Raw genomic sequence first — 266,569 nt, 5'->3', positions numbered from 1 at the left:
GTCAATATTGTAAGATATCATAAATTATGTTACTAAAATTGTATTTTTCTCCATATTTAATGTATTTGGGACTTATTTGAATTTTTGGATAAGACCCAATCCACCCTTATCACTTATTTACATTAAAGGAATAAAATAATGTATAGATCAATATTTTAAATATTCAACAAAAAAGAATCAATAGTTTTTATATGTTTGTTGAATAGTAATGAAAATTACAAATTAAAAGAAACTAATAAACACTTCAACTACTTTATACGTAAAAGAATATTAAATAAAAATTTGATGTTAATTATAATATAATTTATTGGGTGTCTTTATATCGATAAATATTTAATCCATATTTACTGTAGTAAAAAAATCACTATCTAAATTGAGAAAATATATTAGAGTTATAATACACAATTAATAATCATTTAAAAATATAATAGATATCAGTACATATTTAATAATAGTGTATATATTGATATGTATTTATTATATATTTTAAAAAAAATAAATATGTGTTGAATGTTTATTTGCTATATTTGTTAGGTTCATTCTAATATCCTAGGGTAAGATGGTAATTATATAAAGAGACAATAGAAATGAGTATTGAAAATAATAATTGTTGTACTAAATTAATATTAATAGCGAAACTTGAATATCAATTAAATTATTTAAAATTACTTGAGTGCTGAAATGACACTAATGACAACACTCGACTAATAATATAAATTTTATTCTTAGAACAAATAATGAATAAAAAAAATTCATTGTGTCCGTAAGTGATATCAACAATGAAACTCGAATTAAAACAGCGTAGTGCGAGGATGAGGGAACGGAGAGGAGGAAGGGGGAAGCAACAACCGAGAGGAGCCTGGGGTCGTCGGCGGGTTGGGGGAGGGAGTTGGTGACGGCAGGGTGACAGTGGAGGCGGCGGCGGTAGCGGCAGTCCGGCAATTGGAAATCGAGGAAGGAATGGAATATTTTTAAATATATATGTATTAACATATAAAATTAAATATATATAAATAAAATAATATTTTTATTGATTAAAAATTATATTTAGATGCACATAGGGCGTGTGTAGTGCACCGCTGAGTTTAGGGGATATTTTGTTCTATTTCTAATAACACAGGATAGGAAATTACTGTTTTATTTTTCACATGAAGATAAATTACTCATTTTTTTAACATACAGGAATAAATTACATTTTATTTATATATATATACACTGAAGAATTTACTTGTTTATTTTTGTAGATTGAAAAAAAAGAAATTGATAACCACATCCACATGTATTAATGTATTGGCAATTCAGTTGCACAGAATTGATGCTGTCTGTGAGTTGTTGGTGTTGTTGTGTTTCATTTATGTTTTTCACATGGCCTTCATTTTAGCTATTTTCCCATCACTCTCTCCTCAGGAAAAAACAACTCAATTGACATCTTATCACAAAAAAATAAAAAAAATTAAATTATTCTCTATATTATAATGATTGCGATTTAAAACTAAAAATTATGATAAATTCATACTATCAACCAAAATAGAATAAAGTCGATACAAAAAATTAAATTTTAACCATTGATAATGTTCAATTGCCATGGTTTTAAACTTTTAACTATAGCCAAAACATCTGGTATAATTTTTAACTGTGGCTAATATTTCGACATTATTTATAAAAATAACGATTAATAGTCATAATTGATTAGTATTTTTCACATTTTTTATTTTTAATCATAATAATTAGTTATTACCAAAATTAATATAACTTCTTACTGAATCATTACAGTACATTATATAAATGAGTTTCGCAGTTGTTGGTGAAAAGTTGTAGCAATGTTGCGACAAAAGTGGTCCGTAGTAAATTTTGACATAAATTTGCAACAAAATTTTGGTTTCTACCGGGTTTTGCGACGAGGGACGTTGAATGTCGCTTATCATCGTGAATTTATTGAAAAATTTGTGACTGGCTTCTTTATTGCAAACTGTCTAGTGCGATAATATATAAGTTAAATACAATTTATCTTCATGTGAATTTGAAAAGTTTAAGAAATTTTCTATAAAAAAAAGAAAATACAAAAAATTCCATGATATTTAAGGATTATGCACAAGACTACCATGGAACCTCAAGTTTAAGGATTAATTACTGTGTCACTGTAATAAAAAAAGTGAATTGAATAAAATCGGTAAGGCCTAACGAGGATTGCATATGACATTTCTTGCGGGCTATTAAATGAACTTGATATCTCCTCACCAAACACTATTAAAGTGCGCAGACGTCATATACTATTGTCTATACAAATGACGATTATCATATAAATATATCATTTAGTGCAAGTCATGGCGACAACGCCCCAATGTAACTGATTTTATGACTTGGAACCGTATTAGGCCATATTGTAGAGATCGATTCCATGATCGAGACTCGTGTCCGTAGCATTTATAGTATAAGGGTTTCAAAACCATAATTTCTTGTACTAATTGTGATGCAAAACAAAAGTATTTTGATGGCAAGACAATTATACTGAATGATGATTTAGACAAATATTGCCTGTGGTTGTCCGAAGTGACGGGGAAGATATCATTGCATTCATTTATAAAAATATTTGTCACATTGCTAAGTTTTTGAACAGACACTAACAGGAGAGATTGGGTAGATATGGTGGAAGCTGAGATAGTCATAAATTTTGGGCAGTGAGGGTTGGACAGAGATGATTATTGGCTTTGGTTTTTTGGAGGTATTAATTTTGGTGGGTTCGACCGGGTTTGGGCTTTTATGATTGGGACCCAATTGGGTTCGGGATGGGGTATGAATTTTGTACCGGACTCGCCCTGGACCCCTTCCGTCCCGCTCCTGATTTTATATATTTTTTATTATTTGTAAGTCATATGTAATGCATTAAAAACAAAAAAATTATAGTATTATATTTAAATCCTTAAACAACTTTGCATATATCCAACTTTATATAAGAAATACAAAAAATAAAAAAAATAGTTAATGGGAAAACTAATAATTTAGATTAATGTATGCTAAGTTATTTAAATTTAAACTGATATTATTTATTTAGTTGAACATATTCTTGCATTATATAATTCATTGAAGATCGTAAAATGATATTATTTGATGAAAAAAATTAATAATTTAGATGAAGGATTAGACCAACACAAATATGACGACTATAAATTATTAACATAGATGATTAATGTTTGATCTTGCTCGAAATAAGCGACTACAACTAGTAGATCAAATTCGGCCATGTACCCTCCCAAGATCGAGTGATTGGGTCCTGAGGATTAAAACACGAACTTGAGGCTCATCGGGTGCGTCCCCGACAACGACCTTCCGACGCTCAAGTTAGGGTTGATCGAGGTAAAAATATGCGAACTAAAGATTGTAGGTCGAAAATATTAAGTAACATCTACCTCAATAAATGATACGTCAGGGTATTTATAGCTCCAAGTGTATATTGTGGTTTGGTCCATGTGTCACCATCAGGTTAGCGACGTTTTCGATCGGACGGCTCTTATGAAGTCGGGTCTTCGGCTATTGAGGCGGGTTTTTTCGACCCGCTTTTAATAGGACGCGGATCCTGAATTAGTGAATGACGGAAATACCCTTCATTAAGGGTATTTTTGGTAAATTGGGATCTCCCCATCAATGTTGTATTTATATTGACCAACACAAATACAATGACTATAAATTATTAATTTCTCTACTCATGCATGTGATACTGATTATTTCTTTGTTGCAGTTTTATCCGCAACTTTTGTCACAAATATTCTTTGTGATGATCATTTTTACACAATAATTATCACTATTAGAACTATGAAATTTATTATGGTCACTACAAGAAAATAGCTCAACTACGAAAAATTTGATGCTAAAATTAGCGTCGAGCTAATTAGCAAGTAAAATTTTCATTACTAATCTACACTATTTGATATATATTCTAGACAATTCGTCACTAAATTCATTGGCAAGTAAATTTTCGTTGCTAAATATTAGCAAGTAAATTCTTACATTAAATAATGTGATTTAGTAACAAGAATTTTACTTATTAATTACCTCGATGTTATTTTTTTTCCATTTGCTATCAAGTTATTTTTCTTGTAGTGGGTAATAAACTAAAACTTTTTATCGCTAAATATAAACTAAAACTTTTTTTTTCTGTAATCTTCTGTTTTTTCTTTTCTTTTTGTAGTGGTGTTCAGTTTTGGGTTGGGGATTTCTGGGTTCCGGTGACTTTGTATTTTTTTCTTTTTTTCAGGGTGGGGTGGGGTAGGGTAGGGTACGTAAAAGAGGAAAGAAAAGAAAAATAATTACTGAAAAATTAAAATTAATTTAATATTTTTTTCTTATTTTATTTTCACTCTTACTTGAATCTTATAATTATTTGAGTTAGACATATATTTATATTTATAGGACTCGAACTTATATTTCTTCTAGTGTCGTGATCTCTTTTTTTTGTTACAAAAAATATAAATTTTATTAAATAAATGGTAGTATATCGGTACAATACAACATGAAAGGCTAGGCAGTCACCTCGACAGATTAAAGGATCCACCATAAATAAAAAAATAAATAAAAAATAATAAAAGGAGGTAAATCAACACTAATATCCGTTGTGGTCGTGATCTCTCTTTCACATAAACAAGGCGGCACCATTAGGCACTTGATTGTCCCACCAATATCACCAACATTCGCATCAAAAAGCTCAACCACTTTAACTAAAAACATAAAATAAGCAGTCCGTACGTACTATTCTCTTACAATCTTTCAATAATGTAATATAAGGCAATTCTCGTTTATACGCCTCACTCGTACCGCAACAAACCACTAATATATAGCTAGGTGTTGCTGTAATTAACAAGAAAATCATATTTTTGGTCCCGTATGTTGGTGTTTTTTTTTTTTAATTTAGTTCAATTTATTGCTATTTTCTTTTTACATTGTATCACATAAATTGAAAATTTTCTCAATTTTAGTTTTTAGGTTAATTCATCTAATAATTAACAGAAAATGTACGAAGATGCACGTGAGACTGCTAACGGCTCCATTAGTTATTGGACATGAGGATTAAAATTGAGAAAATTTTCAATTTACGAGATGCAAATGTGAGAAAACTGTAACAAATAAAACTAAATTGGAAAAACCCTGATATATACGATAAAAAACGCAACTTTTTCCCATGTAATTATACCACAAGTATAAGTAACTTAAACTCATACTTAGGAGAGAATATATATATATATATATATATATATGTATACGTACTTGGGTATAATTAATTATCCTAGAAAAATAATACAACAGCACACGAAAACTTGACCAACCACCTCAGTTATTGCAGTGAGTAAGTACCACAATAGCAATTTAATGTAGGCATTGGCAATGTGCATGCTTTTGTTCTGATGCTCATTGAACAATCCGACCTGCCACACAACTGTCCAATTCAATACAAAAGAGCTACCATCCTACCTTGCTTTGCTGTGCTTTTATTGCCTACATTAAATTCCTAGCCAGCCTACACCCCTTTGCTGCAACTATAACATATGCATGCATGCCTGTCTCCTCAATCCTCATCTTTCTATATATACATATACATGTGTGTGTGAGTGTGTAAATTGCCTTCATCAATATCTTTATTGCAGTGCCCCTCCAATGGCTACCCTTGGCAGCATTCTTCTGGTCCTCCTTTCGGCTACATTGCTCGTGGCCACGCACGTTGAGGCTCGAGCGTTTTTTGTGTTTGGAGATTCGCTGGTGGACAGTGGCAACAACAACTACTTGGCTACCACTGCTCGTGCTGACGCCCCACCCTATGGCATTGACTACCCGACTCGTAGGGCGACAGGGCGCTTCTCCAATGGCCTTAACATCCCAGATCTGATCAGTTGAGTTTTGAATATACATCACACTTTTTTTAATTCTTGGGGACCTAATTTATGGATGCTTACTCTTTACATAGACCAAAATGTTTTTTTTTTAGTATGATAAAATGAAGGCAGAATTTTTTTTATACCACAATTATGACGTGTCGCTTTTAGTGCTATAAAACTCATTCGCACTTTTAGTTCCAGAAAATCACGTGTGTTGTGATTTTGCGACTAAAAAGGCGTTGTTTGGGATTAAAAAGTCCCAAAATCACACTTTTGGAACTAAAAATACATAATTTTGAGTTTTATGCGACTAAAAGTATCATACACACATTGCATTCACATCCTACGACTTAATTTCTTTTCTAATTTTGATTTCCTTATTTTTTAACTTATCATATTGCATTTCAGAATTATAAAAAATTTGAAATTTAAGTTCCAAGTATAAATTTGTTAAATTCTAATGGAAAAAACACGAGCTCCAAATCTTGAGGAGAATTTAATTAGGTTATTTTTATCAGAAATTTAACAAAATTAAGGCTCAGGGCTAAAATTAAAAATTTGATTTATGAGACGCAATGTGGTAAGTTAAAAAATAATAGGACCAAAATTACAGAAAAGCTGAGCTCGTGGGACGGAAAATATACTTTTCCCAGTCAGTACTACTACTACATCTGCTGGCTATTGTAACATGACTTATATTCTGCAATTATACTGTACATATGACTTCACCTTTTATGGTCCAAGTGTGGGGGTGTGATGGTTAGCTTGGTTTGCAGGTGAGAGCATTGGTGGGAGCGAATCACCTCTGCCGTACTTGAGCCCGGCGCTCAACGGTCCAAGACTGCTGGTCGGCGCCAACTTTGCTTCCGCTGGGGTCGGAATTCTCAACGACACCGGAGTTCAGTTTGTAAGTCCAGTCCCCAGCTAGCGGCAATAAAAAAATAATATTACCGACAAGATATCGATTTATAAATATAGATAATTTTAAACTTGTGATGGAACGTATATCATTAAATGGCGATAAATTTTAATTCTGTCACAGTATAATTTTAAAAAACTTACGAGCGAAAAGAATTGCATGTAATTACAGGACAAGACTAAACTTGCATACACGACATTCATTACTATTAAAATAAAATAAAGAAAAGCTAATATAGTGACAAAAAATCAAAAAATTCCGAATGATTTTTCCTAATCTTACGAATTGATTTTAATTTTATGTTAATATAAGATCTGCATAAATGAGAAGAAAATTGAACTCATTTTTGGAGTTAGATGAGTAATAAAATGGTAGGTAATATACATAAATGTTTTGCAGGTGAACATAATCAGAATAGGGCAACAACTGCAGTATTTCGAGCAGTATCAGCAAAGAGTGAGTGGTCTAATAGGAGCCGAGGAGGCACAAAGGCTGGTGAATCAAGCACTGGTTCTCATCACTCTCGGCGGCAATGACTTTGTCAACAACTACTATTTGGTGCCCTTCTCTGCCAGATCTCGCCAGTTTGCTCTTCCTGACTACGTCCCCTTTCTCATCTCCGAGTACCGCAATATTTTGCTGGTAATCTTCTTCCTCATAAATTCTTATATAACTGTCCTACCTGTTTCCAGTCATGAGCTTATAAGATCTTGAAAAAATAATTATAATATTTGAATTTGTTTTCTGAGTGTTTTGTGGAGATAGAAAGAGAAAAACAAAAATAAATAAGTGTGTGTTAGAGATAGTATGTATGTTTGGATTTATTTTTGGAAATAATTTAAAATAAGTATTGTATGTTTAATGTTGTGTTTTGGGAGACAAAAATTACTATTCATTGTCAAATCATATTTTTTTTATATATATTTATGTGTATGTATGTATTTATGCTAAAACAGCTAAAAACACCTAAATAAGGTGTTTTTGAATGCTGTCAAATATTGTGTATGTTTTTGACTCGTCTTGAAGATAACTTGAAATGAAAACAAACATAGTGAATATTTTACGACATGTTTTCAAAAGGAAAAATTGTATTTTACGTCCCATAACATCGTATGATCTCCAAAACTATATAATAAAACATATACATGAAACTATAAGATGCTTTAAAGTAAATCATTAATTAGTTCAAATCTCACCGACGTAAAATGTACTATGAGTTTTTCTTTAGTTTAATAATAGTGGTTGGTTAATCATCGTATTATTACTTATTTTGATAACTGGTACATATGTTAATTGTTATAATTATTAATAATTATAAGTAATTAGAGTTGAGGGGAAAATGAAGCAATGTAAGAGTTGATGAGAGGTAATAACTGTGGAGGGAAAACCTCACATGCCTTCAGATGCAGCAGGGTTTTGTTGTTTGTTCTTACAAGCAGCATTCATTGTAGGAAATAAGCATAAATGTAAGAACTGCGGGTCATCCATGTGAGTGAGTTCTCACATCACCATCAGTTGGTCCTTTAAAGGATTTGGTCCACTGCTCACCCTTAGTTTTTTAAGAGGGTGTTTGGCCAAATTTATTTAGAAAAATTTATAAGTTTATATATTTTATAGAATATTATTTGAATTTATAAAATATTGATTTTTTTAAAATAATAAGTTATTTAAATATTTGTATATAATAAAATTATGTAGCTAATAGAACATTTATAACGATATTTTTTAATAATTATGATCAAGATTTAAGGAGTTTGTAAGAATTATTTTCAGTTGATATATATGTTTAATGTTGATAATTTGTCATTAATATTATTTTCGTTGTAGTGTTGATTATGATTCGTACCTTTTTCTTTTATACGTGCGTATCGTTAATTTTGGATTAATTTATTATGTTGTCCGTACCAACAACAACAACAATAATGATAATAATACTGATCATATGTGGGCACGGACAGAGACTTTATCAACTGGGAGCTCGGAGAGTACTGGTGACAGGAACAGGGCCGCTAGGGTGCGTACCAGCAGAATTAGCCATGCGGGGCAGAAACGGCCAATGCTCGACTGAACTCCAGCAAGCTGCTGCCCTTTTTAACCCACAACTCACACAGATGCTGCTCGCCCTCAACGAGCAGTTGGGTGACAACGTCTTCATTGCAGCTAATACACAACTAACGCATTATGATTTCATCAGCAACCCTCAAGCATTCGGTGCATATATCTTAACTCTCTACGTCCCTTTTCAATATTATTGTCTCACGTGCAACTCAAATCATACAAGCGTAGGTGAAACGTCAAGACAGTTTAAATTTTTAAATGAAATAGATTCGCAGAAACATAAAATACATATTTCATCTTAAACTGCAAAATAAAGTAGGCGATGAACAAAAATATATATTTTATAGTAGTTAATTATGTTTTCCTCGAAACGTCATTTATAAATTTATACTTGTTATTTCTTTTCGAGAGCATGTTCTAAAATAAATTAAATAAACATGAAGCCTAAATTTTTATATACCAATAAGTTAGGAAACTTTCTAATTTTAGTTTTGTAAGTATGAGAGGGTAGCAATTTAAATCCTATATGAATAAATTTTCTATTAGGTCCTGAATGTGCAAAATTTAAAATTATAGAATAAATCGTCAAAATGGATCCACACAGGATTAAAATTGCCACCACTAGAAAAATTACTATTGCCTACAATATTAATAGCAAAAACTGAAAATAGTTGTAAATAACTATAATCAACTACAATTAAATAAATTCGATGTAAAAAACTAGTTTTTTCATCATGAAACAATTACTTGCCAAGTTATAAGTACTATGGTAAAAATATTTGTTATGACTTTTAGCCATGATAAATGTTTTAGCCACCTTCTCAAAAACTACAGCCAATAATTGTTGCATGACCATTATCAATAACTATTGATACGACTATTTATTATTAACCATCACAATAAGTCATGGTTAAACGTTATATTTTTTTATAGTGCACCCCCACTAAAATCGAAAATTTCCCCCTTGAATTACATTTAAATTGACTGAAAATATGAGGGATTGGGCAGGATTTGTGACGTCGAAGGTAGCATGCTGCGGACAAGGACCTTTCAATGGCCTGGGACTGTGCACACAGCTCTCCAACTTGTGCCCCAACAGAGACGTTTACGCCTTCTGGGATCCATTCCATCCATCTGAAAGGGCCAACAGACTCATTGTTCAGCAAATCATGACTGGCTCCATAGAGTACATGAACCCCATGAATCTCAGCACCATTCTGGCCTTGGATTCTCGGACATAACAAACATCCTTAATTTCATCTACCTCATGCAATGATTTTGGTTGATCTCAAGATTAAGCTAAGCTAGCCATTGGATAATTAAGGTTCATATGCTTGTGTGTGTGTGTTCTTTAAGAGTTTAAGTTTGTAGAGTTTTGTTGAATGGTTAATGTACTAATGAATTATGAAATGATGATACATTGTTTACCAGAGTTATTGTTTCCGAGGAACACGTTGAAGAGTTTGTGATGTATTCATTATTGTTGAAATAATATGGTCAATTAAATTTTAGCTAGTCGCGAGCGATATTTAATTTTAGATGGACGCTATAAATTTTTTATAATTTTTTTTAAAAGCATAATGAATTTGTTTACCGTATTTAGATCTTCGTATGTAGCCCTTGTCGTTAAAGTTTGGTGAAATATGGATGATGTCTATGCCATGTCAAGGAATATAAGAGAGATTTAAAAATGATGTGTAATAATTCCCTCGCCCCTAAAATACTAGGTCAAGTTAGAGATGGAAGCGTGCCCAATACAGACTCGAAGAACGAGTACTTAGCCTTGAGTACTCGGGCGAGCACACTGTCCGGCCTCGTGATTTATTGTCATCCTTGCTTGGCCAACAAAGACACTTCCAGCCTACCCAATGAGTGCACACCTCTCCTTTGCTATTCCACCAAAAATCAGCTATCATCTTCTCAATGTCATGTAGAAAATAATCAGGCAGCTGAAAACAGGACATGAGATAGGTGGAGACTGCTTGTAATACCGCTTTGATTAAAACCCCTCTCCCTGCTTGTGAGAGAACTCAGTATTCCATCCTCCGATTCCGCACCCATTCTTTCACCTATTGAAACAACTCCGCTCGTGACCTTCCTGCAATGATCGGGAGCCCCAAGTATTTATCATGCTTCGATATGAACTGCACTCCTAAAATGTCCACCAACCTCTGCCTTTCCTGCTCGCCCATATTACAACTCACCATCATGCTAGACTTCTCCAAGTTAATTACTAGCCCCGATGCCCACCCGTAATCCTCCAGTACTCGCTTAATTGCGTCCATCGCCTCTTCCTTTGCATGGAGAAAGTATCGTGTCATTTGCAAACAAAAGATGAGATATTTGGAGAGAATGCCGACTAATAGCAATTCCTTGAATGTCTCCCCTCCTTTTCGCTGCCTGCAACATGGAACTGAATACTTGTGCAACAAACAAAGAAAGATATGGGGACAAGGGATTCCCCTTACATATACCCCATTGCGGCAAAAAAATACCCAAATTGAGAACCATCTAACATGAGTGAATAAGACACTGACGTATCTAGGCTCATAATAATACTCACAAATTGCTCGTGTATACCTAGTCTAATTAGTGTAGATCTCAGAAAGTTTCATTCAACTCAATCATACAGTTTACTCATATTCAGTTTAAGAGCAAAAAGTATCCCTCCCTACTGCATGTATTATTTTTGATAAAATGATTAATTTCGAAAGCAACAAGAACATTATCAATAATAACCAGGATAAAAGCCCGTTAGGCCCGGGACAATGCTTTATACATTGAATTTCACCTTCAGCAATGATGTCTTGGGTATTAAATGTGTGACAACTCATGACTAGTCCTCACAGCGAAAGTCAGAAACCCTAAATGCCACTATGAAGTCATAAGACCAGTGCTCTCAGAATCATATTGAATTAAGGCCGTTCTATTACTATTGCAAGTTCGCGACACCTTAGTTTAGAGGTAGTTAAAATTGAATGTTTTTATATTCATGATTCAGGTTTGAATTCCTGTCAAAAAAATTTATTAAGGTGAACATACATTCGAATTTATATGTCGATTTTACATGATTAAGCATCGACTCTTCACGACAATATATTGTTTAGCTAGAGAGATGCTGGCCAACATACATAACGCAGGCATAATTCTATCTAGTGGGTCTGTGTGGAGTGTCATCCACGTTTTCCCACTTTATCTAAAATAATAAATAAATAAACAAAGTAATGCAACACACAATTTATTGATCATTCAATTATGAGGGACTGAATGCATCATGAATATTATATATATATATATATTCTATAATTTTTTTAGTATCATATATTAAAATTTTAAAGGATTTTTGACATTTGAAAATCTAAAATATCATCGACACCACAAGAAAAGATAATACTAATGACAAAATATCTAGCTATTTTTTTTTTGGTTTTTAAGTATGGGTAAAAGGTTTTGTAGCTGGTTCTGAAGCCCACAATTCCATAATGTCGCATATTAAATAAGGTGTGTGTGTGTATATATATATGTATAGTCTACGACTGAATGATTATGAGGTCCCAAGATCAATGAACAAACAACAACAAAGAATTACAATGTAGACTCACAGATTACTTTTTAACAACTGAGAACGACAAAATCAGTTCAAATTATCTTGTGTGCAATCAAGAAGGAGAACAGGCACACAATGAACACCACCACAGTCAACATTTCTGCCAAATGTACAAAACTTTTCTCCCTTGGGCAAAAGAAAGAACAAGGGACAAAATGCAGTTGACACTCACAAAAGTATCTGATTTTCATCACAACAATCAACTGGTAAGCATCTAAAAAACATAGGGGATGAGAGCCTTAACGTTCTTAGGGAAATCCTCGAACTTGGAAAGGTACCAGTTTCTGGTGGCGTAGCTCCTAGCAAGTAAAACTGCAGCTGATCCAATGGCGCACAGGTAGGAAAACAGTGTCTGGGAGATAAATGAGATTCCTATAAAAGAAAGGATTTCAAAGAGATAATGCGGGCATACCACCAGACTGAAAAGACCTCCTCTTGGAATCGTGTAGCCCTTATTGCTCGTGTCCCTCAGCTTAGACAGCAGGTAATGGTGGTAAAAGTTGCCGACAGTTCCCACTACAAACACTAAAAGACCAACATACTTGAGATCAACCCAAGGCTCTGGGAATCCTTGAACGCGGTGCTGAATATAAATCATGCTAGCAGCAGATGTTAGGTAGGTAGATGAGATAAAAAGTGCAGTGTTGAGAACCATATGGCCACTGAATTTGTGAAGGAATAAAACCTGAAAAACAGAAGAGTACTCAAAGAATTAGATTGTTTTCAATTTGCATTTCAAGAATTAGGAGCTAACCTAAGAATGGACTATTCATCCCAACTATACCAATCACCACATCGCTCTGCCTATCTTAACCCAAATTGGTACTATTCATCCCATAAGAATGGACTATTACAACTTTGGTCCCGCGCTTTATGCAATTTTTTGCCTTAGGTCCGTAGAAAATAAATGAATTCAAAATGAACCTTTGTTAATTAGTTGGTCATAATATCATTTCAGTTTTCTCTCAAAGAAAAAAGAATAACCAGCAAAGACGAAAAAAATTGAAGACCAACAACCAACCCAAAATTGACTTTAATTATCTCAAGAAGATGATAACATTTGTTGCTCCCTTTGAGTCAAAAGTTATTGCCGCATTTACTTACACTTTTGGTCCTTATACTTAAGAATTTTAGCATCTTAAGAATTCTTTAAACATATATTTTGAAAAACTTTTAAGCTCAACCAAACACGATCGGTGATGAATTAGAGAGGGAGAGAGATGCATGTATAATAAATACCTCAAGCTCCCTCTTGAGGAAATGAAGGGTGATAGCTGATTTCAGCATCAGAAACCTAATCCCACCATCATCCGAGAACACCCAAAACGAAGAAACGCCGGCGAGAAGCGATGGGGTGTACGCCAACAGCATTCCAACTTTACTCGGAAGAGTTTGTGTAGGTTTGTTGGAAGCCGAGTTCCAGAATTTGGAGTAGCGGAGATGCTTCCCGATTGCTTCTGAGATCGCCAGATAGCATGCACCCAACAGTGTCAACCCGTATAAGGCTTTGGTGTAGATCGACGAGGGTTCTTGGTATATCCAACTTTCCAGCATTTTCGCCATCAGCTCTCAGCTGGTGAAGAGAGAGAAAGTAGTGTGGTCAAATCTGGAGATATATATCAAGAACTTGATATTTCGCATGTCATATATAATAAGAGAGACTTATGAGTTTGCAGTTGGAAATATTCTTGCTCGAATTAGATTTTATTCGAACTAAACCAATTATAGAGTAAGTATATCATATTTATTATATAATTAATTATTTTTCGTGATCTATATACTAATAATATGATAAAAATATTATTCTTAATGGAGGAGGATGGGCATACGAACTTTACGGGTAGATTATTGTCTCGTAAGTCTGTTTTAGAAAATTATAATTTTAGTTCTGTAATTTAAAAAAATGGTATTTTTAATCATATTTTTAAAAACAATTTGTAATTAGTCTTACAATTTTAGTTATTTTTCGTCCAATTTAACTGAAAATTGCAATTCTATTTTAAATAAATTCATGCAGGACTAAAAATGTCAATTTTCTCAAATTAGTGGACTAAAAATGTCAATACTTCTAAGTTACAATACTAAAATTATAATTTAATTGGTTCATGTGCAAGTTACATGCAATTTTTCGATCAAATTAATTAAAAAAATGAAAATGATCAAAATTTTAAAATTCTAAAATTAAATTACGAAAAATAATTTATGAAAAATAAAAAATAACAACCTCATAAATTACATGACTAAAATTATATTTTTCCGGATGATTTCATATACATATATGTACATGATATACCATTTGGTTGCGTAGTAATGATGTGGCATTGAAATTAGATTAATCGAATGGGGTAACGTGCATCAGGATATTGTTTGGCGTGAATCTCTAAGAATACGAGTCAACATTAATTAATTAAGGGATCATTCACAACTTCTGTGCATTCTTTAAAAAATGAATTAATTCAAGTAGTTGACTAATTCATACATTGACTAACTTATAGAGTTAAATTAAGGGATAATTATATTTTTCTCCTTCAAAATTTGATATGATTATACATAAATTATTTATTTCGACTAGCAAATAAGTTCATCCATTAGTTAAAATTCATTGAATTTGCTGATGTTAATGAAAAATAAAAAAAAATTATTTTTAACCCCAATTGATTTATTACTGACTTATTGCAAGTCAAATAAATTTTTTATGACCAAATTACCCTCATACATCTTCACGCATTAATGCATGTGGGGAGGTATACCTTCACCTTTATAAAAGTAGTTGAGTTTGAAAAAAATTGCCTGACCTACAATAAGTTAATTGAGGGTAAATAGTAATTTTTATTTATTTATTTATTTTTTGTTAATATAAGCAAATTCGGTTAATTTGATCAAACGGATGGACTTATTTGTCACACGAAAACAAATCTCAAGGGTGCTAAATATTATTTTTTAAATTACAGAGAGTTTACGTGTAATTGCACCAAACCTCAAGAGGAGTGTAGTTATCCCTTAAATTAATTAATCGTACAATTAAATAATTAGATTGTTTAATTGAGTTTTGACTAACAATGCCAATCTCATGGATAATGTATGTTAATTAATGAGTCATGTTATGCACGAAAATTTATATAAGTTTTATATTATTATCATAAATTCGAATACATAATAATATGCCATATTTTAATACTATCTATATTGATACAAAACTCAGTATTGATTCTTCATTAAATTTATTTACAGAATATTTTGAAAATAATAATAGAATATTATAATGTTTTTACACATTAAGAAAAATTATTTTATGAGTTTCACATACAATATATATGTTTTCTTATTCAATTAATATATTTTTAGTAACATAAAAATATTATGATTAAAATAAATTATGTTAAAGAAATTATCATATTGCCTTGTCATATAAATTATGATTCTTTAATAAACGAATATTTCTGTACTCATGTATATATATATATATATATATGTATAATGATGGTTACAATGTCTCAAGATCAAGATCGGTGAACTACAAACATCAACAAAGAATTACACTGTAGACTCACAAATTATTTCCAACAATTGAGAACAACAAAGTCAGCTTCAAACTATCTTCAGTCCAACTGTATTTGTAGAATGAAGAATGAGATCAGAGGCACAAAATCAACAACACCACACTCAAAAAACTCCGGCCGGAGAAGAAGTTCTAGGCGGGATTACACAGTTGACGACGTTTCAGAAGCAGAAGCTGCACACAGTAAATTTCTTTTCTAAAACAATCAGGGATCGCAGTGCCAGTTTATTTAATTTTTACTTTTATAGAGGGGCAAAATGCAATCGACACTCAACAAACTATCTGATTTTTCATCACAACAATCACCTCGGGTGTAAGCATCTAAAAAACATATGGGATCAGAGCTTTAACGTTCTTAGGGAAATCCTCAAACTTGGAATGGTACCAGTTTCTGGTGGCACTGCTCCTAGCAAGTAGATATGCAGCTGATCCAGCGGTGCACAGATACGAAAACAATGTCTGGGAGATCAATGAGAATCCTATAAAAGTAAGGATTTCAAAGAGATAATGCGGGCACACCACCAGACTGAAAAGACCTCCTCTTGGAATCGTGTAGCCCTTATCGTTCTTGTCCCTCAGCTTAGAAAGCAGGTAATGGTGGTAAAAGTTGCCGACAATTCCCACCAGAAACACTAAAATGCCAAGATACTTGAGATCAACAGAAGGCTCTGGAAATCCTTGAACGCGGTGCTGAATATAAATCATGCTAGCAGCAGATGTTAAGTAGGTCGATGAGATGATAAGTGCAGTGTTGAGAACCATATAGCCGCTGAATTTGTGAAGGAATAAAACCTGCAAAAGATAACAGACAGAGTATTAAATTGTTTTCAACTTGCATTTCAATCAACTTCCTCAGGATATTGAAGAAAGTATAAATATTAAGTTATTTTTTCAAACATCCAACTTCATTTTTTTTCCTGCCCAACTTTCACTACAACTAAACTTGCAACTTTATAACTTATTCTCACCGCAAAAGTATAAGCTATGCAAACACCCTCTAATAGTTGTAACCTAACTCTCCAGTAGGGTGCCCCATGGAGGCTTTATTAAGCTGAACTAGACCTCCTTCCAGAACCTGAGCCGTTCAGCCAGATAAGAACCTCGACATGTTCCCTTCAAGGTCATCACAACACACGCATTGATCACAAAAGCTGCCATATAAGGAAGATTCAAGCAACTGATTCCACAAGCATCTACTTCACATTTGTCCGCACTTTACCAGAACGATTCGATTTAAAAAATCTAGGATGCCTATAATAGCTGATATCTCACCAATGTGAATGTTACTATTTTGGCGGGGCATTTTCATCTTCCTAATGACAATTCATAAAGAGAACTACAGAATGGTATACAAATTCTGTGAACTTAAGGTAGTCATGATATCATTTGTCTACACGCATCAATGAACTGCAACAATGGAGAAATATCTTTACTTCACGGGGTAATTATACTTTACCCTGTTGTCGAACATCAATACAACAAACACAATCCCGCCAACGTTAATTGGAAAAGAAAAAAACAAAATAGGAACTACTTATACTAAAATCGCTAAAACCTATTATTTTCCAGCAAAGACGTATATTACACTATTTTTAAAAGTAATTCTTTTTCTTATAATCTATCATTAGATAATTTACCAAGGGTTAAATCACTTTATGTAGTCGTATGATAAAATAATTTGGAATTGATAGGACAAAAATGTCCTTCTCACTTGCCAACTACACTTTTTGTTTTACTCCCTAAAATATGTTTTATTAAAAAATTCCCCCAAAAATGTATAGATTTTTTATAAAATATGTAATACAAAAAATATTTACAAGCTTCATATATACAAGTATGTATTGCAAAGTAAATTATTTATGTTAAAAATACAAGCAAATATCTGTAAATACATAAATGCATATAATTTTATAATAAAAGGTAATATTATGTAACATAAACTCTTAGCCAATTACATGTACACATAATTTAAATATATTCATTACTCAAAAAATTATAAAATTTTATAGATTTGCATATATTGCAGTGTATATATACATATTCGATGTAATATTTTTAAATTGTACTGATAATTTATTTTTAGAAAAGTTTAATATATATAACAACACAAGTAAACATTATACAACTTCTTGAACATTTATGTAAAAAAAATAGAAGGATTGCAAATTTATAGAGTTTATACAGATTCTATACTCATTATAAAAAGGGTTAAATACATTTTGCACCCCTAAAGTATACCACACTAGTCTACTACCCCATAAACTAAAGAAACCTTCAAGTCCCCCCCCATCTTGTGATAATCCTTTGAAATAAAGGAAAATGGATAAAAATACCCTTAACTATTAATAATATGATATATTCACTTTAATGCCCTCTATAGTTAAATATATCAATCAATTCGACTTTAATTTTTATTCATTTATGATGTTAATAAATTAATATTGGATTAGCAAATATCGATAAGATCAATGTTAGTACTTTCAAATTAAAATAAATTTATAAATTTGTGTTTGTGCATTGCACGAGATATAATTTTAGTAACAAAAATATTACAAGTGGTCGAGTCTATTATTTTGGCACCCAAATGTTAAGTGAGGTAATTTGGGAGTTAATGAGGTATTTTTGTTTTTTCTTTTTCTTTCCATATAGTAATTCTATTTCACCCCTTGATCTAACCATAGGTCGAACACGTTAGGCCTGTCAATTAGTGTGCAATATCCAGATTCAAACCCAAACTAATTTTCATAGTTATGAGTCTTATGACCATATCCGTACCTAATATTTTTACATGAGTTGAACACATATCTATTGTAATATTTTTTTTAGATTTGGGCAAAACCTATACCCTAAAATTCTTGTGGGTAAAATTTAATATGCAAAAATGCATCTTTATTTGTTAATTTAAAATTAGAGAATTTATAAACTTTTGTTAATTATCAATACGACTATTTATACACTCAAATTTTAAAAAAATATTTTATACTCAATTAATTTATACAAATCTAGGATTAATTTATAAACATTGTAGTTGAATAAACTTTTTAAATTGATTGATATATTTAATAATAGAGGGTATTAATGTGAATATATCATATATCATATTATTAATAGTCAAGGGTATTTTTGTCAATTCTTATTTAATTTAAAGGATTATCCAAGGATTGGGGGTAAGTTCTTTTAATTTAGGGGGGTAATTGATGAGGGTAACATACTTTAGGGGTGAAAAATGTATTTAACCCTTATAAAAATCATAAATTTTGGATAGTATTTATTTTAAATAATTTTTTATAATAATTATAAACTGATATATTTTAGGGTGTGTAAATAATAAAAGCATTTTCATTGTAAAAAAATGAAAAATTACGATCTCCTCCCTTGAAATTTGGTGTAATTACACGTAAATTCTCTGTAGTTTAAAAAATCACATCTAGCAGGTTTGCTTCCATCTAACAAATAGGTCCCTGCGTTAGTCAAAATTCAATAAATTTCTTGATATTAACAAAAATCTAAATGAAAATCGAGATTTATCCTCGATTGACTTAATACCGACTTACTGCAGGTCAAACAAATCTTTTATAACTAAATTACCCTTATAACATTGAAAATATACCTCCTCACATGCATTAACGTGCGAAGATGTATAGGGGTAATTTTGTCATAAAAAGATTTATTTGACCTGTAATAATAAGTAATAAGTTAATCGGGGTTAACTATAAATTTTTATCCATTTATTTGTTAATATCATCAAATTCGGTGAATTTTGACTAATGGAGGAACTTATTTGTTAGACAGAATCAAACCTTAGGTACACTAGATGTAATTTTTCGAAATGCAGAGGGCCTGTGTGTAATACCCAATCTTAGGGGAGAGTAGTGTAATTATCCCTAAAAAAAATTAATTCATATCAAGAGGGAGCATTTATTATATTTTATAATTTAAGGGGGTTCAGGGTGCAAAATAAATCTAATTTTCTTTATCAATATTTCAATAAATTGAGCGTAACAAAGAAGCACGAAATTTGATCATAATTGATGTGATATAGAACCATGAAATAAGTCGAAATGAATTCATAGCCACAAATAAAATGCCCCTCAAACTCATTAACTCAAACTTGTTGACAGAAAATCAACCTCACAGACATCATTGGTTAAAAAAATCAAACTCAAAAGATAACATTTCACAAACAAAGCCAAATGGGGTTTCTCAGCAATTAATTAAAGAGAGGGAGAGATACATGTATAATACCTCAAGATCCCTCTTCAGAAAATGAATGGTGATAGCTGATTTCAGCATCAGAAACCTAATCCCACCATCATCATTCGGGAACACCCAAAACGAAGAAACGCCAGCAAGAAGGGATGGGGTGTACGCCAACAGCATTCCAACTTTACTCGGAAGCAAAATTTGTGTGTTGGAACCCGAGTTCCAGAATTTGGAGTACCCGAGATGCTTCCCAATAGCTTCTGAGATCCCCAAATAGCCGACAGCCAAAATGGTCAACCCGTAAAAGGCTTTGGTGTAGATTGATGAGGGTTCTTGGAATACGCAACTTTTGAGCATTTTCGGGAGCATCTCTCAGTCTCAGGCGCCGAAGAGAAAGAAAGCAGTGTGGTCGAAAACTTCAAAGTTGAAACTCTGGAGAAATTGTGAATTTGTTATTTCTAATGAGTTTGTCGTTGTGGGACAGGGAAAGAGAAAGACTACAAGCGTTAGCTCCTCAAAGTGGGTCCGTTATGAACATTCATCCGATAATATCAAACTCTAATTTTGGTAAATTAAGAATTCGATAGGTTAAAATACCATTTTCAATTCTCGATTTTGGTAGCTATTAAATTTTACATAAATTATAAACACCTTCTTTCAAATTTGGCATTATTATATATAAATATATTTTTATAATTTGAAAAATTATAAATATAATTTTAATATTTGTGTAATATCAAGTTTATTTTGTTAGTTTTCGTTAAATTTTCATCTAATTTTCATGGTAATTTGACCAAAATATTCTTTTAAATTAAAAATTATAATTTTAGATACTATTTAATATTTTAAAATATTTTTATGAACTAATATTCACTATAAATTATTTATTTTACTCACTCTCAATTTTTTTTAAAAAATTAGCAAGGTAAAGCAGTAATGTCCACTTCCCCATCTAGAGCTACACAGTTTATTTTTATATGGGAAGTGTATTTATAATTTTTTAAATACTTAAAAAATTACGCCAAGCTTCAGAGGAGGTAGTTCTAATTTATCCATAAATTCTTTACTATTTTAGGTTCCATACTTAACAAATCGTACTTTTCATTAAAAAATATAAACTATAGTTAGAATTAAATAATAAAATAGTAAGTATGGTTTTACTTAGATCATGTGGTGTAGTTTTATTGTATATATTGGTTTGGTAGTTGGCTTATTCTGTCAAAAGTATGTGAATATATTAAAATAAACACTTGATAGAATTTATCCTGTTTCGATTATACATATAAGCAAACAACTAATTACTTATATAAAACTTTTTTTAATTCATTTAATAAAGGATAATCATATCATTCATTTAATATGATTCTTAAAGTAAACGAGACTTTAAGGATTGATTAATTGGACTAAATTAATTAATTAATCTTTTAATTAAATCTTAATGTTATTTTAGAGGTCCATATGGCTCACGCGACGAAGACTAAAAATAATTAAAGACTTGGTGGAAAATTTTTAGTTAAGATAATGGTTTAATTAGCTTTGACTTGAGGTTCCACAATTATGATCTTATCCATACAATGGTTAGTATTTTAGTTTAGGATAAATTACAATGGAATATTTATTGAAATTTGTTATAATTATAAATATTTCACTACAAAAGGACAGTCTTATAGCAATGAATTTTTGCCACGGATATGTCCGTTGCAAATTTATAATGATTTTTGCCACGATTTTACAACGGAGTTGCAGAATTTTTTTTCGTGGCAAATACAGTTGCAAACTAATAATAAACTTTAGCAACAGATTGGACGTTGTAACTTTTCGTTGCAAATTCTGGTCAACTCAGATGGCCCACAATTGGCATATGTCGTTGCAAATTTTGTGACAAAATATTGCCACGGCTGACGTCCGTTGCAAAAGTGCAATGAAATTTGCAAAGGATTGCAGTCGTTGTAATATTGCAATAATTTTGTGTATTTGCAACAGAATCAAATCATTGTAATGTAATTATAATTATAAATTGTAATAAATATGGAGAAGTAAGGTGAGAGAGAATGTGGAGTAGTAGGTAGTTAACAATATATATATATATATATATAATTGTGCAATTATTAAAAAATATTAAAATGACTAATCTGGCAAAAAAAATTTAAAGGAAAGCAATAAAATAAAGTGTAAATATGAGTATCTAGAAATTGGTACGAAAAAAGGTTTTCTTTTATAATTGTATTGATACATATTAATTTCATAATATAAATGTATAAATTAAAAACAATTAAAATATACCAAAAAAAAGAAAGGATTTCAATTGTTATTTAGTCAATTGCGATCCACAATCCCAAACTGATCAGCTCAAAAAATACGATAATGGTAATATTTAAAATATATTTAATAACAGGAGAAAGATAAAGAATGTGTGTGTGATGTAATTCAAGAGTGTGAATACAAATGAAAAGAAAGCAGAGATTCAATTTGCAACAGAAGAATATAGTCATTGTAAAATAGCCTTCGTGAATTTTGCGACTGTGTTTGCGACAAAGTTTGCAATGGAAATGTAGTTATTGTAAGAGTAGCCATTATTTTAGAAACGGGTTAGTTCATTTGCGATGGACTCTTAAACGCAGTCGCAAAAGATGGAGCAATTTGCAATGGATATTTTCACGACCTTGCTACGGACACAATACTTGCACAACCAGGTGCCACAATTTTCAAACATCCATCGCAAATATCGTCACGTTCGCAACGACATTGGCCATCGGAAAAAACAGTGACAAAAAGAGGATGACTAAAAAGTTGCGACAATTTTACCGACCTTAGAGATCGTTATTAATCTGCAACAATTTTGTGTTGGGATGTCCGTCAAACAATCGGTCCATTCTCGACCAATCCAAAGATGACATCATCCATCCCAGTGGTGACGATGTACTGCGTACAATTCTTATGTTTAATAATTATATTATAAAAAATTAAAATTATTGCCATTTAAGATGTATATTTAGTGACAACCTAAAATTGTTACTAATATCATTCTCTTTTTCTGTTTTTGTGGTGAATTTAGAGTAAATCTATACCCATCAAGATCAAAGATGGGAATCAATTAAATTTTCATATTCTAAATCTTGATTAAGGAATTTGATAGTGGAAGGATCATATTTGCATAACACCTCATAATAGATATGTTCCACATGCACTAATTAAATCACCTACTTTATAGTGTCATCAATCATTACTAGCTAGCTACATTTTTCTACTATGAGAAACAGCAACTCCAAATTAATCAACTTCATTTAAGAGTAATTAATCAATTTCAGCAATTTAATAATTAATTAAATTGTATATAGTACAAAAACCCAAAACTACTATAGCCTGTATATACATCTAATTAATTAAAGAATCATTCACAAACCCTAGAAAAAAAATCAAGAATGATTAAGGAGATGGATTTAGTCAATTAATTCATAAATTAATTAATTTTTATAGAGTTAGGTTAATTAATTCTACACTTAATCTATAGAGTTAGATTAATCCCTCAATGGTTGTAAAATAATTAATAAGTGGAAGTAATTAATTAATTGGAAATCCAGTCCAAAATAAGCCACAATTAAGGGCTAATAACTCACGGCGTATGACTAAATTTAGCAGGAGAGTCCCAATAGGTGGAAGGATCCACCACTATAAATACACAACAAAGAGGGCTTATTTTTCAAGAAACTATAGCTGCCTAAAACTGGTTCCCTGTAATAATCAAATTTTAGTCTAATGGTTAATGTTAAAATCTTATAAATAAATTTGAAATTATGGGTTCGAATTCTATCAGATATATAGGTGTTTTGCCGCACTATGTAGTTGTGAATTTATTATAATTTACTTTATTATTTTTAGTCGTATTGATGCCTCGATTGGATATTGATGGATTTGAACCGATATGTTTCTCAATTTATTGAAATGTTGATGTAATAATGACGATAATAATAATAAAAAGATAAAAATACTTGCAAAATAATATGTAATAGTTTTCACTTAACAATATATTTTGAGGTCAATACAAAGGTAACACCATACATTAAGAATTTATAGTAAGTATAAAATAAAGATGAAACACAAATTCAATAACTAGTAACATTATTACTGAAAGAACAATGCCCACACAATAAATTTACAAGGCGTGGAAACTAACTCGTCGGTCACTTATTCTAACATCATCGAGTTCTAATTAAAAAAGATAAGGTATTAACGCCTTGACATCCTCCGGAAAATCTTCAAATTTAGACTCGTACCATTTTCTAGTCGCGTAACTCCTTCCCATCAATAAGAAGGTTGTTCCGAGAGTGAAGGAAAACGCGTAAACCGTTTGAGAAATGCAAGAAATCCCGAAAAAACCTAGGATTTCGAACAGGTAGTGTGGGCATATGACTAGAGAGAAGAGGCCACCTTGGGGGATTTTGTACTGTTTTTCTCCCTCACTTCTGAGCTTGGACAGAAGGTAATGGTGATAGAGATTACCACCAATTCCCAGTACAAACATCGGAACGCCGACCAACTTGAGATCAACAGCTGGTTCCGGCACTGCTTGCACCAAGTGTTGATTGTAGATCATGGTTGCCGAGGAGAGGAAGTAACTGAGAGAGATGGTGATCATGGCCTCCACATCCATCGACCCGCTGTACTTGTGAACAAACAACACCTACACAAGATAATAATGGAAGCAATTATCTACAATCTCATTTCAATGCGGATATCTCAATTTTAGAGTGATATTTTTTGCCTTACATGAATTGATTTAGTCATTTTTCGTCCAATTTGATTGGAAAATTATACGTGACTTGAACATGATCCGATTAAACTATAAATTTAGTCCTATAACTCATTTAGTTAGCTAAAAACAAAAAATCAAAATTCAACTAATTTGTGAACCTATTCACAAGGCAACCTAGATTTAGGTATGCTAGTCCTTGGTATTCTCCGAAAGAGTGGTGTTAATGCAAGGGGTAGTTATAACTCGGATCCAATTCAGTTGGGGCGGATTTATATGGTAAGTGTAATATATTTATGTGTGTTTGGAATATAATTTAAGGAAAATGATCAATCACATGATAATTTGTGATACTTTTATTATGTGATTGATTTGATTCAACCAAACCTGATTTGAATAAATATTTTTGTTAATACAACACAAAATACTAATAGATAAAAATATTTTTTCTTAAAAAAAAAAAGAAAAATACAACACGATCTCTTAATTTTATTTTTAATATTTTGTTTAAAGTAGTCCAATCTCTTGAGGCAAGAGACGGTGAGCTTCTCTTATAAAAATTTAAGGAACTCGCTGTTATATACTCTTTTGGATAAATATCATTTTTTCATTCAAAAATTTTTATTTTTACACTTTGTCATTTGAGTTTATGAACTATTTTAATTATGTAAAATTTGTATTTTGCCAGACTATTTTTCAATGGATCTTTTCAATATTGAAAAAACCATCACGTGCACTGGACATATGATATTTTATCATATCTTAAATTTTATCGATATTTTTTCAATAGAAAAATCGATGGAAAAACGATTACATAGGACAAATTGCGAAATTCACAAAGTTGAAATGATAAATTAATATAAAAAAATAATAAAGTATAAAAACGGACATAATTTAAATGACAAGATATAATTTACTCAATATTTTTTAATCAGAATTTATTATTTACTTGCTATTTTTAGAGCGGATAAAGAGCAATTAAGTAGCAGCGTAGGGTGGATGAGTTTGTACCTCAAAAACCCTCTTGAAGAAATGGGTGGTGACGGCAGAGCGGAGCAAATTAAACCTGAAATCCGCAAGTGGGAAGATGAAGAAAGACGAAACTCCGGCAAGAAACGCCGGAGTGTAGGCCACAATCATGCCCACTTTGCTTGGCACCTTCGCCTTCTCCTTCTTCTCATCGCCATCGCCTGCAGCGCTCCTCAGCTTAGAATACTGTATGTGCTTTCCCTTCGTCTCCTTCCATCCTGCATTGCTCAACGACACGAAACTTATCACTGACATCGCCGTTATCACCACGCTCCCCGGCGGCGGGTATAAGAACTTCAGCAGCACAGACAGAACCATGATGATGATGGCGGCGGCGGCAGGCGGGTGGTTGTCGTCTCTTCGTGCAGGGACGTGGGTTTTGGTTCTTGAATTGTCTGAAATGATATGAGATTTGTTGTGGACGAAGAAAATGTGTGATGGGGAATGGAACACGAAGGTTGATGGCTAACGCAAACACGCACGCCGTCCCCAAAAGTTCGGAGAGTGTGGTTGTAGTGAGAAAGTACACGGGAATTACATTAATGCCCTTGATGTTAGACATTTGTAGAATTATAAATACACTTTTGAAGGTGTCAATTGATTAACTCATGGGGTATACTTGTAAAATTTTATCCTTAGATAGAAAATGTACTTTTAATTATAATTACAACTTAAAAAAATGCATATGTAATTTTATAAAGGTATATAATTTTACACTCTTTTTCTGAAATTTAGTATAACTACATGTAAACATTTTATAATTTGAAAAATTATATCTAGTACTCACAAGATTTATTTTTGTATATTAAATAAGTTCCTGTGATGCTCAAAATTCAACATATTTGCTGATATTAACAAAAAAAATTGAGAAAAAAATATATATATTTACCTCAAATTAATTTATTACGATTTATTACAGGTCAAATGAATATCAATAATCAAATTACCCTTATATGTCTTCACACGTCAATGCATATGAGGAGGCATAGTTTCACTGTTACAAAGGTAGTTTAGTAAGTCAGTAATAGGTCAATCGAGGGTAATATTCAATTTTTTTGTTAATATCAGTAAAATTTGTAAATTTTTACTAACAATGGGATTTATTTGTTAGATATAAGCAAATCTTAACATTGCTAGATGTAATTTTTTAAACCACAAATGTTTTATATGTAATTACACCAAATTTTAAGAAAAAAAATGTAATTATCCCTCTTACAAAACTTTGTGTAATTATTGAGACGATTTATTTTTTGTTGATAAAACCATAAAAAAAAAATCGTCAACTTGTCGGTATTGGAGTTTTTTTTTGTATAGTGATATACATACTATCCAAAATAGATATATGAACTAGAAAATATACGTCAACTACAAGTTATTCATAAATAATAAAAAAAAAATTAGAAAACCCGTAAGATAGTTGTTGGGTTCAGCTCCAAAATAAAAAAATAAATACAATTTTTTTTTTTTTTTGAAATTAGAAAAGACTCGAACCAAAATTACAAAAAAGGGCAACTTCTGCATGGGATTAGAGCAAAGGAGGGAAGCATGCATACCTTCTTCTTCGGTGAATGACGACGAAATGTTTCTCCTTGGACCTTTAGGAAACTTCTAGAATATGATTTTTCTTCTTCTTGTTCTTCAGTGAACAACGACACCGATGAAATGCATCATTGGGCCTTCGGCAAAATGAGGATTTTTGTTGAGAGAATTTGAAAGGACTTTTCTTTTAGAATAGGGTTTTTGGCAGGTGAAAGTAGCGGGATAGATGAAATGAATGGCTATAACTAGAGTTGGCAGATGAGTCGAGCCGGCTTCGATTTCCACTATACTATTTAGGGACTTTACAATTATTTTTAATTTTAGAAAAATATTTATAATTTTTCAAATAAAAAAATATTTATAATTACGACACATTATAAACAGTTGACATGTAGAAGCAGTATAAAGGTACTTTTCCCTATATGTACTTATTTTCTTTATTGGTAAGAGTAGCCAGCATTTTTTGTTCCATAATTTAGAATTTTGCTATTTTTGGCTCATAATTTTTAAATTATGTAATTTTGGTCTCATGACACCTTTCTATTAGAAATTTAATAGAAAAAGTCACATGTTTAGCACGTAGCCATTAAATGCTTAGTTTGAAAATTTAACAGCCTACAGGCCACTTTTAATTCAAACAATTAAAGGGTATTCGTAATTATGCCAAACCTTATGAGAGGTATATATATATATATATATATAAATACTACAAACAAAAAGGAGTAGGACAAAAAAAAAAAAAGAAATTCATTTATTCCATCTTTATTATCAATGATATATTTATGCATATACACATATACCCTTTTGACTTATATGGAACTTAGAAGCAAAATAAATCAAAATTCTAACGTTGGAACTTAGAATATTATAATTCGACAAGATTGAGTTTAATTTGGTGCACCAACTAAAAGGATTTCTATTCTCAACCATCACCTAAAACTATGTCAATAGATCAATCAAATGATAAACTTATTCAAACATACATTTTGTATTGTAACAAAGATGAACAATCACATATTCTGGTCTCTAAAACACAAAACTAATGAATTGCAATCAAGATTTATACAATAACTTTACTGCACTGCACTGCCTAATTTCTATTCCTCTTTGTTATACCTTTCTCATCATTCTTTGTATAGTCATGAAGAAAATAGCCAGATATACAGACAACAATGGAGCAGAAAACTTGTCAATCAGCACCACCTTCAAATCCAACACCTATTACATTTCTATGTCGTCGAGATCTGGCAGCGGAAAACGAAGAATTGCAGCAATACCCGTCAGCTGCGCCAATTCTGCTCCACCACACAAAAACTTACTTCAGTCATTGCAAATAACATCCCAGAAACAGAATACCCATTCGTCGATAAGGCAAAACGAAACAATAATAATGCCTACAAGAAAAGGCAGCAAAGCGTTCCCTTTGTCCGATTTCATGTTTGGCGAGTTTTTGAAACCGGCCAAAAATGACTCTGAAATTAAAAAAACCGACCTAAAACATTTACATCCTACCCCATTCCCTATATTATTTTTCTATAAAATACAAAACACCTACGGTCAAGGCATGATTTAATTTTTGTCTCCTCAAAAAACATTATCAAATATATTTTTCTTCTATTTTTAAGTATTTTTCAACTTATTAAGGCATGAGGGTCAGATTTACAGTAAATTTGATCCCCTTTAGAAACAATACGGAACATATTATAATCTATTTTCAATAATTCCCAAGCTTTTTCCAAAAATAAGATCAAATACTAAATACTCGTCACATTCCCTGAGGCCTGAGTCACATCTCCAACTTTCTGACATTCAAATTTATTTTCTCAACCCTTTAAAAAACTATCTAAAAACAACTACAAACAAAGTGACTATCTTGGGAAGAGAGGGGAAGAACAAGAAGAAAACAATCGGAGAGCATATTGTTAAGAGTGAATTTCAGGACGAGTTCCACAGAGTTTTAATGAATGAAATATTTTACCAGCACTTTCAGAAATAAATGCATGAGTGACACATCCTAATGAACGTTTCTCTAATAACTTTTTTCAAAGACGGACGTTGCTAAGTGATAAAGGCTGCATAAAGAAAACACAAGTACTCACGTTCTCCTGAAACATGCATGGAGGAAAATATGTGTGCGGTGCCGCCTGAAGCCTTGACTGAGTCGACCAAATTAACATACTTTTGCCTTGTTGCTACATCAGAACTCCTGACAAACAAAACCTCCATAAGAAGACATCCTTACCGAATAAATCAATAACACGCAACGTAATTTCAACATTTTTAACAAATGTAACGGGAAATAGGCAGATAAAAGCAATCACTTTCTTCGAACTTGCTCGGTTATTTTGGGCTTTGAAAAATTCGGATTTTATATTGGGAATGTAATGAGCATTTGATATTACTTTTGGAGGGGTTTCAGACGTCAGATATGTGAAGCAAATGTGAATTTACAAAATGAATATGGATTCTTTCAGGGCTGGACTTATTTCTAGTGACAGAATGACGAATCCTTACACCAAATCTATATTACTGTGGTTCAATTGACCCACCCCAAAAAATATCCGAATCTTAACTGTTCACTTGTTAAAATCAGCTGGTTTTTCTTTATTCATTCAACGAGTATGGTCGATGTCCTCGCCATACATTCTTAATTTTGAATTAAATGTAATAGGACCTCCTATTAAAATATTAATAGGCAAAAACTCCCTGAACAAGAAAGAAAAGAAAAGGGCTATGAGCTTCTTAAGCTCACTCTTAAAAGTTCACAGAATCATAGTGTGCTTTTTATCTTTTCTTTTTATGTTTAGGGGGTTTGTTGCCAAACAGCATTTTCACAGGGATGTGAAATGCAATTAACTTATTCTTACACCATCTTGTACATTTTTTGGGAGAAAATGTAGTTCCGGTTATCCCGAAAAAAGCTTCCTTCTTATGAATGTTCATCCTCTAAAGAATGGAAACTCAAAGTGCTCGCTGGCCCCTGTGGATTCTAAGGAAGCAGTTTTATCTGATGCCCAAAGCTATGCAAACTACAATGGCTTGTCCACAACAGCCTCCTTTTATTATGTCAATGGACCAATTCTTCGAAGTTGCTTGTTACTTTTGTATAGAAGGTGGAACGAAATAAAAGGACTTGGTATGAAAATGTATAACAGTGAGCTTGTGCCGGTAACTTGTCAAATAGCGGTAGTGATGGAGAAATGCAAAATGGGGAGGAGAAGTTGTGTTTTGTTATGACATCTCTAAAGCTGGAATATTCATGACTGGAAGGCTCATAAATGCGAAAAGACTGGGAGTCTACTGTTTAAATCTAAACGACGAGTGAAGCTTGATTAATTTCAGTGCCATCTCCATATGCAGTTACGCATGCAAGTCGCAAGTTTGAAAAAGAAAACATTGAACTGCCAATAGCCCGAGATGATATGCAATAACATGATTTAGCATATCAAATGCACAAGTAAAACTACAAGAATAGATTCCACAGGGAACAAAGAAAAACAGCACAAAAGCATTACGCTCAGTAAAGTGAGAAACAAATTGTAAAACATTTTGTGCTGTGGAGCCTGTGACGGTGATGTCCATAAGAACTTATATGACCACAAACCTGAAGAGCTCATCAGTAATGAGAAGTGTCTGGATAGCCATTTGCTCATGGGCAACTTCAACATGTTTTGGTCCATAGCATGCGCGAGCAGGTTCCTAAATAAAACCACCATACATTAACTTAATGTAGATTTCTGACATCTACGTCTGCATGCATATATACAAGTCAAGAAAAATAGATTGTTGCTTTTTGGTAAAACTTTCATTGACTATTGGAAAAGGGTGAGGAGATCAGAATCACATATATTTACATCGTCAGACGAGACAGCCTTTGGAGATGGATTGGACATATCAAATCAGAAACTAAGGGAAGTTGGAAATTTCCTCCAAAGTCTATATATATCATGCTTTAGAAGGAAATTGAACACATAGATGAAGGGTAGAAGCTGACATTGGAAAGCATCGCAAAGAAATCCTTGAGAGCTCGGACCTGCATTGAAAAACTGAATTGTAAATTTTGGAGAATATAATATGAACAGACAAAGACCAAACTCGATGTCTTCGAACAAAAAAAGAGATCAAATATGCATCCCAGAAAACTAAGCTGAAGAAAATAATATGAACAGTGAAAGACCAAACCCGATGTCTTTGAACAAAAAAAGGGATTGAATATGCATCCCAAAACACTAAGTGAACTAGGTGTAGCCTATACCTCTTCTGCCGCTTTTGTATTTTTAATTATATTCATGACGTTTGGAGCATCCAAAACCTCTCTTAGACTATGCCTGTGCCAATTTGTAAACATAAAAGTATAAGAGAGCTATAATGTTAAACAACTAGCAGAAAACATCATATAGTAAAATATCAGATGAAGTAGCAAATCCTTTCTGCCTTCACATTAGAAACAACCCAAATTTGGTCTTAGTAAGTTAACAATGCATCAGTAAGACAAACAGTGTATGGAGAGAGAGAGTGATAGAGAGATGGATATACTTGTAACCAGAGGTAGTATGCACAAGAATTATGCGCGACTTATTCTCAATAATAGCTCTCAGCTGCCTCCTTTCTGCCTCCAACAATAAGTGCCGATGAAATTGATCCTGAAAATGTTTGAGAATAGATCTTAAGTATACTACGAGACTTAATATTATTAGCACTAAGCTAAATAAATAACAAATGAATCTGCAGAAAACTACGGAAAAACAGAAACTTAAAATGTAAGATAATATCCATGATACCAGATGACAGACCTTAGTAAACCCTGGACTTGCAATCACAGCACAGCGAACAACGTTGAAATCAACATGTTTAAGGAAAGCCTACAACAACTTGAACAAAGTTTTTATCACGATGACAAGCTCTGAAAATTCAATGTAAACAAGACAAATGTGAAGAAAGGCATTAAGCTTAGTTCACCTGTAAGACATTGTCAAAAAACTTATTCAAGGCCTGCCAAACACATGCACATTCAGTAAGGACATCAATTACATTGACAAGGAAAAAGTTCGCAATTTGACCAATATAGCATTAAAAGTAACATTCAATGGCCTCGGCCAGTAATAGTAAGCATACTTTATCATAACCAGCAATTGACGGTCCATGCTTGCGAGGTATCGAAGTCTCCACCCGTGAACGAGTAGTTGTCACACTGTTGACACATTAACATCATCTGAATATACGATTTGACAATTGACATGATAAAGACCTGGTATGCTTTAAGTCTTGATAACAGTCTGTTTGCAACCAAGCCTTCTATCATCACTACGATAATAACTAATTTACACTGAAACACCTAAATCTGATCAGGATACAGAAAAAAGAGGTCAATTTCCTTTAAGTTCTAACAAAAATTATCGAATCGGTAACATCAATCACCATATGTGCATGCTGGCAGATGAAGAAATAAGTTAACACTGCATCAGTCATGACAATAAAGACCCAAGCAAAGCAAGTGTATTCAAAATAACTCTAGTGATAAAACTGGCAGAAGCAATGACTTTCGAATGGTAGAGCAGATCTATCTACCAGACATTTGCATGCATTTACTCAAATTCAATATTGGAATTTTACTAAAAATCCACAACCATCAGCAAACACAAATTACAAAAAGTTGATTATAATTTGTTACATGTTCACATCAACAAGACAACTAATTTAATAGAAAAGGTTCATAGTGCAGGAACACAATTTTGAGTTATTTCATTAAAATCAAAATTCCCCAATCTGTTTTAACAGCATTTATTGGTGAAGTCCACGTAGGTGCTCAAATAAAGGATATCATCAAATCAAAATCAAGTTAAAGAGGCAGATAAATAGGATAGGATTCTGAAAGAAACCAAAAGCACCTTGTTGAAAAGAATTAGAGAAGTAAAAGTGAAACTATTACTTTCTATTCCATTTCAAAAGTAGTACATTTTACACGAGGTGTTGTACCATTACTGTTTCCTGGATAGACATCATAAAACAATGGATGGAAGTACCTTTTACCGACGAGCAAAATATGGGCCAGGCCCTCTTGCATCAGAACAACAGCCAGGTCTGCACTTGCTTTAATATCTATTAGAATAATAATTCAGAATCAGCAGACTGGAACTCCTTATAAAATTCAAAAACTCATGTATATAAATGATTTGTGGATAATAATATTAGGAAATGCATACCCCACAAGTTCCACATGAGCCTGGTAGGTCTAGGAAGTATTCAGTTGCTACAACAAATATCTTGTTTTTATTTCCTTAAGTTATCCTTTTTCCTTTCTTCCAAACTAATAGCAGTGTTAAAATCTTATAAATATAACAGAGCAAATTCTTATAGATCTTATGAAAACAACATAGCATGCTATGCACATTCAGGCCTCTCCAATAGTTTATTGCTCCTTGATGCACATTCCTTGTTGCCTAGTACTCGTACAAGGTGTTAAACATCCTGGAAAAACAATGCTTTTATTCTTTTTCTCTGAGATCAACATATAGCTTGTTCCTTATTATCGAGAGATTCATATGAATTCGTAAAAGTTTATAGAAGAATAATTCTGAGTGGTCAGTCTCCTGATGCACAAAGAATGTGCAAATTTCATTAGTTGACACTCTTTGGACTAAGACTACTCATGGCGAGCCACAACAAACTTGTGGCTAGGTATTGGAAAAAAGTACCATCAGTTAACTATAAATTTTAACACTCAACCCTCTATCTTTTGTTGAAAACTAATGGCTTGGGATAATTCAACATAGACTATAGTTTCCTACTACTCTGTTGAGGTCAATATTTTTTCCATATCGACTGCACATAAAATTAAAGTCCAGTCATTTGAGTACAAACCCAAAAGGGGAAAGAAAATATTACTTTTAACATGTACTAGTATACTTCTGATGAATATTCTAACTATAATGCTCTAAAAGAGAAAAAAAGGAAAGTTGATGTATAGTATGAAACTATTGAGAATGTATACCAGAGGCTTGATGGAGCGTATCCAATGACAATGAGTCCCACAACACCTAGTGAACATGAGTCAAACTTAAATAAGCACAGTAATGTTATGCTGCCTAATTTGCCAAGAAACATGAATGAACATAAAGTTATACATGTAGTCTCACAAAAAGCACAACACAAATTATATTGCAACCACAAGTAGATAAGCATTCAGCCACCGGAGCACCCACCCAACATATTTCGTCAGTGTGTTTAGTTTGGTATTTGTACAGGCATACATGAGTACGGCTTCACTGTAGTTCTTCTAATATTCTCACAGACTACAGTTGGTTTGTGAAACAGATAGCTGGACTTAGGTAATACATGGAAATGTTTATTCTCTGTTTCAAGATTACTTTTCTTCAATGTAATTCTATAGGGTTATGATTTGATAGTCAGTGTGACATCGAGCATCTCAAAAATTCAATCCATCCCACATGAAAACCTATCTGTATGATGACCATCACCTCCTACAAAGATTGTAAAAGAACAAATAAGATGGAAATGCAGCAAATGGTGCATCCATGATCTAAATCCAAATTAACATAGTCATTTTGTAATATCTGCTACAGAGCCTATTAAGGACAAAAAATGTTGCAGTTTTAGTACATCCTATATTTAAGGTCTAAAAGGCCACATTAGGTTAGTGTTTTTTATGAATCTTCGTCCTCTGTAGCTCATTCTATCGGACAGACAGACTAATGTGCTGCAAAAATTTTCCACGGGCATTCTTTCTCCAGAAAAATATAAAACAAAGTTAGATAACGATACATAACAACATTCACTATAATCAACCTAAATGGGCTAATGTTTAGATAGAGATCAACAACAAGACACTGAATAAAGTTGAGATGTATCAAACTAAGTAAATTGCAGAAAATAATTAGTCAAAGAGGGGAATAGGTCAAAGATAAAGGGTAAGTGTCCACCTTCCGTAACACAAAAGGTCGGTGGAGATCAAGTTCTAGGGTGTGAAATGCCCCTATCTGCACATGAAAACTAAAAAAAATTATTTGGAATACAACAACAAAATAATTAAGAATAGATGGTCTCATGCCACACACCTTCACATGTTCATTCTCCAAAATATTCTTCCCCCTTATGCGTAATACAGATCCTTCTTTGTCATATTCGACAGTCTGAGATTTTAAACAAATTACGTCATTAAGTCATGATGTACACGATAAGATAACTGCAATCTTCTAGGTTCTGTGTGGAAAGATGCATTAAGTCAGAACTGGTCTGGTCGTCTGGACCCATAAAAGCTGTTGCATGAATGCTCTTTTATGAATTAATTTCACTTATATTTGGAACACAATTTAAATACGAAATGCAGGTAGCTTAACTTTCCAATCTCAAATATGACGTCCAGGTCTTAACTTATTAACATATAGAATAAATTAAGGAACATACTCTCGGAATTGGTTGAACTGTGTCCATGTAACATGGTTTGCTTTCAGGATAGAATCACAGCTTTCCTGAACTATGTTCATCTTTTCCAAGCAGGCCTCATTATTTACTAAGATTGGTTTTACCACTTGTAAATATTAACCTAGTCAAGCAAGATGTACATCTCATGCAAAATAAACTAGCAACACGAATCTGACAAGACTCGCAACATTCAAAAATACAGAAATGTATCAGTATATACTATTCAATGATGTAGCAGGTAATAGATAGCACAATTTGGCATACTCTTAATTGAAGCATTGAGCCAAAACTTGAGATGAAAAGCCTAATAAGTACAGAAGGCTCAGCAGTATTTTATGATGATTATGCTCAAGCGATGAGTTGCTATTTGATGAAAATACATCACATGGCCCTTTATATTTTGCTTTGTGGTTCAATAGATACACAAAACTCCTTGTAAGGATGTAAAAGTAGGGAAAGCAGAGGAAAATAAGGTGTCAAAAGTGAATGATGATTAGTTGCTTAAAATAGCAGAGAAAAAGAATATCATTTATTGCAAATGACATGGAAGGAATGAGCTTGGAAAATGAGGTTTCATGCACTCAACTGCTGCAAAAGATTGATGGGATTCTTAAACCAAAAAAACTAGAGAGAGAGAGAGCATCAGCAAATGCAGAACAACCATTAAGATCCTCCGAGCAAGTTAAGATCCAGTTTCTATTACTTTTATTTATTCAATTACGGACAGTTGCTGCTGCAGAAAGATAACAGTTTGCATTTAGACTAAAAGCCTGTACCGTATAAACGCTAGTCTTTGCCACCACTAAACTCAACCACCAGATTTACCTCAACTTTGATTTCTAATTTCAGTTTCACCCTTTCTGCATCTCTTCCTCCCGAAGCAGCTTCTCTCAAAACCTTCCTGCAGATAAGTTACACAGGCAATCATCTTAAGAGTATTTCACTATTTGATAAACAATGCCACATCAAACAAGATTCTTGTAGCCAAAACCATATCCTAAGACCAAGTCCACAATTAAAATATTTGCAACACAAAGTTACATAAACATTGTTATAGCTCTAGGCAGTTATTAATTGTCATAGACAAAACAAAGTCCCATCAAAAGAGAACCGGCATAAACAGGACAACAACTGAACACGCCTACGCCTATGCCTACGTATTGGGATATACAATGGAGAGTTCCAAAATAGTAAGGAACGCAAACTGCATACATCAAAAGAAAAGAATGACCAATAGGCAATATCCAAATTCAAGGTCACTAACAAGTTACAAGAGTGACATCAAAATTCAATCTTGAACAAAAATACACTGAAAGACGAAGCCAATACAATAAACAAAGACAAGGAAGCTACCTGACAGTGACAGCCATGACCGTGTCACCCGCAGCAATTAAATTATAAGCAACCCATAGATCATCTGCTTCTTCAGGGACCATCTGCCGCAAAAACCCAGGAATTAAAACAACAGCAACAACAAAAGGAGAAAGAGAGAAAGAAAACCCACAAACAGATTTGAAATCAAATGAACATTATAAATCCCCTCTCTGTCTTCAGGGGGAAAAAGTGAAGCAAGAAGAGGAAGAACTACAATTTTTATGGGATTTTTCATGATTTCTTGAAACCATTGAAGAAACAAGATTTCAAGGAAACCTTCACACTTCCAGGGCCATCAGGCTCGATATCTCGACGAACTATCTTCATGGTATCTTTCTCTTTCCTTTCTTGTGTTTGGTTTTCTCTTTATGAAGTGTGGTGCGTTCTCAATCAGAGATGCATATGTTCGGTCGTTGGTATTACTACTATGGCCACGTTTGTATAGACAACAATATCAAGTTGCCCAAACCCGTGGAGCATTCGGTTCAGGATTCTCAAGTAGAATCGATCCTGCTGCTGTTCTTTGTTTTGGGCAATTATGAAACCTAAATGGACGCCTCCAACACATATTTTTCCAAACACAATGACGAATGAGGCCCAAATCCAAGACAAATAGTCAGGCCCCCATCATTTAGACCAAATAGCCTAAATTTTATTGTCCCATAAACAATTTACAAGTGGCAGGGGCATTAGGCCCGTCTGTCCAATCCAGCCACCCTGCTAATGTGCCAATACCCGCAAACGAGGCTCCAACCAGCAGCCCTGTACCGAACAACAAGGCCACCATATGATTCGTATTTTATACATCATAACCACATCACCATAAAAAGAACGTCAATAAAAATGTTATAACCATTTGAATGCGGCAGTTAGAAGCAACTAGTAACTACAATATTATCGATCGACTTGACAAGATTACTTCAAGCTGACATATCTTTTAAAGTAAACATCATCCCCTAGTAAATAGATATTCCAAACATTTCGGAAATATCTCAACTATCTCCAATCGATACCTAAATCTTTTCAAATCTGCTCCTACAAATAAAGGTCTAAGTAAGTCACTAAGGTAAGTTAAGCTAACTAAGCTCATTCTACTTTTCAAACATCAAGGTTGCTTGATTTTCTCTCTACTTCTAGTAGTTTCAGGTAGATCAAAGAGATAACAATCTCCAATCTCTTCAAGTTGAGACAAGAAGATGAACAACCCCTCTGAGCCCATATTCTCATATTCAATCGTTGTGCTCTAACCCAAAGATTACGAGATGGAGAAGTTTTTAAGTCACTCACTAAGATCAGGGATTTCTTTTACTCTCGTGTATTTTATTCTCCATTTGAGGTTCTATGGCATGATACTTGCTAAAAGTTTCAAATTAATACGGGCACTTCTAAAACAATCTCGAAAGATCTCCATATATAGTCATGTAGACTTTCTTACTCTCTCTATACCACAATAAAGAGATAAGAGACACTTTTGGGGTACTTATTAATGTCAAAGTGATGCAAGAAACATTGCGGTAATTATTCAAAATTATCAACTGATTCAATGGGCAATTGATTGAACCACGTTAGAACTTTTTCCCTAGAAGAAATTGTCCAAAGGATTTTACAATTCGTTGCATAATTGATGCCAAGTAGGTGGACTCAAGCCATGAATCGGCCTCATCCAATTGTACTCACTTGAAATTCTCTCATCCTTTTAAGGTTTCCCAATCGAGAAAGATGAGGCATATTTTTTGTCCTTGGAGACTCTTACATGCCCGGTGCATCCTCGAGAGGAGAAGGGTTGTCCTTTGGACGAGAAGCTCTTAGTATCAACCTCCTCTTCAAAGTAGGTCTCCTTAAAAAGGGTCCATTAGCCTTCTCAAGGGTAGAGGGTTGTCGCGGAGATACCACATGCTCCACGATAAAAACGAACAAAGTTCAACATCACTTCTGCAGGCGTTCATTGCCAACACAAGTTGTATGCCCTTGGTTGATTTATGGGTCCAAATACCAATGATTATTTCCAATCTTGTACAACGATATTCTTCATACTTTGACTATATTGATGTTTTATTCTCCATTTTATGCCCTCATATTTGAAATCAAAATCCTTCAATTTACTTACTTCCACTTCTTTACATTTATTTTGTTAATTTGAAAAGTCCCATTCGTTTAATGTATAATTTGATTTTATAAATTTACATAAATAAATAAAAATGGCCCGCCTTATTTTAATTGAAAATAAAGAATAAAGCAAGTTATTCAAGACGAAAATTAAAAATTACATAAAGAAGATTGATTTTGTCCAGTCACTGTACTTCAGATTTGACACCAAAAAAAACAAAAAAGAATCTGAATGTGTGAAATTATACTTTGGTTGATTTCACTATTTTTTATCCAAACAATTAAAAAAAACTCAGTTGTGAAGGGTGAAATTTTTTGGAAAAGAAAGTGCAAATACAATTTTGACTTCTTTGTAAAATAATTTCACAATTTCAAAGATAGTGCAAGTGTAACAAGCACAACAAAAAGGAAGATGAAAATTCCAACCATAGTCAAGCCTATTCCTCCAACTGTATCCAACTCCCGTATCTAACAACTTTTTCTTTCAAACTCTCAAAAACGTTTTAACTGTATCCAACACTACACAGAATCATATTCTACAGTATGTATGCAACATTGGTGTTTGCTTCAAAGCTCAAGCCATAATGTAAATAGATACCTGCACAACGTCCCCATTCACGTAACATCAATATGATACTCAAATCTCAGACGACCCTATTCATGGAGCATTTTCATACCCACCACCCAAGTCTGGTGCAAAGTTTTCTCACAAGTGCTAGGAATTCCCTTCACAAGTTATGATGAGAGTCAGAGATTACTCAAATGACCAGGGTTACAGCGACAGCCAGTGTTTAGAGTATTGTGGAGCAAACATACATACACCCAGAGCCAGATGAGATATAGTCGATCCAATGTCAGTAGCGTGAAATAGATAGAGCAGTGAATATGAATATACATTCTTCCGGATCAGGCACAACAGCAAGAATATGCCCATAAAAGGTACCGTATTATGATGTTAAGGTAAAATGCTCTTTTAAAACCACAGATGCATCAACGACAAAAGAATGAAGAACACGATACCAGAAGAGGAATTCCGGAATGTGACACGAAAATTAGAAAGACTTATTTATCTGAGACAACGTTTTGGGACCTTTATATTTATGTTACACACAAGAATACACATGCAATTTCAATGATGCAGTTTCATACCCAACTGATCATTAAATGCAATCCGGAAACATCATTCGACTTTGGGATACTTTTTGGCCTCCAAAATTTTGATAGAATATTAATCAAAAGCAAAAGGCTACCTTGTCCTGCACCGGGAACAGCTGATCCGTCGACAAAGGCCAAAAATAGAACAAAATAGAACTTCAAGGATCAATAAAGCTCGAGCTGCCAAGGATTGTCATCAACTCTTTCTAAGACATCACAGATATACAAGTCGACATTTTCACTTCTTCCGGTTCTTATTTCTACTAATTTTCACAAACTTTCTACCTGACTTGTCACCGCCACCACTTCCCAATGAGAAGCTGCCGCCGGCATTGAATTCTAGACTACTTGATGCTTGAAATGGAGATGGGTTTTGAGGGGCAACTTGATTTTGTTGGCCAAACTGGAAGGGATTAGCTTGTGGTGGAACTGCTGATCCAAACATGAACCCAGGGGGGGAAGGGGAGACAGCTGGTTGACCGAATACAGGTATAGAAGGTGCACTGGACTGGACTGGATCCTCAGCCATGCTGTCTTCAGCATTCATTTGATCATTATTCCCTGGAGGGGCTGCAAATCCAGCAGAGGGATTACCAAATATTGGCTGGGTAACAGACGGCAATAGTGAAGATGAGACTGAAGATGCAGCAGAGGGGTTACCAAATATAGGCTGGGGAACAGACGGCAATAGTGAAGATGAGGCTGCCGCTGTTGTAAATGAAAAAATGGGACTGGCTGAGGGGCCTGAGGATGAATTGAAAACCACGGGTGCAGCACTTGTAGAAGCTGAGGATGATGCACCAAAAGAAAATCCTGTAGATGGGGATGAAGTAGGTAAGGAACCAAAAATAGAAGACTTGGGACTTTGCCAACCGGAACCAAAGACATTCAAAGGAGCACTGTTTGAGCCAGTAACTGAGCTGATTGCTGAGGAGGAAGCTGAAGAACTCCCACCGATATTAAATATGCCAGACGTAGCACTACTGAAGGTATTAGTTGCTGAAGGAGAAACCGAAGAACTGCCACCTAAACTGAATACAGCTGAACTGGCACCAGCGGTTGATCCAACTGCATTGCTTGAAGAAGAGGAAGAACTGAGACCAAAACTAAATGTGCCAGAAGTAGCAGCAGTACTGGAGCTAACTGCACTACCCTCTGCGACAGCAGAAGTACTAATTCCAAAGACGACTGAACTGGATGTTGGCCCACCACTAGGAACAACTGCACCAGTATCTGATGAGGAAGCTGGAAAATTAAAAGCAGTAGTGTTTGAATTGAAGACTTGAGAATTGGACAAAGAAGAACCAATAGAAGTGCTGCTAATCATATTGAACAATGGCAATGATGCGGGTATAACTGATTGAACAGATCTGCCTTGAGAAAGAGCTCCAGCAACAGACACCAAAGTTTTGCTGGCAATATTGAAGAGAGAACCTTGATGATTATTTGCAGTTGAATAACTGAATGAAGATCCAAGTCCAAAACTGCTATTTCCGGAGTTTGCAGCCTCAAATGCTGCAACACTGGTAAGTGAGCTGCTTGAACTGCCAGAGCTTTGATCTGCATCAGATCTGCTTTTTAAATCTCCTACTGGGGTGTTCATAGTCGATACTGCTGATACTGCAGTTGACGGATCTACAGAAGCACCAAACGTGAAAACTGGTCCGGCTGAAACTGAAGGCGTCGCATCTAATCCAAATATGGTACCACTAGAGATAGCAGAATTTGTGGTGCCACTGCCAGTTGAAGAGGTAACAAGAACAGGACCACCTGTGGGTATCCGATTTGTACCACTAGGGGAAACTGCAGGAACAGACCCAGCATGAGAGCCTGAAATTGGAGCAGAAGGAGATATTCCATCTTTTTCCCCAACCTTCAGAGAGGTCAGAATGCCACCTTTTTCTATCTCATGTATTTTCACCAGAGGGCCAGCAGGAGCACAAACATTGACCAAGCTGCACATGTAGGTAAGAAAATATAAGCCGGACAGAAAATTCGATGTGGTAAAAGTCACTATCTTCCTAAGTCGCTTGACAATCTTTTTCATAAGTACATTATATTTGCAATTTCAGTCTGTGAAGTGCAGCAGTTTGATTGCCACTTCAGCTACTTTCACTAGTACTTTCTAAATATGGATCCAAGTCATCAAAATTCTATGCTCTTTTTAAAGTAGGTTGGAGTCTTAGGTGAAGTTGGAGAACTCAAGTAAGTGTAGGTTTACTTCTCATTTGGGATATCCAATTCCAAGTCCAAACACAAAAAGGGCAACGATATGTTTGAATTCTCGAACGAAATCAGAAAAGTTCAACGGACTTGGTTTTCTTCTCATATGGACAAATCAAATTGGAGCCCAAATTGGAAAAGTCAACAGAAATAAACAACAAAAGAGAAGCAGCTGCATGGTAAAGACGGACATTTCAGAAAGACAACAAACTCACATAGTAAGAACAGAAGATGATGGCTCTGGAGAGAGAAAAAGAAGTTTTTACAGTTGACACCAACTGCCAGCGCCTAGCCACATAATTTGCTTGGAGTTACTTACTAACCTGCTGGAGCTTTCTGGTTTAGATTCTGGCATTCTGTTGCTCGACTCAGAGGGCAAAGAAGGAACCTTATCAGCAACTTTAGAGATGAAGCTGAAAACAGGAGGAGGATTATTTGCTTCCTTAGGCTTGTCGGATGAAGCAATTGATAGAGGCAGAACAGCAGATTGGCCAGCCACAGTTGCTTGTCCAGAAGTGGGGAAGGCAATGCCAAAACTTCCTTCTCCCACCGTGACAGCACCAGGACTACTGAGATCACCTGTTCTGCTAGATATAAGGCCAGGTGCCTTCACTTCTGGCTGACTTGTAGATCTTACGAGTACGGGTTCTTCAGCAGGTGAGAGTTTGCTGTCTGTGAAATGAGCTTCCACAGGTCCCCCCCCTTCAGAGGATGGCTTAGATGCAAGCCCATTAAAGTGTAGGTCATCATCCAGCTCCAAAGAATCCTAGAAACGGGCTGTAAGGATTAATAGAGTTGCAAATTCAATGCAGTGGACATAAAAGAGATGGGAACTGCAGTTCCTTAATTTTAGTTTGGACAACTGGGTCATGTTACATTTAAATAAGAAGATAACACAGCAGAAATAAGCCCAGTTAAAAATGTTAACACCTATGCATAAAACCTCACAATGAAACGCAGACAAGCTGCAGATGCTGCAAAGCAATACTCTGATTTCCACCATTTTAAGCACTTTAAATGACATTAAAAGCAGAGCAACTAATTGTCAGAATAGAACACATCAATTTTACAAAATAAAAGGGCGCGACACCATACCTCCTGTGCACTCATCCTAAAAGCTCTCTTCTTTTGAGAAGGTTGAGGTATACTGTCTTTTCCAACAGAATTAGAAGTGCTGCTTATAAGTCCAGAAACTTTCAAGGACACTACAGAATCATTGTTCGTCACAGGATACCTTGTGTCAGACGGGACAAAAATTTCTTGGGGGGCGTTTTCTTTTACTTCCCCTCGCTCTTGAGAAGTAGAATAACAAGGATCAGTTAAAGTGACATTAGACTCATTCTCTAACTTGTGATCATCTTGGACATCCAGCAGCAACTTTGAGGAACCTATATCCTCCATGCTCCTAAGAGCCTGTCCACGAAGCATAGCTGGTGTCAATTTAAAAGGTGATTTGTCCAGCACAGCAGCAACCAACTTGGACTCTGATGATTTTTCCTTTGGGGTCAATTTTTCAAGATGCTGTAATATTCTAGCAGCTACCTCACTGGATTTGGAAGGAACATGAACATAACTTCTACTTGGGACACTGTTATCCTCATTTACATAAACTACATTTGAGGCCTGCTTTGGTTTTTCATTGGTCAATGGAAACTTCTGCTTCAAAGATATTACCACAGCATCAGAAGCAGTTCCCGCCCCCTCAGCAGTTGGAGGAGTTCTAGGTGCTATTAGATTAGATTTCTGTCTGATTCTTCGTATGGGACCAACAGATCCCGTTTCATAATCCAAGACAGAGCTCCTGCGTTTTAAGGTCTGAAATACAAGATAGAAGTATAAGAACAATCAAAGATCTAGCAAGACTCCAAACTCAAAGCATCAAAACTATTACAGAAGCTACATATACCATCGGTTTAGACGCATATGTCTGACCATGCTCCATTAGAGAAAGAGAAGCTGAGGACGTCTGTCCAGCATAACCAATATTGTTGATTCCAATTCCCTGCAAATAACCAAAATAATAGAAATATGAATTCCATAAAGTTTCAGTATTTGTTTCAGTGATATACATAACAAAGCTAAAGAACCTTGAGGGTGGATGTTGGATGTACCCTGGAATAAGGGGACCGAGGCATGCTGTACATAGCTGATCTACCTCGAGATCTAGGGGTGAAGAAACCATTTTCTGGAGCACCAAGGCTAATAGAAGTCTTTGTTTTCAATGACGTGAGGGGTGATTTTAAGGAAAACCTCGTCTCGCTAATCAACCTTGCATCTTCCTTACCAACTTGACTGTGCATCCCTAGCATCATTGGTGATACTTTAGAAGATCTATTGTCCATGTAGGCTCTTGCAAGTTCAGCAGGAGAAGCAATATCATCCTCAAGGACCTGAAGATATCTGCTCTGTCAAACTGATTGCTACTTTGGAATACAAAGATACTACACTATAACAATAATACAAGACATAATAGTGACAGAACTGTGAATGTGCCTGTGAACAAATGTGTAACACAGTAATCTTACTTTTGAATTAGAAACAGGAGTTGGCATAACTCCATGAGATTTGACCCCCTCATTTCTGTTTTCCTCCGAAGGACTAATGGCAATTTGTTGGTGCCCTCCAAAATCTGAAGTTGTCTCTACATTACTTTTTCCCGCATCCCTAAGAGGGGCTTCTCCTGCCCGCGATTGCAATAATTCTGTCAAATGGTCAATCTCAGACCTGCACAAACAAAGGTTGACTACATCAATTTTATAACCAGTGTAAATATTCAAACAAAGAGATAAACTTAGCATCTACAGCATTCACTAAGAACTTGACTCCTAGAATTAACTTCACTGCCCAAAGGTGGGATGTCTAGAATCCATAGTATAATATTAAGTTATACTGTCATTAGCTCTGACTGCTGGAGTATAATTTAAAGAGTTACAATCGAAAGATACTGAAAGTTGGAGATTTGAAGTTATGTCAGACATCTTGCAGCGGATACACAAAAAACGTATACAAATGCAAAGTAAATATATAAGGGTAAGTATTAGCCAAATCATTAGTAACTTCGAGACATCTGCAGGAGCTGGGAACAAAAGCCAAAAAGAGAAACCACGACACAGACAGAAGAAGAAAAAAAGCATTCAGAAGTCAGACAAACTGCATGCAACAAGTCCAAAGCCAAATTCTGGGTATGCCAAAAACTATAAGCACAGACGCAATCTTCTAACAAGCATCTCAGCAGGTTAAACCACGAAAATACATTAACCATATGGGATGGAGACGCATGTTCATCGCTGAGAAGATGTTTTTTCAGAAACTTACCTGGTGAAGGTATTTTGTTTCAGCAATTGCTCAAGATCGGAGATCCCGTTGCTGGTAGAACTATTTATTTGCTGGCTGCATTCACCTCCTGCAGGCTCTTGTTCACCACTTTGATTCTTCAACGATTGAAAGGAAGCATGAAAGTTAATCAATCTTGAAAAAATAAGGACCAGAACAGATCCAACTAAATATAGAGACTGTAGAAATTTACTCCACTAAGCCGCATAATTTACACAGACACGTGCGTAGAATGAATTAAATTAACATCTGAAAGTATAATTTCCAAACACAATTGCATATTTGAAGCAGAATGGATAATCAGGATAGTAGAAGAAGCAAGAACAAGAGATAGTAAAATATGCTTTCTCTCCGGATTACAGTGTTTTCCATGGAAACTTATACAGACAATGAGAATTTTTATACAGGCTTCCATCTATGAAAAAAGTGTGTCATCAGAATCATACGGAACATGTTTGGTTGACAGGCCATTAGGGATCAGAGGGCTACCCATTTTAATTTATGGTTTCTTTCCATATTTTCTGTAATGAGCATATTCTCCTTTTTACTAAATCTGTTTCCATTTGATCTTGTTCACACAACCTTTCAAATGTTTCCTAAACTCTTCCACATAAAGAGTGACCATCTTCTGAATGCTAAACCAGAATATATAACTTTTCAAAGTTAAAGTTTAAATTATAAGGAAGTTAGCCTCTTCACTATCCACTCAATTTCTCACACGGGCGTATGGATATGATTGTATGCAACTGGATACAAGACATGTACTTCATCTTCCTGTTCAAGCGTCCCTAAGGGTACCCCAAAAATAGATACTTAACATGTATATCCCCTCTCAGCAATGTATTCAATCTCTATGCTACATGTTACAGATATAGATGAGTGGTTTACGCATTTAATTCCATAAGAACCTAACAGTTGCACAATTTAAATTCACAAAAAGAATGAATTCACAATAACTGCTTCAAAAGCAAAGAGACGAGGTGACACGTCCAATGGTTCTGGGGGCAGGGCATAGGCCCCATGAATTTTGAAATTTCATACATTAAAGTTTAAATTCTAAAAACTGTAATAGTAAATAGATATTTCAAAATTTTAAATTTTTATAGGAAAAATTAAGATGGAGCGGACATAAATAACATAAATATTTTCAATCATGATTACAACATAATAGCAAAACCATTAGAAGTATAATGGATATTCCTCATAAATAAAACATAACTTGACTTTATTTGGACAAGAAAAGGGAGTAAAACCACTAAATTTATTTGAATGTCTTTGGATAAATAAGTTCAATGAGTATGATAACAATACTGGCCTTGAGGTTGGACTGGACATATAGATTGCTATAAAGTCCTTGAGGAAGCATGAAACTTGTTTCATACTGAACGGAATTAATCAAGGGTTTGCAATCTATATTGACTAGCGTGAGAATGTCTTCTGGTCTTTGACACTTCCATTCAATAGCCATAAGTTAATTCCTTTAGGTCGGTAATTTAATTAAATATAGGCTTGTTATTAATACCAAATTAGTGTTACGCCATATCTTCTACCCCCAAACCCAAAATGGACCAAATCAACTTCGGACAAGCATATTTTGAATTTTAAATGACTGGCCATAAACCCAAATGGCACTTAGGGAGTACAACCTTACTATATCGTATATCCCTAGAGGCTAGCTGCAACCAATGGCCCATGGGCATTTTAAGAACACCTCTGGGCTCTGGGCACTGGTCACACCCCATAGAGCACATTTTAAAATATTGCGATAACTTAACTATGACTATGCAAAATCCGATAGACGCCCACCAAATCAATATTCGCATAAATGGGAAAACCAGAAAATGGACATTGAAGCATGCCCTATCCGTATTAAAGACAGAGTGGCATCAAACTTCCACACAGCTACCTAATAAGGGGGGAAAGAAGGAACACGAAGAAGTAACAACCGAAGAAGAATCGCTCATATATCTATATTTGTTATTACAACGAACATGTCAAACGATAGCCCCCAAGCAGGTATAGCCCCTAACAAAATCAACCCAAATCCCATAAGAATATACCACCAAAGACTATTAAAATCGAAAATGACAGATGAGGAAATCTGTAATGCATCCTGAATACATCACTCCAAGTGGCAAATCAGAAACAACAAGCAGGAAGCAACACGTGATAAATATAAACAAAATTCTCCTAGAGAAGTATGACAGCAGAGCTGACGTGTGCTCAAACTTCAAGGAATCATTAGAACCAAACAACAGCTGATAGAAAAACCCCATGTATGCAACACGTGTATGAATGTGTGTATCATAATTAAACAAGTCCATACACGTGCACATTCTACTTTAAATAGTTCCACCCTTCATTCCTGGAATGTAACTTCTGTCTGTTCCACCATTCGCAAAATCACTCCCAAGGCTTCAACCGAGGCGTTTTCCATATTAGTTGCTTTGAGTCAGCATTGGCACATAAACAAATTCTCCAAACCAAAATATAAGCATATGTCAAATTTTCCTTCTAACTTATTAGCTTCTACCAAGAAATAGCAACAAGGTATAGCTTTAATCAAACTCATATGCTATAGAATCCACTGGGCCCTCCTCTTTGTTCTTAATAACATAGCTCAAATCATATCGTAACAAGAATTTTATAACATAATGACTATGAGAAAGGTACCACATGCCAAGTATAACGAAGCTTGAGAATCCAAAAAATAAGAACATTTACTTAGACTTACGTTAGGAACTGCCTCTTGAAGTCCAGCAGTCAAGCCCTGGTTCAACTCTGTTTACATCAGATGGTATACATCATCAGCAAAATATCCCAGAGAATAGGTTAATTGCATCATAGCCCTTGTAGAATATCCTGGCTCAAAGTATCTACTGTTCATCAAGAAAAGTGCCACTGTAGCATGAAATGTATTATGGAAGCTACAGGAACCACTAAAGTTCACCATAATAGCCGAAGATTCGTGAAATATTACCTTACTAATTAAATGCCTACCAAATACAAGATAAATGGAAAAGTTAAAATGATCCCGACCTCTCCTCCGAAAAGACACAAGTACGGCGGATAAGCTTCAAATAAATTGACCTTTAAGATTGCATGTACAAATAACTATAAAGGCAATAAATGAACAAGTTGAATCAACAGAAGATCGAGCAATACACTTGCAATTGCACAACAAAATTTGCGATACCATGAAACTCAGTCTCGAAAACACAAACATATCTAATCCCAAAATAAATTTTGAGAAAATGAAATAGACCTAACTAACATAAGAAACAACAAAATATTAGTGAAAGAAATTATATTACTTGCGAATGCATCATAAGATCAACAACTATCCAAAACCCAAACAAGGTTTCCAACACCGATTACTTTGAACATAAAACGGCGCACAGAATGCAAACTTGAAGCTTTAATGAAAAATTACAACCGAAACCACAGCGGAATATGACCACAAACAGGAAATTTCCATTTAAAGACAGCAAATAACCTGATGCCCTGGGTGGAGGCGGTGGAGGGAGGCGTTTCCGGAAGACGGAGGAGAATAAGCGGTGTGCCCCATAGGAGATTAGCTTAGAGGCGGGGTCCACCACCAACTTCGTCAACCAGCCGCCGTTGTTGTCGCTTCCTCGGAGGGCGGTGTGGGGGCGATCGTACGGCGTCGTAGGTTTGCGGAAGGGCTTTCTACGGAACTTTCCTCCTGCTCCTGCTCCTCCTCCACCGTAGGAGGAGGTGTTTGCGTTGGTGGTTTTGGCGGTTACTCCGCCGTCTTCCGCCGTCGCCATTTGATTCCGACAGTTTGCTTAGAGTGGAGAGGGAAAAGAAGGCTAGGCAAATATTAGGGTTTTATTTAAGACACTGCCGCACTGAACGCAGAAAAGCTTTGGCTTCCTAATTATCAAATTACAAAAAATAAAAATTCCGCACTGAATAGTGAATACAGTTCAATTATTATTTCAACAATTAAAAAAGATTTTGTCTTATTGTGAGAAAATGTTATAAATTAAATAACAATAATAATAAATATTTAATTAAAAATACTCTTTTCAACTTATTTCAATAATAAATTGATAAACGATTGCAAATAAATACTTACGGGCCGTCTGTATATTTGACTTATTTAAAATTAATCTTAAAATCATAGAAATTATTATTATATTATATTTTTATAAGAGAGTAATATAATTAAGATAAATATTTCATTTAAAGGGTGCATTCATTAGCTTACAATTTTTTTAAATGTTTTATTTTTTTTTTTACAATTAACAGGCTATCGAAATGAATTTGATAATTTTTTAAAAATAAAATTATAAGATCATATTAATTTTAATTTTTCAAAAAGAAGTTGGGAATTGGTGCTACGACATGAGATTGGAGAGGTGAGTGAATTATTAGGAAAGTTGTATTTAAAACTGGATCATCCGTTGCCGAGTTAAGGAGTCTATGACTGTAAGAATAGTGGTTGAAATGGTAGTAATATGCAATCGAAACCACGTTATCTTAGACGACGTCGATATGAACGTGATTCCCAAACTTGACAAAAAACACGATTATGTTAAAGGCTATCAATTATGTTTGCTTTACTCATATTCATTTAGAATGTAATAAGGTGGTTGATTATTTATAACTAAGACGAGTTATAAGGATAATTCAAATCAGTAAAATGTAATTTCTTATAAATGTTTTGCATGCAAGCATTAAATATTAGGTCATGCATGGCTACAACACGTTGTTTTTACGTATATGATGATGATCATTAAATATGGGTTAATGGTCTTGAATGACATGTTGGCAATAAAAATGTCCCATTTCATAGCACTACCAGAGTATGTATGACATGATCTGTTTGGAACCGAATGACTTCATAAAAGATTTTATAATGGAGCTCTCCGCTATTTTTTCATTTTTTTTATTCCAAAATTGTTGGCAATGAATGGTTTTGAGCATGGGGTTTCCTATCACAGTCATTAAGTCAAGAAAATAAAATAAAATAAAATGATTTATACTTATTGAGTCAACAAAGTCTTGACTAATTATTTGCTTACGGAAAATAATTACCCCAAATCAAGTTTAGCAGAATCAGTTAATCATATTTAATTGATACACTTATCATTTTTTTTTAATTGTACATCAATCATACTATAAATATATTTTATTTATTATACAATTAATTTTGATCTAACCCCACCAGATTCGGATATAAATTTTCCTTTTGGTTACCTACAAATAGGGATTCATAATATGGTACTAAATACCAAAACTGTTTTATGCGTTCTTGGAATTGAGAAATTAAGATCTCGTCTAATGAAATTAAGTAGTGTGTAAGCATGTGTCCCAATCAACATCAAGTCCCAAGGGCCACCCCCAATGGTTAGTTCCGAGATGAACCTCACGTTCGAGTTTCATTCGCCGAGTCTGTACTAAAAAAACACAGTTGTCTTTTGGTCAATATCGGGATTATATACAAAATGAACTTGTTATATCTTATACACGTTACGGCTGAATATTCCCGTGTCTAATTGGCTAGATTATCACTTTGCCTCTTCCTGAAATTCCTTTTTTCGTTTATTTGGTTGGTTATAGAATCTGAAATTCCAAAGCGTGGAATAGAAAGGATGGCTGCTCTCCAATTAGAAAACAAATCTAATGAGTAGTACCATGTTGAAGATGCTCAAATGCTTGAAAGAAGCTGGAAAGTAGACCGAGTTTCCTCAGATCATGGATCCAAAGGCTGCTAGCAGGTTCACCTGAAAGTCATACTTTGTGTTAAGTTGCAAATTTAGATCAGTTTGATGTAAATGTTCGCATATCAAAGATTTCACTAGGCATCCAATAAAGATGCACATTTTTGCAAGCGCATCCGCATGCGTGTTTATGTGTGTGTAGACTGTAGAGGGGGGGAAGAGGCGCTACCTTCATATGGAAAATAATTGCCGTGGCTGATGTGATTTCATTTGCTGTTCAGCGTTAATCTGGCAAAAACATCCTGAGCTGCATGAATGTCTTCGGCAGTGAAGGTTCAAACAATGTGTATTGTCATGTATTATGAAAATTGAATCCATAAAAGCTACACGGTAGAAGGTTTGAAGGATATTTTCTCCTCAGAAAGGGGATTGTTGAGTAACAGCAGCTTATTGCTGTTCACAACAGCTCGAACCAATATTTCTTTCGCCTCGTCGTGTTTCTCCCTTAGCATGTTGCAAAGCTGCAAAAAGAAAAAGTACATCAATCATGCATCCTGCTCTTGCATTAGTGTCAGGAAGGTCCTAGAGTATAATTTATTTTAGTTAAGGTGAGTGAACCAGTTGCGGTAAAACGCTCTTTAAGTAATTGAGTAACTGGCATGCAGGATTAAAAGACAAAATGAAATACATCACAAATGTTTTCCAACTTCTACAAAACCAGCAAGCTAGAGAAAGAGAATCAATTCTTACATCATCAAGTTCCTTGCCATAAGCTTCAGCCTTGTTAATGTTGCTACCATTTTCAATCGAGAATGGCATCTCAAATCCTTTAATCTTCACGTCATGGGGAATATGAGAGGTAGAGATTTGGCAATTGCTAATTGAACTTTTGATGCCGGCACCTTCCATGTTATTGTGGTTGGATACCTATTAGTTGAAAAAACAATATTCCATAATGTTTATCTATAAGGATATCTACTTTTTAATCGACGCTCCCTAAATTGACACCTTGACTAATGAACACATACCTTTTTGTCAAGAACCTTTGCTGATGCTTCCACAAATTTTCTGCAGATTCCACAAATAATCATTCACTAGAATAAAATCCAGAAAGTGACATTTGTATAAGTTATGAAAGGAATGGATTAACATCAACCTGATTGAATTTGGTGATTGGGAAAGACGTTTAGATGGATGTAAGGCAATAATACCTGCAGTATCCTCCTGTTGCAGGAAAATGTCATGGGAAATATACAAGTCTATATTATGCATAATTTAGTTGGATATCTTTATTGATTTATTATGCCGTTGCTAAAGATCTCAAGCTCATTGGCAAAACTGAACATTATGGGAAAGAGAGATGACGTTACTCCCATTGTTTTTCGCTTCATAGATAGGATACCAGCTGATTGATTCCGCAAGTTCGGAAAATGGGCCAAAACCCTGTTGCGACTAATATTTCCTACTGATTTGGTATCTCTCTGGATTGGGAACTTTGTAGAATCAAGGTTTAAACTGAAAGTCCAATATTCAAAAGATGACCTTCATCAATGAATATAATCCTCCATCTAAACCATATCTAGAATCATGAAGATTTGAAGATTAACTTACCCTGAAAGTTTCAGTCCATGTTGATTAATGGTCTTCTTACTATTATCAATTGAAGAAAGCTTCTGTTCATCCGCAGTTTTCTTTATAGTTGGAATAGATACCAAAGAAGCAGCATTGCCACTACTTTGTGCTGCTTTTTTGTTGACCTCCATGCTTGAACTGGGAAAGGCAGCACAAGAGCAAAGTTACCAATTAAAGTCACATTCTTCATAAATTGTTAGATTTCAGCAAAACAATCTTATGTTGCTGGTACTGCATCTAGGTTTAAAATCATATAACAAAGTATGATGATGACTGAAACGACAATAAGTTCAGATGATGTGTATTGACAATAGAAAATCAGTTAAAAATGAATACTAAGAAGATATCAAATGAAATTTCTGGAATCTTAGTATCAACACGTTTCTAGTGCAAAGTAGGTGTATAGGTAACACTTTGTTAGTACCTCTTGAGAAACAAGATTATGCTACAATAAAGAATCATGTATACAGCTTGAGAATGTGTGACTTTGAATTTGATTTCTGAAAGTATGATGATGAATGAAACGACAATAAGTTCAGATGATGTATATTGACAATAGAAAATCAGTTCAGATGATGTGACTTGAATTTGATTTCTGGGAGTCATTATCTGTTATTCAGTGAAAGCTCAAAAGTCTATAGTAGATTGTCCCAAAGAGAATAACTGACCTCAGAGTATCTAGATTTTCTGGACTTGTTTCTCTTTGCCTCATAGCAGATTTTGTTTTTATCATATCCTTGCTTTCCGAAGTAGAAGAATCATTTAATTTTTTCCCAATCTGCAACCCAATAACGCCAGGCACATCACTGCACAATGTAAAACCAAAGGCATCGTTGTCGGATTACAAAAATTATACTTCTTATCATTCTCAACATCCACATTCCTATTCAGTTTATCACTGAAAGAAAATATAAACTTTAATTGAACATAAATTTGAATCTGGGTTGAGCCTTACCAACAAGTCTTTGGACCCTCGCAGCTCTCCTGACTTTGTACCTGGGAAAGTTCCCTCCTCAATGGTGGTTTAGAATGTTGCAGTGGAAGGGAAACTAGTTTTCCATCACTCTGATTATTATCCCAGTCCCTGTTAACAGACAAGACAAAATTATCCGAGACTGAACACTTCACGGAGTTACTTTGAATTATTAACATGGCAGATTACCTTCCTTGAACTAGACTAGGTAGACTGAGACCCATCTTCTTTTTACTACTTAATGAGGAAAACGTTGTCTGGGTCGACGCCTTCAGCACGGTATATTCAGTTTTCTCTGACTGAGAAAAGTATCTTGAGCAGGTAACAAGGGGTTCACTTCTCTTCTCTGCATCTTTCCCAGAGAGATCAGCTGGTTGACTGCACTATGTATAGTAAATAGTAATCAAACACTACAGGTTAACTTTCAGGAGTTCAAGATTACCATTGCCAAAAAACTGAAATTCATTTTCATAAAAGCACCCGTTGCTAGTAGAAATTTTCAGTTTACTTAATCGGACCTGACCAAGGGTAACTTGCAGATCTCTGAAGCAGGTTCCCGTTTCTCCCTTCCAGATGGTGTGTCACAGGATATCCCTGGTACAGCATTAGTGGTACAAGAATTTGCAAAAAGTGAATTAGCTTGACCTGGTTCTGTTCTTTCTCTATTGCCTCTCACATGATCTTCAACCAAAACCAGACTCTTTGCACCATCATCCTTCTCTGAGATTGCAAAAGTCTGGAGGAGTTCTGAGTTATCAGACATTCTATGTTTGTAATTACTAGTTGAACCAGCAATTGATCGCTCATCAGTATTTTTTTCTTTTTCTCCACTTGAGCCAGTTGCCTTTGTATCCATGAAATCAATCACGTCTGATGAATTACCTCCACCTGGCTCATTCTTGGAGAGATAGGCAGATGACAAATCCTGCATGACATCATTCCCAGTAGAAGCTTGAAGATCAACTGGCTCTGGGGAAATCAATTTTTCAGATGGACTGATTTTTGGTAGCTCCTTGGAAGCAATTGTTGTCTCTAGAAGGCTTTTTGTTTTATCAGATGTAGCTTCCTCAAAAGCAGATGCCTGTTCTGCAGTAACAGCATCATCCATTGCCAAATTTGGAAGGCAAATTTCCCTTGTCGATTCAAGATCTGTTGTTCCTCCAACTAGACTATCCATGTCAAAAGTAATCTTGGTCCCTGGTGAAGATGGCTTCACGGGCCTATCTTCTAAGTTGTTCACATTTTCAAGTAGATTCATGTGCATAGAACCTTCCTTATCTTGACACCCACTTCCATTCGGGGAACTGCCTCTGTTATTTTTGTCTTTCTGAGCTTTTGGCTCTTCTTTTGTTAAGCTTGACTCAAAACTGAAAGTTTCCAACCTAGACCCGGGCAAGAGGTGAGTCCCACTGTTAGTGCAGGTAAGCTTATTATAGGATGACCTCAACAAAATGGAGCATGAAACACATCCATACAATAAAAGAAATTTGAAGGAGTATCAGCTTTTGCACACTCACTCATCAAAATCAAATGCAAAAGCAAAACGATCATTCTTTCCTTTATACTTTCCGGCGGATGATTCTTCAGGCTTCTCCTTGGATTTTCCATCTTTTTTAAGTGGCGGGGAGATATCCAGATCTGTGATATCCATATTGAAAGATGGTATCTTTCCAAAATCACCGTCCAAATTAAAATCCATATCCCTGAAGTTTTGATAGCAATTTCGTTAGGCCTAAGAGTAGTGACTTTCTTCAGATGCAAAGCACATCGTATTTTTGCAACTATTAGTTATGACTAACTTCAACAGGAGGACAAAGTCAGAGATATTCGGGAAATACACAATTTAACAAGATGAAGGAGCAAAGCAATACTCCAGGAAATTTAGCCCTCAAAGCCTAGACACCAACTAAACACAGCAAAACCATAATAGCTTCCACGAAAATTATTAAAGCTCCAAAAACATCAAACTACCTCCCAAATCAATGAGCTCATGAAAGAAGCTAATGCATTTCGTAAACCTTACGCTTTGTCAAAGTCAAATGATTTTTTATTGCCCTTGGTAACTGGCGTAAGGTCAAAATCCATTTCATCCCCCTGTGCTATTGACATTGATTTCCACGAACTAAGGAAGTCCTTTCCAATGTCCAGATCTGCGTTAAGCATAACGAGGAACAGAACGGGTTTATCTCAGACGACGTTGAAATAATATTTACAGCAAACATATACTAGCAGCAATGAAATAAATGGTATAAGGATATATATAGGGTTCCCCGGGTTCCATGTCAGAAGTCACCACAAGGCATTTTGCAGTTAGGATTTTAGTTCATCCTTATTTAGCTTCAATTTCTAATTTTCCAAATAAATTCGCATGCCATCTGAGGCTGAAAGTGGCTTTTATGTGCTCTCTATCAGTTCCATCTCATCTAACGTTACTTACTAAGATTTGGAAAGGAAAGAGACCTCTACTTTTTTTCCTCTCTGAAACAAAACCAACAATAGATTTGATGTACCAACTGTCTGACTGAGCAATCAGCAGAAAAATACTTATACTTTCAATAAAATATAATAAACAAGTACAGATGATAATACCTAGCAAGGAATTTTTCTCCTTCAAACTGACAGAAGAATCTTTCTTCTGAGACTCTGCCATCTCAGTCTGCAGTTGCTGATGCTTTTTGTTTAGCAAGAAACAAGCATTCCGTTTGAAATTGAAATACAACAGGACAATGAAAAGTCTCAGAACTTGAAGAAGTCACAGAAATCCATCAGATTGGAGGTCATGTAGTTTATACAGCAAAAATGTTCAGGATTGATCTGCCAAAAAGTTATAAACAATATGATAAAGTGCATTCAGTTCTCGCACAAATGATTCACTATTTCTGACATGATACACTCCAGTTTGAAATCTCAATAAACCCTTGAATCTGAAGCAGTTATAAAAGCCCCAAAATGGACAACACCGATGTTGCTTCACACGTAATCAAAAGAGGAGCGATGGAGCAGAGATTAAAGACAAAATTGGATCTTCTCACTTTAAGGAAAGTCCCAGTAGTGACTAAAAAAGGGAGTGTAAGCACTCACCATGAACCTCACCTCTAGTTCATGTTACCTTCCCCAAACTCCATGTTCAAGGCTTCTACTGATCAGTCTGGATTTATTCCCTATACTTTGGTTTTGCAAACTTGATGGTCTAATCCTAGAGCTTAGGGAAGAAATGTAATAAGTAGTTTAAACAGTTAACAGAATTCCCGAGTCGTTTACTTGCTTGCTACCAAGCAGTAAAGAGGAATCAACTCTTGAAGCCTTAGCCAAATAGACAAATAGTTATCCCATAGTGAGCACTCATCAAAAGGTCCATAGTCTCATAGACACTGGCACTACAAACTGCTTCCAAGATGAGGAAGCAGCAGAGAAAATTCTCAATTCTCCTTCATTCAACTCATTATATTCCAGAAATCGTGTGGAAAATCATCTGTCCAATTACCAAGTAAAACAGAGGATTCTGTAATGGCAGGAAATAAAAAACTACTGCAAGATAAGAAAATCAACCACATCCAATCAGCTCCAGCCATCATTTTCCATAAAAGAAACTAAAACGTACGACATTTAAACAGATTCTAGACGGTTGGACAAAATGATAACCAGAATATTAACAAGAAGCAAAACCAAATAGCAGATCTGATATACCAACTTAAAGGTCAAATATCCGATGATCCTTGCACTTTTGCGTTAAAGAAAATGTAATTCTCACGCCGCAAGCAAAATCCTTCGATTCGTCAATCGTAACGTAACTTCTCATATGATTGAAAATATAATCATAGACTATTACCACCGAGTGAAATCGCACGATTGTTTCAACTGGTAGTCAAAATTGATAACTGCCAAGACGAAATCACTGCGTGCATAATCAGCTCTAACTATAAATAAGATAGATACAGAGAGAGAGAGACCTTGATTGGAGACTGTTGAAGCTGGAAAGCTCCCGGGAGAGAGAAACGCGCTAAAAGTATTTTGAAGTGCAGGGGTTTATATAAACACGACAAGGGCAAATCAGGAATTTAAAGAGGGGCTGAGCCCAGTACTTAAGCTGGATTGGGCTACGAGTAGGCCCATAAAGAATGAATTCAGTACATAGGTCCGGTCTAATCAATTATTGTTTCATTGGAAGAGGTGTTGTCCACAGTTTTTACTGGGAACTCTGGGCCACTTAGCTAGTCAGTGTCCTTTCCAGCAAAGTAGGGACAAAAGGGATTTGTATCAGTTGGCTAATCCATGCCTGCCTGTTTACTATACTTGGGAAAAGTCCGCGAATGATCTTTGTTCTTTGTAGCTGCAAAACGGTTTTCTTCCTTGTGCATTGGCATCAACTGGGCGAAGTCCTTGTCTGAAATGGCAGTTGGCAGGTCTTGGCATCATGCAGTTCCACCATCCTCTTGAACCATCTTTCTGGTGTTTCAGTTTGCTCTTTTTATTTTTTATGAGTATCTATTTGACTTGCTGAATTTTTCAAAAATTAAAAATTCTCACCTAAACTCTGGGACTCACTTCTTGTGGTGTTTTGATTCCTGAATTTCAAGAAATATGAAAAAATGCTTCCTTCAAACAAAAAGTGGAGTCCAAGAAATAGCACATATCTTTTTCGTTAAATAATTAAGTATGGAACTAATATTACACAAAAAGATTAAAAACATAGGAGTAATATTAATTATTTTCAAAAGCATAGCACGAGAGTTGCAATTAATTCGTGAAAAAGAAAAAACAAGAATTTAGGAAAATATAAATGTAAATATAAAATAGATATATAAAAAAAATTGCTCTCAGCCAAAAGCAAATGAAAATAAGGAGCGAACTTGACAGGAAAAAGGTTTAGAATATTCTAGAGGCTTCCTCGGCAGGCAATCTCCACACAACGAATCGCAGCCGTCCAATATTTTCTTCGTGAATTAAAACCACAGATCTCAGCAGACCTAATCCCTCTCTCTCCCTCGCGCTAGCTCCGCCTCTCCATCTTCCTACTCCATTCTCATCTGTAAGTTTTGCTGTATGCATACCTATATGCGTGTATGCATAGATCGATCTCGTGCTGCTTAATTATTCTAGATTTCTGATTGATTAGCTGTTTTTTGGGTAAATTTTGTCAGTAATTTGATTTGGTTGATTTTAAGGAAGGGGACGAGTACTAAAGATGTTTGGGAGAGCGCCGAAGAAAAGCGATAACACAAAGTACTATGAGATCTTGGGAGTATCGAAGAATGCGTCGCAGGACGATCTGAAGAAGGCTTATCGTAAATCCGCTATTAAAAATCATCCTGATAAAGGTGGAGATCCAGAAAAGGTAAAAATTTTTAGTCCGGTGCTGTTTTATTTTTGTTGCCTTTTGATTTGGTTTCTGTTTCGTGGTAAAATTCTAGATCGGCGCATTTAGTTGCAGTATTGGATTTGTAGTTTCCTGATTTGGATTTTTAGTATTTTTTTGGCTGAATAAATCTGCGTCATCTGAAATTCAAGCATGGGTATCGCCATTGCATTCTGCTTCTTTTCAGGCAGTATTTACTAGGCTAAGGGCTGAGACCAATAATATTTTGTGGATGTAGTTTTGTTTGAGTTGTTGGGTGGATGAGTGAAACGATTTACTGTTTGCAAAAAAATGGATAAAAATATATCGGCTCCTGGGTTTCACATGTAATGTCACTCATCTGCAAATGGTTGAATTACTAACTGAGTCTCACCATCATTGTGGGAACAAAGGGCTACCTCTTCAACATATTAATTCCTTTTGTTATGTTCTTATTCAATGCCCTGGTAGAATTACTACTAGATGTAATCTAAATTCAGAATTTCACATTTTCCATATGAAAATTAGATGTCTTCTCAGTAATTTGACTTTCCTTGTTTACTGTTCTCACTACTAACAAAGTAACTGTCTGGGTGTTTCAGTTTAAAGAGATTGCACAAGCATATGAAGTCTTGAGTGATCCAGAGAAGCGAGAGATCTATGATCAGTATGGTGAGGATGCTCTCAAGGAAGGAATGGGTAGTGGAGGTGGTGCAGGTCACAACCCCTTTGACATATTTGAATCCTTTTTTGGTGGTAATCCTTTCGGAGGTACGCATTTGACTGCAAATTGTCATGAAAAATGGCTTGACCCAGAAAAGATTTTTTCAGTCATTTTTATGTTTCCCAGGTGGTGGAAGTAGCAGAGGCCGGAGGCAAAGAAGGGGAGAGGATGTTATCCATCCTCTCAAGGTTTCCCTGGAGGACCTGTACAACGGGACATCTAAGAAGCTATCTCTCTCTCGCAATGTGCTCTGTCCCAAATGCAAGGGGTGAGTCTTTGATAATTGGATGCCTTGTTACTTTGATGCCTCATCTATTACCTAAAACAGGTTTTTGTGTTTTTGGCTGCAGGAAAGGGTCAAAATCTGGAGCTTCAATGAAATGTTCTGGCTGTCAAGGATCTGGGATGAAAGTCTCTATTAGACATCTTGGCCCTTCCATGATCCAGCAGATGCAGCATCCTTGCAACGAGTGCAAGGGCACTGGTGAAACTATTAGCGATAGAGACCGTTGCCCCCAGTGCAAGGGCGAGAAAGTTGTGCAGGAAAAGAAGGTGTTGGAAGTGATAGTGGAGAAAGGTATGCAACATGGACAGAAAATCACATTCCCAGGCGAGGCTGATGAAGCGGTAATTTGAAGGACTAGTCTATTTTGATTTTACTCACTGAAGTGGTTTCTTATATTTGTATGATTGACCGAATCTTGATTTTTTGCAGCCTGACACTGTCACAGGTGATATTGTCTTTGTACTACAACAAAAGGAGTATCCAAAGTTTAAGAGAAAGGGAGATGATCTATTTGTTGAGCATACCTTGACCCTAACTGAAGCACTATGTGGCTTCCAATTTATCCTGACTCATTTGGACAACCGTCAACTCCTTATTAAGTCTGAACCTGGGGAAGTTATCAAGCCCGGTAAGTCAAAAGACCTTGCTGTCATGGTGAATTTGAGAATATCATGAAAATAACCTCTTTTATGTCCTTATTGTTGCTGTGGTAATTTGTGTTTGAGAGTAACTTTTGTCTTCATTTCTTTTCTGATGTTCTATATTGTTAACTTTCTATTACATTTTTCTGGGACCTCTATTCTAAATTGCTGATATCTGTTTTGGTACTTCAGATCAATTCAAGGCCATCAATGATGAAGGAATGCCCATGTACCAGAGATCATTCATGAAAGGAAAATTGTACATACAATTCACTGTTGATTTCCCCGAGTCTTTGAGCCCTGATCAAAGCAAAGCTCTAGAAGGTGTACTGCCTCCAAGGCCTACGACTCGATTGACGGATATGGAATTAGATGAATGCGAGGAGACCACTTTGCATGACGTAAATATGGAAGAAGAGATGCGTAGAAAGCAGCAACATGCCCAAGAGGCATATGAAGAAGACGACGACATGCATGGTGGGCCTCAGAGGGTGCAGTGTGCCCAGCAGTGATTATGTTAACAATGATGGTAATGGGATGGGGTGTCTTGTATGTGAGCCGCCCGCCTCAAAGGGTTCAGTGTGCCCAACAGTGCCGCTGTTGACGGTGATGGTTATGGGATGGGTTGTCTTGTATGTGAGCCGCCCATGGGAGGCTCTCTCGTATCTCAGTTGGTTAAGTTAGGTCAGACTGTTGGCATTCTCTCCTATATCCTATTATATTTTCTGTTTGATTGCTAGTGCATTGACAATATTCGTTACATGCAAATGGAATTGCAACCATGACTTCATTATATCTTATTATTTAGAGAATGCTTCAGAGTATTAGAAGCTACATTACCATCATGTGTGGATTTACTGCAATTGTTAACCTTGTTTCTTGGCTTTAACACGTGAAATTATATTCTTGCCGGGGAGTTTCATCATGCGCAGGTATAACTAAGCTTAGACAAGTTCAACCAACACTAATTTACTTGTGTAGATAGTTTACATCTCTCAATCAAAGTGAATGCTACCTTATAATCTCTATCTTTTTCTTTTAAATTTTTATATCTGGTATTGCTAATATCAACTATCTTGTACAAAAAACCAATGCTTTTAGGGCGTGTTTAGATTGTGTTATTCATGCTAGATAGACTACTTGATAAAACCTAATATAATGTTTACATTGATTTCTTTTGTTGATCTAATTTTTTAACCCAAGAATGCACTTGTTAACACATAATTTTAAATCCAACATCTCAACTATAAAATGTTAAGAGTTTTTAACAATTAGAGTGTTCTTATTCTGAATAACATAATTCGGGCACAAGATTTTATTACCAGAGACTCTAGATCGAATCTTGGTGGGGTCGTGTGTTGTGTGTTGTGTGTGTGTGTGTGTGTTTTCAAAAAAAAAAAAAAGGAACAATTGGAGTATTTTCCCTAGCACAGTTACCGATCACTTATTCATTGCGCACAAGTAATAACATGCTCTTAATTTGACCTGCAATTAAAATATTTAATATTTAATTTTAGTATGTTGCATTCTTACAATTTTTAATTACCTATTTGACCCTCTGGTCATTAATTTATATTATCAAGTAATCACACCGGTGTACGTATAGATCCCATCAAACTGAAATAATACACCTATTTATTTCAACATTCTTTCTTTTTAGGAGCAAGGAATAATGATAAATGAAGTCAATACAATAAGAGATAGACACTAGGATTAAAATATCTCGGGTGGCTTTTGATACTGTTACAACATAAATTCTAATGATAAGAATTATGTACAAAACTTTTTAGTGAAATACAAATATAACGGTAATAATTATTTGTTATTATTAGATCGATTGTCGATGTATATGCCACCTTAATTGTTTTTATTGACATTATACAATTATATTTTTTGTTACTAATTTTTGTTGGAGACAATATTATGATTCTGAAAAAATTAAAAAGAAATATCACCAGATATATATAATCAATGGTAATTTTAATTTGTTGCTTGATATTTCTGTCATTGATCTTCTTATTTTTCCCTTTTTTTTGGTAGGTAAGAGTGAATTGAAAATTCTATCTTGAGAAGAATTTGTTAATAATAGCCAATTATGAGACAATGATGCATTAATCACTTATATATCTATCTGTATTGAATGATTACTATCTATCTATCCACCTATACCTACATACATATATATATATATATATATATATGATCAAGAGAGAATTTTCACAAATTCCTAACAAGCAATTTTATCTTTTTATGTTTTCTAATAAAATATAATCTATTATATCATTCAATGTATTTAAATTTAAAAATGAACAGATCCGTTAGTAATTAATTCAAATCAAACAAAACATATAAAGAAAAAGGAAAAAAAAAAAAGAAGAAGAAGCTATTATAAAACTATATAAACATCCATATTCACAATATTAGTTCGAGACCCTAGTGTAATTATATTAGGTATGGTCAGACATAAATTGATTAATACATAATAAGTGTGATGTACTTATTATGTGATTAGTTTGATTCAATCACATGAACCAAAATCCACAAATCAGATTGACACGAGCCATGAGATAAAGGCAGCTGACTGCCTTAGGTACAAACTGCCCAATTCTCTCAAACGCATGACTAGTGCCAAAACTATGCAGTGAGGGCTCTTCCCATGTTCTCCCTCACATATACACTCATCACCCAAACACCATTCCCCCTCTCCATCCCCAAATGAACACTACTTCCAACTCGACTCAAGAACGTCCAGACGCCGCCCTAGGCGGCCAAATGGGAGGTGGGTTCGGCTATGGCCTTGCCCTTACCCTTGCCGTCCTCATTGTATTCATGATAATGACCTATGCCTCCTACAAGTGCAAGCACATGCAAGGCAGTGCCACCATCAACCGCCCCTCCGTAGGCATAGACACTACCGATGGCTCGTCTGTTCGACAAATTGGTTTGGATGAGGGCACCCTCTCCTCCTACCCCCACTACACCTACTCCCAAGTGAAGCCTCATAAGGGCGAGATGACGGCGTCAGCTTGCTCCATCTGCCTGGTGGACTACAAGGACAATGATGTGCTCAGGCTGCTGCCGGAGTGCGGGCACCTGTTCCACCTCAATTGCGTTGATCCTTGGCTTATGCTCAATCCCACATGCCCCATTTGTCGAAACTCGCCTGCTCATACTCTCCTATCTATTGCCACCACATGATAGACGTTCATTACATCATTCAATATTATTTAATCAAATACTGTTTATATGTTTCACAAATGCTATTCTTTTTAATACTTCTATTTTTTGGTATATATAATTAAATTTGTATCTATCTGGCACTTGACAGCATTCATTAAATTATTAGATTGATTCAAGGTAGTAGAAAAATATTGAGTTTTGCAGTGTTCGTATAGAGCACTTTGTTTTGTTTATTTTTATTAAAAAGAGTATTTTATATATGATTAGGATTATTCTGAGGGAGAAATGCCCAACGCATTATTATTTAAATTATTAATGAGTTTAAAAAATATATGTTTGAGCTTGCTTTTATGATTAATCGAATTGAGCTCAAATGAATTTTAATCGAATCGGGTGCGAGTCGTGCTAAGATAATCTAGTATTTTACAAATATATTTATTATCTTTGTGCTGATCGAGTTGAGTCGGAACAAAGTTTGAAAGTTCAGCAAACAAAAAACTTTACTCAAACTTGATTTGTTAAGTTAAACGAGTCTAATTAAAATAATTTTTTATCAATTAATATTAATTGAGTTTCAAATAATTTAATTTATTTTTCAACCCTCAACTCGAAGGGACAAAAATTCTTAAATTCTAGTTTAATTTAATTATTTACATGTAACAATAATTGAAATTACATATAAATTAGATGGTGAGAGTAAATGGCGTGATTTCCGGGTCCAATCTTTGAAATTCTCAATCATTGACCTTAATTAATGCCCACCTACGTGTGTGTATATATAATTAGAAGTTGTTCATTGACAACATCACAAGCATAGTTCAATTAATGAAATTGAAGTTCATGACTATAAGGTTATGGATTTAAATTCCGTATGAAATGTTATTTTATTTTAATAGTAAGTATTGCTCAAATTTAATTATTTAATAATGATTAGTATATAATTGATATACTTATCGTTAGTTGTTGAATATAAATATTTAATATTAATAATTGTAATCGATTTACATAAAAAATAATAATTCAGGAATTTCTTATAATTCAACCTGGCAACTGTCAACTTGGTGTGCAACAAACGCGCGGGGAAGGGGGCGGGGGGAGCACTGGCTTAAAGAAAGATGGATGAGGGATCCAAGGATCAGGTAGAATGCTCATTGAATGTCCATCACAGCCTCGCATGCAGAGGGGGACGAGCCAAGAGGATAGAGCGCCACATATATGAGCACTGGCCCTTCCGTTCGGCCTCCAAAGCGAGAGGTCTGTGAAGTATCTTGCCCGCAATGCTTGATGCAGCCAACTATGTGGGTTTGTCACCAGCCGCCACACTTTCTTGAAAACTGAGGCCTCCCTCGCTTTTCTTACTGCACAACTTCTTCCAGGAAAGCCAATGAATTTTAATTTTCCTAGTACCATCCTGGTGCTAGAAAAAATTAGCAGACATGCTCTCGAGCTCGTTGAACAATGCATCTGGTAACTTGAAACAACTCATGGCATACGAAGAAATCGTCGAATCACTAACTTGATAAACACCGCAAGCGCTGCTTGAGATAGCCTCTTCTTTGTCCAACCCTGGAGCTTTCGCCAAATGCGGTCCTTTAGGCCATGGAACATCTCACCCTTGGACCTACTTGCAGCAGTGGGAATGCCCAGTACTTCCCGTGTTTAGCCACCACAGGAACCCTAAGGACACCTGCAAGCGCCTCTTGCATCGGTACTGGAACATTCTTGCAGAACACCACAACCGACTTCTGAGGGTTAATCATAAGACCGGACACCAATTCAAACTGCTGTAGCAGTGTATGGGTTAAGATGAGAGTATTGTTTGCAAAGATGCGAAGCTTAAACCGACTAACCGAAACTCCACTAATCAGCCCCTCCTATTCCTCATGTTGTATCCTGCTGCTAAGTACCTCTGCACAAAATGGGGAAAGGGAATGCCCTTCACGGAGATCCCTTTCCCTTTCCAGCGTCAAGAAACCAATTAAGCATAAAGGAATAGAAAACTGAGGTAATGGATACCTAACCTAATGAGCACTCTCTCAAGGAAATTGGAGTTGTAAGTTAAACACTAATAAAAGTTGAGAGTATTTGAAAATAAGATAAATTAAAACGAGCTCCTATGAAGTTATAAATAACATCTTGTAATTTAAAAAATTATCTATAGCCCCGTGATTATGACATTATGCAATACTTGGATGGAAATCTTGAATTGTTAATTTATTCTCTGATTATTTCTTTTAAATTTAAAAATTAAACAAAATAGGACGAGGTGAATGAAATTTTTTTAATAATTAGAAAAAAAATTATTTACTTAGTTCATAAAATTTTTTCAAAATTTTTTAATATTTTTTTAAAAAATAAGTTAAACGAAATTTGTAGTTGCATTTTGGTTAATTTATCACAAAAAATAGATAAAAATCTATAAAAAAAACTAACGAATTGAGCTAGTTATTGAAAGACCATTAAATCATGATGGTATTTGTAAATTTTTTTCATTCGTAATTATGATAAATTTAGGGAAGATACATATAATTTACTCTTTGAAAATAAAGGTAAAAAGGTAGGAAAATGTTGAGGTTTGTATTTGGGAAAATAATTTAATATTTATAATTTTATTAATAAGTTGTAAAAGTTGATAGGAAGTTGCTGCATATATATCTTTTAACTTAATCAATTTAAATTTAAACTATTTAAAAATAAAAAAAACAATAAATCAAAATATTTTACAAATAATAAAATGATAAACGCTAATTTAAAACAATTATAAATATGTGGTCATTCAAGTATTGGGTATGGAGTGAGTTTGCTGCCCTCCCTATATTGCGACTGCATTAAATGTGGCGAGGCCAGTAGTAGGGAATTTGAATGTAATTGTGATTCAAATTCAAGAAAATATACTACAAAGGTGGGGGAAGAAAGCTGAGCTGGGAGCAACTGTAAACGCTCTCACCTCATAAACCCCACTTTTCTCTCTTCTCTTCTCTCTATAATGCTGTTAAAATCTTGTTTTCAAGATAATTTTTCTATAGTTTGAGTGATTCAATACTGAATTTGTAGCACGAAAATTCCTAGATTGCAGTAATATCTTTCATATCTTGTGTGAGAATTCAGTAATCTTGTACGATTGGCCGACTCTGCAGTCTGCTGCACTTCAAAAATTCATTCTTGTTGGCTGATTTCTCTTTTCATGAAGCCAAATCCTTGAGCCCAGAGAACACAAGGTTTGCCAAAAGATTTCTTTTTCGTTTTTTCGGTTTTCTTTTCTTGTTCTGAGAGCTGTGGAAGAAAATTGGCGTTAAACTGTGAATGGAACAGTGCAGTGAGGTTCTTGGTTTTTCTGTTTCCTTGTTTATGTGTTTGTCTCTGGATTCTGTTGATTGATTTATTTATTTTTCATGCTAATTTTGATTGCATTCTCTTCTTTTTCTATGTATGCAATGTGGGTTCTTGTGGTTTTTTCTTTTTTTCGTTTTTTGGAAAATTCTCTGGGAGCAGGTAGAGATAGTGTAATTTCATTTGTTTCGTAGATTCTCCGTTTTGCAATACTTTTTATCTTCTCCTGAATCTAGTGAAAGATGGCAATGCAGATCGTTAAGCTCTGAATTTCTATTTCTTCCTTTTAGTCAATGTTATTTTGGCAATTGCTTTTTTCCTTAATGTAATAAAGAAGATAATATCATCTAGGATTTTGGGTTTTCCAAATGATTTGTTCTGCTCTTGGAATTACTGTTACATGAGCCCGGTATATATTTTGCCACTTTTTTCCCTCTTCAGGAATGTCGAGTTCTTCAGTGTGATTTGGGTTATAGTCCTAGATTGTGAATATTTGAGTTGGATAGGTTTAGATTTTATCATGTGATGGTTCGCTCTTTGCTGTCTCCTCAACTTGGATGAGTGATGATCAATGACGAAAATGTTCTGACAGTTTCTTGCATGCCCGCAAAAACTTGCTTCTTGGTAATTAAAGAAAGAAAATTTCAGGATGAAAGAGAATTTTGAAAAATGTAGTTTTAGTTTCTTAACAGAGTTATCTGTAGAATGTCAGTGTATCTAATATTAAAATTTTTGTTACTTTTGAATTTATAGTCATTTTGGATTGTCCGCTGTCGCTTTATTGCTCTGCAATTGTAATTCAAAATTAAGAAGTTAAGATATGAAACATGGAATTTTGATGTTTTCTGCAGCTAACAAACCTTTAGCATGTCAAGGCAAGCTCCGCTCCCTCCCCGCTGTCCTATACAAAAGAAAACCACAATCCATCCAGCAAATTACCCTCTTTCCCAGCTTCCGTGTAAAGACATTGACTTGCATGATGGAGACCATCGAGACCGCAAATCAATTCCCCAGAGCTCCATCTTAGAGGAGCAGCCAATATGGCTGGATGACTTATTGAGCGATTCAGACTCCAATTCCACTGGAATATTACACCGCAGAGCTGCTAGTGATTCTTTAACCTTTTTTGATGGTCTTGTGCCGTTACCAGGTCTAAATCAACTTAATGAAACAGAAACTCAGGATTCTTGTGATCCAGATGGATTGGAGGCTAGTTGTGCGTATGGTCCAAATTCTCCTCGACGAAAAGACAAGTGCCTCTTTCCTGAAAACAAGATTCTTTCAGCATTCCCAGAATATATTCTGCAAAATACCCTGCAACATTTAGAAGGAAATAATTCCGTTTCTGGAATTCCTCAGTCAGTTTCATTTGGCAATGCCTGTGTGTTGGGTGGTGAGATGTATACCGAGAACAAACTAGCAAAACGGTCAGCTTCTTAATTTGCATGTCTGTTTATCAAATGGAAATTTCGGTTATCTTCGATCATGACTGCTTCATAATCTTCTGAATATAGGATATCTGAATTATTTCCAGTGGATGTAGCATTGATTTTTTACTGTTTGATTCTGTTTAACATGCACTAAAGAAAGTAATGAATAAAACAATTCTTGAAAGCAGTCTCTTGTATCCTTTCTTACACTTCCCTAATCGTATGATATCGATTAAATGCAGTCACCCTGCGCAGAGATCAAGAGTTCGGAAGCTCCAATACATTGCCGAGCTTGAGAAAACTGTTCGTATTCTACAGGTACTTCATTGAATCAAAGCAAAGAGATTTATTATGCCTCATTGCTTAGTTCCAGGCATTTCTGTTTGTTGTCTACTACATATTTATGGCTGAGCACATAATCACATACTAACATGGTTTAAGTTCCTGTAGAAAAAGCTACCAGTACTTGTACCATACACGATATTCTTTATCACTTGACAAATACTTACTATATTTTTCATACTTATCAGCTGCTTGTGTAAGATTATTTAGTTTTTATGGGTAATTATAGCCATTTTGGTATATGAATTACTGCCGACTCATGAATGTTGCATGGTACAGAATGTGGGATCAGAGTTGGCTGTCAGGGTCTCATCCATGCTTCAGCAACATGCTGCTCTATCTGTGGAGAATAACACACTGAAGCAGCAGCTGCTAAGAGTGCAGCATGAGAAATATATTCTTGATGGTTAGTAGTACCGCATTCTGCTGATTCTCTAGAATCTTATTGAGTATAAATCCCTCCACCTTTGTCCCTTTATATCAGTATTGTCATGACAATTATTAGGGATAATTACCTACAAAAACTAACCTTAGCATTTGCCGTATCGTATTTGCACTTCCTGTCCATGAAGTTTTTATTACAGCTTTATAGTCACCAACATTCCCAAGTAGGAAAAGATGACAGCAACTTCAATTGCCTACTTCATCGCTCGCGACATAGTCTTTAGTTTGACCAACTTTTCAGACCAAATTTCGCTCCCACGGGCATATGTGCAAAGAATGTGCATCGGCTTAGATGTAATTACCAACATGATGCCCCACTCCCCACACCACAACCAACCTTGACCAAAAACCCTGAAACCCAACCCCATCCACCCACCCACCCACCCAACCCCTCGAAGTCCGTTCCTAACATATGCATGTGTGTGGGAAGGAGAAAAAAGGCATGATTTTTGCCATGGGTAAAAATGTCTCACAATTTTCTTGTTTTGGTCATTTTTTTTTTTTTTGAGCTAATTTGATATAGGGGCAACTCGGACTTTTCCTTTTCTCAAGCTACTTTTTGCAAGGAAAAAAGTTCTATATTTTCTTTTTCTTTTCATTTTATTGAGGGGAAGGGGGGGTATCGAGTATAATTACCCAATAATAGGGGTCGTTGTTGCAATTTGAACATAGTTAACAGTATCTAGGTGATTGTCCCTTATTATTACTATTTTTCATATTTATCTCCTGCCTTCAGAAAATGCATGTCAGGTGCTCACAGAGCTGACCCCTCCACCACACAGTTGATTCTCCGAAACCTGTAAATCCCCACATCCCCCACTATTTTGTGTTTATGTGTGTATATATATACATGCACTCATGTGGATGTGTATATGCATACATATAACTATATATATATATATATAAATACTCTTATAACTATATATGCATGCACTAATGGAATACATATATATATATATATATATACACATTCTTTATTACTTTAATTGTCAAAAATTTCAGGTAAAATGGAATTTTGAGTAACTAGAAAGTTTTGTATCCTGTGCAGGTGAGTACCAATCCCTTAAAAACGAGGTGCAGAGGTTGAAAACTGGTTTAACTTTGTCCTCTAACAACCAGGTCCGCCACGGGTCACGCTCTGCTGCTTACTTATCCCGTCCAGAAACCATCAGGGAGATGTTAGACATCGGAAAACTTAGTCTAAACTGATGTGTTGGCTGCATCAAAACACCCCTTTTCTGGTCCAATCTTCTAAGGTGAAGGGCTGCTCTGGAAATCACTCTCCACTTTGAACTTCACTCTTTTGACGACATTTATGGTCTTAGCTAGGGACTTGTATGGACTACCAGATCAGTATCAAAGTGTAGAATTCGAGACGCTTGTTGTAGATTACCGGTCTTACTAGCACTGTGACAATGTGCTTTCTCTTACAAAAGAAGATCTTTCACGTAGACCGACTGGCCCCTACTTTGTCTCTCTGTTACTTTGCCAGGATTGCAGCCATTGCTGCATTCTAATACCATAGTGTGGCAAGGATTCTAATACCATAGTGTGTCCCGACATAGATTTGTAGCTTTGATCGTTTAAGAGGTTTTGTGCTGATGTTTGTGCATTCTAATATTAGACATGTATAACTAACTTGGTAGGATGATGATAAAATCTTGGAGTTAATTACACTTGGACCCTATGTGAAAATATAAATAACACTTTCCCCCAATTCTTTTTTAAAATTATATTTATACTCCTTTCTAGAATTATCCATTCACTAGTAATCTTTTTTCTCTCTCTGTTAACGCATAAGGGAATTGAGCAACACAGGCGGGCCGTGTAGGTTGTTGCTATCTTTGTGCCCTTTTCTCTCCTTTTCTTATAGAAGTGATTTCCAGCTTTTTGATTATTCTGTAATTTTGAAGAAACTACTTTCGAGGTTTCTTTGTCCTCATCAACCTGACAAATTCTTGAAAGTACCTAAAAGTAGGAAATAATAGAACTTGAGGGGCAATAATGAAATTTGTAAAAAATTAAAAAAGGGTATAAATAAAAGCACTTATCTGTATCTAGCATTTTGACAAAACTGATCTCCTATAAATCACACAACATATCCCATCTACTTATGTTAATAAATAATAATTATGTATAAAAAAAATTATGGATGTTACAATTTTTCAGCTTATGATTTTTAAAAAAATATTTTAAGAGTGTTTGAGATGCAGCTTCCACTTATGGAATTGCTAAATAATTTTATTTTTAACGCAAAAACTGGAAGCAACTTGAGGGGGTGTCTAATTACTTTGGCTTATTGTACATAAATAATAAATTAAAAAAAAATTGAACTATTTTATTCTTATTATAATTATCTTAATTCAAATTTACCCTTTTTTTAATTTGTTTTCCAAATTGCACATCCAAAGTTGATGTTGGAGTTTTCAAATAATTTGAATAATTTAAGACTAATAAAATTTACACTTTCATATATTTAATATTTTAGAGTTTTTATATTTTATTTGCTATATTATATAATATTGATCCTATTTTCATAGAAAAATATAAATTACATTGCTATGATTAAATATTAATTAATAAAAAATATTTTTTGACGATCGTGCAAGTTTATTTATTATATAAGAACACTCCATGAGTAGGACAATAGAAGTTTTTGCGAACGCTTTAAAAAAGTGTTTTTCAGCTTCTTGCTCCAAAAAAGCATTTTTAAAATATTTGCGATACCATTTTCTGCTTCTAAAACAACTAAGAAAAATATTTTTAGGTCAAAAGCTAGAAGCACCTTGCGGGATTTTTTTAGTTACTTTGATCTTTTATAAATAAATCCAACTTTACCCTTATTATAATAATCTTAATTCAATTTTACTATTTTTAATTTATTTTTAAAATTATATATTTAAAGTTGATATCAAAATTTTCAAATAATTTAAATTTTAACACTAACTAAATTTAAACTTTCACATATTTAATATTTTAATTTTTTTATATTTTATGTGCTAAATCATTAATTATTATATTTTTAATATATTATTATTTATTTAATTAATAAATTAATTATTTTTTTATAATCATACAAGTTTAATTATTGCATATGATGAATCAATAATTATATTACTCAGTAAGATCATTATTAAATTAGATATATTTTTATAATATTTTTAAAATATAAATATGAAATACTAATCGGCATAAAATTTATGATTTTTTGTAAAAAAATAGTTAATAGTGACAAATAACAAATGAAATAATAAGGAAAAGATAGTATTTTTTAACACATAAGGATAAAATAATTCATTAATTAAGTTTATTTGAGAAGTAATTTTTCTCGAAACACTATTCAATTTCAATTTAGCTTTTATCCGCTTTTCACTTTTTTTACAAACACTACCCACTTTTAATTTTGCTACAATTTCCAATTTTTTCTACAAAAATCACTTCTTTAAAAGTAAAATTTTTTACAAACACTCCCAAAATCCACCCATTCACAGGCCTAATTCAACATTTTACAAATAGCAGAATGTGCTCTTCGTAGTCCCAGCAGAGAAGCTTAACAAATTAAACAGTGAAATCAACAAGGGACCTAACTTCTTTACACATCCACCACCAGCTCCACACACCACTAAGTAGGCCACCAAGAACTTCCAGTCTAACCTCGGAGTGAAGCTCGAGGGACAGCCGGTAACCCTAGTTCATCCTCACCCTGTAAAATATCAAAATCAATTACTACATAATAAGTAATGCAGCAGTGAAAATGAGGCATACTCTGGAATTGTGCTAATGAAATATACTCATAAAAATCCGGAAACTAACAAAATGCCAAATCTCTTATTCTATACCTAGATGGATGAATTTGAAATGGCTCCGTAGAAAAAGAATTTAAAATCCATCTATATTAAGTAGTTCAAAATGAAATGAGAGGATTTGATATTCTTTGTAATACAAGATTATTCAAACAAACACAAAAAACTTGTTACTAGGGATATGGAATGCTCAACTTCGAATTTCATCAAACCAAATGTAAACTTAGTCAATCGCAATATCTGTATTCAGCCCCACTTTAGTCTCACATATGCACTTTTGTAAACCTTAGTGAAGGATAAAATTTAGGACAAAGTAGATTGTTAGAGGAATCTACGCGAAAGTAGATAAAATCTTCCACTGATGAAGGATACGATTAAACAAACATGTGGACTGCAATGATCTGTCCTTTGCCACTAAATAAAAGTGTGAATACTACAAAAACTGCCACCACTCACTTCACAAGCAAAAACAAAAGCAAATAAGAAACCTAACCATGTGAGGGTGCATTATCAGTTCCCAATTTTCTTCCAGCAATATTAAGGTAAAATTATTTCAAAAATGTTAAAAAAAAATTTACGAAATTGGCGTAAAATTGAAAAGGTTAAAATCTTAAGCGGCACCGCATTTTGTAAACGCGGTGCCGCTAAATTTTTTTTTTAAATTTTTTTAACATAGTATCACCGCGTTTTGAAAATCGCGGTGACCATTTTATTGAGGAAAAAAATCATAAGAACCGCGATCTCGTGATTCTACCATTAAAGTTAAAAAAAATAGCAATCACTTTGCAGGCTGCTTTTGCAGCTCACCCTTATTTAAGAATGAGATGCAATTCACTCAACTCTCACATTGCAACCGAGAGTTGATTGAAAATGAGTACAGAAGAGGGAATTTTTTTTGAGCTTTCAACATTTATTTTTTGAGTGATTATGGCTAAATTTTGGTACCATTGATACAAATGTGTTGTACGGACAGTTAAATCATCGGTCTAAAGATGTGTTTGGATACAACTTTATACGTATGACGCGGTGATATATCTTTTTTCCACGTCCTTCAACTAGTCCCACGTGACATTCATGTTTTGCAAGTGCTCCAGAATATGGGGTTTTTGGGTATTTTATAGTGTGGTCATATAGAGACTAACACACACCTTATAACTGCATTAGTCGAGAGATGGCGTCTCGAGACGCAGACTTTTTATTTCTCGGTTCGCGAGACAACTGTAACACTACAGACATCGCTATCATTTGGGCCCTCCTAATATAAGGTAATCTTATTATCGAAGTAGATACAAGGTATAGTACTTAGCAGTGGCAAAATTATTGCCATCAATGGTAGGGATTTATGTCAGATGAAAATGCTTGTAGAAGGTCCAGAATAAAATTGACGGTGTTACATGAATATTTACTTCAAAACACGTGTGACGATGATCGTGAATCTCAAATTGTTAAAGATTTGAGCAGTTAAATCATCGTGAATCTTTAGCAATTTGAGATTCACCCATTTTCTTAAGTTTTTTATTTTTACATTATTTAAATAATTTTGCCCAATATTAAGGAGCTTCTCAAATATATGAAAATGCGATAACCTCAAACAGTATAAGATGAAAAACCATAATTCCTCTGGTTAAAGGAAGTTACCTGTACATTCGCTCTGCCAGCGGGTGCTGATGGCAAGTTGAGTTCTGCTTCCACGTCAGGTTCCTTATCAGGTTGAAGATAAGCAGGTACTCCATCACCTTCCGTCTCAAACCCCATGTCTGCTTCCAGCGCATCAAGCTCTGTATTGCAGAACCAGAAAGTACAACAAGAAAAGTTTATTGAACTACTAAAGTGGTGCAAGACCTCAAAAGACTAAACAGTGAAAGACAGTAAAAAGCTGGTGACATAATTTTTTATCCACTTATCAAGGAAGAAGTAAGAATAGTTTGTACGAGAAATCCATAATCCTCACTTACGACAATTACCTCCCATGAAAAGGAAGCAGTATCAAGTATCAATACTGATTCCTAATAACATCTAGTGCCTAATGATTTTGTTGAGTATTGGAGTTTGTATGGATCTTACCACCCAAGAGTTCATCCTCATCAATGTCATCAGGTACATTATAACTTCTACCAAGGGACTCTTGGATTTCATTGCTCACATCCATGAGGTCCAGCATCTCATCTTGTAAATTCTATTGACATAAGATCCACCTAGCATATAAGAGAAGTATCCAACAAAAGATATCTTAGAAGAGAAAGCTGCCAGGAGCAAGGTACAAACATCTATGTCTTGAATTTTCACAGTCTTCATCATTCCTTTAAGTTCATTGTTTGCAGACTTCAAGGCTGACATCTGAAAAAAATGTGGCAGAATTGATTATGGATGAACTCACCTATATATAAAAGGCACCTAAGTTTCTAAAACAGCCAATCAATCATCAATATCAAATGGTAAAATGGGCACAGAAAGGGGTAAGTCAAAGATCAGACTATTGTAACAACCATACAAAATCACAAAAACAAGGATTTTCCGTTTTTGTGACAAATAGGTGGTCCTCCTACCTCTAAGGAGGTAGGCAGCAGGTTCCAAGCACGTTACCGAATAAGCTCCGCGTCACAACTCTTGAACTTTGGCCCAAGGGGCGCTACCAAGGGAAACACTTTTACTGTGAATTTGGTAATCCCAGAATACAGATATATGATGAAAATATCTCCAATACAATTTTACTACTACAAGTAATCATTAAACTTAATTATCATTATATTCAAAGGGACCAGTACAAGTTATGACTTCATCACAAGAAAGTAATATGCTTCAGATTACAACTAGACAAGTTATAAGCCAATGCACCAGTCATCAAATTATTAACTTGTTACTTTTAGCAAGTTCATAATGATGCAACTAATTTTCATACAAAAACATGGATATATCAACACATAACAATTCACTTTCCATCTTTAAGATGTTCTACTTCATTTGAAAACCTCAAACCAGAACAGAAAACTTAACCTATAACTCTTTACCATTATTGCAGGGAAAACCACTTGATATGTTAACTAAATGAGGCATAAGAAGTTGTGTCAATTGGGAGCAGAAACAAACAGTTGCTCTCTAAAAACATACTGTTTGTTGGGCGTCTTTTATTCCCTCAGCAGCAAATGCCACTTGATCTAGGTTAAATGTCTGGTTGTACAGCATATCCCGTTGGCCTTCATACCTGTCAAATAAGTTGGAGATACGTCCATGTTATTTGCACATGCAAATGAATTGCAACATTTACTCATGGGCCTAGATAGAGCAGTAGATCATGAATTTATCAACACTAGCAACTATAGCTAATAAGATATGGCCAAGGGGGTAGCTTACATCCTTTTTTGCTTAAGAACTCTCATGGCTCTTGCTTTGACGGCTTCTTGTGCAGGACCTGGCCGGGTCTTTTTGATCTGCTCTTTATATCTCGCTAGTTCAGCATCAAGTTTCTTTATCTTCTCCTCGACATTGTCGCCTCGTTTAGTGATCTGAGAAAGACAAAATTTGAGGAAGTAGTTCATCAATCAAAATCAACAGCTGCCACGCCCTAGGCAGAATTATACCTTCCATAACATAAATGCATGACAACAATGACACCTAAATAACCCTTACACCCTAGTATCTTCCAAGTTCCAGCCATAACCACAAAATACATCTTAAAAGCCATGGAGAAGCTAAGAACCACAATTTCGGTCCTCCTCAGGAGGGGAAATTGCACTTTTAGTCCCACGCGATAAGATGAGTTGCACTTTTGGTCCCACAATTTACCGTCTTAACATATTTTGTCCCATAGGATAAATATTGTAGTATTTTGGTCCCATAGAATAAAAATTACCGGCCATTTGGTCCAATATTAAGATTATATCCTATAGGACCAAATGTGCTACAGTTTTTGTACTATAATTTTATCCTATGGGATAAAAAATGCTACAATATTTATAATATGAGACTAAATGTGCTAAGCCTCTAATCCGTAGGACCAAAAGTTAAAACACAACTAAAAGTGCAATTTTCCCCAATGTGATTACTTGCATACTCAATCATGAAAAATAATCACAGGACAGTTCTGTGAAGTAAAATTGTCAACATCGTCGTCAATTCAGATGGTCATGCAGTCAAATTAACAATTACATAAAACTAAAATCAAACCGATCAAACTACATACCCGACTGGAGGCATCTTCAATGGAGGGAGGTGGCTCCTTGTCTTTCTTCGCTCCGAACACTCTCTTCATCTTCGCTTCACACCAAAATGAACTCCCTTCTTCTTCCTCCGCAGTCTTTAGGCCCCCTATAAATCTAACTAGGGTTGCGAAAATTTGCTTACGAGATAATTGGAGAGATAGAGAGAGAGAGGGGAAAATTCTTAGAGAGAGAGAGAGAGAGAGAATTGCAATTGGAATTGAGTGAAATGAAATCAATATAGGTTAAATAATTGAGTTGAGATTTGGGTGGGATGTGCAGTTCACGTACCTCAGTCTGGGCCAATAAAGAAACTCCTTTTTTGTGATTGGAATATTAAAAAAAACAACAAATAAATAAATTTGGATAATTTTTTTTAAATTTAATATAATAATAACAGCCATTATAATTTAAAAAATTATCAATATTTCTTGATTTTAAAGGTTAATCAACAACTAGCCAACTCAGTTAGTCTCTATTAAAATTTCATTCATTTTTTATAGTAAATTGGTCAAAATATCTTTGTATGCAGATTATGAATTATATTTTTACTTATTTTTTAAATATTTAAAAATTATGTCCTAAAAGGACAAGAAGGGCATTTCACCTTGTCAATTTTTTTAACAAATTTTTTAATTTAAAAAGAAATAGCAAGGGCCAAGTAAATATTTTTAAGCCTTGGGATATCGATAATTTTTTAATGACAAAATTATATTTATAATTATATCAAATTTTGAGAAATATCGTTATAATAACAAGAAAATAATATTAATCAACTTCTGACTCTAAATAAATTATTTTAAGTCTTAAGATGTTTGGGAGTACTTCTACTTTTAAAATTGTCAAAAACATACATAAAGTTTGAATTTGTGTTTTGAGCATTTTGATTTGTATTTTTGAAATAGAGAAAGAAAAATAAAGATAAATAAGTATGCGTTAGAGATAGATGATATATTTGAATTTGTGTTTTAAGGTAATTAAAAATATTTTAAAATAAATGGGGTAGGTTTGATGTTGGAATTGGGTTGACAAAATCACTATTTATTGTCAAATTATATATATTTTATATATAAAAATATATATTTATATAAATATTATATGTTTAATGTTGTATTTTTGGGAAATAAAAATTAATGTTCACTGTCAAATCATGTCTATTTTATATTATATATGTAAATGTATATATATATTATATATATAAAAAATTAAAAAATAAAAAAACACACAGATAAGATGTAAAAAACACAAAAACAAACATTGAGTGCATTTTATTCTCAAAAAATGGCAAAATATGAAACCAAACATAGGGGTGCTTATGATTGTTTTGACTTTTTTATTTTATAAAAATAAATTCAAATTTATTTAGACAATTTTACTGTTATTATAATAATTTCCATCTAGATTTACCATTTTTTTAATTTATTCTTCAGATGCGCAAATGCAAAATGGACATTGAATTCAAATATTTTAAATTATTTAACACTATTAAAATTTACAGTTTTCAATTTTAATATTAAGAATTTTTATATTTTATTCTACGTTATTGGATATTTTTTGCCATACTATAAGTAAATATGAACTAAATTGCTACGCATTAGAACGAAATTATTTCTTTTGATAGTAACGCAAATTTACTTGTTTTGCTTCAATGAACAATCATATTAGTTGGTTGAAGTTTACACAATCAAAAGAGTAAATTACAACAAACTTTTCTGAATTTTCATATAATTATAAATATTTTATTATTGTTTGAAAATTATTAAACCCCTTACTATTTGATGATATTATGTAATTTTTATATAAAAATCTTGAATTATCAATTTGCTCTTGATGTAATATTTTTGAAAAGAATTAAAAAAAAAAAAAAGACGAGAGGGATAAAAGTTTTCTAAAGATTGTTCACTTTATTCATAAAAAAATTTCTAAAAGTTTTAAGAAAATAAGTAAAATTAAACTTATAACCCAAAAGGGCATTTTGATTACTTTACCACAAAAAATAAATTAAAACGTAACAAAAATTAACAAATTAGACTAATTACTAAACAATCGTTAAAATCAATCAAGTATTTAAAATTTTAGGGGAGGTACCTATAATATACTCTAATTAAAAATATAGAATTTTTCTATGTAAAAATACGTATAAACATACGGGAGGAACATGTATCTTTTAGCATAAATCAGCTTAAAGATGTAAACTACCAACATTTTATTTAATTTATTTTCAACAAAAAGCTAATAAACACTTAAATTAAACTATTGACACAAAGAGCAAAGAGATCACAAAATCAAATTTTAGCCGATTTTCCTAATCGTGTATGTGATATGCAGAGGTTTAACCACCCACAATTTCGTTCAAGAAAATGTGACAATAGTAAGTAGTAAAAGGGACAACGCTGTAGAAGAAAACAGCCTCATAAACATAGACAAATGGATCTCATATAAAATGTCTTCTGGGACGGGAGAGAGGGAGATGGGGACAGATAGATGAAGCACACAATGCAAAACAATGTATCGAAGTGGACTTCCAAACACAGTCAAGAACGTTGGAAGAAATGATGTACAGATGTATAGTTTCCCCCTTCTAGTTAGTGTTCCCGTTTCCCTTGTTCTTCGATGCCAAGTAATGCCAAAATCTTTTACATATTTGTTCCTCTGTATTGAACAGGTTGAAAGGATCGCCAATTCAACACGCCAAAGTATAGCAGTCATACCAGATATATGCTATCCAGAACAGCAAATCCTGCTGCAACCCCACCCTCGTTTGAGGAAGAGACCTTCGTCCGCATTAAGTAACCAGACTGACCATTAATGATCACATTTGCTTTGTTCCTGCAGAGTGCATTAAATTTATCGTAATGTTGGGCACATTAGCAACTTATTGATAAACCTTATCCGAACTCCAACTTCAATTTTTTCTACTTTGTACTTTTGTGTTCACATACTCCTAACTTTCACTATAACTTAGTTAAACATATAATAACTTTTTGTAAACTTCCTATCGTCTCAGTAAAACATGATCAAACTACATGAACAATTTCTTTTAGGAACAAGACCTTTCCACAAGATTGGAATAAAACAAAACTCCTCCACAAGCTGCAATAGCGAAAACAAACAATTGACATCCTCAATGTATCTCAGGGATGACAATGAAGATTACATTTTTGGCATCTTCAGTTCAATTCCTTAACAAATTCTTCGTTCTACGTCTTTTTCACTTATAAAAAAGCATAAGGATGCCAGTACGTCAGAAGTAAAATGCATTATTACAGAAGCCACATCAACATGATGGATTCAAAAATATGATCTGAAATCAAAATAGTAAAAGAAAATCTACTGTTTGACATAAAAATAACATTTTCCAATCCAAATAGCACAGAACTTTTGTGAGTTTGAAAATAACATTTAAAAAATCCAAACATTAAAGGAAGAAATCTCATAAACCTGTTAACCAGAATTTGAGGTCAGAGGACTGGTAAATTCATCAATCAATAAGCCCATTTCATGAGTAATGTAAAATCCCAAGAACATGGGAATATTCACCAGAAAGAAATATACGTCTTAGAGGCATTTTGTAAAGTTGTACACAGTATAATTTCTCTTTTGGGATAATCCCAATCTGTGCCTTATTTACATTTCATTTATTAGTTTGCATTATCATTCACAATCCTACATTTTTGCAGAAAATTGAGAAACGATTTAAGGAACCAATCTCGCAACCTTTTCCATGATATGTTTGCATCCTTCTTTGTGTGTGGGCATACACACAGACATACAAACATAAATATATGTGTGTGTGTGTGTGTGCATAGATGTGTCTACATACGTGCAAAATCACTGCCATAATGGTTTACCTTAAATATGCGGCATAAACGCCAAGTTCTGAAATAACGTGATCTTTATGAGAAACTCCTTCTCGTATCAGAATTGCAGGTGAAATGGTTGGAAAAATTCTCTGCATAAGAATGTAGGCTGCATCTTCCTCCATGCCTTCCTTCTCCAATCGTTGCAAGGCAAGCCTCACATCATCGCCATAAATATTGTTCCCTGAGTGGAAAATTCACACTGTCAATTACTAAAGGAGGAGCATTGGCAGCCATCTACTAGCAATTCAGACATCAGACCTCCTCCTTCTCTTTGTGGCTTCATGACATACAATCCGGGCCTCTGGATTGCATCCTTCACAATGCTCGAGTCGTCCAAACTCCACAACCCAGCAAAGCATTTCCGTACTTTAGCAATGTCATCTTTGCTTTCAAGAAACCTGTTCATGAAACCAAGAAAAATAAAAGAAATGATCAGCAAATCAATGATTACTTAACTAAAGAAAAAGAAATTAGCCTGTCAAAGATCAATATATTGTCCCATCATTAATTTGCAGTATATCATTCTCATCATTTTGTTATCATTCATATATTGTTGCAAACTATAGTTTCTAGTTTGATGTAAGAGTTACAAATATTTACCTTTCAAGTTGATTGGGTTTCGCCAGCTCTTGTTGAATCTTCTTGGTGCCAGCTAAATGATATGCAATTGAAGGGCATTTGATTGCACATGATTGCTCAATGAGTAGCCTAGCACTCCATTCCTTCAAGAAAATAAAGATGACTAGCTGATCCAAGTGGAAGCATGATGATGAAGATTAATTTTTCAAATAGACTTAAAAAAAAGGCACCATTCGTTTTCCTGCCAGTGAAAATGGCTAGATGTTCAACTACTTCGAGATAATTCAATACTAGTACAATAATTTTGGGGTTTACTTCTAAAACCCAAAACCAAAGCCACTTTGCTCATTTTTTCTAGACCTTCAGGCACCTACTTGCCTTAGGCATCTCCTCTAAATTACCATATCCGACCTGGTAATTTCCAAAAGACTGTTTCTCCCATACCTCACACTTCTCAAGTCAAACTCTTCATCTTTCTTCTCGGTCTTCTCCTTATGGTGAAAATAAATCTTGATCATCGCTTGACGGATGAAAGAACCAGAGTAAAGATGCACCAGCAGTTAATTGACTCTTGGAGTTGAGATAATCTTGAGACATACTCCAAGAATTAAGAGGAAGGCACTTAAAAACTTTCACCTAGTCAACTCTCTTCCCACCTAAAGAATTAATCACTCTCCCATCCTAGTGATGTTTGGAAGGAGAAAGGAAGTTCTTTTTGGATAAAGAGGAGTGGGGAAAAAATCCAAATATAGGGTGACACAAGCTCCTAAGTGGTGCACAACAGGGAGCTGGTTTTCCAATGAAACGCAATAGATGGAGTGGTTTTCTGTAGGCAGGTGGGGGAATGTGTGCTTTTCCACTTCAAGCTATACGTGAGTAATTAGCTCCTTTACAGAATCTATATTCTCAAGGTACAAGACAAATTATTAGCTGATAGCCAGGAGAGGGGGGGGGGGGAGAGAGCATAACACGAAGTTCATAAATGCTTCTTAAAGCTACAAAATGAGAAGCATAAGTTGTTTAAAATGTAGCCACTGATCCTGTAGGAAAAACACTTCATGAAATAAGAATTTAGTTACTGATTCTGAAGGATAATCAGTTGGTGCATAGCCAGCTCTAAAGTAAACCACAGCAACCGCTTCACCGTCCCTACATTGGTAAAGACTCTATAGATTAAAACACAAAGAGTAGAAGCTAGTAAGCGATTTAGGGAACCAGAGTTCATTACCGCTTCATTATATACTTACACAACAAGTGTCCCATCAGGCAGAAGCTCCCCTTGTGCATCAATCTCTGCCAGGGTCTTCCTAATACTTCTAACTTGATATGTATATTTTAGCTAAGGAAGTATCTTCAGCAAAAGAAATGCTCAATATAAATGGTTATAGCACATTGAGTACTAATTAGTAGTTATGAACAACAGCATCAAATGTCGTATGTTCCACATTTTAAATAACAGTTAACAGGATGGAGAGGGATATCTTTCTTTCAATACTGTAAAAAGCCAATGTTGATCATACATGTTACGTTCTTCAGTTTGAACCACGATCATAACCACACTCCTGCATAGCATGATCAAGTTGGTTACTACCTCACTGACCTATAAAAATAGCAAATCTCGAAAATAGAACAATTTAAGCAAACCAACCTGGGGTTATTATATTCAGCCCAGGCTTTATACAGTGCTTCAGCAAAATGACCAACAGCATTGTTTTCTGGAATCCTCTCTGGATCTAAACCAAGGTGTTGCTTGAACTGATGAAGCAAGCTCCTGAAAAATCAACACCGTAAAATTGAAGCATTCTAATCTCAAATATACAAAAACGAGGATGATGAGTTGAGTACAAATCAGGAAAATATACGACGATATACCTACCGAACACAAAGACCATAACAATACAAAAACTATATCAATATAAAAGATATAAAAAAACTATATCAATATAAAAGATATCAATCTTCTAGCAAACATCTTTAGGTGCGGGAGGCTGGAACGTTAAAATGGTAACATTAGTATATCTCTACATTTCTTGCATTTTGTTTCAACTTATTTGATATAATGTTAACTGTAAGAATATCACTTTATGGCAAACCAGAAGCATGATGTCTTTACATGGTGGAAGGAAACTCTTCTAAAACCGACACTTAATCAATAGCCAGATTATAGAGTTATATTCTTGCACTAAAGGTACAAAACATGAAGAACTATTTAGTGCTACAAGTTACAGTGAGATGTCATTTTAACTTTCTTCTGATAACAGACATGAGACATCCCATTCTTATCTCATTCTAGACATTCACTCATCCCTTTCCTCTTCCTACCCATAATTGATCTTGCATGTCAAACACAAACTATTTCTGCAAGAATGTTTCTAGAAAGATATTTAAGAAGTTAAATCCAATTTGTAATACATTACTAAAACATTTTTATATCACATTTAACCTTAAGAAAAACAATCTTGACAAATACACTAGGACTTCAGTGTAGAATCAATTCTGCCCTCTGTCACATATGCATATGGGTTCTAGTATGAGCATGACTCCTGACAGCCTTAAGTTTGACTAACTAGAAAGCATCAGATTTGAATGCAATAATCGTTAGTATGAACATTAGTAGTAATTGAAAATCAGCATATAAACTCAAGTGATGGTAAAAGCTAAAGAATGTGGAGAAAACAACAAAGGCAATATACAATCATATAATTAATAGAATTCAGAAAATCAACTCATAAATATACTGAATGCCTCGAGGACCCAAAAATTTACTCTAAGATAACCTGTGAAGCTCACTAACAAGGCAGCTCAGGCCAGGAAATGATGATGAAATTGTATTCAACTCTATTTGGAGAAGCAAATTAGTTTGTTCATCCAGCATATAGTCCGAGCGATGTAATCCTAAGCGTATTTCCTAGATCACAAATATGTAAAATATCATTATCATTTCCAACCCAAAACAAACAAAATATACTTCCCTTTAAAAGTTGGATGGGATCATGTTTCCAGTTAATTAGAGGCATTAATAAACTAGAAGCTTCAGAATTGTGATACAAGAACTAAGTTTTCGCATGAATGTTGAGTCAGCGCTAATACAATCTAACTGAAGATGAAAATTTAACAGGCCAGAAGAGAAACAAGTACCGTTTCAGATTTTTTTTGGAAAACATGTGGTCATAATGGAATATACAGAATAATGACTCCAATTACAAGAGAATCTCTTTTCCATCATGATGATGTAAAATTGATGAAATTTGTATCCTTAATAACTTAAACCATCTAAATTCATGCAATGAATTTTTTTATTGATTATTTCAAACTTTTGAAGTTGAATTCTTCAATCAATCAAATATATTTCCCAGAGTTGGTATTTTAACATGTAAGATTTCCAAAAACTGTTGTTATATATCAATGTAACTACTCTTAGGTTCTTTCCACATGTTATTTGACATAAAATTATTAAACATTTCAAACATGTGCCCAAGCACACTATCGCAGTCCATGACTAAGCCCCTGCATTGTTTTGTTTGGTTGCACTTTATTTCTTAACTTAAAGCTCATAGGTTTAAAGGATGCATCTTCATTATTTTGTAGCAAATGTTTTTAGCATGATCCACAATAATCTTTTGACTTGTAGAAAGTTCTAGAACACCCATATAAGTAAAGAACTCGGACCAGAATATTCTCGATATGTAAAAATCTTTTACAAAGTCCTTGAGCATTCTACATAAGTGTAGAATTAAAGAGATGCTTTGAAACACATAGATAAGTAGGGAATCTCCATGTGAATGCCTCTGTAAATATCTATACAATAGTCTATAATATATTTGAAGAATTTCTGAACCATTGTGGTTTTTTTCTCGAATGCCCTTGATGATATAAATAAAGGTAAGACCTCAGTTGCAACATAACTAAACTATGATCAAATTTCCTCGCGAAACTCTCTTGTCAAGTTTCCTAATTTCCTACGTGTCAGCTTTCTCTTCTTCGATCAACCCTTCCTACCTTTTCTACGGCGTCTTCACGGACGAACACTTGAATCATATAGTAAGCAAATCCATCGGAGAGATGAGAATGCTAAGTAATCTAGGGAAATTTATTGAGAGAACAAGTCTGTAAGTCAATGGCACATGGCATACCATGGCGCAAAGGACTCCTGGAGCCATGGTGCGCCTTTTGAAGGACGGCTCTAACGCACCAAAATAATTTATATATTTATCTAATTTGTATTTTTCAATGAGAATAATGTCAAAAAAGTTAAATATAAAGATTAAACAACAAAAGATTCATATAATTAAAAAAACTAATGTTAAAGCCTTAAAGAAACAAATTGCACCATATTATACGATAATAAAAAATATTCACATATTAAATAAAAATATTATATGCAGCTTGAAAATACATCTATTATTTTTTAGAAAATACTTTTCAGAAATTAAAAAAAAATACTATATTATTTTTCAGGTTTCAGAAATTAAAGCATTAAACTTTTGAGAAAGAAAAAGAGAAGAAAGAAAACAAAGTCAATGACAGAGAAAACAGTTATTTTGGATCTTTTTGTCTCTTTTAAATTCGTTTCACTCTTCCAAGGCGGCACCAGGCGAAGCCCCTCGCCAACCCTAAATGGCGAAGGGACCGCGTCTTTAGCGCCATGGCGTGCCCCATTGTGCGCCTTTGACTACTATGAATATGCTTGATTTGTTGAAAACTTATATTCGTTATGTACTATCCACATTATATACACTCATTATCATATTGTAGTTTGCATATTAAACGGGCTTCCCAGTTTATTGACCTAAGACCACAAGCTGAAAGCATACGTTAGACAAGAAGAAGAGAGTGAAACGAATTTAAAAGAGACAAAAAGATCCAAAATAACAAAGAACAATAGACATCATATCATATAAATGGACTAAGATAGGTCATGGAATTCAAGTCGATGATCATACTACTTCTACATTAGTTTTTTTTAATTTAATATCACAATAATATTTGCCACTATACTACAACAATATTGATCCACAAAATTTTAAAAATCAATAAATATATCTTGTAACTAGCATTACCATCCTACATCAATGCAAGACATCAAAACTATAAAATATTACAAATTACTCACCATTGACCAGATAAAACAACAATAAAAAAATAATCAAACAAACCTGAATAATTAATCGATTGGAAAATGTGAGTTTGGTTTAGCAAAGTTTGATTCAACACTGACCTAAGGTAGGAAGTGAATAATGAGTTACAACATTCTAGGAATCAAAATACCTTCTGCTTGTTAAATGCAACATTTTGACATAACAAAAGAAGATTAGTTTCTAATTAGTTGAATAGGATAGGTACCCCAAGTTACAGTTAGAAAATGGACAAAATAGAGATCTGATCGTAATAAGTTATGTAAAACCAAGAGAAGACATGCAAAAGAAATACCTCTTTCTTGTCAATATCTATCATTTTGGCATGAATATCTAGAAGTCTAGATGTAAAAACGTCTACTTTTTTGGTTCTGCAAAAGAAAATATGGATTAGAATGAATACATCGCAAAAAAGCTATTTAAATATAAAAATATAAACATACAGAGATCAGCACATTTAGCATTATCTGTCACTTAAAATGTAAGAGAGGACAAATTTTTAAGTCAATATTAGACATAAGAATAGAACGCCCGGGATCCCATCCATGTCGATAATATCTCAGTTATGCAAACTTTCTTATCATAGTTCAACTCATGGCACCAATTCCTACGATATAAGTTATTTGAGATTGGTGAAAGTTAGATGGTTGTTTGCATGAAACATATATGCTTCGTAATTTCAAGTTGTTTAACCTGGAGAGTGCTTCCTGCAAGAATTTCGCATCCAAACTCACACGGTCAACTAGCTCATTGAATATTGGAGCTACTTCGCAAGCTTGTTTCCAATGACTTTCAGGAAACAACATAGGCAACAAGGAGATAGGCGCATGAACCAGGCCCACACCGGGTAGCCTTCCTGACATCTGCATATTCAAAAAATTCAGAAACAAAAACCAATAAAAGTACGTGTAACATGTACTTCACAACAAAAGATTTCTACTAAAGTTATTACCTTCATATCAAATCAAACATAAAGTATCCCATCATTAAATTTCATAAATTAAAGAAACATGATCACACCTAGCCCCAGACTCACCAATTTTGCCATAAGTTTTGGTCCGAGTTTATTTTTCACTTTCAGTAATTCTTTGGAGGTGGGGTGCTCCGGACATTCACCTAAAACATATGAAATAAATAATCCAAAAGACAACAAAAACAACCCTTCTTAACTCAAAATAGTTTTGACTGAGACAACGTATAAAATCAAAAAAAGAGTAGCACACGTCTTTCCATCCCAATCAACAAAATATATAATCAAGACCAAGTAAAAAAGGAAAAGGAACAATCAAATTGTTGAATCTGCAATCAGTACCAACCTGAGAAGCCCTATCACCAACAACAAGCCCATGAAGAGAACTCCAAACCAAAGCATCGTACTCCATTTTTCGTACTAAATTCGGGTCTACACCGTGAGGATCAAATATAGATTCCTGGGTCTCTAGTTCCTCTTTTACTCCGGCACTGCATTTCAACGCCGCAACTGATGCAGGTGCATTCCCAGCCATGGAAACAGTACAGGGTTTTGTGTGATGCTGGAATTCTGGACGATCTCTACGTCTTCCTTGGCAACCCTTCAATATACAAATCTTCTCCTTCACTCCAAAAACACGGAACTGTGTAAGCATATTCCAAATTAGGGGTAGAGCAGTAGATTTTATAGTAAAGTAGTGCTAGTGATGGGACATGGAATGATGAAAAGCAGACGCTAAAGTGTTGACGACCACCGTAGACCAACGGTATCAGGCACGTCCCTTCCTCCGTGCTTCGTTGGTTGGTCCCCCAAACTTTCTCTCTCTAAAAGGGGTTTGTAATTTATTAATTTTTCTCTCTCTAGAAATATTGTAAAAAGTACTTGGAGCATTTGGGCCGGACTGTTTTGGGTGTTTTTGGACTTGGGACTCTATCTTAGTATACATTTTTATTTCCCTTTTAATCAGTGGAATAATCTCAATTTTGTTTAATTTAATCATAGGCCAATTTATCCCTATACTTGTATACTTGATTATGAGATAATTGATTATTAAAAAATTATTTTAAATAAACTGATCATAATAATTGGAGCATAATCTTATATTGCCAACACAGACTATAGTTAAATTCCAAAATTAATTTCATTTTAAACGTTAATGAAGGAATTATAAATTATTTAAACGGGCATAATGCTTAATTTGATGAAGTATAAATCGCTGTAAAAGAAAAGCTATATACTGTAAATAATGCCTATAAAAATTGATTGGCCCAAATAAATTTAAGCAGCACAAAAGGAAGAAAGAGATCCTAAGAGTCCAAAGTAATGCAAGCTCCAAGATACCCAGTTCGAGTAAGAGCCTAGAGTGCCCACCCCCCCCCACCCCCCGTCCCTCCCCTCCCCTCCCCTCCAAAAGTTTAGTCTTGATAGAACCCTAGAAAATCCGACAGAAAGTACCATCGAGAAATAAATTGGATACAAAAAGCCAATTTGAACCAAATTCGAGAAGGCCCAAATCCAAGAAAGTCTTACATACCCACGATGAAGATTAAGGTCTTAGAATACCCTAGCCAAAGTCAAAATTCAACCCACATGATGTCTACAACTGGCTTAGGTGGCGTCCACGTATAACTTATGAAGGTGCACATTATAGAATGAAATAAGGATCAATTGTCTCCTCGTAACACGTGGCGCCCGTAGTCGGAAGTAACATTTAAACCATAAAAGCCCAGTCTTCGACTGGAAAAAGACGTCTCCTCAACCACCTCATAGAAAATTCAGGAGAACATCTTTATCTCCTAAGATACCCTTATCCGCAATGGACTCTAACTGCCTCCGAAGATCATTAATTCTCCAACTGTTGAGAGATGACTCTCCATCAAATCCCGAGGGATTTAGCACTTATCCAACCACTTTGAGATCACGCTCCATTAAATTCATGAGAATCATTCTCTAATCGATTGATAGTTGCTTATAAATGGAGAGCTCCTCAATGAGATAAGATAACTTGACCTTCATACTAGAACTTGAGCTTGTTACTGCATATCTTTACCTTCACACTACAACTATAGCTGAAAGAGTACTTTAATTCCGTATCTAGAGTTTTACTTCAATTTTAAAATCTCCATTGTACCAAAAAAAAAAAAAAAAACAAGGAATAACACTCTCAATTTTGACACTTGAATTTGAAGTTAATATTTTTCAGTTTGTTGGACAAAAAAGTCCTTAAATTTTATTTCTCTTTGTCCAGAAATCAACGTAAATATGAGTTCATAACTCGTTGATGTCGAGAAGATCATAGTCATGAATATCTTTAACATATTATGAAAACTTCGTATAACTAAACATACCCACTTTCTTTGCTATTTCAAAAAAGGGAACGAGAATGATGAAAAATGAATCAAGCTGACGATCTAAAACATGTCCCCTTTTAAGACAAATATAAATTTATTACATGCTTTATGAGGGTTAAAATACAACACATCTCCTATAAAAACATTAAGAAAAATGGCAACGCCACCCCTTATACGGGAGATAATAAGCTTCTTTCAAAAAAATTTTAAAATCGCGTTATCATTTATCTTTCCAATTTAATCCCAGTTAGTATTTTCACAATGGGTAAAACGTAACCGGCTATATGCCATGTCATGCTACAGGTAAATTTATAGTCAATGAAAGGGAAATAAGTGATGAGAAGAGTTCTATTTATTGTTCTCAAGCCATTCAAGAATGCCCTTTTCTGATTCAGACAGCTCTTTCTTCTGCTTCAGATCCCCTTCCAACAAACCAAAGTAATCTCTGTAGTTGCGCTTGTAGTAACTCTCCAGTCTCTGACCACCAAAATGCTAAAATCAATTTCTATTTTATAGTTAAATATAACAAACTTTGTTTAATTAAAACTTATTCAAATTCCGGTTTACGTTTGGATGAATGAATTTAATTTAGCAAAAGAATTTGAAGTTAGAAGTTTTAAATAATTATAATATTTAATGTATTTTAAATCCGTCATAATGAAAAGATAACAGTTAAGATGTACTCTAAAATATTTGAAATTGCGCTTACCTCCTTGTCATTTTTGGCTTTGTTTTCTTCTGATTTTTTCAGATATTCTGTAAATATCACATTCCAACTAATATCAATCACTCAAAATCAACAAAAATTCTCATCCATGCTATTACAAAATAAGGGTAACTTACAACGCCACTCTTACAAATTAATTCTAATTACACAAATACCTCCGTATTTTATAAAATTTCGAATACATCTTTTGAGGGGTTGTTAGTTAGGATGTTTGTGCAAAGTTTTGCCGTTAAATAAAGGGTGTATTTATAATTTTATAAAAAAAAATATTGAGGCATTTGTGTAATTAAATCTGCCTCGGGGGTGTCAATGCAATTTACTTAAAAATAACTTGTGATGAGTAAAAGTATATGAAAGCATACTGTTGAGAAGATCAGCTCTGGAGTCAGCAACAAGTGCAGTTGTTGAGAGAAGAAGCAGCTCTCTCCTTCCTCCTTTCCTCTGTGCTTTTGGTTCAACTCCTGCTCTCCTGCTGCTGTCATGAGCTGCTTGTACCTTGAGAGAAACCAATGTACAAACCCTGGCAGGTGTTGTTGCCATGGATGGACTTTCACTCAGATTTGCTGCTGAAAATTTTCTACAGCCACTGGTTTATGATTTTTGTTCTAAGAAGGGGGTGGGTGGTCCACACTCTTTGCCTTTGTTGTTTCTTTTCTTGAAGAAAGACAAAAAAGATACATCCAATTACCCTACATATTTATAAGAGCGTTAGATTTTTATTTGCTTTTTTATAAAAATGGTGATTATATATAATATTAATATTAATAAACTGACAAGTACATCAATTCTATTAATAAACTCATGGTACAATAAATTAATATTAAAATAAATATACATTATAATAACCTTATATTAAGTGAGACAAACATCCATAAATTTGGTGGGACTCAAGCCCGTCGAAAGAAGGTATTCTTTTGATTCTTATAACTTGTCTAGAAAGCATTAGAGTTGTACAACGTTGCTGGACTATTGTATCATAAAGCCAACAAGTCAAAAGTAATACTGTTAGGCTAATGGAAAATGGGAATACTTTCAATAGTGGATTTGAATTTTCTTAAAAAGAACGAGATATTTGCGTCTCAATCTGAAAACCTGATTTATTTTTTGACTATAAATTATAGTATTTACAACAGATTTTAAATTATGGATTTTCAGAATTCTTAATAACAAATCCTCTGAAAAATTCTAAATTTAAAGGATTTTAAAAATTTCAACTATAATTTAAATTGTTTTCTATTGAATATTAACTAATTAAAATTCTTTTCAATATGAAGTTATCTGGAATCCTTTATTAAAATCCTTCTATCAAATCCGGAACCATAATTCAAAGAAAAAATTATACTCTCTTCCCCTGAAATTTGGTAATTACACTTAGACGCCCTGTGGGTTGGGAATTACATCTAACACCTCTGAAGTTTGCCTTCGTCCAACAAATAAGTCTTTTCATTAGTCAAAATTTACCGAATTTGCTGATATTAATAAAAAAAATTAGAAAAAGAATCTATATGTGCCTCCGATTGACTGATTATTTATTTATGGCAGATCAAATAAATATTTTTATGATCAAATTATTCTCACACGTTTTTATGTGTTAATGTATGAGATGAGATATATCTTCACCTGTTATACAGATAATTTAGTCGGAAAAAGAATTATTTGACCTTCAATAAGTTAATAATAAGTCTATTGAGAATAAATACCAATTTTTATTTAATTTTTTTTATTAATATCGATAAATTTGATAAATTTTGACTAACAACAAAATTTATTTATTAAACAAAAACTTACCTTATAAATGTTAGATATAATTTCCCACGTCCAAAATATGTTTGTGGTGGTGCCCTTGAATTTCTGAAGCATATATCTCCAGTGCTCTTTGGTCACCTTTAAATTTATTGGTTAATTGCATCAACCTCCCTCAATGTTTAAGTTTTTGAAACATACCTCCCTCAAAGTTTAAGTTTATGACACATTCCTCCCTCAATGACTAAGTTTTTTTTTACACATACCTCCCTCAAAGTTTAAGCTTCTGAGACATTCCTCCCTCAATCTTAAGTATTTGACACATTCCTCCCTCAAAGTTTATATGTTTTCCACACATACCCTCCCTTAAAGTTTGATAATTGACAAGAATCTCATCCTTTGTATTTTTTTTTAAAAATTAAATTCCACCAAAATTTCATTTAAAAGCTAAAGTGGCTATTTTTGTGAAATTTGAATTTAATATTTTAGTACGTGTTAAATTTTATCCTAAGAAAATAACCATAATATTCTCATTCACAACTCACGGTTTGTGACTTTGTAATATTAAATTTTAAAGTACCAATTATACCCTTAAATACTCATATTAATATAATGAGTTACATTTATTTCAAATTGTTCACATCTTTAAACCGCCTTTATACTATTATATTCATCCCCCACTTTCGCTCATATTCATCACTTGCTCCGATTTTAATCATACACTAAATTTTAAAATCTGGTTTATATATATCAGATTATATGCGTAGAAATAATAGGTGCCATGATGATTAGTGTGAATTTGGGAAGAAGCTATCACAAAGAAAATCTAATTGGCGTTTAAATTATTAATATATGTATATAGATATATTTTTCAGGACTCAACATTTGCCTTTATTACCTAAAACCCACCCGAGCGGATCCTATTTCCATGACCCGCTACTCGTTCCATTACTGGATTAATGAACCCAAATTCATCGAACCGTGAGTCTAAGGTTCACCGAACCGGTCGGTTCAAACCTTGCAAGACCTTTGTCTTCCCTAATTGAGTTCAACTGTGCAAACACTCTTCTCTTCTGTATCTCTTCTCCTCAGCCACCCCGAAATTACATAACCTATCGCCAAACAAATTCCATTTTCAGCCAGAGAAAGAGATCTTGAGGAGAAAAGAGGAAGAAGAGTCAAAGGAAATGTCATTGAGAGGTGTATGGCAACTGCAAAAGCTGATTGTGAGTTTCTGTAACTGGGGTGGCAGTAGCAGGGGCATCAGGTGAATGTATTTGCTATTTTTTTCAATTAAGTTTGATTTTCAGTGCTCAGTTTTAGGGTTTCGTTGTTGATTTTGAGTGGGCATATGGGTTTTTGTAGTTCATAAGAAATATGAAAGGAGAAGATTAATGATTCTGGTCGAATTAGTTACAAATTAGATTAACAAAGGGTGTTTTTTAAAAGGATGAACGGTTCGTTTGTCTGTTTTTAGGTTTCAAATGAATCCCTAATTTTGCACTGGCGTCTGACTGTTCACTGATATTTAAATAAAAGATAAAAATGATAAGGGCAAAGAATTGAAGGTGGTTTCAATTCCAGTTGTCCAATAAAAGGAGTTCTTTGTTGTTTGAGCCATTCTCTTGTAAAACTTTTGGTACGAATTTTGGTAAAATGGTGTGGGAAATAGCATAATATGTTTGTGGCTTCTGGATGAATAATTTTGTGTTAGGAACTATTTCTTGTGTTGGGAGACTCTATAAGAGTCTAATTTTTACACATTCTAAGAAGAAGTTGATGGTTCCAACAAGATTGTTTGTTAGGGTTGTGTGTCGTCAAGGTGATGTATATACTAGTTGGACATATTGAACTGCTTGTTTTCAATTGAAGTTTAAGAATGCTACTGCATTTCTGTTAAAGTATATAGTAATGTCAATGAGGACGACAATGAACGTACCAAGGGCATGTTCTATTGTAGTTTGATATTACATGATAGAGGCATCAAAGTTCTGTAGAATTCATGCACTGGGGCTCATGCTGTCATCATAAATGAAAGCTTTTCGTTTTGTTCAACTAATAAGTTTGTACCATCTATATATGAAATTCACCAGAATGTGATGTCTTACTTTTGCTATCTCATTGCTTGTGTATCAGGTGTACTTTTTCTTATCTTGCAACTAAGTTTCTTTTATACAGTCTCTTTGAACAATTATACTGAAAAGCATCAAATAAGCATAAAGATTCTCCTCATTCTATTAATAAAAGAAAACTGATTTCTGAATTTTTGAGGTTCTAAGGGACATTTGGGAGTTATAGAAAATTAGAACTGGACAAAGACTACCCACAATTTAATAGGCTTTCCTGAAATAAAAGTATAGATCTGCATAGTTTAGTTATGGACAGAATCTATCTTGGAAATGTTCACTCTTCTCATGGTACTATGCTGGTCGCTAGATTTGCATTTCCTGAGAAAGGGTTCGAATAAGAATGGGTTATAGTTATTTTCATTTGAGGAAAGGGATAAAATTGCTTCATATTAACTATGCTAAGTATAACAATAGCAGCTATTTCATCATAAAGAGGACTAATTATTTTGTGTATTTGGTTTAGGGCATTTATGGAATCTCATTTGCCTGCTTTTAGAGAGAAGAATCCCCAGCTTGAGGTGGTCACTGAACTAAATCGTGGTTATCATCCGTTTCTGAAAGGATTTTATAGTAAGATCTATACCTTTTGGCTCCCCCCTGAACCCCCTCTTGTTGTTCTGTGTATCAGTAGACGAAGTATGATTGAATATTCTCTCTGCTGATCTTTGACATGGCTGATACTTTAAGAAACCTTAAATCACTCCAATTTTGGATAGATGCATGCCGTATTTGTATTTTACTATGGAAGATATTGTCTGGTTCCAACCTAGGTTGAAACATGTCTTGACATTTTCAATCTTAACTGATATAAGTCCAAGCAATGATTTCAGATGTAGTGGAACTTGTTTTGTAGCTAGGATATAATACTCGATTATTCTGATTACAGTCTTATTGTTATTGTTGCCTCAGTCACACGACTCACACAGAAGAATTATGCTCTCTTCTAAGTATTCTTGAAGATACTTGCAATGCTCCAAAATTTATCATCAGAACCGTGCTGAAGATATAATAATGAGCATATCTATGCTTCATGTGATTCTGGGAATTTCATTCCCAGTTAGTCCCAAAGGCTTCCTTTTCCACAAACCCGTATTTGGATGCAAGATGACCTATAGTTGTTCATAGTGTAGGGTGAGTCATGGCGCAAGGTCCCCTGGAGCCATGGCAGACGGCGTGGCTCGCGCCTTTTTAAAGCGCAGTGCACATGTACAAAGATAAATTATATATTTCATACATCAATATATTTTCACATAAAAAAATGCACAAACAATTAATTGTAAACATTAGAAATTATTTTAATCATCATACCATAAAAGAAATATGCAAAACAATAATTCTTAGGCATATTTGTAAGTGGCATGCAAAGGGGCACGCCTGTAGTGCCATTCTCAAATAATTGCGCTGCCCTTCCATATGGCGATGCCATTGTGTGCCTCTCTGCACCAATTTTCCTGGCGCAAAGGCATGCCATCTTGAAGCCCAACCCTTTTGGTCTGGGCTAGAGAAAATTGGGTTAGACCCAATTATTTGCAAACATTGGGTGTTCCCTCGTCCAACCCAACCTTTAGTTTAGTTAATTTTTTTTTAAAAAAAGAAAAATCTTAGAAATTTACCCAAAAAAAAAAAAAAGGTTGAAGACGTAAAGATTTTACGCCTTTCTTAAAACAAAGAAAAGAACACGTTCTACTACTGGTCGCACAACGACATAGGTGGCAGCGCGTTCTTCGGCGATGGTCAGATTTATTTACTTTCTAACTATTTTTGAATTTATTTTATAACTATTTCTGAATTTACTTGTTTTTTCAGATTAAGTTATTATTATTATTATTTTTTTCTAGATTAATACTACCTAAGTAGCTAGTAATGATGTCTTCAAGTCGAACAGATCCTGGTTGGAATTATGGCTCTTTGCGAGATCTAAAAAATTCCAACAATATTCAATGCCATTTTTGTCATAGGGGTTTTAAAGGAAGAATTACTAGATTTACATAACATCTTGTTGAAGGCTTTCGAAATGCAACGATTTGTGGAAAATGTCCTAAGTATGTGAAGGAAGAAATAAGAAACTTCATGAAAAAGAAGCAAGAACTAAAAAATCAAATGAATGTCATTCCCCATTTGGATGCTCTTACTGAAGAAGCGTATTGGGAAGTTGAACAACAAAATATTGCGGCTTGTTCCGCTGAAGGTTCGTTTGTTGCATCTGCTATGTAATCAAAGAAGTCATCACAAATTGGTTCCATCAACATGTATTTAGAAAAGAAACTAATGAAGTTGCTTAAACATAGAAGGGGGAAGGAAGCAACAATACTTCATCAATTGTTGTTCAATTTCTTTTTAGGTTCATCAATTACTTTTGCGTCTTCCCCTCTCATTGTTGCACTAATTCATTAGCTTCTTTTTGTAAGTATAAATTTACCGGGCCAATTTGTGTGGACTTCTTTGATTGCATAGTGATGCAACAGATGAACCTTGAGCAGAACAAGTGATATCGTGTTTACAACCCACAATATTTTGTTGTTCAGCTTCCCAAGACGCTTCTTCTTCAGCAACAACGTCAAAATGGGGAGTATCATTCATTTGATCTTTAAGTTCTGGCTTCTTTTTCATGAAGTCTCTTATTTCTTCATTCACATGCTGAGGTTATTTTCTACAAATTGTTGCATTTCGAAAGCCTCCAACAAGACGTTGCTTAAATCTAGTAAATTCCTCCTTTAAAAACCCTATCAAAAAAATTGGCACTGAATTATTGGAATTTTTTAGATTTGGCGAAGACCCATAATTCCAACCAACATCCTTTCTACTTGAAGATATTATTTCTAGCCACTTAGGTAGTATTAATCTGGGGAAAAAAAAACAAGTTCTAACTTAATCTAAAAACAGAAGTAAATTCAGGGAATAGTTATAAAATAAATAAATCTGGCCATTGCTGAAGAACGCACACCGCCCTGTGTCGTTGTGCTGTCGCCAGTCGTATAACGTGTTTTTCTTTGTTTTAGGAAAGGCGTAAAACCTTTACGTCTTTGGCCTTTTTTTGTGTAAATTTTATGATTTTTTTTTAAAATATAACTGAATTAAATTTGGACTACGCGAGTGTTTGAAAAGAACTGGATTTCACTCAGTTTTTTTTCTTTTGGGCTGGGCTTCAAGATAGTATGCCCTTGCACCACGAAAATGGTTCAAATGGCGTCGGCATGCAGAAGGGCTGTGCAATTATTTGAGAATGGTGCTGATGCTTGCCGTTTACAACTATGAGATGACCCCAATGGTCTATATTGCCAGTAAAATATACTACTAGCAATCTTATTTGAAATAAAGAAAACATTCATTCGACACTAGTAACAACAAAATGTTACAACTTTGTCAGCTAATCCATACCCATTTTCATTTTCATACAGTTATCAAAACAAAAATAAAAACACAACTTCCACTGTGAAATTAAAAAACAGAAATGATGAGATAACATTTCTCATTTCCATAAGAAGAATGTTGAGATCATACTGTTAACTATGAGTTTTCCAAAGTTATTGTGCTGTGCAATGCTTCTAATACCATAGTCAGCTGAAACATTTTGCTGTTTTTAATATTCTTTTTGTCATCTGCCCCGACTGTTATCGCTTTGTTTCTCCGATTATCATGTCTTATACCTATCTTACATCTTACCTTCTGCTTTAAGTTCTTGGCTAACAATTTTTATCTTCGACATTAAGTAAATTGAAGCATAAGCGTTAAACCTTCCAGCCTTCTTTTCATGAATTTGGTTTCTATAGGGAATACATAACAGCAAACTTTTCGTGGATGTAGGCAACCCCAAGCTCCGCATTATCTGATTTTGACCACTGAAGTTTTGTTATTTCATTATGCAGAAAACAAAAACGAGCGGGTTGTCTGCGTCAAGAATATGAGTCCAGAGGACATACTCCAATCTGCTACTAGGCTAAGAAATTCACAAGGAAGAAAGGTGGTGAAGCTGAAGACAAGGCATGTAACCAAGCATCCTAGTGTTCAAGGGACGTGGGCAACAGACTTGAAGATGTGATGAACAAACCAATGCTTGGTTTTAGAATTCCCATTGTTCGCTTCCTTATCAGGACCTGGTGGGTGAAAATATAGACTCTTTGACATCCTTTGAGTAGCTCTATCAAGCTAGCAGCACTCGCTTTTGGTATTTAATATTACATGATCAGATAGAAACTGTAGGATCGATGGGTGATGTTCTTCTGCTATGTTTTCTCAGGCAACCAGAGCTTTATATGGACCTTTTTCATCTATTCTCCCCATCCTGTTCCTCGTCTTCTACCAAGGATTCAAGCTTTCAAAAGTTGAATATCATTGATAGGTGGAAGATTTTGGTTGTTTTTACTTTTTATCTGAAGGGATGACAAAATGTAGCTTTCATCAGGTTGTCAATGCTTTTCAAATGTTTACAAACTTGGTATTTGGACAAGCCTTCTGGAGGAAATTCAGAAAGATAAATATTGTTTTCCGCTGTTTATTAGATGTCAAAATAATTGATATAAATTGCATCAACTGATAACTTATACAAAAGATTTTATAAACTTATATGTTTCATAAGATATTTTAAAATTTGAAAAACGGATTAGATTTTATTTTAACAAGAAGTTGTGAAATGATTCGGCATAAACTTTATAAAATGAATATTTTCTGTAATTTGATGTTTAGCTTGTTAAAATAAACAATTTATAAACATAACATTTTACTTGATACGAAAAATCAAAGTAAAGAGATATACATAAGAAAATATTTAGTGATTGATTAGAGAGCTACCCTCTAAAATTGTACGAAAAAGTAAAAATATAACTTTTATTTTATTCACGCTAGTACTCATACATATAATTTCCCTATACTCCTTTTTTTCTTTTCCTGCTAATAATAATACTTGTACATAATGTTTTAAGAAGGATAACTATATAAATAATATTTTTGTTTTTATTTGATGAATAGTTTTATTAATAAACTCATAAATTTTTAGTATAATATTAACTTGTTTATATTTTAATGCAAAATAAAGAGAAATGACTAATAAATTTCAAAAGTTAGTAGTTCATTCCCCATCTATTTTCGTCATACCAAAGAAAGGGAATCATTTGAAATTCACTTCTCTTCCAATAATACCAAACTATTATTGTTTCTCCAACCCTATATTTTCACTTCTCCTTTTTTCTCATTGAACCAAACCAACCTGAAAGAATGGTAACTATATTATATCTGAAATAAGTTTTTCAAATTACAGCTTTTCAATAGAGACTCAGTACAACATTAGTTCCACGCAATTAGCACTTTTGGGTGTTGCAACAATAATCAGAGGAGCAGGTTGGAACATGATATTAGTTCCATCCAGCACTTTATTTAAATGAATTACCTCCCTATCAGCCAAATGCTTCTTTCCGGCTCAGAAAGGAGGTAAAGAAACCATCAGTATCGTGTGGTTTTGCCCCATTAATAGTCAGAGCATCACCTCTAGTTGTTTTGACATAAGAAACATAATCACTGTAGCCCATTGTAAATAGAGTGCTCTGGTATCGGGTGAGTTGAATACGCTTTCGCAGTTGCTCGGTAATGGTGCCATTATAACCAGCCTTTCTAATCAACAAGTCAATTGCTTCAATCTTTGTCCAGCCTGAGATGATAAACAGAACTAGATGTCAGGCTTCGAGCAAGACGATTTACACTAGCCTCTCCTATTAATCAGTTGAGTTATTTAGCTCACACCAGCGTAGCAGTTAGTACCACTCCTCCAAAGCAAGTATTCTATAAACTCATATGCCAAGAAATAAATCACAAGCAACAGGAGGTACCTTGGTGAGCAGCAACATAAGGCAAGTAGGTGGCATTTCGCCTAGTGTTATAGTCAGGATCAGTGAACTCAATAATAATTCCATGCTTGCCAACCTGCAAGATGATTCGACTTCATGAAATTCAATCATTATGTTTAGATCTTTCTTTCCAATCAACTTCCAGGTTCATAGGAAATGCTCACATGTTTGGTTGGTACAATTTGGCCAGACTTTGGATGGTTCAAATTGGGCCAGAAAAAGAATACCTATGCTTGTTCCTTTCACCCGTATCTCTCCGTTACCTATATAAAGATATGTATACCAATACGTGTGTGTGGGTGTGTGTCTATCTCCAACTAGACATTAATAAAAGACTTTTGTCATCCAAAAATTCAAAATCAAACATATCTTTCTTCAACTGATCTCATTTATATTCATCTTCAAATTTCAAAGCAAACATCCATCGCGTTCTCCAACACAAATAAAGATTACCTATTTTCCACACCCAACTCTGACAGTTCACCAAATCTTTTTTTTTTCTTTTTTGGGTAAAGAGGCACCGGACATAACCAATAACTCAAATAAGCCTAATAAATGTATATAGCTTACAAGCTCATAATAATTCTTTGAATTATTAAGCTGGTTATTTGATGACCCTACTCTAATTTTATTGGAATAGAATAGTGAAGTAAGTTGCTCCATGCATCAATGATGCAACTTCCAATGAACTTTCACATGTGGAAACTTATCATGCTAAAACATTAATGTTTAACTTAAGACTAGATGTTTCTCTTATTTGAGCTATCTGATACATCATGTCATAAGGTCTTGCAATATAATAACAGGCTACGTTACCTCAAGACATTGAAAAGAGAGTACATATAACACGGCAAGTTACATACATCTTCGTTCGATCCAAATAAACACCATAGATTATTGTGAGATACTCTTCAGAATCACAAAAGAGATATAATGTATCAAGCGTGATTCACATTTGAGGATGGTTAAAACTTTAACAGACCACTAACCTCCCAGTCTAGGTAGTCATGAGCAGTTTCATAATTAGTCAGGATGGAAACTGTACATTCCAAATAAGGCAATTCTTTAGCTTGTATAGGGGGGAAACGTCTGTCCCTGAGGGCACTGAGAAATATAAACAAGTTGCATGAGATAGTGGACCAGGATTAGCAGGACAGAGTTACTTCTCTCCATAAAGATTCAATTCAACAATTACAACATATTGTGGCTACAATATAGAACCTCAAGATTTTTTTGTAGATGTCCTATTTCTTTCAAGGTCACAGATTGAAGAATAAGTAAAAACAGGAACAAGGTGCCGTGGTGCACCACGTGGAATTGCATTAATTCACAACAATACAAACAATTAGCCTCTCTCCAATTATAAAAGTGTATATATAACAGAAGGATCATGTTAAATCAGTCAAGCATGCAAGCTAGACTTAAGAATAAACATACAAGCAAACAATAGAGCTGTCAATCAAAATTGTCAAGCATGATAGAATCATCTCATTCCCCGGAATTGCCCAAGATATAAGACGTTGTAATGCCTCAAAAGTATGAGTACAAAGAAAATCTCTTAAATAATTTCTGAATCTGAAACATCCATTGATTCGTTACCTTGTCAAAGCATAGTCCCTGAAACCATTTACTATACAGCGAGCTTCAAGAGTCCCTATGCATCCACGTAAACGGCGCTCCCCACCATTCACCACTTTATTCCAAGTCACAAATAAAGGGCTGAAACAAATGTCTTACATGGATTAGCATAAACTAAATGTCAAAAGAACTCTGATTGTCACTATGCACAACACATTTCAGAAGGAATTTGTAAGAAGGTATCTGCAATCATATTAACTTTTCGCCGAGTGTGCATCCATTTTCAAGTGTGATGTTTTTTCACCTTGAAACTAGGAGCAGCTTTACAAATATAGGTGACTTACCCTGCACTGGCATCCTTAGCATTCTATCAAAGTCCCACTCATCAGCAATGCCACAAAACAACTAAATTTAACAACTGAACATTGATGATGAAAAAATGCAGCATCCCTTTTCTAATAGCAAAGGATAAATTAAACACAAGAATTCTCTAAAAAAGAAAGTTTAAACATTTTCGAATAATTTTCTGAGAAATATTCATCTAAGTCAAACACAAATAATATACCATAAAGCAAGCCTGAATCCACATGCCAATGCGCAAATAGGAATCAAATAACTCCAAGACCATTGTCTAAATTTAAAAGGAAAAAAATAAAGCGAAAAGGAAACTGTTAAGCACTTAATCTTCCCCATCTGTACAGTAGAAAATAAAGTAAACCAAAAAACATCAAACCCGCAAATAAAACTCTGCATTTGCACATCCCATCACACATCACACACACGGAGATAAGAGACGGAGAATTTCCGTACTGATGACCCTCATCAAACGCCGGGGGAGGAGCTTCTTCGCTGTTGTAGTGCGCAACCAGTGTGTCAAAGCAGTATACAACCATTTCTTTGTTTGCGGACACCATCTTTCTATCCTTTTATTAGAGCAAAAACAATCAATTTGTCGTTGAACCGATTAATTTTGATGAACTAAAAGCGAATGCTGGAATTAACTTAGGGTTTTAAATACAGATGGAGGAGTGTGGGACTCTCTTGAGATAGAGTGGAAAGAGAAGAGCATAGGAATTTGATCGTTTGTTGAAGGTTATACCAAAATACAATTTAATAAGATGGGTTCGGTTTTATTTAATTATCAATACATATATTATTCAAATTAAATTAAAAATTGACTATTGTTATATTGATAACAATTATTACATATAAATACAAAATAAATCAAATAAAATTTAAATAAAATAGGAGTAAATTTAATTTTAAGTACATGTAATTGCATAAATTAATTTCTAAAGAAACTTGATTTAGGAGAATTTAACATGAGTTACGGTTACGAAGTTGAAAGGCATTTTTGATATTATAATAATTTGTAATTTGGTGTCGTTGTATCAAAACTACCACTTCAAGACTAATGTCCCTATTTCTTTTATAATAATATTAGATTATATGTGCACTTTAATTATTATTTAAAAAATTGTAGATATCTCTAATATAGGATATAATTATGTAATCATCGAATGAGAATGTAGAAATGTCAATTTTACTTTTACTAAGATTTTATTTTTTAAAAAATTCCCAATATTGAACGAGCATTATTATAAACAAAGAATGTAAAAATTTGATACTGGATCGATGTTATTTATAAATATATATATATAATTAATGATTTAAACGAGTACGTTTAATAATTCAGTACAAAATTTTGGCAAAAACTATCGTTTATAATTTAAAAAATTACACAACTTGAAAGTCTTTACAAATGCCATCGCAAAGTCTGTTGCAATTTAGCCACAAAAATTAAAAAAATTAAAATTTCATCGCAAAGTCATGACAAAATCCGTAGCAACAAACCTATTTTTTTTTATATAGTAAATTATTATAACTTGAAGTTCCATAAACATCGCACATCACATCACTGGATTGCTAGCTACAATTATTTGAACCCGTATCAATTAAAAGATGCATGAATTTGTTATTTGAGACTAGAAAATAGATATGCATGCACATAGCCAAGTAAATAACTAAGGCATTGTATGATTTTGAAGAAACTGAATGGCAGTGTCTATGTAGCGTCTGTGCAACTCCTCATCACCAAATACTAAGCTCATCTCCTGCGCTCTCTCCTGGAACTTCCTTCCCTCTTCTCCCACCATCACCAGCTTTACCGAATCAGCAACCCACTTCCTTGTGTACGTCCCGTCTTGCTCGTTTCGTGGAATTTCCACTCCTAATTGCTTCTCAACAATAACCCTGGAATTCAAACCTTGGTCCACTAGAAAGGGTAGTGTGATCAGTGGGTTACCATACATGAGTCCCTCCACGATCGAACTCCACCCGCAATGGCTCAAGAATCCACCCACAGACGCATGCTTTAATATCTCCACTTGAGGAGCCCAACTCCTCCAAACCATCCCACGACCGCTTACTCTCTCCTCAAATCCATTAGGCAGCTCCACTGGCTTCGACTCCGACGCCGAGACCTTCCGTAGCACCCAAAAGAAAGGCACTCCGGATAACTCAAGCCCGTGGGCTAACTCAACCACCTGATCTTGACTAGGAGTCACTTCACTACCTAGTGCTACGTAAACTACAGACCCTTTGTTTTGACGGTTCAACCAGTTTTTGATCCCGGTCCATACGGTATGATTTGCATCATTGTTTGTGCTGTGATCTTGCACTTTAGGTGGCATCAATCCTAGCGGAATAACTGGCCTATGATGAAGCTCTTCCAGCAAAGTCAACCACTCCGGTTCAAACTCATTGCAGTGCCTAATAAGAATTGCTTCACACCCAGCTATAACTTTTCCTATACGGTAATAATCAGAAAAACCCGACTCATTAGATTTACTCGCCCCGTCCGACCACTCAGCTTCAAAGCGCCGGAAAGCTACCTTGGTCTCGAACTTGACCCATTTTGGCGGGACCATGAAGTCTTCTGGCTTGGTCCGATAGTCTGAGCCGCTGATCAAGGTGTCGGTTGCTCCAAAAAAGCCTAAAAACCAGGCGTTGATGATGAAGAAGAAGGCCCTGGAAATCCCAAGCCGGACCGCAACAGGAGGCACCCAGTGTGCAGCAAAGTCGTAGATGATCCAATCCGGGCGTGAATCCTCCAAGAAACGGGTTAGGCCGGGTTCGAGGGCGTCGAAGGCTTTCTTGAGAAGGCCCATTTGTCCGGCATGGATGTCCATGGTGGCTTCTGCATTTTCTGGGAGCTCAGCGATTCTTGGGAGTGGGATTTTGACCAGAGCTATGGAAGAAGACAAATGCGGTGGGAGTTTGGGGAGGCGATCGATGTTTCTTGGGGTGGAAATGAATGAGATTCTGTGACCCTTTTGAGCTATGTGCTTGGAGAGTTCGAGATATGGGATTATGTGACCGAAGGCTAGCCATGGGAGTACTGCTATGTGGAGGTTTTGCTGGTTCTTGGCCGCCATGAGTGTGTGGAGAATGTGAGAAGGTTGATAATGGAGGCGTCGGCCTATCTCTTCCTCGTTTTAAATTAGTTAGGTGAGGTTTTAAACTAAGGTGTGATTGCTGTACTATGTTATAAATGGGGTTTAATTACAATTCTACCCTCTTTAAAAATATAATTTTTTTTTAAAAAAAGTTTTAAAATTACTGATCAAACAATTTTTTTCTGGCTAAACTATATCCTTATCCTGCATTAATTTTTAGATGTATAAGGGTAATTTGGTCATAATAAAATTTATTTAATCGATACTAAATTAATAAGAAATCAATTGGATAAATATGGAGTTTTTATCCCACTTGTTTGTTAGTATCAGTAAATTCGATAAATTTTAATTAATTGAAATACTTATTTGTTAGACGAAAGTAAGCACCATAGTTTCAAATCACAGGAGGTTTACGTATAATTACATAAAATCTCGTGAATGAAGAGTGTAAGAATCCCTATTAAATAGGTAGAATTAATCAATAACTACTATTATAATAGTCAAAATTATTAAATCAAATTAATATCTATATATTGATAGGACTCGAATTCATATTTTTTATCATCGAACCTCAACTTCGTTAATTAAATTAGACATGTCGGCAAAAAAATCTTCATATACAATAGTGGTCCAAATCCAATAAAAGGAATTACACTTTTATCATAGGAGAAAAGTTGGTTTGACAAACATGTGAAAAGAGTTGAAATTAAATGATACAACACAAGTTTCAAATTATGAGTTCAAATTTTATCAGATGTGTGGGTATTTGTCTATTCTTATTTGAGTGTCGTCTCACTTTATGTTATAGATTATTATAATTTATTATTATTATTAGTCATATTGATGTATTGATTGAATTCAACAACAGTCTTTTAATGTCTTCAATATTTTTAGTTTGTATTATATATTTTTTTCTTTCTTCTCAACTTCCTATTTATTTCTTTTCTCAATTTCCAGATTTCATTTTTTTTTCTCCCAATCTTTATTTTATAATAATTTTCCGTAACTTTATTCTATTTTTAATATATTTTTTAATTAAATTTAATTTTGCGCTCACAGTAGAACATGCCACATATATTAATAGAACATATTATATAGATACTTCCTTAAATTATGTTCAAATGCAGAACTACACTCTGAATTTACAAAATTACAAATACATTTTTTAAAATTGTAACTGTAATTACAACTACACTCTATTTTCGACAAAAAGAACTTACACAAAATATTTTTAAAAAAATATCACTGACAGCCCTCAAAATATATACCTATAATTTTATAAAAAATAAAAAATATTATTTTCATCTAAGCCCAAAAAATTTCATTTAATGTACCTTTGGATACATGGTCCTAGTTTTTTAGGCTAAGGGCAGTTCATTCTCCATTTTGAAAAAGTCATGTACTTTCATTTATTTTTCAATATGTGGTCCAAGTTTTATTGTCCAAACTTCAAAATTAATAATTGTCCTAAGCTTTTAATGAGAAAAAATATATATATTTTCAACACATCTAATTTCCATTTAAATATTTTAATTTTTTTCAGCAATTAATAGTCATTTCATTTGACTAGACATAAAAAAGACGCTAAAAAAATGTGCAAAATATAGGTGTGTCGTACTTTTTTTTTTTTTCCATTTAGAATTTATTTTGTTAGCGAAGGACAATAATTAATAATAGCACATTAAAGTGAATATTGATTGATGAAAATTTGGCTGAAAAATTTATCAAATTTGCAGCCATCGTGTGATAGACACGTGACATTTTCAGATAAAATTTATAATTTTCAATGACAAAATTCTCAATGTGCTACTTTTTAAAATTATTTTCCTTCATTACTAAAATAAATTTAAAGTGAACTGAAAGTATTATTCCCTCATATTTATAGAAAAAAAAATTATAATTTATAGTTACGAACAAAAAGTTCTCGATCGGTGCATTTTAAGAAAATCATGAAATATTTAAAAGCAATAAGTTAGAACTAGTGTTGGATCATATTTTATGTGTGCATATTATAAACTTTTTATTATGTTTATTTACATAAATCATCCTACAAACTTATACAACTATTCAAAAAATGCAAACAACTCCCTGTACTGCTCTAGATCGTTTTCATGTTGTGGGCCCGGCCTAAGTCAATTTTTATTCGACGGGTTGATAACTCCTTCTTTCTCTTAGGCAGATTCTAGGCCACTTCTCAACTTGCACTCGTGATAATATTAAGCCCATGCCATTTGATTTGTATACTATGTACTTTTTTTTTATTTAATGAAATTTATTATTATCGAAAAAAATAATATTTAGTTCGATAAATGATGTGAACTTTCTAAACATGAGCAAACCAAAAAAACATTGCAACAGCAATTGGCCTGAGAATTGCAAACTCGTGTGTAGTTTTGCGCGCAAACGCATAAATTATACTGACGTCTTTTGATATTAAATCTAAATATATGAATATTCCTTACAAGCAAGATTTCCAAATTGTGTAACTGATTTTCTATCGTCTAGAACCAAAGCTATCACAACAGACTGATCGGGATTACATTAACGCTTGAACAGTAACTCAAATTCATATCTTGGATGTACTTTTGATTTTGACTACTGTCCGAAAATAATCTTCTGTGGAACAAGAAAAATACTTTTTGAGTAATATATCGATTGAATCAATATACTGTATTAATATGATTAAGAATAATAATAAATTACATCAATTCAATTAATATTCAATATATCACAAATAATACCCACACATCTGGAGCCTTGTGAAGCAGCCAGCCACCTCTGCCAATGACGACATGGCCCTGTGTTATTGAAGTCCGAAGAGCATACTGGAACCTCCACCCGACCCGGTCCGACCCGATACTTCGGAACCAAGCGGACCCCGCATCTGCGCGCTCTCTCTCTCTCTCTCTCTATATATATATGCACACACACACGCACACACAGAAAGAAAGCTAATTGAAGAAACCACCTGAAGACTCTAGAAAAGGAAAGATGGCGATGAGGTGTGTCGTTTCGCGCGGTGTAGTGTGTCGTTTGGCTGAGGGAAACTGGCAAAAATCGAAACTTTGCTGCTTCAGCGACGACAGAGGACGGGTGCTCAGTGAAGAAGAGCGTGCTAAGGAAACAGTTTACATTCAGGTTAATTTTAATATTGTTTTAATATTTTCATGTGTTGATAATAATTGTCGTCTTGTTTTTGTTTGGAGTGAAGAAAATGGAGAGGGAGCGGATGGAGAAACTGAAGAAGAAGAAGGCGGAGCAAGAGAAAGCTGAAAAGGAAAAATCTGACAAGGTTTTTCTGTTTTGTGTTTCTGAAGTTTTGTTCTTTGTTTCTTATGCTTTTCTTTGTATAGCTATTATTATGTTTTGGTTGAGTATCATATTTGGTTTATATTTAATTTTGCTTTGTGGTTTGATTTGTTGTGGAAATGGTAGAAATAGTCCATTCTATCAGTATTTTTCAACATAAATTGTAGTTGTGCTACAGTCTTTGCATGAATGAATTAATTAGTGACTTTGTAGTTTGAGGTTGGTGTAATTTTACCTCCTTTGAAAATATTAATAGGTAAAAAATCCTTTTAAATGAGAATACATGAAAAGAAGACCACCTGAATTTTTCAAAAACAAGTATACTACCTCCTGCGTCGAGGAATTATGGTGCCAAAAGAAAAGGTTCAAGGGGACGGTGATGCTCTTTTTACAAAAATTCAGGGGTCATCTAAGAGATTTTTCTTTTTCTTGTTTTTGCCCGTTGATGTTTTCATGGGGGTTTGTTACATTTAATTCTTGTGGTTTGTGAAGAAAGGACCGCAAAGATATTGCTACTTGAAAAATGAGGAGAATGCATTTCTTTTACATGTGATGATGATCTGAATCATAGTAATTCAGGAATACTTGTTTTTGATCAATTCTGCACAAGGGAATCATGCCATGTGATCCAGTTTGTATGTTGTGGCAATATGTGTTGCATTGTCTTCTATTTGATTGCAAAATCATCCCTTCTTTTACTTGTGTTTCTTGTTTTACCAGAAGTCTGAAGGAGATGCTCATAAGAGCTGAAATCAGTTCGTCTAAACTCAGATGACTTGTGAACTTCTGGTATCTGGGCTACTGAGAACATAAACCTACTTTGATCTTTGTATAGAGGTTTGTTCCTTGTTAACGTTTTGCAAGTGGTTCTATTATAGAGTTTCTTTTGCTTTTTCTTTCATCGTTGGTTTTCTTGAGGTGTGTTTGGTACCGGATTTGCATCTTTTACAGTCTCAATGTCATGTCTTGCTTGATATTACTTTCAATCTACATTGGATCTTACATCTGGACCTGTTAGTAAGTGCATAAGGTACGTTTGGATTCTCAAGGTTTAGTGCTAGCGAGTATCCTTCAGTTCTTATTTTTCCGTAGACTTGGGGCCAATAAACATGTTTCAGGGTCAGTACACGGATACTGATGATGTTTGTTCGAAGAATGAGTGGATCTAGAAATGATCGTGATTCTTGGGCAAACTCATCTCTCAATCTTACTCTTTTCTCTAGGGAAAGCTTGTGCTTGTAGTAACAATTAAAAACTCTTTCTAGTTCGACTTTGTAGAATATTGATGTGTTGGATTCTGTTTCCGTGGTTGAATCATCTATTCAATGTAGCACCCCTTCCATAAATACATTCCATCTCCTAAGAAATCCACATTAAATCTAATAAGCTAATTCTATCTTTTCCAGTAAACTACATAGACATTATTAATTTAAATATTTCATTAAAATTGGTATTGAATACACCATTGTAGCATTTATGAACATACAAAGAGGAGAAAAGTGTAGCTTCAATTATTACAAATCTTCAAATACAAATGCACTGAAAATTTAATATCAAATTATATAATTAGAGTTCCCAACTCAAGATATTACTGTTGCCCGGTGGGTGATTAATTTTTTATTTAATTCGTCTAGTTAATATGAAATTTGTGTAGACCCCAGTTCAATTTTCCTATATTATTTAGTATAATTATTTACTCATTTATCCCGAAAAAGTCCACATTTTGTACTTGTTCAAATTGAAATTTAACCCAAATAGAGACTATCTAGTCCTTGTTTGTACCATGTGTTGAACTAAACTGTCAACATAAGAGCTGCTTCTACTCTTATCCCCAAACAACTCTTTCATTTTTCTTGCGTTCTCTCTCACTTTCCTGCCCTCTTCACTCACCAATACTAACCTCACCGTCTCAGACACTGAGTCTCTCGTGAACGATCCATCTTTCTCGTTCCTCGGTATCTCTACTCCCACTTTCTTCTCTTGTAAAAGCCGAGCATTCAGTCCCTGATCATTCATGACAGGGAACAAGATCAAAACTCGTCCAAAGCCGAGCGCCTCTGTAGCTGAATTCCAGCCACAGTGAGTCAAAAATGCCCCTACTGCTGGATGACTAAGTATCTTTATCTGTGGTGCCCATTCCGTGTAAACCATTCCCCGGTTTGCAACTCTGTCCTGAAATCCGTCAGGAAGCATCTCAGGGAGATAGTTTCTGTTTAGCACCCAGAAGAAGGGCAAACCACATTGCTCTAAGCCAAGGGCCAACTCCTGAGCTTCTGTCTGTGACAATGCAGCTTCAGTTCCAAGTGCAACATAGACTAATGAGTCATCTTTTTGTGCATCCAACCATTGTTTGATCTTTAGCCATTCTTCGTTATTGTCATGTTCTTCGTCCTCCACGGGCAGAATGCCCACTGGGATGACTGGTTTCTGGTAAAGTTGGCGAACAAGATCGAACCACTCGGGTTCGAACTCAACGCATGATCTGAAGATCACGATTTCGCTGCCATCTATGGAAAGGCCGAAGCGGATGGAATCGGATGTGCCCGAGTCGTACTCATTGCCATCTGCATCTGTTTCCAGGGACGGAACCAAGATCTTAGGTCACCGGAAAACATTGATAAAATTCTGGCTCAAAATTAAGTTTGAGGGTTTGAAATACATTGAAATGTGAAATTACCAAAAAGAAACTCAATAAATTTGTTATTGTAAATTTAAAATCCTTATATTAAAATGGTCTGTTGCATTTTATCCCATGCGAGTAAAAATTAAAGAACAAAAAAGATCACAACTCAACTTCTTAACTTTCTAGAAAGAAAGTCCACTGCTATCATTTTTAAGGATTTCTTTGTGTATTAGTATTTGTATTTTCAGACGGGACGTGTTATGTGGAACACCTTTTTAAATTTATAGTGATTTGAGATGAGGATAACACCTTTTTCCATGTTCTTGGACATCTCATGAAGACGAAAAGCCATGTCGGATGGAAAAGGTATCCACTCAGGCACGATGGTGAAGTCTGCAGCCGTTGACCTGCTGTATTTCTGGTCCATCAGCGCAGATGGCGATCCCAAAAACGCCATAAAAGCTGCAGTAAAGAGACTAAAAAACGCGCGGGAAATGCCCATCTCTTCGGCAAGTTTGGGCAGCCAGTGGGAAGCATAGTCGTACACAATCCAGTCCGGCTTAGGCCTAACGTTGTCAAGAAAATCACTTACTAATGGCCGGAGCAGATCAAAGGCCACCTTCAACAACTGCTGTTTGACATGGGGCACATCCATGGACGACTCTGCATGAGGCGGCAAGTGCTCGACCTCCGGCAAAGGAAAGGCGATGACGTTGATTAGGTGGGACAAATCCTGAGGTACTTTAACAGCTCTATGCAGGTTGCGAGGGGTGGAAATAAAGGATATCCGATGGCCTTTTTGAGCTAGGCATATCGATAGCCGAAGAAACGGCCTGAGATGGCCTATGGCTAGCCATGGGAACATCACTATGTGTAGAACCTTGCCTCCTCCTTCCATAGAGATGGACTAGAGAAAATGGAAAAATAATCTCAAGTAAAGAGACTTTTAGAAATGTTTTAGACATCATTTGAGGACATATTAAAGTTTGTATACATTATCCTGGCGATGCCAAAATCTATTTTCTTTACCCTTTACGTCGGGCCCTTTGTAAGCAAGTTGTATTTCTTTGTTTTTATTAATCATATGCATACTGTTCCACCAGTGAAAACTTGGCCCTACCCTTTGGATGGTTCGAACTTCAAAGCCTTGATATTTCATTACCAGTTAAAAGAAGTCTTAGGAATGATCAGGGATTCGAGCATATTCGATGTGCGTGCATAATTTTTTTAAAATTATTTTATTGTATATATGGTATAATTTATAAATACTATTAAAATATTTTAATCTGAAATGCGCATTTGTAGAAAATTATTGATTAAATCAAGTAATAAAAACTATGGTTATTTTAGGGAAAAGATGAGTATATTTCAAGATACTTTAGTTAAGACATGTGATGTCAAGTGAAGATAGTCATTTTAAGATTCTCAGATTTAGGTGTAAGAAACAAATGGATGATAGGATAAATTGCTACCAGAATTGCGATTAAAAAATTCAGTATTAATTGTGGATTGATTGTTTTTGTGAGAATTTTTCAATCCCACGTTTACTTGTCTTTACAATATGAAGAAGAACTTGTTGTCTTTCTATCCCTTATTCGATCAGATTGCTTGGGCCAATAATTCAACCACATGATACTTGTCTGGCAATATAAACGGTTCGATTAGGGACCTCCCAGATGTATACCAATATTATACACCACTTTTTATATTTTTTTTTGCAACAAACATATGCAATTGTACATATAATTATATTTTTGCCACATAAGTTGATTCGATTTTAATTTTAGTCCCACACTTCTCTCCATTTGCATATTGCATCCAATAAGTCCGTTTTCTTTTCAATTTCAAGACACAAAAAGGGGTTTCATTGACAATAGAATAAAATTCATATTTATTTTTAATTGGCTAGTTATAAATTTATTGCAGGTTATACAATTTTTTTAGTAGTTAAACTATCCTTATGCATTTTCACCTTTAATTACAAATGTAGTTTGATCAGAAAAAAAATTATTAGACCCGCAATATGCATGTAAGAACTCAATTGAATGTAAATATGATGTTTATTCAACTTTTCCTATCAGATTCAACATAGAAATTCAAGCCGTACTAATAAGAGAAAAAAATTCTCTTTTGCTTTGTGGAAATTAGGGACCAGTAAATTATCAATGTCAACAAGTTTCATGTATTTTATTAATGGATGAATTTTTTTTATAGAAATAAATATCAAGAATACTAAAATATATTTTTTTAATCACAACAAATTTACATGTGATTACAGAAAATCTAAAAAAAAAAATAGTGTAATTATCCCTTAAATTATAAACCTCATCATTCCAATAAAAGAAGAATTCTTGGCAATATATACATCCCACTAATGACAATATTAAAATCTCACTCTGAACACTAGTTTTAGCAGCCCACATAGTTTATAAATATTGCTGTTTAAGTTATCCATTTCTTTGGTACTAACCTTTGTCAAAGGTTTTGGGAGTAAGAATTTTCACTCGGGTGGTCCCCTTTCCTAACACTGTTGCGGATAAGATTGATTTTGGGTGGGGGGTTGGGGGGTGGGGGTGGGGATTTGGGGGTGCGGGGTTGTGAATCTGGACAATTTAAGGCACTGCTTACCTTTGGTGCATTCGAAATTGCTTCTTATTACTTCTGTAATCCATCGCTTATAATTACATTATATATCCATAAAATTAATTATAAAATCTTTTCTAAAAATATAAAATTATATTGTTTTTTTTAAAAAAAAAATTAAAATTGTATTTACACCTCCTTCAATTTTTTGCGGTTACACCTTACTCCTTTTGTTAGGACTTAGCAGAAAATACTAATGTTAACAAAAAAAAAATACATAAATTTCAATTTTACCCCTTATTTAACATTCGCATAATAATTGTGTATTTATAGGGAGAAAAATATAATGATGTTAACTTTATTCTCTCTTTATATATATACACATATATTTATTACATTTGTTCCTTTATAAGTAGAAAAATATATATAAGAATGTTAAATTAGGGTGCAATTTTAAGTAATTTTTTTGTTGACGCCAGTATTTCCATCCAAACCCCAACCAAAGGGAGTTAGATGTAATAGAAAATTTTTCGATGGGTGTAAGTGTAGTTTCTAAACTTTTTTGAGAGAGTAGTGTATGTCTAAGTATAATTAACCCTTAATACATATCTTTAATTAATATTAAATATCTTTATCTAATTAATAACTATTATTATAATAAATCAACAACTATTATTTAATACCTATATAGTCATGGCATTAGATCACATAACCTCTAATTATAAATACCAAACCATAGACTTTGTATATTAAATGAGAAGGTAAGGGAGAAATTTCTTTAATTATATGAACTAAATGATAAGATTTTTTTCGAGCTTCGTAATTTAAAAATTGAAAATTATTTTATAAAAGTTGCGAGAAGCAAGAATTAGTGATAATAATTTCATACATAAATGTGTCATTAAAAATAATTAATGATACATGTCTAGTGACACTTCAATAATAACATCATTATATTTGTGAGGCCAGTGTATGTTTCACTAATTATTTACTAAGTACAATTGCATATACCATTCTTATTACTAATTTACACTATAAATAAAGCCTTAATTATGTCTTGACAAAATTACTTTTATTTTAAAAGATAATACTAATTTTTTTTTTAAATTTCCACTAACCTTTTTATTTGTCTAATTTTGACCTCACTTATCCCTCATCCCACTTTTCTAATTCAAAATTTTATATTTCCCATCTCTTAATTTTTTGTTTTCTTTGTGTATTCTTTATTTCACTTGTCACTTGTCATAAATCAGTGAGTACTTAAGTTAATTCAGAAGATCATTCCATAACAAACTTTAGTAAATCTTTATAACTTCAAATTTTAAAACAAAGTACACATAATTTTGTAGGGTCAGGAAGTATTTGCATATTTGAACTTAATTTCAAGAGGCAGCAATGTAATTCACCTGCAAAATAAGATGGCAAGAAGCACAGGAAAGAACAAAAATAAATTTCCTATCAAACTTCAACTAGATATATAATTGATCTCTTATTTACAACTAAAATGTGAGGAATAGAAGTGACTCTGAGGTCTCAAACCTACCAACTAATTCTCTAATCACCACTAGGAGAAAGAACAAATACAAGTTTACAAATTCACCTGTTAGTATTCAGGAGGCACTATTATATACACACAAGTGTTGCTATATGGTTGTTCATCTAGGCATTGCAAAACTACAATTTTGCGATCCTCCCTGGTTGGGAAGATTGGTGGGAGCAGGCACCGGCATGCTGTCCATGGCTGTGGTGATGTCGTGAATGCTAGATCTTTTTCTCTCCTTCTTTCCTGAATTATGACGAAGGAAATACTTCTGAGCATGGCTAGCAACTTGTGTTGGGGTCCTTGTAACTACTACATTCCTTGAAATACTTCTCCAGTCACCTTTACCATACCTATCAAGTCCAATCAAGAACAACCTGCAAAAAAAATGTATTGATATAGATGACATACCACTAATTTTTAGTGCACCATATATCAAATTACCTATGCACGACGAAATAGCAACTTAAATGAACAAAAACAAAAAAGGCCAAAGAACTATCACTATGTCATGCACGAAAAGCATGAAGAAAAACACTTAACCTTCACAAGCATGCCGGTTGTTTCACATTTCTCTTTGATTCGTTAGCTTCTTAGCTATATAGGAGTTGAAATATTCGTATCATTAATTTAGCTCGTATGTGAGAATACAATGGCATCTCCTCATACATCTACTGCCAAAATGCCTGTCAGGTATCTAACTCACAAAAAATCTTCTTCATTTATATTACTAATTCCATCATCCCTTAGTATCCTGTCAAAAACTTGCAGTTTTCCCATTATTGCTCAAACACCACATATACAGTCTTTTTCATCAGAAAACTCTTATGCTACATTTGCATGGAAGGATCTGATCCAAAAATATAATTTCAAATGCCACCATAGTTGAAATCTTTCGTAATATAACCTACCCAAAAATATTAAATAATTTTTATCGTGAAACTAAAATCTCTACCTATATATCCATCATTCCAAACTTAACCTTATGAGAATAAGCAAACGATGTCCCCTGTTTCTTGGAGTTCCCATTTTCATTACCCATTTCCTGTTCCTTCAACCAACCAACAGACTCGCAAACAAAGTAGCTTAATATCAATGAACTCACCCTCTAAATTCAAAAATAAAATGATAAAAAACATTAAAATCATAAAAGAAAAACATCTTCCACAACCACAACCCTAATATAAAATTTCAGCAATATACTACATCCCAAGAACAAGAACCTTCTGCTTTCGACCAAAATTGAACTTTCAAAATCAATAACAAGAAAAGGATTCCACAAAAGCAGCAAATTGAACTCAATAATAATCAAAACCAATCGGATTAACCTGTGTTCATCTTCTGTCCATGGCGTACCCTTTTTCCGTTCAACTTCGGAGTGCCGACTGCGGTTCCCACCGCCGAATGAGATTTGACCCGGCGTCCTCGGCCTGGCATGCTGGTCCCACCCAAGCGGCGCCGACTCATCCGAATAACTCGGCAGCTCAACGCGGCCCGAGTCGATCTCCGCGATGTCATGCAAGAGAGTCTCGTAATGCAGTCTGACTTCGTCCGGCGATTTACCTGGAAGAAATTCAGCTATTCTCCGCCACCGGTGGTCGATTCCTTCCGGGAATTCCACCAGAGCCTTCTCAAAAATCTTGTCCTCTTGCCGACTCCATACTGCGGCGGCCGAATCCACCGCCGGCGGCGTCCACCGATTGCTGTTGGCATCAATTCCGTACATATTTCATAGAGAAGATTTGGTACAGTGGGTTAGGGATTAATTCCGTCTTTTTCTTCTATGATTTGGGGGGTTTTATTCGAGAAAGAGCTTTTGGGGGGATTTGGCGAGGGATTGCAGGGGATTTTATAGAGGAGAGAGAGAGAGAGAGAGAGAGAGAGAGGGGGGTTTTGGAAGTTTGTGTTAGATGTTAAATTAGAGGCGCAATAGAAGCACGTTTTTTCTTTTAATTGGTGGAACTGTAGCTTTTTTAACTGTTCCTCCCCAGGAAGCCAACTTCATTTTGACTTCTTCCAAATTATGAAAATTTTTCTATGATTTATTATTAACAATTATTATTTTTATTACAAATAAATTAAAGATTAGTATTTATACTTAACAATTTATACTTTTTAATTATTTAAATTAAATTTCATATATACTACTTCGTCCTAAAAAAATTCAATTATTTTCAGCTTCTATTGTCAACAATCTCAAACACTGTATTTTTTTTTAATATAAAACCAACAATTACATACGACTCAAATTCATCACCTTAAACTTATCTATAAAACCTCAATTTAATGATCAAACTAAAACATCATTTGTAGATTTCACTAAAATTAAATATACAATGTTTTGACAAACTTTGATTCTCTCTCTCAAACTCCCTCTTGTAATTTTGAGGGGTAGTAAACTATAATGATAAATTACCACAATAATTATTCTTTAGAGTGAAAACCAGATATAATAATTTATCTCATTTTTATCATAATTTATGTAAATTATTTTAATTAATTTATAGTATTAATGTATTGATTGAATAAAAAATTATTATAATTAGCTGTTAACGTTATTAGCAGATTGACATATTAGTTGAAATCGATGTAATGCTAAAAAAGAATATATAAATAAATAGGAATCTCATTGGATTTACGGCATCTGTTTAGTAAATAATAATTAGCTTTTTATTACCTTTTGGACTTTTATTTTACATGTGATTTAATTTTTCCAACTTCAATTTTTCAGCATAATTTTTTATTGATTTAGTGTTAAACGGCTACTTTATTTAAAAACTCAAACTGTTATAAAAAGATCGTTTAATATTAATATCTTAATAAGCAACAATTCAATATGTCTTTTTTTAAGTTTATTGTACGAAAATTAGTAGTGAGTTGGAAATTTTTGAACAAATAGGAGAAAATCACAAAAAGAAAAGAGAATATTAGCAACAAAAATTACATGATAATATTTTCTAATTATCACTAAAATTATATGTACTAAATTATTTCTTATTATAATAATAATAACAATAATAAAATATTATTATTTTTTAAATATAATGGGTTAATTTATATATTTTATATTTACTATAATATATTTAAAAATATGAAAAAAATATTTATTATATACACATAAGAAAAATATATTACCATTTCATAGACTAGCTGTTATGGCATGCCATTCCTACGTACATGTAATAAAATAATTTAATAATATATTATAATTTAAAAAAAGTATGTAAACAAACACATCATATTTAAAAAAAATTAATTTAGCGATATTATCAATATGAAAAAAATTGGTATCATCGTTTTTCAAACTGCAGTTTGTGAGTGAAAATTTCATATTAGTATACACAAATAATATAGATTTATAGATTAAAAGAAGAATTTAAGTAGGGATAGTAAAAAATACATAATATTTTCGATTTTAAAATTTTGATATCGTAATATAAGTAATTACTGTATATGTGTGAAAATAATTTTTTTTTTTAATAATATAGATAAATTATGTTGGAGGTGGGCACCTCGACGGTATAAACTCATGTAAGAGAGGTCGGCAAAAGTTATCCTTGGAATCATATGCCTCACCAACAACAATACTATAATCATTACTCATTGATTATTGGTAAAATTTTTATGTTTAATATAAATTTTTAGCGTTAATTATATTTTGTCATTCGAATTATAGTTATTGTTATATTTTGATATCTATTTTTTTTATGTCGATTTATCATCTCATCTTTAAAAACTTTTGCACTTCGTCGTTTATAATCATTTCTCAACCAAGTTTTTTTATTGGAAAAACATCACATGCAGTGCACATGTAATGTTTAAGAATTATGTAATGTGATATTGTTCAGATATACACGGCATGTGATGTTTTTTGGAGAAAAAAAAATCAACAAAAAGGCAGCAATATATGGTAAAGTGCATATTTTACAAAATTGAAATGATAAGTTGATATAAAAAAAGAAAAAAAATTCTATGGCGAAATGTAAAAACAAGCATAATTTACTTAAAATTTTATATTTCAAATTTTATTAATGTATATATAGTTCAAAAAGCTCATTGCATCTATAGTTTTATAATCAGTTATGAAATTAATTATACGTCCAAACACTATAATCACACCAATGGTATTTTTGTTTAGTATTTAAAATTGAGGTCCTATAAATAAATTCAATTAAGGTTATGGATTTGAATCCTACTAGACGCAGACGCGTGTGTATTTGTCTTACTTTTATATGAATTTATGCATTTTTATTTCATTATTTTTAGTTATATAATGCATTATGGGCGAAGTTGAGGTCCCATGATTTTAAGATTGGGGGATCAAATCCCACCAATGTGTGGGATGTCATTGTACTTTAATAGTATGAGTTGTTCTACTTCAATAGTTGAGTTGTTCTACTTTAATAGTACGTATCGATATTTGATATTGATGATAGTAATCGACTTATTCAAAAAGAATAATAGTTTATTGCTTTTACTTCAAAAAGAAAAAGAAAATTATCTGATGCATTGATTGAATCAACGTATTGCTCAATTTATTGAGACATTGATGTAATTATATATTACTCAAATAACAATAATAATAAATTATGACTTTTTTCTCAAATAAGTTTGAGCGATAAAATCGAGATTTCACAACTAAAATGCTGTGGGCTCGACTCGCACGTATGTCAGTATAGTCTATTTTTAATAGTAATATTTAGTTTTTTTATTTACTTTAAATATATTAGTTGATTCAGAAATATCAATATATTGAATTAATATTTCAATATGAGTTTGAACGTATTGAATAGTGTAATAATAAAATGAATCTAATCGAGAAAAAAGAATGATTAATTACTTAAACACGTAATCAAATTTCTGTCTTTCGTATATTATAATAATAAAATGATTAAGTGTTCATAATATTCAAGTTTTGAATGATGTAATCTTCTTTAAAAAAAGATTAACAAAAGTACTGTCATTGTGATATCTCTACAATGAACTTAGGCCATGTTTGGCAATTGAGTCAAAATCAATATTCCTACCAAATTTTTTACTTAAATATTATAAATTCTGTGCTATTAATAAATCCCATAGGCATGTTGATGTGTTTTTTTTAATACATTAATAAAATTATTCTTATTTAAAAAGATAGTATCAAATTAGTTTTCTCTCCGTCTCTCTTTTTATTATTATTATTATAATTTTTTTTAATTTTACATAAATTTTGGCCGTACTCATCTTTCGTTTTCCCATTAGACGAAATATAATTTTTTATTATGATTAATTATTATAGTTAAAAGTAAAAAATCCCGACAGATACTATAACCACGACTATTAGTTGTTATTTCTACATGTAAGGCTAAAACATTTGCTATATCTAAAAACAGTGGCAAGCATTTTGATTACAGGTAAAATCATAACGAATATTGATTAATCGTGGTCAAAACTTTAATTTTAGCATCGATCTTGTCTAACTGTAGTAGATAGTAATCATTTACTATGATTTTAATATGGGATAAACATACAAAAACAGAAAAAAGAAAATATAATTTCGTGAGGCCTAATTAAAAATAAAATACTATATACTCCATTATCGAGAGCTGAGTTGGCAATTTTGGATTGAGTGGGTGCTATGAACCGTGAAGTGCATGGAGGCGTGGGATGTCGGCGACCGCCTTTCACTTTCAGGGGGTGGGGATTTCTGGCTTTATTATCATTTGTTTGGCTGTCACTTTAGAAAAGCCGCCTCTCAACCGCTCTCTACAGAATTAGGAAGCATGCACTTACCTTCCCTCTCCTGTCCACGTGGCCGAACGGGAAACGCACACGTCTCCCGCATGGGTTGAAGTCACCACGAGACAGACGGGTTTGGATAAGATGGATCGCCACGTCATAGTCCTGATTAAAGTATTCAATCAACGCCAACACGTTTTCCAGCGTCGCCTTTAAGTTAGTTATGCGACTTTTTATGATCCGGAAAAAATAAAAAAGAAGAATATTTGAATGAGAAAAGGGAAATTAGCAAGAGACGGAGTGGACCTTTTGCTGTTAAAAGATTGGAAGAGAACTACCAATCATGGATTTCATGTCCGACGGTTATTAAAATAAGAAATAATATATAATAAGTAAGGGTATAATTGTCATCTGATAAAAAAATTAACATCGTTAGGTGAATTTAACAGAAAGGGGCAAGTGAGCTATGTTTGATAAAATATAAATTTTTATTTTTTTGTCTATTTTTAAAATACAAGAAATCGTTTAGCTGAGTTTTTAAAATATAAAGGAATTTTTTGTTATTTGCCCTATAATACAATATAAATATTTTGGGTCTAGGTGCAAGTTAGCCACCAAAACCCCAGAATCATTACATCACATGTCATCATGTGTTTTTTATATTACAATTAAATATACAAAATATATTTCTTAACGAGTAAAAATGTTAGGATAATTATTCGTTATTGCTCATTTTATTACTTCAATTATTATGATTAAATACATAATAGTTGGCCAAATCTATATTAACCATTCCATAACATCAAGACTAATTATATATGATGATAAGAGCTTTTGGAGATATCAATTGGTAAAACATGGGACGTGTGCTCAACAAACTCAACTATTTTACCTTAACCACCAATTCAATCTGCTGCGTACTCTTCGGACAAGTAGCTAGCTACAATCAATCCCCACAAACTCAGATGCATTCCCATTCTCAAAATATATATACACACATGCACATTAACGCAAGCGGGCGGTGTGCGTACCTAGTTGACAATCAAGAACTGTAATTGGATACGTGGGTAGCTGGAAAATTAATTAAATGGAGAATAGATCAGTGCTGAGATTATTAGAGGATATGGTGATAGAAGTTTTGGTCCATCTTCCCGTCAAGTCACTGATGCGATTCAGGTGTGTTTCGAAATCTTGGTGCGCTCTAATCAGAAGCCCTGATTTTGCCACCATGCATATGCGTAGTAAGGAAATGTCTGAAACCTGCAGCGTAATGCTAATTAACTCTTTGCTATTTCCAGGCAAGACCGCCGACGATCTATTATACCTAGGCACTCATGCCTTGTCGTTCCATGACCTGCATTGTCCGGAATTATCACCGGTACGGCCAGACGTTTTCTTCCCTTTAGGCAACACATACACCCCTGAATTTGTGAGCGTTTACGGCCCCTGCAACGGGCTTGTTGTTTTAGTGGTAGGTGGCAACTTTGTTTGGTGCAACCCCACATTGCGAGAATTCAAAGTGCTTCCTCCTCCCAACCCCATCACCGTTCCGGAGGGTTATAAAGTTACGATTTTTCTAGAGTATGGATTTGGTTTCGATGCTGATACTAATTCCTATAAATTTGTGACCTTAGTTTTGGTGCAAGAACATGTGACTCACCTCGATTTGGACCCTTCCTACGAGGAGGACAGTTACATTTTGACAACTCTGTACGATTCAAGCATCGATTCTTGGAGGATAATCGACACCAAGTTGCCGGAATTGGATCACAGACCTGAAGTCAATCTCTTCTTCAATGGTGCACAGCATTGGAAAGTAACTGCACATGATCGGTATGAACAGAACTCTAATCATAACAACGTTGGTTATAACATCCTTTGTTTTGATATGAGTAGTGAGGTTTTCAAATGGATTTCGTATCCCCAAATGTATTACGACGATGATCGCAAGTACGAGGCTCTTGTGAGCTTAAAACAGTGTCTTGCCATAGCTCGATATGGTGTTGAGTCAGTTGATTGTATTGAGATTTGGGTGTTGAAGGAGTATGGTGTCAGTGAATCATGGACCAAAGAATTCGTAATTTCTGCTGCATACCCCACGAGTTTTGGTTTGGTTCCTAGATGTCGTTCTTGGCAAGATGAATGGATACTGCTTGAATCTGGGGGGCAATTAGCAGCTTATGCAATCCATGCAAATCAAATCAACACATTCCAATTTCATGGGCTTGAGAAGTCGTTCCGAGCTATAATTTTCAGGGAGAGCTTAGTTAGTTTAAATAAGGTACGTTCGAAATTGCGACTCGTCGAATTGGGCGATTAATTATTATTACTTTCTAGATTCTTGATCAAATTCTAAGTTATAGAACTAAACTGCTACCCTAACTAATAACCTTTGTCTTGAAATCTCGAAAATTAGAAACGTACCGGACGAAAATGTTGTCCTAGGTAGTAAACCAATAATTATGACTTGTAATTCCTTCATAAATTATTACTTCCTAAACCTAGGTTCTTCACATGTTGCAGGTTCTACGTATATGAAAAAAGATGACCCGACCCGACCCGACTCAAAGCAGAAGGGTTCTCATTCATACCTTCATATTAAGGGAGAGCACCTAATTGGTATCTTTTCTGTTTTTGTTTTGCTATTTTTCTTTAATTATTTCAGCAGCTTTTTTTTCTCAACCTCCATTTTTTTTCTCTCTCGACTTCTATGTTTTTTCTTCCCCATTTTTCTCTAAATAACTACTCACAACTTCTATCTTTAACTAAAATTTATAATTTTGAGAATATAATAATTATATCTTAGTATTTTAAATTAATTGCACATGCCACACACACTAGTATTTAATGAATAATATGGTTGTGAAGTTGTTGGCAGCAATTTTAAGCCTTTAATCCTAAGCAGCAATATTATTTCACTTGTTATGATCTTGTTTCTTTTCTTAGAGAAAGGCTTTTGGTCTACTATTATTTTATTTTGAAATAGAAACGATGAACTATTATTAATTGAAATAAATATATTAGTATTACACAATCATTTCTTTCGACAACAATTCCTTCCATGCAGCAGACAACATTTTACACACATAGCGGAATTCAAACACATGACCTCTAAGATTATGGGGCCTCAACTTGGCCAACTAAGCTATAGACTTTTGGTCTACTATTATTTATGCATGGTAAGTATTCCCAACGTGTTTGCAAATTGATTTTCAAATATATAAATTCAGCGTCAGAGCTACGTACCATAACCGCTGCCACCCATTTTTGTCGCGTAATGAGTAGCTGTACCTGTCCCTGTGAAGTGCATAGTGTATATGAAGAGTATTTTTCAGTGATGCAGATATGACCGTATGTATACTAATGCTCCAAAACAGCAGACAAACAACGTACAGGTGATCGTGTGAATTGAATTAGCTATACTTATATTTCTTCTACAAATACCAAACTTTTTTTATTAATTAGTTTTATTAATAATTTTCTATTTGATCAGGCTCGAATGTTCGACCTCGATCAACGAGCTTGATTTGGTCACGTCACCTTCCTAAATCTATGAATTAGGGCCTGAAGATAAAACAAAAAAGTTAGGCTACTCAGGTTCGTCCCCGATGAAGACCTTCCGACGCCAAAGTTAGGTAATGACCGAGGTGAAAGTATGCAATCTGCGAGCTAATGTAGTGATCTCATAATATAAGATCAACATAATAAATGTCCAGTTACCTCTATTTGGTCAGGTATGAGGTATTTATAGGCTCCGTATTGACATTGTAGATCGACTCACGTGTCATGATCCAAGCCTCTTTTGCTTTAATTGTGCGGTACTCAATCACCCTCCATTTCCGGTCAATAGCGCGGGGTGGGCCGAGCCGACCCGCGACCTCACACGTGGATGTTGGAGAAATGACCTTTTTACCCTTAATGAAGGGCTTTTTTTTTTGTCTTTCAATAATTAAAATGCCCATCACTATTCAAATACAAGACGTTCAACCCAGAATTCGGATGTTAGTTTATTTGGAGAAAATGAGTGAGGTTAGAGGAGGGGCTTTGAATTATAAACTTCTTAAAATCAAAGAGGCAATCACCAATACTAACAAACAAACATGTGCAAGACCCACTAGTAGCATGTCCATCCTCCACACTCCTCCCTCAATCCAACAACGCCTACTTCAACACATTATATCTCGTTCATGGTTCAAACTCGCGGTATCATCGATAATATCGGTTGCGGCGTATCGAAATATTATTGAATGATACGAGACAAATGTGATATACAATACTTAAAAAATTCTCGAAAAGTTAGTAAAATTATAACTTGACAAGAGTTTTCACCACAGGCAGAAGAAGAGATAATTTTTCGCTCATTTGCTCTCTTCTCTTACGTTTTTTTTTTTTATCAAAATTTGAACACATGAAACTTCATCTTCTCTCTTTTTCTTGAACTTGATCACTTTTCAGCAATGGAGATTACAACGAAAGAAGCAAAATAATATAGTGATTGAATTTCAATGTCATTATATCCCTCCATAATTTATACGAGCCATATTGGCATTATTTCCACCTCATGATTTCCTCCAAGGACACATAATATTGGATTCTTCTTAGGGAAATTTTAATTCATAACGGGTTTAGTTAGATTTAAACCAATTGTATGACAAGTGTAATATAATTATTATATAATTAATGTATAGTTAAGAAAAATAATCAATTACGTAACAAATATAATACAATTACTATATAATTAATTTAGTTCGATTAAACTTGATTTAAATAAAAATTTTATTGGGCCATAATGCAAAACACCACAAACCGAGTCCAAGAAAGAGTCCTAAAGTTGCAAAAATGGCAAATGGGCATTAATGGTGGAATGTTGATCCACTTATGCATGACCAACTGCACTAGCTAGCGATATATACACATATTTTACAATTATTCATATATGCATGTTTTAATTTTTAAAATATTAAATATTTTAAGCGTCCACGACTTGGTACTTTAATTTAAAAAAAGAAAAATAGTGTCGAGTCGTAGATGTTGTCCACAACTTGACACTTTAATTTTTTAAAAAAATGTCCATGACTCGATACAAATATGTTATCTTATTTAAAAAAAATATTATCTTTATAATTTTTTTTATAATAAATAAATAATTAAACCCAAATTTACCCTTTAATTCATTTCTTCCATATTAAAAACAAAATTGGTCAAAAAATAATTTTATTTTTTGATAATTACATAATTACATTGTTTTTCTCTTAATCTACTACTCCATATTTTTCTCTCACATTCTCTACCTTTTTTTCCCTCACAAACTTTCATATTTTTAAGAAATTTATAATTATAATTTATTTTTTTTCTCACCTTCTCCGTGTTTTTTTACTCATAAATTTTCATATTTTTAATAAATTCTCAATTTTAATTTATTTTTTCTTTCTCAACGTATCCCAATTTTTTTTAATTTCACACAATTTTAATAATTTCTCTTCATTTTATACAAAAATTATTTCTTATATGCTCGCCAAAACTGCATGCAACAACATCTAATTTTGTATAAAATTAAAGATATACAGTTTGTTAACAAAAATTGGTAATTTAATCCCTCAACTTAATAAATAACTATAGCTATGGAAGCAAGCTCAACACGGGTGCAAAGTTAAAATTTTGTTTTATTTATTTAGTTAGAGTAAAAGAAGAAAAGTGAAATAAACAATTGATTAAAATCAATAAATTGAATTAACTCTACATTTGTACAAATATAAACTTATTAATAAAAAATATAAATATTTTTGGAAAAAGATAGATATAGATAGGTTTATTTTAGGCTATCAATATTTTGCCAACTCGAGGTTACTCTAGAATCTATTCCTTAATAAATAGTATTAGTAGGCTACAAATGATTCGAGTCGAAACGAGCCGAATACATCATTTTTCAAATTTATTTGAATTAATATCGAACTTAAAAAATTATATTTGAATTTTGATTTGATTAATATTCTAATTGAGTTCAGACGAGCTTGAACTGAATTAAACATGATTCGAGTCTTGTAAGTTGATGTTTTATGTTTTATTATTTTTGTTTTAATCGAATCGAGTTTAAAAGCTTATGAAATATTTTTTTTTGTTTAAGTTCAATTTAATTATTTATCAAACAAGTTTTTACCACTCAGTTTTAATTAAGTATAGAATAGTTTGACATATTTTTTCAACTCTAAATAATAAAAATATAGACAGACATGAATTCAGAGCAATTTCTCCTTTAAGAATTGTGATAGATAATTTTTATTTAATAAAAAGAGAGAAAAGCCATTCTTGAATTGCTAATTTTTGCTGAGATCTCAGTGAGCTGTAAGCTGCATAAGCCTTTGATAATTCTCATACACTCCTTGAGAAAATTTTGATGTTCACAAGATACTAAATTAATCTTGGGGGCTTGGATCTTTAAATGAAAGCCCTGTACAGGAGCAATAAATCTTGTAGATCATTCAGTAGTTTGCATCGCAGAAGCATTTCATTGATTAGCACTGCTGAAGTTGAGCCACCAACCCAAGAAGCAGACAATGTTTGGGTATGTACCAGAGCTGATTTTTTGCAGATTCAGCAATCCCTGATTCGAAAATGCGCCAAAAAGCGAGCATTTATGCAAGGCAAATCCTGCCATGCACAGATAATTCACTTTGGTTTAGAAGCAGACACTTTGACTTCAAACATGCTGATTAATATGTACTCCAAGTGTGGCGTTGTGCGTTACTCTCGCAAAGTGTTCGATGAAATGCGTCTTAGAAGTGTGGTTTCGTGGAACACTGTGATTGCAGCGCACACTCAAAACGGGAGTGGAGAAGGAGCTTTAGACCTTTTTGTGAGGATGCTGAGAGAAGGGTCGGAGTTCAGCGAGTTTGCGCTGTCAAGTGTGCTGTGTGCTTGTGCGTCCAAGATTTTGGCTTTTGAGAGTAAACAATTGCATGCTTTTTCTATTAAGGCATCAATGTCTTTCAATGCGTTTGTGGGCACTGCTTTGCTTGATGTTTATGCTAAGTGCCATCTCATCAATGATGCTCTTCGGGTGTTTGAATCCATGCCGGAAAAGAGTGATGTTACTTGGAGTTCAATGATGGCTGGGTTTGTACACAATGAGCTTTATGAGGAAGCTTTAGGTTTGTTTCTAAGGGCACAAAGGTCTCATGCAGCAACTAGTATGTTCACCATATCTTCGGTCCTTAGTGCCTGTTCTGCCTTGGCCGCACTAATAGAGGGGAAACAAGTGCATGCCGTGGTGTATAAAATCGGTTTTGGTGCAAATGAATATATTACGTCATCGCTTGTAGATGTGTATGCTAAATGCGGAAGCATTAAAGAGTCTTATGATGTGTTTTCTAATGTGGAGGAGAAGAATGTCGTTCTGTGGAACACGATGATATCTGGTTTTGCTAGACATTCCAGATCTTTAGAGGCTATGATATTATTTGAGAAAATGCAGCAGATGTTTTTGTTCCCAAATGAGGTAACTTATGTTTCTCTGTTATCTGCATGTGCTCATATGGGGTTAGCTGAAAAGGGGCGCAAATATTTTGACATGATGAAGAAAGAACATAACTTGTCTCCCAATGTCTTTCACTACTCATGCATGGTTGATATTCTTGGCAGGACTGGACAGCTTAATGAAGCTAAGGATTTAATTGACAAAATGCCATTTGAGGCTACAGCTTCCATATGGGGGTCACTCTTAGCTTCTTGCAGGGTTCATCGGAATGTTGAGTTGGCAGAGGTCGCAGCTAGAAAATTGTTTGAGATTGAACCTAATAATGCAGGGAATCATGTGCTGCTTTCCAACATATATGCTGCGGATGGGAGGTGGGAGGATGTTGCATCTGCAAGGAAGGTTCTTAAAAGTAGTGAAGCTAAGAAGGAGAGAGGTAAGAGTTGGATCGAAATTAAAGACAAAGTTCACTCCTTCATGGTTGGGGAGAGGACTCATCCACAGATTGCTGAGATATATTCAAGATTGAATAACTTGCTGGACGAGATGGAAGAACTGGGATTCAAAGGCTACATTGAACATGATCTGCATGATGTTGAAGATGATTACAAGAGGGAACTACTAAAGCATCATTCTGAGAAGCTTGCTTTTACTTTTGGGTTAATGTACTTACCTTCTTATGCACCTATAAGAATAATGAAGAACCTAAGGATCTGTGGGGATTGCCATGAATTTATGAAGGTTGCTTCTACCCTCACAAGGAGGGAAATTATTGTCAGGGACAATAACCGGTTCCACCATTTTAGGGAGGGATACTGCTCATGCGGAGATTTCTGGTAGTAGACATTTGCATAAGAAGCTTGTGGTGAATTACTTTATCCTCCTTAACACAATGCCTGTGATTCGGGCATTGAATGAGTACGCTGATTCTTGTCATTTAGAATGGAGCCATCCCCTGCCTTGTGAAATGAGTTTCTTTGGCTTGCGAAATTCAAGATAAGGAAGTATTGGAACGCTTACTACTGAACTCAGTAGATCGCCTCTCTCTATGCCTCTACATTTGGTGAATCCATTTTGACCACTTCAAAAACTATTGTTAAACCTGCTCATGCATTCAGATTCTCACTCTCTTTTATTTGAAAAGGTACTTTTAGCAATATTTAATTCAAATCATTTATCCTCTATTTTTATTTATAACTAAACTTTACAATATATTTTTAATAAATTAATTTATTTATTTTATTAATCCTAATTAGATTTATATAAAATACATAAATTATTTTAATTTTCATTTTATTAAAACTTAGTTATAAATAAAAATAGAGGATAACTAAAATTTTAATAATTTTAAATAACTTATACAAGTGTGATAATTTTTTAATTTAATCTTATAATCTATTAACTAATTTTATTTATATATTAATTAAATAATTTAATATTTTAATTATTAAAAGGTATATTTTTATATATAGATTTAATTAAAAAAAGCTAATAAAATAATTTAAATTAAATTTAAAAATTGGTATCTTTAAAAACACCTCTAAGGACATTTCTATCTTTAAAAAATTATTTTAAAGGTTGACCTAGGCAACAAGACCACTTTTGGGTTTTAAATGCTGCCAAGGGTGGTTTTTGTAATTTTTCAAAAGGCATAGGTGGTTTCTGTAAAAAGACAATAGATGAGGGGTGTAAATATAATTATCTTTTTTATTTAATTATGTAAATATAATAAAGAATTAAATAATAACACACATCAAATGTACTTTAATCATCTATACTATCATAAAAGAAAATATTTTTGTCATATTAATTTTTTAATATTCAAATTTATCCTTTATATTATTTTTTTCCTTCAAAAAAATTTCATCAAATTAATAATTTTAATAATTTTTTAATAATCTCACAATTTTATTTTTTATTTTTTTTCTGTTAACAACCCACTACTTTACCTTTCTCTCTCACCTTACTTCTACACATTTGTCACAATTTATAATTATAATATATGTTTTTCACACATTTCTTTTTTTTTTATTCTCTAACGCCAAGAAAAATTTTATATGCTCGCAAGAATCGCGTGCAAATGATAATTAGTTAGGGTAAAATAGAAGTATGAAGGGATGAGTAGCTACATGGGATAGATTTCTTTTGAAGTGGGATAATTTTATCATGCATCTTGATAAATTAAGTTATATATCAATTTTATTTTTAAAGAGGACAATTTTTTCATTCAATCAATACATTATCGCGAGTAAAAATAATAAATAAATTATAATAACTAGGCAAATACCTTCACGCACATTTGATAAAACTGAAACACGAAATCTCGAATTTGTTCATGGCATCTCATTTGGGTAAATTGCATTTTTTGTCCCATAAGTTGACATGTTTCCAATTTTGCAACCCTTCAACAGTGAAAAAAAACTTCTCCAGTTACATTCATATTTTACACTTTTTTCCTACTAAATAAAAGAGACAAGAGAACAAATCAACTATTTATATAAGGAAGAAGAAAAAATAAACTTTTTTCACTATATTTTTATTTATTGGTACATTTTTCTCTCAAATTCGCACCCACTCTCCTACATTTACCCAAAAAAAATTTAAAAGCTGCCCCTCTTGTGTCCTGAAATTGAAAAAAAATTACACATAAAATACAATGTGCGAATCATATGTAGTATGAAAATAAAATTAAAATAGAACCACTTATGAGCCAAAAAAAAAATGCAATTTTCCCTATTTCATTGCGAGACTTGGGATAGAATTGAAGGGCACCCTTTATCCATCAAGGAGGCCTTTTAGCATGAGAGTTGTGTGGGATTCATGACTCATGACTGCGCTACCCAACTAGGAAAAGCTTCGACCGGCAAAAACAAGAAAAGGGCGACCGTAACTGCAATTTATAAGGTGATAAATGGAGTTGGAGAAAGGTGTACAGAGATGGGTTGTTGACATAGCTGAGTGGGAACCTTCATCGGATGATTTCTCTCAGGCCATGGCTTTTCTACCCCACCACGAGTACGCCTCCATCACCAGGTAATTGCTTTTTTACTTTTCATTTTTCTGCAATATATGTTCGAGCTAAAATTTATCCTATTTCTTGGAGTTTTAAGCAATTTTTATCGGTATTCTGTGCTCTTGTCATTTTGATAAGCCGGAGGGCAATTGTTTATGCGTTGAAAAGTTAGTGAAGACTTGATAGTTCTACTTATTGTGTCTATTTTTGTGGGTATAAGCTATTTAGAGATAAGTTTCCTGTTTGTTGGGTTTGAATCGATTATTCAGTTTCAACCTTGTCTAGTTGTTGTATGTGCACCTGAAAAAGTTCAATTGTTTTGTAAACAAGTTTGGGTATGAATTTGAAGTGATTTTCAATTGTTAGGTTTGTGAAATTGGAGGATCGGAAACGGGCACTTGTAAGCCGGTTGTTGCAGTATGCATTGGTGCATCAAGTGTTAGGAATCACATTTGATGATATCGTTATCAGACGAACTCCTGAGGGAAAACCCTTTCTGGTATAGCTACATTTTTATCGGAGTATTGCTTATATTCCTTTCATGGTTACAGTTCAACTAGGTTTCTACGATGGGAATGTAAGCCAGCTGATTGCATCCTTCTCTCACTAAGCTGAGGTAGAATTACATAGTCTAGTTGGATGGTTATGTTGTGAACTGTGGAAGGACAAAAGACGGTACAATCATATACGTCAAACGGAAAAGATATGCAAGCTTCATGAATCATATCTGAAAACAAGAGGCAAGAAAAATGTTGCAAATAGAACTTTTTATTGATATGATATATTTTAATTGCAATTTATAATGAAATTCTCAGATACTTTTTCTTTAGGGATAGTGATCTGTGATGAAGATTTTGTGGCACAATCATGTGTTTGTGCCTACCAGAATTAGGTTGATTTGTAAAGCTGTTTCGAGGATTTTACCTCTAAGTTTCAAATGAAATGGTGTAATTTGGTTTTTGTTTCACAACAAGCTGCCACTTTCAGAAGTGATAATGATGAAAATTATAGCGTCTTCTGGTGAGATTTCTTCTTTATGTATTTCCCTTAGCATTTCTCAGAGTCACTTGGGGTCTAAATGCGAAATTATATTTTCCCCCAAAGAAGTTCTAAAATTACACTTATATCCCCTTCGAAAATTCTCCCGTTGCATCTACACCCGTCCATTATGGTTTTAATGAAAAATGCTAATGCTAACAAAAGTGAGTATTCATAATTTTGAAGATAATAGGGAAAAATTGTTAACTTACGTTAGCAACAGCAGAAGTCGGTAATTAACCCATAAAACAACATGAGGCCACTTCAGGATAAAATTTGCTTTGCAAAAATACATGGATGTCATGGAATTGTGTTCAGAGCCTGGATTTATAGCCGTTATGTGCATTATTTCCTCCAAATGCTAGCAAAAAGCAACATGTTGCTTTTTTATCTGCATTATTTTCTGTTGTGTTAGCAAATAGGAAACCGTCATGGTCATCACTACGATGTATTTTATATCTCTTCTTCTATCCTTTCCTGCTAGGTAGGTGAGAACGTGAAGTTGGGATTTCCAAATTTTAACTTTAATGCATCCCATCATGGTGACTATGTTGCAATAGCATCAGAACCTATATGCCTTGTGGGGGTGGATATCGTTTCTCATTCCATTCCTGTGAATGAAACAGCTGACAAGTTCATACAGAGTTTCTCATCATACTTCTCTAGTTTAGAATGGTATTGCATCCTCAATGCTGGCTCTTCTGATGAGATGCTGAAAACTTTTTACAGGTATGACAGTCTCCTGTGCCTTACTATTCTTCCAGTGACTGGTGTATATGATCCTCTTGAGCATAAGTTCCTTTACTATGGAAAATTACTAATATCTTATTCTACCTATGGAAAATATCTGTGCATGGCAAGACCACTAAGACTGCTGACTTAGTGAAGACACAATTTGCTAATGTGATAAAAATGTCCTTTCAGATTTCTTTACTTCTGCCCTTTTCCTTTACCTCCCGTTCTTAACAAGAGCATAAAGATTTCTTTGAGGAAATGAATTCCAGTAACAAAAAAGAAGGATTTGATTAAGGTTACAAATGGGCGAATCTGACTTAAAGAAGTAAAAACTACTATTCTCATGTTTCTGGGTGCATAATGACCAAAACATTATCATCACTAGTACATTTTATATTAACTTATTCATTCCAAAACTCCTATTTGAATGTCCTCACTGTATATGGAACTTAACACTGTGGTAGTAGTAAGAGAAAACATGTTTGATTTTAGAACACATTCTCCACAAGAACCATCTAAGACTAAGGTTTTGCATAAAGCATATTTATCAATACAACTTCATTTACTTGGCATCACTTTCTATCTTTGGAAGTACTTGAAATCAAATCCTCTTTGACCTCAAATACAAAAAAATTGAAGCCATAATCAAAGAAAGATAACTGGATTGAATATGAGAAGAAATAATGCCATGTTCACTTTATTGTTCCTCTAAATATGCTTCCTGCTTCTTTGGGTTCCTTTATGCCAATAATTCAAACAGATATTGGTCCCTGAAGGAATCTTTTGTCAAGGCCATGGGTAGTGGTGTAGGTTACAAGTTGGATGAAGTGGAATTTCACCACAAAAGCTGGGATGATATATTTGTCAAAGTTGCTGGGAGAAAATTGAAAGATTGGAAATTTTGGCTTCTAGAACTGGGACAAAACCATTCGGTCAGTCTTCAACTAGTCCTACTACTTCCTTTTGTCTTTTGTATGTTATATGGCCAGGGTCATTCTCAGTCTTTTATAATAAATTACAGCATAATTCCTTTGGGGCCAAGAGATACTAATTTGCTGCTCCAAATCAAGTGATTTTGAAGTTGGTGTACTGAGAAGTTGACTCCTGACGGCAGTTGTTCGTTAACTCTGAGTTCTGTCCGTAAAAGATAATGACTATAGTGTCATGCCAATCATTTCACTACGTTTCCCTTCTCGAGATTTTACCTCATCTTGATATTGACCTTGATTGTCCATGGCGTTTGTCAATTAGACAACCAAACTATCTCATTAAACGAGTGACTACTTATACATAACTGACATAAAGTGTGCCAATGACATTGGTCGCAAAGCCTGTCGTATTCCCTACAAAAAAAAATTCAAACTATTGCCAGTGTTGAATGCTTGAATTTCAGATCTATATCAAGCCATTTGTAGCTGAGTTTTATTATAGTGAGTGCAATCACACAAGCATCTGCAAACAAAGGACCTTGACTGATGAAGGTTGTGGTTTCTGAATGCCACTAATTCTCCCCAGCTTTCAAATAATTGATCTGGCCTTTCGAGGTAGGAACCACATACTCGGGGACATTCTTGAGAACAGACCACTGGGTATCCTTAAAATGTAAACTCAATGACCACATGAGATTGTAGTTTGTTATGTTTAAAAGTCTAAAACTTGTCTTGCGCAATTGAAATTGACTTACTGTGTCTGACAAACATGTTTGTGTATACTTCAGGGTATATGAATGGATGTATAAACTTCCTTGGTTTAGATAATTTGGTCGATTAGCATATTATCCTATCAAAGGCACAACGGGTCCACTCTAAATTGTGTTGCATTCATCTCTGTGCTGCAGGTATCCATTGCAAGAGGTCACCCGAGGACGGCCATCACGAGTTACAAGAGAACTCTTAAACAGACCGAGTTTGATGACAAGGAATATGATCTAGGACTCCATCTTCCAAATGCAAGTTTTACATTTCTGACAGTCAAGGATCTCATTCAGTTGTGCTCATGATGTATCATGAAACCTTCAAATTTCTGTTGAAGATGTGTCTGACAAGATATCAATTACTCAGTGATGCGGATGATGATCAGTTCAGCTGTAACATTTGTGCTAAACTTGGAGGAAACAACGGCTTTGCAAACTGTCGGCTCACCTCCTCAGGTAAAGTACATGCGCTCGATGAGTTGCTGTCATATATCTGTCCTCATAGAATCAAATCAGTCAGTTACTTTTTTATTTTTCTTTTTTTGCCGTAATTATTGCATCATTTGGAACTAGGATTGGACAAAATGTGATTGCAAGATCGTTAATCCTTACGATTTGTTTCTGATAGTATGAACAGTAAGCGTTTAAAATTATTCTGCTTTGTTTCTATTGTAAAAATGTATTGATGGCTGAACCTTGAGCTAAAGACTTTGGAGTCTTGCCAATTGGTTGGAATAATGTCAATCCGAATTGGAATTATGGCATAACAAGAGTGCCCTTGGTCAATTCATGGGATACCAAATCACATTTAGTACTCTTATCATTTCTTATAATCTAACAAATAGACCCAACCATCTTGACGATGTCGGCATAAAAATTGAATGAAAATTACTCCTTAGATGACTGATTTAACTGTTTAAACCTCTCTTGAAGAAGTTTGATCCGAGTGCAGGTATGTATATATATATGATCCGGCTCGAAAACTCAGCTTCTCCCCAAGCTAACGAGCTGCTCTGCGTGCGTAATCAATAATGTTTTTTGCAGACAAGAAACGAACATCACTTAGCCGGGATATGTCCCGACGGAGGTGCTCCGACGCTCAAGTCAGTTTTTTAGTCCGTTCAAGATCGCTTTTAATGTTAATAAAAGACAACTAGCAAAAAGATAGAACTTACCTTTTCCAAATACGTTCTCTTTCCTTATATCTCCTGCTATCCCGCCTCATTGGCAGGTTTATGCACGTATCCACGTTCATTGTCCACAACCCGTGAATGGTGCTAAGTGTCCTCATTTCTAGGCAGTAAGTATGTTCTGAATATGTAACCATCAAGGGATTGACTCCTGGTCAAAGACCTTCAAAGTATGTAGACCTTTTTACCCTCATCCGGAGGATATATTGGTCTTTTTTAAAGTTACCATCATCAATATATATATATATATATATATATATATTATAAAGAAGTTGCATAGTTGAATATAGTTGCAAAACTAGGGTGAGTCGTTAGTACTAGTATTGACTTCATTATTTTGCCATCTACAACTCCGTTTTTGCTGCCATGTTCGTGTTTGTGGCCAGTTCATCTCAATAGGAGTTTAGATAGTTTGTCGTTGACCTGGACAAGTAAAAAACGAAGAGTAATATCGTGGACCAATTGAAATTTGGGATATTAATTTAGTGTCTCCACTCATCGGGGTCGACGACAAACTACCCAAATTCCTAATGAGATGGACTAAGCACGAGCAAGGAAGCAAAGGCGGGGTTGGAGATGGTAGAGTAATGAAGCTAATATTTGATTATATTCTTTTTATTTGTACTAAATTATTGCATTTATTATTTGGTAAAAATAAATTACATATTTAATATATTTTTACTTTTGCTAATCCACGACATTACTATCCGTCTCTATTTGTTAGGGTTGACAACATGTTATCCAAATTCCTAATAAGATGGACTAATCACAAACACAGTGAAAGCAACAAAGGCAGGGTCTGGACAACACAATAATAATGCCAATACTTAATTTTTTTTTTGTACATAAAACTTTTGAATTTCTTGTTAAAAATTAATTAAATATTCAATATATTTTTGTTAATATTTTTAGTTACAGAAATATTAAATAATTAAAAATAATAATTAACACTTAGTTATTATAATTGATAAACTAAATTATTGAATAATGATACTACCAATTATAATTAATAAAATTTGAATTAAATAAATAAATATATATATATATATATGTACGTTGAAATCATTAATGCTACTAACAATTTGACAGCCTTTAAAAAGAAAATAGCATGGATCGTTAGTGCTAACGATTTGGCAGCCTTATCGGTAATAGCACTATCAACTTACTCTAATTTTGCAACTCTCAAGTTGGGGTATAGTTGATTTTTTTTTTTTTTGCACTCTTCCCTCCTAATGTTTGATGAAATAACACATAAATCCCATGAAAAATTACATCCAACACTTAAAATTTATTTTTGCTTAATAAATAAGTTCCTCCATTAGTCAAATTTAACGAATTTGCTCATATTAATTAAATTTTTTTAAAAAAGATCAATATTTACCCCCAATTAACTTATTATTGACTTATAGCAGGTCAAATAAATTTTTTTATGATCATATTATCTGCATACGTCTTCACGCATTAATACAGGTGATGAGGTATATCTTCACCGTTATAAGAATAATTTAGTCCGAAAAAAATTATTTGACCTACAACAAGTCAGTTTTAAATCAATCAAAGGTAAATATCATATTTTCATTCAATTTTTTATTAATATCAGCAAATTCAATGATTTTTTACTAATATGGGGACTTATTTATTAGACGGAAGTAAACCTCAGGAATGCTAGATTAATTTTTCAAAATATAAGGGGTTTACGTGTAATTACATCATATCTTAGCAGAGGGGAGTGTGATTATCCCTTTTTTCTGTGATATATCTATACTATATATAATTAAAAATGAGTGAATTAGGGTCTTGATTATTTTGATGTATCAATTTTAATATTTAATTACATTTATTAATTTATGTAACTTTCCACTCACCCACTCTTCTGACTTCCCGTTTCCTCGTTATCTTTTGATAGTTACTTCATTCTTAATGTATCTATTTTTGACAAAACTTTTTCATAAATTTAAAATTTAATATTATTTTGTATATATTTTTATTAAATAATTATAAAAATTTGCACACATATAAGGTGTATCACAAATAACTACTATATAAATAGTCTGGTACATCTTTCTAAAGTATCTAAAATTGCATGTATATTCACTAATACCGCTTCGTCTAAATTTAAATATCTTTGAAACTTTAATTAAATTTATACAAACTCATTGTAATTTATTTGATTTATATTTACTTAATTTGAAAATTTAATGTTTCCAACTTGTTATAAAATTTAGCGAAATTGTCTGCCATGATATGGATAAGTGTATACTATATTACTTCAATTTAAGTTTTTTAGCATTTAATTATCTTTAATTTTCATTTTGATATCTTTTTATTTTATTTTATGTTATTCGCCAAAAGTAATGAGTTTGTTTACATAATTGTGATAGTCATATGAAACAACATTTATATATATATACTTTCAAAAATTAACTTGAATTTTCTTACATTTTAACAATAAAACAATAAAATATATGAGTGAAAATTTAGAAGCGAAAAAACCAAATTAATATATAAAACTATTATGTCATCATGGATTTAAAATTTGAGATTGAAACATAGTTTCCTCTATAATCAAAAGTGCCTTCAAATATATCAAATATTTTATCATTTATTTGCATAAATATTAGAATATAGGGGCTAATTATAAAATGATAAACTTTTGTAATTTAATTCAACAAATCTAGAAGATGGTAATTAATATTACGGAATGTAATGTTAAAATCCTATCACAAGTTACAAAATATTAAATTTCAAACTAAGTTGATAATAAATAGACAAATTTCAAAAGAATCTGTGCAATTATAGTCAAAATTTTGGAAATAGTGTTGTAATTTGAAACTAATAATTAGTTTAAAATATGTCATTCTTTCAACATAATAATACCAGCGGTATCAAACAAATAAATAAGATTACACGGAATATAATAATAAAAAAATAGGAAAATTTTATATGTATTAAAAATTATAAGGTCTATTTATATTCAAATCAAACTTTGGGGAGATTTCATATAACTATCTAACACTTAATTCACTCAATTAAGAGATAAAACCTTTTGCGGGGATCTCAACAAATTTCGTTAATACAATTAACAATTAAATTTAATTTTGTTAATAAAATTAACAATTAAATTTGTTTGTTAGACGTCGAACGTGAAAGTACTAAATACAACTTCTTAAATTCGAACAAATCTACCTATAATAATTACATCAAACTTAAGCGAAAAATAATGTCATGAACCCTAATTTTTTATTCCGAAACCCAATAGTTAGATGTATTTATTTTAGGATAAGAAAACCTTAAAAAAATCAATTTTCATCTCTGCAACAGTGTCTGGAAATGAAATTACTAACAACCACAATGGGGCACACTCATGCGCGTAAGATATTTAATTATAATTACACATCAATGAAAAAAAAATGAAATAATTGATATCTTTATATATATATATATGTTCATAAATTTTGGCCATAAAAACTTTTGAATTAAAGAAAAATAAAAGATTTTAAATAATGATAGGGTACTACTAAGTTGCAGTTACCAAATCAAACATGAACTGAGAACTTTGATTACACAGTGCTACTATATATTAGCTACTTTATATGTAAGTCCAGAGATATTTTAGCAAAATAATAGAGAAGTCGCGAGGCACAACCCCAAAATCCCAAACAAAGCCCAAAGCAATCAAAAATTTCAACAACCGGCAATCACGAATTAAATAAAATGACCCTCGATGATGAAGCACACACATACATACATACATGTATACATACGACAGAAACATGATCATGAACCAATCATTAGTTTCCAAACATAGAAAAACGACAAATTAAACTCCGACAGAGGTACATAACAATGAATTTTAATGGCTAATATCAGGTTTAAGTTCAAAATAGATATCATCTTGTGATGTATCAATCAAGCCTAACCAAGGGGCAAAACCATACTTCACAATCTTGAGCCTCTCACAAAAATCCCAAAATCTGCACTTACAATCAGCATGAAGTAGCAGGAAAGAACAACTCAAAGGAAAAAGGAAGATCTTCATGTCAAACTGTAAATAGATATAAATTTACATGAAAAAGAAACATCCATACAACAGACCAAGGAAATATCAAACTGTAATATTTTGGCCGGTAATCGATTCAGCAAAAGGGGGAATAGTGTTTTTTATTCAATAGGAAAACGAGATACAGCGATAGAATTAAGTACCTGACAATGTGATCATGTCTGTCTCTGTAATGAATCGCTAGAACTTGTAACCCCAAATTGCACTTCAAAAAATCTGAAATCAAAGCTAGACAAATGAAGTATAACGTCATCTGCAAGTATGACATGAATTTGACTAGGGAAAAAAGTATTATCCACGTAATTACCATAATACTATAAACAATTCAAGCTTTTCAATAAGAAGATGCTGACTGAGTAATTTTGATAGTTCTGACAAGGACACATTGTTTGAAATACATAAACTTACAAGGATTTCCTGAACAATTTTCTACGAAGTAATTCCATAATTACAACTGGCACACTTTGCCAAGACGAATCTTAAAGGCAGTGCGAACCAACAAATTCCCCAACCCCTTGAAAAACAAAAGAAAACCACTCTTCTGCAGCCAATTAAGTCTTCCACAAGCTGTACAATAAGAAGTTAATCTTAAAACATATTTAATTCTGCAAGGTCATCCATAGGTATCTCAAGGCCAATGGAATCATGGTCTTGTAACCCATCCACATCAAAATTGAACCAAGAATTGAGATCCTGTGCTCCACCAATGTCAGACTCTACACCTAGTTCTTCTATACCGTCTATGTCATTCAATGGCAAATTAGCAAACTCCATAGACTCCATATCGTTCGATGAAGCTGGGGGAACATTACCAGAGGACATAAATCTAACATCCTTTTTCCGGTTACCGCTATTTGCCGATTCACCAGAACCACTAGCTGATGGGTGTACGGAATTTGTTGTGTCTGTGAATTTGTTGACAAACCCATTTGCTGATGTAGAAAGCTGAGCTGTTTTCTGTTTGGGCTTTGATTTTGCTTTGCGCTCACCCTTAGAGCCACCCATTGACGACCGTCCAGCCTTGACTATGGTATTTCTGATTGATGTGTCTCTATCTCTGTCCCTTTCACTTCTTTTTCCCTTTGCACCATCCAAAATGCCTAGAGCAGATGAAGCTCTAAAGACAGCCCCGCCAACATCATCAAGCAATAGTTCCTTTCTCTTTGCTCTATTTGATATTGGCCCATTTCTAGCAAAAGCTTGATCAGTTTGGTGAATCAAAGTATCAACTGAACAGCCATCTGCATCACCATATAAGAAGGTTCAATACAAACTAATGCCCATGAGCTAGCAACACGAAATAAAAATCAAAAGGTTCTAAGAGCAATATCGTATTTCATATAACTCAGAGCTTTATGCAGGAGCCGAGACAGTAAAAACAATTACCATACAGTAACTGTTATGAACATTCACTCGCACAACAATCCCTTAGTGGCTGCATTTAAGATTGAAGTACTTACCATTAGCACCTGCCAGACTTGCACCAGCAACCTGCTCTATTTCATAAAATCGAGGAGGTGCAGCAAAAATGATATCCCGAAGTGCAGGTTCAGAAAAGCAACTTGCTCCTGAATCTTCAAATTTCCGGCATCTGGCTAGCGTCCTCCTTAGAAAAGCCAAAGCAACTTGTTTCGACACCTTTGCAATCCCATGTTTAGAGGCAAAGCTTCCTCTAGTTGCCTGTCAATCATTCCAAGAGGCATTTTCACTATTCAAATCTGGAGGTAGTTTTGAAATTTAACATACAAGGATGATAATATTTAAGGAACTGAAGTACATAATGAGAACTTAAGGTACTAATGAGCTACCAAAAAACTTGGTAACAAACATGCATTGAAGCCCATCTTCTCGGAGAAGCATTAATTGTCCTTAAGACTTCAGAAAGATCCAGACAGTTTCCACCACCTGAACTAATGCCAAGTTCATGTCAACCTGCAGCCCGCCCAATAGATGAACTAGTCTAGTTTTCTGTGCTTGTTGCTATAGGAACCCACCTGAAATGACTCTTACAGTAACAAATATATACCCCCTCTTCAAGCTAAAGCAAAGAGATTATCCAGACATTACTTTGTCCCAGAGCACTAGGCTTCATATGAAATAAATTTCCAACTAACCTATTTGAAAACATCTTATCAGCAATACAAAACGTGATTGCTAAAACAATAGTTAGTTACTTAAACCTACAGACAAACAACTTGAGCAAATGGCAAAATCAAATCATGAACTCCCCCCCCCCCCCCCCCTTGATAGATTACCAGTCACTTTCTCCTTTATGAGGTCCTTTCATAATAAACCTTACTTCATGAAATGGATAAGAAAAAGCCTAATAAAAATGAATGACATGTATGTTCTCCTTGAAGGCTTATAACGATCTATAGAAGAATGATTAGAGAATAATTCATACTGACCAAAAGTTTCTTGTATGCCAACTCAACAAGTTTGTCCATTGCAACCTGTTCAGGGTCCCTGAGGAGAGTAAAAATTGTCTATCATTACAGGAAATGAACCACATTGTTACAGTTAATCACACATCGGTTAAAAGGAATATGAAAAAAGTCCGAATAACATGTATTTACCTTCTTCCAATGTTCTTGCCTTCTTCAATAGCCATGTATATTTTATCCAAGCAGGACTTCTTCTTCCCAATCTGGAGGTTAAAGCACAAAAAAATGAAGTATACCAAGTGAATTTAAGATAAATAGAGATTATGGCATATTGCCTTAGTAAGACTTCAATAAACAAAAGAAGGAAAAGGGAAAAAACATATGGCTCTTTGAACCATATATTAATGGCCAGCACCGAAAAAAAGGAAGAAGTAATCAATGCTGTGCAAGATGACCTGTTCATGAAGCCCCCTCTCTAGCTGATCAATTTCACTGTTAATCACCACCTCATCTTCTTTATCATCCAAAGCAGGCTGTATGATGACAAACAATAAGTAAGCCAAGAAAGTGATCTTTACATGAGCAGTAAAGATGATTGAACATGTGACATATCATCAGACTACACACACACACCCCCACACACACACATATATATATATGTAACTCGCAGCACTTCTGAAATGTGCAATTAATTGAGGAAGGACCATATTCCATAGATGAACTAATAGGACAACGAAAACTTATGATCAAAATCTGCTACTAAAAACCCAACTATTACCACAGCTTTCACGAATAGGCCAATGCTTTGTAGTTCTAGAATGAGCTTTTCTTCAATCCCCATTTGCTCATATTGGCCATCAAAGGAAGGAATGCCACAATTATTTGTCTGCATATTCTGGGGAACATAATCACATCTTGAAAGTCTAACCAACACTTCAACCTCAGAGTGCATATATCCACTGTCTCTTTGCAGCACCTCTTGGGCAGCAGAGCTCCTTTCAAAGTCTGCATTTCCGTTACAAGAAAAGATTATGTGTGTGTTACCATTTTTCTGAGTCTGAACACCAAAAGTTGGATCACAGAGGTCCAGCTTATCCATCTGTTTACTTTCAGCACTAATAAGGAGGCAAGAATCATTAATTGAACCTCTAGGTCTCCCAAATCCAGTTTCTTCAGATTCTTCGACCTCATCTTCCACAATTACAGCTGAGAGTACCCTTTGATAAAGTGGGGTAACTATGTCGTATCTTTTCTCTGCTTCTGAGCACCCAAATACAGAAGAATTTTGAAGTTGTTCAACAAATTCCATCCCATCTGAAGAATTCTTCAACCCAATTTTATTTTTCATGTGTCTATTTCTTCCAAAAGAGAGAGAGTCAGGCGCTGCAAGTTCTTCAGGGACATAATCATCCTGATAAGAAACAAGTACACTCTGAATATTAGATGAATAGATTCACATAAAATTCCAACAATTTGTCCCCACAAACATTTTCAAAGAGAAATAGCACAGCAGAGTGCATGCAGATAAGTGGTCCATGTGTTATAATCCTTGGTACAAAGGCTCCCCCCTGGATTTTTTTCAAATTGGACCACATAATTATAAGAGGGATAAAATTTGAATATAGGCCAATGCATGGCGAGATATGATGGGAGATTGCAATTACTAACCGATTTCCACTGAACAGCATTGTCATGGGTACAGTTCTGATAAGAACTTGTTTGTGATCCTTCAGCCAATTTAAGCTGATCCGAAAAAATAAAAAAGAAAATCATTAGGAATCAACTAGCAATAGATATATATGTTTTACAAATATGTTGAAGTCATCACCTGTTCTGATAAGTATGATTTTTCATATGGGCCTATAGGAGTAAACAAGGACTCAACTGTTTTCCAGAATGCACTAGGACATGCATTAACTGCATCAAGCAAAGATAATAGTAAATTATTCACCCAGCATATTTGAGATAAGTCGTATGGTAAATGTGATAAAAAAAGGAACCAATAATGAATGCATACGGCTAGAACTGCAAGCAAGATTAGCAGCTACCAAGAGCTCCTCACGGTCGTCCTCTGATTCCCCTGAAAAGTAATCATACGTTACCACAGTAAAGAAAAACAAACTTCGGAATGTACTTCCAAACAAATACCATTCTGGAGTGGACATAGTCCATCTAAACAGCACCCAGTAGGCGCTAGTTCTTAGATATCTAATGCAGTGGTCGAAGGCACGTATAAGCATTACCAACAGCCCATGCAGTCAGAGCAGCATATGGAGAACTAAGAGGAGATAGACTGACAGCAAGAAAAGTATCATCCACTAACCAATTCATGTGAATCATCAAAAGGATAAATGGCTAATTTTCTCCAATGCTGCATTGACATCGAAGGCATGCAAGGCAAGGAAAAGACAAAGATATTCCAACAATGCATTACATCAAGGCTTACCGCTACAATCTGGGGAACCCCCGGTAGCCATGTGGCCAAGACGAGAAAAGCCTTTGCGCTCTGATTGCTTTTTTAGAGGACGGCCTGACTTGCTGTAATAGTAACACCAAACGCCTTCATGAGTAAGAGGAAACAACAAAAGGAAACATAGAAGTTGATGTCAGATAATCTGCGAGGAAAGTTCCAGCACCTTCCATTCTTATCAGAACCGGGCCTTGCATTTCGTAGAGGTTTGGTTGGCATCAAGTTATCCATCTTCTCTCTAGTGGGAGAAATGCTAGTCCTAGAAAATGGCGAGACTCTTCCACTACGCCCTTGTCTCCTCACACCCTCACCAATTTCTTCTTTGACCATAATTTTATTCTTTTTCATTGGAACCGTGGTAGTCCCAACATTCTGCACAGCATTTCCATCCTTTTCCTCCACATCTGCACGGTCTAAACCCTTCTCCTTTATTCTGATTTCACCAGCACCAGATTCTTCACTTTCAGAAAATCTTGCAGGAGATGGAACATTTTCAGGTTTAAGTTTAGTATTCTGGTTTGCACTGGCTGAACTCTTTGTTGGTAAAGAAGCACTGGTACCACCAGCGCTCAACCGGGAACTGAAATCTGAAGGTGAGCATCCCTCAGATTGCATCTGTACATCATCGTGGTTCGATACAGGAATTAGGTTTGTTCTCCTCGTTCGAGAAATCTTCTGTGGCCTCTGACCAACCCATTGAGTTATGGGTGGAGATGATGATCCTGCAGGTATAGAACGCTTCCGATTGTTAGCCCCAACAACTGTAGGAGCTTTGTTTACAGCCTGAGGCTGTTCCCAGCTCTCCAAAGTTCCGGAGATACGAGGGTTGTTAGAAGCTGAATGAGCTGCGACCATAGAGCCACTTCGTGGTGCCCTTGAGGCCTTCCCTTTTAATATCGGACCAGGACCAGTGGCATGGTTGTCCTCACGACTATTCATCCTAAATCAAGAACCCAGCACATGTATCAACCATATAACATCTAGTTTAAGCTCAAACAAAAACATTATGCTGGACAACCAACAGCAGAGGGAGTGATGTGCTAAAGATAGATCAGAAGTTTACAAGTATGCTAGTAATTTCACGAATCATACAGAAAATGGGAGACATGCACTTTACCTAACGTTTACTCGTCCTAAGGGCCGCTCTTTAGTTGGTCCAGCAGAAAGATCCCTTGAGAGTATTGATTTTTCTTGTTCATTTTTGAAGGTTGTACGACCACTAGAACCAGCGGGAGAGGATATAGGATCTAATTTGTTACTGCCACCAGAGGCCCCTGATCTGTCAATTTCCAAGAGCGAAAGCCTCATATATTAAAACCAAACACAAACCAAAAGAGTAAAGCAAAATTGCCTCAAGTCAGAATATCAATTTGGCTTGAATAAGACCATGGTTGACTCAGTGAGTCAGAGAAAAACCAAATTTTCAGAGTCAAAGAAAGATGTACCAACAAATAACACTATAAATTGCACAACATAGATAACCTAACCTCCCTTCATAAAGATTTGACAGGAAAGTTGTGAAAATTAGCCAATGACTTCTTAATCCAGTGATGCCAAAATCATTTTTGGGAGGAACAGTGAGCACAAGGTTTCTAAAATCATGGACCTATGAATTTGTTTTAAAAGAAATATACCCAAAGAGCATAATCATTTTCAAGAGGATAGCACCAACAAAATTAACTATAGTGTAATACAAAAAATTGTTCCAAATAACTTAAACAAAGTCAAGATGGTAGGTTCTTAATTGAAAGAAGGTACAACAATGATAATAAGTAAATGGACAATGGACAAACCACTCAAAATTCAGCCAAATGCTATTAATCGAAGCTTGCTTGAGCTTGGTTTGTCAACTAACAAACTACAAGTTGAACTTCTACCATAGAATGATGTTGATGCTTGGCTGAAGTCAACTTAATCTAAGAAATAGTAAATTAGTTAGAAAGCCGCCAAGCTACTTCCAGTTCCACAAATGCTCACTCCAAAGATTGGTTAACTAAAAATTAATGTTTCTCATACAGTGTGTAAGCTAGTTAAAAAAGAATTTGAAACCCAAGCTTATAAATGGGTGTTCAGCTCCAATTAATTCATCCCGACTTACGTAAATGACTAAACCGGTTCAATGGTTATGCACATCTACATATAACATGAAATGCTTAAAGCTCTTGTAGATGAGAAAGGAAGTGAAAATTTTAAAGCATGTAAGCCACTTCAATATAAATAAAAATTGTCCCAAAAGTGTTTAGAGAATGATACTCAGAGAACTCCACTAAAATATATCAAAAACCATCCAACGTTTCCACGAAATCAGATCCACACTACAAACAATGAAGAAATGCAACTCCGTCCTACACACCAAGTTCCACAAAATCAATTCCATCTTGAATTTAACACCCAGGGAACCATCTTCAGTCTATATGATCCTAATAATAACATGATGCCAACAGAATCACCCAGAAAAAAATGACAAAATGAAGCAAGCAACATAACTGAAAGAATAAAGGTGTTTCGGTTTGTTTAATGGACTCACTGACCTGAAACCATACCTGGAATCACCGGACTGCAGGCTCGATTCACTAGGAAGCTTATGATGCATAGTTCTTTTCAGTTCACCATCACTGTCAACAGATCTTGAAAATACAGCACCAACTGAGCGTTTCCTTTTCATTTTCTTGTCCCACCCTTCTCCACCAGCAGGTAGTCTTCTTATTTTTTCCTCAACCATATCAGGGTCTGCATTGGTATCTTTTAGCAAGTCTCTTTCTTTTGACACCATCAAAGGCTGCCGTAGTGCTCCACTATTTCTGCATTCTGCCTGAAAGTGGGGAAAACATTGGTAACCTTTTCAATAAATCAATGAAATGAAATAGCACAAAGACCTAGAGGATAAGAAGATAAATGATGGAACTGGAATAATAAGCTAGGCGATTATAAAGCACAAGAATGTCCAATGGGAACTAATGTTCATTGTGTAAATAGAGTTTTAAGCTTTTAAAGATTGTTAAAACCCAACCAAAAAAAAAAAAAAATTTGCTCAATTTTAAAGATATACATCTTAGTAGCTACCATATGTTATTATGTTATATTAAAATACTTGAGAAAGATAACAAAGAGTATCTACTCATTATTTTGAAAATTTTGAACCAGAAGCTCACATTAGAAAAATTATTTTTCTCTTTGGGGCTTTACTCTATGATCATGAAAATATATAATTGAAATCAATATACTGGTCATGAAAATTGTTCCCAAAAGTGGCTGTCAAGATTTCGCCTACATCATAAGCTATACTCTTTTCCATAATATGTACATTTATCACTCAAAGATATCAAAGGCCTCAAGACAAAATGTGTGGTTGACATGTGTTCTAGTATTTTATAGTAACAAAAGAAAGAAATCTTTTCCATGGCCTTCATGGCCCCTGTTAACTAAGCATACCACAATCAGATAAACACCGAAGAAAAGACGAGAGATTTAAAGGAGGCGGCAACTCGTGTTAATCTTTTATTCTTGAATAGGAAATTTAGATCCAAAAGCAGAAAATGCTGAAAACATTAAGAAATTAATGCAGTTACAAACCCGAGTTTCTGCTACTGATGTCCGTAAGCGCTTATTAAGTCCAACACTCTTAGGCCGATCATCAAACTTCTGACTTCCAAATTCTGTAGGGTTACGATGTACCAAAGACCCAATTTTCAAGGTTGAACCAGAGCGTTCATTTGTTATCATATCATTCCGTTGCTGCTGCTTCTTAGAGGACACGGCCTCACAATATTTGTTCAACTTATTTAAATGATCATCCAACTTTTTTGCTCTACCACTGGTCGAAAATAAGAGATAAGATTTTAGAATAAATAATCAGGTTAGGATAATAATTAAATGTCAGGATAGCATGAGGGTTAATCAGTTTGAAGATAATACTTAGATTAAAGGTCAAGTTTGATCAGCTTAGGGCAAATGTCCCAAATTACGACATAACAAAGAGAGGGAAGAATATTACATAAATGCATATCATAATTGTTATAAATGTCACAGTTCACATCAGCACGACAAGAAAAAATAGATGCAATCTGACAATTTAAAATGCATTGACTCCAAGACCCCAGCACCAGGGACATTTTGCAAAGAGAACAATTACAGCAAGACAAAGTTTACCTGGCTTTAAAACAAGTGTCTGCAACACTCGCTCTCAATCGCTTCAACTCCTCTACAGCCCCAGGAGACGAATTCTTCATATGGGCAGCACCAAAAGAGTTGTCTTCTGAACTGCTCCCAACAGAAGAACCAAGAACCCTCTTTAAGTCACCGGACCGCTCATTCTTTGGATCACCCATAACAATCGGCTCCAACATCAGGCACTGAGATAGTGTAGTCACCTCTCCTGAAGGGGTAGCACTAGCCCTAGAATTTGCTTTCCCAGAAGCAAAATTCCTGCTATCGGCACCATCTCTGAAACTTGTAGACCTATCCAAAGTGGGAACAGCATATCCCCTTTGCCCATTTTGGAAGTTCCCTGCAAAACTGGAGTCAGGACTGGCTGACGTCAACTCAAATCTCGCGTTTCCAGCCATTATTAATTACGGTGAAAATCTCATATTTATAGAGTCGGTTTCCGCTCAAACATTTGTCAGCTACTTTAGCAGCTAGTAACTAGCAAAACCTAGCAAAAACAAGTCATCAGGAACATCAGCAATCATCAAATCAAAGTAAAACTTATTAATCAAAATAATTTTCCCAGCTAAGACAGGGAAAACCTAAGTTCAGATATGCTAACTACTGCAATCCACCTGACAAATTTTACAGCTGGAGAAAATTGCCTGGACAGAAAATTGTAAACACTTGCATGACCAAAAACAACATTTTCATACAACTTTAAAAACCCCTACAACCTAAAAGTGTCCTATGCCTTCAAAAACAATTCAGATATATGCAACATTACCTAAAGAGAGGAAAAATAAAATAAGTGAGGTATAGCAGAAAACTAAATGCAGAACATGAAAATCCATAACTCATTCCACAGCACTTCTCTTTGGTGATCAGAAACCAAAAACTGCGAACCCAAGTAACGTTCATCAAGAAGAGCCAAAAATCATTAAACAAAGAGACATTTAAGCGCATCACCAACCACTAACTCGGATTTCCAAAAAAACATATATACAACAGTCAATCCACCAAATTCAGCAAACAATTTCATAAAATAGAGCAAACAAAAACCGAACCGGCGCACCAAAACACTTCAAATTTCATTCAGAGTCTCAAAAACACTAACTGAAAAAAGTGCAAGATTAGGGTTTATCAACAATTCCCCGCTTCTTCAGAACACAAAACTACACAACATTTAGCTCAATTCAATTAAAGAACTATGAGTCAGCCTAGAAGTCAACCTGCATTCGTCAATCACAGGGATCAAAGACAGAGAAACACTGTGAAAAGAGAGAAAAAAAGAAGTACACAGAGAAAGCTCGTAGAGAGAGAAACTACGGCTGTAATGAAACTGTGCGTCTCCTTTTTGTTCTCCTTTTAATTTTATTTTTATTTTGTCGCCGAAATATTTTGGGCGTATATATAGCATAGTACGGTTGGGCCCACTGACTACAATTTAGGGTAAGGAATAGAATGGATTGGGTGTAGTACAAGCTCCCTAAAATTTAGGGTTCTATTTTATGAATCTAATTTGGGTGTGTTTGATTTAGTTGGGATTTGAAATGGATACAAGTTCATGGTTGAAGCCTTGATTTCTAGAGCTCCATTGCTTGGACAAAGATATACTTTGTAGTTAGATGAACAGAACATAGATTATGTGTTTAGATAGTTATGAAATATGATCGGGATTTAATCATTACATGTGTTGTTGGTATGATGTTAAAAAGATTAAAATTACAATCATTTTATTTGATCGTAAAAAAAGGAAAGTCTGCATATTTTGTTAGAATCTAATATAAAGCGGAATAGATCTTTGTTTAATAGATCTCGACTCAACACGTGTATCCTTTTGAACTATTGTAGAATGTTATGATCTTGTCTAAAAATATTGTATTTATTGTGTGCCAAGCTTATTTATTCTTGTAACGTATGCCGTCTCAACTTTCAAACTCCAACTAACTCTTCATGTGTTCTTGAACCTTTTGCCGGTTTGGAAGTGGACTTAAACCACTGACGTAACGGTTTCAGCTATTTGTGTTCTAACTAGCTCAACTATCTGAACTACTTTCCTATAGTCTTTTTCGTTATCGAATAGCTCCATACCTGATTTTTCTTTTTTATTTTTGTGATACTAACCTGTTTTGTATGATAAGTACCATTACATTAAAAATTGAGAATCTTTTATATTTATGACTAGTATATTTTAGTTTCCCTCTCATTTATCTTCCCCATTTCAATTTAGAATATCTTAAAGTCAATTATTAGGAAATTCAACTTTGCATATTCTTATAAGGATTAATTATACTTAGAGCCCAGTAAAAATATGAAATTATATTTTTTTCTAAAAAATATTCTAAAATTACACTTACACCCCTTCTAAAAGTTCTCCATTTACATCTAACTACCTTTCGTCATGGTTTAAATGAAAAATATTGACGTTAGTAAAAATATTACATAAATTTCTAATTTACCTCTCATTTTAACATTTTTCGTGTAATAATTTTGTACTTATAAGAAAAAAAATATAATAATGTTAACTTCACTCTCTCTCTCTCTCTCTATATATATATATATTACATATATTTATCTCCTTATAAGTATGAAAATATATACGAAAATATTAAATAAAGATCAAAATTAAAAATTAATGTAATTTTTTTGTTGACGTTAATATTTTTCATCAAATCCTAACGGAAAGATGTCAAATATAATTAAATATAGAACTTTTGAAGGGGGTGTAAACGTAATATTAAAAAAAAACACATTTTCAAAGGAAGTTTAAGTGAAATTAACCCTTCTTATTATAAATAGCAATCTTTCGGGCATATATATATATATTATTAAATAAATTATTAGAGAGAACACATTCACTAGCCAAAACGAGTTTGTTGCTTTCTCAAGTTTTTTTTCTAAAAGAAACCACCCGAGGGTGTGGAGAGCTTTTCAAGGTCCCTGTCCCTTCTATATTAAATCAAAAAGAGAGGAATGTACGACGGGGAAAACTGACTCCTAAGAATCGCCTACAAAACTATTAATGAGGAGTACTATTATGTTACAAATGTAATCAATGAAAGCGTAAAAATGAGCACTACTCCCATACAACTATCCGTGCAAAATAAAACTAGGGTAATAAGTTGGAAGAGCAGTTTGGCGTGTCAAAAAGGTTCTGTTAGTCCACCAATTTTTAATAATCGTGTCCAACTTAATACCTGCAGAGTTCTGCCAAGATTATCTCCAAGCAAAAAGAAGAGGATGTCTCATTTATATAGTTTATTCACATTGTAGGTGTATGAATTATAAGCATAATAAAGGAGAAGGATATAATGCTCGTATCTGGGCGATCTACAAAAACAGCATAAAAGCATGCAAATCTAAATTGTGCAACTCCCTAACCAGTATGCACCATAAGAATGGGTGGGAGGGATACCTTAAAAAACAGGAGGATAAGAATAAAGAAATCCAAGCATGGTACTCACTAGTTTCAAGAACCAAGGTGAGTGAAACCAGGGGTGCTAAACCTGTACAAAATGAAGATAAGGTAAGCATAAAAAGTCCAGATGTAGAATACTTGTGATCCTACCTTTGATCTGCTCGTGTGATGAGTATGAAGGGTGTAGCTGAGCAAGATTGATTGGAAAAGTAATCTATAGCTTTATTACCTTCTCTGAAGATATGGGTGACTTTAGTTTCCAACTGCAAGAGGGAATTTTTAATGTTCTGTAATAGTCCTTGCAAATGCCAAGCGCCTTTGGATTGTCTAGATATGAGATGTATGACATGAAATGCATCTACTTCAATCCAAACATGAGTGAAACCTTTATAGAGGTAGATATGTAGTCTTCTGTAAAGGGGTAGGAGCTATGCCACTACGTTGGTGGTGCTACCCGACGGTTAAAAAACAAACACATAGAACCTCCTCTTCATGGTTTCACAGTAGGCCTACAGTCCCTAGATTGCCTTTGGAAACACCATCGATATTAAGTTCGATCCACCCGGTTTAGGTTTGAGTCATGAAACCATAATGGTTTATGGGCTTTGGTCTGCTGCAAATGAGGGATGATGAGAGAAATCACAACAAATCTATCTCCCTTCAAGTGCTCATGTTTCCAAAGTTTACATTTGGCGATTATTTGTAGGTGTTCCATAATTTTGAAGATGATTAAGCTTTCTTTAAAGATTGTTCCACACTGCTTGACATCATTTCTAACAGTCCAGATATGCCAGAGAATCAACAAAGGTATGAGATCTCTGATATGAAGATGTTGGGTTTCTTTGTTCTTGCAGACTTGAATAAAGGGAATGATTGTATTGGTATTAGGGAGCTTAATGTGAAACTTTGAGGCAAAATAGCTCCAGACTTGCATTGACTGTTCATTGGATAGAAAAAGATGTTCAACTATTTCTTCATGAGGAACAACAGTAGCATTTGCATGCAAGGGATATGCTTTTCATTTTCAGTGATCTCCACTGGAATTCAATCATGAAATCGTCTCCGTAGAAACACAAAAATTGTAGGTGGGATAAAAGGGGATCAAATCTTCTTGAACAAGGTGAGTTCTGATTTATGATCCCTAATACTCTCCTAAGCTGATTTTTCCTATGTTAGACATCTTCCAAAAAAGTTGATCCGAAGCCCTTGGGAGATGGGGACAGAGGTGATCTTTTCAACCAGTTATGGGGGAAGCTCCGATTGCAGTCTGTGAAGGTTCCACTTTTAGTTCTGCCAGTACAAGTACACAGGAGTATGTGTAAGAATTTCTTGATCAACCATGTTCTTAAGGGGGCCCTTCTATCATCCACCAGTCATACCAAAATGATATTGCTCCAATGCCCAAGCTCCAGAAGATATTCCTGCCTTATTTTGCATAACCTTTTCCAGATGGCAGAGTCATCTTTAGTGACGCGGGCTCTTGGAAAATCTCCTCCACAGTACTTGTTGCGAGTAAACTGAGTCCACAAGGAATTCTACTACCTAAATCTCCACTAAAGCTTAACTGAAAAAGGCTTCCACAACATCTCTTAAAGCCGGTGGTGAGTTTTAGAATATGGTTTGGTGGGTGTGTTGGTCTAGATCACGAAGAGATGGGGATTTGTCAACTTTTGGGCAGAAAGGTGTTACGTTTGTGAAGGTTGGACCATATGATCGGGGCTTGATTGATGTGGGTTAGATTTTTCTGGAGAAATAAATATGGTGGTATCCCATTGGGTTAGAAGAGTGGGTTGTAAACAGGTGGCTCGATGAGTGATGGACTCGGGCAACTTTGAGGAACTATCACCCCCTATTTACTTCTGGAAATGGGTTTATTTTCCAGCATTAGCTGATCTCCGACCGTGGGCTTGGCTGCCAAATCAATTTGACCTCCATGGCTTGGTTTTCTCGAGCAAGGGTTTTGTTCACCTATTGGACTGCCCTTTAGATGTGGCTCGGATTCTAGATTGATTTTAGACACTAGGGCTGGCCCCTTATCCAATTCCATTGCAGCCCACAATCCCCCGTTCTCATCTTGTGTGAATTCCTTGGCGTGCTGATGTGGCCTCAAAAATCCGGATGCCCCATCGTACCTTCCCATCGCGTACTATCATACCCCTACCGACGAAAAAAAAGTTGAGATACGTCAACCTTCCCATTGAATGATGGAACGTAGATTGAAGAGCCACGATCTATACTGTAAATTATTGTCAGATGTATCACTCCCTCCTCAAACACCTTGAGGCAGTATTTAACAATGTGATCAATCACACAACAATAGTAGCAGAAATTGGGTAACTGCTCATTCGATGCAGAAACCATCAATGATTCCCCAACAGATGAGGTTTACGCCCATTGAGCAACACCTAAATTCGTAATATCAAACCCCAACATTCACCACCATTATCCAGCTCCAGATACTTATCAAGTCATCCCCCAATGTGTGTCACTATATACGTAAAGGTACCCTACGGGTTGTCATCAGATTCCACCATATTAAGTATCAAAATATTTCACTCAAAACTCCATACACAGTCTCCACAACTTGTTCTCAATCAACAATGTCGTTGAAACAGAACAAGAATCGGTTCATATGTCCATACCTTTCACTGGATTGATGATTGAGTTCAGCATACTGCATAAATATTCGAACGATACAATCACGACGCCACCAATCGACTCACGAAGAAATGTGAAGGCACTTGTAGGGTTTGGGTTATATATATATTTTTAGCATTTAATCTTGATAATAAAAAAATTAAGTAGGAAACTAAAAAATAAATTATTCTACTTACCTTTGATTTATTTTCTTGACGGCTGCAAAAGGATTTTTTTTTTAAAAAAAAGAAAGAATTTTAATCAAGAATAACTAAGATATTAGAAAACTAAAAAAAATAAGTATAATGGATATTACTATAAATATCACTTATGCCACTTATCCAAATATGGTCCCTCGTGTTTTCTCCTCATCAAGTTTAAGGATTTCATCAACTTTAGTCCTATCATTAAAAATTAATTAATTTTAACGGATTTGTTAAACAAAAAAAAAAAAAAAAAACATAAATGCAACAAGTAAGGAAGTCAAACCCATGACTTCAATTTTAGAATATAAAAGGTCAAGAAAGTTATAACTATGTTGTATAGTTCATGTTTCAGTGAGTTCCCTTTCTTATTTTAAATGCAATTTATGGTTACATTAAAAGTTATATTTAAGTATATAATAAATTTATATTTACTCAATTATATAAATGGATATTTTCTAAAAAATAAATTAACCTTTACAAAGCTTTGACATAACCAACTATTCACACATAAACGTACGTACGAGAATTTGTGATCGATTCGAAGAACCACTGTCAGATACGATTCTGCTCTTCGTTCGTACTGCCAAAATATGAGATTCTTCCCTAGCTTTCTTTCGATTTAAAAGGGTTGTGGTGAGAATGAGGATCACTTTGGAATTATAGAGGAATCATCGTTGGCCCAACTAGTCAATAAAAAATAAAAATAAAATTCTATATTTTATCTTAAAACAATCCATCAAAAATTCACAATACCCAAATCTAAATGCGCTTATTGCTAATTTTATCCATCTCAAAAATATGTACAACCCAAATTTGTTATGGGCTTTTATTTAAAACCAAATAATTAGCCAATTTGCTTAAGTTTTTAATCAGAATTTTATTCTAAAATATTTTAACGTCAACACCCACAAAAATAAAAAAATCAGACAATATCTTGTGAAATAAATTTTCTAATTTGTAATATATATTAGAATTTATTTTTTATGTGTAAAAACATTAAATTAGTTGTTAAAATATTGATATTACCAAGTGCCAATAAATAATTATTGACATAGTAGAATGATGTTAATTTAAAATTTTAATTAATTAATAAAAGTTGGGTGGGGGGGTGGCTGGCTGGCTGGCTGTATTTGACCTTGGAAGATTGGCATGTCAACTTTGACTTGTGTTAAACTTGACTGACTTGTTGAGTGTGCAATTGGGACTGAAATCTCATTTTAGGGTTGGTAAGGAAAATTAAGTATCGTCCATCTTCTTTGTGTGCGGCTGCTTATATAATTTTAATAAATAAATAAAAATATATTAACAACGATGGTATATTTGATTTAATCGGGGTTAAATTAGTCAATAGATTAAAATCAATCAAATCAATTACTCGAATTTATTTATTTATTTATTTTTTGTATAATGGAAATGGGGTTCGGGGAGAGTTTAAGTTTGAACTCAAGATCCTCTTCTTCTAGGACGATCGTGATGTCAAATTAGTTTTATCAATTATTTTCTGTTCATACACATTAAAGTTAATTTATTTTATGAATATTGGTTAATTATCTAATTCTTTTATTCAAATAAATAAATATAATGAAAAAGTAAATTATGCATACACATTGAGACGTCTTCCGATACTAATACTATTTATTAGCACGAGAGGATTTAAATAACTATCTTGGTTGTGTTTTAATATGTTGACCAAAATAACCCCACCCGAATGGAAAAATAACAATGGAGTTTATGTTTTAATTTTTCGTTCGTCGTATTTTATATTTTATCAATCTATTTATCACATAATAAATAAAAAATTATATATGACATCAAAATACATAAGTATTTTAATTTATACAAAAAATTAATTTAAGCACGTGCATCAAACGTGTCATCGCTGCGATTCAAAATGTGGCATTATATACTCGTTTTAAGAACTTATTTAATAACTTTCCATATACATAATTAATTAATTGTAGTTTAAGAAATATAAATTTAGATAATTAAATAAAAGTTGTTACTGTCGATAATTAATCATTATATTTTTATTAATAGTGTTGTTGATCAATGATAATTTTGACGTGCATCTAAATCAGGGAAGAGTCATAAGGTTAGATCCTGATAAGGACAGATCCAAATCTCCAAATATGACCTGTAAGGTAAGAAACAATAAAGCGTACACCAAGAAGGCCTCGGTCATGGCCTCCTGATGCCCAAGCCGCCAATGCCGTAAATAAAAGATAGTGAAGGTCGTACGAAAAGTAACAAGTAGCAAAAGTTGCACTTGCGATATGTCGGACTAGTATTTATAAATTTTTTGGATCTACGATTCAAAACATAGATCTGTAATTGATCAGATGAATATCATGAGTCGATACATATTCAAATTCAAGTGCCCGAATTGAAAAGATGCAAATTTCGGCAAGTTTTTGCATTTAAGTGAAGAACCGGAATATTTGTATACTTACGACTTTGAGGTGGCTCCACATCATATATAATAACAATTTTATGCGTAATTATAATCATCAATTACGATATTGCATTTTAAAATTTAAATTGCTTAAAAGTCATTGTCAAATTTCTTTCAAAATATTTACGGATCAATTATATATAATTAAATGACATGTATGTAAACAAAAAGTAGCATTTAAGACGTGAAAAAACTTCTAACAGCTAAAGTTGCGCCATTAAGTGTACAAGACAAACATGTTATTTAAGTGTATTTATTTTAAATATCTTATAAGCTCGTATATTTTATAAGATATAATCAGAACGTCTAAAAATTTCAAATTTTATTTTAAACAATAAATTTATTTTTATTATTGAACTAAACACGAATGGAGCTCGTGCAGTTTAATAATGTCAATGCATATTTCATTAATTTTCACTAAATAATCAAATCTAAACGAAATTTTATTGATGGATCTCAATAAAGGACTGGTAGTACTTTGATTTATTTTTCAAGACAATATTAATTTTTCATATAAATTGATAACTTTTTGTCTATTTAAAATTATATTTTTGTATCGGGACTACGCTAATCTTTACTATTATATAATTGATCTGGAGTGAATTTGGTGTCGTAATTTTGCATAACTACTTTTTGATATTATATCTTTATCTTCTTTTTATTATCAATATTTTTTTCTTAAAAATAAAATCTTATATTAAATTTATCAATTTATATACTTTTAGGTATTTTTTTTACCTAATAAACATTTTAATAAAAAACTATACAAAATATTTATTTAAATAAATTTAAAAGAATTACACACAACATAAAAAAGTAAGAAATTTAGAAAATAAAATAAAGAGATGGAACCAATGTGTCTATTTATTCCTATTCTTGTCTTAAGTCTTTTAAATAAAATTAAAAGGTTAATTATACACTCATTCGGAAAAGATAAAATTATTTTTTTTCAAAAAATAAATAAATTATATTTACACTTCTTTCGAAAATTATTCGTCTATATATGATCATTTTTCATTGAAACGGATAATATTAACGCCGACAGTAAAACATTATAATTTTTTATTTTAACCATTATTTAACATTCTTATATATACTTTGTACTAATAAATTGATAATTATAATATATGTATATAATGAAGTTAATATTATTATATTTTGTTTCTATTTAAATACAAAATGATTCCAATTTTTGTCTTAAGTTTATTGAAATAAAAAATAAAATAAAATATTCTAATTAGGTGGGTCCCACGCTCCCCTAATTTTCCTATGAGATGGAAACTCATTCACTCCAAATTCAACAATGGTGGCACACAACACATGCGCATATACATACAACCACCAATTATATATATATATATATGTTCCCCACTGAGTAGTTCAGATTTGATTTATATATATAATACCTAACATTTTCCTCCTCATTGCTGAGATCCCATCAACAACGCACGCTGTGTTGACGCCATTTTTTCAGTATCCGGTGGACATAGGAATCGACGACTGGGCGGAGGAATGGCGGCGGACAGCGGGAAGAGTTGGGTTTTGGCGGTGACGGCGCAGACGCCGACGAATATAGCAGTGATTAAGTACTGGGGGAAGAGGGACGAGGAGCTCATTCTCCCGATCAATGATAGTATTAGTGTTACTCTGGACCCTGACCACCTCTGCACCACCACTTCAGTCGCCGTCAGCCCCGCCTTTACCCACGACCGCATGTGGCTCAACGGCAAGGTATTGTTGGTTTTATGCTTGTTGATTTGGCTGTCGTGGTCGTCTTATGTGTTAATTGTTAGTTGTTGATGTTGGTGGGTGACTCTGGGGGGTTTATACTAGTATCGGTCTTTCATGTTCTTCGCGTTTCATAACTGGTTTTTGTTTTTAGTATGTGGCTGTGTTTAAGCTTGGGAGGGACTTTCGTCCGCTTTTGTAATTTGAAGACAGCGATTTTAGGGAAGCGAGATTTTTGCTAGTTCAGTCATTCATTCATTTTGTTTCCCAATTAAGTAAAATCAGTGGTGCTCTGTTCTCTGTTTCAAAGTGAATGTGTTCTGTATCTTTAAATGAATGTGTTTGTCAGGAGAAAGGTTCAAATCAAATTGGTCTCACATGTTAGGAAGTTTTAATGTTCAAAGCCCTCTTGTATGGTTGTGTTTTATCTGCCATGCAAATTCTCGTTCTGTTTCCGTAAGATTTCAAGATGTCTTTGCGTTTTCAGTTTTTTTACTGGTGCTTGAAAGTGAAATAATCAAGCATAAGAATACTGATATCTTGGTACTTCTATGAATTTATGGGTACCGTAGGAGGTATCTCTTTCTGGAGGCAGATACCAGAATTGTTTAAGGGAACTTCGATCACGTGCTAGTGATGTTGAGGATGAGCAGAAGGGCGTCAAGATCACAAAGAAGGACTGGGAGAAGCTGCACGTGCATATTGTTTCATATAACAATTTCCCCACTGCTGCTGGTTTGGCTTCATCAGCTGCTGGTTTGGCGTGCCTAGGTAAATAAGTTCCCTTGACCCTTGCATAGAAGATCATGGTATAAAGCTTTTTGCTTCCATATTGAGCATTGGTCCTAGGTAAAATAAGTTCCCTTGAGTCTTGCATAGAAGATCATGGTATATTGCTTTTTGCTTCCATGTTGAGCATTGGTCCTAGGTAAAATAAGTTGATTGCCTTTTGCTTCCATGTTGAGCATTGGTCCTAGGTAAAATAAGTTGATTGCCTTTTGCTTCCATGTTGAGCAATTGGTCCTCTTGCAAATCTGTAAAGAAATATCCACAACTGGAACTTCTTGGAATTGTTTTACTCCTTCAGGACATTTATGACACTATAATGAATCGGATAATTTCATATTTTTAGAATGGTCTGTGCAGACACTCAATGAAAAATGAGCTGTAGGTGGTTCAGGCATCTATGTGGTCGTACAATTTGTGTAAAGTGAACTTTTCCTGGTGTGTGTGTGTATATATATATATATATATATATCTTTGTTTGTCTTTAGCTTGTGTCATTTATCCCCCTGGTTAGGTTTCATAATAGGCGTGCTTACTTTTCACTTATATGCTAGTAGTTTACTACTTCTATTCATCTTACACTGGTTAGTCTTAATAGATGTCCTTAAAATTTACTTCTATGCTAGTAATCTACTAGTCCTACATGGCTGTCTTTTCAAATATACCTTCAATATGTCAGGGGACAAACTAAAAAATTTGTGACTTAATGTTCAGAATCTGGTTTTTCCTGCCTAATTGAAAGGTATGGATAGAAAACAAGTACATGTGATGCACGACCAAGTATTAAGACTATTTGCTTTGAATGTCAAAAGAAAAAAGAAAGAAAAGCAATGTGAATAGGAGAAAAGTACTTGCACAAACTCCTTTAGAAAATATTGAAGGGGTTTTATGAATTAAGTTGATTTATGAAATTGGACGGTGCTCTGTTATTTTCCTTGTGAATTCACGAACCCAAAGATTAAACTGACATCAATATCACTGTGTACAGAATCTGAATCATGGTATGGTATCAAAGTCGAGCTAAATGCCTGCCTTTAACAATGACATTCACTTCCCATTTCATTTATTTATGGTTTATTTTCAAATGAGTGTGGCTGTCGGCGCGCTTGACTTGATATACTGTCTGTTGGGATACAATGCTTTCTTTGTGCTAAAAAGTTCTTGATGTGTATTTAGTTTCTTTAAGAAGTGGACAACTATAATATTGTTATAGTCTCTCATGAATTCTAACATTGAATTTGGAACTTTTTTTTTGACATTTTATTGGTGGGATGACTATCTATAGACAAATTCATGTGTGTTAGAAGCATTGAATATTGATTGGAACTTTTTGAACTAAAAGAATTGCAAATATGTCAAACATAATATTGTTTTAATGGTTTCTTTGTTAGATGATAAATTTGTTAACTCAATGAAAAACTGACATTTCCTTGTTTGATTCTTCCAGTTTTTTCCCTTGCTAAGCTAATGAATGTAAAAGACGATCATGGCAGATTATCTGCCATTGCAAGGTAATTATGATATTTTGATCTACAATATTTGAAGTTGATTGTTCTGTGACATGTGTCCTATACTTGTTCAGAAAATTACACTAAGCCATTCTATGCATTCTTCAATAACTTGTGAGTTTTTGTTCTGTTTTTCTTTTCCTATAAATTTCACGATACATTGGTAAGCATGAATTTTATTGATATATCAGTACTTGCCAAAACACATATGTATGTCTATGTTTTTTTTTCCCTTAATAGTGAGTATGCTTTGTCTTGAATTTTCACTAAATGAGGATCCTCTAGTGTTGTGAGGGATTAGCAAACATTAAATGGTTATTTTGTGTCACATCCAGGCAAGGTTCAGGAAGTGCTTGTCGCAGTCTGTATGGTGGATTTGTGAAGTGGATCATGGGAAAAGTATGTTGAGCTTTAAGTTTCATGTGGAAAAGCATGTTGATATTTGTTGCTTTTCTAATTCATTCTCTTTGATGGTTGAAGGAGGAAAATGGAAGCGATAGCATTGCTGTTCAACTAGCAGATGAGAAGCACTGGGATGATCTTGTTATTATTATTGCAGTGGTGGGTACCCACTCCTACTCTGGCAACAATATATTATACTTCACCTTCTTCATGTGTATTTAGATACCTGTTTGCATGTTTCTCTTCTCTACTTATATTTGTTTTCACCAGCATGAAAATTGAAACTAGTCTCTTAATCAATCAATTATTTTTCAGAAATTAATTTCTCTTTTGATGGTTTTAAATTTCATAATTGTGCTTTGGTTCAAATGGTTTGCTTCCACTAAGAATTGTCTAAGTGAGAGTATCAGCACTTTCACTTGTTATTTTTCTGCTGATTGAAAATGACAATTATCTTGGATGCAGCTATTTAACTGTCTCCATTTTTCATGCCACTTACACTGATTATTCTAAGTTTTCTTCTGCTAGGAAGTAGTGATTACTGTTCCTATATTAATACTAGATGTATTTGATATTTAATTGGAACTATTCTGGTAGACATCATTATATGATAAAGTGTTTTAGCTTTTAAGCTGAAGATTTTATTGCTCTCTGTGAGTGAATAACACCTTTAAACGCTCATCAGGCCTCTTTACCTCCTAGATGTATTGGTTGTCTCTGATAATTATTCTGCTGGAACCTTCAATTTTTGTTATTAAATGTGTTTCCGGTGTTTTCAGGTAAGCTCAAGACAAAAGGAAACGAGTAGTACCTCAGGGATGCGTGAGACTGTTGAAACCAGTATGCTTATAGAACACAGAGCAAAGGTATACTAGAGTCCTTACTGGTTCTCATAAGAACAGGGTTGATATCACCTATCAGTATATGTGGAAATTGTTATTTGTCCTTGGTCACACTGAGGCCCTTAACTCTGTTCACTATCCGGTTTTTGATTGGATGGTCATATCTCTTTCAAGTTAGACCTGAAATTCCTTGTCTTACTGTATATTGAAATTTTGCAGGAAGTAGTACCCAAGCGCATAGTAAAGATGGAGGAAGCAATAAAAAATCGTGATTTTCCAGCTTTTGCTCGTCTCACATGTGCAGACAGTAATCAGTTTCATGCAGTCTGCCTGGATACCTCACCCCCTATATTCTACATGAACGACACATCCCATAGGTGGGATTATAGTTTCCTTATATTTTCTGTTATGACGTATTATGTTTCATCAGCTATTCAGCTTTATTTGTCTTGCCTTTTCTCTTCAGGATAATCAGCTGTGTTGAGAAATGGAATCGTTTTGAAGGAACACCTCAGGTTTATCTCTTTCTTTTTGCAACTATTTTTGGTTAAAAACCATGAGGTCATTACGAAATTCTCAACAGTCGTATCATGACAGGAATTTTATAAGTGAGAAGAAACATTATTTCAAATTACATGCTCCTCTTCAGTCCTCGAGTCTTGGTTTGCGCTATTTTGATAATTTGAGTAGTTGATCTTTCTTTGGCCCTTCTCCCATGGAAATATCTTTCTGCTACATAAATCCAATTTTGCACTTTATATTATACTCTATCTTTCCCATGCTTTTAGGAACAAAAGTATTAACATTGCTCTAGTGCCTGATTGTTTTTCTTTAGTGCATTTCTATCTGAATCTGTGGGGTTCCTGTTCATGAATGCATTAGCAGTTACCTGTAGACTGCTTTCAGTCAGAAGGTATCTAACAACAAGCCTTTCACAGGTTGCTTACACTTTTGATGCTGGGCCGAATGCAGTACTAATTTCACATAACAGAAAAGCTGCTGCACTTTTGCTTCAGAGGCTTCTCTTTTACTTCCCTCCTCAGGCAGACGCTGATCTAAACAGGTAATTATCATACGAGCAAATTGTACAACTATGTTCCTTCTCACTACCAAAAAAAAAAAAGAAGAAGAAGAAGAGAATATTAGCTGCAAAACATTAAATGACAATGTTATTAAAGTGATACAAAAAAATTTATTTGGTCACTATAATATTTTTATACTTGTGATAATTGTTGCTTTATAGTTGTCACTAGCCATAATTAGTGATAAAGATTATGCATAAAACTTTTGTTATATAAATAATTAGTGACACAGTGTATAGTTACAATATTATATTTGTTATCACTACATATTTACCACTAATTGTTTATAGTGAATTTTATATATACAATTCTCATCAATGATATTGTGATAAGATCAAAATTATTATCATTTCATATAACCTTAAGATTAAGTTTGTTAGTTTTTTGTCATTAATATTTATCTTTTGTTGTTGTGTCTATTATTTACTCCCGGCACCAGTCCATTTGCTATGCATTTCTGAGTTCTACTATGATTATGTGCTGTATGCTATATGATTTTCCCTGTTCTGCAGTTATGTTATTGGTGACAAAACGATATTACAAGATGCTGGCATTCAGAACGTGAAGGACATAGAAGCTCTAACTCCACCTCCAGAAATCAAGGACAACACTCAAACCCAGAAATACAGAGGAGATGTCAGTTATTTCATCTGCACTAGACCTGGGAGAGGTCCTGTGGTACTAACCGACGAAAGTCGATCTCTTATTAATCCTGAAACCGGGCTGCCCAAGTGAAGAAGGCTTGAGCATTTGAGGTTTGAATGTGTTTTAACCAGGCGAAATTGTTGCCTTTTTTCTTTGTATTATGTTTAGTGTGTTACTGCTATTACATGGTTCAGTTTCTTGGACAATTTGTAATCTTAATATCAGGTTCTGTTTTTGCTACATTATCAAACAAATTTGTGTAAAACATCGGTAACAAATAAATTCTGGTTATTGAGTTTTTCATTTGCTTGTTATTGGCTACAGCTTTCATGACATAATTCTCTTTTCCTGTTAGATCTTCTAAGAATGCTACAAGTCATGAGGAAAAGGTAAATCATATCTACATCCATAAGAATATATCTAATTACACATAATCTTTGATTATTTGTTATATATATTAAAAAGAAAAACTATATTCTCTTATCAATTTTCACTTTTCTATCTCCTCTCTTCAGCTTTCTTTTCTTCTCTCAATAACTTTTTATAATATTTTTGTTGATTTATCCAATTAAAATATATTTTTTCAACATTGATAGAGCATGATATTGTCAAACCAAAATTTCAGCTTAAAATCTTCTTTTTGTTTGTCTAATTGGGAAGTTGCTTAAAAAACTTTTAACATTTAAGATTGTCAAGTAACTATTTAAAACTAATATCAAAGTTGAAAGAACGAAAACTTACTCGATGAATTTGATTCATTTTTAGCTATCTTGAACAAATAAATGCAATAAATATATTACTTTTGAAATTCTTGTATGGCTTGTTAATATCAAAAGAAATAACTATGTACGGTTAAGTATATAGTATAGTAATTTAAATTTTTAAGTCATAATTTTCAATTAACGGAATTTTCGTAATATACATGTACTTGAAAATAAAATACTTAACTAATAGTATTTCGAATATTGATTTCCACTTTTTTCGTGTTTTACATAACCTTTATAGAATTGGTGTAGAGGTGGATGCTGGTGAATATACTCATCTACTATCAACAATATTCTCCGATTGGATGCTTTATTATCAACTTAATAAAAGTTTTACCTCAAAAAAATAAAACAAACTACTTATATCTCTATGTGAAAAAATCACATTATGCATTCATAGACATTGTTACCTTAAAAGATCATTGCTAAAATAAATTTGAGCAAGTTGTACCCTTACCATTTCTCCAACCAGATTGGTCATTCCATCCAAGTTAAAATGGTCACTCCAGGATAAGAAAACAAAATTTTTTTTGGATTATTTACAGATAACAAGTGAAATTATAAACATAAAATAATCTTTTTAACAGGACAAAATGATTTTTAATTAATTAAGTTTATTTTAAAAGTGATTTTTCTTAAAACACTATCCAATACATTTTTATATGCTTTTTATGTTTTTCTACAAATGCTGTCCACTTTTGACTCTACTATAACTTTCAATTTTATTTTTATTTTTACTATAATTACTTCTCTAAAAACACAAGTTTTTACAAACATTCATTTATAATTAGATGGATATTTTAAAAATTTACATATCCAGGCGGGCTAAATAATTTTGAATTAAATAAGAATGTATTTATAATTAAATAAATATTTTAAAAATTTATAAATTCGGGCAAAACAGGTAAGTTTTAATTTAATAAGAATGTATTTATAATTAGGTTAGAGCTGATGGTTGTGAATGTAATTTATACTTTTTCTAATTTTAGCATTGTTTTTGTTATTTCCTAACAAGGACGAAATTGCAATTGTTTGTGGTTGAGAACGATGTAATTCTTGGGTTTGTATAGCTAGAAGGCGTACAGTTGATGTTTGCAACCACAGCCACAATGGCCGGAGCACTGCGAGCCCTGAACCTAAAGCCTCCGACTGGCGGAACTCCCTCTTTCAGGCGTCAGATTCAGCTTCCTCTGGCTACGCGGTCGCCATTCTCCGGCGATAAGTTCAACGCAGCGCATTTTACATGGAAACTCCGTGCAGTTGCTAGAGTGGGCAGTATAAGAGCTAGTGCAGAGTACCGTCAGGTTCCCTCCACTCTACCTCTCGCAATTTCGTTTAATTTGCAGGGACAGTTTCAGCGTTTTTTTGTTAATTTATTTCGATTGTTCTTTGAGCGAAAAAGTTGGTGGATCGTTTCAGGGAAATGATGATAGGGAAAACCGACTTCCACAAGTTCTGAACTCGAATTGGAGCACACGATTGTCGAAGTTTGCGGCTGATAATTTTTTACCTTTAGGTATTCCGGAGGTGCATCTGTCTATCTGTCTGTATGAGTACCATTTAGACCCCTACAATAATTGGTAGAGATAATTACACTCCCGGTACTGATGTTTGGTGTAAGTGTAATTACATGTTAGACTCTTTTTGGTTTACATCTAATAACATATGTAATTTCTCAAATCACAGGGATCTATATTTAATAACACCAAACCTCAGGGAGGGGAGTGTAAATTATCCTATGAATTGGTTAAAATCTCTTTAACTATAAGTAGTTATTTCATAAATAACAATATACTTAATTAATTAACATTATTAATAATATCTTATTCATGCACATTTAAAGTTAATTAATTTTATCTTTCATATTGTATTTCATTAAATAATTATAATAAAAATTCGAATTGTGCAAACACATAAAGTGTGCTCCTCTTGCTAGTTATTTCTCAAGGCTCAAAGATGTTTGAGTAAATTATGAACTGATTAAAGCAGCCTGAGCTATATTCAGTTTTGTCACAAGTAACTATGTCTTTAATTAATTAGTTCTATTCATGCAAGTTTAAAGTAATTCGTCTTATCTTCCTTTTGTTTTATTTAATCAAACAAATATTATAAAATTTTAAATTGTGCACATGGATGAAGTATGCTTGATCACTAATTTATTCTTTGTTTTCTTTTTCCCTTTTCAAAAATAAATATCCTTGCTTACACTCCTGACCCCGACCTTGATTACTTTGAACAAAATAAACTACTTTTGGAGAAGTTTCAATACAGCAGAAGCAAGGAACATGACTCAAACATATTAATATGGTTCTATGGGTTTAACAATGCTATTTTATAGCAGGCAAATAAAATGAAGCATAGGATGTGATGCGCAAAAATGTTACCACAAAGCCTATAAATGTTTGTTCGTTACATGCAAATTCTGATTACTGTTCTTGAATTTGTTGCATTATCTCCTTTAACTTGTCTAATGATGTTGTTGCACACGCACTATGGGTGATGCTTTACCCCATATACTATTATTTACTTTTAGATATGATGGTTGTCGAATCCACCAAAAATAATTCCTACGAACATCTTTGTAGAAGTGTGAGTAGGGTCGAATCCATAGGGATTGGTTTTAAATTAATTCCTTCAAAAAATAAAAATAATTAGGGGGATTTTTTTATTGTGAAGAAGAATAAAAATAAAAACTAAATTAAATTAAAAAGCTAATAAAATTAGAAGAAATAAATATAAGGGAAGAGTGAATATTCTAGTTAAAGACAAGATCATGCTTAATTCCACGGTCGATCATAGATGCAAAGATAACAATCAATCGGCCATTGGTACAACCTAATGACCTCACCTTTACTTACCTTGTGGATAGTCAAGGAACATCCATTGACTAAATCCTTAATTAGTAAACAACCTTGGGAACGTCCTCAAGATTTAATTTACCGACAACATTAAGAACTATAAAGGCCCAATTCTAACCAATAAATTCCTACGAGGATTTATTTAAGTTAGATTGTGCATTACCCACAACATAATCGAAAACTTCTACATAATCAATTATGCTATGTTACTATTAATTATTGAACTAAATAAACAATTACGGATTTGCAAGTTCAATTGGCTAGGCAAATATTCTTGACAATGAATAACATTACCTATCATTCATAAATCAGATTATTTGTAATAAAAGCACATAGAACAACACAAATATCAATATGAATGAAAGTAGAAAGCATTCACCAAGTCTTCGACCGGAATGAGAGAACTAGTTAGACATGCTCATGGAAGAATGCATGAAAAGCAAAGTAAGAAAATATTATAAAAACGTAGAGATCTCAAAAGTTCAAAAGTTGACTCATAAAGTGAACTACATCACATATATATAATAACTAGATACCTAATTCTACTAGGATTAAAAGTAAATTCCTAATTGAACTAAAAGACTTATGGAAATAAAATTATAATACTAGTTAAACTCCTTATTCATCAAAAGGTAATCCAAACAGTTCCAAATTCTTGCAAAAAATTGAGTTTGAGTCTTTGTCCGAATTTCCATTTTGGTGCTTTTCTTCATTTTCCATTTGATTTGTCCTAATGCTGCAAAATAACATTTAATTAGGAGCATTTTGATCACAAAAGGTCAAAATATCACATGAAATAAGCACAATATGCGATCCTATCAAGAGTTGACTTAAACTTGCAAGCTTTCTGTTTAATCTAACATATTTGCATAATGGTGCTTGCAGCTCTCGTCTCTGGTGTAGTGTTAGGACTTGCAAATCCGAGCCTTGGTTGTCTTGCAGATACATATTATCTATCAAAATTTAGCACTTTTGGAATATTTATAATTTCAGGTTAGCTTTATTTTAAAAACGTAGTTTCTTTTACCTTTTCCATTATTGATATGTTAGTTTTCAAACTTTCGTTCATCTAATGTTTTGTCACTGTTTTCATTATACAGGATTGACGTTACGCAGTGATGAAATTGGAGCAGCTGCTGAAGCATGGCCAGTTGGACTCTTTGGACTGGTATTACCTTGAATTCCTGTTCATATCCTGGTTTTTCTTTCTAGAATCTTCTTTTTTGTTTTTGTGATAAGGGACAGGGGGTTTTAGGCTGGGATCGGGTGGCAGTCTCTGGCTACGTGTGCTTAAAACTGAAGCCGATCAGCCCAAACCTTATTCTGAATACGTACATAAATAGTCTGTACATGCTGTTGTGTGAGTGTCACAAGTTATGTGGTGAATGCAAGTTAAGTGCGTGTAGAAGAGGACCACTTCAAAATCCTAAAACTTTTCATGTTCCAGAATCTGTTTGCATAATTTCTGAAGTTGTTATCTTATGTAAATTCTTCGTTATGAGTCTCATTGTGTTGATATATTAGTGTCCACAGTAATCTCTCAATTTCGTAACGAGAGACTGACTCTCAACTCCATTGTAATGCAGGCTTCAATTTTAATTTTCACTCCCTTCTTTTCAAAAATCATTTTGCTGCTCAAGCTCCAGCCACAAGAGTTTGTTACAGGTTCGAAGGATTGTGCTTTGATATTGCAATGGATATTTGGATGTCATTTTTTTGGATCAAATGGAGTTTCTAGAGGATGATTAGTTATTGGGAAAAGATGTTTCTCTTTGAATCTTTGGAAGTTCTATGGGGTGTGTATGCTCGTCTTACCAAAAAGGCAATCAAAGCTTTGAAGGTCCTACTTTTACTAATCGCATGATGATTTTAAGGTTTCTTGATATGAGCCAAACTAAGATTCTTCTTGCTTTCTCTAGTTTCTTTATACCTTTGTTCACTCATGCTAGCTGATAATCTTTTTATTCTAAGTTTTTTTTTTTCCCATATTTTTCCATCTGTTAGTCTTCTTCAGTCGATTTTACTTGTTTAGAGAATTTAAATTGTATATTTTGTCCTTTATACTTATATATTTATATGATTGTCCATGTTGTTTTCCAGATTGATATAGAAAGTTTACTTAATTGCAGGCTTGCGTCTTGATAATGTTCTAGTCTTTCTGTACTTCTTCTTAATAATGCTGTATGCAGAAGAGTTTATTGTGCACACCATCTTTCTAGTAATAAAAATTATAATTATGGATTTTGTTTTCTGTATAGCTTGTTCTTAAGCTGTGACATTCATCTCTATGTGTTTTTCCATTTGCTCTATGTTATATTTTCCCTTTTTGAGTTAAACGAGTCAATTCATGTTTTACTGGGTTGTAAATTGCTAGTAACCAAGGCATTGTAGGTTTTAAGTTGGCTTCTTTCTAGTTTTTAAGGAAGAAACTACAATATCGACTGAAAATGGAGAGCATGAACTGATGGGTAATAGAAAATGATCTAAATTGTAGATTCATCTTTTTTTCTTCCATCGCAGTTGAATTGTCTCATACCAATCCATTAAGTTTTAAGAATTTATTAGTCAACCATTTTCCCACGAGTAAAATGGATAGTTGTTTCCTTTATTGATTTTGATATCCTTGTCAAAATATTCTTCCCTGGTTTTACTTATCTCTGCCAACACATTGGAATGTATTGCCTTTCTTTTCTACGCAGTAGCTTAATATTGAGAGAAATTAGATATTGCTGCTGTCATTCTAGCCAACCCCAAGAAACAAAACCCTAACATAAGGGCAAGAGGAGATATAATTGTGACTTATTTTGTTTTTCATTTCAATGATTTGTTTTCTATTAATCTGTGCTTCTTTTTTCGAGAGAGGGGTTGCAGAGTTCTATCGTACTCCTAACTCCCCCCCCCCCCCGGCCGCGGTTTATACAGGACTTGCTATATTTAGCTGTATGCCTACAACATTATCTAGTGGAGTGGCGTTAACTCGGGTAAAATGCACTTTCCAATATTGTACTTGCAAATGATTTTCAGATCAGAGCGAAAATTGCCATTAGTTTGACTGCAGGTTTGATTTGATAAAACACAGCTTGCTGGAGGGAACTCTGCTCTTGCTCTTGCTATGACTGTGATTTCCAATTTATTAGGAATCTTATTTGTAAGTTCTAGAGCTGGCTACTGATGTACCATAAGTTCAAAATTCTTTTTTGCATGAATATGACACCATTTGTTGCAGAATGACATTATACCTACACTTTGTGCATCTAATGCCATGGAGCTGCTTAACTGCTGTCATGTACTGTCATAAAGTGTGAATAAGCAAAGGAAAAAGTGATGCCAATTACATGAAACTGGAAACTCCTTGAAAGAGAACCAAATCTAGAATTGAAATCACTAAAAAAACTTCTTAATTGTAAGAAGTTAAGGGTAATCTTCTCCAAAAATTGGGTACAAGTTAATTATTGTGTATTTCTGAATGAGAGCTGGTAGAATGAGTTTTTCTGTACAAGAAAAATAGTTGCACGATTTTTTTGGATGTAAGAGTTTCTTTTCAGGGTTTTGAGTTTTTTTCCTAATATATTTTACAAACCATTCCTCTTGTCCAACTGTGGATTACTATAGCCAACCACAATATTGATGCACTGTTTTCCCCAAAATTTGTTAGGAGAAGGAAAAAAGAATCTTGTCTTAGGTGTATTTAGGAGAAGCCACTTCATGGCTGGGTGACCACTTGCTTGTTTCTAATGTCAGCCTGGGATCTAGTAAGCTCTTGTCCGTCTCTCCAGTTTTCGTGGATTTGGTTTATAGTGTAAGCAAGACTAGTTTCATATTAATCTAATCTGGTAGGATATTGTGACATCTTTACTAACAGTCAGCTAGCCAATCACAACCATGTGGTTAGTGAAGGGCTTGCACAACCATGTGGTTAGCCAATCACTACTGGTGGGGATAGTTGCAAATGTGTGTGTAGGGCTTGGCAGGCAGCAATAATGTTGCCATGCCAGCCAATTGTTTTGGCATGGTAGTGCTGGTTTTGTATGTCCTTGCTTTTCTTTGTTCTATTTTGTTTTTTAAAACTTTGGATAAAGAACATCTAGAAATCACTCTGAGGTAAGGTTAATTTGGAGTTGAAATTTGTCCTTATGGTCCCATAATTATTTGAGAGGTGAACAAGGCCTCTTATGCAGACCATATTCTGTGGACTTCTATTTCTTACGAATATCATTGAATAGGTCTTCTGCTTAAAATTAGCTCATTTATTATGTCAAGCAACATTTCCTAATTCCTACAATCTGAAATGATTAATTTAGTGTTGCATAGCAGATACCATTTTCTGTCTCAAAATTCATAGCTGCTGGAGTTGGTGTATCGGTCCCAACCGAACGCTTGTTGAGAAGCCTTGTTCTCACACTTTTAGTTCCTCTCATATTGGGAAAGGTGAAGCGTTTTTTGCTTTGCTAGTATAGCAACTCTAGTTTATTTGCCACTGTCATCATTTGTATATAAGATGTCCTAAAATTGTTAATGAATAATGCAACATTTTCCATATTGAAAGGGTATAAAACTAATTTAGAGACATTACGCAAGGAGTGGTTGTCTCGACCTACTTGAAAACTTGGAAAATCATTTCGTTGAGGCTCTTGATATTTTCACTGAACTTTTGACCTGTTTGTCTTTTGGAAAAAACTAGTGTGTGCATAAGAAATAATATCCTTAATTTCAGGTTACATATTGTATGATCACATTTTGGTAAGCATTTTGGCTAAACAATCATCTTTTCTCAGTTGTGGCAGGTTTGTAAATGGCTGAGCTTTCTGGTACCCCGGAATGAGTTACTTGTCTGAATTTGCTTTTACTTTACGCTGTTCCGGGAAATTTATTCTTTGTTACTATCATTAAGATCTTATGCTAAAAATAGGAAAGGACAATAAAATCTAGAAGATCATGACTGCAAACAAAAACTTTAATAATTAAGTGGGATATATCTGGATCAAAGTCGTAAATTTTAGCAACAAGAAATGTGATTGATGTGTTTGTGACATGAATTCTTGCATAGAAAGGACTTATTTTTCTCTGATTACGACTATCTAATGCTGTTCACATATCTCTGTTTCTTTCTCAATCAACAGGTTGCTCGAGAACTGTTTAAAGGTGAGATGCCTCAGAGTGTATTTAATGATGCGTAATACTATGGATTTGTCTGTCTTTCCCTATTATGTCTAGTACCAGGTTGGTCCATTCAGAACAGTGTGTAATAGAACTGATGTTTATATCTATTTGCGTTCGCTTATGGTTGCTGAACTCCCTGTGCAAATATTAGATTCTCTACTCAAATTTGCTAGTTAGTATTTATTAATTTCGTAATTTTTTAATGATAAGTAATGTTCCGTAAACTGCTTCAAAATTTTAAGTTATATTCAGTTATTACAATAAGAAGGCATATTCAACATCAGCAAATATTTTTATCTTATCATTAGTTTTGATGTATCCAGTGTTCAAGTACTAATTTAGCAATTATGGAAAGTGATTCTTTCTGTATTATTATAGCAGAGTAGCTGTGAGATTGTGCATGGTGGACCAATCAAATGAAATGAGTTTTGAGACTTTTTTATTGAAATCATGAATGTTCAATGCAGCCAACAACACTATCTCACTGTGTCATTCCCTCTATTGATAATATTCTATTTATAAATTTCTGGATAAAAGTCTTCTTCATAATTAATTAATCCAGGCATAAAAGTTTGGGTTTCACATGATAACATACTTCGCCCAGATGCATTAATAGAGTGTTTATGATTATATTGCTTTTCTCACTTGACACATTTATGATTTACCTTGCAGGGGTAGCCAGTTTTGCAGATGGAAATCGTAAGCTTTTGGCAATGATTAGTGCAGTCTTTCTTAGTTTCGTGAGATCCACTGTTGGCTTTGCTATCATGTTTCACTTACATTTTCATTTGTCATTGTAAGAATCAATGGTAGAAGAGTCCAGTTCACATTGTTTTAAGTCTTAGGAAATGCATTTTTAGTACATGGGAGTAATGCCTCCAGGGTACTACTTGTGATAAATAAGGGTAAGCTAAGAAATAGCTCTGTCCTGGGGAGACCAAACATCAAGAATATTTCTCTGGAGCAGGGAACCACTGGCCCTCTCAGCTTCTTGGTCCCTGCAATTTTATAGTTATAGGATATGTGCATATTGATAGAAAACACATGGACATAATCGTATGAACAGTCTTCTCTTTTCTGTAAATTTTATTATTTATCTTAAAGGAACACTTTGATATAAATTGGAATAAGCTAATTGAAAAGAACGGAATAAGTCCAACATGAACATGATATTGAGTTCTTAAAATACTTCGTTAGCCGCAAGAAGTAAGATTGGAACATAATTTGGCTTTATGACTGGACTTGATGAAGGTAAAAGTTTCCATATTAATGTGGGGACCAGTTCCTCTTATTCGTCTGGTGCTGCCTCTTAAGAGAATGAGCATGAAAACTTGTGTGTTTTACTTCATCATTAACTGCCTTTTTTTTTCGGATGAAAGAACTATCGAGTCTGCTGTCGTACCTGTTTAGCCTACTTGTTAGCCCATGATCTGCCTAGCTGATTTGCCTATGATAGCAGGAACCAAATTGTAAAAACGTTGAAATTTAAAACTTGGGGGTGCTCCAATATGAGTGAGACGGTTGCTTAATATATATGACCTAGAATTCCAGTAGGACTTGGCGCATGTATAAGAAGCCTTTATATATATATATATATATATATCCCATTCTGCAACTTGGGCAAGTTTTCCATATGAAACTCATGTAAAACATAGAACAAATATACAGGTAGGCTTAGGATACCTAGGTCATCACTATTCTTGTTTGCTGTATGACAATCCTATCTGTTCACAGTTGTTTGGAGTTTTCATCTGTTTTTTTGTTTCCTGGTGGATTGTCATGTCCTTTTATTCCTTGGTTCTTTTCTGCAACAAAATTGACATTAATCAAACAGTTCCCTTATGTGGTTCTAGGCCAGTTAATTTGTCTTTAGCTATATTTTTAAATGTACTTTCTTCTGAAGTTATGCTTATAGAGCCACTCTTCTACTTCTGTGATCTTGATCATGATTTTGTGTCTGATCTTTGCTCCTTATGTAGGTCCCTTGGATTCAAGTCAGCAGATCAAGGGCACTTCTTTTAATGGTGAAGCCAGCAATTTTTCTTGTGGCTGTCACAATGGGAGCGTATGTTAAATTCTTGTGGCCATTTTCCTCGTTTTCTCCTCGTGGGTTTGCTTTGTTTTTGTCTTATTAAGATTTTGATTATGACTGTTACAACCGTCTCTAATTGGAATATGTTATTCAAATTCACGTAACGTATATGTTTGTAGTCTCCCATGAGTGAGTTGTGCATTATATCCATCCTAAGGAACTGCATCTCCGAAAATTCAAGCCTTATTTCATTACTAATATGGGTCATTAAAACTGGCAGTTTAAGAATTTCCAGATTTAGAAAAAGCAAAAAGAAAAAAGAAGAGTTTGTTTCCTATGCTACCACTGTTTGGTATTCTTAAAATATATTTGCTACTACTGTGCATTGTACCTGAGAATTTCTTTATTACCCGGCTTTTAATTGTTTCATTTTGAGGCCCTCTCAAGCAGTTGATAAATTGAACACTTCAAATCGTATTGTGTAGGATTCTTTTATCCCCTTGCATGTTTCAGGGTAGACAACCCGAGAAGTGAAAAGAATACATGGGTTGGCGTGGATTTTATTTATTTTGTCACTTTCAAGACTTCCTGTCTGGTCACAACTTTGTAATTAGGATTCATAGAGAAAAGGATGGACCTGCTGTTTTTGTTGATCTGATATTTCTTTCCAATTCTCATGAAATGTGAATTAGATATTCTATATTTCAATGAGTAGGAGGCTAGGAGCCCACTTAGAAGTGAATTAGACCTTATTCTAGGACTGTTGAACAGTATCAGAGTCCATGTTTAGGTGATTCTCAAATACAGCTCCTTGTATATCACTTCACTGGCTTTAAACGCAATGCACCTCTGTAACTTGTTGCAGGCTTCTGCATGCTGTCCTATTAGCTTTTAATGCTTTGGCTATTCCAAGTCTTTCACTCATGTCTGGAGGTAGTAAGTCACCTTTTGCCAAGAACGAAAACGCCAGTGCTCTTTTACTTGTTGCCAGCCAGGTGGGATATGCTTGTTCATCTACTTTACGTTCTCATTCTTGCTAAACAATATCTGTCGTATTGACATGCAAAATATTCGTGGACGAATCTAAATACTTGTACATTTACAATTAAATAAGTAAAGAAACCAAATGTGCTGAAATTAATGTAGGAGTAACAGGAGCAGCATAGTATACACGAGGAATCGAATATTGTTAATATGAAGGCTTTGCCTCGTTATCTTGCATGCTTTTGTAGAAAACCTTGCCCGTGATGGTAGCAGTTGTCGAGCAGCTTGGTGGTGCTTTAGGTGAATCTGGCTTACTTGTTCTTCCATGTGTAGCAGCGCATCTGAACCAGGTCAACCACAATTTTTCTCACCCAGTCTCATCCATAGTAAGTTTTGGCTGACATGAACAATTGTTTTGTAGATTATCATTGACTCCTTCCTAGTAAGTCTCTGGAAACAAAAGGAGGGTGAATTTGGAAATGCCAAGTCCGCATAGGCCTTGTTTTAAGAGACACACTGGGCTTTTGATGCGACTCGTCTAGGAATGGGATATAATGAGCACAGGACCCAACTGCTGATCCATCACATATCTTGGCTGAAACTCTTCTCCTGCATAAATCTAAGGTTAGTCTATCATTTCTTGGAAGAATGGCAGGACCTTATATAAATATTAATGCAGCAAGGAAACAAAGTCTCTAGTATAAAATGAGGGATATTACATTTTCCCCCTTTTCTTGAAAAGGAGTGGAAATTTACATGAAATGTCGAACATCAAAGTTGTAGATTTCAATTCCAGTATCGAAAGAGCTTTAGGATATGATGGAATTTGATCAATATCAAAACTTCAGAACTGTACAAGTGCATTGTTTTTGTGAATGTGTATGCATTTGAGTTAATATCTGAACATTATGCAAAAGTGGTGTATTTTTCTCAATAGTCAATACAACCCGATTTTGATGAATACTGCATCTCAAATTTATGGCTCCTACTTGCTTTTAGAATATCTCAAAATAAGACTTATATGTTGACATTAAAATTCTCATGAAGAACTTTTTCATGCAGTGTCACTAATACACGTTTGTGAACACTTTTAAAATCGAAGTTTATTTAAAAAATGTACTTTTCGCTAAGTGCTTTCTGAAAAGTCCTTTAAATAAAATTGTACTCGAGCATTCAAATTTATTATTCACATGAAGCCATATTTGGTAAAGCTAGTTGGAAAGTGCACATTGACATGTACTTGATGATAGTATTCTTAAGCCTCCAACCCACTCTTATCACATGTTTACTTTTTATAATTAATGTCCTCGCGTTGATCCATTCGGCACGGGATATAGACTGATTGGACTGGATCTTGTGGGATAAAGAAATCCAACTCAATCCAGTTGTGGTGATTAAACATGCGAAAACAAAATGAATGCATTAGGAAATGACTCGGGAGAAGCTGGTGACAGCTTTCATAGTACTGTTGAAGGAGACGCCTTGGCCATCGGAGGCGATTCTCTGAAGGTACTCCGGTCACCAATCGAATGGGGGAATGCTGAGCCTAGGGACGACGGATGTGTTGTTGGAAAGTTACTGGATGAGAACTTGGGCTCTGGTTTTGCCGGGGAGAGGAGGGGTAATGAGCAGTGGCGGGGCGGGTGGCAATGGGCCTGAGTTTCTTGATTGGTCCATAGCAGTGCGAATAAGTGAACAAAGGACCAATATGATACTTTTCAAAATATAAGGGATCAAAAGTAAAGAACAAAATTGAATTCGCCATTTTACTCTTAAAAAATTCAAATTTTGGTCTAGATTTTCGTTGAAAAGGGGATCATAAGTTTACTTTGAAATAAAATTTAAAATTTAGGGATGTTAATGTTAAAATAATAAAAATGATGGACTTTAGTGATTTAGACACAAACTTAAGGGATGAATTATGATATTTACCCTAAAAGCTAAATTCAGAAGGCATTTTACATGTTTAAGAATATATTCAACTAGCATTTTAATTTCTAAAAAAATTATAATCTAGATTTTGAAATCTTGAGTCGTATTGAAGTTTTTCTAATAAAATTTTAATTGATTAAATGAAGCAAATGCCTCGAATAATTAATATATATTTATATGCCCTATAAAGACCCTCCACATTACGAATGATCGTTAGTGATATCGTTGTATCGATTTTTTGTTAAAAATATTTTCCAATTGATATAATTAACTTATTCAATTTTTTAAAATTTATATTAATTGTTAAACTACTTTTTTTTTTCAATATAATGTATGGTCTATATATTTTAATTTTATTTAAAATATATTTTAAAACATGAAATATTATTTATATATGTATACAAAAATGATGTGCCATAATTACTACTTGTTATTGATAGATCCATCAAAATTTTACAATATAATAGCTCTTGTGACATACCATTTCATGTGCATATGATAAATAAATATTTTACGTGTTATAATAAATTATAAATAAGAATAAAATATATAACTAAGTCAATATAAAACTTAAAAAGTTGAATAACTTAATTATTTTATGAGTTGGGGATATTTTTTGGATCACAAAAATTGGTGTAATGGTGTTAAAACCTCCACTTTGCGTCTATAGCAATTCTTTTTTCTTTGTTTTACTACATACTAGTTCTCGTGGTATGTCATCCTTGCATGCATATAATAAATAATCTTTCACATTTTAAGATATATTATAAATAAGAATAAAATATATAAACTAACAAATCGCATAAAAAAAATCAACTTAAAATATGATCGATACAATAAAAAAATTGGTTATGTTGGTGTCAAAATAGTGGGAATCACTTTTAGAAAAAAAAAAAGAAGTAATTATAATTAATTTTTAAAAATATATAATTAGGGTTATTTTGTCATACTTAAAAATTAGTATGGTATTATGGTGTCATTAGTTGTTATTTGAGAATGCAGAGGTCTTTCTTTTTTGTGTTAGTATAAATAAATATAAGTCGATATAGTATTTTTTTAATTATTTTAATACCTAGAGAAAAATGAATCTAGTAAATTTAAGTTTTTGTTTTGGTTCTAGATGATTAACAGTTGTTTTCGCCATCGTTCTTGCTTTACTTAGAAATGTTATATAGGTTAAATTGTATTTTTTATCTTACAAAGAAGGGTCGTTGTCTTTTTTGATCCCATAACGAAAAGTTGCAAACTGCTGTTAGTTTGGCAACTAACTCATTTTTTTTGGCTTTGCTGCACGTGGGCTGATGAATTAGAGGGAAATTTACTGCCAAAATGAGCCCCCTCCTCTCTCTCTCTCTCTCTGTCCATTTTTTGTATTTCTTTTATTTTTATACTTTTTTTTTTATAACAATTCGTAATATAAGGAAATAATAACATTTCAACCTGTTTTTCTTATAATAAAATATTGTGATGTTGTGTTTGAAATAAAAGTGTGAAAAATATAATTTGGGCGCAAAAAAAGAGTATTTGTAATTTCTAATATTATTCACAAAATTGCTCAATACACAAAGCAACATGCGTTATATTTTATTATAGGGTAATATACACTTTGTACCCATGAACTATTCTTGATGTAGCATATACCTCAGAATTAACAAATATAACACTTGTCCCCTTATTTAGGTAAAAATGTCCCCCATGTCTTGACAATTATATTATTTTTAATATATTTTAGTATTTTATATATTAATTATTATGATATTATGTAATATATATTGAGCATTTTGCACTATTTTGTGGATAATATTGAAAATCTTAGATATTCCTTTTTTGGTATTAATATATATTTTATGCACTTTCATTTAAGGAAAAACAACACAAGATTTTATTATAAGAAAAACAGATTGAAACATTTCTATTTACTAATATTAAAAATTATTATAGAAAAATACAAAAATAAAGGAGAAGTACAAAAAAGGGAGAGAGGGGGTCTCATTTTGAGGGTAGATTCCGCTTCAATTCATCGTCCCACATGCAGTAAAGCCAAAAAAATGAGTTGATTGACAGACTAACGGTAGTTTGCAGCTTTCCGTTATAAATTAATGGAAAATTACTAACGGGACCAACCTTGAAACTATTTTTAACATTTTTGAGACCAGTGAATTTTCGTAAATTATGGGACCAAAAAGGGCACCAATTATTTTTTGTGGGATCAAATATGCAACTTGGTCTTATCTTAATATTTCTTAAAATATGAAAAAATTATTTATTATATGTACGTATATATGGAAGGATGACAACTAGTATCACAGTAAAACTCTGTTGCCACGTCAACTTTTGAACATTCAAATTTATTCATTACCTTTCATAAAATTTAGTGATAATTGTAATTTCAATATTTTTTTAATGAATTTATTAAAATAATCTTGAAACTTATCAACTTTAGACACTTTTATTTTTTGAATCAAATTTCCCATAGTTACTAAACAACTTATCAATCAATATTAATTATTTAATATTTTACACACAAGTCGTAGAATGATGGCACTTAGTAAAACCGCCAACCAAAGATCTTTGAATAGCGATTTTATCAGTGAAGGCCAAAAGAAGTCATCATAAGGTTTTAGCAGAAACATTAAAAGCCAAAGAACTCCCTACACCGACCTTCTTCTCCCAGAGAAACCCTGAAGAATTGAATTGATGATGAAAAACTTTGGTAGATTTTTGTACCGAACCATTCTGTATAGCTGTGGCAATGGCGGATTGCTATCGAAGCCCAACAACTCGCGAAATGTTGCTCGGGGGTTATACATATACCATCAGCTTCTTTTCTCTTCTTCTTCAGCAGTGAAAACTAGTGATTTCTCCGGTCTTACCTCGTTAAGGGCTTCTTTAGGCACCTCCTACTCCCAGAGGGATAATTTCCGAGGTCTTTTGTTTTGTGAATTCTGTTATTACTGCGCTGATTTTTTGTCTTTTTAGTCATTAGTGTGTTGGATTTTGAAAGTTTATTAGAAAATGTGATAGAGACTTGTTGAGTTTCCGGTTGTTGGTTGTTTGGACTAAGGATTGGATTGTCACTGTTGGGAAATGATCTTTTGGAGTTTTGAATTGTTGCCTAAATTGTGGAGGACGAAAGTTGTGTGAAACGATTTTTGCTCCTTCTTGGTTGTTGTTCTTTTATTTCTAGGAGCCATATTTGTGTATTTTTCATTAACAGTTTCATCTGTGTCAAAAAAATTAATTAGCTTGAGTTTGGTATGTCCTTATCTTGTTCCATTCCTCATTTCAGAGTAAAACTTAAAACTATAAAATGTTAATTTATATTTTGCATTACATTGTTGTACATGAAAATGGAAATGCTTTTATTTTTATAAGAGATCCTAACAGTTGCTTTGGACAGGGCAGAGGAGGAGCATGTTCATCCAAACACAGTCGACTCCTAATCCTGCATCTCTCATGTTCTATCCTGGGAAGCCCTTAATGGATACAGGAAGTGCAGACTTTCCCAATGCACGCACTGCTATGAGCTCACCACTAGCAAAGAACCTGTTTGGAATTGATGGTGAGAACCCATCTTCCACCATTTACATTTGTATGCTTTTGAGGATCATGTTGAAATATGAACATATGAATGATTAAGTTATGTACTGGATTATCTGTTCTGCTTTGTTTATTCACGGTTCTCATAATTGTGCTCATGTCAAATTTCAAATTTAATAGGACTGCTCATTAATCCATTGGAATTTTCAAGTTGTGTCTCAATTCTTTGGAAGTTATCAAGCTTGTTGCCTATAGAATTTCATGGTAATGGCAGTTGTCACGGAAATGTGTGTGAGTCTGTGAGAGTTTTTGTTTAATAAGGAATATCATACTCGGTGCTGGTTATCAAAACTCTATCATCTAGGGAATTTTCTTCTTATTTGCTTGTTTCTTCTTTTTATCACATTTGTGAAACACACTATATATAGTTCTAATACTTTAACCTAACCTCCTGTTAGTCTCTAAAATTTCAAAATGAGCTTGTTTGTATGTTTCATCAAGTATGGAGCAAATGGTTAATGATCCTTTAGCTATGGTATGATTGCAAAGATGCATCAGAAGCAGAAATATGTATTGTTGGATTCAATATCCGTTCAATTTAAAAGTTGGAAGAATACTTTCTTCCAAGAGTATGCGCAAGCATTTTAAATGTGTTATTTATATTCTCTTCAGAGTCAAACTTCTATCTCCTATGGAAATTAAATCTGCTTCATGAGGGAGCAATAAGTTTGTCAATATTCTAGAACTTTTGCTTTAAATCATTTATATAAGTTCGGAGGTGGTGTTTAAAATCTATATTGCCTGGATTTGTTGACACCTGTGCAATTGAAACTCGTTTTTGGTCTAATAACCTAATCACTGTATTTGTTCTTGATGAATGCAATAGGTGCAAGCTGCAGAGATGCGGCATTTTACTGCACAAGTGCATGGTTGTCGTATAAGGCTAATAGATAGTAGAACTCTGTCTCTTAAGCCAGCTTATAAGGAGTATGTGTTTAAAAATCTAGATAAGAGAACAGTGAATGCTGTGTGGTACTTATCAAAATAAATTGATAAATAGACGTGAAAAAAGTTGTCTCAGTATTATTTGTATCTTAAGATCTTGCTCATAAAATTGTCTCTGTTTTTATATAGTTGAATACTGCCTATAAACATTTGTGTTTTTCAGGCTGATCATTTATTTGATAGGTCATTTGTTACTCTTGGTGCAGGAATTACCAGGGTCTTCTTTGGAACAGATTTTGTAACCGTCACAAAATCAGAGGACAGTTCATGGGATTTTCTGAAACCTGAAATCTTTGCAGCAATCATGGATTTCTATTCCTCTGAGCAGCCATTGTTCTTGGATTCGAATACTGCAGCTTCCATGGACACAGCTATTCACGAAGATGATTCAGAGACTGTTGCTATGATTAAAGAACTATTAGAGTCTCGTATCCGTCCAGCAGTGCAAGATGATGGTGGAGACATAGGATTTGTCAGATTTGATCCTGACACCGGAATCGTGAAACTAAGAATGCAAGGCGCCTGCAGTGGTTGCCCTAGCTCCTCCGTCACTCTGAAATCAGGCATTGAGAATATGCTAATGCATTATGTGCCTGAAGTCAAAGGTGTGGAACAAGAACTCGACGCTGAAGATGGAGATGCAGCGTTAACTGGAGCACCATACGAGTAGATGAGAACTCGACTTCGTTGTGTGGAGTAGAACAGGTTTTGTAGAAAGGATACATGTTATCTCGCACAGAGACAGTCATAAATATGAAGGTTGGTTTATGAATAAATCTGCAAGTTTTTAGAAACTAACCTGAAAATCCTGTCTGTTTATTAATGGTTTCTTTATCCTACTGCATATTAATCCTCATACTGCCTTGTTTATATACATTTGCATGATGCAAAACGTGCATTTCTACAAAGTGAATTGTAGGCATCTCAATCATCTATGTATAGGGTATCTCTTTTTTTGTTGGTTAAATTACTAATGCTGCATTGCATATACTTTTTATTAAATATTTATGGTAATATGTTTTGTTACCTCGCACCGTACGGAAGGACACGATTGTCAACAGTATGGTATTGGTTCATATATAGACGATATGAAATAATTGGGATGATATTGGCATAATATGTGACCAATCCTAAATTTGCATGAAGTATACATGTGATATTAATAAAATATGTCGTGTTATAAAAAATCTAAACAGAAATATAATAAAGTAATCTTACTTATAGCAGCTGCAATGTGCCACTCATGTTTCCTTTGCTTTTCAAATTGATATTGCATAATTCACTGCACAGTATAAAATTGAGAATACAACACTATCCCAGTTGAATGTTGGAGTTGCTTCAGTATCCTCTACTTTTTGCATATATAGTACTAGACGAATAAGAACACCTCGCACCGCCTAATAGCACTAATGCAAATGCACCTGCATACTGTTTCACGTCATCAATTGGAGTGTAATAAGTGATTTCGACCCCACAAAGATGGTTTGCAACGGCATTAGTCCCCAAGTGTGAACCTTTGAATGAACTTGAATTGGGAGGCAAACCTAAGTATACCATACAATAATCCTGCTGTTCATAAGTAGATCTTTTAAGATCCACTTCGGTCGCAAGCTCACGATCTATAGGGAGGCCTCAAATTATCGCAACATCTTGAAGAGTTTATGGTCCTTGTCCCACTCGAAATGAAAAGTGTGTGTTTTAGGACGTCATTTCTTCTTAAGTATTGCCATAAGATGAAAATCATAGTTGAGTTTTCCCCATCGATAAACACCAAGCCCATCTAGTATAGTACATCAAACACGCGATATGGAGGGAAATTATTTATAAAAAAATTCCAAAATAATCTATTTGCACATCTTGCATGTAGTGTTCTAGCAACCTCACCGTCGACCACATCATCAAATCTCTATTGTGCTTGTTGTAACAAGATACTACCATTAAGTGGAACGTATATTGCTCTTCTACCCATGTTGCAATTTTTCAAATTTTGGTGTGCTAAGACTTAGTGTGGTACTTGTCAAGTTTGATGCATGAAACTTTGGTTGAGCTACATTTATAGCTCAGAAAAATGCATAGTACACCCGACTTCGAATTACATTAGAATATTAATGAGTTATTAAATATTAATTAAATTATAATTACAAATAATTAAATGAAATTTGAAAAAAAAGGATGCAAATTTTTTACGAATAAAAAATTTATAAATTCATAATTCTATAAGATTATAAATATAGTAATTGATTTTTTTATCATATATGAACTTGCATTAATTTTCACACGGTATTCAATATTATGTACAGTTAAATAGAAGAGAAAATAAAATTTATACCGATGAAATATAGTAATTTTAAATATGCACGAGTAGAAAATAATTGATGGAACAAATTGATCAAAGATACTTATTTTGACAAAAAAAAAAAAAAAATGTATTGAAGAGTGTTTTATTCAATTAATATTATGCCAACCAATAATAATTACTTTAGAGAGTTGAACCTTAATAAATAGTATATGTCACACTCAATATGGATATTCTGTAAATTTATTTAATAAATGCTTAGTGAATTATTATTTTTTCTAAAATCTCTCACACTTAATAAATTTTATGTTACTAATTATAATTTAGGTATACCAAAATATCTTAGTCTTATGATTAAATTTAAAGTTCCAAGAATAAGTTTGGGGTGTTCGAGTTCTATTGACGTGTTGGTGTATATATCACTTTATATAAATTTTATTGTAATTTATTTTATAGTATTTAGTTATATTGATCGAATTGATATATTACTTAGTTACTAAAATTATTAAAATATTAATAATAATTATATAATTATCAATTCTAAAAAAAAAAGAATATTATAATTTAGATATAGAAAAGTTTGCCTAAATTACAAAATCAACCAAATAAATAGCAGTTACAGTTCCCATCCCACAGTTGCTTGTTAATTGTTATATAAGTTGGAGTCACCACTGATGTACCCGAAATATTTTACCGCATGTCCTTGTCTCGCCTCATTCGATCATCGGCTGGACAAAAATCGGTCTTCAATGGGAAAGCAATTCATGCTCGGCTCATCATATCTGGGTCCGACCCAGATGTGCAGATTTACAATCATTTGCTCACGATGTATGAGAAACACGGGCACATTGATTATGCTCAGAAGCTGTTCGATAAAATGCTTGTCAGGAACCTCGTCACTTGGACGGCACTTATCTCCGCTTATTCTCAAATGGGGCTCTCGGAGAAAGCCTTGAATTGCTTCAGATTGATGGTTCTGGATGATGGGATTACTCCGAATGATTATACTTATGTTGCTGCTATCTCAGCTTGTGCTCGAGTAGGGGCTTTGAGAAATGGAAAAGAGATACACGGAAGAATATATAGGAGGGAAGAAACTGTAAATAGCTTTGTGAATAATTCTTTGGTTAACCTTTACGGGAAATGTGGGTTACTGAAGTCGGCTAGATTGGTGTTTGATGCGATACCTAAAATCAATGCTGTTAGTTGTGTTTCACTTATTACTAGTTATATGCAGTGTGGGGAGAATGAGGAGGGTTTGAGAATTTTCTTGAGGTCGTTGAGAAGGGGTGTCAAGGTTAATGAGTTTTCTTATGGGAGCATATTAGGTGCTTGTGCTAATCTGGAGATGTTGGAGGTCGGAAGGCAAGTGCAATGCCTGGCTCTCAAGTGTGGTGTTAAGATGGATCAGTTTGTCTTGACCAGCTTGGTTAATTTTTATGCAAAATGTGGCCAATTGGAGTTAGCAAGTAGGGTACTGAGAGAGGCAGATAAGCCGAATGTGGAAGCTGTGACTGCATTAATTGGAGGCTTTGTGCAGGAAGGGAAATCCAGAGAAGCCATTGATGTTTTCCAAGAGATGCTGTCTGCTGGTACAAAACCAAGTGAGCAGACATTTGCTGCCGTGCTTGGAGCCTTTGGTAAGGAAAAGGAAATCCAAGGTGGGGCTCAGCTCCATTGTTCAATTATAAAAATGGGATTTGAATCATTTACTTTTGTTTGCAATGCGGCGTTGGATTTTTATGCAAAAATTGACTGCCTTGACGAGTCCTTCAAAATTTTTTGTGGAATGGATGTAAATGATATTGTTAGTTGGAATGCTTTAATAGCTGGATCTGTGAACTCAGGCCATTATGAAGCAGCAATTGGATTTATAAGGAGCATGTTGTTGCAGGGGTTTCACCCTGATATTTACACCTATTCTATTCTCTTAAGTGTTTGTGGTGATTTACCAGCAACTGAATGGGGCAAGCAAACTCATTGCTGCATCATAAAACCTGGATTAGATTCTAATGTTGTGGTTGGAAGTGCTCTTATTGATATGTATGCCAAGTGTGGACGGCTAAACGATGCTCGAAAAGTGTTCAATATCCTTCCGGGTAAGAATCTGGTTTCATGGAATGTTATGATTACAGGTTATGCCCAACATGGTTTTGGAAGAGAAGCCTTGGAGATTTATGACCTTATGCTGAGGAATGGAGTTAAACCAAATGACATCACATTCATCGGAATACTATCTTCCTGTGGGCATGTAGGAGCTCTGGAGGAGGCATTGCATCATTTTGGTTCAATGACCAATGACTTTGGGGTTACTCCACGACCAGATCATTTGGCCTGTATAGTCAGTCTATATGCCCGCAAAGGTCAAACAAAAGGAGCTTATGATTTCATAAGGCGTTTTCCTGGTGAGCCCAATAAAGTAGTTTGGCGGTGTCTTTTATCTGGCTGTGTGACTAACAAAGACTTGGAGTTGGCTGTATATGCTGCTGAAAAAATTTTGAGTATTGATCCCAATGATGCATCTGTTCATGTCATGTTGTCTAATATCTATGCTGATTCAAATATGTGGAGTGAAGCTTCCCAAGTCAGAAAGCTAATGGAAGGGAAGACACTCAGAAAGGAAACTGGGTATAGCTGGGCTTGATTGGGTAAGAGTGAGTTGTTTCTATCTGCATGTCAGGATTTGAATCCATAGGGAGATTGGATGCGTGAAGTTTGAGTGGACTGTTATCCCAACTGGTTCATGTTGGAAATGTCCTCAACAGATCTTGTCAATGTAGACCAAACAGAATACGTATCATCTCCATAAGTTTTGCTTTATATTTGCTGTTTGAAATCAATGTTTGAAATCAAAATGCCTTCAGGAATGTCGGCAAGCGTGTCTCACGAGGCGAGCATGCTCGGATTCGCAGCATATGGTCGGACTTCTAGAGTGTGAGCTTTTTAGCATAAAGTTAGATCCAATTAAGCTCCCAGTGATATAAGAAATGAAGGAAACATTTCACTGAACAAAGAAAAAGGCCAAAAAGCCTCTCTATATAGGAGATATCAAGTTTTTGTTTCTTTGTTTCTTGAAGAGATGCACACGACCTCCTTTGCTTAACTCGAATATACTTTATAATAGATATAAATATAGATAACGTACATTGATTTTTGAAAGAACAATGATCAATATCAATGTTCAGAAACTAATTTTAAAAATGAATTTATATAGTTTAATGAATTCAAACTCTTTTCTGTTTTTTAATCGCAGAACAAAGTCTTAATTCAAAAAAGGAAAATAAAATATTTTATCGAGATCAAACATTACTATAATCAAAATTTAAATTAATATCACAAGAATAATTTATATAACAAAAAATTGTTGAGATAAATGAAATAGAAATAACATCTTTTTTCCGACTTGAAGGGAGTAATAAAAACAAAGACAAGAGAAGAAAAAAAGATAGGAGAAATATTAGGACATCAGTCAGCCACGACAAAGTGAGTAACTGAAAACTCCCCCAACTGATATTACTGCAGAAAGAATAGAAGAAAAGAAGGTTTTGGCAGGAAAAGTATTAGTCAGAAGTTGGCTTTCGCCAGTGACATACAGACAGAGAGGGAAGAACCTCACGGTTTGGACTTCTCCAAGGTAAACTAATCTCTCTTCTGAAACAGGTACCTAAACATGGGAAGAAATAAGTACTGTGTATTAATAACGTTAGCGTATTAATATTAAATAATTCTCTTTTTTTTGAATAATTTAAAATTTTAGATGAAATAATTGTTTAAACATGATATTAGGAGTTTTGGGTTCTAATTTTATTGCCTTTTATTTATAACTGGAAGGTTTTATGGGGCAGAATGTGCATGTGAAGCGGATGTTTTTAAGATGTTGATATCAAATTACTCCTCCCTAACAAATACGTATGAGTTCACTTATCATACATGGAACAATAATTAAAAGGATGACGTATTGATAGTGATGCTAGAAAGTAGTTCCAATCCAAGAATATATTTGCTTTTTACTTTAAGTTGTCCCGAATGTTTTTTTTCCCTCCCATTTATATTTATTGGTATTTGTTCCTCTGTATATATCTTCGCAAGACAAAGAAAAAATACTTTAAAAATGAAACAGAAAATGAGGGCCCTCAATTTAGTGTCTGATGAATAATGGTTTATTTTTGTGATATTTGGCAGGCGTTGCGTTACTATGGCCGAGTCCTTATCCCATTTGAAAATTGATGGGTATAATCCTAATTTTCTCTGAAAAAAAATGAAAAAATTTAAAGAAATATTGAAGTATAGTAATCGGGATGATGGAATTTTACGATGAATGGTGGTCATTCACATTAAAAATGGCATGAGGTTAGGTTCTCCTTAAAAAACGATCAAAATGATTAGATATGTTACATATTTCGCGGCTAATGATGGTCCCTCATATTTTTCTTCCTATAACTATGATGGTACATTCAGTCCAGCATCTTTAAGAATTATGAACAGTCCTGTAATTTAGACCCTCTCACACATTCCATATTCATTTTGACACATTTGGTCAAGGGCTTCACACATTTCGTTTTTGATTAACAAATTTGGTTCTCCCTAAATTTTTTATCAAAATATCTTGTCAGAAATAGACGCTTGAGTTGAGAGCCACATGACCTATCAAATGTTTGTTTTATGTATCATAAAATTTCTAAAATTAAAAGAAGTTCATTTCAGAAAATGTTTGATCTGTCACGTGGCTCTCGTATGTCCATTTCTGACAAGAATTTTTCACCGAAAAGTTTAGAGGAGGAAATTTATGAATTCAGGATTAAATGTCAATCCCAAAACAAAATGCGGGAGACTAGAATAAATGCGTCAAAATTAAGAGCAAATGTGTAAGGAGTCGAAATTACAAAACTATAATTATACTTCATTCAACCTATCATACCTTGCATTCTTTTCCTTTCCTGAATGAACGAACTTAATCATCAGGAAAAATTCTTTCTGCTAAACTTTGTTGAGACGTTGTCTGACTTTATCATCGTATTCTCACTAACACACTAGGTACATTAACTCTAATCTCCACGAGGTCATATAGTACGGCTAGTCGTTGTCAGCCCATAGCATGTCTACATAAAATGGTGAATTTTACAGTTAATTAATGGGGTTTACATTACTGACTTCAAATCAAAGAATTAAGGATTTAATCAGTACACCACCTTACTGTGGTCACATTGTATGTTGCATTAGCATAGCAATGTGATGCTTTGTTACCTGAGTAACATAACTGCCAGAATATGAAGGGAAATGCACAATAATACTCAAGGAATATGAGATGATACTCAACTTGGATTTGTATTGAATATATAATGTAAATACGCTAGGCGAATGTTTTTATGTATCAACTCCATTCTATATTTACATCGGTCATGCCTCTGTCTACAAGCTGAAAATATTGACAGGGTTTCAGCTCCCCAACTATATAAAGAATCAAATATTAAAGGTTCAAGCCTATACGTTGCACTCACTATCCTCATGTACCACCCTCAGAAAGCAAATAATCTCAGATCAACTGCTTCTTGCTAAAACGATGATGTAAATGTGATTAATCCTTAAACAATATAAGTCTTTTGGGAACTCTTTGGTCCCCGTTTTCTCCTGGGACTAGAGCTGATTGCGCAGGAGAAGGCGTTAATGAGCTCAGAGTCCTCTTCATTAATCAAGATCTTGGCTGCACTGGGGTTGTCGAGTAGAAGTTTTGCGACAAGGTATCCAGCAATAGACCAGGTTTGGTATAGTCGAGCCTGCTTCCCAATGAACCTTGCTCTTTTAGTGTCATAGTATTCGGGCCATTTGTCTTTGGATATGCGCTTTTCTGCAATCTTGACAACTCTTTCAGCAATTTCAGGTCTATTCATTTTAATGCAAGCAACAGTCAGCTGCAAAGAATCAAGTGAGTTCTCAGATGTTTAGTTTCAACCAGACTTGCAGAGAAGGGGGCGCTGGCTGTTACTTTAACTTCACCAGCTGACTTCAAAATAAGAGAGCATACCCTTTGACTTCAAATTTATAGTCAGCTTAGAAGGTAAATTAAGAAAATTAAAGACATGAAATGATGCCCTAAATATTGCTGCAGTTACCAGGACATTTTACGTCAAAGTTTGATCAATATACAGTGGTATTCCCTCCAGGAAAAGCATCCGAGAAGTATATTTAAGGCTTAAAAGAGAAAGTATATTTAAAGGCTTCCTTGAGTAGTTCACAGTTTAATTACACAAAAATGTTTCCCAACTGGCTAATCATGCAAATGAATAAGTTAGTACTAGAAAATCCTCGGACCCCATAACTTGAGAAGTTTCAAATGGAGAGGTTCTATTTTAAGATTATACATTGCCCCTCCTCTTAGGATGTGCAGAAATGCAATGCAGGTGGAATTATCCAATACAATCATTTTGGAATCCATGCAGCCTATATTAATTATATATAGCCAATCGACAAATAATTTTAAACTGTGATGATCATTAGCTGTTTATATTGGAGAATGAACTAGTAAAAAGCATATCAAACCTTGAATCAAGTTCGAATAGATCAGAAATTGGAAGATCTACTTTTGACAAATTCTATAAGCAAATTGAATGAGAAGTTACAGCAAACTTAATTAGCTGAACGCAGCAGTTAAATTAAAATAATGTGGTACGTTGATTAAGATTAAGAATGCATTTTACCTGCCAGAGAAGAGTTGGCCAGGCACCGCCATTGTGATAGGACCAAGGCCTGCAGAAGAGTCGACAGAAATATCATGACTTGGAAACAAAACAGCCAATGTCTAGATATGTCAAACAAGGTCAAATATATTACGTGTTCTTGGGATCACAGCCAGTTATGATCTGCCATTCCTTGCCTTCAAGAGCAGGGTAACATATTTTAAAAGGCATATCTGCAACCAAGTCTGACCATTTGGCTTCAATAAGATCCAAGATGGCATGTGATTGATCCACAGTTGCAAGACTACTCACAACAGACCATAAATTTCCCAGAGAGAAGAAGCGAAAGTCCATGTGAGCAGGCTGTAAATTTCCAATTAGATAGCCTCCTTTATTAGGCATCCATTCTGCCAGCCAAGGAGAAATTTGATCTGGGTAGATATTGAATTTGTTAACAGCATCAAATGAGTATTCTTCAGTCTTGTAACGGTAAATCTCATTAAGCTTTCTCATATCAATCCAGTAGTATTCCCTAATATGAAATGACAATGCAACAAGACGATTGTTTAATGCTCGGCTAAGGTCAGCTGATCCATCCTCCGGGGCAAGCATTTCACGAGCACATAGCAGTGCAGAATAGAACAATGCCTGCAATTCCATAAAATCATTTATATCAAAGCATGAAAAGATATTGTACAGACCCCAATGACAAATCTTCCTCCAAATACCCTCTTTCCATAAAGTCAAAGTTTAATCAGATCAAAGAAATAGACCTTAGACCTAGAAAACCAATCAAACTTCTGTTATATTTACTTCCACACCCTTCTCCAACTTCCAGTACTCAGACAGACTGTAGTAGATATTTTACCCTAGTACAGGAAAGAATTAGAACATTCATGTCTTTTCAGACTTCACGCTGTCAAAGGCATTTCAATCATTAAATAAAGGGGATAATTGCACGTAAATCCTATGTGGATTGACAATTACACCTAGTAGTCCTGACGTTTAATTCCGTCCAACAAATAGATCCATCCGTTAGTAAAATTCACATAATCTGGTGACATCAGCAAAAAATTGAATAAAAATCCATATTTACCTCCAATTGAGTTATCACACACTTATTGAAAATCAAACAAATCTTTCTTGACCAAATTATCTTATAGTAGTGAAGATGTACATCCACACATGCATTAGCGTGTGAATATGTATGTATAAGAGTAGTTTGGTCAGAAAAGATTTGTTTGACCTACAATAAGTTTTTAATAAGTCAATTGGGATAAATATGGATTTTCATTCAACTTTGTGGTTGATGGAAGCATATGTTGTGAGTTTTACTAATAGTGGATCTATTTGTTGGACGGAAACAAACGTTAAAGGTACCAGTTTTAATTGATCAACGAAGATCTATGTGTAATTATACCAAATCTCAGAGGAGGGCGGTGTACTAATCCCTTAAAATACATTCATTTGTTAGATACTGAAAACGACATCACCAGGTTTTACCCGGAAAAACATATTTTAAAGAAATAGACCAACATACTTGAGATGGACAACCTAGAATATCCCAAACCCTCATGACATTTGAGTTTCAAGCTTTTACATTTTGACATATCTGAAAATGAAGGGTTTTATAAAATTAAGGAACATTCAAAATTTTAAAAAGTTTCAAGAAAGATTGAATATTGGAAGTTAGAAAAATTATTTCTATGTCAACATTAAGATGAATAGTATTAATAAAATTAATCATCGAGATTATCTTGTAAGAAAAACACAAAATGTCAAGATAATTTAAAGTATCACCCATATACAAAAGGAGTTAAAATGTACTGTAAATCCACCTTATCATTAACAATTTGATAAAAGTTGCGATTTTCTTTTTTCAAAGTAACTGTTCAAATATGTACCATACGAGATTATGAGAAAGACAACAAATAGCATGTGATCAAACTTCTTGCTTCAAGGGATATTTTAATATTACTCTTCAAATAATTTCCCAGGCGCTAGGAAGTAATGTTGGTTTAGAGCCAGGAATTTTTATAACTGCCTGCATGTCATCAAAAACTATACTCTCGAAATCTTTACTCTTTCAGTTCTTTGTGACCACAGACAGTTGTCAAATTGACAAGCAAAATACATTAAGAAATACCTGAATCTCCAAAGGGTGACCATGTATTCCCATGCGACGATCTATCATGCAAGAACCATCAGTCACTAACAATGTAGGAAACATATCAAAACCATCAGCAAGACATAGCCTAAGAATCATCTTAATTCCAGTCTGGACATCAATTCTCTCCTGAACCGACAGATCCCCTGAGCATTTTCCATATGCACGTAACAAAATAATCCACCATAGTCCTGGAATTACACTAAACAAAAGTGAGATCCATGGGGATTCATGATGTAAAAGTCTTGTATTCCTAGAAGAGGAGCTAAAGCAGATTTCTCAGAAAGTACCGGAATCGACTGGTGCAACACGGCCGATTGCTGCTTCTCCAAAGTCAGGATCCAAGATCTCTTCCATTGCAGTGTCATCCCCATCGAGAGGCACTGTGCGCACCTTAAAACTAGCAGGCATCAACCCTTGACCGGGACTATGACAGTCCATAGTTTTCTCCCAGCTCTGCAAAACTTTGAAAAGTTATAAGCATTCCTGTCTTCTGTTCTTGCATGACTTTCAGTTGAAGATGGCAATTGGGACACATTACTTGTGCCAGTGTCAGGCACAAATTCTTATGACTGATCCCTGAACATTTTCATCACGTAATATACACCTACAGCATACTTCTCAGTGAGATCAGCCACCACCTATTGTCACTCTTTTAAAGCATTAATTTGTAATCATGAATATGCACACTAATCCAGAGAAACTTTTTAGCTGGTTACTCAAATTTGCATTTGTGGCTGGAGAGGGATGGGAAGCCACACAAATGTGAGAAGTAATTAGTAATTTGTTAATTTGTTTCACTGCATGGGAGGTAAAGCATTCTTGCTTCGTATCTCTTAGGACAGAAAAGAAGGAAGATCAGAAAAGAATTAGTGCATCTTATTCCAAAATCTTCATCAGCTCGGGAAGAGAACAGGTTTCTAGTCTAATTTGACTAGTGCTCCATTTAGTGAATATTCACAAATTTAGAATTTACATAGTTGGAAGAGATTTGAAAGAGAAATTTGAACGTGAACTGAATCCAGATATATGTTTTCAAGTTTCTGTAAAGCTTAATAAACTATAAACACCCTCTGTAATAATCGAATATGAAGTGAATTCCAAGTCTACTGATTGAGTAATTGCACTCAAGCTATAGAATTGATGAATCTGAACATAGTACTCATAAGGAATTATACTTTTGTCATTATAATTTTCAAGTTCAAAATGAGGGTACATTCTAAATGCCTGGTCCTCAAATCAGTATATAGCCATATTAACTCATTCTACTGGAAAGATCAAGAGGATATTCATTTCTGTTATTCTGGAGAAAGTTAACAGCAATTCAAGCATCCAATAGAAAAAAGTATCAAGTATGCTAGTGATAGACATCTCACAAGATACACAGACATTCTAATCAGAACAATGTATTCACCTGCAGCTGAAGTGTGTGAAGAATAAAGTTACGGACAATATCATACTCCCCCTTCAGCAGGAAAGCTATGCCAGAAGGTATAAAATCACGGATGAAAACCTGGTCATAGTTCAGAACATTGGACGTAGTTGGGTCCTTTGCAGCAATTGTACCTATAGGGCTACCACAATAATAAACAATAGATTCCTTTAGTAGTTCCCATGCTTCATCCTCAATAGAACCAGCAATGTCCTTTTGCAAGGTATCTCTTGTGGTTCCATTTTGAGGTGTTTTACTATTGGATGAAAAAGCCTCTCTCTCCAAGCTGGACTCCTTGATTGTCTCAAATTCTAAAAGTGCATTACCGTTAGTACTACGATGCTCTTTTGCATTATTGTCTACATATGATGCTCCATTGCCATCCTCAGATGTTAACCCACTCACACTGTCAGCTCGTTGGCAGTTGCATTTGACCCGCTTTAAACTATTTGAGGTAACATCGTGCTGAGTGACGTGCTGTAACTGATAAATGTTACTTGTATAACATGATGTACTGGAGTAGGCTACTTTGAAATAGGTTGCAGCCCTTCTTGTTTTATGTCTCATAAAAGATCTCGGATGTGACCCAGACCATGATTTACTGAAATGCATTTTAGAACTGAAAATGCAAGGTACTGCCCCACCACAAACTTGCACCACCATTCCAGCTGTAGCCATTAACATAATGCAGTGTTGAGGAACAGTACATAAGCTCAAAACTCCTTCAGCAAAAGCAAATCGAAGAACTCTATGTCAAGAAAAGGTCCTATCAAAAGTAGAAAGGTAAAGTCAAAATTCAAATGCAGAATACCCAAATCGTTGTTAAGCATAATCCAGCATGCAAAAGTAGACAAGAGATTAAATCATAACACTTATAATTGAAAAGGGTTAATAAATTGAACACCACTAGACGGAGCATCAAAGGGATGCCAATCTGCTTTCTGTCATAACAAACTACTCTTGCATTCTTCTACTCTGGTAGGAATCTGAACGCTTCCCTTAATATAGACATATACGATATTGCATAAATTCCACAAAGTAATTCCAGCTTATTCAATGGATACAAAAAATCAAAGGCATTAGTACAACCAAACGAGCTTGCAGATATAGAATTACTTGATATCTGGATCAGCTCTCCAAGATCAATCATCATATACAAACCACAATAGGACATACATGTCCTCGGCAAAGCTTTAGTTGCACAAAAATACAAGATTACTCTACACATTTCTCGAATTCATCATCACATCAGGAATAAACTAACTGCAAACACAGCGCTCCTATAAGATCAGCAGAATTATTCCCAAAATTCCTATCAACGCTTTCCTGTTCTCTTTTTTTTCGGGCGGAATGCAAAATTACACACACACGCACATCTTCGTGAAAACCCAGACAAATATTCAATAATTCTTTCAGGTCCCCATTTCATATGATTGCACTACATGCGATCAGCAACAATTTCACTCATCAGATAACAGCAAATCGGTCAAGAAGACAAACAAATAACAAAGTAGGAAATCCAAATTAAACAGAAGCAAGAACATACATTTTCACCTGAAACAATAATCTTGTGGGACATCCAGAATTATACTGCTGTAATTGTCAAATAAAAAGTCCCAGATTCTTATTTGCAAAAGTTTCAATGGTATATGAGCGAACAAGAAGCCAACGGCAGACTTCGATCAGTTTCACTTGTATATATATTGGAAAATTCAATACTTGCTGGTTGATCGGGAAGAACTTGTGTCGAAAGCACATTCATGAACATTCTGGTATCGTCCTTGTCCTCGAGTGTTTGATGTATTTCTATTGTATGCTGTATTTTCTGAGACAATGGTCTATTTGTGGCCTACATTTCCGGTTTTTATTCAACAAGAGTAAAAAAAAAAAGAAAAAGAAAAAAGTCATTGTGGATAATCCAAATATATGTTTAAAATAATTCAAATATTTTTAAACGGTTAATTACATTTCGACCCTTTTAAAAATATAAAATTATATTTTTTTTAAAAAAAAACTTTTCAAATGATACTTGAATCCCTTTCAAGAATTTTTTATTTACAATTATAACCCTTTTATTAGGGTTTGGAAGGAAAAATGCTGACATCGAAAAAAAATAAATATATAAACTTTTAATTTTATACTTCATTTATAGCATTTCGTACAAGTTATTGATAATAATACTAGTTTTTTTCATTCACTAACTACTACTTTTTATCTAATTACAATAATTTAGAAATAATAGTTTATTTGAATTATATCATTTTGACTTTACATATATATTATATTTACCTCATCACAACTATAAAAATAGGGACAATTATACTTTTCTTTCTTGAAATTTAGTGTAATTACACGTAGATCCCCTATAAATTGAAAAGTTACATTTAGCACCCCTGAAGTTTTCTTCCATTTACAAATAGGTTCTCAATTAGTCAAAATTTACTGAAACTATCAATATTAGCAAAAAACAAAATAAATTGATAATTGATTTATCCTTGATTGACTTAATTATTGACTTGTTAATATCAACAAATTTAGTGAATTTTGACTAACAATAGAACTTATTTGTTAGACGAAAGCAAACTTCAGGCAGTAGATGTAATTTTTCAAACCACAATGAATTTATGTGTAATTACAACAAACTTTAGGAAAGGAGAGTGTTATTATCCCATAAAATATTACTAGCGTATCTTTGTTAATAAATTATTACGGAATGATGATTGAAGGATAAAGTTAAAAAGTTTATCTATTTTTTATTTTTTATTCTTAACACACACCCAATACTTACGCACACAGCCTGGTTCGAACATAAAATCTAATAAGAAAATTTTCATTTATGCAATTTTTTTTTTAAGTTAGCATTTTCTATTCAAATCCTAAGGAAAAAAGTACAATTGCAAGAAATGAAAAGAAAGGTTAGGTAGGGGATTCATGTTCAATAGTTATCGTCCTCTCATTTCTTTTAAAGTAAAAGTAAAAGGGGAAGTCCCCTCTCTCTCCTCCTTTTATGCTACTTGCTGTACAACAATTTGATATAATTATAAATATATTTTATTATTTAAAAAATTATCAACTTTATTTTTTCAATATTTTTGAAAAAGTTACAATAAAAAATTATAAAAGAATTGGATGATGTGAATGAAAAAAAAAATTATCAATGAGTCCACCATAAAAAAGGGCAAATTTTTTTAAAAATATGTAACGCTGTAATATTTAGTTCAAATAAATGAATGAAAATCTGATGGAAATCAACGGTTTGAACGAGTTGTTGGACGGAAAATAGATGGTATTGATAAATTTTTCAATAAAATGAAAACTATTTATAATTATGTTAAATTTTAAGAAAACTCGTCATAATTTATTTATTTATTTATTTTATTGCAACTGAAGGCGGCCTTCTCTTTTAAGGGTGCAAAGCGACAATTATCTTGATTTTCTTGATGTTTTTTAATCTCCATAAATTTGTTCGCAGTTTAATTCTGATTTATTTTATTTAGTTCTCACACACACGTACACGTATATATATTGATGGTCCGGAAGCATAAATTAACGAATAAAGAAAAACTCGTCTCAAACAACCTGAGGATTCCAATTTTGAAGTAAAATATTTTATTATTAAAGGATTCTCATGATAGAGTTTGCAGCTATTTAAAAAAAATCATAATTTAGATAAAACATGTTAAAAACGGGCTAAATTTTTAATTATCCAATAAATTCACGAAACTCGGTCCAAAAATATCCTTACATTATAGCAAGCGATAATTAGAAAAATATATAAAAATGAACTAAACTCTAAAGAAAAATAAAAAAACAGAAATGTCTTGACAGTAGTCGACATGATGGAATTTCACTTCGAACGGCCAAAACAATAGGTGGATTGTCCTGAAACTAGTTTCGAATTAAGAGTTATGGTCGTTTGAAGTTTCACCATTAAACCACTCAACTAAAAAACGACACTTTGACTTTCGTCTATCCAGACGTTTTCAAAATGTATCCGCATCTTATTCTACATGATATATCCTAGTTTGGTCATTGAGAGCTTATTAATTACACTGCTTAATTCTTGTACACTACATAAATGTTAGTTCCAAATGTAAGAGAAACAAAATATTGTCTTACACATTTTAATTGGGTATCGTTCGTGTGAATACAAAAAAAAATCATAAAATGAAATAAGAAAAGAAAAATAAAACAGAAAAAATAAGATTAGTAAATCATTTGCAAGTGTACGGCCAATTAAAGGTGTATGGATCTCAGATAGTGTTTGAGTTGACAATGTTGGTGAGTTCTTCCAGCTTCCTCATTCTCAACTTCTCACTTTGATTCACCAACTGCCAATCAATCAATTAGACAAAGTGAAAAATTCACTGTTTGGATTGGAAAAACTTAAAACAAAATTCAACAGCTAATTAAGGGATAATTGTACTGTAATATTAAATTTGATGTAATTAAACGTAAATTCTTTTAATTTGAAAAATTATACTTAATATCTCCGATATTTGTTTCCTTCTAACAAAGAGACTTATCGTTAGTCAGAATTGTCAGAATTTGCCGATATCAACAAAAGAGTTGAATGAAGAAATCATAGTTTACCCTGATTGACTTATTACTGACTTATTGTTGGTGAAATAAGTATTTTCAAACCAAACTACCCTTATACGTCTTCACCTTTATATAGGTAGTTTGGTTAGAAAATATTTGTTTGACCTACAATAAGTCTGTAAGTCAATCGAGGTAAATATGGATTTTCACTCATTTTTTGTACTAACTTCAATAAATTTTGTAAATGTTACTAAACGTTGGGCTATTTGTTAGATGAAAATAAAATGAGTACCAAGTATAATTTTTTAAACTATAAAAATTTATATATAATTACACTAAACTCCAAGAGAGAACAACATAATTATCCGAACAATCAATTGAAGAGGTAATTTATAATTACCTCCACAAGGGTACAGGTAAGTTGGGATTTCTCATTGTTCTTCTCTTGGAAAGCCTCCATGGCTTCTTTGTACTCCTTTTCCTGTCCACATTTCAACTCAGGCTCAGGATTTCACCATCAATACATATAAATATGGCATCAGAATCAAATCAAATAAGCGCTTTTTGAATTTTATTATCATTTATTCAAAAAAAACAAAAAAAGATTTCATGTGCGGACTTCCATACGTGTCAAGACAGCAACACTAGCTAATAATTGTTAACCATTTAAACTTACATCTAATACATTGTCACTTTTTGAAAAGTTCAGAGAATCGTATTATGTAGTCATTTTTTTTAATAAATTGATGGATTTTAAAATTTTTAAAAAAAATTCCAAATTCTTCCATCAAATCTAAATCCGTTCGGGGTGGGGGGTTTGAGGGTAGGGGGTGGGAAGGATGTCTTACTTTCTTGTGGCAGATCTGTGCAAGGGATTTAAGGTCACGATTAGCCAAATCAATTCTTTTACGCACAGCAGCAACTTCCTTTCTCATGGGATCACTCAGCACTTCCAGTTCCTATGTATATTACAACAACATTTCACACTCAGGTGCTCAATGTTAATTATTTCTCAAAACAATATATAAACACATGCATTCTCATATTAGTTATTAGTAACAAGAATTATGCATGAAATTGACAATATACAGTGCACAATTATATTGTTGTTATGTTGCTAAAATGACATTTTTTTTTTGTATTATTGTTAATGAGAGCGTTTACGGAAAAAAATTTGTTTTTAAAATTATGAAAAATCATTATAGTGACAATAAAAACTCTCATCATTTAATGAAAATATTACAATTTTGATTCCATAATTATAGGGGTGCCAAATTTAACCACGTTCAAAGTCAGTTTGACAATTAAAATCTGTCATTTTAGAAATTAGCACATTAAGAATAAAATTCATCAAAAATTACAAACCTAGCTGGTATTTGGCATGTACGCCTCACTCAAGCCCCGAATTCCAGCCAAGTAGCAATTTCCGACTGATTTTCCCCTAATCTTCCAATTTTTGAATTCTAGGTCTTAATTGATAGATTGAATTCTAACAGGATTAAAATCGTCATCCTCAGTCAAAATTGTATTCTTTTCTCTTTTAATACATATAATTAGTGATAATTTTGATTTTATTACTTAATGTTTGTCATTAACACTTACAAAACTTTTTATTAAGTTGTAGACCCTAACTCATAAGTGTAAAAAGTTTACGAAGTAACAAGGAGTGAATTATATATATATATATCTAAGTTTATATTTTATTAATATTATACCATATAACTAATTTGTTATATTCACTACATTCAAACATAATATCAGCGATGAAATATCAAATGATGGTCTTAAAATTGTCGTCAAACATAATATCAGCGATGAAATATCAAATGATGGTCTTAAAATTGTCGTCAAACATAATTCCATGAAGTAATTTTTGTTTTTATCATAATATGATTTGTAGTGTGTAGAACGGTACATAAAACTATTACTACAGAAAATTAGCAACACTGTAGTGACAATAATTATTTGTCACTGAATATGTGTAATAATTGTCAATCACACTAATTTTATGCATAATTTTATTTTATTTTATTAATTCTTACTTGTGAGAACTTTTATAAAATAATTATCATGTTTAAAACTATGAAACATATTATTATGAGAAAATAATTCTTTTATCACTTAATACATGTAACTAGTAGTAATAATAGTTCATATATAATTATTACCTTTCCAATTTGGACTTTACAATAATTTCAAAATTTTCTCAAACATATCACTTTATTTCTAATATTAATTAATTCATGGCTAATATAAATCCAATTACCCTGTAATCATAAACAAAAACATATACCATCTATTATTTATTAATTTCTCATTAATACCAAATTTTTATGTAATACTCAATATAGCTCGTTACTTTCACGTATAATATTAAAAAAAAATTAAATATGATTTGATATTTACAATAAATTTTATTTCCTTCAAGAAAAACTAATTAATATATCTCATATCTATCTCGTTTATCCTACATAGTCGTGCAAAAGAGGGACAAAAAAAAAAAAAACATGCACACACATTTATTCTCTATGAATTTTGCAAAAAAATTTAATCACTTAAAAAAAATCCAGAGAAAGCCAGAGCAGACATTACCTCCCAGACATGTGCCAACCGTCTGGTTTCTTCTTCGGCACGGGTGAGCTGAGACTCCACCCTCTCCCTCACTTCCATTTTTCTCCTCTCAATCTCCTCTTCTCTTGCTTGATACAACGCAATCGCCGTCTTTGAGGCCTCGCATTCATTGCTGTCGTCTATTGACGACCGGCTCCCGTTGCTAGCGAGACTCATCGTTCTTCTGCAGACAATGCTGTTTATTGTGCCAAAACACTGAGTGTCTTCTTACATATATAGAATCTCTATGTACTTTTACATGTTTGCATCATTACAAAATATTTATATGTGTAACAGTTTTGCACATTGTGTTGTCCAATGCCCTCTTGCTTTAGCTTTACTGTTTATCCTCTTTCTCCATATCCCTTCCTTTCTTTTCAAGCTACTTTTGATATAAAGCAACATAATTAGGCTTTTTGCGTTTGCTTTCTATAGGTTGATTAAAAGAAGTTGATAATTGATGGATTAGACTGTCAAAATGCACTTTTATATATATATATATATATATATATATTATTAATATCATCCAAAGCATTATTTGACTACGCATATATGTCATAGAAGAAATATAATTTTTTATTATAGTTAATATGAGAAAAATAAAAAAATTATGACCAACATTAATTAATTACGATTATGCAATGATAATATATATAATTAGCTATTGTTAATTTCTGTGAGGAAAAAATTTAGCCGTAGCTAAAATATTATGACAAAAAATTACACATGTTGATTAGCAGTGGTTAGAATTTAACTTTCTGCAATTGAATTTGTTCGACCGAAGTAGTTAATATTGATTGCTATAAATTTTAAAACGTGATCATTTATGATATACAGAATAATCTATTTTTTGGTAGTAATATCTCATATGAGGATATATAGCCTAAAGATGTTGCAGTAGAGTAACTTCAGTAGTTTCAGAAACACTTGCTTGAAGTCCCTACGACTACATACGGTTTAAATATATTTCTGCATCTGTAGTTTTGGCACTTTGATATTTTTATGTTTTATTTTTCTAGCGTTGTAAAATAATTATATAATTTTTTGATATTTCGTGATTTTTGGTTCTTCCGATACTGAATTATGTAAAAGTTGTCGAAAGAAATCATGTGCCCTTCATAATTTTCACATTTTTATCTTTTAAGTAAATTTATAAAAATATCCTTATTCTTCTTGACTTGTATATTATCATAGGCTTATACATGTTCATCTTAAAATTAACTACCAACATGTAATTTCTATTATTTTCTATATTTTTCTTTAAATATTTTGTATTGTTATAATTTTATTTCATAATGGTATTATAATAAAATTACTTAATATTTTGTCTTTTCACAAACAAATTATTACCATCAAGACGCATAGCTATTGCTCTTATCTATACATATATCGTGTGTGTGTGTGTGCGCATGTGCACGACTCCTATTTTTGTCATGGCACGACCAAAAAAAATATTACAAATGGCTATAATTTGAAAATTATTTAATATTATACTACAATCAAATAAAATAATGTAAAAACTTAAACTGTAATCATGATTACTCAATTGTTGTCGTAATTTTAGATATGGTCAAAATATTTATCATGATTCTTAATTAATTATGACTAAAATATTTACCATAATTTTATGTATATTCAACATTTTATCTCGTTTGTTAAAAATAACGGCTAATAATAATTGCACTAATATGATTGATTATATATCATTAGTCAATTTTTTTACTTATAATTATGATAATTAATCATAATAACATAAGAAATCATTCTTGTAACGTAGGTAGATATTTGTTGGTCTTATAATAAGTTATGGATCTTAGGATGCTCATATGGCTAAAATATTGACTAAGGATGAGAAGTTTAATTTATTAGTGGAATTGTACTGTTTTTGCTTGAAATGTGGGCAAGTTTGTTAGCAAGACACATTCAAGTGTTGGCTACTCGAGCAATCAAAACAGCCTTTTGATTGGCATAGGTTTGGTCAGAATGAGATTTGAGCTTGTAAGATAAAATTTTTACCTTACCTCACAAGTCACGCATAACAATGTAAGAATGGGTAAATTACGATAAGTTTTTTTAAAATTTAATATAATTATGAACATTTTATTGTTGTTTGAAAACTTATCAGGGAATTTTCTTATTTTAATAATTATTAGTCGTCGTGGCACGCTGTTTCTGTGTGTATATAATAAATAATAATTTATATTTTAAAATATATTATGAATAAAAAAATAAATATAAACCAATACATTATATTTCTAAAAAAGATTTAAAAGGAAGAAAGAAAGCAACAAAGAAAAGAAAAGAAAAGAAAATCAACTTAGGGGTATTATTGGCATAACAATAAAATTGGTGTTGCGGTGTTATAACTGCGTTTACGAGAGGAAAATGCTTTTTCTTTTCATATGGTATTGATTCAACAACTAGATCAATCAGTTAGTTTCCGTTAGATTTTCATTCATTCTTTTTGTGATAAACTGACAAAAATATTCTTTTTATGGTTTATCAATTATAATTTTACTTATTTTTACAAATGTTATGATTTTTTTTTTAACAAATTAAGTAGACAATTTTTTCGATCTACCTAGTCCGATTTGTTTACAAATTTTACTCTTTTTTTTTTTTCTCTAAGAAGGAAAAAGTATAATAAGGGTGAAATTGACAATTTCAAGCCTCTATTCAAGAATTACATAATTTCATCAAACATCAGAGAGTATCTGTAATTTTTTAAATATAAATAAAGTATTTTCAATTGTGCTAAATCTCATTGAAACTTGTTATAATTTACCCTATAATAATTAGTACTTTTAATTATCCTATCCCTTTTGGTTGATTTTTTTGCTTTTCTCAAAGTTGTTGGGTTTGTGTAGAGGAATAAATATTTTGAATCCTATTTTAAATGTCTAGAAAACGTGTCGCACACGTCAGTTAACGTGTTTGTAGTATGTCTAACGTCGTGTCTTTATATATATATATATGCAGATATTGTGCTCGATACATATTCAATACTGCATTGGACAATCGTGCATTATAGGTTCTCATAGTACTTAATTTATTTACTTTGATAACAATTGTTACTATTTTTTTCTTGTAAATAGCATATATTGTCTTTGCAACTTAAATCTCAATTGCACTTACTATATTCTTTTACCTCCACGGTATAATTATGAGGAAAAACGAGTAAAAGTACAATTTAAAAAGAACTTTAAATTTTAAAATAAAATTAATTAATCAGAAGTAACTCATTTTAAAATTTTCAACAGAACTTCTAATTTATAAAATTGAGGATTTTTATTTGAAATTTTCTGATTTTGATTCTTTATATTTCCTTTTTTATGTTTTAAAATTTAGATTAGTGTTTACATCTTTCTCATATGATATTCAGTTTAAATTTTACAATGCCAGGTAAATTAAATTTTTTAAAAAAATTAATTAACATCATTTCTAGCAAATTAATCATGTCAAAATATTATACACACGTACATATACATAAATATATATAAAAAAGACATGATTTCACAATGAATAGTAATTTTTGTCTCTCAAATACACAACATTAAATATAAAATACTTATTTTAAATTATCTCCAAAAATAAATCCAAACATACATAATATCTCTAAAACACACTTATTTATCTTTATTTTACTCTCTCTATCTCCACAAAACACAACAAAACACTCCGAAAATGAATCCAAATATTATGCATGTGTTTGAATCAATGGGGCAAAATTATGATTTTGATCTCTATATTTAATTGTTTATTCAGTTTTGGTCTTTAAATTTTTGAACTTGACAATATTAATTCTTAAATTGATACATTTTTTATAATTTTGGTCCCTGTCGTTAGATTTTCTGTCGGGACGACATTGGAACTTGAATGTTTAATGAAATTGGTTAAAACATTAATTTTTATATCATTTTTGTTCAAGCTTGAAAGTTTAATTGGGGAAAAAAAATTTCTAATTCTCAAAAACCTAATCTCTATTCTTCTGTAATTGTAGATGTAAGCTTTGTTTTTAACATCATGGAATCTGTCAAGATTTGAAGAAAAGAAAGATGGAGACCCCATCTAATTTCATTCAAGAATCAGCAGAAGCAAGGTGAAAATGTTACAGAGATGCTGTACATGAACTCCTATATATACAGCTTTGGATTTCAAAGGTGTTGTTTCTTGCTCAGACTCGCGATTCTGTAAAGCAACAATGCGATTTCTTCCACACTGACAAATCATCGTCTTCAAGCTTCTTTCGCTGTTTGCTGTTGATTTGTGTGAGCTACTTTGTGAATTTCTTCAGTAATTTCTACACAATCCAGGTAAAAAATTTCATGTTTGTCTAAATCATGATTAGGATTTGAGGGTTCTACACTTTGAACAACAAGTTTGGTAATAAAACAGACGGAGACCATATAAGTAAAGAAGTAAGAAAATTGACAATTGAAAGAACAGAAGCGCAACCAAAAACAGTTATTCAATCCGAAATAAAACCTATCAGACCAGAGTCTCCTTGTAATTAAGGCAGTGGGTGGTATATAAGATTTTTCATTTTTTGTCATGACCGGAATCTTCAACGCTGTCATCACAAGTTGCTGGATTCTGGACATTAATTACTCAGACTTTGTGATTCAAAGAAATCCGGGGCCATAAGCTCTAAGCTTCTGCTCCTCAATCATTTCTTGAGACAATCCCCATTCCCTGAGCTCCTCATCTTGGTGATGAACAGCCAGGCTGTATTCCCCGTTGCATCCTACCTCTATCACTCTGTACTCGCAGTTTCCTGGATTGGTCAGACCCTCAAACTGATCAATACTCCAATTGAAGCATTTCATGAGGAAGAGAAGAATCGTGAGTCCATGGGAAACCACTATCAGGTTCAGCTCGTTCGACGGGCCATTGCCGAATCTGTTGGTTTCCATGTCCCTCCACAGCCCTTCAAGAAAAGCTGATACCCTGTCGTGAACATCAGCACTGGATTCGCCATCAGGGACACGGTAGAAGAATTTCCCGTACCCGTTCCTCATTCTCTTGATCTTCTTCCTCGTCTCCATTTCCTGGAAATTCCCAAAATGTTGTTCCCTCAGCCTGCATTCTTCTCGCACTCCCACAACTTTCTCTTTGGGGAACGTTTCTCCTCCGCCCATGATCTCTTCCATCGTTTCCCTGGTTCTGCTCGACGGAGAAACATAAAAGAAGACCTTCCAGTCGCTGTTTTCATGAGAAACAATTTCCCTGATTTTGGAGCCAGTTTTGTGAGCCTGATGGCGACCCTTTTTGCTCAACTTGATCTTGTAATTGGGCACGTATTCAAGAACAGTCTCATCCTCATTCACTTGGGTTTCCCCATGGCGCACCAGTATTATCCGCTTCGGCAGATAGTTTTGCTTTTGTTTGTTGTTGGAGAAGGATTTCTTACAGGACAGGTTTCCAGTGTTTGTCATTCTTGCAATTGGTTTGAGGAATGAGTTTAAGATTGTTGTTGGAGTTGGGAGTCTGTGTTGTCTGTGTATTTATAGTTGTCATTTTTCATATGTATGGGGTACGTTGAAGTATGTACAAAAGAACTTGTTTTACGGAGCATTAAGACTTGGAATTTTTCAGTCTTTCTTGAAAACCCACCTCTCATATAATACTCACAAATTCACTGAGTTTGCAGAAGATATTAAGAGGGAAAAATGCAAATAACTTTTATATAATATTATAAATGAGCAAATTATCCTTTATGAAAAAAAAAAAAAAAACATAGCAATTTAACTCCCTCTATTTTCTACAATACAATAATTTATCTCCCTATATCTTTTAAAATGAAATAATTTACAGGTACATTGCTTCATTTTAAAAAACATAGGGAGATAAATTGCTATTTTTTTTTAATTTTCATAGGGGGTAATTTGCTCATTTGCAATATCATAGAAGTATAAATTGTTATCCACCATATATTAAAATTGCGAAAGCAAATGGAAAAAGTGGATTTTATATCATTTTCAATTTATAAGATCTGTCCAACGTTTGATGTATAGTTCCCCACAGAATTCCAAACCGCGTTTGAATGCATAAGAAAGAAAAAAATCGGTTAACAAGAAAATGTGTATCTTGTGTAATTTTATAATTTTTGCACCAAATAGAAACCAAGATTATAGTTTTCAAAAAGAAAATGAAACGAAAAAGATCTTTTATTTGGTATGTTCAAAAAATATTTAGAACATAATCATCATATTATTATCTACACATACTAGCGGTATGTGTGTACAAAAATATAAATATTTGAATTTTTCAAATGATGAAAAGTAAATATTGAAGTGAGCAAAAAATGCTTGGGTCAAACACACCAACTCGAGGTCTTTTGCGTCTTGGTTTGCAAACTTCTAGGGATGAGAATTGCAAAAGATCCTTTAGCACCTAAATGTTCAAATTAATATGTATACGAATAAAATTAAAAAGTATTAAAGTGAGTAAAGCAGAGTTCGACGTTTAGTATATAAGTGTAAAAAAGAATACTCTTTTCACCTTAAGGAACTTGTTATTTATAGGGACTCCTCAGACTGGAGGATAAAATCGAATCCTTCCAAATTCGATGGGAGAGCTCCTTGGCATTAAAGTCCCTAATCTTAGAGGGAATGATATATGCCCTTTGCAGCAAGGGTTCCCAAATCCTCGTGAAGGAGGTTGGAAGGAATATCCTCCAACAGCCGAAGCTTTGTGGACTTCGAGCAGCAAGTTACCTCCTTGGATAGGGACACCTTTTAGCTTGCTTGTTTCGATCACTCGACGATTTAGATTTAGCGACTAGCACTTATTCATTTCAAGAGGCCTTTAGTTGATCTGGTTTGAGGGGTCCTATGTGGATACCATTTAGGATTTTTGAAGTTGTTCTTGAATCTGGGCTTTATTTGGACTAGGCACCTTTTCTCACCTAAGGTCCTCAGCTTTCCTTTTCATGTGGGTCTATGTGGTCTTTTTTTGGCTGTAAGGCTTCCTTATTGTTGCATATATATACATACAAACAATCTTAATAATCTCTATTTTATCAGATGGAATTTAATATATTTATAAACAAATATACAATTATTAGTGTATTTGTGAAAAGAATATCAAATCATTGGTATAATCACTAAATATTTAAAAATCTTTTAGTAATAAACACAAGTCATTTTTATCTGAATTTAACAATAAATCCCCTGCATATGTATAGTTTATATGGAAAAGTCAAATTCAAGTTTGGATGAAGAGTCATTAACGCTGCTTCTTGAATTGGTCAAAATGTCGCGTTTTCATTGATACATAGACACAGAAAATTACCTGCAAATTCTCACTTTTCATTAAAACATTCAGTTGGAATATACGTACGATTGTCCTTAAAAGGTGTCGAGACTTTCTTGTACGTCACCGTACAATTCAAATTACACTTGAAACGTCTAGAAATATATTCTTGCTACATCCTACCAAGACTAGGGATGACTATATTTTAGCAATTAAAATTGATGATAAACCTCAAATTAAATTATGGACAAATAGTGTACTTGGTCCCTTAGAATTATCTATTTTTTAATTTATAAGTATAGTTAATATTATTTACTATAATAATTTAATTTTTGTATTATAGTTTAAATTTATTTTTTATTTAAATTATAAAAAAATTAAATTTGATATATTTTTTTTTTAGAATTTTGGTATTTAAATAATTCTCAATCAGCATTGATGGTCATGTGTTTACACGTGGTTTTACACGTCTCTAAATTGTCAGAAATTCAACAAATTGACTACCAGGTGGCAATTTTCGGCTGATTTTCAAAATCTAGCAGGAAAATCATGTGGAGAATCTTATTCGGACTATTTGTTATCATTTTTATAATTTAAAGGACTAAATAAATAAAAGGCATACTTATAGGATTAAAACTGATAGGGGGTAAAGTTAAATGACGAAAAAAATAATTTTCCCTTTACTGAAATAGTTAGTTCACATATTTAATATATACTCAGTATGAAATGTGTTTTTTGAGCCCTCTCGTTACGCTTCCCACACCACAAACACAAGTACACAAGCTAGCACAAAAAATATTTTGATACAATTTATGTGTTTTTTGAAACTTTTGTATATCATTTTCCAAATTTCTCACTTTTTTTGATAGATTTGGAATAATTTGATAGGCACGGTTGCCACATCGATGTGTCATATCATACAAAAGAGCCATATCCTCCAGCTTCCAATTAATAAAAACTTGACGAATGAATTTATATAGTCTAAACTAACATAAAAAATGAAGAAGAAACCAAAATTTTCACGATAAAAAGAGAAAAAATTCAGAGACTTCCTGTGATAATAGAAATATTCAAAAAAATCTCTAATGAATTTAACTGTAAAATTGCTTCCATATATATGTACATTTCAAATTCAACTTTCAAAGAAGATCGTCTTTAACGCTCCTTCTTGAATTGGTCAAAAGTCTTGTTGTTTTACTACTCACTTCTCCAGCTTGTTTCATTGAGCAAATACATGCAAACTATCACTTTCCTCCAAAATTCAGTTGGAATGGTATGAAGTGGCCCCTCTTCCCCGACTTACATTGTTCTCATAGTCGTATTATGAATAAATTCAAAATCATGAATTTAAATTTTACTGGATATATGAATTTTTCATTTCACTTTACATGATTTTACTGTAATTTCAACTAAAAATGATATAAAACCCACTTTTTCTATTTTTTTCGCAATTCAAATATCTGGTGAATAACAATTTATCATCTTATGATATTGCAAAGGATCAAATTACCTCATATGAAAATTAAAAAATAGCAATTTACCTCCCTGAGTTGTTGTATTGTAAAAAATACGGGGAGGTAAATTGCTATGTTTTTTTTTTTTTTCATAAAAGATAATTTACTCATTTATAATATTACATAAAAGTTATTTGCTTTTTTCCCTCTTAATATCTTCTGCAAACTCAGTGAATTTGTGAGTATTATATGAGAGGTGGGTTTTCAAGAAAGACTGAAAAATTCCAAGTCTTAATGCTCCGTAAAACAAGTTCTTTTTGTACATACTTCAACCTACCCCATACATATGAAAAATGACAACTATAAATACACAGACAACACAGACTCCCAACTCCAACAACAATCTTAAACTCATTCCTCAAACCAATTGCAAGAATGACAAACACTGGAAACCTGTCCTGTAAGAAATCCTTCAACAACAAACAAAAGCAAAACTATCTGCCGAAGCGGATAATACTGGTGCGCCATGGGGAAACCCAAGTGAATGAGGATGAGACTGTTCTTGAATACGTGCCCAATTACAAGATCAAGTTGAGCAAAAAGGGTCGCCATCAGGCTCACAAAACTGGCTCCAAAATCAGGGAAATTGTTTCTCATGAAAACAGCGACTGGAAGGTCTTCTTTTATGTTTCTCCGTCGAGCAGAACCAGGGAAACGATGGAAGAGATCATGGGCGGAGGAGAAACGTTCCCCAAAGAGAAAGTTGTGGGAGTGCGAGAAGAATGCAGGCTGAGGGAACAACACTTTGGGAATTTCCAGGAAATGGAGACGAGGAAGAAGATCAAGAGAATGAGGAACGGGTACGGGAAATTCTTCTACCGTGTCCCTGATGGCGAATCCAGTGCTGATGTTCACGACAGAGTATCAGCTTTTCTTGAAGGGCTGTGGAGGGACATGGAAACCAACAGATTCGGCAATGGCCCGTCGAACGAGCTGAACCTGATAGTGGTTTCCCATGGACTCACGATTCTTCTCTTCCTCATGAAATGCTTCAATTGGAGTATTGATCAGTTTGAGGGTCTGACCAATCCAGGAAACTGCGAGTACAGAGTGATAGAGGTAGGATGCAACGGGGAATACAGCCTGGCTGTTCATCACCAAGATGAGGAGCTCAGGGAATGGGGATTGTCTCAAGAAATGATTGAGGAGCAGAAGCTTAGAGCTTATGGCCCCGGATTTCTTTGAATCACAAAGTCTGAGTAATTAATGTCCAGAATCCAGCAACTTGTGATGACGGCGTTGAAGATTCCGGTCATGACAAAAAATGAAAAATCTTATACACCACCCACTTCCTTAATTACAAGGAGACTCTGGTCTGATAGGTTTTACTTCCGATTGAATAACTGTTTTTGGTTGCGCTTCTGTTCTTTCAATTCTCAATTCTTTTAGTTCTTTACTGATATGGTCTCTGTCTGTTTTATTACCAAACTTGTTGTTCACCCAATGATGTGGGAATCAAAATCGTTAGCTACGAATAAAATATCAGAATTAAATTATCAGTTTAAAATATCTATAAATACATATTATAGCTTATATATAAAAAAAACAAAATTTAAATAACCCACCTTCTTCAGTTTTTCAAAAAATAAATAAACATTATATTATTAAAAACGACTATTTATTTAATTTACTGTAATCTCTTATCTCATTTCGAAATTATGCACTTCAAAAAATTTGGAGTTTTGGACTGTTCTTGATTATATATTATGATTATTTTTATATGATAGAAATACAATAGTTATTCTTTTGTAGCTTTCATCTCTCTTTAATATTATTAAAAAGCACTCTTGGTGTTTTTAATTTTATGGTCCATCAATATTTTTTTTAATATTTTATTATTTTTTCCTCTTCTCAACTTCTCATTTTCTCTCTTCTCAACGTTCACATTCCTTTTTCTTCTCTCATTTATTTCAATATTTTCTCATAACTTTTTTAATTTTTTAATATTTTATTATCTAATTAACATATTATTGAATAATAATTATTTTTTAAAAAAGAAAAAAATTAATCATATACACACATTTAAGCGTTCCTTATATACTAATAAACGTTAGGTTAGAGGTTTTAATCTGTAAGTAAAATTTTAATAAATTCTTTGACCAAAAGGTCAAAAACTATAGTGGGGAGGTATTTGCCAAAAATTAAAAGACTTAGTGGGTGGATGCCAAATACCAAAACCTTAGGGAAGTGGATGCAAATAAAGCCATGTTCTACGATATCCCGCTGCATTCAATCACAAGTTTAGCTGCAATTCATACAAATCAAGCTTAATTTATACTAATATAAAAACAAAAACAAGTTCTCACTCACAACTGCTGATTTGCGACACCGCTATGCTGATCTTTTTGGTGTACCAATGATGCCCTTAAGTTAATTTTTTTTAAATAATAATATGTTGATTTATATATTTTATATTATTTATAATATATTTTAAAATATAAAAAATATTTATTATATACAAGTAAAGAAAGTATGCCACAACAACTCTGTTCGATTACACCAAACCTTATTATTCATCTCAGTAGCATAGTCCATGGTGATGAATCACTGAGTGCCAGAATTAACGAAGTTAACAGTTGCAAGTCACTGTACAGTGAGCAATGCTCAGCTTATCTGCATTTTCAATTAAAAACTATCATCCACACATGAACAAGACTATCTCAGATACAAAATGATATCAAACCCCAGCAAAAATTCATCTCAGTAGGCTTTATGAAATGTATCCTGAAGCTATCCACAACAATTTACTTATCAGAGAATAAAAAAGAAAATAAAAGAAAAAAAGCACACTCAAATCGTCTCTTTTTATCCATATTTGTCTACAAAACTATTATACGTTTGTTACAAAGTAGAGAATTCTCAAGTAAATTGCTGGTCATCAAAATTACGTAGATTATGTTCTCCATTGTATCTATTTCACTCGTCATCTCTCCTGCGATGATGTTTGGAAGCATCCATATCACGACCCGACCTACTATCCCTTTCCCTGCCGTATTTGTGTTCCCGACGATAGGGCTCAGTGTCATAGTTTCTTGATCTCTTCTCGTTTCCTCGATGACGTTCTTCCCTGGAGTTTGGTTCAGTGTAGCTCTCCCTTGACCTTTTATTGGTACTTGAGCTATCATGGAATTCCTTATGCTTTGATATATGATCCTTCTGTTCTGGCTGTTTCTTAGCGTCTCTTCTGTCGTGATCCTTTGCATTTGATCCAGCTCCTTCATGAGAACTTTCTCGTGCAGTTTCATTGCCCTTTGCACGAGAATATTTTGAATCTCTGTCATTACTTTTATGACCTTGCCGAGAAGCAGGTTCAGATATATGATTAGACCGACCAGTCCTTCCATCCCTTACTGAATCCTCAAACTTGTCCTGCACCCACCTTGGACGTCTGTCTTCCTCGGCTCCCCAGCCCGTATTAGCAGCTCTCTGAATTAAGGATAAAAGAGCTTTCAGAAGATAATTGCACACAGATAACTACTTCAGACCCAAATTTCAGAGCATTAAGTGGAAAATAAAATGAGATACTAATCTGTCGTAGAGTTACACAGGCATAATACAACAGAGAAAAGAACAGTCTAAGCGGCGGTAAGTAAACATCAGCTCATGGATTAATATGCTGTTTAAATAAAGATGAATGTTACTGAATTTAAACAAATACTTGAACATTAACAGATTATATTTTGCATACTGATACCAAGGGATCAACTGCTACCTAATAGCTTCAGCTAAATTACAAACGGAGCATTGCATTAGAAGACTCATGCATCCCAAATTAAAACATTTGGAAAACTATAGATCAAATGTTTTCACAAATAGATGAAGCTAGAACTAGAAGGGTTGCTGCTCAACAGCTCCATAGCTTCAGCATGTGTTAGTCAGCATCACACCATAATACTAGTCATTTCTATTATTCAAAATAAATATTACAACTAGTATAACAATTAGTTATCAGTAATTATAAGACATAAATATGGATCTGGCTAATATTCTAGCATCTTTTTACCATTTTTCATGATGTATGTATAAATGGATCGCCCAATTAAGACAACAGGAAATAAATTAAAAACCAAAAGAACAGGCATTTAATCAGCTATGTAATAATTGGGGGCAAGAGATATGTGAGATATGCTTATGGCATGATAATGGGTTATGGGTTAAGCCATACACCATTGGTCAGAGATTGGTAAATTCAGATTTTTGTAACCCATCAATTGTTATCTACTATTGGGAAGAGGAAACTTGGAATGTCATTGAACTTCATTTGATTCTGCCTCTCAATTTGGTGAACAAAATTGTACAGATTTTATGCAAGAACAGTAGATGTCCGAGTGGTTATTCAAATCATCCAATCCAATAACATATGTCCATGGAACTCCTAACATCTTCTTACACAGTTTCGCTTAATGTTCAGGGGAGCTCAATTCAGGATGAGTCATATTTACCAAGTAGGAAATAAAGCAGCAAACAGCTTGGCAAAAGGAAGCAATTGACACACAGATTTTGACAGTGCGGAAAGGCATGGAGATTATAGGAGCAGCTTCACGACTCATTTACCCGGTATTTTAGGCTGAAATAATTTAAGATAGTAGTAGTACTCCTCATTTTAGGAGTGACTAATTATTTCTTGAGTAAGGGAATAGTACTCCTTATCTAGCTTTGTCTTAAAACGTTCATGTACCTTGGTTTGACTTAACAAACACGTAGGGGCTAACCCCCTGCCCAGTGACTGGCCTTCTTTTGCCAAAAAAACCATTGTCAAGGAAAGGCAAGCACAAGAATTGATTGGTTACTGGCGGAGGTGGTAATATGGTCTACGGAAATGCTTTCTCATTGCTAATATCAATGACTCATAATGAGAAGATTGAGAGATCTCACACTGAAAACTTCACAGAGGGAACAGAGACATTACGAAGAGTAGTGGAAGGGATATGTAAAGAGAATTCCTAAGGCAATGACTACAAAAGTTTGATGCTTGTGAGACTTGACCCAGAACTCTCATCAATGACCAGTCCAGAGCTCCTTTTCTTCTTTTCTAGTTGTTTCTGTTTCCTACCCAATTGTCAGAGAAAACAAATTTTGTGAAAGGAGCAAAATAAACAAGTTACAAATATGTATTTTATTTTCCTGTTTAAGGCTATTTAAAAGAAATACAAAGAGAACCAAACATAACTTCAGAAACTAGCAGATTACCCAGTAGGATCTAAAAGATCACAAAAATACTCCTGAATGTTGTGATAAGGTAGACAAAGCTTTCAAGCCATTCCATCTACATTAAGGAATTCATCTTCCTACTTGACTCATTTACAGCAAACACCCAACTAACAATTTTAGATAGTCTCTGCTACTCTAGAATCAAACATCTATACTCAGTTCTTTATCATAATGCACAATTCATCATGTCTCAGAGGAAAAACAATATCAAATAAATAAATATCGAAGAGCAAGTTGTTTATGACAGGCTAATTTTGGCGTAGACCTTAACAACTGCAGACTAATAGCAACACAGCATCACCAACAACCAAATAAAAAAATGAATGCTGTTGGCAAGAATTTCCTAGACATTTTTAACACAGAAGTACGACCATAATCCAATAGTAGATGAAGCACTGCAAACACATAACTGTTCAAGGAAAAGAACAATCATTAGAAAAGTAAAAATGAATACGAGCTATTGCTCAGTGTGTTCATGCATCCAATAAAAAGAAATATAATATCATGAGATTTCAAAACTAACTTGCTCATCATGAGAAAATTTGCAGCTGTCTCCACGATTACATTCTCCTCTTTGAAAAGCACGGCAGACACCTCTTTCCTCCCTCTTCCGCTGCTTAGTTTCCTCATCCTCCTCCTCTAGTTTTTTGTATTTGTTTACATGATCCACCCTAACTATTCGGCCCAGAATCTGAGCACCATTTAAATTGTCTGTACAATCACCCAAATAACAGCAGTAAGAGACAGGAAACATTTTACTTTGGTTGCACTTTCGAAGAATAAATAAAAGTGTTACTGGCAAAGAAACCAACCTACAGCTAGATTTGTACTTCTTTGATCCTCATAAGCAAGAAAAGCAAACCCTTTGGATTTTCCTGTAGCTTTGTCTCTGACTAAATTAACATCAACGATCTCACCATACCTACATGTAAAAAGAAGATCATCAGAACAAATCAAACAACACATTTGGCCAATTACTATATAAAGACAAATTAAGAAGTCAAAACATACTGAGCAAAAACGGCAAGGAGATCGCCTTCCGTCAGGTCAAATGGGATGCCACCAACATAAACATAAGCCGAGTCTTTATATTTAGCATGCCATGATGCCTCTTCGGATATTCCTAGATTTGCTTCTTTTTTGTTGATATTCTGAATGCGCTTTACCAATGTCAAGGGATTCATGGAAATAAATTTTTTCCCTGAATTTAATATATAAAGAAAAGCAATGAGAACAAATGTAAAATCAACTTAATATTCGAGTAAAACTCATTTTCAGAATATCAAATACTCAAACCAAAACCTTTTCCCATGACCTGAAGATAGAAGTTCAGCCACTCAACAATCATATAGGTAGGATTAAATTAATTTTAGAACATTCATTTTCAGATCCACACGCAATTCCATGCACAAAGAATTAACACAAATCTACAGTAAAAATATAAGCAAGATTGATGGTGCATGTTATAAGAAAACTACCTACCTTTGACAATTATAATCATAAACACTTTCATATTAAGGAGAACTGTTAAGAATCAAAAAATGGCTCTAAATAAGTGCAAATTGGTAATGCCATACAAAAAGTAAGTGGAGGTACCTGCTTACGTGTGGCCAACATAAATACATAATTGATTTCTTTTTCGTTACATTTGCCTTTATTTCCTTCAAAGATGAAGAGAACTAGTAAAATACATTTTTTTTAGCATATATGTCGATATTAAAAAAAGTAAAAATGATTCATGCTTTATCTTAGAAAACTTAAACTCCACTTCACTGAACCATAAACAGCCTATGGTTAAACATCAAAACCAAACTATGCAGAAAATATGCAATTAAGTTTGCTAATAAACTGAGAAATAGAAACTCGGGATTAAATATGCCACACTACATGCATAAGGTAAATGCCAATCCAAATGACCACTTGGGCTTAAGGTATGCACAAGGTAAAACCCGTTGTTCCTTCACTAAGAACAACTCCTTATTTATGTCTGTGATACAGAGATATTAATTTCTTGAGCACTAACTTGATGCCAAAAGGCTAAAAGATCTTCTCTTCTTTCACTTTGAGTTCTACAAATATTAATTAATACCCCTCCTGTATCCAGAGCATATCTTATATACTATGTGAAATTGTGAACTTTTAATTTTTTGTTTTATTTGGATACTCAAAAAATGTAGATTCATATATCCACCTCATGTCCATGCATCCATATGTAGTGAGTATCCTATACTGCTCAAGGTCATCTAGAAGTATCCACACCAAATCCATAAATGAAGGGCATTGAGGAGTGTCTATACAACTGTTACAGAGGCAGCAACGCCACAACTGTTACAAAGGGAGCAGCCTGCATTATGAAGAAACACTCCCTCTGTTAAGACATTTTTAAAGGTCTGAGTCATGCTTCATGGATGATGGAAAGCCTCAACATAGTAGCTAAACATTTGAGGGTTCATAGAAGACTCGATCAGGAATAAAGATTCTTGCTTCCAATCATAATTGTGAAAGATATTGTTACTTAATGCATGCAAGGTTTTACGTTGGCCAGCTAAAGGGATTCTTCAGTTATGAGGGATGATTCTCTTTTGAAATGATTAACTACACTGGAGTTTTCATGATTCGGCATCTTCGGAATTATGAAAGTGCAAAAAGTTCGCAACTTTTGGATGCATCAGTAGCTGTTGCTTCTGCTATGAGCATAAATTAAAACATGAGACTTCGAGAATGAGGAAGATATGTAATACTAATGTCCATAAATCGTTCAGACTTTTGTAATCATGGAATATACCATAAATCACGTGCTTAAAAGAGCCCATACCATACTCATAAGAAACAACAGAGGCAGCAATGCTGCCTTTATACAACTGATTACAGAAGCACAATCCTTCTCTTTTTTTCTAGTAGTTATAGAGGCAACTTTACTGCCTCTGTTTAAAAAAAAAAGAAAAGGAAAACAGAGGCAGCAACCTGCCTCCTTTTTAAGGGCAAAATGAGGAAAAGAAGAGGCATAAACTTGGCTTTCTTTTAACAACAAATACATGAATTTAACAACAAAGTAGCAGAAAATAAACTGCGATTTTACACCCTAACTCACTTCACCAACAATTCCCCAATTACGAATAGCCATGAAAATCTTCAATCTCAAACCACAATAAGAGAATCTTATAGTTACAATCACTTGCACAACCTTCACAAGCCCCAATCAAAATGCCTATATGCATATTTAAAAAGAGAAACCAAAGGGGTGAGTGTTGTGAGAAGAATGAGGAAAAAGCACCTGAAAAATATGCTGGGTGGCGGCTGCCGACGACAGATGAGCTTGTAGTGGCTACGAAGAAGCTCTGAGAACCGCCGATCCGACGACGGAGCTCGGAGGCGCGCCGGCAATGTGTCCAAGAAAGAGATTTAGGGTTTGGTGCTGCTTCAGAGAGATTCCTGGGCTTTGTTTTGTTTTAATTTTTCAATGTCTTTGATCGACAGAGAGACTCCCTGTTGTTGTCGGCCTTTAGGCCGAATCGGCAGACTCCCCTGCCTTCTATTCCCTCGCCGTTTATTTAGGACAATTCGCATTTTGTTTGAAAAAACCTTAAAATCTATTTAATCAAATTAGTCACATAATAAATAGTGTTAATTATATTTTATAACTATGATAATTTTTACATTTTAAAATTTTAATTTTTTTTTTGCGTCAACTTACCATCTCAACTTTATAAAATTTTGTAATTTGTCATTTATAACTATTTTTCTATCAAATTTTTTGTCGAAAAAAAAATCACATACAATACACATATGACATTTAAGAGTTATGCGATGATATTTTATATATGCACAACCTGTTATGCTTTTTCGCCAAAAAAATCAATAAAAAAACAGTCATATATGGTAAAGTGCGAATTTCGCAAAAATTGAGATGGTAAGTTGACTCAAAAAAAAAGTTTAGATGTCAAAATATAAAAATGGGTATAATTCGAATGGCAAAATATTATTTACTCTAATAAGTAAAATACACTTATCATATAATTGATCACTTTATCTCTACTGAATATCAATTGAGTATCAAAGTGATATTAATTCAAAGTGCATTTTAAATTTGTATAAATAGATAATAGAAAAATAAATAAAAATTATCGATTGAGTATCAAATTGATATTAATACTGAAATTCAGGCTACCAACAATGTAACTTGTAATTATACAGGTACCAAAGTGATATTAATAATAAAATCTAGATACCAAAATTATAAAAATAATACTTTGTACTCTTTAATTGTGCATACATTGGCAGGACATATCTATCTTATCATCCAATCTTATTTAATATTTTTGGTAAGTAAATAAAGGAAATTAATACAGGAAATGAGATAAAGAAATTGAAAGGAGCAAAAAAAAATAAAGGGGTAAATGTTGAATAGCAATGAAAAACTTATAACTCTCTAAACCTCGTCTTCAACTGCTTTGTTTTAATTAACTACGGCTACACAAAAACTATTTAATTTGTATATTTTAGGCGATGTCAAATCATTAGTTATAGCTAAAGACGCATCAAATGTTAATTAATCATCATCAAATTAAGATTTCACATTAATTTTATTTGCACGTGAATATGTGATAGAGAGTACTAGTCATTTATAATATAGAAAATAATTTTTTTTTTTTTGGTAGTGTATATTTTAAGTAAAGGTTTAGTGTATATTGTTTACTCATTTATTAAAAGATTCGGCAGTAAATTGGCAAGTTCGTGAAGCTTATTTAAGATTCTGCAGCAACAGCGGAACGCATTGAATTCTATGTGCATCCCATCGGAAACTTTTTTATCGAATTAAGTTTGTTCGAATCAAATTAATTATCAAAAATTGTATCACAATAATACGAAGAACTTTTCTACACCAATAGACTACGGCAAATATTCATTAATTATGATAAAATTTAAATTTTCGCACTATGAAGTAATAACATATTTTTTAGGGTTCAGAAATCTCCGGATTCTCTTTTGTTTTGTTTTTTTTTTTTTCATTAAAAATTTGAATTTCAACAAACAACAGTAGACAAAAGTGCTTTCAGAACAAGACATTATTGTATTTTCCACTCCAATGATATACAAAATTATTTATCAAAATTGAGCATCTATTGCACATAACCCTAACAAGTGGGCTACAATAGTTCTGTCTCGTGGTCCAATTTTTTATTTCAAAATTTATTATAATTTTTATTTTATTTTATACGTATTACATATATTTATACATGCTATGTGCATAAATATTCTTTTAAAAAAATTAAATGATGCAATCTATGTACAAACAATATTTATACACTTAAATCATATGAAAAACATAGTGACTTTATAATAATGATTTAAAAAAAATAAATTTAAACTCGACGCTCAAATTTGAAAAAATGCAATTTAGTCCTTTATGTTATGGCAATTTTAGTCTTTTTTGGCCAATTTAGTCGAAAAATTCTATATCATCAGCCATATCAACACCTAAAATAAGACTTTCCGGGAATTTGATTACATGAGAGTCCAACATATTTTTGGTTTCTTTTTATAGGATATGACTTGACAAGAAAAATTACAACTTGAAAAATTTTGCCGGATCATCAAGTGGTAATTTTCTTTTTGGTAAGTCATTTCCTTAAAAAAAAAAAATGAACTGCTATATCATCAAATTCATCAGAAGCACCAGTTTAAGTATTGACATGACTGATAACGTAAAATTTTTCAGCCAAATTGGCGGAAAGGACTAGAATTGTCATAACTTTTAAAACTACATGACCGAATTTACAAATTTTAATTTGAACAAATCCAAAATGACTATACACACCCTAATTTACAGGACGAGAATTATATTTTTTTCCGCGTTCATGGTTATTTCAAAATAAATAAAATATGCAATGAATTAAAAAAAAAATTAAGTGATGGTACATGTTAAAAGTCATTGGAGAGTTGCTTTATTTGGGATAAGGTAAGATGGATTAATATATATTATGAGTGTAATTGGGGATGCCATAATGATGAGTGGAAAGGAACATTACCCAATTAGAGCATAAGTAGTTGAAAATGTTATCATGTGTGAGGTTTTTAATAATGTTTTTTTTGGTATAAAGTCTCCTAACTTGCACATTAAAATAGCCATATATATACTAAATTTAATTTTTCTAGTCCCACCAAAACTTCAACTCACTCATCACTAATCATAGTTCAAAATTTGACAGTAAACAAGTTGAACAACTTGAATTTTGAGCACTCAAGTTTGGTAATTACTACTAGACATTGATCATGTAAATATGTATAAATATAAATTATTTGCAATTGCATGTAATAAAACAAAATATATATGAAAAAAAATCAGTGATAGATAAAGGATTATTAGCCGTACGTGGCACACTCGTGTGAAAATAAAAATAATAAATTATAATTTATCATTTGAATTATACCCGTTTTTACACTTTGACATCTAAACTTATTTAAAAGAGTATAGATGCTAACATAAATATCCAAGTCCACAACTACCCATACAAGCAATTCACATTATTTTCCACTTGACCCACACTTAAAGTAATGTCATTTTAAGCATATTTATATATATGTTGGTGAGGTGTAGAAAAGCAAAATAAAATAATAAATTGTGGGGGTTGAAATGGAGTTGTCAAGAGAAGTTGGGGTAGCTTTGATTTGGACCAAAATCACTAATCATCATTTCTAACAAACACAACAAGTATGAAAGGAACATTCTATTAAGTTATAATGTTTCTTGAAATCTAGTACTACTCAATATATATATTCGTAAATTACGTTAATATTTTTTAAAATTAGGTCTAATTATGTAAATATTATTTATTATTTGTAATACTATAAGTATTTTTTTTATTCAATTATATCGAAATTTTGCACAAATATCTTAGAAGGTACATTACACTGACCCCCAATCGGGGGAGTTATAATTTTACAAAAGACATAGAATATTTGTGTAATTAGACCTAATTTTAGGGGTGTCGATACAATTTACCCTAACTCTTAATCAAACAGGATAAGCGAGTTGGAAGCACTAGAAAAAATTTAACTGTAGCTAATTGTAATGACCAAAAATAAATAGCCGTAGCGAATTGTTGTTGACCGCCACCACATACCGGATGTTTATCATGATTTTTGCATGTATGACTAAAATATTATTTGCTATGGCTCATACAAAAATAGTTTAATCATAGTTAATAATAATTATTTATCATAGTTTTGATCCATAGCGCCGATAAAATTATAGTCAATAATAAATTTTCTTCTTGTGAGAATTACGTAACTAATAATATTTCGATGTATATTTAAAGACATACATTTAAAAATATAAATATTAGACTTTCGAGGAGTTATTTTATTGATGATATATTATAATTCTAAATGCAATATTCTGAATCAATAGTCAAAAGTATGATCATAAGTGCAATCAGAATCTCATCAATTGGACATCAAAGTACTAATTAATTAACGTCTACGCTTTCTTAATTAATAATATTATTAATTTGTGCTTGACTTTGATTTGAGATTTTTGGTGTTAATCTTCATCAAATTTTAATTATTCTTTTATTATTCTACATATATATATATATACATTTATTTAAGGAGCAATTTCTTATATAATATTTTAATTGTTCTGACACGGAATACTAACTAGTTATATATATATATAACTAGTTAGTATTCCGCGTCAAGTAACGAAAGTTTTTTTATTTGTAATAAATAATAATAAAAATATATATCGATAACAATAAAATTTTAGAATATAAAAGTAAGTAATTGATAATATAATACAAGAGGTATCTAACAATTGTAATTAATTAAAATTCAATATATATATGTGTATTGCTAAGTACAAATATACTAAAAAAAAAATAAGAATTTCATATATTATTATTATTATTATCATGATTAAAGGGGTTTTCTTTTTGTCTGGGCTTTTGCCATCATAATTATCCTAAAATTTGGTTTTAATAATTGAATAAGTACTATGAGTATACGGATACCATCATCACCAAATAGATATTTTTGATCCAACACAAACAACATCATTGCTCACTTCATCAGATATTTTTGAAGTTGATTTTTTTCTCATCTTTTGTTCAGACAACAACTTGTCTTCATCAACACTTTCCATCATCACAAAATGCTAATTATTTTATTTTATTTTACAACATTATATACAGTCATTTTCGTTGATAAAGTTGAAATATAAATCAAACTATTTGATACTCGGTTGAAATAGTCGATAAAAGCTCGTTTAAACTACATTTGTAAACTTATATAGCAAATCGAACTCGAACAAAGATTTTGTTTGGTAAAATTTTCGGGCTTATTTCGATTAGTGTGAAAATAATAAGATATGCTTGAAAATATCATATTAATGGAGTTTGACTCGTGTTTGATCCAATTAAAATTTATTTGAGTTCGATCAGATCAATAATCGAACCAAATTTAGACGTAATTTTTTGAAGCTCAACAATATTTTAAACAACGTTGAACAATGATATATATATTCAACTCGATTTGAATCATTTCTAGCCGTTATGGTAAGCAAATAGGATTTACTTTGAGTTGTGATGATTCGTCAGTACGTACCGGCCCTTAGTTAAATACGCACAATAACAAGAGTCGTGACTATTCATTTGTGGGATTTGATTTTCTGAAGCAATTTTTACTACATAAAGTATGTCTATAAAAAAAAAAAAAAAATACAACAGAACAAAGATCAAGTGTAAGAAATTGACAATAACTACTCAATAATCTATTTTACTGGGGTTGTTTGCACTTTTGTCTCCACATGTCATGTTTTTGGTTTTATTATCATACAGCAAAATGGAATCAAAGAGACTGCTCTTTTCCCAAGTTTCATGCGATCCATTTTTGTGCTTCATGTTGTAACCAAACTTCATTGAGACTCAGAAAATCTTGAGTCTAACCTAAATATTATATTTTTTCTTATAAGGTTCCTAATATTTACATTCCCTTTAAAAATGTGAATTGTATTTTTTTTTAAAAAACTTTAAAAATTACAATTATACTCCTTTGAAAATTTTTCATTTACACCTCACCTCCTTTCGTTAAGGTTTGGAATGAAAGTAGCGAAAGAAATTACACAAATTTTTAATTTTTTCTCATTTAACATTCCCATTTTTGTACTTATAAAGTGATCAGTGTATTGTGTATATATATATATGGAGTGTGATTAAAATAATCACATCTCCCCCCCCCCCCCCATGAATATTACGTGGGATTATTAAATGTGGGGTAAAATTAAAAATTTATATAATTTTTATTGCTAGAGAGTTTGTCGTTCAAACTCTAATAAAAAGGGGTCATGTATAAATGGTGAATTTTCAAAGGGGTATAGGCTTAATTTTAATTTTTTTTGGGGGGAATAAGTAATTTTATATTTTTAGAGGGGGTTTAAGGTAATTAATCTTTTTTTTATATATTATATGATTTGTTATATTATTAAATATTTTTAAATTAAAATATTGATTCAATACATTAAGAATTTAAATTCATGAATACGTTCAATCGAAATAATTAAAGAAATATTGATATATTACTATAGAAGTAGACATATATTCACATCCATGGAACTCAAAACTGCAAGCTTTTGGTATGAGACCCCACTCTTGATAATCAAGCAATGCCTCATTGATGGCCTAAATATTATATTAATTAGCTATCGAAGCAAACTTAATGTGTGTTTGATTTAAATTTTTATTATGTCTAATTAATTATGAAAGAGAAGAAAAATAAAATAAATAGCTGACCATAGCTGATATTTCTTAAATATTTTTTATTAATTTTAAATATGTATGAACAAAATACTAGAAAAGTTTAAAGACACGGTCAGTTTGTGAGTAAATTTAAAAAGTAGCAGTTGATGAATAAAAACAACTAATCATAGTGCAAATAATTTATATTAAAATGTCGGAAGCAAAAAATTAGAAGTTCATATACCCTTTTTTTTTTCGCTGAGGTCAACATTTTTAATCCAAACTCCAACGAAAACGATACAGTTGTAAATTAATAATTTTTTAGTGGGGTGTAATTTAAAAAAAAATTGGAGAAAAATATAATTTCATATATATTCTGGAAGGGACTTAAAGCCAAGAAAATATTATAAAATAATTAATTATAGTAATTTTTGGAAGCTATGGAATTAGGACTAATTGGAATGATGGGAATATATATAATTGATATAATCATATATATATATAGTTAGATGTGTTTTGCATTTGGTGGTGGAAATATCTGAATTTGAACTTGTGATGAATGTGGATACAAATTTGCATTATTGCTTGCCTTTGCCCATATGCATGAGAAGGAAACAAAGTAGAAACAAACAAATCACATTATTTTCAGCACTTTTGCAATCTAACCAAACACATCCCAAATCTATCACATGATACCTCACCTACAATTATTATTATTATTTTAAAGAGGGAGAGATGATTTATTCATCATCTATATATATATATATATAAGAAATATCAAAGATACGATGCTAAAAAAAATATGATTTTTTTTGTTATGGATTAGTTATCATAATTAAAAAGTAAAAAATCATGTGAACATTAATTAATCATGGCTTAACAACGATTATTAGACATTGTTTTTCTGTGGGCAGGGTAAAATATTAATAATTATTTTTAGACCGTAATAATTTATAATGTAGACGTTTTACTTTTTGCGAGTGTGAGCAATTCTTGTCGTCTATGATGTGGTGGGTGGTACAGGAAAAAATTCTGATTCATAACGAGACTGGTTAGATGTGATAAATTTACATGATAAGTGTATTAAATTTGTCATTATAAACGATATGCAATATTAAACGCCTGAAGAACAACGTCGATAATAAACATAAATTGTTGCGGAAAAGGTGGGAGATGTGAAAGATTGTTTGCGTTCTATATTAATTTGTCTCGTCATATATAATTGATAGAAATTTGGTGTCTACGTATGTCCCTTGCTTTTCTTTTTATCATGTTTATTACTAGTTAGTTCATACAAACTCAAAAAATTAATTCAATACATCAATATTTGAAATCGATCAATATTTTAAAATAAACAAACAAACAAGACACTATTATTAGAATGATGTTTCCGCATGTTCAACATCCATGATTTGAGGAAAAGAAACGGGATTTCCGAGCAATGCATTAGAAATCACAAGGCTGTGTTTGTTTTAAATTTTTCAATATCGAAAAGTGTTGTAGTTAGGTTGAAGTATTTAAAACAAAATTGCGAAACCTTGTCTTGTATGGGAAAAAAACACACATACACACACACATATATACATACAAAAATTTGAATACTTTAAAAATATGAAATATATTATAAATAAGAATTATTTATAATATATATTAATTAGACAGTTAAGTTAATGTAAAATATGAAAAGTTGAAACTCCTCGTCATTGCTATCTCAAGACTTTGATGCTTTATACATCTTAGGGGTGATTTGCCTTACAAAATTCGCGCGTGCAAACTCTTTAATACTGTGTTCTGATCGACAATTTGAATTTAAAAATTTTAAATTCAAAATAACAAATTCATTAAATTTTAATTGGTTTTTAAATAGGGAGCATACGTGTAAATACCCGAAAAGCTTGGATATAATATATGTATCCAATCCTTCTGGACTGCTTCAGATATTGAAGGGTGTCAAGTGTCAACAACCACTTCAAATCCATAAATTATTATATTTAAAAAAAAAAATTAGTGAACAAAACCTTATCCAAGTGACAGAATGTCATCCTCAATTCCCATTTAACCTATTTTTTTAAATATAAATGTGGGGATTAAAGTATGTTAAGAAATATTTGAGCCAATCATTATTAATATATGTATGTATGTGTATATATTTATATACTGCCACCGTCTGATAGGTCACCCTTTTAATCTAGAACACAATTTCATTTTATTTGATAATTAAAAATATGTGTTGCTGTGTTTTAACTAAAGAATTATGAGCAAAAAGAAATATTAAATTTTAATGAACAATTCATTAAATTTGTTTGGATATTGTTGTAATTACGGTAAATTATAGTTAGTTCTTTGAGGTTCGCTGTAATTATAAATACTATTTTGCTATTTGCAGAAGAATTACAAATGATATGTAAAAGTATCGACAAATACTCTCTGTAATGAGTTATTAAATAATGTATTACAAAGAATTGCAATTATTCTTTTCGTCATCGAAAATCAATTCTAATATGGAGTTATTCCAAAATTTGGTCCCAATATTTTTGTTTTTCAGATTCAAATTTAACCATCAAAAGTACAATGTATGTTTTTTAATACTTTTTTTACATTCCTACTCTTTAATATTTGAAATCTTGATCTAAATTTAGTTTTTGTTATCGAACTTTAATATCTCGAGTAAATACAAATAAATCTCTAACGCTACATAAATATATTTACACACCCTATTTATTTACTATATTAGAAGAAAGTTACTATTTTAAATTAACACCCTCAATGAATTTGACTATTAATATAGTTATTAAATAAATATTGATAAATAAAGATAACTAAAAAATAAAAATAAGAGACAAAAATTAAAATCCAAATGACAAAAATAAAGTCATGATGGACAATGGAGGCTTGGAGCCTTGGGACCAACCATGCACCTTCCATTGCTAAAAATGAAAGTCAAGTGACTAAAAATAAAGATAAAATATATACTAGTCATTATGACATGTCGTTTCTACGTACATATAATAAATATTTTTTTACGTTTTAAATTATGTTAAAAATAATAATGAAATATATTATTTGGACAGTTAAATTAATGTAAAGACTTGAAAATTGAATAAATTAGTTATTTATCAGTTAAAAGATATTTTTGAATCATAAAAAATTAGTATATTGGTGCCAAAACCATGATTGTGTGTGTCTATAGATATATATACTGAAAAATATCTGTCCAACACCAAAATAATATTAATGATGAAATTTTGAAATACCATTAAATTATTTATAAAATATTTGAATATTAAAATGATATTAATAACAAAATTTAAATACCAATATATATCTTTTAAAATATGAAATTTAGGAAATTCTAGAATTTAAGTGGTGGAAGGTACATATTCTCCTTCTTGCCCACTTCACAGTATCAATTTGCTACAACAATATCTTTCATTTATCACAGTCACAATCACAACAATATGCTATATATATATATATACCATATACATATATGTGTATATATAACTTTTTATTTTTATTTTTATTTTTTTGGTTAAAGACCATGAACATCAGTTTTTGTTTTTCAATTTTTTATATTTTTAAGTGATATTTTTGTTATTGTATCATAATAAATGAGAATATGTTTGGATTAGTAGATTTTTTTAATAGATCTTTCTATGTAAAGATGTTATAGAATGAATATGTATTTATACGCGGATGTTTTGCAATATATGTTTTTACGAAGAGATGCGATAGAATAACAAATATGGGTGCATTAGGATATTTTGTGATAGTTTTTTTATACGAAAAATATACGATAATTAGATGTGGTCGAATTAAAATGATTTGTATGGAAAAACGTGATAATTTTATAGGAAAAGATATAATAAAATAACTGTTTTTGAATTTTTCGTTTGACTAAACATAATCTTATAATTTGAGATAATATAAATTAAAAATGAATCTTTTTAAATGAAACGAAAGATGGCTATTTCTCTCTTTGTTGTCTCATTTTGTTGGTTTTTTTTTTCCTTTTCTCTTTTTGGTAATTTTTGCTTAAACTTAATTTTCACAAGCCATCTCTCTCTCTCTCTCTCTCGCTCTTGCTTGAAACTTCTATAGTGAGCAGTGACACTCATAAATCTTTATTTTTCTAATGCCTCTTAGCTTCACTTTGCAAATTTCTCTCTCTCTCTCTCTGTCTTGTCTTTGCTTTTGATGCCCACCATGAGGAGGGGGCTCCCAAGATTATGCCTCAACTCGGTTTCATGTGTTCTCTCCCACCACCACCATTAGTCCTTTCTTTTACATAAATGTAAGGTCTACAAATGCCATGCTTCTTTAGGTGTATGTATACACATGTGGACTTATATATATGCACACACATAGACACTTAGAGGGAGAGGGAGAGAGAGAGAGAGAGCTTTATGCATATCAAGGTAGATAGATATATTTGAGGGTGGAAAACATGGTCAAGATTGAATTTTGAATGAGAAGTGAGGAGTTAGACGGTTAAAGACGCAGTCTTTAAGGATTTTGATGTGTTGATTATGAATTTGATTTTGGAAAGAGGGGTTTCTTTGAGCTGCTTTGAACAGTTCAAGATTTGAACTTCTCTGGGAGTTGCAGTTGTGGGACACAGAAAGTTGTACTTAGGAAGTAGGAACAAGTAGAGTAGTACACTACTAGAGAAAGAAAGAAAGAATCAAACAAAAAACTGAATTGGGATTTTAGTAGAATCATCAGAAGAGGGACAAAATGATATCTTCAGGGATAAATTTGGTGATGACAGTGATCGGATTTACAGTGAGTACTATGTTCATAGTGTTTGTTTGCACAAGGCTAATTTGTGCAAGAATTCAATTCATTTCCTCAAGGCGGTCTTTTGCCAGGGCATCAAGATCTGATCTTAGCATTGTAAGCATTTGTTTTCACTACTTTGTTATGTCATAATATCTGTTTTTCAGTATGGGTGCAGATTTCAAGTCCCATGTTTTCCATGTCAAGTTTGTATTTGTTTATTCCTGTCTCCTTCCCTCCTTTTTTTCTCTCCTTTTTGCGGCTGGGATGGGAACAAGAATCTTGAATTATTTTCTCATAGGTAGTTTGATGTATGTGTTTCAGAATGGGTATTTGGACAGTTTCACACACCAAGTTTGTCTCATGTTCAGTTCTTGCTGAATTTGTTTGCTCAAGCAGTTTCCCGAAGTCTACTCATGTCTGACAATTCTTGGATGGAATGTCATTTTTCAATTTTGTCCCTTAGAATATGATTTATTATTTGAAGTGTTACTCAATCACGTCCTTATAAGCATCCAGTCAACCCAACTTATACCAGATTAGCAGCCGTGCCGAGACTCTTAGTTGTTTCATGTAGAGTCTCGTTTTCTTGTTTTATCCTCCTTTTGGAGGGTCCCTCTGTCATGTATTTGTCATTCAACAAGAGAATCTTACTTTATCATATCCATCAAGCTTGACTGTCTTTCTTTTAACAGTTGGAGAGGGGTCTTCATGGTCTTGAGCCGCTTGTGGTTGCCAATTTTCCTACGAAAAAGTACAGAGAATTGTGCTTATCGTCAAAAGAGAATTCTCAGTAAGTTAATCTCTTACAAGTTTTGTGGGCTTCTGTTTTTATGGGAATGCACTTTTCTTTAATTTAACAGATTCTCTTGTGTGAGTTCTTTTTCCTCTGAACCTTTTGGTGTGTGGAATTCTTGGCTGGTTAAATTGTCTGCTTTTGTGCATTAGGTGTTAGGTTTAATTAACATATATGGAGTTGTGTTGTGCATTGGTTTTACTTGATTACTGATCTTAATAATGCTAAAACATGAAGGCAAAATTTTTGTTGATTTTGTAAGAGATTGCAACTTGAATTGGCAGTTTTACATAGTTATTTTTGAAGATATGTAAAGGTACGGTCTATAATAGTTCTCCTTGGAGTTTCTTTGTCCAACGTACTAGTACCGATCTCTTTACAACTATCTTCGTCTTTTATCTTTACGTAAATTTGGCCTTGCTCCACATATTATTGTGTGGAGTGGGGTAGGGTAGACCATATGTTTGCTGAAGAAGGTAAGATCCATGTTAAATTGATGTAATTGAGAAAATCCACTATCCAAAGAAGGCGGAAAGCTGAGACTAGCCAACAATAAGTGGGAAAGAATCCATTGAAGCAAGGTACAGTTAAGAAATCTCATGCTAATGCTTAATTAAAGAAATAAAATAGTATACATAAAAAAATATGAAGCTTGTAGAATTGTACTTCTCTGTTTCTGAATGCAAGTTGTTTAGCAGCCGGGACAATCTTTAGGGTAGAATCAGATTCAGTTTCATAAAATTAGTAGAAACTTCAACTGGCAAGTGGCAACAACAAGCAACATTAGTATAAAGAATCTTCTTACATATACTTTCAACTAATATAAATCGGCTTTTATGAGTTTTTCTGAAACTGGAGGCACATGCTTTATAATACTTTTTCATCTTGTAAAATAACGTTAACTAGACATTTGTTAATGTTTAGTAAAAGTTTGAGGCCGAATTCTTACCCCTCTCTGTGTGGACATGTTATTATGCCAGTAACTTTGTCTTCATGGAGAGGAACAGTTTAAAGCTCTGCAATGAACTGAGTGACAATTTGAAATGCATGTTTGATGTACATTACTTTTTTCTGTTTCTTCTTGTCATGTTTGGAAATTGTAAGTATAAATTGAAATCTACCACCTTTGTCGACTAAATTTTCTACAACAATCTTATACATTGTACTCGAGATAGAACACTAAAGCATGTTTGCGAAGTGTTCTTTAAGGAATTTACATCAGATATGTGAAGATGGGCTACCTTTTATTGAAGTGTTTTCTTGTTCATGAGTATTTAGCATATATCTGATTTCTTGGACTACACCGACAGCCCTCCCGTGAAAACTCTTGTTGACCATTTATTCCCCCATCCGTTGTGCAAGTGGACTGCTACTTTCCCCTGCAATCCCTTGACCTGTTCACTGTTGTCGTTCTTTTCCATGTTCCTAATCATGTTCCTGCACACATAACCGCACAACATTCCAAGTGCCTCCCATTGAATGTTCTCCAGCATTACAAGTGATGGAACCACTCTATGCTTAAGGTTTACCTGAATTTGCTAAGTCTTTGATTGACGGATAACTTCTCATCTTTTATTGTTGACCTCTTGTCTTTTTCCAGATCCACCGGCTCAAGCATTAGTAGCTATAAACAACTAGTTTCGACACATGAAGTTATTATTTATACATAATGGCAGACTAACTAATTCATGGGTTTAAGTTTTGTTACGACTTCTCAATCTTAAAGAGTTCCAATAGTGAAGTTTTTGACCGATAAGTCAAAATTGTATATACTGGTTCACTTGATATTTACAAGGATGAATGAATTCCGAACCATGAGTGACAAGTTGGGTTGTGACTAGTTCTTTGAATTTCTTCTTCTCCATCACTATGTGAAAATAGATACCATTTAGCCCATCTGGGAAGACATTTAAAATGGCTAAAAGTAGTAACATTTGAAGAATTTTTCACCACAAATTGGCTAAAGTTGAAGTTGTTAGTGACAAGAAACTCTTTGTCCCTGTTATATACCTCATCTTTCTTTATATATTAACTATTGCATGATTTCACAAATCGGCGTTTTGCCAAGTCTGGTAAAGCAAATTCTTCTGATATGTAATGGAAAGGGGATACTTTGTACTCTCTCAATATTTGTTTATCCGCCCTTTGTTTTAAAATCTTCTGATCATTACTTAGTACCATTCTTTGGAATATCAACAGATTGGATTTAAAATTTTTGCAACATTCTTGATATATTGTTCTTATTCCGACCTTAGTTTTGTGTAGTTCATCTGTTTGCTGGTCCCTGTATCATGTCTTCTGACTGATTTGGTTGTTGCTTCACGCAATTCTATCATGAACCCTTGCATTCATAGGTAGCAGATGAATTGGAACTCGTTAAAGTTCGAGCAGGTTGGTTGAGTTGATATAGAAATACAATGGAGTACTTCCAAAACCACTCCCACCACCCATTCCGACACTACCTCGACCGACGCCCAAACCCTCCAACGTCCCCGAAAAACACTATGGGCGGGTCAAATGGGTTTGGGACCCAGATCTGGCAACCTCATTCTCAAGCAATTTAAACTCAACTTTTTTCCGACAAGCCAATTTTTCCACTCAAATCTAGCCCCATTGGTCCAATTGCATAGAGCTTTCCTCATTCAGATAGTTTCAGTTCTCGCATTACTTGCTATCTTATGCTACTTGTAACTTAGGTGGATTGGTTCGCATGAGTTCCTAACATGGTTTGATCAATTTGGAAGAATATATAATCATTCTCTTCCTTTTATCTTCAAAGTCAAATAGCATTTGCCAACTTTACGTATATGACTTGTATATTTCAGGCATGTTAGTGTCTTGTCCTCGTGCATTTTCTAGTTATCTTACCTTGACTTTAGCTTCGATCATTGTTATGCTTCGACCTAACTTTCGTTTTGTCAAGATTTTTCATTTTTTCTTCTCGTGGGATTCTTTTTTTCGGAACAAAATAGATTTATTTATCAATGATGTTCAATATTTATTTCCGGTCACAAATTACATAAATCTGTATTTGGATTAAAAAGATTTGGAGGAATGATTTCAAATCATCCCATTGTAGGTAGATTTGAGCTCCGAATACTAACTCAAAAAATAACTTGAAATGGGAGCTGAAGGATTTGATATGCGTAGTAACATCAAATTAGATTAGCTCAGTAGATTTGTTACAATGAATTCAAAATCTTGACCTTTACATACGAAAACACAAAAACAACCTAATTCTTGTTCTCCTATTGTAACTTACGCATCATAACTTGTTGGCCATCGTCAATATATTTTTCATCTCCATGTAACTGAGTGAAATGTTATTCCACAGGTGCACTGTATGTCTATCTGAATATCATGAAGAAGACACATTGCGCATCCTACCCCTATGCCGACACTCCTTCCATGCAACTTGCATCGACGTATGGCTGCAGCAACACTCCACGTGTCCAGTGTGTAGAATTTCTCTCCGTGAGCTTCCTGAGCGAAAGTGGTTTATGCAACCGATGTTCAGCTCAGCCATCCGCTCTCAGTACAGTATGCAGTCGGTAAATGCACATTACTGCAATTGCATGGCAAACAGCGAGAGGCGTTCATCTGGGTCGCACAACAACCAAGAAACGGACCCGATACAGGACGGTCGTTGCCAGCCCGAGGGAGACCGAGTTAACGACTTGGTCTCCGTTAATCATGATGCGCCGACCAAAGATTCTGCATTTAGGAAAGTGGAGAGCCCGTCTAGTCGGTAAGGTCGTGGATGCTTGTTTTCGTCGATATTCATCTACTTTTTGCTTTCTGTAAATATGGCAGCACCGATGCTTCTTCCTACCTGTCTCTTTTGCTCCTTTTAGCTTTGTATGCTGCATTTTTTTACCTGTAGATGGCAGTTTTGTTAGTTCAGTAAGAAAACAATGTTATGTAGTTAATGTTGCTATTGTTTAAAGTGATGGTCTGTGGTTTGAGTTCAAAGATCTCTCTCTTTGTGCGGCTATTTATGTTTGTGTTAGTTGAACTTATGTAGGGTTATAAGCCACGAATACGATAATACGAATATGATACGAGAATACAACTATCCTGGAATTATTATTTTTGACATGACGACTCAATATATATATACATATATATATATATATATACTTGCGATAAAAGCATATTCAATGCGTATATGTAATTAAATTTTTATAATTATATTTATTCGCTAATTAAATGACCGGAGAACTAAGATAAAATAAATGAATGATTGAAACTGATAAAATAAATTAACTTTAGATATACAAATACATATGTACATCTATTAATTGGTAATAGATTTAAAAAGGTTATCAGTGGAAGTACAAAGAAATATTAGTTTATATGGAGAAATTATGTTGGAGTTTTATTAGAGAATTCTTGGACTTGTTATGTTTGGTTTTATTTTTAACTTGTTTTTAGGTATTTTGTAGAGATAGAGAGAGAAAAACAAAGATAAATAAAAATAAGTTAGATATAGTGTGTATGTTTGGATTTGTTTTTGGAGATAATATAAAATAAGTATGTTATGTTTGATGTTGGGTAGTGGAGAGACAAAAAATACTGTTCATTGTCAAATCATGTCTCTTTTATATATATTTATATATATATGTATAAAAATATATATAATTTATTTAGTTGTGAGTGGATTAAAATAAATATTATTTCCTAATTATATATGTATGGAAATGAAAAAAAATAATTTATGTAAATACACTTTTAAAAATAATTAAATGCACTCTAATAATAGATTAACAATATTTTTTGTTAGTTGTTCTATTCGAGGTGATAAATTTAAATACATTATTCAAATAATGTAATATATGAATTAACCGCGTAGAATAGTTATATTATTTTATATTTTTTAAAATTTTTTATTATTCCAATAATGTAGAAAATATTACGTATAAAATATTAAGTGATTAAAATAGATGGCCCAAAACTGAAGTCAAACATAATTTTTTTGGAGGGAAAATGAGTTTACAAACTAACTGACTTTTGATACAACTTAGTAAAATTGTGAATATTATATTATTTTTTTAAATTATTTCAACTTCAACTTTATAGATTTTCAGATTTCTAGAAATGAGTTTTTACAAACTTTTACAGTTTATTGGTAAAATCGTAAATATTAAGGTTAATTACATTTAGACCTCATTCAAAAATATAAAATTACAGTTTTTCCCAGAAAAATTTTGAAATTACGCATGCACTCCATTCGAAAAGTCACTATCTACACCTTACCCCTATTGTTAGAATTTGAACGAAAAAATTACCAGCCAAAAAAAAATTTGTATAAATTTTTAATTTTACCTTTCATTTAATATTTTCACGTAATAATTTTGTACTTATGAAAATAAAAAATAATGATATTAACCTCACTCCACACATATATATATATATATATATATTACAGTTATCTCTTTATAAATAAAAAAAAATATATAGTAATATTAAATAAAGGATAAAATTAAAAATTTATATAATTTTTTTTTGCTTGCATCAGCATTTTACGTCTAAATCTTAACGGAATTGTTGGAGGGGTATATCAATGTAATTTCAAAACTTTCTTTAAGAAAAAGTGTAATTTAACATTTTAGAGAGGGTCTAACTATAATTAACCCAAAATATTAAGTAGTTGGTGTAAGTGCTCAACTTTCAACCTTTTTTCACTTTTCACTTTTTGTTCTCAAACATTCTCAATTTTTGTTATTGCTAAATTTACAAGTTATTTCCATGGTAAAAATAGAAACTACTGCAAATGCTCAAGAGATAATTTCTTAAAAGCGTCGCTACTTCACAAACATAAGATTTTTATTTGATTTGATTATTGATTAGTACTGCAAAGATCAAATTAAAGGAATTAACAATTATTAATCAATAATTCACAACAGACAACTCTCACTAAACAATTAATACACATCCATGCACCATATATTCTCATTGCAATTTTACAGGGAATAATTACGTCATCATCTCCTAAAATTTGATGTAATTAATGTAAAATTATTTATAATTAAAAAAAATTATATTTAATACTCTTGACATTTATTTTCATTTAACAAATAGATTTCTTTATTTGTCGAAATTACTGAATTTGGGAATATTAATAAAAAAATTGAATAAAAATTTATAGGAAAAATTACACTTTGCTCTCTTGAGGGTTGGTGTAATTATACGTAGACTCCCTGTGGTTTGAAAAATTACATCTAATATCCCTGAGTTTTGCTTCTATTTAACAAATAAGTCCCCCATTTAGTCAAAATTCACTAAATTTGTTGATATTAATTAAAAATTTGAAGTTTGTTAGGGAAAAGTGTAATTCCGCATTCTGAAAGAGTCTAAGTGTAATGAACCCTTTTGATTATTTTATTCGAAAAACCCACAAATAATTAAAAAAATAAAAAGAAAAATTATAACTAGGTCCTTGAGTTTGATACATTGATTCGAGGGGGACAAGAATTAATATAATGGAGCAATTTTGGTACTATAGGAACAGCCAGGGGCAATAAAGTAATTGCACATCGATTGGACATAAGGATCAAGCAAAGCTAAGATTTAAAGGCACAATAATTGTTGTACGTGGAACCTAAATTAGTGTGTAAATCACCACAATTCATGAGGGCATTATTGTCATCCAATATATTATACATGATTTATAGTATGAAACATTAATAGGTATGTCAAATCAAGAACTTTAATTTGGGAAATTAATAGATATTATAGATGCATATATTTTGCTGTACAATTAAAATAATTAAACATGTGTGTTTGCTCATAATTAAGCAATAATGTTGGATAAAATGATCAGTACCTAGATGTTATAGCAGCTGCCAACATTATTAATATTATTAATTTATCATCATTTTTTTATTAAAATATATATAAATATATTGATTAGATACACTCTCCCAAGCCAACACTTGTTGACCCAATTCTCTATCGATGTAAGAATTGAATTGATGTGTAATTTATAAGTTTTTATAAGCTTCTGCAACATAGAGAGGTGACAATTTTGATCCTAAACGAATTAATTTTTATAATTTAGTTATGTAATTTTAAAATTTTGGCAGCACAAATTTATTTATATAATTTAAACCTGTCATTTTTAAGTTTCGATCCTATATGGCCAGGAAAATTAACTTTATTTTTGTAATTTAATCATGTAACTTTGAAAATTTTGACAATTTTGGTCTCATTGGGCCGAAAGTATATAAAAGTCATGATGTGCCCAACAAATGCGTTTTTCAAGCAAAAAAGAATCAAAATTGTCAAATTTTACAGTTACAAAACTAAGTAGCAAAAATCAACTTGTGCAGGAATAAAATTACCACCCTCTTAAATTATAGAATAAAAATTATATTTTTGATATATATTAAGGATGATCGAGGTCAAAACCACTACAAAAAAATTAAGTTTTCGGCACACTACAGATGATCACTGCTTAAAAATTATAGTTAATCAATACTATCAAAGTAAAATCTTATTTTTTTTTTATCAAAATTCGCCATGAGTTTTAGCCATAACCGATATATTTACCATGATTTGGCCATGCTTAATTTTTTGGCCACATCTGCAGAAATAATGGCTAATGGCTGTTACGAAAAATACTGATTGACTTGTATTTATCACAATTTTCTTTTTTTAGATATAATAATTAATCGTAACAAAAAATTATATTTTTTCTAGTGCACACAAATAAAGAGAGTTTTGCCATAGGATGCAATGGTAAGTCCAGTGTAGCAATTTTTTTTTTCTTTTTCCCTAAGACCCTAAACCCTAAATCTTAAACCCCAAATCCTGAACCCTAAACCCTATACCCTAAACCCCAAACCCATGCAAAAGTCGTACTAATTGCTGAAGTTCACAGCTGGGACGAATTTCATTTGATGGTTGATGGGGAATTCGCTTTGACTATGTGATGAACTACTGGATATTTGTTAGTCCTTAAAGTTGAATTGAATTCGACGAATGTCAAACCCTAATATAACCCTCTCGATCGCTTCGGTGCAAAACATCACGGATCCCCCTGTGCGGAGCAAAATTGGGAGGATTTTCGGATTGTACAGCGCCGGAAGCGCAGGCTGCAGCAGTCTCTGGCGCGATGCGGCCCTGGTTGTACCGTCGGCTTTGTTGGTATTGTACCTAGGGTTCCAGGCCAGGCGCCATCTGAAGAAGCTCAGCTACCGGAAGTCTTACGTAATGATTGCGTACTACGCGCTCCTATGGTTCTCGGCTCTTCTCAATTTGGCGTGGTCTCTTCTTCAGGGATGGCAGTGTGCTCCGGGGAAGGCGATTTCTTGGAACCTGTTGTCATTATTTACAGAATGTGGAATCCTATCTTTAGAAATTAGCATAGTGGCATTCCTGCTCCAGGAGAACTATGCTAGTGGATTGGAATCACTGGCGGATACTTTCCTAGTTTCAGGTTCCTTTGTTGCAGTTGACATACTTGTCCAGGCAATCTTCATTTTTGGGTTTGGGGTGCCGCTCTTCATAAGTGCTGATGCTTCACATTGGGGGAAGTGGGGTGTATTGTTTGTTCATACCTTGGTGCTCACAGCAGTCTATTGCTACATACTGTTTGTTCACTATTCAAAGTGGAGAGATAAGTTGCCACCAAGGCCTTCATTCTACAACTACGTAGTTGTCATGTTCATAATAAATGCTCTGGGGTTGTTTGCTAGTGGACTGGCTGGAAATGGTTTTGGGCTTGGACTTTGGTTGTACAATGTTATAATTATCTGCTATCACTCCCTTTATCTTTCTTTCCTGTACGTAACTTTCCTGGTTGGCTTCTTCCAGGAGGAAGATTGGCTTTTGGATAATGCATATTACTCAGAGATGAAAGATGCTGGTTTTCTCGATACCGAGTGGCATTAGTCAATATGCACGATGCAGATGGGAAATTAAGGCCTCCAGGTAGGTTTGTAAATAAATGTAACCTAAAACTGCATCTGTTAAGTGCACAGCTCTGAAGCAAAACTAAGATGTAGTGTATATTCCCTCCCTGCATCGAGGCACTGGAATTGTAAATGTCTTAATATATGAATTTGGATCCGCACTGAAGGTGTCCAGGTCTGTTTCCACTCCAATAGAGATGTTACACTTGAATACGGCCTACCGTCCCATGGTTAGGATGGTTGGAGAATGTAAGGAGGGGAGCAGGGCAAAAATTTCCGGGCTCACTGCCACAAGCCAAGATTCTGACCTTATTTTCTTTAGGAAGGGAGATGACCGAGTATTAGGGTCTTTAGTGTGAAATTCCCTGAACAGATTGTCTACCTTCTGCTATATGCAGATGCTATGGTTAACTTCCAGTAAGGCTACTGATGCATTGGAATGGAATCTGCCATTATACGATCAAAAAAAAAAAAAAAAAAAACCCAAATCCTAAACCCTAAACCCTATGAAATCAATATTAATTATGTTCATTATTTTAACAGGATGTCACCATAGTTTCGCGATATTTTATTCTCATTACGGGTATTGTTTGTCTCTGTGGTCTGTGTATGTCCTTTGTAACATTTTTCTGTGCTTGCATAGATATGTATTCTCATTTTTGTTTACCTGATATGAAAGAGTATTTATTGAAATGAAGAACAATAACAGGACAGGAGAAAATGCATTGTTCCTCTTCTTTTTTCCTTTCAATATATCTCGTTAGCAAGAGTGGTCTTGAATTGATTTACTTTACTAGAGGGGATATAGTGAGAGAAAAAGAGTGGAGGATTGATAAAATCTGATCCTTGGGTGGTTAAATAAATTCTTGAATTAGTTGCCAGCGACCACTACAAAATGTTGTAGTTTTGAACCCTGATTTTGGTGTGTTTAGTCATTTTGATTTCTTTCCTGCTAATAGCGATCTCTATAATTTTCACCCTTGAATCACATGGTAGTTTTTGTAGCATCACTTTGATTTTTGGGTACTCGCATGGAAAAGGGATAGTGGTCTTTTTGCTCAGGAACAATTAATCAATTATATATACTGTAGCTTATGCTCTACTCATGCTTGTGCTTACATGTGGCTTATTATTTATCAGGTAAAGGACTAATCATTCACCTGCCCAATTTTCTATTATTTTTCTGCCTTCAGGTACTTATGGGAAGTTTCATACATATTTGAATGGTAACAGTTTTTAAGTAATGTGGTTTTGGTGTTGCAGAAACCAGGATACTAGGCCTATAAGTTGTTGAATCTGTGGCCCTGTGGTGTTGCTTGATAAATGACACAGTTGTTTTGGTGGCTCTTCTTTAGAAAGTGAATGACTTATAGAGACCGCTATTAGCAGAAAGGAAATCAAAATGGCTAAACACACCAAGGTCAGGGTTCAAAACTACTACATTTTGTAGTGGTCGCTGGCAACCAATTCAAGAATTGGTTAGCAGATCATAACCACCCAAGATATTTATCAGATTTCATCAATCGACCCTCCATTCATTTTCTCTCACTATATCCCCTCTAGTAAAGTAAATCAATTCAAGACCACTCTTGCTAACGAGATATATTGAAAGAAAAAAAGAAGAAGGACAATGCACTATCTCCGGTCCAGTTATTGATCTTCATTTCAATAAATATTCTTTCATATCAGATAAACAAAAATGAGAATACACATCTATGCAAGCACACAAAAATATTACAAAGGACATAAATAGACCACAAAGACAAACAATACCCGTAATAAGCATAAAATATTGCGAAACTATGGTGACATCCTGCACGAGAAAAAGGGTAGTGAAGATAGAAACGAAGACTTAAAAATTGAAGGTGAGTGACAAATGTAACAAGACGCAGATCGCATTCGTTGGCGCAAGAGATAAAAGTAACACCTCACTTCTTCTATGTTCAAAATGGAAGTAAAACATGTTTTACCGTGACATATCCACACACCCACACAGACACACACCACACACACACACACACACACACACCAACACATACACACAAGCCACACGCACACACACACAAACACACATCCACACACCCCACACCCCCCCCCACACACACACCCCACACACATACACCCACACACCACACAGACACACACAAACACACCCCACACACACACACACACAAACACACACCCCACACCCCCCACACGCACACACATAAACACACCCCCCCCCCCACACACACCCACACACCACACACACACACATGATTAGCTTTTTATTTACTAAAGCATTTCAGCAAAAGCCCAAGCAACAAGAAACGTAAATCACACAAGACGTCTCAACCTTTAATAAATTTATCACAAAAACTTGTAATAGATTTTGATTATTAATGAAACTTATCTCTCTTCCAAAAAGTTAAAGCTAGTGTCTCCTTCCAGTAAAGGAATCATTCACTTTCTAAAGAACAGCCACAGGAACAGCTGTGCCATTTATCAAGCAACACCGCATATTCAACAACTTGTCGGCCAAATATCCTTGTTTCTCCAATACCAAAACCACATCACTACAAAACTGTTACCACTGAAATATGTATGAAACTGCCCATAAGTACCTGAAGGCAGAAAAATAACAGAAACTTGGGAAGGTGAATGATTAGTTATTTACCTGATAAACAGTAAACCACATGTAAGAACAAGTATGAGTCAAGCATTAGCTGCAACATATATAACTGATTAATTGTTCCTAGCAAAATGACCATTATCTCTTTTCCATGCGAGTACCCAAAAATCAAGGTGATGCTACAGAAACTACCATGTGATTCAAGGGTGAAAATTATAGAGACTGCTATTAGCAGGAAGGAAATCAAAATGGCTAAACACACCAAAGTTAGGGTTCAAAACTATAACATTTTGTAGTAGTCGCTGGCAACCAATTCAAGAATTGGTTAGCATATCATAACCACCCTAGACATTTATCAGATTTATCAATCCTCCATTCATTTTCTCTCACTATATTCCCTCTAGTAAAGTAAATCAATCAAAGACCACTCTTGCTAATGAGATATATTGAAAGAGAAAAAGAAGAGGGACAATGCACTCTCTCATGTCCATTATTGATCTTCATTTCAATAAATACTCTTTCCTATCAGATAAACAAAAATGAGAATACACATCTATGCAAGCACACAAAAATGTTATAAAGGACATAAATAGACCACAAAAATAAACTATACTCGTAATGAGCATAAAATGTTGCGAAACTATGGTGACATCCTACACGAGAAAATGGATAGTTAAAATTGAAACGAAGACTTAGAAATTGAAGGTGAGTGACAAATGTAACAAGACGCAGATGGCATTCGTTGGCGCAAGAGATAAAAGCAACACCTCACTTCTTCTATGTTCAAAATGAAAGTAAAACATGTTCTACCGTGACCCACCCACACACCCACACACACACACACATACACACACCAACACATACACACACACGCCATACGCACACACATACACACGTACACACCCACCCCACACACACATACAAACACACACCCCACACACACACACCCACACACCACACAGACACACACAAACACACACCCCCACACCCCCTCCACACACACACCACACATACACAGGATTAGCTTTTCATTTACTAAAGCATTTCAGCAAAAACCTAAGCAACAAGAAACGTAAATCACATAAGACGTCTCAACCTTTAACAAATTTAGCATAAAAACATGTAATAGATTTTGATTATTTAATGAAACTTACCTCTCTTCCAAAAAGTTAAAGCTAGTGTCTTGTTCCAGTAAAGAAATCATTGACTTTCTAAAGAAGAACCACGGGAACAGTTGTGCCATTTATCAAGCAACACCGCATATTCAACAACTTATAGGCCAAATATCCTTGTTTCTGCAATACCAAAGCCACATCAATAGGAAACTGTTACCACTTAAATATGTATGAAACTGCCCATAAGTACCTGAAGGCAGAAAAATAACAGAAACTCGGGCAGGTGAATGATTAGTTGTTTACCTGATAAATAGTAAGCCAAATGTAAGCACAAGCATGAGTCAAGCATCAGCTACAACATATATAACTGATTAATTGTTCCTAACAAAAAGACCATTATCTCTATTCCATGCGAGTACCCAAAAATCAAGATGATGCTACAGAAACTATCATGTGATTTTAGGGTGAAAATTATAGAGACCGCTATTAGCAGGAAGGAAATCAAAATGACTAAACACACCAAAGTTAGGATTCAAAACTATAACATTTTGTTGTAGTCGCTAGCAACCAATTCAAGAATTGGTTAGCATATCATAACCACCCAAGTCATTTATCAGATTTATCAATCCTTCATTCATTTTCTCTCACTATATCCCCTCTAATAAAGTAAATCAATCCAAGACCACTCTTGCTAATGAGATATATTGAAAGAGAAAAAGAATAGGGACAATGCACTCTCTCATGTCCTATTATTGATCTTCATTTCAATAAATACTCTTTCATATCAGGTAAACAAAAATGAGAATACACATCTATGCAAGCACACAAAAATGTTACAAAGGACATAAATAAACCACAAAAACAAACTAAACTCGTAATGAGCACAAAATATTGCGGAACTATGGTGACATTCTCAACGAGAAAAAGGATAGTGAAGATAGAAACGAAGACTTAGAAATTGAAGGTGAGTGACAAATGTAATAAGACGCAGATGACATTCGTTGGCGCAAGAGATAAAAGCTACCCCTCACTTCTTCTATATTCAAAATGGAAGTAAAACATGTTCTACCGTGACACACCGACACACCCCACACACATACACACACCACACACACACACACACACCAACACATACAGACACACGCCACACGCACACACACACACAAACACCCCCACCCCCCCACACACACCCACACCACATAGACACACACAAACACACACCCCATACACACACTCCCACACCCACACACACCCACACACCCCCCCTCCACACATAGATACACACACCACACACACACACATCAACATATACACACACACGTCTCACGCACACACATACACACCCAACACACACACACCCCACCCACACAGAGACACACAGACACACACCCCACCCCCACACAACCACACACACACACATACACACACCACACACACACACAAACACACACCCACACACCACACAGACACATACAAACACACACCCACACACACACCCCACACGCACACACACACCCCCACACCCCACACACACACACACACACACGCCACACGCATACACATACACACCCCACACACAGACACATACCCCACACACACACACACCCATACACACATAGGATTAACTTTTTATTTATTAAACCATTTCACCAAAAGCCCAAGCAACAAGTAACGTAAATCACAAAAAACGTCTCAACCTTTAACAAATTTAGCAGAAAAACTTGTAATAGATTTTGATTATTTAATGAGACTTACCTCTTTTCCAAAAAGTTAAAACTAGTGTCTTTTTCCAGTAAAGGAATCATTCACTTTCTAAAGAAGAACCACAGAAACAGCTGTGCCATTTATCAAGCAACATCGCATATTCAACAACTTATATGCCAAATATCCTTATTTCTGCAATACCAAAACCAAATCACTAGGAAACTGTTACCACTCAAATATGTATGAAACTGTCCATAAGTACCTGATGGCAGAAAAATAACAGAAACGTGGGCAGGTGAATGATTAGTTGTTTACCTGATAAAGAGTAAGCCAAATGTAAGAACACCTCACTTTTTCTATGTTCAAAATGGAAGTAAAACATGTTCTAACGTGACACACCCACACACCCCACACACCCACACCCACACCCACACACATACACACACACGCCACACGCACACACATACACACCCACCCCCCCCCCCCCACACACACACCCCACAAACACACACCCACACACCCCACACACACAAATCCCACACATACACACGCCACACGCAACACACACCCACACACACCACACACACACATATAGGATTAGTTTTTTATTTATTAAAACATTTCACCAAATGCCCAAGCAACAAGAAACGTAAATTCCACACACCCACACACCCCACACACCCACACCCACACACATACACACACCACACACACACACACACACCAAGACATACACACACACACCCACACACCCAGCACACACACACACACACAAACCCCATACATGCACACACACCAACACACACACACGCCACACGAATACACATACACACCCCACACACACACACACAAAAAAACACCTCACACACATACACCCTCACACCACACAGACACACACAAATAGATACCCCACACCCCCCCCCCCCACACACACACCACACACACACACACACACCCACACACACCACACACACACACACAGGATTAGCTTTTTATTTATTAAAACATTTCACCAAAAGCCCAAGCAATAAGAAATGTAAATCACACAATACGTCTCAACCTTTAACAAATTTAGCAGAAAAACTTGTAATAGATTTTGATTATTTAATGAAACTTACCTCTTTTTCAAAAAGTTAAAGCTAGTGTCTTTTTTCCAATAAAGGAATCATTCACTTTCTAAAGAAGAGCCACAGGAACAGCTGTGCCATTTATCAAACAACACCGCATATTCAACAACTTATAGACCAAATATCCTTGTTTCTGCAATACCAAAACCACATCACTAGAAAACTGTTACCACTCAAATATGTATGAAACTGCCCATAAGTACCTGATGGCAGAAAAATAACAGAAACATGGGCAGGTGAATGATTAGTTGTTTACATGATAAACAGTAAGCCAAATGTAAGAAACACCTCACTTCTTCTATGTTCAAAATAGAAGTAAAACATGTTCTACCGTGACACACGCACACAACCACACACAACAAACACCCACAACCACACACATACACACACCACACACACACACACACACACACACACACACACCCCCCACACACACCCCACACACACAGATACACACACCACACACACACACATTAACACATACACACACATGCCACACGCACACAAATACACACCAAACACACACACCCCCCACCCACACAGAGACACACAAACACACACCCCACCCCCACACACCCCACACACCCACACACACACGCACATACACACACCACACACACACACACCAATACATACACACACGCCAGACGCACACACACACACAAACACACACCCCACACACACACACCCACACACACAAATACACACACACACATGCACACACACACCCACACACCCCACACACCACATACACACACCACACACACACACCAACACATACACACACACACACACACACACCCCCCACACCCACACCCCCCACACACCACACACACACACACATTAACACATACACACACACGCCACACGCACACAAATACACACCAAATACACACACACCCCACCCACACAGAGAGACACACAAACACACACCCCACCCCCACACACCCCACACACCCACACACACACGCACATACACACACCACACACACACACACCAATACATACACACACGCCAGATGCACACACACACACAAACACACACCCACACACAACACAGACACATACAAACACACACCCCACACACACACAAAAACACACACACACATGCACACACACACCCACACACCCCACATATACACACACACACACACCACACGCATACACATACACACCCCACACACACACACACAAACAAACACCCCACACACACACACACAAACACACACACCCCACACGCACACACACACCACACACACACACAGGATTACCTTTTTATTTATTGAACCATTTCAGCAAAAGCCCAAGCAACAAGAAACGTAAATCACAGAAGACGTCTCAACCTTTAACAAATTTAGAAAAAAAACTTGTAATAGATTTTGATTATTTAATGAAACTTACCTCTTTTCCAAAAAGTTAAAGCCAACACACACACCAACACATACACACACACGCCACACACACACGCCACATGCACACACGTACACACCCACCCCCCCCCCCCCCACACACACACACCAACACACACCGCCCACACACACTCCCATACCACACAGACACACACAAACACACACCCATACACACACTCCCACACACCCACACACACACACACACACACCCCACACACACTGATACACACACCACACACACACACATCAACATATACACACACACGCCACACGCACACACATACACACACCACACACACACACACCAACACGCAGACACACACACCCCACACACACACACACACGCCACACGCATACACATACACACCCCACACACATACACAAAAAAACACCCCACACACAGACACACACCCCACACATACACACACCCACACACACCACACACACACACAGGATTAGCTTTTTATTTATTAAACCATTTCACCAAAAGCCCAAGCAACAGGAAACGTAAATCACACAAAACGTCTCAACCTTTAACAAATTTAGCAGAAAAACTTGTAATAGATTTTGATTATTTAATAAAACTTACCTCTTTTCCAAAAAGTTAAAGATAGTGTCTTTTTCCAGTAAAGGAATCATTCACTTTCTAAAGAAGAGCCACAGGAACAGCTGTGTCATTTATCAAGCAACATCGCATATTCAACAACTTATATGCCAAATATCCTTGTTTCTGCAATACCAAAACCACATCACTAGAAAACTGTTACCACTCAAATATGTATGAAACTGTCCAGAAGTACTTGATGGCAGAAAAATAACAGAAACTTGGGCAGGTGAATGATTAGTTGTTTACCTGATAATGAGTAAGCCAAATGTAAGAACACCTCACTTCTTCTATGTTCAAAATGCAAGTAAAACATGTTCTACTGTGACATACCCACACCTCACACACCCACACCCACACACATACACACACCACACACACACACACACACCCCAACACATACACACACGCCACACGCACACACATACACACCCACCCCACACACACACACACCCCACACACACACACACACAAATCCCACACATACACACACACCAACACACACACACGCCACACGCATACACATACACACCCCACACACACACACACAAACAAACACCCCACACACATACACCCACACACCACACAGACACACACACACCCCACATGCACACACACACCCACACACACCACACACACACACACAGGATTAGCTTTTTATTTATTAAAATATTTCACCAAAAGCCCAAGCAACAAGAAACGTAAATCCCACACACCCACACCCACACACATACACACACACCACACACACACACACCAACACATACACACACATGCCACACGCACACACATACACACCGACCCCCCCCCCCACACACACACCCCACACACACACACCCACACACCCCACACACACACACACACACACACCCCACACACACACACACAAACAAACACCCCACACACATACACCCTTACACCACACAGACACACACAAACACACACCCCAGACACACACACACACCCCACACGTACACACACGCACACACACACCCACACACACCACACACACACACACAGGATTCGCTTTTTATTTATTAAACCATTTCACCAAAAGCCCAAGCAACAAGAAACGTAAATCACACAAAACGTCTCAACCTTTAACAAATTTAGCAGAAAAACTTGTAATAGATTTTGATTATTTAATGAGACTTACCTCTTTTCCAAAAAGTTAAAGCTAGTGTCTTTTTCCAGTAAAGGAATCATTCACTTTCTAAAGAAGAGCCACAGGAACAGCTGTGCCATTTATCAAGCAACATCGCATATTCAACAACTTATATGCCAAATATCCTTGTTTCTGCAATACCAAAACCACATCACTAGAAAACTGTTACCACTCAAATATGTATGAAACTGTCCATGAGTACCTGATGGCAGAAAAATAGCAGAAACTTGTGCAGGTGAATGATTAGTTGTTTACCTGATAAAGAGTAAGCCAAATGTAAGAACACCTCACTTTTTCTATGTTCAAAATGGAAGTAAAACATATTCTACCGTGACATACCCACACCCCACACACCCACACCCACACACATACACACACCACACACACACACACACACCCCAACACATACACACACGCCACACGCACACACATACACACCCACCCCAAACACACACACACCCCACACACACCCACACACACAAATCCCACACATACACACACACCAACACACACACACGCCACACGCATACACATACACACCCCACACACACACACACAAACAAACACCCCACACACATACACCCACACACCACACAGACACACACACCCCACACGCACACACACACCCACACACACCACACACACACACAGGATTAGCTTTTTATTTATTAAAATATCTCACCAAAAGCCCAAGCAACAAGAAACGTAAATCCCACACACCCACACAGTAAGCCAAATGTAAGAAACACCTCACTTCTTCTATGTTCAAAATAGAAGTAAAACATGTTCTACCGTGACACACGCACACAACCACACACAACAAACACCCACAACCACACACATACACACACCACACACACACACACCAACACATACACACACACACACACACACACACACACCCCCCACACACACCCCACACACACAGATACACACACCACACATACACACATTAACACATACACACACATACCACACGCACACAAATACACACCAAACACACACACCCCCCACCCACACAGAGACACACAAACACACACCCCACCCCCACACACCCCACACACCCACACACACACGCACATACACACACCACACACACACACACACCAATACATACACACACGCCAGACGCACACACACACACAAACACACACCCACATACAAACACACACCCCACACACACACACCCACACACACAAATACACACACACACACATGCACACACACACCCACACACCCCACATACACACACACACACACACACACACCACACGCATACACATACACACCCCTCCCACACACACACACACAAACACACCACCCCCCCACACACACACCCCACACGCACACACACGCACACAAACACACACAGGATTAGCTTTTTATTTATTAAACCATTTCAGCAAAAGCCCAAGGAACAAGAAACGTAAATCACACAAGACGTCTCAATCTTTAACAAATGTAGCAGAAAACTTGTAATAGATTTTGATTATTTAATGAAACTCACCTCTTTTCCAACACACACACCAACACATACACACACACGCCACACACACACGCACCAACACGTACACACACACGCCACACGCACACACGTACACACCCACCCCCCCCCCCCACACACACACCAACACACACCGCCCACACACACTCCCATACCACACAGACACACACAAACACACACCCATACACACACTCCCACACACACACACACACACCCCACACACACACTGATACACACACCACACACACACACACATCAACATATACACACACACGCTACACGCACACACATACACACACCACACACACACACACCAACACGCAGACACACACACACAAACACACACCCACACACACACACCCCCACACCCCCCCCACACACACACACACGCCACACGCATACACATACACACCCCACACACATACACAAACAAACACACCCCACACATACACACACCCACACACACCACACACACACACAGGATTAGCTTTTTATTTATTAAACCATTTCACCAAAAGCCCAAGCAACAGGAAACGTAAATCACACAAAACGTCTCAACCTTTAACAAATTTAGCAGAAAAACTTGTAATAGATTTTGATTATTTAATGAAACTTACCTCTTTTCCAAAAAGTTAAAGCTAGTGTCTTTTTCCAGTAAAGGAATCATTCACTTTCTAAAGAAGAGCCACAGGAACAGCTGTGCCATTCATCAAGCAACATCGCATATTCAACAACTTATATGCCAAATACCTTTATTTCTGCAATACCAAAACCACATCACCAGAAAACTGTTACCACTCAAATATGTATGAAACTGTCTATAAGTACCTGATGGTAGAAAAATAACAGAAACTTGGGCAGGTGAATGATTAGTTGTTTACCTGATAAAGAGTAAGCCAAATGTGAGAACACCTCACTTTTTCTATGTTCAAAATGGAAGTAGAACATGTTCTACCCTGACACACCCACACCTCAAACACCCACACCCACACCCACACACATACACACACCACACACACACACACACACCCCAACACATACACGCACGCCACACGCACACACATACACACCCACCCCACACACACACACACCCCACACACACACACACACACCAACACACACACACGCCACACGCATACACATACACACCCCACACACACACACACAAACAAACACCCCACACACATACACCCACACACCACACAGACACACACACCCCACACGCACACACACACCCACACACACCACACACACACACACAGGATTAGCTTTTTATTTATTAAAATATTTCACCAAAAGCCCAAGCAACAAGAAACGTAAATCCCACACACCCACACCCACACACATACACACACACCACACACACACACACCAACACATACACACACACGCCACACGCACACACATACACACCGACCCCCCCCCCCCCCACACACACCCCACACACACACACCCACACACCCCACACACACACACACACACACCCCACACACATACACCCTCACACCACACAGACACACACAAACACACACCCCAGACACACACACACACCCCACACGTACACACACGCACACACACACCCACACACACCACACACACACACAGAGGATTCGCTTTTTATTTATTAAACCATTTCACCAAAAGCCCAAGCAACAAGAAACGTAAATCACACAAAACGTCTCAACCTTTAACAAATTTAGCAGAAAAACTTGTAATAGATTTTGATTATTTAATGAGACTTACCTCTTTTCCAAAAAGTTAAAACTAGTGTCTTTTTCCAGTAAAGGAATCATTCACTTTCTAAAGAAGAGCCACAGGAACAGCTGTGCCATTTATCAAGCAACATCGCATATTCAACAACTTATATGCCAAATATCCTTGTTTCTGCAATACCAAATCCACATCACTAGAAAACTGTTACCACTCAAATATGTATGAAACTGTCCATGAGTACCTGATGGCAGAAAAATAACAGAAACTTGGGCAGGTGAATGATTAGTTGTTTACCTGATAAAGAGTAAGCCAAATGTAAGAACACCTCACTTTTTCTATGTTCAAAATGGAAGTAAAACATATTCTACCGTGACATACCCACACCCCACACACCCACACCCACACACATACACACACCACACACACACACACACACCCCAACACATACACACACGCCACACGCACACACATACACACCCACCCCAAACACACACACACCCCACACACACACACACACACAAATCCCACACAAACACACACACCAACACACACACACGCCACACGCATACACATACACACCCCACACACACACACACAAACAAACACCCCACACACATACACCCACACACCACACAGACACACACACCCCACACGCACACACACACCCACACACACCACACACACACACACAGGATTAGCTTTTTATTTATTAAAATATTTCACCAAAAGCCCAAGCAACAAGAAACGTAAATCCCACACACCCACACAGTAAGCCAAATGTAAGAAACACCTCACTTCTTCTATGTTCAAAATAGAAGTAAAACATGTTCTACCGTGACACACGCACACAACCACACACAACAAACACCCACAACCACACACATACACACACCACACACACACACACCAACACATACACACACACACACACACACACACACACCCCCCACACACACCCCACACACACAGATACACACACCACACATACACACATTAACACATACACACACATACCACACGCACACAAATACACACCAAACACACACACCCCCCACCCACACAGAGACACACAAACACACACCCCACCCCCACACACCCCACACACCCACACACACACGCACATACACACACCACACACACACACACACCAATACATACACACACGCCAGACGCACACACACACACAAACACACACCCACATACAAACACACACCCCACACACACACACCCACACACACAAATACACACACACACACATGCACACACACACCCACACACCCCACATACACACACACACACACACACACACCACACGCATACACATACACACCCCTCCCACACACACACACACAAACACACCACCCCCCCACACACACACCCCACACGCACACACACGCACACACACACACACAGGATTAGCTTTTTATTTATTAAACCATTTCAGCAAAAGCCCAAGGAACAAGAAACGTAAATCACACAAGACGTCTCAATCTTTAACAAATGTAGCGGAAAACTTGTAATAGATTTTGATTATTTAATGAAACTCACCTCTTTTCCAACACACACACCAACACATACACACACACGCCACACACACACGCACCAACACGTACACACACACGCCACACGCACACACGTACACACCCACCCCCCCCCCCCACACACACACCAACACACACCGCCCACACACACTCCCATACCACACAGACACACACAAACACACACCCATACACACACTCCCACACACACACACACACACCCCACACACACACTGATACACACACCACACACACACACACATCAACATATACACACACACGCTACACGCACACACATACACACACCACACACACACACACCAACACGCAGACACACACACACAAACACACACCCACACACACACACCCCCACACCCCCCACACACACACACACACGCCACACGCATACACATACACACCCCACACACATACACAAACAAACACACCCCACACATACACACACCCACACACACCACACACACACACAGGATTAGCTTTTTATTTATTAAACCATTTCACCAAAAGCCCAAGCAACAGGAAACGTAAATCACACAAAACGTCTCAACCTTTAACAAATTTAGCAGAAAAACTTGTAATAGATTTTGATTATTTAATGAAACTTACCTCTTTTCCAAAAAGTTAAAGCTAGTGTCTTTTTCCAGTAAAGGAATCATTCACTTTCTAAAGAAGAGCCACAGGAACAGCTGTGCCATTCATCAAGCAACATCGCATATTCAACAACTTATATGCCAAATACCTTTATTTCTGCAATACCAAAACCACATCACCAGAAAACTGTTACCACTCAAATATGTATGAAACTGTCTATAAGTACCTGATGGCAGAAAAATAACAGAAACTTGGGCAGGTGAATGATTAGTTGTTTACCTGATAAAGAGTAAGCCAAATGTGAGAACACCTCACTTTTTCTATGTTCAAAATGGAAGTAGAACATGTTCTACCCTGACACACCCACACCTCAAACACCCACACCCACACCCACACACATACACACACCACACACACACACACACACCCCAACACATACACGCACGCCACACGCACACACATACACACCCACCCCACACACACACACACAAATCCCACACACACACACACACACACCAACACACACACACGCCACACGCATACACATACACACCCCACACACACACACACAAACAAACACCCCACACACATACACCCACACACCACACAGACACACACACCCCACACGCACACACACACCCACACACACCACACACACACACACAGGATTAGCTTTTTATTTATTAAAATATTTCACCAAAAGCCCAAGCAACAAGAAACGTAAATCCCACACACCCACACCCACACACATACACACACACCACACACACACACACCAACACATACACACACACGCCACACGCACACACATACACACCGACCCCCCCCCCACACACACCCCACACACACACCCACACACCCCACACACACACACACACACACCCCACACACATACACCCTCACACCACACAGACACACACAAACACACACCCCAGACACACACACACACCCCACACGTACACACACGCACACACACACCCACACACACCACACACACACACAGAGGATTCGCTTTTTATTTATTAAACCATTTCACCAAAAGCCCAAGCAACAAGAAACGTAAATCACACAAAACGTCTCAACCTTTAACAAATTTAGCAGAAAAACTTGTAATAGATTTTGATTATTTAATGAGACTTACCTCTTTTCCAAAAAGTTAAAACTAGTGTCTTTTTCCAGTAAAGGAATCATTCACTTTCTAAAGAAGAGCCACAGGAACAGCTGTGCCATTTATCAAGCAACATCGCATATTCAACAACTTATATGCCAAATATCCTTGTTTCTGCAATACCAAATCCACATCACTAGAAAACTGTTACCACTCAAATATGTATGAAACTGTCCATGAGTACCTGATGGCAGAAAAATAACAGAAACTTGGGCAGGTGAATGATTAGTTGTTTACCTGATAAAGAGTAAGCCAAATGTAAGAACACCTCACTTTTTCTATGTTCAAAATGGAAGTAAAACATATTCTACCGTGACATACCCACACCCCACACACCCACACCCACACACATACACACACCACACACACACACACACACCCCAACACATACACACACGCCACACGCACACACATACACACCCACCCCAAACACACACACACCCCACACACACACACACACACAAATCCCACACAAACACACACACCAACACACACACACGCCACACGCATACACATACACACCCCACACACACACACACAAACAAACACCCCACACACATACACCCACACACCACACAGACACACACACCCCACACGCACACACACACCCACACACACCACACACACACACACAGGATTAGCTTTTTATTTATTAAAATATTTCACCAAAAGCCCAAGCAACAAGAAACGTAAATCCCACACACCCACACAGTAAGCCAAATGTAAGAAACACCTCACTTCTTCTATGTTCAAAATAGAAGTAAAACATGTTCTACCGTGACACACGCACACAACCACACACAACAAACACCCACAACCTCACACATACACACACCACACACACACACACCAACACATACACACACACACACACACACACACACACCCCCCACACACACCCCACACACACAGATACACACACCACACATACACACATTAACACATACACACACATACCACACGCACACAAATACACACCAAACACACACCCCCCCCACCCACACAGAGACACACAAACACACACCCCACCCCCACACACCCCACACACCCACACACACACGCACATACACACACCACACACACACACACACCAATACATACACACACGCCAGACGCACACACACACACAAACACACACCCACATACAAACACACACCCCACACACACACACCCACACACACAAATACACACACACACACATGCACACACACACCCACACACCCCACATACACACACACACACACACACACACCACACGCATACACATACACACCCCTCCCACACACACACACACAAACACACCACCCCCCCACACACACACCCCACACGCACACACACGCACACACACACACACAGGATTAGCTTTTTACTTATTAAACCATTTCAGCAAAAGCCCAAGGAACAAGAAACGTAAATCACACAAGACGTCTCAATCTTTAACAAATGTAGCAGAAAACTTGTAATAGATTTTGATTATTTAATGAAACTCACCTCTTTTCCAACACACACACCAACACATACACACACACGCCACACACACACGCACCAACACGTACACACACACGCCACACGCACACACGTACACACCCACCCCCCCCCCCCCCACACACACACCAACACACACCGCCCACACACACTCCCATACCACACAGACACACACAAACACACACCCATACACACACTCCCACACACACACACACACACCCCACACACACACTGATACACACACCACACACACACACACATCAACATATACACACACACGCTACACGCACACACATACACACACCACACACACACACACCAACACGCAGACACACACACACAAACACACACCCACACACACACACCCCCACACCCCCCACACACACACACACACGCCACACGCATACACATACACACCCCACACACATACACAAACAAACACACCCCACACATACACACACCCACACACACCACACACACACACAGGATTAGCTTTTTATTTATTAAACCATTTCACCAAAAGCCCAAGCAACAGGAAACGTAAATCACACAAAACGTCTCAACCTTTAACAAATTTAGCAGAAAAACTTGTAATAGATTTTGATTATTTAATGAAACTTACCTCTTTTCCAAAAAGTTAAAGCTAGTGTCTTTTTCCAGTAAAGGAATCATTCACTTTCTAAAGAAGAGCCACAGGAACAGCTGTGCCATTCATCAAGCAACATCGCATATTCAACAACTTATATGCCAAATACCTTTATTTCTGCAATACCAAAACCACATCACCAGAAAACTGTTACCACTCAAATATGTATGAAACTGTCTATAAGTACCTGATGGCAGAAAAATAACAGAAACTTGGGCAGGTGAATGATTAGTTGTTTACCTGATAAAGAGTAAGCCAAATGTGAGAACACCTCACTTTTTCTATGTTCAAAATGGAAGTAGAACATGTTCTACCCTGACACACCCACACCTCAAACACCCACACCCACACCCACACACATACACACACCACACACACACACACACCCCAACACATACACGCACGCCACACGCACACACATACACACCCACCCCCCCCACACACACACAAATCCCACACATACACACACACCAACACACACACACGCCACACGCATACACATACACACCCCACACACACACACACAAACAAACACCCCACACACATACACCCACACACCACACAGACACACACACCCCACACGCACACACACACCCACACACACCACACACACACACACAGGATTAGCTTTTTATTTATTAAAATATTTCACCAAAAGCCCAAGCAACAAGAAACGTAAATCCCACACACCCACACCCACACACATACACACACACCCCACACACACACACCCACACACCCCACACACACACACACACACACCCCACACACATACACCCTCACACCACACAGACACACACAAACACACACCCCAGACACACACACACACCCCACACGTACACACACGCACACACACACCCACACACACCACACACACACACAGAGGATTCGCTTTTTATTTATTAAACCATTTCACCAAAAGCCCAAGCAACAAGAAACGTAAATCACACAAAACGTCTCAACCTTTAACAAATTTAGCAGAAAAACTTGTAATAGATTTTGATTATTTAATGAGACTTACCTCTTTTCCAAAAAGTTAAAGCTAGTGTCTTTTTCCAGTAAAGGAATCATTCACTTTCTAAAGAAGAGCCACAGGAACAGCTGTGCCATTTATCAAGCAACATCGCATATTCAACAACTTATATGCCAAATATCCTTGTTTCTGCAATACCAAAACCACATCACTAGAAAACTGTTACCACTCAAATATGTATGAAACTGTCCATGAGTACCTGATGGCAGAAAAATAACAGAAACTTGGGCAAGTGAATGATTAGTTGTTTACCTGATAAAGAGTAAGCCAAATGTAAGAACACCTCACTTTTTCTATGTTCAAAATGGAAGTAAAACATATTCTACCGTGACATACCCACACCCCACACACCCACACCCACACACATACACACACCACACACACACACACACACCCCAACACATACACACACGCCACACGCACACACATACACACCCACCCCAAACACACACACACCCCACACACACACACACACAGAAATCCCACACAAACACACACACCAACACACACACACGCCACACGCATACACATACACACCCCACACACACACACACAAACAAACACCCCACACACATACACCCACACACCACACAGACACACACACCCCACACGCACACACACACCCACACACACCACACACACACACACAGGATTAGCTTTTTATTTATTAAAATATTTCACCAAAAGCCCAAGCAACAAGAAACGTAAATCCCACACACCCACACAGTAAGCCAAATGTAAGAAACACCTCACTTTTTCTATGTTAAAAATAGAAGTAAAACATGTTCTACCGTGACACACGCACACAACCACACACAACAAACACCCACAACCACACACATACACACACCACACACACACACCAACACATACACACACACACACACACACACACACACACACCCCACACACACAGATACACACACCACACATACACACATTAACACATACACACACATACCACACACACACCCCACACACACACTGATACACACACCACACACACACACATCAACATATACACACACACGCCACACGCACACACATACACACACCACACACACACACACCAACACGCAGACACACACACACAAACACACACCCACACACACACACCCCCACACCCCCCCCACACACACACACACGCCACACGCATACACATACACACCCCACACACATACACAAACAAACACACCCCACACATACACACACCCACACACACCACACACACACACAGGATTAGCTTTTTATTTATTAAACCATTTCACCAAAAGCCCAAGCAACAGGAAACGTAAATCACACAAAACGTCTCAACCTTTAACAAATTTAGCAGAAAAACTTGTAATAGATTTTGATTATTTAATGAAACTTACCTCTTTTCCAAAAAGTTAAAGCTAGTGTCTTTTTCCAGTAAAGGAATCATTCACTTTCTAAAGAAAAGCCACAGGAACAGCTGTGCCATTCATCAAGCAACATCGCATATTCAACAACTTATATGCCAAATACCCTTATTTCTGCAATACCAAAACCACATCACCAGAAAACTGTTACCACTCAAATATGTATGAAACTGTCTATAAGTACCTGATGGCAGAAAAATAACAGAAAGTTGGGCAGGTGAATGATTAGTTGTTTACCTGATAAAGAGTAAGCCAAATGTGAGAACACCTCACTTCTTCTATGTTCAAAATGGAAGTAGAACATGTTCTACCCTGACACACCCACACCTCACACACCCACACCCACACCCACACACATACACACACCACACACACACACACACACCCCAACACATACACGCACGCCACAACGCACACACATACACACCCACCCCACACACACACACACCCCACACACACACACAAATCCCACACATACACACACACCAACACACACACACGCCACACGCATACACATACACACCCCACACACACACACACAAACAAACACCCCACACACATACACCCACACACCACACAGACACACACACCCCACACGCACACACACACCCACACACACCACACACACACACAGGATTAGCTTTTTATTTATTAAAATATTTCACCAAAAGCCCAAGCAACAAGAAACGTAAATCCCACACACCCACACCCACACACATACACACACACCACACACACACACACCAACACATACACACACACGCCACACGCACACACATACACACCGACCCCCCCCCCCACACACACACACCCCACACACACACACCCACACACCCCACACACACACACACACACACCCCACACACATACACCCTCACACCACACAGACACACACAAACACACACCCCAGACACACACACACACCCCACACGTACACACACGCACACAACACCCACACACACCACACACACACACACAGGATTCGCTTTTTATTTATTAAACCATTTCACCAAAAGCCCAAGCAACAAGAAACGTAAATCACACAAAACGTCTCAACCTTTAACAAATTTAGCAGAAAAACTTGTAATAGATTTTGATTATTTAATGAGACTTACCTCTTTTCCAAAAAGTTAAAGCTAGTGTCTTTTTCCAGTAAAGGAATCATTCACTTTCTAAAGAAGAGCCACAGGAACAGCTGTGCCATTTATCAAGCAACATCGCATATTCAACAACTTATATGCCAAATATCCTTGTTTCTGCAATACCAAAACCACATCACTAGAAAACTGTTACCACTCAAATATGTATGAAACTGTCCATGAGTACCTGATGGCAGAAAAATAACAGAAACTTGGGCAGGTGAATGATTAGTTGTTTACCTGATAAAGAGTTAGCCAAATGTAAGAACACCTCACTTTTTCTATGTTCAAAATGGAAGTAAAACATATTCTACCGTGACATACCCACACCCCACACACCCACACCCACACACATACACACACCACACACACACACACACACCCCAACACATACACACACGCCACACGGACACACATACACACCCACCCCAAACACACACACACCCCACACACACACACACACACACCCCACACACACACACACACACAAATCCCACACATACACACACACCAATACACACACACGCCACACGCATACACATACACACCCCACACACACACACACAAACAAACACCCCACACACATACACCCACACACCACACAGACACACACACCCCACAGGCACACACACACCCACACACACCACACACACACACACAGGATTAGCTTTTTATTTATTAAAATATTTCACCAAAAGCCCAAGCAACAAGAAACGTAAATCCCACACACCCACACAGTAAGCCAAATGTAAGAAACACCTCACTTCTTCTATGTTCAAAATAGAAGTAAAACATGTTCTACCGTGACACACGCACACAACCACACACAACAAACACCCACAACCACACACATACACACACCACACACACACACACCAACACATACACACACACACACACACACAGACACCCCCCACACACACCCCACACACACAGATACACACACCACACATACACACATTAACACATACACACACATACCACACACACACCCCACACACACACTGATACACACACCACACACACACACATCAACATATACACACACACGCCACACGCACACACATACACACACCACACACACACACACCAACACGCAGACACACACACACAAACACACACCCACACACACACACCCCCACACCCCCCACACACACACACACACGCCACACGCATACACATACACACCCCACACACATACACAAACAAACACACCCCACACATACACACACCCACACACACCACACACACACACAGGATTAGCTTTTTATTTATTAAACCATTTCACCAAAAGCCCAAGCAACAGGAAACGTAAATCACACAAAACGTCTCAACCTTTAACAAATTTAGCAGAAAAACTTGTAATAGATTTTGATTATTCAATGAAACTTACCTCTTTTCCAAAAAGTTAAAGCTAGTGTCTTTTTCCAGTAAAGGAATCATTCACTTTCTAAAGAAGAGCCACAGGAACAGCTGTGCCATTCATCAAGCAACATCGCATATTCAACAACTTATATGCCAAATACCCTTATTTCTGCAATACCAAAACCACATCACCAGAAAACTGTTACCACTCAAATATGTATGAAACTGTCTATAAGTACCTGATGGCAGAAAAATAACAGAAACTTGGGCAGGTGAATGATTAGTTGTTTACCTGATAAAGAGTAAGCCAAATGTGAGAACACCTCACTTTTTCTATGTTCAAAATGGAAGTAAAACATGTTCTACCCTGACACACCCACACCTCACACACCCACACCCACACCCACACACATACACACACCACACACACACACAAATCCCACACCTACACACACACCAACACACACACACGCCACACGCATACACATACACACCCCACACACACACACACAAACAAACACCCCACACACATACACCCACACACCACACAAACACACACCCCACACACACACACACCCCACACGCACACACACACCCATACACACCACACACACACACAGGATTAGCTTTTTATTTATTAAAATATTTCACCAAAAGCCCAAGCAACAAGAAACGTAAATCCCACACACCCACACACCCCACACACCCACATCCACACACATACACACACCACACACACACACACACACACCAACACATACACACACACGCCATACGCACACACATACACACCCACCACACACACACACACACAAA

The 266,569-nt window shown here is 34.4% G+C and overlaps 30 protein-coding genes and 4 pseudogenes across 58 annotated transcripts; 16 read left to right on the top strand and 18 right to left on the bottom strand.

The window, feature by feature from the left end:
* The first annotated feature begins 5,547 nt into the window (after positions 1 to 5,547).
* On the top strand, positions 5,548 to 10,356 carry LOC105166646 (GDSL esterase/lipase At5g33370). The gene is made up of 5 exons (XM_011086085.3): positions 5,548 to 5,878; positions 6,641 to 6,771; positions 7,183 to 7,425; positions 8,742 to 8,994; positions 9,850 to 10,356. Exons 1-5 carry the CDS (start codon positions 5,647 to 5,649, stop codon positions 10,080 to 10,082), a joined length of 1,092 nt encoding a protein of 363 aa, XP_011084387.2. The 5' UTR covers positions 5,548 to 5,646; the 3' UTR covers positions 10,083 to 10,356.
* A 140-nt stretch (positions 10,357 to 10,496) lies between these two features.
* On the bottom strand, positions 10,497 to 14,083 carry LOC105166562 (uncharacterized). 4 transcript variants are annotated; one of them, XM_088882682.1, is made up of 4 exons: positions 13,688 to 14,083; positions 12,861 to 13,133; positions 12,693 to 12,766; positions 10,497 to 11,241 (listed from the first exon to the last, which is right to left on the bottom strand). In XM_088882682.1, exons 1-4 carry the CDS (start codon positions 14,009 to 14,011, stop codon positions 10,911 to 10,913), a joined length of 1,002 nt encoding a protein of 333 aa, XP_088738808.1. In that variant the 5' UTR covers positions 14,012 to 14,083; the 3' UTR covers positions 10,497 to 10,910. The 4 variants fall into 4 exon arrangements, with proteins under 4 accessions (XP_088738808.1, XP_088738809.1, XP_020550964.1 ...); XM_088882683.1 differs by lacking the exon at positions 12,693 to 12,766 and having other exon boundaries at positions 10,972 to 11,241; positions 13,688 to 14,082; XM_020695305.1 differs by lacking the exon at positions 10,497 to 11,241 and having other exon boundaries at positions 12,427 to 12,766; positions 13,688 to 14,081.
* Positions 14,084 to 15,940: 1,857 nt separating this feature from the next.
* Positions 15,941 to 20,692, bottom strand: LOC105166561 (uncharacterized). Its single transcript, XM_011085953.3, has 2 exons — positions 20,253 to 20,692; positions 15,941 to 16,799 (listed from the first exon to the last, which is right to left on the bottom strand). The coding sequence occupies exons 1-2, from the start codon at positions 20,577 to 20,579 to the stop codon at positions 16,329 to 16,331; spliced, it is 798 nt and encodes a 265-aa protein (XP_011084255.1). The 5' UTR covers positions 20,580 to 20,692; the 3' UTR covers positions 15,941 to 16,328.
* A 3,515-nt stretch (positions 20,693 to 24,207) lies between these two features.
* LOC105166559 (steroid 5-alpha-reductase DET2) lies at positions 24,208 to 26,469 on the bottom strand. Its single transcript, XM_011085951.3, has 2 exons — positions 25,972 to 26,469; positions 24,208 to 24,891 (listed from the first exon to the last, which is right to left on the bottom strand). The coding sequence occupies exons 1-2, from the start codon at positions 26,305 to 26,307 to the stop codon at positions 24,421 to 24,423; spliced, it is 807 nt and encodes a 268-aa protein (XP_011084253.1). The 5' UTR covers positions 26,308 to 26,469; the 3' UTR covers positions 24,208 to 24,420.
* A 1,988-nt stretch (positions 26,470 to 28,457) lies between these two features.
* Positions 28,458 to 37,783, bottom strand: PEL1 (Eukaryotic release factor 1 (eRF1) family protein). Of its 2 annotated transcripts, none has more exons than XM_011085949.3 (16): positions 37,621 to 37,783; positions 37,324 to 37,406; positions 36,796 to 36,871; positions 35,604 to 35,678; positions 35,469 to 35,525; positions 34,520 to 34,565; positions 33,552 to 33,627; positions 32,644 to 32,719; positions 32,488 to 32,520; positions 32,322 to 32,390; positions 32,065 to 32,171; positions 31,784 to 31,856; positions 31,523 to 31,561; positions 31,133 to 31,227; positions 29,628 to 29,734; positions 28,458 to 28,823 (listed from the first exon to the last, which is right to left on the bottom strand). In XM_011085949.3, the coding sequence occupies exons 1-16, from the start codon at positions 37,669 to 37,671 to the stop codon at positions 28,750 to 28,752; spliced, it is 1,137 nt and encodes a 378-aa protein (XP_011084251.1). In that variant the 5' UTR covers positions 37,672 to 37,783; the 3' UTR covers positions 28,458 to 28,749. The 2 variants fall into 2 exon arrangements, with proteins under 2 accessions (XP_011084251.1, XP_088738849.1); XM_088882723.1 differs by having other exon boundaries at positions 37,559 to 37,693.
* A 2,708-nt stretch (positions 37,784 to 40,491) lies between these two features.
* Positions 40,492 to 50,049, bottom strand: LOC105166645 (uncharacterized). 3 transcript variants are annotated; one of them, XM_020695520.2, is made up of 10 exons: positions 49,658 to 50,049; positions 48,896 to 48,942; positions 46,144 to 46,259; positions 45,354 to 45,552; positions 44,916 to 45,218; positions 44,735 to 44,830; positions 43,924 to 44,643; positions 43,152 to 43,594; positions 41,266 to 42,560; positions 40,492 to 41,175 (listed from the first exon to the last, which is right to left on the bottom strand). In XM_020695520.2, the coding sequence occupies exons 1-10, from the start codon at positions 49,950 to 49,952 to the stop codon at positions 40,844 to 40,846; spliced, it is 3,846 nt and encodes a 1,281-aa protein (XP_020551179.1). In that variant the 5' UTR covers positions 49,953 to 50,049; the 3' UTR covers positions 40,492 to 40,843. The 3 variants fall into 3 exon arrangements, with proteins under 3 accessions (XP_020551179.1, XP_088738719.1, XP_088738720.1); XM_088882593.1 differs by having other exon boundaries at positions 40,492 to 42,560; XM_088882594.1 differs by having other exon boundaries at positions 40,492 to 42,560; positions 44,940 to 45,218; positions 49,658 to 50,048.
* Positions 50,050 to 51,588: 1,539 nt separating this feature from the next.
* LOC105166557 (uncharacterized protein At4g18490) lies at positions 51,589 to 58,473 on the bottom strand. The gene is given in 16 exon segments (XM_020695543.2): positions 51,589 to 51,914; positions 52,081 to 52,240; positions 52,243 to 52,372; positions 52,602 to 52,778; positions 52,880 to 52,919; positions 53,008 to 53,129; positions 53,132 to 53,366; positions 53,463 to 53,621; positions 54,152 to 54,289; positions 54,439 to 54,567; positions 54,646 to 54,834; positions 54,975 to 55,865; positions 55,974 to 56,159; positions 56,480 to 56,606; positions 57,046 to 57,270; positions 58,407 to 58,473. Coding segments are annotated over 14 exon segments (2,742 nt in total). The 5' UTR covers positions 57,107 to 57,270; positions 58,407 to 58,473; the 3' UTR covers positions 51,589 to 51,914; positions 52,081 to 52,082.
* An 853-nt stretch (positions 58,474 to 59,326) lies between these two features.
* Positions 59,327 to 62,235, top strand: LOC105166556 (dnaJ protein homolog). 2 transcript variants are annotated; one of them, XM_011085946.3, is made up of 7 exons: positions 59,327 to 59,485; positions 59,622 to 59,791; positions 60,394 to 60,562; positions 60,642 to 60,783; positions 60,866 to 61,142; positions 61,231 to 61,429; positions 61,635 to 62,235. In XM_011085946.3, the coding sequence occupies exons 2-7, from the start codon at positions 59,642 to 59,644 to the stop codon at positions 61,952 to 61,954; spliced, it is 1,257 nt and encodes a 418-aa protein (XP_011084248.1). In that variant the 5' UTR covers positions 59,327 to 59,485; positions 59,622 to 59,641; the 3' UTR covers positions 61,955 to 62,235. The 2 variants fall into 2 exon arrangements, with proteins under 2 accessions (XP_011084248.1, XP_011084249.1); XM_011085947.3 differs by having other exon boundaries at positions 59,347 to 59,485; positions 59,626 to 59,791.
* Positions 62,236 to 64,157: 1,922 nt separating this feature from the next.
* Positions 64,158 to 64,640, top strand: LOC105166643 (RING-H2 finger protein ATL70 pseudogene; annotated as a pseudogene).
* A 2,764-nt stretch (positions 64,641 to 67,404) lies between these two features.
* LOC105166555 (basic leucine zipper 2) lies at positions 67,405 to 71,898 on the top strand. The gene is made up of 5 exons (XM_011085945.3): positions 67,405 to 67,840; positions 68,804 to 69,379; positions 69,625 to 69,700; positions 70,004 to 70,130; positions 71,217 to 71,898. Exons 2-5 carry the CDS (start codon positions 68,820 to 68,822, stop codon positions 71,375 to 71,377), a joined length of 924 nt encoding a protein of 307 aa, XP_011084247.1. The 5' UTR covers positions 67,405 to 67,840; positions 68,804 to 68,819; the 3' UTR covers positions 71,378 to 71,898.
* A 1,655-nt stretch (positions 71,899 to 73,553) lies between these two features.
* Positions 73,554 to 78,393, bottom strand: LOC105166554 (vacuolar protein sorting-associated protein 60.2). Its single transcript, XM_011085943.3, has 7 exons — positions 78,152 to 78,393; positions 77,323 to 77,474; positions 77,080 to 77,173; positions 76,237 to 76,308; positions 76,036 to 76,147; positions 75,610 to 75,749; positions 73,554 to 73,871 (listed from the first exon to the last, which is right to left on the bottom strand). The coding sequence occupies exons 1-7, from the start codon at positions 78,218 to 78,220 to the stop codon at positions 73,818 to 73,820; spliced, it is 693 nt and encodes a 230-aa protein (XP_011084245.1). The 5' UTR covers positions 78,221 to 78,393; the 3' UTR covers positions 73,554 to 73,817.
* Positions 78,394 to 80,563: 2,170 nt separating this feature from the next.
* On the bottom strand, positions 80,564 to 89,607 carry GSH2 (glutathione synthetase 2). 4 transcript variants are annotated; one of them, XM_088882658.1, is made up of 13 exons: positions 89,469 to 89,607; positions 89,061 to 89,336; positions 88,438 to 88,607; positions 88,040 to 88,115; positions 85,387 to 85,517; positions 84,258 to 84,380; positions 84,091 to 84,171; positions 83,857 to 83,937; positions 83,689 to 83,758; positions 82,631 to 82,752; positions 82,289 to 82,428; positions 82,019 to 82,211; positions 80,564 to 80,996 (listed from the first exon to the last, which is right to left on the bottom strand). In XM_088882658.1, the coding sequence occupies exons 2-13, from the start codon at positions 89,247 to 89,249 to the stop codon at positions 80,873 to 80,875; spliced, it is 1,500 nt and encodes a 499-aa protein (XP_088738784.1). In that variant the 5' UTR covers positions 89,250 to 89,336; positions 89,469 to 89,607; the 3' UTR covers positions 80,564 to 80,872. The 4 variants fall into 4 exon arrangements, with proteins under 4 accessions (XP_088738784.1, XP_088738783.1, XP_088738785.1 ...); XM_088882657.1 differs by having other exon boundaries at positions 89,061 to 89,357; positions 89,469 to 89,486; XM_088882659.1 differs by lacking the exon at positions 89,469 to 89,607 and adding an exon at positions 88,781 to 88,860 and having other exon boundaries at positions 89,061 to 89,199.
* Positions 89,608 to 91,255: 1,648 nt separating this feature from the next.
* Positions 91,256 to 92,459, bottom strand: LOC105166552 (photosystem I reaction center subunit N). The gene is made up of 3 exons (XM_011085940.3): positions 92,155 to 92,459; positions 91,775 to 91,821; positions 91,256 to 91,542 (listed from the first exon to the last, which is right to left on the bottom strand). Exons 1-3 carry the CDS (start codon positions 92,330 to 92,332, stop codon positions 91,414 to 91,416), a joined length of 354 nt encoding a protein of 117 aa, XP_011084242.1. The 5' UTR covers positions 92,333 to 92,459; the 3' UTR covers positions 91,256 to 91,413.
* A 2,100-nt stretch (positions 92,460 to 94,559) lies between these two features.
* LOC105166550 (mitochondrial ribosomal protein L51/S25/CI-B8 family protein) lies at positions 94,560 to 100,111 on the top strand. 2 transcript variants are annotated; one of them, XR_848203.3, is made up of 4 exons: positions 94,560 to 94,802; positions 96,128 to 96,234; positions 99,531 to 99,761; positions 99,902 to 100,111. XR_848203.3 is itself a non-coding variant. In XM_011085938.3 (3 exons), the coding sequence occupies exons 1-3, from the start codon at positions 94,723 to 94,725 to the stop codon at positions 99,701 to 99,703; spliced, it is 360 nt and encodes a 119-aa protein (XP_011084240.1). In that variant the 5' UTR covers positions 94,561 to 94,722; the 3' UTR covers positions 99,704 to 100,111. The 2 variants fall into 2 exon arrangements, 1 of the variants encoding a protein (XP_011084240.1); XM_011085938.3 differs by having other exon boundaries at positions 94,561 to 94,802; positions 99,531 to 100,111.
* A 757-nt stretch (positions 100,112 to 100,868) lies between these two features.
* Positions 100,869 to 104,173, bottom strand: LOC105166549 (uncharacterized protein At2g38710). Of its 2 annotated transcripts, none has more exons than XM_020695300.2 (5): positions 103,813 to 104,173; positions 103,101 to 103,220; positions 102,491 to 102,605; positions 101,484 to 101,577; positions 100,869 to 101,305 (listed from the first exon to the last, which is right to left on the bottom strand). In XM_020695300.2, exons 1-5 carry the CDS (start codon positions 103,830 to 103,832, stop codon positions 101,055 to 101,057), a joined length of 600 nt encoding a protein of 199 aa, XP_020550959.1. In that variant the 5' UTR covers positions 103,833 to 104,173; the 3' UTR covers positions 100,869 to 101,054. The 2 variants fall into 2 exon arrangements, with proteins under 2 accessions (XP_020550959.1, XP_011084239.1); XM_011085937.3 differs by having other exon boundaries at positions 103,890 to 104,173.
* A 749-nt stretch (positions 104,174 to 104,922) lies between these two features.
* On the bottom strand, positions 104,923 to 106,657 carry LOC105166548 (putative UDP-rhamnose:rhamnosyltransferase 1). Its single transcript, XM_011085936.3, has one exon. The coding sequence runs from the start codon at positions 106,514 to 106,516 to the stop codon at positions 105,104 to 105,106; it is 1,413 nt and encodes a 470-aa protein (XP_011084238.1). The 5' UTR covers positions 106,517 to 106,657; the 3' UTR covers positions 104,923 to 105,103.
* Positions 106,658 to 109,460: 2,803 nt separating this feature from the next.
* LOC110012337 (uncharacterized) lies at positions 109,461 to 113,504 on the top strand. 3 transcript variants are annotated; one of them, XR_002287472.2, is made up of 4 exons: positions 109,461 to 109,675; positions 109,749 to 109,829; positions 110,567 to 110,683; positions 112,810 to 113,504. XR_002287472.2 is itself a non-coding variant. In XM_020695517.2 (3 exons), the coding sequence occupies exons 1-3, from the start codon at positions 109,529 to 109,531 to the stop codon at positions 110,594 to 110,596; spliced, it is 258 nt and encodes an 85-aa protein (XP_020551176.1). In that variant the 5' UTR covers positions 109,461 to 109,528; the 3' UTR covers positions 110,597 to 110,832. The 3 variants fall into 3 exon arrangements, 1 of the variants encoding a protein (XP_020551176.1); XR_002287473.2 differs by having other exon boundaries at positions 112,757 to 113,504; XM_020695517.2 differs by lacking the exon at positions 112,810 to 113,504 and having other exon boundaries at positions 110,567 to 110,832.
* On the bottom strand, positions 111,268 to 113,367 carry LOC105166547 (UDP-Glycosyltransferase superfamily protein). Its single transcript, XM_011085935.3, has 2 exons — positions 112,779 to 113,367; positions 111,268 to 112,416 (listed from the first exon to the last, which is right to left on the bottom strand). Exons 1-2 carry the CDS (start codon positions 113,365 to 113,367, stop codon positions 111,608 to 111,610), a joined length of 1,398 nt encoding a protein of 465 aa, XP_011084237.1. The 3' UTR covers positions 111,268 to 111,607.
* Positions 113,505 to 116,503: 2,999 nt separating the features above from the next.
* On the bottom strand, positions 116,504 to 118,459 carry LOC105166546 (transcription factor SRM1). The gene is made up of 2 exons (XM_011085934.3): positions 117,921 to 118,459; positions 116,504 to 116,969 (listed from the first exon to the last, which is right to left on the bottom strand). The coding sequence occupies exons 1-2, from the start codon at positions 118,316 to 118,318 to the stop codon at positions 116,708 to 116,710; spliced, it is 660 nt and encodes a 219-aa protein (XP_011084236.1). The 5' UTR covers positions 118,319 to 118,459; the 3' UTR covers positions 116,504 to 116,707.
* Positions 118,460 to 123,389: 4,930 nt separating this feature from the next.
* LOC105166642 (F-box/kelch-repeat protein At3g06240-like) lies at positions 123,390 to 124,630 on the top strand. The gene has a single exon (XM_088882402.1). The coding sequence runs from the start codon at positions 123,398 to 123,400 to the stop codon at positions 124,628 to 124,630; it is 1,233 nt and encodes a 410-aa protein (XP_088738528.1). The 5' UTR covers positions 123,390 to 123,397.
* A 3,900-nt stretch (positions 124,631 to 128,530) lies between these two features.
* LOC105166544 (Pentatricopeptide repeat (PPR) superfamily protein) lies at positions 128,531 to 130,983 on the top strand. Its single transcript, XM_011085932.3, has one exon. It carries the CDS (start codon positions 128,750 to 128,752, stop codon positions 130,619 to 130,621), a length of 1,872 nt encoding a protein of 623 aa, XP_011084234.2. The 5' UTR covers positions 128,531 to 128,749; the 3' UTR covers positions 130,622 to 130,983.
* A 1,447-nt stretch (positions 130,984 to 132,430) lies between these two features.
* LOC105166543 (uncharacterized) lies at positions 132,431 to 136,913 on the top strand. 2 transcript variants are annotated; one of them, XR_016066523.1, is made up of 6 exons: positions 132,431 to 132,814; positions 133,161 to 133,293; positions 134,317 to 134,561; positions 135,328 to 135,499; positions 135,589 to 136,111; positions 136,405 to 136,543. XR_016066523.1 is itself a non-coding variant. In XM_011085931.3 (5 exons), the coding sequence occupies exons 1-5, from the start codon at positions 132,693 to 132,695 to the stop codon at positions 136,564 to 136,566; spliced, it is 834 nt and encodes a 277-aa protein (XP_011084233.1). In that variant the 5' UTR covers positions 132,472 to 132,692; the 3' UTR covers positions 136,567 to 136,913. The 2 variants fall into 2 exon arrangements, 1 of the variants encoding a protein (XP_011084233.1); XM_011085931.3 differs by lacking the exon at positions 135,589 to 136,111 and having other exon boundaries at positions 132,472 to 132,814; positions 136,405 to 136,913.
* Positions 136,914 to 141,822: 4,909 nt separating this feature from the next.
* On the bottom strand, positions 141,823 to 151,900 carry LOC105180111 (uncharacterized). Of its 4 annotated transcripts, XM_011103762.3 has the most exons (17): positions 151,743 to 151,900; positions 150,514 to 151,018; positions 149,938 to 150,178; positions 148,896 to 149,176; positions 147,482 to 147,643; positions 146,531 to 147,304; positions 146,341 to 146,432; positions 145,912 to 145,974; positions 145,723 to 145,811; positions 145,563 to 145,637; positions 145,041 to 145,305; positions 144,673 to 144,899; positions 144,350 to 144,427; positions 144,087 to 144,157; positions 143,919 to 143,976; positions 142,971 to 143,190; positions 141,823 to 142,751 (listed from the first exon to the last, which is right to left on the bottom strand). In XM_011103762.3, exons 2-17 carry the CDS (start codon positions 150,927 to 150,929, stop codon positions 142,099 to 142,101), a joined length of 3,765 nt encoding a protein of 1,254 aa, XP_011102064.2. In that variant the 5' UTR covers positions 150,930 to 151,018; positions 151,743 to 151,900; the 3' UTR covers positions 141,823 to 142,098. The 4 variants fall into 4 exon arrangements, with proteins under 4 accessions (XP_011102064.2, XP_011102062.2, XP_011102063.2 ...); XM_011103760.3 differs by having other exon boundaries at positions 144,673 to 145,305; XM_011103761.3 differs by having other exon boundaries at positions 144,673 to 145,305; positions 148,908 to 149,176.
* Positions 151,901 to 160,532: 8,632 nt separating this feature from the next.
* Positions 160,533 to 166,522, top strand: LOC105166541 (diphosphomevalonate decarboxylase 1). Its single transcript, XM_088882754.1, has 10 exons — positions 160,533 to 160,957; positions 161,527 to 161,725; positions 163,188 to 163,251; positions 163,584 to 163,647; positions 163,729 to 163,809; positions 164,430 to 164,516; positions 164,712 to 164,869; positions 164,959 to 165,007; positions 165,431 to 165,555; positions 166,087 to 166,522. The coding sequence occupies exons 1-10, from the start codon at positions 160,739 to 160,741 to the stop codon at positions 166,307 to 166,309; spliced, it is 1,269 nt and encodes a 422-aa protein (XP_088738880.1). The 5' UTR covers positions 160,533 to 160,738; the 3' UTR covers positions 166,310 to 166,522.
* A 1,445-nt stretch (positions 166,523 to 167,967) lies between these two features.
* LOC105180299 (Sodium Bile acid symporter family) lies at positions 167,968 to 178,921 on the top strand. 5 transcript variants are annotated; one of them, XM_088882717.1, is made up of 14 exons: positions 167,972 to 168,287; positions 168,403 to 168,499; positions 170,727 to 170,834; positions 170,942 to 171,009; positions 171,428 to 171,506; positions 172,764 to 172,822; positions 172,921 to 172,989; positions 174,156 to 174,269; positions 174,962 to 174,983; positions 175,674 to 175,741; positions 176,981 to 177,066; positions 177,899 to 178,028; positions 178,266 to 178,367; positions 178,439 to 178,921. In XM_088882717.1, exons 1-14 carry the CDS (start codon positions 168,072 to 168,074, stop codon positions 178,511 to 178,513), a joined length of 1,293 nt encoding a protein of 430 aa, XP_088738843.1. In that variant the 5' UTR covers positions 167,972 to 168,071; the 3' UTR covers positions 178,514 to 178,921. The 5 variants fall into 5 exon arrangements, 2 of the variants coding, with proteins under 2 accessions (XP_088738844.1, XP_088738843.1); XR_016066430.1 differs by lacking the exon at positions 178,439 to 178,921 and having other exon boundaries at positions 167,968 to 168,287; positions 176,981 to 177,107; XR_016066431.1 differs by lacking the exon at positions 178,439 to 178,921 and having other exon boundaries at positions 167,968 to 168,287; positions 176,981 to 177,107; positions 178,180 to 178,318.
* A 3,635-nt stretch (positions 178,922 to 182,556) lies between these two features.
* On the top strand, positions 182,557 to 185,300 carry LOC105180097 (nifU-like protein 4, mitochondrial). Its single transcript, XM_011103746.3, has 3 exons — positions 182,557 to 182,875; positions 183,350 to 183,511; positions 184,701 to 185,300. The coding sequence occupies exons 1-3, from the start codon at positions 182,647 to 182,649 to the stop codon at positions 185,162 to 185,164; spliced, it is 855 nt and encodes a 284-aa protein (XP_011102048.2). The 5' UTR covers positions 182,557 to 182,646; the 3' UTR covers positions 185,165 to 185,300.
* A 2,115-nt stretch (positions 185,301 to 187,415) lies between these two features.
* LOC105180171 (pentatricopeptide repeat-containing protein At3g53360, mitochondrial) lies at positions 187,416 to 189,615 on the top strand. The gene has a single exon (XM_011103833.3). The coding sequence runs from the start codon at positions 187,488 to 187,490 to the stop codon at positions 189,432 to 189,434; it is 1,947 nt and encodes a 648-aa protein (XP_011102135.3). The 5' UTR covers positions 187,416 to 187,487; the 3' UTR covers positions 189,435 to 189,615.
* A 2,481-nt stretch (positions 189,616 to 192,096) lies between these two features.
* On the bottom strand, positions 192,097 to 198,908 carry LOC105180098 (neutral/alkaline invertase 3, chloroplastic). Of its 5 annotated transcripts, none has more exons than XM_011103747.3 (7): positions 198,610 to 198,907; positions 197,046 to 197,829; positions 195,922 to 196,087; positions 195,611 to 195,822; positions 193,619 to 194,112; positions 193,486 to 193,534; positions 192,097 to 192,699 (listed from the first exon to the last, which is right to left on the bottom strand). In XM_011103747.3, exons 2-7 carry the CDS (start codon positions 197,745 to 197,747, stop codon positions 192,373 to 192,375), a joined length of 1,950 nt encoding a protein of 649 aa, XP_011102049.2. In that variant the 5' UTR covers positions 197,748 to 197,829; positions 198,610 to 198,907; the 3' UTR covers positions 192,097 to 192,372. The 5 variants fall into 5 exon arrangements, with proteins under 5 accessions (XP_011102049.2, XP_088738768.1, XP_011102050.2 ...); XM_088882642.1 differs by having other exon boundaries at positions 197,046 to 197,785; XM_011103748.3 differs by having other exon boundaries at positions 198,618 to 198,907.
* A 2,249-nt stretch (positions 198,909 to 201,157) lies between these two features.
* LOC105180173 (uncharacterized) lies at positions 201,158 to 204,511 on the bottom strand. The gene is made up of 4 exons (XM_011103835.3): positions 204,198 to 204,511; positions 202,454 to 202,564; positions 202,006 to 202,086; positions 201,158 to 201,394 (listed from the first exon to the last, which is right to left on the bottom strand). The coding sequence occupies exons 1-4, from the start codon at positions 204,390 to 204,392 to the stop codon at positions 201,317 to 201,319; spliced, it is 465 nt and encodes a 154-aa protein (XP_011102137.3). The 5' UTR covers positions 204,393 to 204,511; the 3' UTR covers positions 201,158 to 201,316.
* A 3,792-nt stretch (positions 204,512 to 208,303) lies between these two features.
* LOC148787568 (phosphoglycerate mutase-like protein AT74 pseudogene) lies at positions 208,304 to 209,685 on the bottom strand (annotated as a pseudogene).
* Positions 209,686 to 213,333: 3,648 nt separating this feature from the next.
* Positions 213,334 to 214,379, top strand: LOC105179702 (phosphoglycerate mutase-like protein AT74 pseudogene; annotated as a pseudogene).
* Positions 214,380 to 215,655: 1,276 nt separating this feature from the next.
* On the bottom strand, positions 215,656 to 221,749 carry LOC105180237 (zinc finger CCCH domain-containing protein 25). Of its 3 annotated transcripts, none has more exons than XM_020691619.2 (6): positions 221,469 to 221,749; positions 220,386 to 220,538; positions 219,206 to 219,395; positions 219,007 to 219,116; positions 218,718 to 218,905; positions 215,656 to 216,409 (listed from the first exon to the last, which is right to left on the bottom strand). In XM_020691619.2, exons 3-6 carry the CDS (start codon positions 219,376 to 219,378, stop codon positions 215,900 to 215,902), a joined length of 981 nt encoding a protein of 326 aa, XP_020547278.1. In that variant the 5' UTR covers positions 219,379 to 219,395; positions 220,386 to 220,538; positions 221,469 to 221,749; the 3' UTR covers positions 215,656 to 215,899. The 3 variants fall into 3 exon arrangements, with proteins under 3 accessions (XP_020547278.1, XP_020547276.1, XP_011102209.1); XM_020691617.2 differs by lacking the exon at positions 220,386 to 220,538 and adding an exon at positions 219,791 to 219,855; XM_011103907.3 differs by lacking the exon at positions 220,386 to 220,538 and having other exon boundaries at positions 221,469 to 221,748.
* A 10,292-nt stretch (positions 221,750 to 232,041) lies between these two features.
* Positions 232,042 to 237,475, top strand: LOC110011485 (RING-H2 finger protein ATL38-like). The gene is made up of 3 exons (XM_088882941.1): positions 232,042 to 232,824; positions 233,403 to 233,500; positions 236,838 to 237,475. Exons 1-3 carry the CDS (start codon positions 232,666 to 232,668, stop codon positions 237,253 to 237,255), a joined length of 675 nt encoding a protein of 224 aa, XP_088739067.1. The 5' UTR covers positions 232,042 to 232,665; the 3' UTR covers positions 237,256 to 237,475.
* A 3,890-nt stretch (positions 237,476 to 241,365) lies between these two features.
* LOC105179704 (protein CANDIDATE G PROTEIN-COUPLED RECEPTOR 8 pseudogene) lies at positions 241,366 to 242,579 on the top strand (annotated as a pseudogene).
* Positions 242,580 to 266,569: the final 23,990 nt, after the last annotated feature.

The sequence above is a fragment of the Sesamum indicum genome, linkage group LG7, assembly GCF_026168435.1.
Source record: "Sesamum indicum cultivar Baizhima isolate 11 linkage group LG7, ASM2616843v1, whole genome shotgun sequence".
NCBI classification, from domain to species: domain Eukaryota; kingdom Viridiplantae; phylum Streptophyta; class Magnoliopsida; order Lamiales; family Pedaliaceae; genus Sesamum; species Sesamum indicum.
Note: the sequence above shows the minus strand (reverse complement) of the source record. Positions and strands in the feature narration are given on the sequence as shown.

Excerpts from the sequence above, each read along its gene's own strand:
- LOC105166646 (XM_011086085.3), top strand. The coding sequence starts at position 5,647 with ATGGCTACCCTTGGCAGCATTCTTCTGGTCCTCCTTTCGGCTACATTG. Across the intron at positions 5,879-6,640 it reads TAACATCCCAGATCTGATCA|GTGAGAGCATTGGTGGGAGC; the intron begins GTTGAGTTTTGA and ends CTTGGTTTGCAG. Across the intron at positions 6,772-7,182 it reads ACGACACCGGAGTTCAGTTT|GTGAACATAATCAGAATAGG; the intron begins GTAAGTCCAGTC and ends AATGTTTTGCAG.
- LOC105166562 (XM_088882682.1), bottom strand. The coding sequence starts at position 14,011 with ATGGCGAAAATGCTGGAAAGTTGGATATACCAAGAACCCTCGTCGATC. Across the intron at positions 13,134-13,687 it reads TCCTCAAGAGGGAGCTTGAG|GTTTTATTCCTTCACAAATT; the intron begins GTATTTATTATA and ends TCTGTTTTTCAG. Across the intron at positions 12,767-12,860 it reads GAGGTCTTTTCAGTCTGGTG|CTGCAGTTTTACTTGCTAGG; the intron begins GTATGCCCGCAT and ends CCATTGGATCAG.
- LOC105166561 (XM_011085953.3), bottom strand. The coding sequence starts at position 20,579 with ATGCTCCCGAAAATGCTCAAAAGTTGCGTATTCCAAGAACCCTCATCA. Across the intron at positions 16,800-20,252 it reads TTCTGAAGAGGGATCTTGAG|GTTTTATTCCTTCACAAATT; the intron begins GTATTATACATG and ends TATCTTTTGCAG.
- LOC105166559 (XM_011085951.3), bottom strand. The coding sequence starts at position 26,307 with ATGGTTCTGTCTGTGCTGCTGAAGTTCTTATACCCGCCGCCGGGGAGC. Across the intron at positions 24,892-25,971 it reads TCTTCAAGAGGGTTTTTGAG|GTGTTGTTTGTTCACAAGTA; the intron begins GTACAAACTCAT and ends TATCTTGTGTAG.
- PEL1 (XM_011085949.3), bottom strand. The coding sequence starts at position 37,671 with ATGAAGATAGTTCGTCGAGATATCGAGCCTGATGGCCCTGGAAGTGTG. Across the intron at positions 34,566-35,468 it reads GACCTTTTGTGTTACGGAAG|GTGTTGTGGGACTCATTGTC; the intron begins GTGGACACTTAC and ends CATGTTCACTAG. Across the intron at positions 32,521-32,643 it reads CAATTGCTGGTTATGATAAA|GCCTTGAATAAGTTTTTTGA; the intron begins GTATGCTTACTA and ends TGTGTTTGGCAG.
- LOC105166645 (XM_088882593.1), bottom strand. The coding sequence starts at position 49,952 with ATGGCGACGGCGGAAGACGGCGGAGTAACCGCCAAAACCACCAACGCA. Across the intron at positions 45,553-46,143 it reads AAACAAAATACCTTCACCAG|GTCTGAGATTGACCATTTGA; the intron begins GTAAGTTTCTGA and ends TTGTTTGTGCAG. Across the intron at positions 42,561-43,151 it reads AAACCAGAAAGCTCCAGCAG|CTTGGTCAATGTTTGTGCTC; the intron begins GTTAGTAAGTAA and ends CTACATGTGCAG.
- LOC105166556 (XM_011085946.3), top strand. The coding sequence starts at position 59,642 with ATGTTTGGGAGAGCGCCGAAGAAAAGCGATAACACAAAGTACTATGAG. Across the intron at positions 60,563-60,641 it reads TGGTGGTAATCCTTTCGGAG|GTGGTGGAAGTAGCAGAGGC; the intron begins GTACGCATTTGA and ends TATGTTTCCCAG. Across the intron at positions 61,430-61,634 it reads TGGGGAAGTTATCAAGCCCG|ATCAATTCAAGGCCATCAAT; the intron begins GTAAGTCAAAAG and ends TTGGTACTTCAG.
- LOC105166555 (XM_011085945.3), top strand. The coding sequence starts at position 68,820 with ATGTCAAGGCAAGCTCCGCTCCCTCCCCGCTGTCCTATACAAAAGAAA. Across the intron at positions 69,701-70,003 it reads AAACTGTTCGTATTCTACAG|AATGTGGGATCAGAGTTGGC; the intron begins GTACTTCATTGA and ends TGCATGGTACAG. Across the intron at positions 70,131-71,216 it reads TGAGAAATATATTCTTGATG|GTGAGTACCAATCCCTTAAA; the intron begins GTTAGTAGTACC and ends TATCCTGTGCAG.
- LOC105166554 (XM_011085943.3), bottom strand. The coding sequence starts at position 78,220 with ATGAAGAGAGTGTTCGGAGCGAAGAAAGACAAGGAGCCACCTCCCTCC. Across the intron at positions 77,174-77,322 it reads GTTCTTAAGCAAAAAAGGAT|GTATGAAGGCCAACGGGATA; the intron begins GTAAGCTACCCC and ends CTTATTTGACAG. Across the intron at positions 76,309-77,079 it reads TAAAAGACGCCCAACAAACA|ATGTCAGCCTTGAAGTCTGC; the intron begins GTATGTTTTTAG and ends CATTTTTTTCAG.
- GSH2 (XM_011085941.3), bottom strand. The coding sequence starts at position 89,369 with ATGCTTACACAGTTCCGTGTTTTTGGAGTGAAGGAGAAGATTTGTATA. Across the intron at positions 83,759-83,856 it reads CCTGATGGGACACTTGTTGT|GGACGGTGAAGCGGTTGCTG; the intron begins GTAAGTATATAA and ends TTACCAATGTAG. Across the intron at positions 80,997-82,018 it reads GTTTATGCCGCATATTTAAG|GAACAAAGCAAATGTGATCA; the intron begins GTAAACCATTAT and ends TGCACTCTGCAG.
- LOC105166552 (XM_011085940.3), bottom strand. The coding sequence starts at position 92,332 with ATGGCAACAACACCTGCCAGGGTTTGTACATTGGTTTCTCTCAAGGTA. Across the intron at positions 91,822-92,154 it reads CAGAGCTGATCTTCTCAACA|AATATCTGAAAAAATCAGAA; the intron begins GTATGCTTTCAT and ends TGATATTTACAG. Across the intron at positions 91,543-91,774 it reads AAGCCAAAAATGACAAGGAG|AGACTGGAGAGTTACTACAA; the intron begins GTAAGCGCAATT and ends TTTGGTGGTCAG.
- LOC105166550 (XM_011085938.3), top strand. The coding sequence starts at position 94,723 with ATGTCATTGAGAGGTGTATGGCAACTGCAAAAGCTGATTGTGAGTTTC. Across the intron at positions 94,803-96,127 it reads GGCAGTAGCAGGGGCATCAG|GGCATTTATGGAATCTCATT; the intron begins GTGAATGTATTT and ends TATTTGGTTTAG. Across the intron at positions 96,235-99,530 it reads GTTTCTGAAAGGATTTTATA|AAAACAAAAACGAGCGGGTT; the intron begins GTAAGATCTATA and ends TTCATTATGCAG.
- LOC105166549 (XM_011085937.3), bottom strand. The coding sequence starts at position 103,993 with ATGGTGTCCGCAAACAAAGAAATGGTTGTATACTGCTTTGACACACTG. Across the intron at positions 102,606-103,100 it reads AGGGACTATGCTTTGACAAG|TGCCCTCAGGGACAGACGTT; the intron begins GTAACGAATCAA and ends TATATTTCTCAG. Across the intron at positions 101,306-101,483 it reads TTATGTTGCTGCTCACCAAG|GCTGGACAAAGATTGAAGCA; the intron begins GTACCTCCTGTT and ends TTATCATCTCAG.
- LOC105166548 (XM_011085936.3), bottom strand. The coding sequence starts at position 106,516 with ATGGCGGCCAAGAACCAGCAAAACCTCCACATAGCAGTACTCCCATGG.
- LOC110012337 (XM_020695517.2), top strand. The coding sequence starts at position 109,529 with ATGGCGATGAGGTGTGTCGTTTCGCGCGGTGTAGTGTGTCGTTTGGCT. Across the intron at positions 109,676-109,748 it reads AGGAAACAGTTTACATTCAG|AAAATGGAGAGGGAGCGGAT; the intron begins GTTAATTTTAAT and ends TTTGGAGTGAAG. Across the intron at positions 109,830-110,566 it reads AAAAGGAAAAATCTGACAAG|AAGTCTGAAGGAGATGCTCA; the intron begins GTTTTTCTGTTT and ends TTGTTTTACCAG.
- LOC105166547 (XM_011085935.3), bottom strand. The coding sequence starts at position 113,367 with ATGGAAGGAGGAGGCAAGGTTCTACACATAGTGATGTTCCCATGGCTA. Across the intron at positions 112,417-112,778 it reads GTCCAAGAACATGGAAAAAG|ATGCAGATGGCAATGAGTAC; the intron begins GTGTTATCCTCA and ends CCCTGGAAACAG.
- LOC105166546 (XM_011085934.3), bottom strand. The coding sequence starts at position 118,318 with ATGTACGGAATTGATGCCAACAGCAATCGGTGGACGCCGCCGGCGGTG. Across the intron at positions 116,970-117,920 it reads TGGACAGAAGATGAACACAG|GTTGTTCTTGATTGGACTTG; the intron begins GTTAATCCGATT and ends TTTTTTTTGCAG.
- LOC105166642 (XM_088882402.1), top strand. The coding sequence starts at position 123,398 with ATGGAGAATAGATCAGTGCTGAGATTATTAGAGGATATGGTGATAGAA.
- LOC105166544 (XM_011085932.3), top strand. The coding sequence starts at position 128,750 with ATGAAAGCCCTGTACAGGAGCAATAAATCTTGTAGATCATTCAGTAGT.
- LOC105166543 (XM_011085931.3), top strand. The coding sequence starts at position 132,693 with ATGGAGTTGGAGAAAGGTGTACAGAGATGGGTTGTTGACATAGCTGAG. Across the intron at positions 134,562-135,327 it reads ATGCTGAAAACTTTTTACAG|ATATTGGTCCCTGAAGGAAT; the intron begins GTATGACAGTCT and ends TAATTCAAACAG. Across the intron at positions 135,500-136,404 it reads AACTGGGACAAAACCATTCG|GTATCCATTGCAAGAGGTCA; the intron begins GTCAGTCTTCAA and ends TCTGTGCTGCAG.
- LOC105180111 (XM_011103760.3), bottom strand. The coding sequence starts at position 150,929 with ATGGCTGGAAACGCGAGATTTGAGTTGACGTCAGCCAGTCCTGACTCC. Across the intron at positions 144,158-144,349 it reads AGAGGGGGCTTCATGAACAG|ATTGGGAAGAAGAAGTCCTG; the intron begins GTCATCTTGCAC and ends TTTAACCTCCAG. Across the intron at positions 143,191-143,918 it reads TGGCATACAAGAAACTTTTG|GCAACTAGAGGAAGCTTTGC; the intron begins GTCAGTATGAAT and ends AATGATTGACAG.
- LOC105166541 (XM_088882754.1), top strand. The coding sequence starts at position 160,739 with ATGGCGGCGGACAGCGGGAAGAGTTGGGTTTTGGCGGTGACGGCGCAG. Across the intron at positions 161,726-163,187 it reads TGCTGGTTTGGCGTGCCTAG|TTTTTTCCCTTGCTAAGCTA; the intron begins GTAAATAAGTTC and ends TGATTCTTCCAG. Across the intron at positions 164,517-164,711 it reads TTATAGAACACAGAGCAAAG|GAAGTAGTACCCAAGCGCAT; the intron begins GTATACTAGAGT and ends GAAATTTTGCAG.
- LOC105180299 (XM_088882717.1), top strand. The coding sequence starts at position 168,072 with ATGTTTGCAACCACAGCCACAATGGCCGGAGCACTGCGAGCCCTGAAC. Across the intron at positions 172,823-172,920 it reads GTGGAGTGGCGTTAACTCGG|CTTGCTGGAGGGAACTCTGC; the intron begins GTAAAATGCACT and ends GATAAAACACAG. Across the intron at positions 174,984-175,673 it reads TGCTCGAGAACTGTTTAAAG|GGGTAGCCAGTTTTGCAGAT; the intron begins GTGAGATGCCTC and ends TTTACCTTGCAG.
- LOC105180097 (XM_011103746.3), top strand. The coding sequence starts at position 182,647 with ATGATGAAAAACTTTGGTAGATTTTTGTACCGAACCATTCTGTATAGC. Across the intron at positions 182,876-183,349 it reads CCAGAGGGATAATTTCCGAG|GGCAGAGGAGGAGCATGTTC; the intron begins GTCTTTTGTTTT and ends TGCTTTGGACAG. Across the intron at positions 183,512-184,700 it reads GAACCTGTTTGGAATTGATG|GAATTACCAGGGTCTTCTTT; the intron begins GTGAGAACCCAT and ends CTCTTGGTGCAG.
- LOC105180171 (XM_011103833.3), top strand. The coding sequence starts at position 187,488 with ATGTCCTTGTCTCGCCTCATTCGATCATCGGCTGGACAAAAATCGGTC.
- LOC105180098 (XM_011103747.3), bottom strand. The coding sequence starts at position 197,747 with ATGTTAATGGCTACAGCTGGAATGGTGGTGCAAGTTTGTGGTGGGGCA. Across the intron at positions 195,823-195,921 it reads TGTTGCACCAGTCGATTCCG|GACTATGGTGGATTATTTTG; the intron begins GTACTTTCTGAG and ends GTGTAATTCCAG. Across the intron at positions 194,113-195,610 it reads GTCACCCTTTGGAGATTCAG|GCATTGTTCTATTCTGCACT; the intron begins GTATTTCTTAAT and ends ATGGAATTGCAG.
- LOC105180173 (XM_011103835.3), bottom strand. The coding sequence starts at position 204,392 with ATGAGTCTCGCTAGCAACGGGAGCCGGTCGTCAATAGACGACAGCAAT. Across the intron at positions 202,565-204,197 it reads GGTTGGCACATGTCTGGGAG|GAACTGGAAGTGCTGAGTGA; the intron begins GTAATGTCTGCT and ends TAATATACATAG. Across the intron at positions 201,395-202,005 it reads TTACCTGTACCCTTGTGGAG|TTGGTGAATCAAAGTGAGAA; the intron begins GTAATTATAAAT and ends ATTGATTGGCAG.
- LOC105180237 (XM_020691619.2), bottom strand. The coding sequence starts at position 219,378 with ATGAATCCCTTGACATTGGTAAAGCGCATTCAGAATATCAACAAAAAA. Across the intron at positions 218,906-219,006 it reads AAGTACAAATCTAGCTGTAG|ACAATTTAAATGGTGCTCAG; the intron begins GTTGGTTTCTTT and ends GTGATTGTACAG. Across the intron at positions 216,410-218,717 it reads AATTTTCTCATGATGAGCAA|AGAGCTGCTAATACGGGCTG; the intron begins GTTAGTTTTGAA and ends TCCTTAATTCAG.
- LOC110011485 (XM_088882941.1), top strand. The coding sequence starts at position 232,666 with ATGATATCTTCAGGGATAAATTTGGTGATGACAGTGATCGGATTTACA. Across the intron at positions 232,825-233,402 it reads CAAGATCTGATCTTAGCATT|TTGGAGAGGGGTCTTCATGG; the intron begins GTAAGCATTTGT and ends TTCTTTTAACAG. Across the intron at positions 233,501-236,837 it reads TCGTCAAAAGAGAATTCTCA|GTGCACTGTATGTCTATCTG; the intron begins GTAAGTTAATCT and ends GTTATTCCACAG.